This window comes from Bos indicus x Bos taurus, chromosome 19, assembly GCF_003369695.1.
Source record: "Bos indicus x Bos taurus breed Angus x Brahman F1 hybrid chromosome 19, Bos_hybrid_MaternalHap_v2.0, whole genome shotgun sequence".
NCBI lineage: Eukaryota > Metazoa > Chordata > Mammalia > Artiodactyla > Bovidae > Bos > Bos indicus x Bos taurus.
This window is the reverse complement of record NC_040094.1, coordinates 40,125,335-40,369,873: the sequence shown is the minus strand read 5'-3', so window position 1 is coordinate 40,369,873 and position 244,539 is coordinate 40,125,335. Positions and strand designations below refer to the sequence as shown.

At 52.4% G+C, this 244,539-nt stretch overlaps 3 protein-coding genes and 1 pseudogene across 11 annotated transcripts; 2 read left to right on the top strand and 2 right to left on the bottom strand.

The window, feature by feature from the left end:
* The first annotated feature begins 17,182 nt into the window (after nucleotides 1-17,182).
* Nucleotides 17,183-20,405, top strand: EPOP (elongin BC and polycomb repressive complex 2 associated protein). Its single transcript, XM_027518970.1, has one exon. The coding sequence runs from the start codon at nucleotides 17,628-17,630 to the stop codon at nucleotides 18,765-18,767; it is 1,140 nt and encodes a 379-aa protein (XP_027374771.1). The 5' UTR covers nucleotides 17,183-17,627; the 3' UTR covers nucleotides 18,768-20,405.
* A 42,121-nt stretch (nucleotides 20,406-62,526) lies between these two features.
* Nucleotides 62,527-62,964, bottom strand: LOC113878320 (annotated as a pseudogene).
* A 14,300-nt stretch (nucleotides 62,965-77,264) lies between these two features.
* Nucleotides 77,265-149,312, top strand: SRCIN1 (SRC kinase signaling inhibitor 1). The gene is made up of 22 exons (XM_027516654.1): nucleotides 77,265-77,434; nucleotides 86,664-86,726; nucleotides 102,378-102,678; nucleotides 105,730-105,828; nucleotides 112,404-112,427; nucleotides 116,357-116,552; nucleotides 117,154-117,352; nucleotides 117,784-117,877; nucleotides 118,396-119,246; nucleotides 120,294-120,386; nucleotides 120,638-120,681; nucleotides 120,991-121,178; nucleotides 122,307-122,482; nucleotides 128,752-128,882; nucleotides 129,000-129,147; nucleotides 129,465-129,711; nucleotides 130,147-130,381; nucleotides 132,119-132,273; nucleotides 132,571-132,723; nucleotides 133,269-133,391; nucleotides 137,684-137,830; nucleotides 145,924-149,312. The coding sequence occupies exons 3-22, from the start codon at nucleotides 102,400-102,402 to the stop codon at nucleotides 146,056-146,058; spliced, it is 3,717 nt and encodes a 1,238-aa protein (XP_027372455.1). The 5' UTR covers nucleotides 77,265-77,434; nucleotides 86,664-86,726; nucleotides 102,378-102,399; the 3' UTR covers nucleotides 146,059-149,312.
* Nucleotides 149,313-158,219: 8,907 nt separating this feature from the next.
* ARHGAP23 (Rho GTPase activating protein 23) lies at nucleotides 158,220-239,622 on the bottom strand. 9 transcript variants are annotated; one of them, XM_027519792.1, is made up of 24 exons: nucleotides 239,503-239,622; nucleotides 205,669-205,830; nucleotides 203,130-203,157; nucleotides 201,829-201,924; nucleotides 201,635-201,713; nucleotides 201,417-201,471; nucleotides 197,305-198,469; nucleotides 195,537-195,692; nucleotides 195,214-195,325; nucleotides 195,005-195,062; nucleotides 192,934-193,077; nucleotides 187,360-187,677; nucleotides 186,010-186,071; nucleotides 185,612-185,742; nucleotides 184,943-185,070; nucleotides 182,569-182,724; nucleotides 177,625-177,703; nucleotides 175,002-175,075; nucleotides 174,642-174,731; nucleotides 173,863-173,988; nucleotides 167,890-167,931; nucleotides 167,232-167,328; nucleotides 165,210-165,241; nucleotides 158,220-160,691 (listed from the first exon to the last, which is right to left on the bottom strand). In XM_027519792.1, the coding sequence occupies exons 1-24, from the start codon at nucleotides 239,509-239,511 to the stop codon at nucleotides 159,669-159,671; spliced, it is 4,422 nt and encodes a 1,473-aa protein (XP_027375593.1). In that variant the 5' UTR covers nucleotides 239,512-239,622; the 3' UTR covers nucleotides 158,220-159,668. The 9 variants fall into 9 exon arrangements, with proteins under 9 accessions (XP_027375593.1, XP_027375591.1, XP_027375595.1 ...); XM_027519790.1 differs by lacking the exon at nucleotides 239,503-239,622 and adding an exon at nucleotides 230,871-230,973; XM_027519794.1 differs by lacking the exon at nucleotides 239,503-239,622 and adding an exon at nucleotides 230,871-230,972 and having other exon boundaries at nucleotides 187,360-187,428.
* Between the last annotated feature and the right edge of the window lie 4,917 nt (nucleotides 239,623-244,539).

Below are 244,539 nucleotides of genomic sequence, written 5' to 3'. Positions count from 1 at the left end.
TTTTTTTTCATATTATTTTGTCCCTTATTACAAGATAATGAATATAGTTACCTGTGTTATACGGTAAAGCCCTGTTGATTACATATTTTATGTATAGTAGTTTGTATCTGTTAATCCCATGCTCCTAATTTGTCCCTCCCCACTCCCTTCCCATTTGGTAATTATAAGTTTGTTTTCTGTGTTTGTGAGTCTGTGTCTGTTTTGTCAATAAGTTCCTATGTGTCATTTTTATACTCCACTTATAAGTGATATCATAATATTTGTCTTCCCAGGTGGCGCTAGTGGTAAAGAACCCACCTGCCAGTGCAGGAAATGTAAGAGACATGGGTTCAATCCCTGGGTTGGGAATATTCCCCTGGAGGAGGGCATGGCAACCCACTCCAGTATTCTTGCCTGGAGAATCCCGTGGACAGAATCCACACCCTCTCCAGCATTTATTATTTGTAGACTTTTCGATGATAGTCTTTCTGACAGGTGTGAGATGATACCTCATTGTGGTCTTTATTTTTTTAATAATGAAAAAATTATCTTTATTTGTTTATTTTTGGCTGTTTTTATTTATTATTTCATTGCTGCATGGGCTTTTCTCTAGTTGCAGCAAGCAGGGGCTACTCTGTTGCAGTACAGGAGCTTATCATCGAGGTGGCTTCTCTTGTTCTGGATCACGGCCTCCAGGCGCATGGGCTTCAGTAGTTCTGGCTCCTGGGCTCCAGAGCACGGGCTTAATAGGTATGGTGCACAGGCTTAGTTGCTCCATGGAATATGGGATCTTCTCAGATCAGGTATTGAACCCATGTCTATTGCATTGGCAGGTGAATTCTTTACTCCTGAGCCACCAGAGAAGCCCCTCATTGTGGTTTTGATTTGCATTTCTCTAACAATTAGCAGTGCTGAGCACTCTGTCACATTCCTGTTGGCACATCTGTGTGTCTTCTTTGGAGAAATGTCTATTTCGTTCTATAGGGCAATGATTTTTACCTGCTGTGTTTACTGATGTAACTGAAACACCTGGATCAGTGTTGGGCACGTAGTGGGTGCTCAGTTAATACTTGATGAATGAATGAATGGGTAAATGGATGAGTGCTTAAATGTTTCTGGGAGTGAGGAAGAGGTCCTGGACTGGAGTGTTGTTGGGGATGGAGAGAGGGAATGTGTAGGGGATGAAACTGAGAGAAGCTGATTGTTGACAGTTGGCAGTCATGGAGTGGGAGGGTGACACCCAGGTTTCTGTCTCAAACAACTGGACTCCTGAAGAAGGGAGGAGGCGCAGAACTGGGAGAGAGTTGATGGATTCAGGTTGGGATTGCTGCATTGGAGGTTTAGTGGGCCATCCCAAAAGTGGATTGGATTTGTGTATCACTTTAAAAATTATAAAATGCTTTTGAAGCATATGTAATATTTTGCCTACCTCTTCTGCCATATCCCTGATACTCTGAAAAATATTCAGAGATATCTTTGAGCATTGTCAGCAGTGGATAGTAACTGAAGTCCTGGCGAGGGTAAGATCAAGCTGGAAAGCTGTGCAGGTGCAGAGAGCAGAAAGCCAAGGCCAGAAGCTCAGGGAATGCTGGCATTTAAAAGGGGGTGAGGGTGGGCGAGGAACCTCAAGGAGCATGAGAAGGAAACTCCAGAGATGGAGAGGGACCTCCAGAAAGAGTGATGTCATGGAAACCAGGGAGGAGACAAGAGGGAGGGAGTGGCCCACAGGGCAGGGGTCTCAGAGAGGGGGCAACTGGTCCAGCGTCAGGGGAGAGGTGTCAGAAGATTGGGTGGGAAGGGAGAGAGAGTGTGAGTGTAGACATCCTTCCTGGGGGCTGGGATGGGAGAGATAGGAAGAGAGGACAGCGGGGAGGAGGACACGAGGTCAGGGAGGTGTGGCCTGCTGTCTCCTGGACAGTCTCTAGTACAAGGCCTCAGGTGGACCGGAGGGGACATGTTGCTTCTCCCAGGGAAGGGAGGACATGAAGGATGGGGACAGATGAGTGTGTGTCTGTGTTTATGTGTGTGTAGGCTGTTTCTGCTTGATAGCATGTATTTTTTCCTGAAAATTTTTTTTAGTTTTCTATTTTTAATCAACTTTCATGGTATAATTTACATATAGTAAAATGCACACATTTTATGTGTATAAGTGATGACCTTTGGCAAATGTACAGAGTCATGTAACCATCACCCCCATAAAAATATAGAACATTTCCATCTCCCCAGAAAGTTCCTTCATATCCCACAGCAGTCATCCCCCCAGCTCCAGGCAACACGAATCCAATTTCTATCACTAATAGATTTTGGTAGATTCATTTTGCTGGCTCTTCATACAAGCGTGCTCAGTGTGGTGGCCAACTCTTTGAGACCCCATGGACTGTAGCCCTCCAGGCTCCTCTGTCCATGGAATTTTCTAGGCAAGAATACTGGAGTCGGTTGCCATTTCCTACTCCAGGGGATCTTCCCGACCCAGGGATGGAACCTGTGTCTTCTGCATCTTCTGCATGGGTAGGCGGATTCTTTACCACTGAGACACATAGGAAGCGCTTGCTGGCTCTAGAACTTCATTAAAGTGGAATCTTAGATTCTTCTGTGTTCAGCTTCTCTTAATCAACTCTGCATTTTCTTTCTGAAGCAGGAAACAAAGCCATTGCTGAGCTGGGGGCTCAGGTAGAGAGCAGAAGAGGAGCCCCTTGGGGTGGGGGGATGGAAGGGTTGGGAGACAGCAAGTGGGCAGTGTCCGCTAGTTGTGGCAGAATCGGGGAAAGCAGCCACGTGGATTTGGGTTCAGATATGAGGCTGTGCTCAGGGTACTAGGATTCTGGGGAGCAGCAGACCTTCGTCATAGCAGGGGTAGGGTAAGGCCTGGGGACTGGGCTGGGGTGAAGATGAATCCTGTCTCCTGGACTCAAGATAGGATGGTGGGAGTTGGGATTCAAAATCCCAGAGTCATGCCTGTCATCGCCTCACCAGCTCTTGGCCGACCACCTCTTCAATGGACCCGTTTCCTGACTCTGGTCCAGGCTCTTAGCCCCTTGAGGTTGAACCTCTGCTCGCCCTCTTTTTTTAAAAAAAGTTATCCATGTATTTATTTGACTGCTCTGGGTCTCAGTTGCATCATGCTGGGTCTTCACGGTATGAAGTAGATCACACTGGGATCTACTTCCGTGAACAGAGATCAAACCCCAGCCCCCTGCACTGGGAGAATGGAGTCTTAGCCACTGGACCACCAGGGAAATCCCTTTGCTTGCCCTCTTGTGGAGATTCTTTATCCCTACCTGCAAGCTCTCCTTCACCTGCCTATTTCCCCTTAGCCTCCAAATGAGCTCAGGCCACCTCCGTCCAAAAGGCCACCCCCTTCACCTTGTCTGTCTGTCCCTTCTGTCTCCCATCCACGCTCTGCTTTGTAAATCAGAAAGCTCGACCAAGAACTTCATCTCCATGCACACAACTTACAGTGACTCTCTGGCTCCCCCTCTCCCCTGCCGAAGTTGCTCTGCCAAAGGTCACCAGTTACCATCAGTCTTGGATATTTTCTGGAGGTTGTGGCTGCCCAGTGTCCCTCTGTCTATTTCAGGGGACGACCCTAGATCTCTCCGTGTACCCCACCCAGGCCAACTGCTTTACTGCCAGCCTTCTCCATCTCAATTGATGACCACTTGACTTTTACAGTAGTTCAAGCCCGCAGCCTGGGATCAGTGCTGGTTCCTCTCCCACGTCCACTCTGTCAGCAGATCTTGCTGCTCTGCCTTCACAATATACACGGAATTCGATGACTTCTCACCCTGCTCACTGTTATTATTTCCCCGGGACTATCCTGGTAGCTTCCTAACCAGTCTCCCTGCCTCCATCCTTGCCCCCACCATCTAGTCCCTACACAGTGGCCAGAGTGATCCCCTTAAACTGTGCACTGGGTCACTCCTGGGCTCCAGGTTCTCCAGGAGTTCCCACTGTGCTCAGAGGGCCAAGTCCTCACAGGGCTGACCGCGTTCTAAACGGTCTGCTGCCCCGTCGCTCTGGCCCCATCTCTGGCCTCACCTCTGGCCTCACCTCTGGCCTCACCTCTGGCCTCACCTCCACTCTTCCCTGCGTGCTCGTGCTGTGGCCACACCACTTCCTTGTTGTGTCCTGTGCACACCAGATACATCCTGCCTCCTCAATTTGACTCTCCATGCCCACCTTATTTAAACTGCCATCTGTACCCTTCCCCGCCTCTCCCAATCTTCCTTACCCCTTTTTTTTTGTCCTTAATCTCCTATGTTACTCACATATTTATATCCGTTGTTTGTTGTCAGTCTTTCTTCTCTGAGCTCCATGCCATGAAGACAAAGATCTTTGTGGATTTCGTTGCTGTTTCCAGGGGCCTAGAGCTGTGTCTGGCACAATGTTTACTGCAGGAACTGAAGGAAGGGATGCTGAGCCTCTGTCTTGGACACTGAGATGCAAGCACGTTATCCAGCCCTGCCAGTCTGGGGCCTTCATGCTCCACTCTGAGGAGCGAGTGACCAGGACAAAGGCTGCTGGGGGGCAGGAGGTGGCTTGCTCTTGGCTTGATGGCTTTGCTCCTGGTGCCCAGTGGGTGACATGTCCTGTGTCCATTCCCACGGAGTGACAGCTCTGCTTTTTGCTTCTCAGGCTCCACCTCCAGGTGACCCCTTCCACTTCTCTGTTTTTGCTAAGAAGCTGAAGTCAGTTTCCCAGACCCCTGATTGAGTCATCTCAGAGTCACAAAGGCCAGTAGCTCTTCCCTTACTGTCCTGTGAAACCTCTCCATGACAGTTGCTCCCCATGACTGCCCTGCATATCTCACTCTTTTGAGTTTCTCAGCCACCTTTGCAGGGGTTCTTTCCCTTTCCCGTCCTGAGGTGGGGTGGGGGGTCCTCTTTTGGATCCACAGGACTCTCCCCTGGAAATGCTCACTCCTGCCAGGAGTTTCTCCCTTGGCCTGTGGGCCTGTGACAGTTCTGACAGCCCTCCAGCACCCCCTGGCCTTTTCCAGGTCTCTTTAGACCATACCCACTTAGATTTGGCTCCTGGTTCAGACCCAAACTGAATTTGACCTCTCCCCATCCCTTCATTCACCCTTCTTCTTGTAGGTCCCCTCTTAGTCAACAGCCTCGACCTTCTCTCCTGAGACAAAACCCCGAAGGTCCTTTTCAAATGTTTCTCTTCCTTTTTCTCTGAGTCAGTCCCAAGTCCCATAAAATCTACCTTGTCTACACCTCTTAAATTGAAAAGTTTCCCTGTTTCCCCTCAACACAGCCCTTTTTCAGATCAGCACCTTCCTGTAGCCAACCTTAGCAGCTGCCTCCCCACCTGCCTCTCAGACCATCTTACTCGTCACTGTACCCTCCCCATGGTTCCTGGAAGCCACCTGGGGACCACGGTCCTGCCCTGCAGGTTCCAGGACCCCACCCTCAGGCAGCTATCCATCCGAGGAGGAGTCCACACCCCAAGGCTCTGGAGACAGATAGACTCTAGCCGAGAGAGAGCAGACAGTCCACACACCCTTGACATCAGTCTCTGGCCCATTTGGGCTGAGCAAAAGAGACAGCCCAGCTCTGTGTTCACACTCACCCTGTAACACTCAGGGAAAACAGGCCTTGGCAGAAGGAATGGAAGAGTGTCCTTGCTTTGAATGAAACACCAGTGAGGGATAAGTTAAGCTAATTATCAAGTCGTGCCAGAAGCCAAATTACAGACATTGTCACATTATAAACACCAGTTCTCAAGAGAGCGGCTTGGAGACATCTGGGCAGCTGGAGCCTGGGCTCCTCATCTTCCCCCTCCAACCTGCTCCATCCCCTCCTGCATTCCAGCTTAGAGCTGGGGCTCCCAGTCTCTTCCCTACAGCCAACTGGTTACCAGTGCTGCTGATTCTCTTTCAATACCTGTCCATGCTCATGGTTACTGCCTTCCTATTGGTCTTTACTAGCACTTACTGTGACCTTGGGTGAGTGACTAAATGAGTCCTCCATTTTTTTCCATCTGTAAAATAGACTTTTTCTTTTAAACACAGGGCAGGTCTCACTTAGGGGCTTCCCTAGTGGCTCAGATGGTAAAGAATTTGACTACAGTGCTGGAGATACAGGTTCCATCCCTGCCTCGGGAAGACCCCCTGGAGGAGGGCATGGCAATCCACTCCAGTATTCTTGCCTGGAGAATCCCATGCACAGAGGAGCCTGGCGGGCTATAGTCCATAGGGTCACAAAGAGTCAGACATGACTAAATGACTCAGCACACATGAAAGTTTTCACTTAGATCAAGTATGCACCTAGCATAGGGGCAGTTCAAGCTGAGCATTCAGGAAATACTAGTTCCCTGTTCCCTTCATGCCTCCCCATCCCTCCTGCTGATCTGTGATTTCCTTTGCTTGAAAGTGGTCCGCAATTCCCCATCCTACAGGATAAGGTCCAAATTTCTTATCAAGGCCTTAAGCCCTTTGAATTCTGGTTCCTGTTCAGAACCAGATCTACTTCAGATCTGTTCAGCCACGCTGATCTACTTCATTTATTAAAAGCACAATCATTCTAAAGTGTTGTCCCACAGATTACTTGCTGGCTTTAAAGGAAGAAAATGCAACTTCTCCCAGAGAGATGGGCTGTCCCCAGTGAGTCCTACCCATTAGCAGCATTCTGTCACTAGGAGCAGAGCTCAGGCACCGAGGACACTGTGACGTAGTGCTCATGGCCCATATAGTCAACCTGAATCTAATGGAGCCTGTAAGTCTAATTTCCAGTTTACAGGACATACAGGGTAAACACCACCTCAAGGAAGCAATCAGAGAAGTCTAGACGGTGGGACGTGATGTCTGTAATTTACCTGACATGCTTTAGCAATTCAACAACTCAATGGCATAAGGGGGAAAAAGATTATTCTAGATTTAAATGAGATGGAAGAGACATAACCAAATGCAACATGCATTTGGTTATGTAGACCTTTTTCAGATCCTAGTTGGAACAAACCAAAAAGCATTTTGGGGGGACAATTAGGGAAAACTGAATATGGGCTGGGTATTAGATGATACATGGAATTATTATTAATTTTGTAAGGGGTGATTATCATATTGTGCTAAGAAAACTTCCTAAAGTATTTAGGGGTAAACTGTCATGGAAACTTGAAATCATTTTAAAATATTTTGGCAAATACAATAAATATGTTAATAATTACAGCAGCCAGCCACTATGGAGAACAGCAAAAATAGAGTTATATGATTCTGCAATCCCACTCCTAGGCATCTATCTGGAGAAAACTCCAATTTGCAAAGATGCATGCACCCCTATGTACATAGCAGCACTGTTTACAATAGCCAGGGCATGGAAGCAACCCAAGTGTCCATCAACAGATGAATGGACAAAGAAGATGTAGTATAAAATATTACTCAGCCATCAAAAAAAAGAACAAAATGATGCTACTTGCAGCAATACGGATGAATCTAGAGGGTTATCATGCAAGGGTTAAGGTTAGTGAGGTAAGTTAGAGAAAGATAAATACCATATGGTGGCTCAGATGGTAAAGAATCCGCCTGCAATGTGGGAGACCTGGGATCAATCCCTGGCTTGGGAAGATCCCCTGGAGGAGGCATGACAACCCACTCTACTATTCTTGCCTGGAGAATCCCCATGGGCAGAGGAGCCTGGTGGGCTACAGTCCATGGGGTTGCAAAGAGTCAGACATGACTGAGAGACTAAGCATATCACTTATATATGGAATCTAAAAAAATGATACAAATGAACTTATTTACAAAGCAGAAATAGACTCACAGACAGAAAACAAACTTATAGTTACCAAAGGGTTAGGATTAACATATACACACTGTTCTGTGCTGTGCTTAGTTGCTTGGTCATGTCCGACTCTTTGTGACCCCATGGACTGTAGCCCGCCAGGCTCCTCTGTCCATGGGGATTCTCCAGGCCAGAATACTGGAGTGGGTTGCCATGCCCTCCTCCAGGGGATCTTCCCAACCCAGAGATTGAACCCAGGTCTCCTGCATTGTGGATGGATTCTTTACTGCCTGAACCATCAGGGAAGTCCAAGAACACTGAAGTGGGTAGCTCCCTTCCCCAGGGGATCTTCCCAACTCAGGAATTGAACCAGGGTCTCCTGCATTGCAGATGGATTCTTTACCAGCTGAGCTACCGGGGAAGCCCAGATAAACACTGCTGCTAAGTCACTTCAGTCGTGTCCGACTCTGTGCGATCCCAGAGACGGCAGCCCACCAGGCTCCCCCGTCCCTGGGATTCTCCAGGCAAGAACACTGGAGTGGGTTGCCATTTCCTTCTCCAATGCATGAAAGTGAAAAGTGAAAGTGAAGTCGCTCAATCGTGTCTGACTCTTAGCGACCCCATGGACTGGAGCCTACCAGGCTCCTCCGTCCATGGGATTTTCCAGGCAAGAATACTGGAGTGGGGTGCCATTGCCTTCTCCCAGATAAACACTGCTATATATAAAATAGGTAAATCACAAAGACCTACTGTATAGCATGGGGAACTATACTCAATATCTTGTAAAAGCCTATAATAGAAAAGAATAATAACCAGAAAAGAATCTGGAAGAGGAATATATGTTATATATATTACATATATATTACAGATATATGTAACTGAATCACTTTGCTGGACACTTGAAACTAACACAACATTGTAAATTAACCATACTTCAACTAAAAAAATTAATTACTAACATAAGTAGTCATCTAGGTAATGGGTATATGGGAGTTCGTTTCACTATTCTCTACTTCTCTTTAGGTTGAAATATGCATAGTAAAGATTTTTAAAATATATGTGAGTGCCAGTTATGTGGTAGTCACTGAGCTAAGGCAAAATCTAATGTGGCTCTTGGAACAGAGTGTGATACGTTTCAAGGGAGAGGAGAATAGTACTAATAAATGAATAGATGAGAAGCTTTGAAGGAAAGGTATACAGGTCTTGAGTGGGAAATGGTGATGAAAACTGACCTGGTCACGGTCTGGAGTGGTGGGGAGCAACTTCCTCCCAGGAAGGAGTGAATGAATCAGTGGAGCTCTGAATAGAAGCAGGTGCGGGCCAGGCACAGGAGAAAGGAGGAGGGTAAAGTGTATGGTCAGAGGGAAACATATGTGCTAAGAGAGCTGAGGGAGCTGGTTACTTGGGCGCTAAAGGGGGAGGGGTCTGAGTGGCTGAAAGGAGAGTGGACAGCACAGGGGAGCTAGAAGGTGAGGGAACCATTCCCCTTGCCCCCTGCTCCCCAGGAGGACCTGTGGGAGGGCTGTCGGTTACTCCTGTACCCTACCTGTGAGCCATTTAATGGTTTCATTCTTCATCCCAAAAGCAATGGGAAGCCATCAGCAGGTTTTGAGCAGGGGGTTAACACAATCCAGTTGGGTGGCTATATACAGGATATGGCAGGATGTGGGGGCGCCGCCAGGGTATGCCAGAATGGAGGTGGGGATAAGCAGACCTGGGGTGTAGTGATCACCTGACACCAGGTGCCAGGGTGCCACCTGGGTTTCTGACTGTGGGAGGGGGTGGAGGGAGGAGCCATACACTGAAACAGGTTTGCCGGAAAGCAGAACACGTGGCAGATGGTTTGAGACAGGTTGGATCTATGGGGCTTTTGAAATGCCTGAGGTGGAGGCCAAGAGGGCATGGCGTGTCTTGGTCAGTGCGGAAAGGCTGGTTGGTACATGCGCAGGGACACAGAGAGAGAAGAGGGACGTTCTGGACAAGCCTTAAGGAACCCTGCTGTTTGTTTGGGCCAAGGAGGGGAGAGGGAGCCTGGGCTGAAGACCGAGCGAGAGGGAGCAGCTAGTGAGGCAGGAGGACACCAGGCAGGTGCAGTGCCCAGAAGGTGAGGGACTAGAAAATTCCTGGAAAGAGGAAGTGGCCAATCATGTGGGAGGTCAAGATGGGAGGGCTGAGGAGAGCCTGCCAGTTTTGATGAGATGGAGGCCACTGGAACCTCAGCAAGAGCTATTTTGGTGGCCAGTGGGAGTGGAAGCAGATGGAAGCGGGTTGAGAAGGAAGTGGGAAGTGCAAAAAGGAAGACAGTGTGTAGACAGCTCTTGGGGGAAGTTTGACTGTGAGGGGGTGGAGAGATGGGTGGGGTAGGGACTGTGGGTCAAGGGGGAGATTTAGCTCCCTAGTGGGACAGACACGCTGATGGAGTTGGTAAGAAAAATAATAAGAGGTGCCTCTCAGAGGGCATTTGGCACTGGACCAATGCCAGTCCCCCTTCAATTTAGCAGGAGGGAAGATGTTGATGGCGGGTAGTTGGCAGCACACGGGCAGGCACTTGCTTGCCTCTGGTCCTTGCCCCCAGAGCTTTCTCAGCTGGAACTCTCCCATGCCTCTTTTGAGTACTTTTGTTCATCCTCTAAGAGCCTAAGTGGTAGATTACTATCTTCTGTGAAAAGACTTCCAAAAGACTTCCCTCTTCTACCACCACCCTGCCTCTATCAGTCCAAGGACCATGGTTGTCCTTCAATCACTACTTCCCAGATTAGCCTAGAATGTCCATCTCTCCCACCAGACCCTGTCTTTATTGCCTAGTTCCTAGCTTAGTTCCTACGGTCTAGTAAAGGGCTTGCTACAAGGGAGGTCCTCAAGGAATGTGGAGGTGAATAGATAAATGAACTAACTACATGCAGACATGCAGAGGAAGTCTAACAGGAGGAGCACAAGCCCAGAGTAATGAGGTGGAGAGGGAAGGATATGGAGCAGGGATGGAAAAGGGAAGAAACAGGAGAGGGGACAAGGCTAAGCTACTGCCAAGAGCTCTTGCATTTATCAACGGCTTTTATGAGCCATGCACTAAATATATGGGTTTCTCTTTTAATCCTCACAATATCCCCAGAAGGAATGTTGTCTGCTGGCATGTTACCTGGCTCCTCCTAGTTAACTAGAATGTATCCTCGAGGTGGAGTGGAGTTTGTCTGTCTTGCTCACCAGTGTGCCTCCAACAAAAGCACATAGATAAGGTGTCAGATGAAACATAGGCTGTTCGGGTAAATTTGAATTACAGAGAATAGCGCTTGCTTCAGTAGCACATATACTAAAATTGAATTATAGAGAAATAATTTTGTTAGAATGTGTTTTGTATTTGTGTGTGTGTGCTAAATTTGGCGATCCTGTACATAGTAGATGCTGCTGCTGCTGCTAAGTCGCTTCAGTCGTGTCCGACTCTGCGACCCCAGAGACAGCAGCCCAACCAGGCTTCCCCGTCCCTGGGATTCTCAAGGCAAGAACACTGGAGTGGGTTGCCATTTCCTTCTCCAATACTAGATGCTAGTAGATGCTTAATAAATATTGCTGAATAAACATTGCTTGATTAAATGACACCATGGGGATGCAATCAGTAAATTCCAGACAGTGGGAAATCTAGATGAGAGTAGGGTATCTTCACTGAATGGGTAAGTTTCAGGGAGAATATAAAAGAGAGAAAGGAGGAATTTATAGATTAAAAGAGAATTAAGAGACATATCAACCACGTGAAACTCTTCCTTGGATCCTAGTTCAAATAAACTAAATAAATTGTAGGGAAAAATATTTTAAGATATTAATAATTAGAAATTTAAACACTGGCTATTTGATAAAGTTAAAGGATGACTTAATTCTTTTTAGGTTTGATAATAGTATTGGGGACTTTATTTTCAAGAGTCCTCTTCTTGTAACAATATGTACTGAAATATTTCGGAATGAAATGATATGCTATCTGGAATTTGCATCAAGATAATATAGAATTATATTCTCTATCTTACTTGTGGTGCTTATGGGTATATTCATTTGTGAAAACTATTCATTCAAACTATACACCTAAAATGTGCATTTTATTATATGTAAATTGTACCTCAGTGAAGTTGGCTTTTGAAAAATGGGAGAAGAGACGGAAATGGATGAGGATAAGGATGAAACAAGACTGGCCATCAGTTGATTAGTTTTGAAGTTGAGTGTTGGGTACATGGAGGTTCACTATATTCCTCTGTAACTTTTGTATGGGTTTGAAAGTTTCCATAATAAGTCATTTTTTAAATTGCATAAAGGAAGATGCTATTTTGGGCTTCCCTGGTGGCTCAGTGGTAAAGAATCTGCCTGCAGTGCTGGAGCCTCAGGAGATGGGGGTTCAATTCCTGGGTCAGGAAGATCCCCTGGAGAAGGGAATGGCAACCCATTCCAGTATTCTTGCCTAGAGAATCCCATAGACAGAGGAGCCTGGCGGGTCCTCTGGACCCTACAGTCCATAGCGTTGCAAGAGTTGGACACAACTGAAGCAACTTAGCACATATGCATTTCTATTTTACATATGAAGAACTAAAGCAGAAGCTGAGACTTCCCTGGTGGTCCAGTGGCTAAGCCTCCACGCTTTTAGTGCAGGGGGCTCAGGTTTGATCCCTGGTCGGGGAACTAGTTCCCACGTGCCACAACTAAGACCTGGTACAGCCAAATAAATAAAAAAATACAAACAGAGGCGAAGTAACTTGCCCCCAGTCACACCACTGGTAAAATGAGGAGTCTGGAATATGAAGAGACCCATTTGACCTCAGAACTTTCGCTATTAACCTCAGCAAGTTTCCAGAGCGAAGTATAGATGTTGTCTAAGGGATGGTACAACCCTCTTGGTTGGCACAGTCTGACTTAGGGAATTCTAGAAGCAAGATGGATAAAAATGGTGGTGGCTGTTAAGTAATGGGACAAGAAATGGCTTCCCTCTTACATTCATCACCTGGAGGCAGACGGACTGTTATCAGCATCCACTTGGGACCCAGATGACTCTGACATTAGTCGGCAGCCTGAACTCGGGCAAGTCACTTAAAATCTGTCCCTTATTAATAGACATTTTGATGATTTCTTTAAAAGTTAAACATAAATTTACCCTAGGACCTTGCAATCCTACTCTTTATTATCTACAAGAGACATGAAAACATGTCTGCACAAAGACGTGTACACCAGGGACTTCCATACTCCCAGTGCGGGGGGGCCTGGGTTCGATCGCTGGTCATGGAACTAGCTCACACCTGCCACAACAGAGAGTCGGCGTGCTGCAGCTAAGATCTGGCCCAGACAAATAAATAATAAATATTTGAAGAAAAGACTTGTATGCCAAAATTCATAAAACTATTTATAATAATAAAAAAGTAGAAACAAGCCAAATGTGTTTGGATCAACAAAATGGGGTATATCCATACTTCAGCAATAAAAAGGATATTTCAGCAATAAATAGGAACAGACTACTAATATATGCTACAACATATATTAACCTCACAACAGTATCTTTTTGTAAAAGAAGTCAGATGCCAAAGACCACTTAGGGCCTTTGCATTTCTATGAAATGTCCAGAAAATGCAGATCTATAGAGGCAGAAAGTAGTTCCCTGGGGTGGGAACAGGGAGGTACTGCAAGAGCGGATGAGGGATCTCTCAGGAAATGTAAATTTTTTTATAAGGGAAAAGAAAAAAATATAAAATCATAGTGAGACATTAACATTTTTCTGAGAAAATTTTATCAAGTGCAGAAAAAAAGAATAGGAGCATCTTGAATGATGTCATTAATAATTTAATATAATATATTTATATTTATTTTATTAATAATTTTTAAACTCTTGCATCTCACACATTGTTATTAGATTTCCATAGGACATTTAGAAAAGCTGGAAAAAGATAAACATTACTAAATTTCAAAAAAGCAGAATTCTTTTTTTCCTGTGATTCAGTTATACATATTCACATATATTATTTTTGAAATTAGGGAATGTAAAATTGAATTGTTGTGATGGTTGTATAACTGTAAATTTACTGAAAATCATTGACTTGGACACTTAAAGTGGGTTCTGGATAGTAAGTAAATTTTTTAAAATTAAAAGTATCTACCTCATGTGTAGTATCTCACACCAGTCAGAATGGCCATCATTAAAAAGTCTACAAATAAACAAACACTGGAAAGGATGTGGAGCAAAGGGAACCCTCCTACACTGCTGGTGAAGATGTAAACTGGTGCAGGCACTATGGAAAAAAGTAGGGAGATTCCTTAAAAACTAAAAATAGCATTGCCATATGGTTCAGCAATCCCATTCCTGGGCATATATCCAGAGAAAACTATAATTTGGAAAGATACATGCACTCCAGTGTTCACAGCAGCACTATTTACAATAGCCAGAACAGGGAAGCAACTTAAATGTCCATCAGCAGATGAATGGATAAAGAAAGATGTGGTATATATACACAATGGAATACTACTCAGCCATAAAAAAGAATGAAATAATGCCATTTGCAGCAACATGGAGGACCTAGAAATCATCATACAAATTGAAGCAAGTCAGAAAGAGAAAGACGAATACCATATGATATCACATACATGTGGAATCTAAAATATGTCACAAATGAACTTATTTACAAAACAGAAACAGATTTTAGACATAGAAAACAAACTTATAAAAAAAAAAAAGAAAACAAACTTATGGTACTAAAGGGGAAAGGAGGTGGGGAGGGATAAATTAGGAGTATGGGATTAGCAGATACAAACTACTGTATATAAAGTAGATAAACAACAAGGTCCTACAGTATAGCACAGGGAACTATATTCAATATCCTGTAACAAACCATAATGGAAAAGAGTATGTACATGTATGTATAACTGAATCACTTTGCTGTACACTAGAACTAACACAACACTGTACATCAACTATTACTCAATGAAAAAAAGTTGTTGTTTAGTCGATAAGTCATGTCTGACTCCTTCTAACCCCATAAACTGCAGCACGCCAGGCTTCCCTGTCCTTCACTATCTCCTGGAATTTGCTCAAACTCATGTGCATTGAGTCAGTGATGCCATCCAACCATCTCATCTTCTGTTGCATCCATCTCCTCCTGCCCTCAATCTTTCCCAGCATCAGGGTCTTTTCCAATGAGTCAACTTTTCACATCAGGTGGCCAAAGTATTGGAACTTCAGTACCTCATAGAATTATTATGGGGATTAACATAAAGTTCTTAGGACAGAGATTGGAATGACATCAGTACTATAGAAATTACTATTCCCCACTGTACCTTCCTCTGGGGAAAGTGGGCAGGTCCCCCACTCCCAAATCCTTGAACACAGTCCTTTGGATGAGACTCAGATGAGCCACAGAAAGGGAAGCCTGGCATCCGGGTCTTGGGGGGCCCTTCCTATCCCTTATTCCTAAGAAGTCAAACGGGGTCCTATATCCAGCCTCTGGGAAGGAGGATAGGTTTCTGAAGAAACTGGTCTTCTCATCCAGGCTGAGGACGGGGTCGAGTGTCCTCTACCGTAGGCAACAGGAATTGCAACAGCTGGGTCAGCCCACACATCATTTCCACTCCTGATAAGGTTTGTGAGGAAGTTACTGTTGTGTCTTTTCACTGATAGGGACACGTTGAGACTCAGAGTGCCCAGGTAACCTGCCCAGGGTCGCACAGCTGGCACCCCTGGTCCAAGCCTTCCCAGAGGTAGGAAACTCAAGCCCACTGGTGGGACCCAAGCCCACTCCCCTGGCATCTTAGCTGCAGAGTATGGAGTAGGGTCAGATTGAAGCACATGCCCCCTCCTCCATAAGCAAACAAATTTGGTATTGCAGTCTCCAGGGTAAAAGTTTTCAGCACTGTCCACCAGAAGAGACAACTGTGAAGATCATCATCCTTCCAGAACTTTCCTCCAAACCTGTCAGGATCCCAGGATCCTCCCTCATGACAACTTCCCCACAGACTTCTTCTATAGAAGATGCTAAGGGGTGAGTGCTTCGAGCAATGAACATCACGGCCCCTTGTTCCTCAAATGCTAGCCTTACCTTGGGATCTTCACCTCCAGCTTCTGCAAAAGGGTTGTAAGGGAGGCAGAGCTTTCTGATCCCTTTCTGCCCAAATGTTATGGGATGACATGTCAGGGAAACAGTACTTCTGTTGTCATCACCAGAAGGACCAGGATATAAGCTGCATTATTTGTTTCCTTACAGAAACCCTCTCTTACCCTTGCCGGGGAGTAAGATATTTCTCTCTCTGACCACCCATCACCCCCACACAAACATACCCTTATTCCATGTCATCGTATCAGTCTCTCAATATTTCTGGGGATAGGAAGCAGTCCAATGACCCTATTTTTATCAAGAGAGGAATATTCCAAGGATTCATTCATTCACTTACAAATATTTATTGAGCACCTATTAAGTCTGGGCACTGTTTAAAGCAAAGGTTGCAGAAGTGATCAAGACAAACTTCTCAGAAGCTCATTTCCAGACTAATGGAAGAGGCAGATAATAAAGAGAAATACATTCACAGATTTTCATATATTAGTGAGCTCTAACACGAAACAAGGGTAAGAGGATGGAATGTGCTGCGGGTACATGGTCCTCCCTTAACCAGGTTTTTAATGGAATTCACTTTCTTTGCTTTACTCTCCCTAGGGGAGATAAGACTGAGGCTCTATGTATCTCCTCCTAGGGTCCCCTCAACCTATTTTGGCAGTTCAAGCCTCACAGGGCATAATCTTGGGATTTGAGGGGGTACGGCAGAGCCAGCCCCTCAGAATTTGCTCAAGGGGCCGGTTATAAGTTAAGTGAGAAATGGAAACAGGTACTGAGAAAGTCTATTTATCATCTTTCGTGGGTGTAATGATACTCCTCCTCTTCAAATTTAATTCTTCCTTTTTTCATCTTGCACACACACTCACTGAATTCCTAACTATTCATTCAACGTTTTTTGAGCCCTCTGTGTACCAGGCACTGTTCTAGGCGACCGAAACAGAGAGGTAGGGAATGTTCTCTGCCCACAGGAGTCCTTGCTGTGCAAAGCTGCTGAACAACCTCTTTTCATCTTTTCTTTTAACTTCGCTTTGAGATTCACCTCTGTTTGACTCACGCAGCCCCAAAGGGGTAGATGTGAACATTCCCATTTTACGGATGCGAAAACCATGACTGCTGAAGGGGAAAATGAAGTGCTTTGGCGGCTACTAAACACTGGGACGCCACTGCGCCACGTGCAGCGGCGCATTTAGCCCATCGATATCCCACCCGCGCACTCACCCTCCTTCCCTCCCTCCCAGCCGCCGCCGCGCCGGGTCCACGTGTGTGTGTCTGTGTGCAGAATGGGGATGGGGGCGGTGCCGCGGGAGGGGTGGGGTCCTGGCTAACGTCACAAGCAGTGCCGCCCAATCAGCGGCGGGCTCGCGGCCCCGGCGCTGGTATTGGGGCAGCGAGGGGGCAGTTCTCTATAACGCGGTCTCCGGGAGCCAGCGGGGAAGAAAGAAGCCGAGCGGGCGGAAGGCGCCCTCCCCGCCGCCTGGGCCCCGGCACCGGGTGCCGGGCCCGGGGTCCTTCCCGCCTCCTGCGGCCGCCGGCCGCTTTGTTTCCCCAGCCTCTGCGCTCCGGGCAACTCAAGAGGGGCTCCCGCCGAGGCTGCACAGGGCTCGCGGCGGCAGGAAGGGCGGCCGACCGCGCCGGGACTCACAGGGACCCAGGAGTCCGGCCGCCGAGAGGGCCGCGTGACGAGATCGAAGAGGGACCCGGAGCTCCGTGGCCCACGGGTGCGGGCCGGGGGCGCTAGCGAGCAGAGACCTCCCCGTCGAGGGGGGGCGATGTTCCCCTCGCCCGTGGGCTCTTCGGGCAGTCAGGGCATCCCGCCGCTGGGACCAGGGCCCCCTCAGTGGGCACCCCCCCGGAAAGTTCCATGGAGACTCTGTGCCCCGCTCCCCGCCTCGCAGTGCCGGGGTCCCCGCGAGGGTCACCCTGCTCCCCCACACCCCGGAAGCCGCGTCGGGGGACCCAGGAGTTCTCTCCTCTGTGCCTGCGTGCCCTTGCCTTCTGCGCCCTTGCCAAACCCCGGGCGTCCTCTCTGGGCCTGGGGCCTGGGGAGCTGGCGCCGCGGGCTCCGGTGCTGCTGGGCCCTTGCGCCCCGCTGTGCACCGGCGGCAGGGCCCCGGATGGCCTGAAGCACCTCGCGGGACAGGCCGGGCGGTCCAGCGATCCCAACGCCCCGGCCCGCCAGGATGCCGACGCCGCAGTGTGCCGGGGCCGCGGCGAGGAGGAAGAGGGCGGAGGCAGTTTCCCGCACTTCAGCGCTCGCTCCGGCGTACCTCCCGGCCACTGCCCGGCGCCCCGGCGCCCTCGGGAATCTCCGACCAGCTCCGTCTCGGCTCCGCCTAGGCCAGCCCTGGCTCTCGACTCTCAGCCTGGCCCCGCCGCTAGCCCGCATCAGGAGCCAGGTTCTCGGCCTCCGCCGCCACCTGCGGGCCTCTCCTCTGAGCCCATGGGGCCTGGGGCCGCGCCGGAACCGCCCCCGCCGAACCAGACGGCCGCAGTAGATGGAAACCCTCCGAAGGTCGCCCCCGAGGCACCGGCCTCCAGCCCCTCGACGGCCAGCGAAGCTCCGGCCGCGCCCGGCGATCTCCGCCAGGAACATTTCAATCGTCTGATCCGCCGCTCGAAACTGTGGTGTTACGCGAAAGGTTTTGCCCTCGACACTCCGAGTTTGCGCCGGGGGCCCGAGCGGCCCCCAGCTAAAGGGCCCGCCCGAGGAGCGGCCAAGAAACGCCGGCGGCCGGCGCCCCCCCAGCGCAGCGCGCAGCCCCGCCGACCTACCCCGACGCTCCCCACCACGAGCACCTTCAATCTCCTCGACTGCTTCCCCTGTCCCCCGGCCCTGGTGCTGGGGGAAGACGGAGACTTAGGGCCGGCATCCTCGCTTCGCCTCCAGGGAGACGCTAAGCCCCCGCCTGCCCACCCGCTGTGGAGGTGGCAGATAGGGGGTCCCGCTGTCCCTGAGCCCCCCGGCCTCAAATTCTGGGGAATCAACTTGGAGCAGCCCTGAGCGTGAGACCTCTTCTGCCAAGGGGGAAAAGTGGGGGCCATCGCCAGACTGCGGGCTCGAGAATAGAGCCTCATTTCTCACCTTTGCCTGTCCTCTCTAGGTTTTATGGGCTGTGGTCAGAAGGACCTCAAATGACAGTGATCTTCAAGCACCTAACTGGTTGCAGTGACACCCCCTCCCCCTCATCCTTTGGAGAAGAACCAAGGCCTGGAGTCGGGAGAAGGCTTAACCGAAAAAGGCTTAAAGACGTAGATTCCAATCCCTCCCCTCTTGCATCTCGGATCTCTGGGGGCAGGGCCTTCACCCCAGGGGGAGTCGAGGAGGCTACAACTCAAAGAGGAGGAAAAAAAAAGAGGGAGAGAGACCTTGGTGATGGACAAACCGGTTGTTTCTGTGGGCGAGCCTGGGGATGGGTGGGGGCTGTGGTGGGGGTGGGGAGGTGATTGGCAGCTCCCTGGGGGCATCCTCTACCCCCACCATCCAGGCCTTTAACCCTTCACTCCCCTCAGGCCTTCCCTAGCCTCCAAGCACCACTGTAGCCTTCATGGGGACCCGAGCAGCTTAGGCAAGGGTAAGATCACCCTCTCCCAGTTCTTTCCCTAGGGTCCCCCCAGTCAAGTGACCCCTTGTTACCGAGGTCTTCATTCTCAGCCACCAGTCTTTCCCCTTTGTCCAGTTTTGGAGTTTCTTTCAGTATTCCATTTGCTTTCAGGTTATAGGATCTGATGGGTAAAAGAGGACACCCCCACCCCACCCACCCCCACCCCTGCCATGAGTCTGCCACCTCCTCTAGTTTAATCCTGGTATTAAGAGGAGCAAGGCTGAGGAACCTCCTACCCTTCAGAAGTACAAACTGCCTGGGGAAGGAGACCATCCCAGGGAAAGTAATGGAAGGTGGAAGAAATCAATAAATCAGACCAAACAAGTTGCCCTTCCTTCCAGGTCCTCTCCACCGGTTAAGGATGGAGGGCGTGGAGGTGGAGGGCATGCCTAGGGCCATTCTTTGAATACCCAAACTCAGCCTCCTTCAAGGCTAGAAAAAAGACAAGCTGCTCTTTGTGGAGGGGGTAGATGAAAGGACTCTTGGCCTAACCACAAGGTCCAGTGGGGTGTTTGAAGGGGCTCAGTTTGAGTCTGGATGGGAACTGGGCTGAGGAACCTTAGCATTCTCCCCCCCACCCAACTTCAGGCATTTCGGGAGTTGTCAGGGACCTGATGGATCCGAAAGAGGCAGGGCCGGGGATTAGTTTTGAGGTCAGAAGTTCTGTTTTCCTGGGGGAGGGGAGGGAGTCAGAGGGGAGTGGACTTACTTTCTCCACCCAGGTGAGGTCTGGGAAGTTTAGCTTTTAGGGAAATTCCAAGTTTAGGTTTGAGGGGAACCTGGGGGTTGCCGATCTGCCCAATAGTGAGGGATCCAGTGACCCTTCTGCCCACACTAGTGAATATTGTTTTTTTCCCCTTTTCCCCCAAGAAGGGAGGAGGGAGGAACAATTCCCATATATGATACTGGGGAAGGACTTGTCTCCTTTTCTGTGAAAATGCTTTGTAAAAAGTTGTTAATGTTTGCATAGAGCAGATTCTTGAAAAAAACAAAACAAAACACTGTTTTGGACCACAAAAGTTTTGTTTGTTTTAAAAGCTGTCTCTTTTCATTTTTCTTTTGCTGGGGGTGGGAGTGGGGGTGGGGTGGGTGGGTGTGGGTTGGGCAGTGCTCTCTTTCTCCTCAACATCTGGCCTTTATGAACCCTGCTGACCTCCCCTCCCCCTCCAGCTGTGTTGTGGGGAGGAGGGAGGAGGGTGGGGGAGTGCCTTCCATGCCTGTGCTTCAGGGGTATCCATCTTATCTTGCCCCCCAAGAATGGGGAAGGCCGAGGAAGAAGGCAGATGTGAGGGGTGGGGAGAGAGTCGCTGTGAAGCGGGGGTGGGGGTGTGCGCAAGGTTTGCAAGGAGAAATGGAGAAAGGCAGACTCCAGTTTTTAAAGGGCTCCTCGCTTTTCGTCGGGTCAGTTTTGGCCCTCTCGACCAGCCTGGGTGGGACGTGTGAGCTCTGGGCAAAGGAGAGGAGCGGTGGGTCACGAAATACTCTTTGGGGACTCTTCTTTGAGGAGTGGGCGAGGATGCTGTGCCTTTGGTTTTCCTCCTCCTCCAAGTCAAAATATTAATCTTCACCCTGGAAGGGGGCTGGGCAGTGAGTTAAAAAACACACCTTTGTCCAGACCTGGAACTCCTTGCAGAATGGAGACTCTCAGAAGTACCCCTAGAATCTTTCTAGTCAGTTTAGAGAGTAGGGAACTATGTTAACTTTCCCTGGGCTGCGGCAACAAACTGCCAAAACCTTGGGGGGCTTGAAACAGCAGAACTGTATTCTCTCACAGTTTTGGAGGCTACAAGTCCGAAATCAAGGCGATTGCAGGCTGTGCTCCCTTTGGAGGCTCTACGGGAGAACCCTTGGCCTCCTCCAGCTTTGGGTGGCTCCAGGCTCCAGGCGTTCCTTGGCTTATGGCTGCCTTCCTCCAATCTCTGCTTCCGTCTTCACACGGCCTTCCCCACTTCTGTCGCTTGTAAGAACACTTGTCATGGGATTTAGGGCCCACCTGGATAATCCAGATGATCTCTTCTTGACGACCTTAATTTAATTACCTCTGCACAGACCCTTTCTCCAAATAAGGTCACACTCACAGATTCTGGGGGCAGTGGAGTTCCGTCGGGGACTTAGCTTTTTCAGCGCCTCCATTCAGCCCACTACAGAAACTTAAATCCCAGGATGGAGAAACTTGCTCAGACTTCCCGGGTAAAGGAAGCGTGTGCTGGGTTGGTGTGGGGCACAGCCCCACTAGAGCTGGGGCCACGAGCCTCCCTGAACTGGAGCCCTTGCTTTCCTCAGGTTGAAACAAGGATGCCAGGACTCTCCCTTCTACTAACAGAGGTGGGGTGGGCGGACTGTCCCCAGGAAGGCCCTGAGGAAGCTCTCCCTCCCTCCCTGATTTCCACCACTCTCACTCCGGGTCTCTCTCAATGTCTCCAGCCCCCGCTCCCTCCCCTCTTTCCGTCCTTCCCCTCCCCCAGCTCTACTACGGGCCACCCTTGTTTTTGCCTGGATGTGGAGGTTGAAGGGTCTTGACTTCTGCCTGGGTCTCTAAGTTCCCTTCCTGGGTTATCTCAGGTCCTTTAGTCCTAGAGGGTCTCTACGTCTCAACAGCTTTAGGACCCAGTGTCTGCCCCCGGGCCACCTGCATGACCCTGAGAGGGGGCGCTTCTTTCAGTTTTCTTTCCAAGGCACCTTGCCTGCCTTCCCCTTAATCCAGCTCTGCTCATCATCACCTCCCTCCTCCTGAGAGCCTCCCGCTGCCCCACACTCTACCTCTTGCCTCTTAAATCTTTGCAGCTTGATTCCTGCCCCTGAAACTGCTCTTTGCAGGGTCACCCATGACAACCCCCAATCACACATCCAATGGTTGCCTCTCAGCTGCCCTGGCCCCTGAATCACTCCATGACCTGTGGTGCTGCTGGACGTGCGCCAGGGTCTCCTGACTTTCTCCAAAGTTCCTTCTGTCTTCCTGGCTGCTTCGTATTCCTCTGTCCCCAGGAAGCTTTAATACGAGACAGACCTGTGACATCTGCCCTCTGTCCCCATGTCTCCCCACATGACTTTTTGTCTTCTCCCAAGTCTTTCGCTGGCACAGGCACAAGTAAGTGACTCCCAATGACTGTACCTGCCCCTTCCCTCCAGTCCAGCCCCTCTCCTGAACTTTGGTGCCGTGTCTCTGCATGGACGCTGGCAACTCTCACTCACGGAGCTCATTGTCTCCACTCCCTGCTCACATCAGTCCCCAGGTCAAGTCCACTTCTGGTTACAGCTCTCCTTATCATCTCAGCACTGTGAATTCTTCCCTGACTTCTCCCATTTGACCCACTTTTATAAATTTCCAAGCCTCCCCCTGCTTCTAGCCACGCCACAGAGCCATCAAAAAGAGCTTTTAGTTGCACAGGAAAAGCAGGACACATGGTCCCCTCCTTAGGATGTGTATCTCTTATTCTGTCCCTCACGGTGCGGCTCCCACGAGTCTGGTCTGGACTCTTGCCCACCGAACTAGTTTCTGAATCTCTGGTTCTTCTCTGATACCCTCGGATCATGTTACCTTCTTACTCAGTGGCTCCCCTGATTTTATTAAATGCAGCCTCCTTGGCCTGTCTATTCTGTCTGATTTGGCTCTAACTCCCTGTCCAGCCTATCCCCGTTACTTTATTTTATACACCGTGTGGTCCATCACACCAGAATGCCCTTCCTTCCCCAGCCACCCACTCTTTCTCTATCTTCATTTCCCATGTACGATGCCATCTCCTCCATGCAGTCTTCCTTGATTCGTCGAGTTGGATGTGATCTGTGCCACTGCTAAACCTTCTTCATTCTTTTGTGTCTGGGGAGAGATAGTAAAGTGTGGTGGAAGAACATGGGCTTTAGAGCCAAACACTCCCGCTTTTCCTCTCCACGGACAGCCAGAAGCTAGTCGGGCTTCTCTAAGGGAATCACCTTTCATTTCATTGCTTTGACCTTCACTGAGAGTCATTGACATGAAATGGCGGCCACTTGGAAACCACTCCTGCGAGTAAAAACTTCCCAACAAGACACTGTTCAGTATGCCAAATCCCCCTATGAATTTTAAGATAGAATATTAGGGTATTGATAAGGTTCTAACTGTGATTTTTCTTGCACCCTCTACAGTTATCCCTTGTATCTTGCTTCATTTTATTTAGGTCCTGTACACCGCAGGCACCTAACGCATTCTTGTCCAATGCAAAGTGCATATGGCCAGTGGAAGTTGGGAAGCCTGCAGTTCCAGAAATGTCCACTAGATGCTGCTGTCTGCTAGCGTGAGAAGGAGGACGGACGCAGGCGAAGGCTGGGTGGGGAAGGGCTCCTTCTTCCAAGCAATTGAACACCTCCCCGTGCTGGGGCTTGGGGAGAGAGATGTGGAAGACTTGGCCTCTGCACACAGGTACTTAGCCAGGGGATTTGCAGGCATTATTTTGCTTTTATAACAATAGATAGATATTATTATCTCTGATTAATAGATAAGGAAATGGAGGCTCAGGAAGATTAATCAACTTGTCTGAGGTGGCACAGCGAGTGCAGAAGCAGAGTTTCACTCTGAACTGTCTGCTTGGGTTTTTCTGAATAGAGGTTATCATAGCAAACACGTACAGGTACTGTTCTAAGGGTTTTATACCTAGTCACTCATCTAATCCTCAGAACACAATGAGGTAGGTACTATTATAATCCCCATTTTGCAGATGAAGAAACTGAGGTACAGAGAGATTGAGCCCACACAGCTACAGAATTGTGCCCTTAGAGTTTGTGCTCTTTTAAAAATTTATTTATTTATTTGGCTGTGCCAGGTTGCAGCACATGGGATCTTCAGTTTTCCTTGAGGCATGCAGGATCTTGAGAATGTGAAATCTTTTTAGCTGTGGCATGTGAACTCTTTAGTTGCAGAGTGTGGGATCTCGCTCCCTGACCAGGGATCGAACCTGGGCCCCCTGCACTGGCAGCAGAGTGTCTTAGCCACTGGACTACCAGGGAAGTCCCTAGAGTTGGTGCTCTTAATGACTACCCTGCTGCTATGTTTCAACACCCCAGTAGCAACCAGTTACAGACTCAGGGTGGTCCCCCACCATTTGGAGACCATTGAGCTCTGTGCCAGAAACACAAAGACACACAGCCGACCCCATGGAGCTTTTTGTTGCACGGGAAAAGCAGGACACATAGTCCCCTCTTTAGGATGTGGGCTCTCCATGGACGTGCTGGGCGACTCTACCTGAGTGGATTACACTCTCTGGGCTTCATCAGAAGAAACTGTAGCAGGAAGTGACTGTCAGACACAGGAGGGCTGTTATTCATATTTTTGTGCAAAATGATAGTACTTAAAAAATAGAGATAAAGTTATCTACTTTTAAAATTTTTTTAAATTTTCTGGCTGTGTTGGGTCTCATTGCTGCTGGGTCTTCGCAGCTACCCTCTAGTTGCTCAGGCTTCTCATTGTGGTGGCTCTAGAACATGTGGGCTGGCTTCACTAGTTGCGGCACGTGGGTTGCACATGTAGGATCTTCCTTGAACCAGGGATCGAATCCATTTCCCCTGAACTGTCAAGCGGATTCTTAACCACTGCCCCTGCAGGGAAGTCCCCAAGGTATCTACTTCAAAGTGCATAAAAAAATCCAGCTTGATTGATATTTACACATGGATATACCTGTATGATCACCACCCAGGTGTAGATTAGCAACATTTTCCAGCCCTCTAGGAAGCTCTGCCAGTCAATAATCACCGGAGATAATCACCATGCTGCCTCTATTAACCAGAGATTTATTTTGCCTGTTTTTGGCCTCCATAGAAATGGAAGGTACTCTCTGGGTCTGGCTTCTTTTGTTCAACCTTATGTATGTGAGCTTTATCGTGCTGTTGTGTGTGGCAGTGGTTTATTCTTTTCATTGCCGTGCAGCAGGGTTTCATTGTATGAATATTCTACAATTGATGTATTCTGTTGATAGATGTTTGGGTCATTTCCAGTTTTTAGCTTCATGCATCAAGCTGTGCAGCACAGTTTTAAATGAATTGGGAGAGACAGTGAAGAGAGCTAACATTTACTCAGGCATTAACTGTCCTGGACAATGGGCTATGAACTAGAGATAAGAAATGACGAAACTCCCATATTTTTCTCCCCAAAGCTCACAGCTTAGGAAGGGAGAGAGATGAGTGCATCAACAGTCATAGGACAGCATGACTAGCATGGAGATGGAGACCCATGTGGCTGAGGGGACAATGGAGCACTCAGGGAGGACTTGCCAGAGGAGGAGGTTATGTGAGTGGAGGCATGAAGGGTAGGGAGGAATTCGTGGCTTGAGTGAGTGGGCCTCTTGAACAGATCATATTGCCTGGAACACAGGGCTCGTGTGACAAGCAATGAGGGCAGTGGTGAGCAGAATGGTAGGGTCCTGACCTTCTTGTTTGTGTGTGTTTGTGTGTGTGTGTGTGAAAAAGACCAATCATCAATAATCATGCAGCTGAGACAAGTGTGAAGGAGATTAGTATAAGAGGCTGTGCCAGGAGGGCTTGCCCTGGTCAGGGAGACAGAAGAGGCTTCTCTGGGGGAAATGAAGCTTGAGATGAGCTTCGAATGATGGCTAGAGGTTAACAACAAGGAGAAGGAAGGAAGAGTGTTCCAGGCAGAGGGAACAGAATGGGTAATTGTCCTGGGGCTGGAGCGGGGAGCAAGGGTCATCAAAGAGCCAGGTATAGCCAGGGCTGAGTCAGGGGAGAGGCTGGGCAGAGGCAGGTATGGTCTTGGAGGCCAAGGTAAGGATCCTGGCCTGTTCTGTCAACACCAGGAAGATAAGAGATGGGTTTTAAGTAGGGCTGTGACAATCAGATTTATGGTGTTTGGAGAGGATCACTGTGGCATTGGTGGGGACAAAGCGGGACAAAGGCAGGTGTAGGAAGGCTGGTGAGGAGGCCACTGTCAGAGTCCAGGCAAGAGATAATGGTGGCCAGCCTTGGGAGGACGGATGTGGGGGGATATAGATGTGGAGTGAAGTGGATGCGGGTACAACTGACTGGATGTAGTGAGGGTTAGACCCGGGGGATGAGGGAGAGGGAGGTGACAAGAGCAAGTCCTGGGACTGTGGCTTTAGATGCTGGGTTGGCAATGAGACAGGAAACGCTGTGCTGGGTGAGAGCAGAGGGAAACCTCCTGAGCTTGGGTTTGGGCATGTAGAGTCCAAGGTGCCTTTGAGCCATACAAGTGGCTAGATGGGTCTGACAGTCAGAGAAGCAGGCAGGGCCAGAGATGCACTCATGTGAGTCACTTGGGTGTCCTTGGGAATGGAGGTTGGGAGGCTGAATGGGGGCTCGGGGAAAGACTAATAAGTGGGAAGAGAAGAGGGCTCAGGACTGGGAGCCTCACGTGGCACTGGAGAATGGTGTGAAGTGGGCAGAGGCAGGGAGATGAGTTTGGAGCCTGTGAGAGAGAACGAGGGAGTTTGCGGGGAGAAGGAGAGGAGAGGCCTTTATAAAGCAGAATTGTAGGCCTTGGTGATGGGTGAAGTGTGGGGTGAAGGCGGGAGGAGGCTAGCTTGAATCTCAACTTTTGGCCCTGGTGCCCAGGTGGGTCTGCTGTTCAAGAGAGAGGTTTGGGCTGGGGATGGAAGTATTTGGAGTCATCAGTGTATGTCTGAACAGGAATGATCAGGGAATGTGTGTCCAGTGGGAAAGATCCAAGAATAGAACCCTGAGGGACGTTAACTAAGATGACAGAAAGGATTGGGAGGGGCGCCACGGAAGCTTTGGCGACCCCTGCTGGTCACCCACCGAAGTCTGCGCCTGGAGGCTGCTCAGGTGGACTTGCTTCCCAGTTCCCCTCTGCCAAGCCTGGCTGTGTGATTTCACCCCCGCAGTGGGAGGCCAAGGGAGGCAGTGTGAGCCCTTCTCTGCCTGGACTGTAAGACTCGAGGTATGTCCTCCCTACATTCCCTTTCTCCTTCCTGAGGCTGGAGCCCCACAGGGCGGTCACCCAGCTTTGGTCTCGAGTCACTGGTAAGCCCTAGGGGGCAGTGCAGCAACACCACAGAAAGAACCTACATCTCCAAATGACTGTGCGAGGGGAGTTCCTCACTGACCTGCAATATTCACTCAGAATGTGAGTGAGCCTAACATTTTTTATTAGGCTAACTAGTTACATTAGCTGGGTTAGGCTAAATTGTATTAGCCTATTTAAGTTGTATTAGTTAGGCTAAACTCCTATAACAAAGTGACCCAAAAGAGACAGCAGCTCAAAGAAAGTAAGGTTTCTTTCTGTCTCTGGTGGCTCAGCCAGTAAAGAATCCGCCTGCCAATGCAGGAGACCCCGGTTCGATCCCTAGGTCAGGAATGTCCCCTGGAGAAGGGAATGGCTACCCACTCCAGTATTCTTGTCTGGAGAATTCCATGGACAGAGGAGCCTGATGGGCTACAGTCCACAGAGTTGCAAAGAGTCAGACATCACTGAGCGACTAAAGTTTTAACTTTTTCTTTTCTCACTTTTCAACCTAACTAGTACAACAGAAAAAATAGAAAGCCTAACGAATACAATATAACTTATCCCATCTAATAAGAGAACCAAGGGGAAAGTGCATCAGGAAAGAAAAAGTGGGAAACCGTGCTGAATGCTGCCTGTGCGTGTGTGCTCCATCGCTTCAATCATGTCCAACTCTGCATCCACCACTTTGTGACTAGCCTGCTAAGTTCCTCTGCCCATGGGATTCTCCAGGCAAGAATACTGGAGTGGGTTGCCACGTCCTCCTCCGGGGGATCTTCTTGACCCAGGGATTGAACTTGCATCTCCTGTGGCTCCTGCATTGCAGGCAGATTCTTTACTGCTGAGCCACAGGGGAAGCCACACAAGGATCAGCTAAAATAAGGGATAAAGAACATCCACCAGCTTTGGCAACCAGGAAGTGACTGATGACTCTCGTGGCCCCTTCCAGTGTAGCCCTGGGGCGCGCGCTAGGGGACGGATGAATGAAACAGGCAGTAAAAAAGTAGATTCAGCAAGTTTAGACATCTCTTTGGAGTAAGCTGGATGTGAAGGAAAGAGATGGGAAAGGATCTAAAAGGGGACTCAGGATCAAGCATGATTACAGTGGAGCTGGGGGAGAGGGTAGGGTTAAAGATGCTGGAAAAACAATGAGTGAGGGAGTGGGGCCTCTGCTGACGGGGAGGAGCTGGGACCCAGAACTTGGTGACAGGGCAAGAAATGTGGGTTCTCAAACACGTGTGTGTGTGTGTGCGTGTGTGTGTGTGTGTGTACATGAACATACACGTGTACATTCAAGGCATGTTGGCAGCTGTGGGAGAGGGAGGGAGTGCTTTCTGGAGAGCTTCCATTTTCTCTGAGAAGCAGGACTAAGTTAAGGAGTACAGTGTGGGGTGGGGAAGGGCTGGGTGGAGGATTGAAGGGATCAGAAAAAGTAAAGTTGAGAGAAGGGATCTGCTAACAATACAGAGACAGTTGGAAACTGGGAATTGGTGGAGACACCAAACTTCCCATGAGGGTGCTTTTTCTCCAGTGAGCTTGGGCTCTGGGGCTGGGGTCCAGGATTGCAGCAGGCAGGCGGTGGACCCAGCTCAGAGGAAGTGCAGGACCAGAAGCAATGCCTTCAGGGGATGGACGGGACAAGGTTGAAGGCCAAGTAGGGGCAAGATCTCAGTAGAAATGGAGAAGTGTGAGAGGGTGAGGGTGCCCAGAGGGCACAGGGCAGCTACGGAGGAAGCAGGGAGGCTGAGGGCCGGAAGGAGGGGAGGGTGGCCAGAGGAGGCTGCCTACTTTTGGGGTTCTGCAGGAACCCCACGGCTGCCCAGGATGACAGCAGGACTTGAATTGGAGAGGCATTCTGGGAATTAAGAGCCAGAGTCTTTGACATTTGAGGGATATGGGCAAGGTGGCTGATGGCCTGAGCCTTCCCTTGGCCCACCACACAGACATCACATCAGCAGGCAGAATAAACAGTGACTTCTCGCATTTGTGTCATGGAGCCTAACCATTTACGGAGACTTTCATTTTCCTACCTGTGCGATTTGGCATTTAACAGAGGAACAGCTGAGAGGGATTAAGATTCTAAAGGCCCCACGGTGCAGCTGCCTTACCCCACTTCCTGTGATCGCCACAGACCCAGGTCACAGGACCTTGTCTATTGCCATGAAAACCGATGGGAAGTGTCCGCCACCTTTGGTTCTTCCCATGGAAGTACAGGGTCTTGTGGGAAAATAAGGTATTACTGCCTACAGTTCTAAAAGGTGGGCATCCTGGAGAGAAGAGGGGAGACTAGAGAGAGGAGGATACATTCCCAGGTTGGGAGTGATCTGGATCTCATGGCCCGAGAAGCCATGAGCCTCCTTTGGTGTTATTTTGGCTAAGAGGATAGGGACTGAGAAGCAGGCGCTGGAGACAGTGGGGCTGTGGGGAGGCCCCTTGGTGCCCCCGTGGGGAATTACCTATGGCTTATGGGGACCTGTTTGCCTGTCCGCAGATCTGTTAGTCCTGTGTGTGTCTGTGAGCGGGTCCCTCACAAGTTTCTGAGTTGCGGAGGTGTCTCTGGAGGCGCGGGCGGGTTCGCGTTGAATCTCGGCGTGTTTGAAGGAACAACGTAAGTTCCTGCATCAGGCTATCCTGAACGCATGGAGCATGCATTTCTCGGCCAAGCACGGCTCTACGTGTAAGGACGAGTCCCTTCTGCACTAGGCAGAAACTAGGTCAGCGTGCGGCGAAGTGGAGCTAGGAATCGATTCTCCAGTAGTAACAGGCTGAGTGGGGAAGAGGGCAGGGTGGTGGAAGAGGAGAGGGCAGAGAAAGGTACCCTTGGAACCTGGGAGCCTCCTAGCCTCTTTGGAACACCTGCCCTTGGGGGAGAGCACCAAAGAAGGGAGTGTGAGCCCTGGAGAACCTAACCACCCAGGGACCAGGACTCGGGGTTGGGAGGCAGGCCCAGAGGCAGAGATATTGAGGGTCTCTGTGCCTGGGGCTGGTGGGATTGCGGGGGTGGTGCAGATGTTGCATGGAATAGCCAGCTGTCTGGGGCTTTGGTTAAGAAAAATGTCTTTTTTCCCTGGTGTTCCTCCTGCCTGACACCACTAGGTCTGCTGTAGCAAGAACCCATAGCAACACATCTCCCTCCATCCCTTCCTCCTCTGCCTCCCCCTGGGCATAAAGAGACGCTGCAGGTGGACCCGGAGTAGCCCCTCACCTGGGTGGGGAAGAGGGCTGAGGGTCGTCTGATCAGTGGGAGAGTGAGGTTAAGATTTGAGGTTTAGATTTGGTTAAGAAAAAGATGGTCAGCATCTGCCTCCAGATATTGTTGGGGGGTCTTTGGGGACCTGGGGAGGTGGAAGTTCCATTTTCTCCCTGGGGAAGGGCACAACAGTGTAGGGCACCCTGCCCGGGGCCTGGTTGCATGGGAAGGGTCTCTTATCCCAGGGAGGGAGAATCTTTACTCCTCTGGGACCTGAGTTCCCCCCAACCAGGGGAGATGCTCTTTTGTTGGCTCCCCTAGTGCTAGACACCCCTTGATCTGGGATCCCTAAGCCCATGACTCCCCAGGTCCTTGTGTATAATGGGATCAGAAAGTGTGAATACCCAGGCCCTGGAGAGGTCAGTGGGCTCTTCGAATGCCAGGCGTTTCTAGGAGGATGTGCTAGCCCGTGTCAGGGCCCCGTGCCTGCCCTGCCTCCAGCTTCCCACTTCCTCCTCCATCTGAGCTGTTGCAGCAGCAGCAGCAACTTCTCTCTCAACACCTTCCAACCCGGGGCCCAGCCAAGTACCACCCAGCCCACGGCAAGCAGGCACACAGCAGCTCCAGAGCTGGCACACTCCTTAGCTTCTGCCCCTCCCCTCTGCAGGCTCCTCCAGCCCCTCCCTTCCTCCCTTCTGCATCTTGGAGGGGCTGTGAAGAGCCCCCTGCTCTGTCAGGGCCCCACTTCAGGTCCCTGTAGAGCTGGGGCTTTGTTTCCAGGGCCATGTCAACCCTTGTGAGCTCCAGGTCAACTTGGGCACCAGTGTGGCATCACCTTCATCCTTTATGGTTCCAAGTCCATGCAGACCCCTGTGACTACTGTGGGGTCCATCTCACTCTGGGCCAAAGCAGGCTCCACTTGGATCTACTTCTCTGTGGGCTCCATGGTATTCCGAAACAACATAGGCCCTGTATTAGTTAGTTCAAAACCACCCCCCATCAATGCTCACTGCCCTCCGCAAGCTCCAGGTCCCGGGGGTGGACTGCTGTGGGCTCCTTGACATTCTGGACTAGGAGTTGGGCCCAGGCAGGTGCCATATTATTCTAATTCCTTGATCCACTGGACACCATTGGATATGCACCATCTTTATCAGCACCCCAGGACTACTGTGGGTTCTTTGTCCATTGAGCCAAAGTGAGCTCCATCTCCTTCCTTGCAGATCATGGTTGCTCAGTTTGACCAGTAGCACTGGCATCACCTAAGATTTGCTGAAAATGCAGAATCTCAGGCCCCACCCAGACCATCTGAATCAGAACCTGCATTGTTAACAAGACCTTTGATGCATATGCACATTAAAGTTTGAGCAGCACCGTCGTCAAGTTCATGTCAATCTGGATCAAAGTGGAACCACACTGACCCAATGCTATGTGAGCTCCATGACCCCCGGGGCCAATGTGGGTGCCGTATTAAAGAGCCCCCTGTGCCACATGGGCGTTCAGGTGTTCTCCCTGTGGTTCCCCAGGCCTCTGTTTCCTCCGTCTCTCACCTTTCTTTACTTCCTCCTTGAGACCTCATCTCTAACCAACATCCTTCTTCAAAACCTAATGCTCCTTCCTCTGTTCTGAGTTTCTGGCCCCCTCCGCACAGAACCCAAGCACAGAGGGCTTTTGTCATCCTCCTCTCTGAGCTGGGCTTTGGGGATACTCCTGACCCTCCCTCCCCACCAGCCTCCTGCCGACCTCAGGCCACCCGAGCTGGAGGCTGCTGCTGTAGTTTTCCATCCCTGCTGTTCTCTGCCTTATACACACGTTGCACGGATAGATCCAAAGTCTATATCTATATATACTTCTCACCCCCCCACCCCCGGACGGCGTGCGTCTCCTTTGCCAGGCTGTGGTCGTGCAGTCTGTCGCTCGTTAAGGCACTGTCTCAGATTTGCATCTTTAATATTTTATCCAGGAAGCGCTCCTGGCTGGGGCCCTGGGAGCTGGTGTGAAGCCGACAGAATGTCAGGCCCCGGAATGGTTGCTCACGGGTGGTGGCGGTGGGACGCGCGTCTGGGGGACAGGAGAATGGTGACGCCAGTTCTTGGCTGCTGGTCTAGACGTCAGTATTAAGGTGGGGGTGGGGAGAACACATCAGAGATCAGCAGCTCCAGCCTGCACAGAGAGCCCCCTTCCTGGGGCAGAACCATCAACCTCTGATGTGAACTTGCTGTTTAGGTTCAGTGACTCTTCCAGGTCTTGGTCAATTTCAGTGTCTGGGGATTTTCCAGCGGGGAGAAGCCCTTACTCCATGGGGAAGCTGCAAAAAACTCATCCTCTTATCTGGCTTCCCCCAGACCCAGGGTAGACCACGGAGGACAGAGGACGACAGAGTGGGAGGGAGGAGCAGGGCAGGAGAATGGCAGGTCTGGCTGGTGCTGTGTGACCTTGAGGTGTCATTGAGCTGGCTGGTTTCTGTGAGTGACAGGGAACAATCATCAGCATCTTCCTCCCCTCCCTGGCATGTTGGAGATCTGAGTTAGTAGCAAGCAGTGCAGAATATTGACAGCAATCCCTTCTGTTCCCAGATATTTGTAAAGAATTTAGCTGGCAGGAGGGGGAGAGGAGGGAGAAAGATGAGGCTCTGGCCCTAGGGCAGATGGAAAAATCTGAAGATGGAAGAGGGGGAGGGGAGAGCAAACAGACACAGGGCTTTCATTCTGACCCTTAAGAGGCATGAAATGCCTGATTGTGCCTGTGTCCTGAGGGCTCAGGGGGGCCTGGAGGTCGGGAGGTGGGGGGCAGGGGAAGGAGAGCCTGCTCCATCCCCTAAGCCTCTGGGGAACAAGATCCCCACTCTTTCTGCTATAGTCTGGCAAGGCTCCGCTAGACAGGGCTTCTCAGAGAAGGAGGATGGGGCGTGGTCCCAGGCCCTGCTCCCCCACCTCTTGCCAAGTTTCAGGGCCTGGAGGTTTGCCTGTGCGGGACTCAGCCCTGGTTGGGGGCAGGGGCCAGTGTGTGTGAGCGGGTGTGTGTGATTATCCCTCAGCCTGCAGCTGGGACACCCCTCTGCCCCAGAGCTGGCTGCTCCGCCCCCAGGGGCTGCATGGGAAAGTTCTTCCTGGTGTCTTGTCGCAGTTCTTTGTGCTGCCACTTCAGAGCAATTACTCTCTATTTTGCTCTCTGGGGGGATTAGAGCCCTCATTTCCTGAGGTTTATTCTGCCTCCTCTACCCAGGAAGAGGCATCATGATTTCATAGGGAATACTGAAGGCCTGGTCTGCTTCTCTGGTCCATACCTGCATACCTAGAGGGCTTGGCCTCTGTGTAAAGTGATATCCTCCAGTGAGCATCCCCAGCATCCATTCACTAATAAGGAGCTGGGAGGGAAGCTTAAATGGCCTCAAACACCCATGAAGGACAGCACCAAGCTGCACACCAGAGCACAGACATTTTACATGTTAGGGAGCCCTCCACTTTTGCAGTGTCCCCTATCTCCATCAACAGTTTGCAAATGCCTTTTACCTTGGGATTTTTGGTCCAAAGGATATTGGATAAAAGAGAAAGTAAACCAAGAAAAGTACAGCTGCTGTGGCAGAAGTCAGGGGTGGAGGGCCAGGGAGACCTGCCTGCTCTGCTCCTTGGAAACCTTTCCAACTGCTCCCACCATCCCCTAGGGACTCCTGAGAGGCCCTGCAGGACTCCCAGCGCTTGGCAGAGGACAGTTAGAAAAACACTGATCTGCAAATCTAGTTTCTTAACTCTTGGAAGCTGCCAATCAAAGGGAATGGGGGCCGGCAGAGACAGGATTGTATGTGACAGTCCCACAGGTGATAACTTGATGACAAAGGAAAAAGAGGTAGAATAATGCTAAAAAGCAGACATGCAAAGCCTAAGGGCTCAAGGCTGGGGCCATTTAGTTTTGGGGCGATCTTGATTACTCCTCAAGAATCTCTGGGGCCTGGACTCATGCTCAGAGTAGGGGCCTGGTACATCTGGGAGCCTGCATGCTTGGTGGAAAGGAATTAGATGAGAAATTTGAAAAATCGCTTTCCACAATGGTTAAAATATAAAAATATGGAACAATGTGGATCCTTGAAGGTGAGCCCTGAGCTCACTGAGTATGTTGACTCATTCAAAGAGCTCATGACAGTGGTTCTCAGCTGGGGTGATTTGGGTCCCCCACCCCCAACCCAGGAGACATTTGGCACTGTCTGGGGACAGTGTTGGTTTTCACAACTGGGAAGAGGGTGCTACTGGCATCTAAGGGATAGAGAGAAACCAGGGATGCTGCTAAACATCCTATAATGCATAGGACAGTCCCCCTCAATAAAGAATTGCCCAGCACATCAATAGTGCTGAGGGTGAGAAACCTTGGTCTAGACTCAAGACGATGCCAGAGTCTTTACTGTATCTATTTATCCCCCCACCAGAGTATGTTCCCAGAAGCTGGAAATAATGCCTTCTATTTGTCTAGTGCATCTGCCTCTGGACTTTATGCAGAGTAGGGGTGTTGTGCTGTGCTTAGTTGGTCAGATGTGTCTAACTCTTTGCGACCCTATGGACTGTAGCCCACCAGGCTCCTCTGTCCATGGGGGTTCTCCAGGCAAGAATACTGGAGTGGCTTGCCGCGCCTTCCTCCAGGAAATCTTCCCAACTCAGGGATTGAACCCAGGTCTCCCACACTGCAGGTGGATTTGTTACCATCTGAGCCACCAGGGAAGCCCAAGAATACTGGAGTGGGTAGCCTATCCTTTCTTCAGGGGAATCTTCCTGACCCAGGAATCAAACTTGGGTCTCATGTATTGCAGGCGGATTCTTTACCAGCTGAGCTACCAGGGAAGCGCCAGGCATAGTAGGTGCTTTACAAGTATTATTAGGTGAATGTGTGAATAAATGACCTTCCTGGACATGGTGAGCCATCCTCTTCTTCCAATCCAGAGCCCAGTTTGCCTTGGAGAAGGCATATGCTACTTCTTCACTTTAGTTAATAGATCTTGCAGGGGCTCTTGACCCTGGGCAACCCTGGGAGAAAGCTGGGGAGGGCTCACCCAAAAGTGCCTGAGCTGTTGACTCAAAAAGAGCAGATGCTCATTCGTAATGCAATTTACATATCATTTGCATGTTGCTTTGAATATAATTTGCATGCTGCTCCTTTAAAGTCAAAAGGCACAGATTTGGCCTGGGCTTGCCTTTTCCACCTCTGTCCCTCCACTCTTTTTTGCTCACTCTCTGGGGAAACATTCACCTGTTGGGCCCATATTTGCTTAGATTCCCCAGGGCCTGGCACAAAAATCTTAGGAAACCCATTCATGGTGAGACGCAAAAAAAAAAAAAGAAGAAAACCAGCAGACCCCTTGCATTTTGCCCATTTCTTGTGGTCCAGATTCTGGCCTTTGGTGTCCCACATGTTTGAATTTCACCTCAGCCTCTGCTGCTCCACAAACTGCATGATTTTGAGCAAATTATTTAATCTCGGCCCCTCAATTCCCCCATCTGTGAAATGGGAATAATGATGGAGTTAATGGGATGATTCAATGAGAGAATCTATTAAAGTGCCAAGCATCTGGTAGGCACGCAAGAAACTGTGACTGTTGTACTTACTATTAAACCTGGGTTCTTTGAAGCAGCTGTCGCCAGGAGAAGTTGCTTTTCTGAACTTCTTGCTCTGCTGCTGGTCCCTTAGCTGATCTCTTTTTCCTTTTTGAAACTCTCCCTGCTCTTGGCTTTGTATTCTGGATTTCCTCCCGTCTTGCTGGCACTCTTTCTTATTCTAAGTCCTTCCCTGTCTACCTCTAAGGTTTGGAGGGTCCTAGGGCCCCTCACCTTTTCTCCCTGAGTGTCCCTGGCTTCAACCACTGGCCCCATGGCAGGAACTCTCAATTATTTTTCTAGGCTGGAGACTTATAATCCTCACCTACATGGCATCTCCACTTGATGTCTGAAAGGCATCTTAAAATCAACATTGTGATTTCTAATCCTTTTCCTTTCTCAGGCATCCCTACTTAGGAAAATGATACTGTCATCTCCCCAGTTGCTCAAGCCCAGAAGCCCAGAATAAGTCTTTGATTCCTTTCTCCCTCATCCCCTGTTTTAGTTATCTCTTGCTATGGAGCACATTATTCCCAAATTTAGTGGCTTAAAGTAATAAGCATTTACTATCTCAAATAATACATGCTTCTGTGAGTCAGGAATCCAGAAATAACTTAGCTGTGTTCAGGGTCTCTCATGAGGTTGCATTCAAGGTGTTAGTGAAGGGGACTTCTCTGGTGGTCCAGTGGTTGAGAGTCTGCCTGCCAATGCAAGGGACATGGATTTAGCTCAGCTGGTAAAGAATCCGCCTGCAATACAGGAGACCCCAGTTCGATTCCTGGGTCGGGAAGATCTGCTGGAGAAGGGATAGGCTACCCACTTCAGTATTCTTGGGCTTCCCTTGTGACTCAGCTGGTAAAGAATCCGCCTGCAATTTGGAAGACCTGGGCTCGATCCCTGGGTTGGGAAGATCCCCTGGAGAAGGGAGTGGCTACCCACTACAGTGTTCTGGCCTGGAGAATTCCATGGACTGTACAGTCCATGGGGTTGCAAAAAGTTAGACACAGCTGAGTGACTTTCACTTCACTTCACTTCGAGAAGATTTCACATGCCGGGGAGCAGCTAAGCCTGTGCCCCACAACTACTGAAGCCCGTGTGCTCTGGAGCCCATGCTCTGCAATAAGAGAAGCCACCACAGTGAGAAACTGGCACGCAGCAACTAGAGAAAGCCCTCACATGGCAACAAAGACCCAAAGAAAAGCAAACAAATAATAAATAAAATTTTAAAAAGATGTCGTTGAGGATGCAGTCATTAAAAGGCTTGCCTGGGCTGGAGGATCTGCTTCCGAGGGGACTCACTCACATGCCTGTTAAGTTGATGCTGATGGTTGGCAGGAAGCCTACATTCCTTGCCATGTGGACATCACAGAGCTGCTTGAGTGTCCTCATCCCATGGTGGCTGACTTTCTCAGAATGAGTGATCTAAGAGGGAGCAGAGAGCAAGACGCAGTCCCTTCTCTGATCTTGTCTTGAAAGTCTCACACTTACTTCTGTCATGTTCTATTCATTAGATATGAGTCACTAAGTCCAGCTCGCATTCAAGTGGAGGAGAATTAAGTTCTGTTTCTTGAAGGGAGGCATGTCAAAGAATTCATGGGCATATTTTAAAACTCTACCTAAGTATATCCCGAATTATCTACTCTGCTGCCACCATTCTAGTCTTAATCACCCTCATCACTCACCTCTGCTATGGCAGTGGCCTCCAGACTGACTTTTTTTGGAAAAATATTTTAAAACTTTTTATTTTATATCAGAGTACAGTCGATGAACAATGTCGTGATGGTTTCACGTGCTCAGCAGAGCAACTCAGCCACACATATACACGTATCCATTCTCCCCAAACTCCCCTCTCACTCAGGCTGCCACATAACATTGAGCAGAGTTCCTAGCGATAGACAGTAAGTCCTTGTTGGCTATCCATTTTAAATACAGCAGTGTGGATATGCTGATTGACTTTCTTGCTACTACTCATGCCCCTGTACAATCCATGCTCCTCAAAGCAGCAGGACGACTGTGCGACCGTGGCACTCCTGTGTGGGGGTTCTAGTAAATGATGATGAACTGCATCTCCTTTCCCTTTTAAGATCCCACGAAGATGGTAGTAAAGAAAGAAGGAAGGCATAAATCCATAAGGACAGAGAAAACGATATCTCAGCAGATAAAGGATTTTAGCAAGGTTTTGAAAGATTAGAAGTGGATTGAGGAATAGTCATAAATTTAGCGATGAGGACAGAGGAAGACAGATGATAATAAGGGGTAAAGGGATTCAGAAGTATCAGTGTAGGCAGAGGTGCAGGGGTGAGTCATGGGGTGGACGAACAGTTGACCTTCTGCACAACTGCTCTGCACAGAAAGGCAAAAGATTAGAATTTTCTCACCTGGAGAAACTAAAAGGCTCTGAAGAAAAATTCCATAGAGGAATATTTGGAGGGTTTCCAGCAAATCAGTTGGCTCTTTGCCCAATGACTAAAAAGCAAAATCCACCAGTAAAAAAACCCTTACCCCTGCCTGTGGAACTTCCAGTCTGCTTTTTAAAGCTTTTCATTAAATAGAAATGGTTGAAAAAAAAAAAAAAGAAATGGTTGAGCAAAATCACCTGACGAATTAAGAAAACTCTTGTGTCCTAGGAAAGACATCAAGTGGAGTTAGAAGTGCACGAAATTTATTGTGGATAATGCTGGTGGAAAATCTTCAGACTGTGATGTAGGACTGACCTGTGAGAAAAAGTGAAGACTGGGGAGGATGCGTTTCAGTCTGTGGTGGGACGCAGAGTCTCAGCCAGAGCTTCAGAGTGACAATTGCCCACTAGGGGAGACCCTGCTGGGCTGAAATGTCCCGGTGGTAAAACCCCCTACTGTGCTGGGTAATTGGCTGGAGTTGCCTGAGGAGAGTGTCCTCAGTTCAAACACTGCAGTTGATTCAGAAATCATGGAAGCTGTCGTTTGTCAGCTGACAGCCCTCGTCAAGGATGGCTTTCTTGGAGTGAGATCTGAGTGGTGCATTTCCATGGCTGCTACAATCCCAGCATGAAAGAGAAAGACAAAAAAGGAAAAACTGAGGAAATAGGGGGAAAAAAACAAGCCAACTTAAACACACCCCTCCCGATAATTAGTATCCTCTAATAATTATTTTAAAAAGAATAGAATGCAGTGAAAAAGAGCTACAAAGAACAAGAGAGAGAGAGAGTTCTTTAATAAATAGAGAACAGAATGGCTGGAGAAGTAAAACAAACAAAAATCACTTGGAGAGTAGCAGAACAAAAAGACAAAGAGATGAAATTCATTGACGTTCTTGTCTCTGATGAGAAGCAGCAGACAGAATCCAAAGCGCTTGTACTTGAGAGACTCCCAAGAAGAGAAACAGGTGGGGAAGAAGGTAGACAATACTTGGGTGGACCAGTCCAGTAGGTTCAATGTTCGACTGATAGGGGTTTCAGAAAAAGAAGGTAGATATGAAGAGGGAAGGAAATAGACAAAAAATTAACACAAGAAAATTTCACAGACTCGAGGGACGTGAATGTCCAAAATAAATGATCTGAACTTCTGCGTTGGCCCAAGATGGAATGACAGGGAATAGGTTTACTCTCCCATCTGTAACACCTGAAAAGCCAGACAAAACATATGAAACAATAAAGTTCAGATGTTGGAAATCAGGCAGCACAGGACAGTGATCCCTTCGAGAAGAGAAAGCTATAAGCTCTATCTACAGTTGTTCCCGCCTACTGCCTGGAGTGAGTTTCCAGGCCACAGGACAGGGAAGGGTAACTCAAGTAGAGCCTGGTGGTCTACTTGAGTTTTAGTAAATTTATGCAGTTGTGTACCTGAGATGGTAGATTTAAACTCAACCATTTCAGTAACTGCAATCAACATACATGGTCTAGGGCTTCCCTGGTGGCTCAGTGGTAGAGAATCTGCCTGCCAATACAGGAGACTTGGGTTCTATCCCTGGGTTGGGAAGATCCCCTGGAGAAGGAAATGGCAACCCATGACAGTATTCTTGCCTGGGAAATCCCATGGACGGAGGAGCCTGACTGGTTAAGGCCCGTGGAATTGCAAAAGAGTAGGACACAACTTAGTGAGTAAACAATAGCAACAATGCATTGTCTAGATAACCTAATTAAAAGGCAGATAAAAGGAAAGACTCAACTATATGCTGTCTATAGGAAGCCCACTTAAAGACACAAGTAGATAAAAAGTAAGAAGATATACCATGCTAACACTAATCAAAAGAATGCTGATATGGCTATATTAATATAAGATATGTCATGCTAATACTAATCAAAAGGGCTATATTAACATCTGATAAAATAAATTTCAGAACAAAGATGATCACAAAGGATTAAGAGGGCCATTTCATAATGATAATAGGGTCATTTCAATGACAGGCCATGCGTTAGTTGCTCAGTTGTGTCTGACTCTGTGTGACCCCATGGACTGTAGCCTACCAGGCTCCTCTCTCCATAAGATTCTCTAGGCAAGAATACTGGAGTAGGTCGCCATTCTCTTCTCCAGAGCATCTTCCAGTCCCAGGAATCAAAGCCAAGTTTCCTGCATGGTAAGCAGATAATTTTTTAATTTAACTATAGTTGATTTACAATATTATGTTAGTTTCAGATGTTCAACTTCAGGTTCTTTTTCATTATAGGTTTTCACAAGATATTAAATATTGTTTCACGTGCTATACAGTAAATCCTTGCTGCTTATTTTATATATAGTGGTGTGTATCTATGAGCCTGGTAGGCTGCAGTCCATGGGGTCGCTAAGAGTCGGACACGACTGAGCGACTTCACTTTCACGCATTGGAGAAGGAAATGGCAGCCCACTCCAGTGTTCTTGCCTGGAGAATCCCAGGGACGGGGGAGCCTGGTGGGCTGCCATCTATGGGGTCTCACAGAGTCGGATACGACTGAAGTGACTTAGCAGTAGCAGTGTATCTATTAATCCCATATTCCTAATTTATCTCTCTGCCTCCTCTCTTTCCCCTTGGTAACCAAAAGTTTGTTTTCTATATTTGTGAGTTTGTTTCTGTTTTGTAATTAAGTTGATTTGTATTGTTTTTTCAGATTCTACATATCAGTGATATCACACAATACCTGTCTTTCTCTGTTTGACCTGTTTTACTTAGTATGATCATCTCAAGGTCTGTTCAGTTGCTACAAATGGCAATGTTTCATCCTCTTTCATGGCTGGGCAATATTCCACTGTGTATGAATTCACTCCATCTTCTTTATCAGTTCACCTGTTGATGGACATTTAGATTGCCTCCATGTTTTGGCTGTTGTAAGCAGTGCTGCTATGAACATTGGGGTATATGTATCTTTTTTAAAAATATTCACTTATTTTTGACTGCACTGAGTCTTAGTTGCAGTACACGGTATCTTCACTGGGGCGTGTGGATTTCTGTCCAGTTGTGGTGCACAGGCTCCAGAGCGCGTGGCTTCTGTGGGTGGTGGCAGGCAGGCTTTGTTGTCCTGTCCACGGCATGTGGGATCTTAGTTCCCCAACCAGGGACGGGACCTGAGTCCCTTGCACTGGGAGGTGGAGTCTGAACCGTGGAACCACGGGGAATATCCCTGAGGTATATGTAGCTTTTTAAATTAGAGTTTTCATCATTTCTGAATATATGCCCAGGACTGGGATTGCTGGATCATACGGTAACTCTATTTTTAGTTTTATAAGGAACCTCCATACTGCTTTCCATAGGGGCTACACCAATTTACATTCCCACAAGTAGTTTAGGAGGATTCCCTTTTCTTCACACTCTGTCCAGAATTTATTATTTGTAGGCTTTTTGATGATGATTCTGACTGGTGTGAGGTGATACCTCACTGTAGTTTTGATCTGCATTTCTCTAATAATTAGTGATGCGGAACATATTCACATGTGCCTGTGAGCCATCTGTATGCCTTATTTGGAGAAATGTCCATTTAGGTCTTCGGAAGAGGACATAATTCTAAAGGTTTATTTGCAAAGCTTCAAAATACATAAAACAAATACTGGTAGAAATAGACATTTATAAGTACAGTCAGAGATTTAAACACTCCTCTCTCAACAAGTGATGAAATGAGAGAAAATCAGTAAGAATATAGAAGGTTTGACCAGCACTATTAACTAATTTGACATATATACATAATACATATTTATATTATGCTTGGACTTCCTTGGTGGCTCAGTCGGTAAAGAATTTTTCTGCAATGCAGGAGACCTGGGTTCAGTCCTTAAATTGGGAAGATGCTCTGGAGAAGGAAATGACAACCCACTCCAGTATTCTTGCCTAGAGAATTCCATGGACAGAGGAGCCTGGCTGGCTATAGAACATGTGGTCACAAAGAGTTGGACACGACTAAGTGACCCAGTTTCTTCATATTTATATTATATAGTTTTCTATGTGTGTATTAAAAGACTCTTGCTCCTTGGGAGAAAAGCTGTGACAAACTAGACAGGACATTAAAAAGCAGAGACATTACTTTGCCAACAAAGGTCCATCTAGTCAAAGCTATGGTTTTTCCAGTGGTCATGTATGGATGTGAGAGTTGGACCATAAAGAAAGCTGAGCGCTGAAGAATTGATGCTTTTGAACTGTGGTGCTGGAGAAGACTCTTGAGAGTCCTTTAGACTGCAAGGAGATCAAACCAATCAATCCCAAAGGAAATCAATCCTGAATATTCATTGGAAGGACTGATGCTGAAGCTGAAGCTCCAATACTTTGGCCACCTGAAGTGAACAGCCGACTCATTAGAAAAGACCCTGATGCTGGGAAAAATTGAAGGCAGGAGGGGAAAGGGATGACAGAGAACAAGATGGTTGGATGGCATCAGTGACTCAGTGGACATGAATTTGAGCAAACTCCAGGAGATGGTGAAGGACAGGGAGACATGGTGTTCTGCAGTCCATGGGGTCGCAAAGAGCTGGACATGACTGAGCCACTGAAAAGCAACAGCATGTGCACTGATATCTGTGAAAATGATTATTTCTTCCTTTTTAACCCTTATACCTGTTATATAATTTCTTGTTTATTGCATTGACTAGAATTTCCAGTGCAATATTAAGTAGTGGTGATAGAGACATCCTTCTCTTGTTTCCTATCTCAGAAGTAGGCTTTTGATAGTTTTGCACTTATCAGATTAAGGAAATTTTCTTCTCTCCCTACCTGCTAAGTTTTTTTTTAAAGATCATGAATTAGTGTAGAATTTTTTCAAGTTCTTCTGCATCTACTGAGATAATCAGATGCATTTTGTTCTTTATCTTGATAAAGAGATAAGTAACTATTTGATTTTCTAATGTTAAATAAGTCTTGTACTCCTGGAATAAACCCAATTTGGTAGGTATGTACTATTCTTTTATATATTATTATATTGGCTATGCTAATATTTGGTTTAAATTTTTTTCCATTTCTGTTCAACAGAGAGACTGACTTGTATTTTTCTTTTCTTTGTAATATCTCTATCGTGTTTCAATATCAGGGTTATAATAGCCTAATATAATGGATTGGGAACTGCTTCTTTTCTTTCTCATTTTGGAAGAGTTTCTTGAATAAGGTTTATATCTCTCCTTTAAATATTTGGAAGAATTTACTAGTGAAGCCATCTGGGCCTGGGGTTTTCTTTGTGACTAGGCTTTCAATTACTGATTCAATTTCCTTCATGGATATGGAACTAGGCAGATTTTTAAATTTATTCTTGTTTCAGTTTAGGTAAGTTGTGCTTTTTAAAGAATTTTCTCAATTTTTCCAAATTTACAAATTTAGTCATATAGTAATTAATAACATCCTCATTATCTTTTTAAAACTTTTTAGTGGAGGCACAACACGCAAAGTGCACACATCTTACAGCTTGATGAATTCTTCCCTTGGCATATGGTGTAACCACTCCCAGATAAAGATGTAGAACTTTTAAATATATTTATTTTTTGGTCACATGGTGCACAGTGTGTGAGATTTTAGTTCCCTGACCAGGGATTGAACCTGGGCCCTCTGCAGTGAGAGCATGATGTCCTAATCTTTACTGGATAACCTGGGAATTCCCTTCTTTTTTGTTATATCCACTATTTCATTTTATTATTTCAGTTCAGTTCAGTTCGGTTGCTCAGTCGTGATTAACTCTTTGTGATCCCATGGAGTGCAGCACGCCAGGCCTCCCTGTCCATCACCAACTCCTGTATTTACTCAAACTCATGTCCATCATGTCGGTGATGCCATCCAACCATCTCATCCTCTGTTGTCCCTTTCTCCTCCCGCCTTCAATCTTTCCCAGCATTAGGGTCTTTTCCAATGAGTCAGTTCTTCAGATCAGGTGGCCAAAGTATTGGAGTTTCAGCTTTAGCATCAGTCCTTCCAACGAATATTCAGGACTGATTTTCTTTAGGATGGACTAGTTGGATCTCCTTATAGTCCAGGGGACTCTCAAGAGTCTTCTCCAACACCAAAGTTCAAAAGCATCAGTTATTCTGTGCTCAGCTTTCTTTATAGTCCAACTCTCACATCCATATATGACCACTGGAAAAACCATAGCTTTGACCATATGGACCTTTGTTGGTAAAGTAATATCTCTGGTTTTTACTATGCTGTCTAGGTTGGTCATAGCTTTTCTTTCAAGGAGCAAGAGTCTTTTAATTTCATGGCTGCAATCACCATCTGTAGTGATTTTGGAGCCCTGCAAAATAAAGCCTCTCACAGTTTCCATTGTTTCCCCATATTTGCCATGAAGTGATGGGCCTGGATGCCATGATCTTAGTTTTCTGAATGTTGAGTTTTAAACCAACTTTTTCACTCCCCTCTTTCAGTTTCATCAAGAGGCTCTTTAGTTCTTCTTCACTTTCTGCCATAAGGGTAGTATCATCTGCATATCTGAGATTATTGATATTTCTCCTGGCAATCTTGATTCCAGCTTGTGCTTCATCCAGCCCAGCATTTCTCATGATGTACTCTGCATTTAAGTTAAAAAAGCAGGGTGACAATATACAGCCTTGACATACTCCTTTCCTGATTTGGAACTAGTCTGTTGTTCCATGTCTAGTTCTAACTGTTGCTTCTTTTTTTTTTTTTTTTTGGGGGGGGGGGATAACTGTTGCTTCTTGACTTGCATACATATTTCTCAGGAGGCAGGTCAGGTGGTTTGGTATTCCCATTTCTTGAAGAATTTTCCACGGTTTATTGTGATCCACACAGTCAAAGACTTTGGCATAGTCAACAAAGCAGAAATAGATGTTTTTCTGGAACTCTCTTGCTTTTTCCATGATCCAACGGATGTTGTCAATTTGATCTCTGGTTCTTCTGCCTTTTCTAAATCTAGCTTAAACATCTGGAAGTTCACGGTTCATATACTGTTGAAGCCTGGCTTGGAGAATTTTGAGCATTACTTTACTAGCGTGTGAGATGAGTGCAATTGTGCAGTAGTTTGAGCATTCTTTGGCATTGCCTTTGGGATTGGAATGAAAACCGACCTTTTCCAATCCTGTGGCCACTGCTGAGTTTTCCAGATTTGCTGGCATATTGAGTGCAGCATTTTCACAGCATCATCTTTTAGGATTTGAAATAGCTCAGCTGGAATTCCATCACCTCCATGAGCTTTGTTTGTAGTGATGCTTCCTAAGGCCCACTTGACTTTGCATTCCAGGATGTCTGTCTCTAGGTGAGTGATCAAACCATCATGGTTATCTGGGTCATGAAGATCTTTTTTGTATAATTCTTCTGTGTATTCTTGTTACCTCTTCTTAATATCTTCTGTTTCTGTTAGGTCCATACCATTTCTGTCCTTTATTGTGCTCATCTTTGGATGAAATGTTCCCTTGATATCTCTCATTTTCTTGAAGAGATCTCTAGTCTTTCCCATTTTATTGTTTTCCTCTATTTCTTTGCATTGATCACTGAGGAAGGCTTTCTTATCTCTCCTTGCTATTCTTTGGAACTCTACATTCAAATGGGTATCTTTCCTTTTCTCCTTCGCCTTTAGCATCTCTTCTTTTCTCAGCTATTTATAAGGCCTTGTCAGACAACCATTTTGCCTTTTTGCATTTCTTTTTCTTGGGAATGGTCTTGATCACTGCCTCCTGTACAGTGTCACGAACCTTCGTCCATAGTTCTTCAGGCACTCTGTCTATCAGATCTAATCCCTTGAATCTATTTCTCACTTCCACTGTATAATTGTAAGGGATTTGATTGAGATCACACCTGAATGGTCTAGTGGTTTTCCCTACTTTCTCCAATTTAAGTCTGAATTTGGCAATAAGGAGTTCATGATCTGAGCCACAGTCAGCTCCCGGTCTTGTTTTTGCTGTCTGTATAGAGCTTCTCCATCTTCGGCTGCAAAGAATATAATCAATCTGATTTTGGTATTGACCATCTGGTGATGTCCATGTGTAGAGTCTTCTCTTGTGTTGTTGGAAGAGGGTGTTTGCTATGACCAGTGCATTTATTATTTAGACTCCACGTATCAGTGATACCATACAGTATTTGTCTTTCTTTGTCTGACATTTCATTTAACATAATACCCTCCAAGTCCATCCATCTTGTTGTAAATGGAAAAATTTCATTCTTTTTTTTTATGGCTGAGTAGTAATCTATTGTATATATATTCCACAGCTTTTTTATTTTTTCATCTGTTGATGGACACTTACGTAGCTTCCTTATCTTGACAGTTGTAAATAATGGTGTTATGAACACTGAAGTGTGTGTATCTTTTCAAATTAGTGTTTTTGTATTTTCTGGAAATATGCCCAGGAGTGAAATTGCTGAGTCATATATTAGTTCTATTTTCAGTTTTTTTGAGAAACCTCCATTTTGTTTTCCACAGTGGTTGCACCAATCTACATTCTCACCAATAATATATGAATGTTGGTCCATATTCTTTTGAATCTGGTTTCTTTCACTTAACATTATGTTTGTGAGATTCACCCATTTTATTATATGCAGCAAAATTTCATTCATTTTCATTGTTGTATAACATTTCATTGCATGAGTGTTATACAATTTATCCATTCTACTATTGATGGACACTTGTCTTTTTTTCCCCAGTTTTTGGCTCTACATTTTTTTTTACTAGAAATATACATTCATATTTCTCATGTATCTAGGAATGGAGTTGCTATATCATAGGGTAAGCTACGTTTATCTTTCATGAAAGTTATCAAGTAGATTTCCAGAGTGATTATGTCAATTCACACTCCCATCATAAATTCTAAATTTTAAAAATTTTAGCCATACTTGCGAATGTGCATTGGTATTTCACTGTGGTTGTAATTTGCATTTTCCTGATGCCTAGTGATTTGAGCACTTTTCCATATGTATCTGTTGATATTTGAATATTCTCTTTTTAAAGTATATTCAGGTGTTTTTTTTTTAATTGGCTTGCTTGATTTTTAAAAGTAATTAGTAAGAATTGTTCATGTGTTCTGTGGTTTGCGTTTTCAGCTTTCTTTATGGGGTCTTTTTTATTTTTCAAATTTCTTTATTTATGACTACATTGGGTCTTCATAGCTGCTTGAGGGCTTTCTTTAATTGCAGTGAGTGGGGGCTACTCTCTAGTTGAGGTGTACAGGCTTCTCATTAAGATGACTTCTTTCGTTGTGGAACATGGGCTCTAGGCACACAGGCTTCAGTTGTTGTGGGTCGTGGGCTCCAGAGTGCTGGCTCAGTAGTTGTAGTTCATGGATTTAGTTGCTCTGCGGCATGTGGGATCTTCCTGGACCAGGGATCGAACCCGTATCTTCTACATTAGCAGGCGGATTCTTAACCACTGGACCACCGGGGAAATCCTATGGTATCTTTTGATGCACAGAGTTTAAAAATTTTTTTTATTAACTTTTTTTTGGCTGCACCATGCAGCATGTAGGATCCTAAGGTCCTTGACTAAGGATTGAACCCACACATGCTGCACTGGAAGTGTGGTATCTTAACCACTGGACCACTGGAGAATTCCCGAGGTTTTTAATTTTAATGAAGTCAAACATATCAATGCTTATTTTATCTCTAGTGTTTATTGTGCCTTGATTAAGAAATATTTGCCTTCCCCACAGCCATGTAAATTCCTTTCTGAAATCTTTTTTTTCAGAAGCTTTATTTGTTTTCTCTTCCACATGTATATCTATGATCCATCTCAAGTAAAATTTTGGATATGTTAGCAGTAGGAGCCAAAGTTTCATTCTATTACATTCTATTCTATTAGTGGATATTCTATTAGTGGATATTCTATCACACTAGCACAATTCATTGAAAAGTACCATCTTTTCCCCCACTGAATTGCAGTTGTGCATTTGCTGTATATTAGATAATGATATATGTGCTGGTCTGTTTCTGGGCTATATTCTGTACCAATGGTCTATTTGCCTACCCTTGTGCTAATATATTACTGTAGATTTATCTATCATCTATCTCTTTTTTTTTAAATTAATTTTTGGTCGTGCTGGGTCTTCGTTGCTGTGCACAGGCTTTCTCTAGTTTTGGTGAGTGGGACTACTCTTCATCGGGGTGCACAGGCTCCCCATTGCAGCGGCTTCTCTTGTTGCAGAGTCTGGGGGCTCTTGGCACTCGGGCTTCAGTAGTTGTGACTCTCGGGCTCTAGAGCACAGGCTCGGTAGTTGTGGCACACCGGTTTCAGTCGCCCGCAGCATGTGACATCTTCCCAGACCAGGGATGGAACCTGTGTCCGCTGCATTGGCATGCGGATTCTTATGCAGAGGACCACCAGGGAAGTCTTATTTCTAATATTCTTGCATGCAACAGTAATTACTTACTTTTTATTGATGAGTACTTTTCCATCTTATGAATTTCTCACAGTTTATTTATTCACTTACCTGTTGATGAACCTTGAGTTGATTCCAGTTTGGGGCTATTCTGAACACAGGTGCTATGAACATTCTTGTACAAGTCTTTGTGTGGACATATGTTTTCAGTCCTCTTGGATAAGACCTAGGCATGCTGGATTATAGAGTTGACATATGTTTATTTGCCCAACTATTTTCCAAAGTGGTTGTACTATTTTACATGTAGGAGAGTTCTAATCGTTTGCATCTTCTCAATATGTAGTATTTTCAGACTTTAATTTTAGTTATTTTGATATGCATACTGTTGTGCTTTTAGTTTGAATTTCACTGGTGACCGAGGACCTTGAACAATTTTTCATTTGCTTATTAGCCATTCCAGTATCTTTCCTGAAGTGCCTCTTCAAGTCTTTTGCCTATTTGAAAAATGGATTGTTTGTCTATTACTGAGTTATGCAACTTATTTACTAATTTTAGATCAGATATATGTTATGATTACTTTCATAATCATATCATCACTCAGTGGCTTAGTTTTTATTGGGATGATATCCTCATTTGGTGAGGATCATTTGGTGAACAGAAATTAAAATTTTTAAAGAATATTTTTTTATTTGGCTGTGCCAGGTCTTAGTGGTGGCACACAGAATCTTCAATCTTGGTTGTAGAATGCGGGGTCTTTAGTTGTGGTAGGCGAACTCTTAGTTGCGGCATGTGGGATCCAGTTCCCTGACCAGGGATGGAACCTGGGCTCAATGCATTGGGAGCGTGCAGTCTTAGCCACTGGACCACCAAGGAAGTCCCAGAAATTTTAATGAATTCCATTTTATCATTTTTTTTCTCTTTTATGGTTAGAGCTTTTTGTCCTAAGAAAATGTTTCCTACTCTGAGGCTGCAAAAATATTCTTCTATGTCTCTTTGTAGAAGCTTTATAGTTTTAGCTTTTGATATTTAGGTTTATGACCTATTTTGAATTAATCTTCGTGCATGGTGTGTGGTGAGGGCTGGGGCTTATTTCATTGTTTCAGCATCAGAACTTTCATTTTCCCATTGAATTGCCTTTTGGCTTGTCAAAAACTGATTTTCATCATATGTCTATGGCCATGCTGTTCCACTGATCTATTTGTCTATCCTACGCTACTACTACACTATCTTAATTGTTATATCTTTGTAGTAAGTCTTAAAATCTGATAGTGTAAGTTTTCTAAGTTTGTTCTTCAAAATTGTTTTGGTTATTTTAGGTCCTTTGCATTTCCCTACACATGATAGAATCAGTTTGTCAATTTCTATTTTTAAAAATCTGCCAAGATTTTTTTATGATGGCACTGAATCTATCCATCAACATAGGAATCATGACACCTTAACAATGTATCTTCCAATCTATGAACATGAGATGTCTCTTTGTCTTTTATTTCTTTAAGTAATATTTTGTATTTTTGGTATAGAGATCTTGCACATTTTCCATGAAATTTGTTTATTAGTATTTAATGTTTTTTTTATATTGTCAATGGTATTTTTAAATTTTAATTTTCCTGCTGTCAGCTTATAGAAAGACAATTGATTTTTGTATGTTGACAATGTTGTTGCTAAGTTCACTCATTAGCTCTAATAGTTTTCATAGATGCCTTAGGATTTTGTATGTACACAATCATGATTTACTTCCTCTCCAATCATTTCTTCAAGTTGTTTTCTTTCTTTATTGAGCTAGCTAGGATAATGTTGAGATAGAAGAAATAAAAGGAAATCTCTTCATTTCTTCCAAATATTAGGGGAAAAGCACTCAATATTGCACTACTTAATATGATATCAACTATAGGGGTTTTTCTGGGACAATGGTTATCAAATTGAGGAAATTTCCTTTTATTTCAGTTATCTAAGAGTTTTAAAGTTCATGAATGGGTATGAAATTTTGTCAAGTGCTTTTCTGAGTCTATTGAAAATGGTCAGGTAGTTTTTCTACTTTATTTTGTTAATATGATGCGTTACATAGGTTGATTTTGGAATAACAAACCAACTTTCATTGCTGGACAAAACTGCATTTGGTCATTACTATGAGTAATAATAAATAAATATGAATTTGATTTGGTATTTTTGTGTAGGATTTTTGTGTCTCTGTTTTTTAGAGATATTGGCCATAACTTGCCTGTCTTGTAAGAAGCTTATCAGGTTTTGGTACCAAGGTTATTCAAGTCTCAGAAAATGAGATGAGAAATGTTCCTTTTTTCTCTATTTTCTGAGTTTGGGTAAGGTGGTATATGTCTTGCTTAAATGCTTGGAAGAATTCTCCAGAAAAGCCATCTGGGCCTGGAGTTATCTCTGTGGGAAGAGTTTAAATGAAGAATTCAGTTTCTTTACTAAATGTAGGCCTCTTGTAACCTCAAAATTCAGAGTATTCTTTTGATATTTTTGGATATTCCTGTGACAGTTTTGGTAAGTTGTGGCTTTTTCTTTTGGAGGAATTTTCCCATGTTACTAAAATGTTCAAATGTTGACATGAGGTTGTTTTTAATATCCTTGTATTATTTTTTAACATCTGTAGGGTCCATAGTAACGTTTTCATTTTTATTCCTAATATTACTTATTTGTGCTACTCCCCCACCCCAGTTATTTTTCTTGCTAGGTTTTTTTGTTGTTGTTGTTGTTGTTTTAAATCAATTTTAGTGGTCTTTTCAAGAACCAAATATTTGACTTTTGTTGACTTTTTTATTGCATTTTTTTTTTCTATTTTGTTGATTTCTACTCTACTCTTGTCTTACCATTTTATTTCTTCTGCTTTTTTTTTTTGGAAGGGTGGTTAATTGCTGTTTTTTTTTCTAAAGGTTCTTCAAATGGAAGCTTGTCATTGATTTTTATCTTTTATGCTTTTTGATATATAAATTTAAGTGTATACATTTCTCTTTAAGCATGGTTTTAGCTGTATCCCATTATGATTCAGTTAAAAATATTTTGTAATTTCCATTGTGGTTTCTTCTTTCGCTCCATTGGTTATTTAATTAATTTCTAAACTTTGGTGGAGGGAAGTTTCTAGTTCTTTTAGTTACTGATTTCAATTTCACTGAGTTCCAAGAATACACTAAGCATGATTTTAATAACTTGAAATTTGTTAAGACTTGTTTTATGGCCCAGCATATGGGCAATTTCGTTAAGGTATAAATTGATATTTGAGAAGAATGTGCCTTCTGTAGTTGCTAGCTTCCTCTTTTTTTAATCAGTTCAGTTCAGTTGCTCAGTTGTGTCTGACCCTTAGCGACCCCATGAACTGCAGCACGCCAGGCCTCCCTGTCCATCACCAACTCCCAGAGGCCACCCAAACCCATGTCCATTGAGTTGGTGATGCCATCCAACCATCTTGTCCTCTGTCGTCCCCTTCTCCTCCTGCCCTCAAACTTTTCCAGCATCAGGGTCTTTTCCAATGAGTCAGCTTTTCACATCAGGTGGCCAAAGTATTGGAGTTTCAGCTTCAACATCAGTCCTTTCAATGAACACCCAGGTCTGATCTCCTTTAGGATGGACTGGTTGGATCTCCTTGCAGTCCAAGGGACTCTCAAGAGTCTTCTTTAACACCACAGTTCAAAATTCTTCTGCGCTCAGCTTGCTTTATAGTCCAACTCTCACATCCATACATGACCACTGGAAAAACCATAGCCTTGATGAGACAGACCTTTGTTGGCAAAGTAATGTCTCTGCTTTTTAATATGCTCTCTAGGTTGGTCATAATTTTCCTTCCAAGGAGTAAGCGTCTTTTAATGTCATGGCTGCAATCACCATCTACACTGACTTTGGAGCCCAGAAAAATAAAGACCCACTGTTTCCACTATTTCCCCATCTATCTATCTTTTTTAAATAGTAGTCTATAAATGTCAGGGAAATTCATTAATAATGTTGTTCAAATCATCCATTTCTCTACCAATTTTTAAAATCTACTTGTTCTATCAGTTGCTGAGAGACATGTTAAAAATATAAACTAAAATTGAAGGTTTATCCATTTCTCCTTTAATTATGTCAGATTTTGCTTTATGTATTTTGAAATTATATTGTTAGGTGCATATACGTTTAAGACTGTCATGTATTTCTGTTGGATTAACCCTTTTATCATCATAAAATGTACCTGTTTGTTTATGGTAGTACTACTGGTCATAAAATTTACTTTGTCTGATATATAAAAATACCTTAATCAAAATAAACACCAACTTTATTTTGGTTGGTGCTTGCATTGTATCTTTTTTCATCCTTTGACCTTTCTGTATTTTTATATTTAAGATATGTTAAGATATGTCTCTTGTAATTGGAGAAGGAAATGGCAACCCACTCCAGTGTTCTTGCCTGGAGAATCCTAGGGACGGGGGAGCCTGGTGGGCTTCCGTCTCTGGGGTCGCACAGCGTCGGACACGACTGAAGCGACTTAGCAGCAGCAGCAGCAGCATGTCTCTTGTAAATAGCGTATAATTGGGTTATTTGTTATAGTTTCACATCTGTCTCTTTTAACTGGAGTATTTAGCCCACTTACATTTCACATAAGTACTAATATGTGTGTGTGTGTTGCTCAGTCGTGTTCAGCTCTTTGTGATTCCATGGACTGTAGCCTGCCAGGCTCCTCTCTCCATGGATTTCTCAGGCAAAAATACTGGAGTGGGTTGCCATTTCCTACTGCAGGGGATCTTCCCAACCCAGGGATCAAACCTGAGTCTCTAGTGTCTCCTGCATTGACAGATGGATTCTGCACCACCTAGGAAACCCAAGTACTAATATAGTGAGGTTAAGCCTATCATAATCTATTTGTCTCCTACTTGGTCCTATATTCCCACTGGCAAAGGTCACAGATTGAAGTGTGAGGATTTGATTGGAGAAACACTTGAATAGAAACAGGAATACCAGTTAAGAGATTGTAGCAGTTGTTTGGGTGAATAAAAAGGGCAGCTTGGATTAGATTCATGACAATAAGGTTAGAAGAGATGTGGACAAATTAGTTTTTACAGGTAAGAAATATAGAACTTAGTGATTGGATTTAGGTGTGGGGTGAAAGAGAATAAAGAATCAAAGAAGACTCTTAGATTTCTGGTATAAGCAGCTTGGCAGATGATAACTATCATTTAATTTAAAGATTCAGGAGGAGAAAGAGGATTAAGGGAAAAGATGATGAGATTGGTTTTAAGAGAGGCCTGGTATGCAATTGAATATGGGCTTCCCTGGTAGCTTAGATGGTAAAGAATCTACCTGCATTGGAGGAGATCTGGGTTCCATCCCTGGGTTGGGAAGATCCCCTGCAGAAGGGAATGGCAACTCACTCTAGTATTCTTGCCTGGAGAATTCCATGGACAGAGGGGCCTGGTAGGTATAGTCCATGGGGTTGCAAAGAGTCAGTCATGACTGAGTGACTAACATTTCCACTTTCATATAGGACTGGAGGTAACATCTGAGCTGGAGATATTTTTTAAATATTTATTTATTTATTTGGCCGCACAGGGTCTTAGTTGCGGCATGTGGATCTTTTAGCTGCAGCATCTGGGACCTGGGCCCCCTTCATTGGGAATGTGGAGTCTTAGCCAGGCTGCAGTCCATGGGGTCGCTAAGAGTCGGACACAACTGAGTGACTTCACTTTCACTTTTCACTTTCCTGCATTGGAGAAGGAAATGGCAACCCACTCCAGTGTTTTGCCTGGAGAATCCCAGGGACGGGGGAGCCTGGTGGGCTGCTGTCTATGGGGTCACACAGAGTCGGACACGACTGAAGCGACTTAGCAGCAGCGGCAGTCACCAGGGAAGTCCCGGAGCTGGAGATATTAAATTGGGAACTACTAGAATATGTAGTAATTAAAGCCACAGAATGTTAGGGAATGAGGATAGAAGCAGGAACTTGGAACAAAAACTTGAGGAACATTTAATATTTGAGATGAGCCAAGGAAACTAAGAAAAAGTGGTCAAAGAGATAATAAAAGGAGAACCAATAAAGTATAGTGTACAGGAGGCTGGGATGAGAGTATGTTTTAAGAAGAGCGCAATAGGGACTTCTATGGACAATAGGGACTTCCATGGACAATAGGGACTTCCATGGCAATCCGGTGGTTGGGACTTCGCCTTCCAGTGCAGGGGGCACGGTTTGATTCCTGCTCAGGGAACTAAGATCCCACAAGCCTCAGGGCACAGCCATAAGGTAAAGAAAAATAGAAGTGGGCAATAGGTAATTGCTGTATGCTGCTGAGAGTTCAAATTAGATAGGAACTAGAACAATGGGGAATTCTCTGGTGGTCCAGTAGTTAGGACTCCGAAATCCCAGTGCAGGGAGCACAGGTTTGATCCCTACTTAGGGGAACTAAGATCCTGTATACTGCAGGGCACAGTCAAAAAAAAAAGCAAAAAACGACTAAAACAGTTATTCTACAGCATTAGAAAGAGTAGTTTGATTGGAGTCAAGGGGAAGGGGAGGTGTGGCACAAGGCTGGAGTAGGTGGTGGAGGGGGAGGTGAGGAAAGAAGATACACTGAGATCACTACACCAGTCAGAACAGTCAGAATAGGCTAGGTTTTACTATGGCAATAAACAACCCTCAAATTGCAGTAGGTTAAAGCAGAAACTGGCAACTTTTCCTGCCAAGGGTCACCTAGTAAATATTTTAAGATCTGCAAGCTGCAACTATTATCACAGGCTACAGAGACTCTGTCACAACTACTCAATCTGGCCATTGTAATGTAAGAGTAGCCAAAGTGTAAGAAAAGGGTAGGGTGTGGCTATGTTCCAACAAACCTATATTTAGGGAAACAAGGCAGGAGGGTGGACTTGGCCTGTGGGCTGTAGTTTGCTGACCCCTGGGTTAAAGAACTCTGAGGATCATTGAAAAGTGCTGCTCAGATTTCCTTCAGGTAAACCTGCCATGTGGAGCATAGTTGACGGACAGCCCCAGCTGCCACCCCTATGAATCCTTCTTTGCTTTGTATTGAGGCCGTGTTTCCCCTCTGCTTCTCAGTCACTGGGGTTCTAGTGCTGGCCGAATCCTGTGGGGTTTGGGACTCTTCTAATGGGTAATCCCTCCATCAGATTTCTGAAAGCTTCTCTTTCTGCCCAATCCTTTTCGCCTCTCCTGTCAGATTTTCCTTGTGGTCTGATGACTCTCCACACATACTGTGGCTCCTAACCCTTTCTCCTTCACAGGCATTTGCCCCAATAAATGTCTTACACATCTAACCCTATCAAGAATTCTGCTTTTTAGAGAAACTATCACAGCATCATGGCTTGTTTCTTGCTTGGGCTTCGTGGCCATCATGGGTTGACATGATGCTCTGATTCACAGTATTCTCACATCAACCCTGGTTGGATGGAGCCTCCATCAGCTAGATTACTGATGGTCACTCTGGCAGGGGGGATGGAACATGGCAAATTGTGCATTAGTTCTTTTTTTTTTTTTTTTGTGCATTAGTTCTTAAAAGCATCCACCTTCAAAGTGTTAGTTGCTCAGTTGTGTCCACTCTTTGTGACCCATGGACTGTAGCCCGCTAATCTCTATCCATGGAATTCTCCAGGCAGGAATGCTGGAGTAGGTAGCCATTCTCTTCTCCAGGGGATCTTCCCAACTCAGGGATCAAATCCAGGTTTCCTGAATTTCAGGCAGATTCTTTACCACTGAGCCACCAGGGAAGCCCAAAGAATCCACCTGGAAGTAACACATGTAACTTCCATCCACCTTTCATTGGCCAAAGCAGGTGACATAGCCATCCCTAACTTCAAAGACTGGTGCAGGGGAATCTTACCATGTGCGAGGAAAAAAGAGACACAGAATAGCGATGAACTGTCCTCGTGACAACTGCAATCAGTCTTCTATAAGTATAAGGAGAAGTGGGAGACATTGAAAATGCTTTAGAGATCAAGAGACCATCAAACATAGGAAAATTGTCAAACCATGTTCAGGCTCCATGTAACATCAAGAACCATCCTTTTCTTTGGTCCCTGTCTTTTTGGCTGTGTGTATTTGTCCAGTAATACTCAGCTGCTTGGATGCAGGCATAGTGAAAGCAGAGAGTTGGATTCATTCATTTTTTTGATACTTTTTTTTTTAATGATGTCTCCACCTACTCTGAAAGTGGGGCTTTTGTTTGTTTTGTTTAGTTTTATGCCCCAAGCCTAGAACAATGATTGGTCAGTAAAGGTACTTAAGGGTTAAAAGTGGATTCCTTCTCATTGCCTCTTTCTTAGGGATTACAAATTGTGTGGTGTATGTGTCCTTCCAAACCTTTTTATATGCATAGACATATATTTAAAAATTAAAAACAGAACATTTATACAGTTTTCTGAAACCCTTCCTTCAAAAAAACTGAGTAAATATATATTTTTTTGTTTTTTACATGCATGCACCGCTTTATTTACTTATTTTATTTATTTGGTTGCACCGGGTCTTTGTTGCTGCACGTGGGCTTTCTCTGGTTGCAGAGAGCAGGGGCTACTCTCTAGCTGCGGTGCACAGGCTTCTCATTGCGGTCGCACGGACTTCAGTAGTTGCAGTACAGTGGCTCATTAGTTGTGGCTCGCAGACCCTAGAGTATGCAGGCTTCAGTAATTGCGACTTTAGGGCTCTAGAGCATGGGCTCAGTAGTTGTGGCACGTGGGCTCAGTTGTTTCAAGGCATGTGGAATCATCCCGGACCAGGGATCGAACTCGTGTCCCTCGCCAATGCAGGGGATTCCTAGCCACTGTGCCACCAGGGAAGTCCCTGAGTAAATATTTTAAAGGATAGATTCAATATTAGAATCGTTTTGGTTTGTAAGGGACAGAAATGTAATTTAAATTGGCTTCAGCAGAAACAAAACATGGGCGAAAAGGCTTTATTTATTCACATACTAAATTCCTATGGACAGCTGACTTTAGGCCCAATTGGGTCCAGCTGCCCAAACTTTGTCTTCATGAATTTTTCACCAGTTCATGGTTTTGAGTTCCTTTGTTTGGCTTCTTGGATCAACTGTTCTATGTGAAGTCAAGATGGCCATTGAAGTTCCAGACGCACTCCACTGGCTCTTCTTTCTGAAAACTGGAAAAGTCACAGGGTGTTCTCTAATTTGATCCTCATTCTGATCACATGCCTTCCCCTAAACCATTCAATTTGCTTGAAGGAGGATGACTACACTGATTGATCAAGTTGAAGTTGCACGCCTGGGACTGGGAGGTGGAGGCAGCCCCACCTAAGGGGTCTGTGAATAGGAGAGGAGGGGTTCTCCAGAGAATGTTGGGTGGAGGGGGGCTGTTTCTAGCAGGAAGGGAAACAAGTGCCAGAAAGCTGAAACAACAGATTTCTATTAAAAGTGGAGTTGTTTTTCTCAAAGGATTTATTTAACATTTTGATGAGTACTAATAAATTGCCTCCAAAAGTGTTGTACCGGTTCGTATTCCCACCAATAGCAATGTATGTATTCTTTTTTCATCCTTACTCGTGTGAACACTGAGCGTTATCAGCTGCATTAATTTTTTGCCAATTTAATGGACAAAAATGGTAGTTCATTATTGTCTTAATTTGCATTTCCCTGACCCTAGTGAATGTGAGCAACTTTTCTTATGTTTATTAGCCTTTTGTATTTAGTCTATAAATTGTCTTACTACTTTTGCCCTTCTTTTCAATTGGGTTTTCTAACTTTTTCTTACTGATTTACAGAAGCTTGTTGTATATTAAGGGTGGTGATTAACCTTATCTATGTCTTAAATGTTGCCAATACTCCCAGCTTAGCATTCAGTTTTTAACTTTGTGGGGCTTCTCACTGTAATCAAATCTGTTGATATTTTTCCTTATGGTTTATGAATTTTATGTCTCATAGAAGTCCTTCCCATTCCCAAATTATAAAAAAAATCCTTCTATATTTCTTTTTGGTGCTTTTATAGTTTGACTCTTCATACTTGGATATTTAATCCATCTGGAATTCATTTTTATGTATGGATTTCACTTCTTTTTTCCATAGATAGATAGCCACTTGTTCAGCACAGTCTCCTTTCCTTGTTGGTTTGAAATGCTGTTTTTATCCTGTGCTAAATTCCCATGTGGTGGGAGGGGGAGACTGCGAGACAATTCAGAAGATAAACTGAATGAGAGTGAGGGGGAGAGAGGGATGCAGGGTGGCCACAGGGCGAAGGTGTGAAACTGTGAAGTAGGGAGAGGAACGTGAATAGGGAGAGGGAGTACGGTGCTTAGGTCAGTTTGGGGCATGTTACCTTGAAGTGTTCGTGGACATGAAGGACTTTTTAATAGAAAAACATAATAAAGGTTTATCTTATTATACAATATTCACCATCTGCAGACTGCTTCTGGATCTTTCTGTTGACCTATTTGCCTATTCAGGTCCTTGGTCATTCTGAGACAGGCTGGGACCTGAGCCTTTTCGCTGCAGTGCTACTGTGCTTGCTCCTGGACAGACGTCTCCTTGAGCAACAAAATACAAAGAAATTATAAGGGACTAAAAATAACTGCATGCATGCGCAGATGGGGCAAATTCTGGATAACAAGATAAAAAAAAACAAAACCCAACCACCACTTCTGAAGAGCTAGGAACAAAAGCAGAGTACTGTGAATGCCCCCTGCTCTCAACACCACCCAAGGGGTGGGCAAACCACCTAAGTAACCTCTCTGCGCCAACCCCTAGACACACCCCAACCCCCTCCCCATATAGGGAACCAGCCTGCCGCCCTCCCTGGGGAGCGAGCAAGGGAAACTCTCACTTGTTTTCGCTCCCCCCTGCTAGAGCAGGGGCCCCAATAAAGCCTTGCCTGAATTTCTTGTCTGGCCTCTAATAAATTTCTATTGATTGAGGAAGGCCAAGGTCCCTGGTCAGTGCCAATTCTACGAATGTTTGGGAAGGATCTACTATGGATGCAGATAAATCTTGTTCTTACGGTAACAGCAAATGTTTGATGGTACATTTCGATTAGTGGCGATGCAAGCAATCTGCACCCAGCCCATTATCCACATTTTTAAAAAACATTTTTTCCCCTTGGTACTCATTTTTTCTTCCAGATGAATTTTAGAGTTATCTTTCTAGTTTTCATCAAAGGAATTGGAATTTTAATCTGAAGTGCACTGGATTTATAGAGTAATTTGGAGAGAATTGACAGCTTTACCAAAGCTTTCTTCCATTGTAAGAAAGTGGCATACATCTCTCCGTTTATTCAGGTCTTCTTGTATGTCCGCAGTAAAATTTATTCCTCTGTATTTCAGCTTTAATTGCTGTTATGAATAAAATCATTTTTCTAACGTTTTAAAATTGGTTTTTGTTGGTAAAAAAGAAAGCTATTGATTTTTCTATATTTTTCTCTTAACTGGCCATTTTACTGAACTTGCTGATAAGATCTACAAGGCTTCAGTTGAATCATTGACTTTTCTAAGTAGATGATAATATAATCTGCTTGCAGTGATTATTTTACTCTTTTTCCAATATCTATATCTCATTTCTTTTTTCAGATTAACTCTTTTGTTTTATTTGATTATTACTTCTTTTTATTGACCTTTGTATAGCTTTACTGATGAATAATTGACAATACAAGGAACTAATTGTATTTAAAATGTACACTTTGATAAGTTTTCATATATGAGTATACCTGTGAAGGGGCTTCTCTGATGGCTTAGTGGTAAAGAATCCACCTGCCAATGTAGAAGTCTCAGGTTCGATCCCTGGGTCTGGAAGATCCCCTGGAGAAGGAAATAGCAACCCACTCCAGTATTCTTGCCTGGGAAATCCCAAGGACAGAGGAGACTGGCTGGCTACTGTCCATGGGGGTCACAAAGAGTCAGATATAATTGAGAGACTAAACAGCTACACCACCTGTGAAGCTATCACCAAGTCAAGATAATGAGCATATCCATTGCCCCAAGAAGATTCCTTGTTTCCCCTTTTAATCTCCTGCTCTGACTGTCCTCCACCTTTTTCTCTCATCTGTAGGAAACCACAGATGTGTTATCTGTCCCTATAGATTAGTTTGCATTTCCCTGATATTATTAATTCCTGGAATCATACAGGGCATACTGTTTGTTGTCTGGCTTCTTCACGTAGCATAATCATTTTGAGATTCATCTGTGTGTGTATCAACGGTCCGTTGCTTTTTGTTGCTGGGTAGTATTCCATTGTATGGATGTTATAATTTGTTTATTCATTCACTTGTTGATGGGCATTTGGGTTTCCAGTTGTTGGCCATTACAAACAAAGCTGTTGTGAATGTTTCCATAGAAGTCTTTGTGTGGTTATATGCTTTCATTTCTCTTGCATTGAGAACTTGTGAGTGGAATTGCTGGTCATAGGGTAGGTATCTGTTTAACATTTTAAGACCCTGGCAAACTGGTTTCCACAGTGGATGTACCACTTTACTTTTCCACCAGCAGTGTATGAGAGTTCCATTTGCTCCACATTCTAACCAACACTTGGTACTGTCATTAAAAAATTTTTTAAAGCTATTCCAGTATTGATATATCACTGTAGTTTTCATGTGCATTTCCCTAATGACTGATAATGAACATCCTTCCATATGCTTATTTGCCATCTGTATATCTTCATGGTCGAAGTGTTTGTTCAAATATTCTGCCCTTTTAAAAAATTCAGTTATTTGTTTTCTAATGAAGTTTTAGAGTTCTTTATTTATTCTGAATGAAACTCCTTTATCACATACATACTTTGCAAATACTCTCTCTTAGTCTGAGACTTGTCTTTTTATTCCTATAACAGTGTCTTTCAGATAGCAGATAGCTTTAATTTTTATAAAGTCCAATTTTTCAATTTTTTCTTTTAAAGTGTTTTATCTGAGAAATCTTTGCCTAACCGAAGGTGGCAAAGATTTTCTCCTATGTTTTCTAGAAGTTTTATACTTTTGGGCTTATGTTGAGATCTTAGATCAACTTTAAATTAATTTTTATATATGGTGTGAGGTATTTTATTTTGAATATGGATATCCACTTCTCCCAGAACCATTTGTTGAAAAGATTATCCTTCTTCCCCTTAGACTGCCTTTGCATCTTTGTTAAAAATTAATTAATCATACGTGTGTGTGTCTACTTACAGACTTCCTACTCTATTCCTTTGGTCTATTTGTCTATCTTGATGCCAACATGCAATAGCTTCCTGATAACCTTGAGTTTATGTAGTGTAAGTCTTTCAACTTGTTTTCTTTTGTATTTATTTAGTTGGCTGCATTGGGTCTTAGTTTCAGCTCCAGTTGAGGTACGTGGCCTCAGTAGCCCTGCAGCATGTGGGATCTTGGTTCCTTTGTAGAGAATCAAACCCATGTCCCTTGCACCAAAGGCAGATTCTTAACCACTGGACTACCAGGGAAGTCCCAACTTGTTTTCTTTTTGAGTGAGGCATTTGTTCTGGAAATGGTTTTTTTATTTTATTTATTTATTTATTTTTGGCTGTGCTGGGTCTTCGTTGCTTCTTGGGTTTTGCTCTGGTAGCAGTGAGTGGGGGGTACTCTCTAGTTACGACGTGCAGCCTTCTCACTGCAGTGGCTTCTCTTGTTGTGAAGCAAGGGCTCTAGGGCACATGGGCTTCAGTAGTTGTGGCTCCCGGACTCTAGAGCACAGGATCAACAGTTATGGCCCATGGGCTTGGTTGCTCTGAGGCATGTGGGATCTTCCCTGATCAGGGATGGAACCCCTGTCTCCTGCATTGGCAGGTGGATTCTCTACCACTGAGCCACCAGGGAAGCCCCCAAGCATGTGTTCTAATGCTTCTCATTGGCAGCTGCCTTGTCTGGCATTCTGTCCATATCTCTCTATCTCTGAGGTGCCAGCTTGTAACCCCCATTTGCTCTTTGTCCACCATTTTCAGCCCTTCCAGGGCTTGGAGGAATTGGCAGGCCACACTCTTGGAGCCCCAGTGAAGCTGCTAGATGTGATGTGGCTTCTCTGATGTCCCCATAGATCTTGGTCATAGAACCTACCTTGCACATCTCCAGAGATAGAGGTGCAGCACTATGGAAGTCATTCCACAGCTCTCACTGTGGTTAGTAAGGTCTTTATGCTTGGCTATCTTGATGGTGTCCGCCCATCCAAGGACTTTCAGCTTCCTGGAAAAATGCTGCCAAAGCCCTGATGAACTCCTGCTGGTTCACCTCTTTTACAGTAACTCCAGGCACTGTGGCTTCCTTGCTGCCAGCCATGGGGAAGGGCTCTCCAATGTTCCCCTCCCCTTTCCTTTTCAAGGTTGCTTTGTCTATTCTAAGTCCCTTGTGTTTCCCTAAGAATTTTAGAATCAGCTTTTCAGTTTCTAAAAAAAATCCTGCTGGGAATTTGACTGGGGTTGTATTGAATATATAGGCTAATTGGGGGAAAATTGATATTTTAACAATATCAAGTCTTCTGATCCATGAGCGTGGTATATCTCCATCTTATTGAGTCTCTTTTGATTTTTCTAAACAAGTGTTTTGTAGTTTTCAGTGTACAGGTCTTATGCATCCTTTGTGAAACTTATCTCTAAGTAGTTCATATTTTTTGTTGCTACTGTACATATTTTTTTAATTTAAAAATTTTTATTATTATTATTTTTTGGCTGCATCACATGGCATTCAGGATGTTAGGTCCCCCACCAGGGATTGACCCCACACACCCTACAGTGAAAGCATGAAGTCTTAACCACTGAACCACCAGGGAAGTCCTGGTTTTTTTTTTTTTTAATCGCAATTTCCACATGTTTGTTGCTAGACTGTAGCATTGCTAGACTATTGATTTTGTAGATTGGTCTTACACCTCACATGCATGTGTGCTAAGTTGCTTGAGTTGTGTCCAACTCTCTGCGACCCTATGAACTGTAGCCCCCAAAGCCTCCTCTGTCCATGGGATTCTCCAGGCAAGAATACTGGAGTGGGTTGCCATGCCCTCCTCCAGGGGCTCTTCCCGACCCAGGGATGGAACCCGAGTCTCTTATGTCCCCCGCATTGGCAGGTGGATTCTTTACCACTAGCGCCTCCTGGGAAGCCCCATCTCACAGTCTTGCTAAACTCATCTGTTAGTTCTAGTATCTATTTTTTTAGGTTCCATCAGATTTTGTACATGGACATTCACACTGTCTTCACATAAAGACAGTTTTAAGCCTTCCTTTCAATTCTAGATGCTTTTCCCCCCTTGCCTTAGCACACTGGCTAGAACTTTCCAGAACACTGAATTGTGATAATGGGAGTAACATCTTTGCTTTGTTCTTGATGTTAGCAGGAAATCTGAGGTCCTGTTAGGAAAAGTCACACTTTGGGTAGCTCCCTCTATGGGGTCTTGGATTCTTCTTCTCTGTTGAGTCTTCCTATTAGTACAATGCAATGTGCTTTAAAACTCCAGTATATTTTTTTCTCTGTCATTTTCAAACAGATTTTTAAAGATGGTGTGGTAAACACACGTAGCCTTCCTGAATCAGAAGTCCAGGGCTTTGTCAGGCAAAGGTAAACACAAAAGACTGAAGGTAGAGAGTTAGATGATCTTATAAAACAGAGACTCTGGGCTGAAAAAGGAAGAGAATGAAGACAGAAGGGAGCTGATGGATGGGGAAAACATCTCGGGGTCAATTGTCAGAGGGTTGAAGAACAGTTGTCCAAAGAATAAGTGAACAAAAGGAGGAGAAATGAGGTCAGAGAGGAAAATGTGAGCACTTATAGGTTGGTGAAAATGTCCAGGATGTGAACAAGGGTGTAGGCAGAGGAGACAGTGACTAGACATGTGAAGGTTGTAGAAGGCAGAGGCTGGGACTTTAGAGTTACCCAGGATGCACTAGGGGGAGGGACGCCAAAAGACTTCAATAAACTGAAAAGGCAAGGTCGGTAGACAACACCAGTGAAGACGGTAGAGGGTGGCACAGGGCTTTTACAGAAAGTGACAGAGTGATGGAAGCAGCAGTGGGGAGCTGGGAAGGACCTGATCTCACCTTCCAACCCTGGCCCTACCTCCTGACCCTGAGGTTGGGGATGAGATTGAGTGGGTGGCTGCCCCAAGAAGGGGTGACAGGACCAGCAATACCCTGGGAGATGCAAGACTTTCCCCCTACTTCTTGGGTCCCAGCTCCCCTGCCTTTGGTTACACCTGAAGATTGGAGTCCAGCCCTGACTCAGAGCCCAGGGAAAGCAGGGCTGAGCTCAGCTGTCCAGCAGCTAAAAGCAGAGAAGAGCAGAGTCTTATGTTTCCCTCAGGGGCTCACTTCACTTTTCTGAGCCTCAGTTTTATCAGCTCTAAAATGGAAAGGTTTTAGGGAACTCCTTGGCAGTCCAGAGGTTGGGACTCCACCCTTCCATTGCAGAGGGCAGGGTTCAATCCCTGGGTGGGGAATTAAGAACCCACGAGCCATGTGCTGTGGCCAAAAATGAAAAAAAAAACAACTGTTGATAATAAATAAAATAGGATTTTATACACAGAGGATTAAATAAAATAAAATAGTGTCCTAAGTGCTTAAGAATGGCCCCAACTATGATTATGTTATATTCCTTAGGTTAGACTCTAATTTCCCTGTTTCCCTGCAAAGAACTCCCTGATTTTGACCAGAAGCCCAACCACCCCTGACTCAGGCTGAATCCACCTCACCTCTTGGCAGTAAAGAGCTGGGGCCCATTCCCCAGTGCTGCTTCTGAGCCTTGAAGGTCATCCCTGAACCACCAGCTGTCACAACCTCTAAGATACTAGCATCATTTTGGGCTGGAGCCGGGTGGAATCCACCACAGGACCAGGAGCGGGGGCTGCACGTCCTGTGAGGAGAGGGACCAGGAAGCAAAGTGACCATCCAGGCCACGGGGGCAGTCTAGGCCGGTGTGGCGGGGGAGGACGGAGCTTTGCTGGTCTCGCAGCCCGTGGACGAGGGCTGCTCACCTAGGGGACTTGCAGTGACAGAGTTCATGGCTGGTTACTCTGTGTGAAGCGTCTCCTCTCTGCGATCCTCCTGTTTTCTAGATCCACAAGCAGAGAAGTCCAGAGAGAACTGCCCAAGAACTTGGAGCAATTATGGAGCCTGGCCTCTGTGCCTATGGCTCACTCCCCTCTCAATCCTTGCCTTCGTATCCACCTCAAGACAGCAGACGCTGGCTTCTTTTCCTCTCACCTCCCAACGTCTAGAAGAGGGTCCTGCTTCTCGCAGATGCTCAGAAAACATTTCTTGGTCATTGAAGGACTGTTGGGCACTGTACCAATTGGCTTATATATGTGTGCTGTCTCTCTAATCTTCCCTCATTTTACAGATGAGGAAACTGGGGAACAAAGAAGCTAAGTGCTTAGAAAGGTGAGTAGGTGTGAGAAGAGATCTGGGTTTAAATCCTGCCTCTGCCACTAATTAGCTTTGTGTCCTTGGGCAAGTCACTTTACTTCTCTGAGCCTTGGTTTACTCATCTGAAAGTGGCTCATCTCATGGGATTGGTGTGGGGTCCTAGAGTCCTGGCCCAGGGTGGAGACAGTGAGAGAGGGCTGAAGACTGGGGCTTGAGTCATTTCTTTGGGAGGGAGCCTTGCTTCTTTCCTGGGAGGTGGTGAAAGGTAAAGGAGACAGGTTTGGGGAATGGACAGACCTGTATTCTTATCCCATGCATACATTGTGGGACCTTAGGGAAGGGACTTATACTTCTTTATACTTTCCTATTGAAATTTAAATTCAGTTTCCACATTAGTAAAAAGGGGGAAAGCCTCTTGGGTTTATTGTGAGGATTAAATGAGGCCATCTTTCGAGTGCCCATGCTGCTGCTGCTGCTAAGTCACTTCAGTCGTGTCCGACTCTGTGCGACCCCATAGACGACAGCCCACCAGGCTCCCCTGTCCCTGGGATTCTCCAGGCAAGAACACTGGAGTGGGTTGCCATTTCCTTCTCCAATGCATGAAAGTGAAAAGCAAAAGTGAAGTCGCTCAGTCGTGTCCGACTCTTATCGACCTCATGGACTGCAGCCTTCCATGCTCCTCCATCCATGGGATTTTCCAGGCAAGAGTACTGGAGTGGGGTGCTATCGCCTTCTCCAGCAAGTGCCCATAGTAGGTGATTAATAAACACAGTGTCCAGGTATCCCCTCTACCAACCTTCCAGAAGAATCTCTCCAATGCAGCCTCTGTCCTGACCTTGTCTCCTTTAACCTGGCAAGTCTCTAACAGCTCTATAAAGAGTTCATTTCTCACTTTGGTCTCCCCTTCCCCAATCTTGTTTGCTCCCCCAGCCAGCTGATAGGAAGAGGACATGCTCTAGGTGGCTGGCAGTTTGAAGAGAATGCTCGCTTGCTCACTCACTCCCTGCTCCCCAGCAGGGTGTGACTTGGGTGACTCCTCCCTGTCCGCTGCTATGGGTTCTTTCTGAATCGTGGCACTTAAAAGCCTCATGGTCACATGCAGGGCGCACCCCAAGCTTCTTATCTGGGCATTCACCATTAACAGCCCCTTCTCCAATGTTAATCTACCCCCATCCAGTCTCTCTTGCTGCCATTCCTGCTCAGCCTTCTATACCCCCCATCTCCCACCTCAAGCATGCCCCTCGGCTGAGAACACCCTCCTCCATCTTCTCCACCCAGTAAAGTCCTGCTCTCTTTTCAAGGCCCACCTCCAATATCAATTCTCTCTAATAAAGCCTTTCAGACCCATTTCTCTGCAGGAAATTGCTCAACCTCCAGGCTGGCCATACATACTGTTCACAGGGGCAGCGGGATGGAGTCCAGGGGTGACAGCTGTTCAGCTCTGGCCTCTCTGGGAGGAGGGCAGATATGACTGGCCTCCTGTCCATTTCCCTTCGCCCCTACCCCTGTCCAGGCAGCTGAACATAGGCGCAGAGCCCTCCATGGCCTCCTGTGCTTGCCCCACCCCCCACGTGGGCTCTGAGCCCCAGAGGTAGCAGGTGTACCTTTCATCCGGCAGGAAGGCTCCGACTCCACCCCACTTGGCTGGGTGCGAAGCTGTGTAGTACAGATGGGGATGTTGAAAATATCCGTGACATATTCCAAACTGGCCTACTTTCCTATCACGAGAGTCTGAGACGGAGACGGGCGAGGATGAGTGAGATGGGAGCTTGGGACCTGTTCCCACCTCCTTCTTCCTCTCCCGGCTCACTTGTTAGACAGGAGAGGGGTTTGCAACCTCTTTCAGCCATCTCAGCCCGGTTCTGGGGCCATGTAGTTGGGGTGTGGTGGGGAGGCAGGCTTGGAGGAGTGAGGCTACAGTGGGCCTGGGGAGGTGGGTAGAGGAACCAAAGCCTGGGTCCTCTCTTGGGAAGCTTCCAGCCTCGGAGGCAGGACAGTGGAGGCCATCTCATTGGACCTGGGGGCTGAAGGCTTGGATTCTAGCCCTGGTTCACCTGTGAAGACTCAGGCAAGTTTCTTAACCTCTCTGGGCTTTGCTTTTCTCATCAGCAAAATGAGCTACTCAATCCTTGCTTTCCCTCCTTGAACACTTGAGTATGGGGTTGCTTTGAAGACTGTTAAGGGCCCTGCTTTAATTAATCCACTTCTCCGCCTTTCCACCTTGGCTAGGCTGTGCCCCGACATAGTGGTTTAAGGGGTCACCAGTTCCAGCCTTCGGCCTCCCAGCAGGCCTGGCAAGGCCTCCACCCTTAATCCTGGCTTAATGATCCCTGAGTAGGGAGTCACCCACTGTCCCTGCCTAGTGCCAGGACTGTGCCTTGGACAGGAAGTTCACAGTGGGAGCTAACGTCAGTCTCTCTTGCTGACATGGAACCCTTTGGATGTCCTCTGGCTTGTCTCCTTCATATATGAAATGATCATTATTTTAGATTTTCTCTTTTGCGGCTAGAAAGAGAAAGTGAAGCCGCTCAGTCATGTCTGACTCTTTGCGACCCAATAGACTGTAGCCTGTCAGGCTCCTCCATCCATGGGATTCTCCAAACAAGAATACTGGAGTGGGCTGCCATTTTCTTACATCCCCTTTTCCCCTGTTTCTCAAGATGGGCAGGATCCTTGGGGCATTTTTCTGATTCTGAGAAGCTGAATGTCTTCCTGCTTACAGATCCCTTGCCCAATTTTGGATTCTCCCAGGAATGGGGTAGGGAGGTTGTTCGTGTCTCTGCCTTAGTTTTTCCAACTCACACACCACAAGAGAAATAAGTGGCCAAATTGGGAAAAACTGGTTGCTATGGTGCCACTTCCCTGAACTGGGTTCAATCCCTGGGTCAGGAAGATCTCCTGGAGAAGGAAATGGCAATGCACTCCAGTATTCTTGCCTGGAAAATCCCATGGACGGAAGAGCCTGGTAGGCTACAGTCCATGGGGTCGCAAAGAGTCGGACATGACTGAGCCATTTCACATGGTGCCATTAGTCAGGGCGAAACATACCCTTATCCAGCTATTCTGCTTCTAGGAATTTATTGTACATATAAACTCACATTGTGTAAAATAAAGTAACTAGCAGGGTGTCTCTTGCACCACAGCCTAAACATCTGTCAACGGGGCACCTTCATATGTGCTTGTGCAGAACAATCTCTAGTTTATGTTGCTGAGTGTGTATTGTCTGCTGCCATTTGGATAAAACAACACAAAAGAAATGCTTGTGAACATATAGGCAGGCCCTGAAAGACCAAAGAAGCTGGGAATGATGTTTGTTTCTGGGCCTGGAGCTGGGTGACTGGGAACAGAGGCAGTGACAGGGAAATTGACTTTTCCTTTTGCACCTTTTGAATTTTGCATCACATACAAATAGAATTTTCTATTAAACAACCAATCAAGGACTTCCATGGTGGTATACTGGATAAGAATCTGCCTGTCAATGCAGGGGACACAGGTTTCATCCCTGGTCTGGGAAGATTCCATGTGCTGCGGGGCAACTAAGCCTGTGCCTTGCTACTGAGCCTGTGTGCCTGGAACCTGTGCTCCTTAACAAGAGAAGCCACCGCAGTGAGAAGTCCGTGCACGGCAAAGAAGACCCAGGGCAACCAAAACCCATACAAAACAAACAAAAAAGAAAACCAGTCAAATTAATTTTTCCAGCCCTTAAAGTCTTGTATGTATTAATATTTGGCCCCAGTCATATACCAGTGGTTTTTACTGAGAAAGTCTGACCTCTAATAAGGCGAGTGAAGTCATGGATGGATGGCGCAGGGAGTGGTATACAGGCCTGGGTCCTATCTTGGGAAGATGCCTGAAGCTCCCCCAGCATGGAAGGAGGGCACATAGAGGCGCAGCCACAGGAGGACCCCAGAGAATCAGGGCAGCAGGTTGCCCTGAATCCACAAGCACCGATGCTCTGGAGGGTGGAGAAGACGGGGGGACCAAGAGGACGAAAGCTCTGTCCCTAGAGAAGCAAACCAGATGGTCACAAATAAAGCTAAGTGAGTGTTAAGAAACCCAGGGGACAGGGACTGTCAGCTAGAATGTTTGTGTCCAAGTGCCTGTGTGTGAGGAGGGCAGGGCTGGAATTGGGAAGGCTTTATTGAAGACGTGGAACTTGAGCTGGGCCTGAAAGTGGGTATCAGGTGTCTACAGGTGCAGAGGAAGGAAAGGACAACCCCAGGGTGGGGAGCAGTATGGACAAGGGCATGGAGTGTAAAGGGAAGACACAGGACGTGTGTGTATGTGAGTATTATTGCTGGAGGTAGCCAGAGATGAGGCTGCCAAGAACGGGGCTAGAGCAAAACATTTCCAGCTGTGAACTCAGGTTGTTTTTTATAAAACACTGCAAAAATGGTCATGCACTAGGAAGTGTGGCAATGTCAAATCATGATAAAGTTTTCTCAAAGATGAGTCTTCATTTCTGTACTCATCTTGTGGACAACACTTTGAGAAGCCCTGCCCTAGGGGTCCTAGGATGGGCTGCAGAGGTCAGGGAGGCCCACAGATTTCTTGCAGCTGGTCATGTATATTCATTTGTTTAGGGAAGGGGGCAAAGCTTTTGTCAGGACCTCAAAAGGTTCAAGATCTCCAAAGGACACAACCCTCTGCTCTAGGGAATGGTCACTGAAGGTCTTTGAGCAGAACGATCTAGTGAGGCTTTAGAGCTGAGGGGAGCAGAAAATGTGCCTGATTCAGCCTGAGACCCCTTCCTTCCCTGCCCATATCCAGAGAGGCTAGCCCAGGGCCAAGCTCAAGGGAAAAGGATTTGGTGGGGAGTCAAAGATGCCAGAGAACAAGGGGCCCATTTAGGGGGTAATTAAAATAATCTGTGGGAAAGAAAACCAGAGGACTTTTTCAAGCTATGTTTGGAGCAAGATGATCAGGGAGGGGTGGGCCAGCCTCGAGGGCAGATGGCACGATGTTAGCTGAAGATGGGAAGCTGAGCTCCTCAACACTTGATCAGGCGTCTGCTGCCTGCCTGGGAAGCAGGAACCTGAAAGGGAGGCTCCCTTGGGATGGGAGCCAGGCAGAGCAGGAGGCTGTCAAGATGCAGTCTGGGTCCAAAAGAACTGCATCCTGGGGGCCTGTGAGCATCTTCCAAGTGTTCAGAGTGGATGCTTGGTGCCTCAAACCCTGGGGAGTGGCTGTAACTCACGTGGGCACAAGCTTCTGTTTCCAAAAAAAGTAGACTCTGAAATCTGCAGATGGGTCTACTTAATGAACTCCCTGAAAAAATGTCTACTACATTTTTTTTTTTGAGGTGAAATTCACCTAACATGAAATTCACCATTATAAAATGAACAACTCAGTGGCGTTTAGTGCATTCACCATGTTGAGCAACCACCACCTCTATCTGGTTCCTAAACATTTTCCCAAAAGGAAATCCCATACCCATTAGGCAATTGCACCCCATTTCTTCCTTCTCCAGACAAATCTCTATAGATTTACCTATTCTGAATATTTCCTATAAATGGAATCATACAATACCTGACCTTTTGCATCTGGCTTCTTTCACTTAGCACAGTGTTGAGGTTCATCCACATTGAATCGTGTATTAATACTTTATTCCTTTTTATGAAAGAATAGTATTCCATTGTATGGATACATCACAAATTGTTTATTCATCCATTGAAGGACATTTGGGCTGTTGGGTCATATAGTAATTATATGTTTATGTTTTTCAGGAATTGCCAATTTCCTATAGCTACTGAACCATTTTATATTCCCACCAGCAATAGATGAGTTTCATTATTAAATAGATAATTCTGTGACCCTGGAAGGTGGAGAGGGTTTCCAGGTGCTACCATGGATAAAATAAGTGAGGGTGATCCAGTGCCCACCACAGGCTTATAAGGCTGGTTGGCAAGTCTGGGAAGGATGCTGGCTAGAGTTGGAAGGCTGTCTTTCCTTTCTTTCCCAAAACAGGTAGATCAGGTGGTGAAGTCTAGAGCCTAAAAGCCAGCTGGGTATGGTCCTGCAGGAGAGGGGCCTGTGGTCCGCCTGGGCCCCAGTGGCTCCAATATGTCTTCTCAAGGAGAGATGCAGAGCACCTTCTTTCTCCCTGCTCTAGTCTGGTCTTCTCATCTTTCTTCTCTCTTCGCTTTCTGTGTCTAGGCAACTGAGTAGGAAGGAAGGAGGTGGGATGCTACATGCATGTTCGTGGACTCCATCCACAAGCCCCTCTGTCTACTTAGGCCCCAGGAGGTCATCCAAAGTGAGATGGGGTGCTGGGACCCCTCTTCCTCACCTTTATTCCCTCCTCCTCCTATGAGAGGGGACCCACTGGCTTCTGCAGCACCAGCATGGCGCATGTAGCTGGGGAGCAGGAGATCCAGCTCTGGCCATCTGCAGCCCTCAAAGGTCAAGGTCAGGGGAGGAAAGAATCACCAGGGGCACTTATGGCGGCGGGGTTGGCTTTGGTGCTGGCTTAAGGAAAGGAGGGGGAGGTACATTCATCTGTGTTACAGAGTTCTCCTGGACACTCCTGTCCAACAGGCCCTGCGGTGGCTTGCCAGGTGAGCACCACTAGCAGGCAAAGCCTGACACTGGGCAAGCAAGAAGGCGGTCCCGACCTCACTGGTTCTCAAAGTGTGGTTCCCCCGCAGCAGCAGTAGCATCAGCAGTAGCCACAGTAGAGAACTTTGTCAAAATGCAAATTCTCAGACCCCCTCCTCAGACTTACTGAATCAGGAACTTTGTCACAAGTCCTCCAGGTGATTCTAATTCTTGCTTTGGTTTAAGAACCTCTGCCCTGCCCTGAGGGAGAGTCCTAGTTAACAGAGAGGGACTCAGTGCTCCCAGTCTGATGGGAGAGACAGGACACTCGCTGGCCATCTGACAGGGAAGACAGAGTCTAGTGCTCAGAAAATTCTCAATCAGAGGGGGACACCTAGGTTTCTCAGTGCAAGTCCCTCTAGTGGGGTCCCTCCCTGCTGGAAGCACCACCATGAGTTTCTTTGGAGGGAGCTGGCTACACTTAGGACCCCAGAGAAACCCCCTCTCTTCCACTTTTTCTCGCCATTCTTCAGAAAGCGGGTTTGATGTGCTAATGAGGACATCAATTATTGAGCTTCATTAGCATTCATTACAATAACAAGCAAGGGAGAGGGGACCGCAGGGAACAGAGGAGGGTCTTTTAAAACTTCCTGCCATTTACTCCTCTCCTTGGAGTGGGAGGGGGGGATGGGAGAGTGAGGCACACTGGAGGAGAGGCTCGGGGTTCCTGGAGACTGGGCTGTGGTCAGAAGAAAGTAGCCTCCACTTCCTCGGCTCCCCAACCCAAACCAGCCCCAGAGGCCAGCTCACTGCCCTGGTCACTCCTTCCTGGGAAGAGGGCTCTTCACAGCCCCCTCACTGCCTTTGGGCCACCCTGGTGGAGTCTGGATGATCCAAATGGGGCTTATGATGTGCCCTAGCCAGACAGTCACCCTCCTGGCAGGGTGCTTTCTCAGGGATCTGGGCTGGGGGCCTCCAAGTTGGCTGAATGAGCAGTTTGGGGTTTCCCAGTATCATTTTTCACATCACCTTTTCCCTTGTGGCTTTCCCTAGAGACCCGTGTGCCCCTCAGCCCACACCAGGCCCCTTCTCCCTCTTCCTGACCAGATGTTTGTCCAGGTGCAACCCTGGCTCTGAACACCCTTGGGGAAGGAGAAGTGACGCTGAGAATTCTCACTTCTAGGGTGCTCCCTCATAACTTTGCTCCCTTGGTCTGGGTGGAGTGAGAAGGGCCAGGTGGGTGGTTACAATCTGCTGCTGATCTGCTGTTCCAACATCTCAAACAAGCCAGCAGCCCCCTCCCAACCAAGAGGCAGCCAGAGATGCAGGGAAGACCAGAGGGAAGTTACCTGTTGAGGAATGAGGGTGGGGGTGGGGTGGCACCTGAGGCATCTCAGGTGGAGGCAGCTGGCACATTTCTTGTGCCTGGGCACCATGCCAGCTTCCAGGAGCAATTCTGGTCTCTCAGCTGGAGAAATAATACCTGTGTTTCGCTCGCTCTGATCAGAGGCGATGGCTTCCTCCAGACTTCTCCCTAGGAGAAGGAGCCTTGGCTTTTGAGATTGGATAGGAAGGGGAGCAGGGACCTATCTTCCCTGGGGGGGTGGGGGCGGAGGATTTGTTGCTGCTATTGTTCAGTCGCTAAGTCACGTCTGACTCTGCGACCCCTTGGACTGCAGCACACCAGGCTTCCCAGTCCTTCACCATCTTCCAGGAGTTTGCTCAAAGTCCTGTCCAGTGAGTCGGTGATACTAGAGGATTGGGCGGGGTCAATGAGGGTGGCTGGTGTTAGACCATCTGCCCTCAGGCTCATCTCGGGCCTCAAGGGTCTGTGTTTCCATTCACATTCAAGTGGAGGAAATCCTGGATTGAGGGGAGGAGGGGTCCAAATGAGCTCACAGCTATGAAGATGATCACAAATGTTGAGGATCTGTCTCTAACAAGTGAGCCACACAAAAAATGCTACCTGAATCTGACTTAAGCCCCTCACTATGGAGTGGCCTTCGTGATGTGGGAGGTCACCTTAGGGTAGTGACTGATGCATGCATTATCCTGCTAACACGTTTGAAATTATTCCCAATCTCTGGGGGCTAATTCATAGAGTCCCCCTCCCCAAGTCCCCAAGCCCGTGGCTTATTGGAATCTAGTGTAAAGGCCAGAAAAACCTCCATGTGATAGGACAAGCATCTTTCCAGTCTTCATCCAGGGGATAATGCCCAGGTCCTCAACTCTGACATAAATAACTAGTCTTAAGCTTCAGTCATGTTCCTGTGCCCACCCAGTTCTCTTCCTTTCCTTTAAGTTCATGAGAGTGTGTCAGATGTTAGGCCTCACCTTCAGGCAGCCCACTAGGTTAGGAGATGGTGGTGGTGATATAAAAGGAGGCTGGGAGCTTTGGAGTCAGGCATGTCTGGATTTGAATTTCATCTTTGCTACTCTTAAATTAGGCAAGTGGTTATGCCTCCCTGATCCTCAACTCCTTTCTCTCTGAGACGGGGCTGAAAACAGCCACGTTTGCAGGGTTGTTGAGATGCTTAAATTACAGAATATGAATAAAGCATATTAGGTGGCATGGCGGGGGGCTTCCCCTTTGGCTCAGCAGGTAAAGAATCCATCTGCAATGCAGGAGCCACAGAAGACACAGGTTTGATCCTTGGGTCAGGAAGATGTCCTGGAGGAAAGCATGGCAACCCACTCCAGTATTCTTGCCTGGAGTATCCCATGGACAGAGGAACCTGGCAGGCTACAGTCCACGGAGTTGCAAAGAGTCGGACACGATTGAACTGACTTAGCATGCATGCATATTAGGTGGGCACAATATGGAGGAGAGGAGACCTTGTCTCATGGGGGGCTAACCTGAGGGGGAAGGGAGGGGCAGCATCCTGTGTGGTTGAGTTGGGGACCTGAATGGAGGAGGAGGAGCAGCAACATCAGTCCCTAGCCTCTGGGCTCTGAGAGGTTTGGGAGGTGGTGTCCACACAGCTGAAGGGAAGCCATCCCTCCCCTTGCCGACCCCGCCTCTACACAGGGCCTGCTGCCTCCCATGCCCATCCTGGGCAGGCAGCCAAGCCGGGAGCTGGATGAGTGCCCACAGCACGCTCAAAGGCCAGAAGATGGGCACCATCCAGTTGGCAGAGGGAGAGGCAGCTGGCCCAGGAGGGGAGAAGTCAGGGAGCCGACTGCTGGGGTCGTGTGCCCAGACGGTGTGTCCAGGACGTGCTTGGCTGCCCTCCTGAGCTGTCTGTCTGGAGCCCCTCCTCTTCCTACCCTGGCCCGGCCACCTAAGTTACTGTAGCTGGAGGGAGATTTCTAAGGGGCGTCAGAGTTGCCCTGAGCCAGGCAGTGTGCTTGGCTCAGGGCAGGCCTGGGGGCGGGAAGGAAAGTGGAAGAGAGAGCCTGGATTAAGGCTGCAACTGGGTAGACCAGGAAGTGGGGAAACCGGTTTGTCATTTGGGCTGCTTGGGGTGGGGTCTCCTCTTCTGCCTCTCGGCCTGCCTGCCACTCTGCCTGGTGGCCTACAGCGAAGAGAGGTACTGTGTCCCTTCCTTGCTCATCTAAGCTGGCTTTGGGAATGCCAGGAGGAAGTAAAAGGGGTAGGGGTCTTGGCCCACTTTCCCCTCCCCAAGAGAAGTTTGGAAGAGAGGGGACAGGACAGAGAACCCGAGAGAGAGAGGTAGCAAGCAACCAGGATGGGAGGAGGGGACAGAGTCACCTGGAGAAGTCTGTGGAGCCAACAGGTAGGCTATGGTGGGACAAGGAGTGGGTGGGAGTAGGGCAGGGGTGGGGTAGAGCTGGCGCTTTGCAGCCTTTTTGGAGGTGACTACGATGTCGCCAAGGGAGGTGTGAGAAGGGGCAGGAGCTAGAGCGCCCTCTTTTGGGGTCCTACTTGGCAGATGGGCAGAGACTCCCCTCACTCACAGCGCCGGCCCCTGCAGTTTCAGCAGACGCCCGCAGGAGGGGCCGCAACCCGAGCTGGGGAGAGGGGGGTGGGAGGAGACAGCCCAGCAGGGGGCGCCGGGGGACTGGGCCCCCTTGGCCGAGCCAGGTCTAAGGAGGGGACGAGGGGAGCGTCCCGGGAGAGGAGGGTCCAGACTCTCTCTGCATAGGGAGCTGAGCTGCGGAGGTCACCTTGGCTGAAGAGTAACCCCTGGTCCCTCCCTGCCCCGTACCTCCCCCAATGTTTCTTCATCCCACGGCCCGCCAGGGTTTGGAGAACAAGTTCCCACACCCTCGAGATGCACCCCTCTCCTTCGAGGCCGGCTCCCGGCTTTAGGCAAAGTCTCTATCATGGCTTGAGGACTGCTCAGGGTATGAGAAGCAGGTGCAGCGGGGCGGGAGGCCTGAGCGCGCCCCGCATCCGCTGCCCGGCCACGAGCCGCGGGATCCAGCAGTGCAACTGGAGGGCGAGAGGCGCCGGCCCCCTCCCCTCCCGGCTCCCTGCCACCCCAGAGGCCCTTTGTACGTTCCAGCCATACGCGCGTGCCCGCGCCGCGCGCGCTCCCGGCCGCAGTGACACACCCGCACCGGCCCCCGCGCGCGCGCGCACACACACACACACATACACACTCGCTCTCGCACACTCGGTGACACGCCCGCGCGCGCGCGCGTACCCACACGCCCGGCCGCCGGCGCCCTCCCAGCTGGTCCACCCCGGCGGGGCCCGCGCCCCCGGCCCGCCCGCCTGGCACCGCGCCCCAGGGCTGGGGCCCAGCGAGGAGCCCGCGAGGCGGCGAGAGGGCAAGCGCCAGGCAGGCCGGCCCGGGGCCCCCGCCCCCCGCGCCCCCGCCCGATGGGGAACGCTCCGTCCCAAGGCATGTCCCTGTCTCTCTCCTTCCTAATGTGCCTCCATGCTTAAGTGGAAGGTATTTCTGTTTTCTTTGTGTGTTTTCCCCTCGGCCGGGGGCGGGGGCGGCGACCGGGCCGGGGAGGCGGTGGCCGGCGGGGCAACGGGTGCTCGGGTCGCAGGTGTGTGGGGGGCAGGGGACCGCGGCGCGCCGGGCTCGGGAGAAGGAAAGGGCGAGAAGAGTGCTGGGTCCAGAGAAGGGGTCCGGCATTGGCGAGGCTGGAGACCGGGTGGGGAGGGCCTCGTGAGGCCCGGGGAAGGGAGCCCCAGAGAGGTGGGGGGTTCAGTTTTAAAGAGGTTTGTGCGGGGCAGGGAAGGAAGGAGAGAAGAGAAAGGGGGATGGATGGTGAAGAGAGTGGGGGAGGGAGTGGTCCATCCGAGGTGGATGAAGAGGAGGATGCCGAGAGGCGAAGGGGATGGAGAAGTGGTGGGAGCATCAAGGGCCTCTCATTCCCCCAGGTCCCAGAATGGGGTGCACGCCCTTGGATGGTGGTGGTAGGCGCTTTGCGCCAGCCCCCCAGGGAAGGAAGGGGATGAATGTATTCTGGGATTGGCTGTGTTGCCAGGATACCAGCCTGTGTTCCCGCCCCTTTCCCCTTTCCTTCCCCCCCACACCTCCCCATCCTCCCGTCACCTCGAGGCCCTAGCCCTGGAGACCTGGGAGCCTAGGTAGCAAGGTAGCAGTTGCAGAAACTGGGGACCCGCTCCCCTCTCGACTGGCGGGTAGGGAGGGGCCACGAGAGGGAATGACTGGGGGAGGGGCCATGTGATCTTAAGTCCGGGTGAAGAGGCCAGAGGGCGAGAGAGGGCGCCCCCAGCTGGGGAGAGCGTCTAGGGTGAATGAGGAGGTAGGGACTGAGGGAAGCTGAGCGGCAGAGGGCGGGGCTGGGGAGGGGCCGCGCTAAGCCCCCCCTCCCCTCCCACGCACCCCCTTGCTACGTCAGAAGCTCCTGGGCCAGCTCCGAGTCCTGTCGGTGGGGGCAGCAGGATGCTGGTGGAAGCAGAGGGGGCCGGCCGGGTGCCTCCGCAGCTCGGCTGGCAGGGCCCGGCGGGGCGTGTGCGGCTGCTGGTGCAAGCCCCCCCGCCCCACCCCTCCCCATGCAGCCCTGGCAGTGCCTCCGGCGCTTTGCCCTGGCCTGGTGGGAGAGGACAGCGGAGGGCAGAGCCCGATCTCCCAGGGAGGAGGCCGGACCGAGGGACCCCGGGGGCCGAGGGGAGCCAGGTGAGCAAGAACAGGGAATGTGCGAGGAGATCCCAGACTGGCAGTCCCTTTTCTCCAATACTAGGGAACCAGCAGGTCTTGTAGCCCCCAACTTGAAGGGAAGTGGGTTCCTTGATGGAGCCTTACAGAAGATGTTCGAACTCCTGTTGTTTTGGGAGGGGAAAAACAGATGAGGGCTGGAAGAGGGGATAGGTAATCAGACTTCTAGGCTTGTGAGTCTGAATATTCATTGGTGTTGAGTTTGAGCACTTTGGGGTGGGGATAGGATGCCTTCTTTCCAACTCTGAATACCTTGGTCTGGGTGACCTTGAGCCAACTGCTTTGCTATCTAACTCCGTGCCTCAGTTTCTCATATTCCCTTCCCTACCCCTCTTGCTGTCTTAAAGAACTGATGAGGCGTTTGATGGAGACTGTCACTGTGAAAATGTGGGGCTCCATCATCACTGGTGGCAGCTGTGGTGGTGGTGGTTTCTGGCATGGTTGTGAGTGTGTACGAATGTAGGGGGCAGTTATGGTTTATGTGTGAGGTCTTCTGCTGGTTGGGGCCACTGTGGGCAAGTGTCAGGGTCCGGCATTCATACAGGAAGGAAGGCTCCAGGCAAGCTGGGAGTTGTTGAGGCAGAGACTTAACTGGTGGCCTAGTGTAGAAGCAAGGGATGAGGCATAAGGGGAGGGGGTTCCAAGAATAAGATTCCCCCTCCACCCAGACTGCCTGGCACCCAGGCACCGCTGGCAGCGAGTGCAAAGGCTTTGCCCTGGCTTCCTGCCACCGTGCCTTGGGGACAAGAGGGTCTTTGTCCAGTGCCCCCCCCCCCCACCCCAGCCCTGCTCCTTCCGCCCTTACCATGATGGCCAGTTCTCTGTGATGACCCTCAGGGCTGGGATGGAGATGCAAGTGTGCTCTGGAGATCTGGAGGAAGCAGCTGTGGTCTTCAGGCAGTGCTGAGTGGAGACCGGGAGCCCTCCTAGGGGAACGTCCCTGGGAATTGGGAGGCTTTTCCCCCCACCACCCCGCTCCATGCTTTCTGCTTGCCTCCTTGTCTCCTTGCCTAATGAGGAGGGGATGGTGTCTGGGGTCTTCATGGCCTGATTCCTGCTGGGAATCCAGGGTTCCAGGTCTCTTAAATATGTACAGGGTACAGAGTAGGGTGCTGTGATGCAAAGCCTCAGGTGATCTCTCTTTTCTGTCTGGCCAGGGACCCACCCTGGAAAAAAGGTTTAATTAGAACCATTGATTCCTTCTTTGGCTGTGGGCATTGATCTCACCGGTGTGGTCAGAGCTGGGGCTAATGGGGGCACGGCTGCCCAGTTCGAACAGGGAGGGGGCTGGGCTCTTGGAGGTATCACATCTGTTTTAGTCCCGTCTCCACTCCAGGTTAGGTCTTGGGGAAGGAAAGGAGACGGGGTTTTGACCTGAGGGAGCTGTGTTTGGAGTCCGAGGATCATCCGGAGTAGTGGGGCCAGGCTCTAGAAGGGAGGGGCTGCTCCATTGGAAGCGAGACAGTAGGCCCTTGAGGGGGCAGGCAGAGAGTTCAGGGATGGATCTGGAGCTTGCCATGAAAGCTTTGCTTTCGAGGAATCCCAAGCACTTATCTCCTCCAACCCCTGGCAAGGAGATCCCATTTCTTCCTTCGTTTGTGTCTTCAAGGTCCAGAGAGGGACAGAGACTGCCTCCGAGGCCCAGTGGGCCTGCATCTGGCTTCTGAGCCTGGCAGTCTGACCAAACAGCCCCTGACTAGGCACAGAGAGCCGAGGGTGAGACTCATGGCAGCCTCCCACTGGCCTCTGGGTTTGGTGGGATGTGGGGGACAGGTTGTGCCCCCCTAGGCCCTGGCTGCCTGTTGTGGGTGGGCTGGTGCAGGTGCAGGCTTCAATGAGCCACTCAGATGCTCTTTGAAGAATCCCTTGTTGGCTTCCTAGGGCCCATTCGAGCAAAGATAATAAAAATCTGGCCGTCAGCGGGTTTGAGGGCTGCATTTGCTTCCCCTTCTTTCATTCCCAGCTCTGAAAAGCGGAGATGAAGGCTTTGGATTTGGCTGGGAAGCTGCGCTTGCCTGCCCCGAGGGAGGGAGGGGAGGAGAGCGGAGGGAGGCAGAGAAGGGAGGACCGATTTCCTGGCAGCCGGGGGATTTGCTGGGGAGGTGGGCAGAGGGGCAGGGACGTGGTCCCAGACTCCCTCGGGCCTCTATGGGGCTCCCATGACCCTCAGCCTGGCTCCAGCCTTATCCTTCAGGTCTGGAGACTGGGAGCACCCCCTCAGCTCCACTGTTCCTACATTCACCGCTCTGCTTCTCAGGCTCTCCGCTTTCTTCCCCAGTCCCCTCCACCCCTCCATCTCTCCCACTCTGCCCTTCCTGGGCTCTCTCCTTTGTCTCCCTCACTCGACTCCTGAGTCTCCCTTTTTCTCCCCGTCTGCCCCCTCCGATCTGTCTGTCTGTCTTCTTTCCGTAGCATCTGTCCTGCTTTCTAGGACCGACTGGAAGGCTGAGAAGCCAAGTTGGTGGGGAGTGGGGGAAGGGAGCTGTAGCCACAGAAGGGATGGGCTTGAATGGACTATTATGGTCTGTCAGGTGTCATAGTTACCAGAGGCCAGGCGGAAGGGGGCTGCTGAGCACTTAGAGATGTGTGTGTGGTGAGGGCGCTGTCCCCCTCCCCGCACACAGCGGGCACCTTGCCCTGACATTGGGCTTTAGACACTCAACTTCTCTTGCCACCTACTGCCGTTTGGCTGACAGGAAATCAGTGCCTCGGCACCCTCTGGCCCCGTCACCCCTCTGGTCACCCACTGCCCCAGGCATCATTGCCACCCTGGCCCACGGTTCCCCCACACCCCCTACCCAGGCTCAGATGGGGAAGGGAGGTGGCCAAGGGAACCCTGTACAGACCCTGAGACCCCTGCACCATCCTGTAAGCCCCCCAGATGGAAAACAAGACTGTCATGGAAAGAGCACTGGGCTGAGTAAAGAGACCTTCTTAGGATCCTTCGTTAGCGCCCAAATGTCCGCGTGACCTTGAGCAAGTCCCTTCCTGGCAAGGGCCTCTTTCCTCACCTGTGAAATAAGGGGGCGGGCTGGGTCCTCTCCAAGGTCTCTTCTGTCTTTCCACTGATGTTGTGTCTCTCTTCTGGGTGATTTGCATATGCTTTGCATACATTAATGGTGCCTGCTCGAAGGGGGAGGGTGCCGCCCACAGGGACCAGAGTCCAACCCACCACTCAGATTCCCCTTGCCCATTGGCCCAGGCTGTCACTGCAGGAATCTCCCAGAGGGAAGGAAGCTGGGGTTGGGGGGGTGGGGGTGGGGGGGGGGTCTGAGAATTCCCTAGGGAGGTGGCTCCTGTGTTCCAGCCCTGGCTAGAGGCAGAATAGGGGGGTAGCCCTGGTGGAGGGGACCCCTGTCCTTGTCAGTCCTGCTCCAAAAAGTCCAAACAGGAAAGCCAAGTGGTGTGAATTCACTGCAGTTGCTTGTGGCTACCACTGGTTGTATGAAATCCCAGTGAGATGGGCAGAGGGGCTTGGAGGTCTCCGTCCTCTGTTCTCAGGGCCTAAGTACCCTCTACATGCCAGGAACTTAGCTAAGTGTAAGAGTCCCTCTCTCTGGCTTCAGCTGCCTCCCGCAGCCCAGGACAGGTCCGGCCATCTTATGCCCCTACTCACTTCTGCTCAGGCACCTGGGCTCTAGGTATATGTGGGTAGGAACTTGGACCTGAGAGATGGTCACCGAGACCAGGATCATTGCATATCGGGCGCTGCCCGGTCAGCACACTGCCTGACCTCACGGGCCTCCTCCCCTGCCACCTGCTAGGTGCTGTGTTTGGTACAGGCCAGTGTCCTGCATCTCAACCCTCAACCTGCCTCAGTTTCTTTCACCCATACCCTCATAATGCCATCACATGGGGCAATACTGGGGTAAAGGTTGGCAGCCTCAGAAACCAATACTGGGGTTTCTGAAGACAGGAGCAAAAATCACCTCTCCACCGCCACAGAGGACGGACCAGAGGAAATGCAGCAAGAGGGATCCAGGTTAGATTTAGTCTCGGGGAGGAACTGGCCCAGCAGGCAAATTAGTTTCTGACTACAGAATTGTTGTGAAGCTTAAGTGAAACAACAGATGAAAATTTCCAGCACAGTGCCTGTCACATAAGAAACAATAAATGGTATGGGGAGGGGATGGCTGTCTCTGAACGCAGTGGAGACCCTCCCCTAACCCAAGGTGCAGGAGTTTGCAGGGAATGAGAAGCTGGAAGGACAATTCCAAGAAGAGCTGTTTCTCCCACATTCAAGCTGCCACCGCAGCCCTCCTGCCCCTCGCACAGCGCACTGGGCTCAGGGCCCAGCTACCCTGGGACACTCTGCCCTCATCCTCTCTGCTGTAGGTGGGCAGACAGAGGGTTTGGAGGCTGGGAATCCTGTTCTTCTTCCCCTCCCCCTGTCTTTGCTCAGGACAGCTTGAGAAGAAACAGGCCCACGCTGCAGCAGGAGGAATCGAGGTTAGATGGGAAGGAAATCTCCCGGTGCATGAAGGGTGGCTGCTCTGAGGTGCTGCTTGTGCATCTTTCCCCTCAATGATAGGTGTATATGAATGCAAGTAGGCTAGTGTTGTAGCTAGGTGCAGCGGACTGGTTAATATGACCTTTGAGATGACCTTTGGGCTATTGTCAGGAGCTTGGTAGGTCCAGTTTAATCTCATGAGGCTGTGGTGGTTGGTAGAGTGCAGGGGGCCATGATGGAGAGGGGTTCAGAGCTGCTGGGAAGGAGAAGGGACAGGGGAGTCAGTCTTTGATCAGAGAGGTCAAGTGCACGGTAAAGAGCAAGCATTGGATGGTGCCAGCTCGCCTGCCTCCCTACTGCCGTGTGACATTGGGCAAGTTAGTTGCCTCCTCTGGTCTTCAGTGTCCCTGGTGTGAGAAAGAGGACAGAACTAGAAAATCTAAGATCCCTTCAAGATGTCACAGGTTCTACCCATCTCCTCTCTCCTGAGATAATACAGGCCTTGCCATACAGAGAGTGGGAAAAATACTTCCCAGCTCCAGATAAACCAGGAAAAATGGAGATTTGGCCCAAGAGAACACTGGTGCTTTCGTGTGCCTGCACATGTCTTACAAACAGTCCCTCCTGCTCCAAAGGCACACCTTGTCTAAATCTGTCCAATGGGCCCAGAGGATGGGTAAGGGAGAGGCTACAGGATTCAGCTAAGTCCATTTTCCTCCCACCCCAGAAAGGCTTTGCCACACTCCATTCCACCCAGAGACTATACTCCAGTCCATATTTTCTTCTGCGGAGGCACTTCCAGCTGGTGGCTCATCTCCCCCACAACCTTTTCCTGGTTCCTGGTAGCCTCAGCCACCTGGCCCAGTCGCTTGCATATCCTGGAGTGGAGTAGCGTTAAGATTGGGAAGGAGCTGGGTTTTTCACATGCCTGCCTGCCACACCTTGGCAAACATCATCATCCCAGCACCCTGACCTCTTTTCCACCCTGGCCACAGAGCATGCCGGAGACCTCAGACCCAGGGGCCCACATCGGAGGCGGGGGGTGCCCAGAGCCAGAGACCCCCATGTGGCAGCCCTAGCTGGAGATGTTTGTGCAAAGCCTAGGAGGCAGAGAGGGTGTGTGTCCTGCCTTCTTCCACCCCAGGGCGACTGATAATTGCAGGCACAGCAGGCATCTGTGGTGTTACCCCAGGCCCAGCATCTGCCTCATTGGGGAAAAATTAACGATCCCAGTTCACTGGGAAGGCATGCCACGGCTCACTGAAGCTCTTGCAGATGCATCCGGGCCTCTCTGCCTCCTCTCCTGGGCTGTCCCCATGCCAGTCCAGCCCCTCCCCGTGGTCAGGCTGGCCTGAATGAGTCCCTATTCTTGCCTCAGCCCCCTTCTGAGTTGGAAACTGGAACTCTGAGGAAAAGCCAGGGCTACCAGGACTGACAGTGACTCTCGCTTTGCTGCCCCTGACTTTTTAGACTCTCCCTAGTCTGCATGCTCAGGAGGATTTCTGGATGTTAAAAGAAGAGACCTTTGAGGGGCTTCCTGGAGCTTCTTCCATCATGGCGACTGGAAAGTAGGAAAGGGCTCCTGGAAAGCCAGAAGTCATTAAATGATGAAGCTTGGGAGATCCTGAACTCACTTCTGAACCCAACAGCTCATCCCCTTCCCCTGATCCCTGGTCCATCTGCAGCTGAAGGTTGGAGTTATCTGCCTCCCATTCCTAGAATGAGGCAGAAAGGGATGGAAACAAAGCCTTCTCTTCCCCTACTGTCCATGAAAGATAGTTTATATTGGAGCATGGGATGGAAGGAAGTTAGACTTTAGGCAGAACTTCCCAGATGGCACTGAATGGGAGACAGACAAATCCTAGGGGAGGTGGATGGGAAGCAGTTCAGATCTACAGTCAAGAGCTCAGGCTCTGGATTCAGACAGATCTGGGCTGGCATTCCAGCCCTGACACTCACTGTGTGTCTTGGGGCAAGTCACCTCACCTCTCTGAAGTTCAGTTTCCCCATCTGTAAATTGGGGCTGATCACGGTGGTTTCCTCACAGGGTGGGTACCAGGATTAAATGAGGTAATTTAGGCGGAGTTCCTGGCACATTGTGAACTTTCAGTAAATAGTAATCTTTGTCCTCCTCCTCTTTACTGTCCAACTGAGAGTGAAAAATGGGTGGCTGTTCCCCCAGGAAGAAGGGGCATATATGAGAAAGTCTCTTTAATCTTACTTAAAACCCAGATTCTCACCTCAGCCTGTTTGGGGTTGGGCCCCTGGAGCTGCCACTTAAGGCTAGTGGTGAGGAGGGAGCTAGGGCTCTTGAGACTTCGTGCCCCCAACTGGTGCCCCTCTGTGCCCCACCCCTAACCCCACTGCCTGTCCAGGAAGCCCTCTGGGGTTAGATATGTTAGTGAACATTTTTGATTTCTTCACCCAGTCAAGGTCCCAACATCTGGGTACAACAGTTGCTTCTCCCCAGGGTGCCTGCATCTTGGGTAATCAGTGGGAAAATTGGAACCATGAGATTGGCAGGGGGCTCTGAGGATGCTTGCAGCCAGACGTGATGTGGGTGTGGATGGGTCTGAACCAGCCCAGTGAGAACTGGGCCCAAGAGGATGCCCAGGCCACAGTGTCTCCAGGCAGGCAGGTCGTAGTGCTGCGCACCCCCAGATGCAAGGCAGAAGACGGGCAGCGCGGCCTGGGGGGCGGCAGTACAGTTAGAAGGGCTTCCTGAGAGTGCGAGAGCGAGAGGGAGGCAGCGGGATGCATAGCTGAGAGGGGCCCTGCTCTGGCAGGCTGAGGATTGGGCGAGCGTGGAAGCAGGAGCTGGCCACAGGGCTTTGGGCGATATGGGCAGGGGTGCCATTTTCCGACATGGTCCCCATCACAGCGAGTGTGCGTGTGCGCTTGTCGGGTGTGAAGAACCGCTGCTTCCTCTGTTGCAGACAGAGGAGGGGGCCCTCCTCAAGGTTAGGGGATGAGTGGAGCCGATGGGGGTCTCTTGGGCTGGGAGGGGGTTTCAGCAGAGCAATGAAGGGAGGCCCTCGGACTCTGAACCCACCAACCTTCCGGAATGGGGTGGCCTTGGCTGGGGGAGGCAGATGGGCCCTCCAAGGTGCTCTCATCTGGGGTCTTGTGTGGGCCCCCAGTAAAGTGGCTGTCCCTATTTCTGGGAGGAGAACCAGGCCTGGCTTGTTGGCTGTCTGTCCTGGGGACCCCACTCTGAGGAACCCCATGTTTTTTGTGTTGTCCTGCTGTCTGTCTCCTGTCTGTCTCCCACCAATGTTTCTGTCCCTTCAGCCCCGGCTCTTGACCCAGCACCCCATCTCTGTCCTGCCTGCCCCCCAGCCCTCAGGGACCCCCAAAGGGGCAGCTCCGAAGGCTCTTCCTTGCTCTGTCCCAGTCCCCGCCTGCCCCCCTGGCCAAGGCCCCTGCCCGGCCGGCCCATCCCAATGTGGGAGCTCCGCCCCGCCCCATCCGTTCTCCAGCTCCTGTCCTCCGGCTCTGGGCCTTCGTTCACACTCTCCTTTCCTGTCCCTCGCCCAGGGCTCCAGCGTGCAGCGGGAGGGAAGGCTCCAGGACTCTGCTCCCTCTGTTTAAAGTCTCCAGGTTGGTAAGCCAGGAGGGGGGCCTCTCCCTACCATCCTGCCTCCCACCGCTCCCTGGCAAAATGGGGGAGGGGGCTATCCCTGGTGGGCCCAGGCCTTTGCTTGGGGAGAGGGCAGCAGAGACTTGACTCTGGGGAGGGCACCTTGCCTGGCAGAGAATGTGTCCGTGTGTGCACGTGTGTGCATGTGAGTTAGTATGTGCGAGCAAACACGTGTGCATGTATATGTGTGTGCTGGCTGCAAAGCTCTGTGTAGTGGGGGCTGGGAAGGGGGAGGAGGAGGAACCCTCTGTCAAGGGAACTGGAGACCTGGGGGGAGGGGTCAGGAGCAAGGGGCCTTTTTTATGGGGGAGAGCCCATGTTCCAGCATCAGCCAGTGGAGGGGGATCAGAGAAGATGGGACCATGTCGACCTCAGTACAGCTTTGTTGCGTTTATAGGTACTTGTAAATCTGTGATTTCATTTCATTTATTTAATCGTTTATTCATTTATCCATCCATTCCTTCAGTCAATACGGACTTATTGAACCCCTTCTCTGTGCCAGGCACTGGGCTAGGCTCAGAGGCCAACAGTGACAAGACAGCGAAGGTTCTTCTGTTGCTTAAGTGGTGTGGGGATACGGGTTAAGGGGTTGGCAGAGTTCACTGGCTGTGGGGCCTGAGGCTGTGGCCTGGCCAGCTGACTCCAAAGGGCAGTGGCCCACTGTCCACCGATGCCCATCCGCCCCTGCTCCCCCTGCTGGTGGCTGCTCCTCACTGCATGTCTCTGTTGAGCATCCCAATGGCACTCCTCTCATAGCGTGTTCCTGCCAAGCAGGCAGTGACTGGACATCCCAATCCATGCAACCTGGGGACTGTGAGCAGCATTGTTGGGCCAGAGCAGAGGCCACTTTAGAGGGCCTCTGGGAGCCCACCTCCACTTCTGTGCCCGGGACCAGCAGCCTAGGGCACTGGACTTGAGAGTCAGCCTGATCTGGGTTCAAATGCTCACTTAAGCCATGTCTGAGCTGCTGGCCTTGGACAAGCCACTTTCCCTCTCTGAGCCTCATTGTCTTTGCCTATAAAATGGCAGGCTTGTTGAGAAGAGTATAGGAAAAGCAGCAGCCGGACCAGAGCCTGGCCCGTAGCAGGGGCTGCCCCATTGTGGTTCCCTTTCTGCACCTCCCCCAGCCCCTCCCTGGGGTGGGGCAGCTCCAGCCGGGTACTGTCTGAGTGCTGCCCCTGTCTCACCTTGAAGAGGGGTTGCAGAGTCCCTGTCTTGGCTGTTTGCAGGCTCCGTGTCCCCCAGCCCTTCTCCACTCTCTGAAGGATGCTTCGGCCCCAGTCCGGGCAGGCAGATGGGGCAGGCAGCCCTCCTTGCCACTGTGGCTGCCGCCGCCTTGATGGCTTTTTAATAACTTTGCTCGGAGACAATCTGCAGAGCCTCGTTTGTCTGCCTCTTAATTAAAATTACCGTTTTCCTAAAAGAGCAACGATGCTGCTCCCCTCCCTCCCCTATCAGTGGCTGCTGCCAGGAGAAGGCAGAAGTGACTTGAAATTGCTGCCTTTCCCCTCGGCCCCTGTCCTGGTCACAAAAGCCACCACCCACCCTGCCCCACTTCTCGACACAAACAGGTGGGCCAAGGCTGAGTGTCAGGAACTAGGAAAGGAGGAAAGAGTGAATGTCTTCCTCTTTCACTTACACTCTTCCAGAATACTCCCAGAGACAGGGAGCTCAGTCCCTCTCAAGACTTACTTTCTACATCTGTAAAGAACCAGAGCAACCCCTGTCCGGCTGTACCACCCAGAGTGGAATAACATGTGGGGAGGGGGGTTTAAAATGTGCTGTGAAGGGTTATTAGATTGTTTGTGGTGGGGCAGGCGTCATCTGGGGCCAGAGGCCTCCCTGGAAGTGGGCCCTGTGGGGTCAGCTCCTCTGCCTACTCTAGTTAGAAGGTACATCCACATTCCCTCCGTGATTCAGCGAGAGCAAGGGAGTGCAGGGCTGGAAAGGTATGGGGGGTTCGTTTAGTCATTACTGAGTTTGGGGGGGAAAGTGTTCCTGGTAATAATAAAAATACAAATGACTAATATTTACTGAATTTTGCTCAAAACTGTATGAGCCATATGCTGGATCAAGCCCTGTACCTGTGTCCCTTCATTTCACCCTCATAGCTGTCACATGAGCTCCATGCTGTAATCTCTATTTCACAAAGGTGGTGACAGACCAGAGAGCTTAAGTAACATGCCCAAGGTCACACAGATGATCCACCGTGGTAACTGCAGCCTACTCCCCCTCCTGCCGTTGTACCTTCCACCTGAAGTCTTCCTGAAGTCTAGCCTCTGTCCCTCATGCTGCATGTAGAGGGCTGTGCCTTTGCTTCACTCTCTGCACCCCTGCAAGCACGGTTCCCTGTGATTCAAGCCACTGGAATCCGCTTCCCTCCCCCTACCGCATTCCTGGGTCCACCCCTGGGGGAGTCTCGGGGCAGGGGGGCTTCCTGACCCTGAAGTCAGGGGTCAGAAGTGGATTGGAGGTTAGAGAATTCTCATGTGCATACCTCCTTTCGGTTCTAGCCAGAGTCCTTTTCCACTCTGGTGAGGGTGGGCTGCGTGGGGCCAGGGAAGAGACCCAGTGATGAGGCTGGGGCGGCAGATGCTGCTTGTGAGGCGAGGGGCCGCGGTCGTACGTCATAGCTCCACCAGCAGGACCCACCTGGGAAACGGTCTGGAGGAGCGGGAGGCGCTGCAGCCAGGCGGAAATCCAGCACTAGGAAGGACCCCTTGAGATGCCTCTGTTTCCATCAGCTCCCAGTGGGCCTCGCCTTTCCCTCTGTGACCCTCTGCTCCTGCGCCTCCTCTTCCAGGAAGGCCCTGCCTTTGTCACCTCCCACCTCTGCTCCTCCCTGAAGTGTCCCTCCGTGACCACCTCCAGGCTTGCCCCTCTGAGCACTACAAGATGTTTGGTGCCTTAAATGTAATGAGCTTTCTGTTTCTGGAGGTATCCAAGTCCCGGCTGGGTGGCGTTCCTGCAATAGGGAGGACTTGCAGTTTGGTGTCGGCCCTCTGAGTTCACATTCGCTCCTGGGGCAGCAAACCCAGTTCTTTCAGGGGCTGGAAATGAGTGAAGCCGTGGATGAGGACCATAGAGAAGCGTGCTTATGTTCCTTAAAGGCATTAAAAATCAAAGAAACAAAACAAAACACTACCAGCCAAACAAAATGCCTACACCCCAGGGTGGCCAGGACCCATGCCTAGACCCAGTATGGTCTTTGCTAAACTGCGATTCACTTACCTTGGCATCTTCATGTTGCCCAGCGCACAGTAGGTGTGTACGCATTGTTTGTTGAGTGAATACATGATCACCTGTGCATCAGCCACTGTGCTAGATACTCTGTATGTTTATTTCTTCCCCTCTGCTCAAGGTGGGCATTGTTTTCCCCGTTAGAGAAACTGATCTCCAGTGAAGTAAAATAACTTGTTCAATGTTACACTTAAGGGAAGGGGCATTTTTTGATTTGAACCTTGGCGTGCTGTGTCCTTCCTCGACACACCTGTGTGTGACCCAGAGCACGTGCATTCCATACCTAACCTGGCTAACAGGGAGCTCTGGAGTGGCTAGTGGCCACCTGGTTGACATGCGCTGCACACCTCTGGGGAGGTAGGGTTGAAGGAAGTGAGGGCTGCAGAGGCGAGGAGGGAGCAGATACCCCTCACCCCAGTAAACCCTTCCTCCCTCAGCTTCCGGTCCCAGCCCAGCAGCCTGGGGATGGTGGCGTGGTGACAGGTGCCGAGCTGCAGAGATGACAGTACTGCTGATTCCCCCATAATTACTGTCTGATGAGATGCCAGAATTAGCCACCGTGCGAGCATGGCATGCAGATACGGGGCAGAGTGCTGGGAAGCAGCGGGGGGTGAGGGAGCCTCTCCTTCCAATCCAGGGCCCTCTGGCAGTAGGGCAGAGTCTGGGGAGGAGGAAGTAGGTTAACAAGAAGGAAGCACTGTGTGGTTAACATGATTCAGATGTTATCGTGTGGGCTGTGGTTTTCCAGTCCTTAGAGTGGTTGGACACACCCCTGTAATGCCTGGCTGCTGGATAGGGTATCAAGGGCCTCAGGCCACTAACCAGAGAATTATGGGCAGAGCAGGCTGCCCACTCAAACTCCTGGGCAAAGGCTTTGGTGTTTGGAGCTGGGATATGCCTGGCTGGGCTGACAGGGCCATAGTTGCTAGGAAGAGGCTAAGACCCTGAGCAGACTCCTGGAACCACATTGATGAGGCCAGGCATCAGAAGGCAGAGGGAAGTGCTTCGATGGAGCCAGCAGGTTGTACTCACTTTGCCAGGAATCATTCATCCCCGGCAGGAAGAGTCAAGTTGGCCCTGAGGCTCGAGGTCAGGGGAGGCCTGAAAGTTAGGAGCAGGGGATAAGGAAGGTCCTCTTGGTCCCAGAGCAGGGCTGTGTCTGCCCTGGCATTGATTCTCCTGGCACACAGGCTGGGGGCAGGAGGAGGGCTGGTGAGTGCAGACACAGTGGGGTCACCTGGGCTGCTCAGACCTCGTCTGGACAATTGGAGCCGTTCTGAAGGCCACCAGATAACAGGAGTAGTGACAACATGAGGCTGACCCAGCAGACGGCAGTGCAGGTAGCCCAGGGCTGAAGCCAGCCCACAGACGGAGGGACTTGAGGTGTCGGGCTGAGGGAGAAGATTTGGGTTCAGGAGCCTTCATTCTGGCCCCAAGGGAGAAGTCATGACCCACCCCCGGTCCCTCTGAAGGCCGTGGGCACAGACTCTGGCTCACTTTAAGGAAGGAGGGGTCCCACAAGGTATCTGGTGCCTTAGACATAATGAGGTCTCTGTTTCTGGAGGTATCCAAGTCCCGGCTGGATTGCATTCCTGAAATATGGAGGACTTGCAGTTTGGTGTTGGCACAGCCTGTGGCAGGGGCTGGGGGGGTGTGTCTGCACCAAATTGAGGTATGGGGGAGGGCTGTGGAAAAGTGGAACCTCCTTCCCATCCTGGGCTTCAGGGGCCCTGGGGCTGTCCTGCTCCCTGCCCCTCATCCTCTTTCAGCCCTGTCCTGGGGAAGGGTTCATGCTCTTCTGCTGTGTGGTCTCCCCAGAAAGGATGGTGTTGAGGGTCTCTGTGCTTCACTAGGGAGGGTGCTGTTCGAGTCCTCCTTCTTAGGAAGCTAGACAGACTGAGGGGATATAAGGAGTTCTGGCCCAGGGGCTGAGACAAAGACTCAGGGATGAATCAGCAGGGCATCGAGGAGGGAAGGGGGATCCCGGCTGAGAACCCCACTGTCGAGACCAGGGCTTCTCCATTTACCAGCTCTGACCGTGGGCAAGTCACCCCTTCCTGAGTCTCTGCTTTCTCGTCTGTAAAATCGGGGAGAGCAACCTCACAAGGTGTGTCTGAGCACTGAATGAAGAGTGGCTATCAGAGCCCCTTGGGGACCGCCCTGAGTGTATGCCGGTGGGAGGCTGGGTATCAGGAGTGCTGTCTTTCACGGTTGGTCCGTTTCCCCCAGAGCACCCAGCAAGCCTGGTGCTGAGTTCACATCTCGTCACTCCACACGGATGGGTGGATTTAACTGAGATGGGAGGTTGGAGTTTTCGAGTCTTTTGCAGATGGAAGGCGAGACCGTGCATTTCTTCCCTGCCTTCCAGCTCATGCGCCACCTTCCCAGATGCTGCTCTGGTGGACAGTTCAGTCTAGACACCAGGGAGAACTGAAAGATGCCCCTGGAATCTGAGCAGGCCTCCAGGTCAGTGAGGACCCAGCAGGCAGGCAGGAAACCCTGAGTCTCCTCCTGCCTTCTCAGGCTCCGCCTCTTCCATCCTCCAGAGTCTTTCCGGTACTAACCTCAGCGTCCCTGGGGAGGGAACCTGATGGGATGCACACTTGCTGTTTGTTCTCAGTGGGCCTTCAGGGCAGCAGAGTAACTACCTTGTGAGGTGAGGGCTGAAACTCGCAGTCCTGTCCTTCGCGCTCCGGCAGCAGGTGGAAGTGGGTCCAAGGCCCGCCAGCTCCTTGCAGGAGGCTGAGAACCTGTAGAGGGAGACAGGGCTGGGCGTGCCAGGTCTGGAAGCGGCCTCTCGGTCCTTGGCATTGCCTGGCTGGGTAAACACTGGTGAGAGTGGAGTGGCTTTTATGTCAAGACGAAATGTAAACGCTTTCAGAGACCCTGAACTTGGCAATGCAAGAGAAGGGCCATGGAAATCGCGTCTCTGGGAAAGGGTAGCTGGATTCAGGATGGCAAATGGGGTTCCCAGTGTCTCTCAGTCCGAACTGGAGATGCCTCAGACTAACACCCGAGGGAGCTCCCACGTGCAGTGAATCTGTCAGGGGATGGTAAATGTACACGATGTGTGTGCGGGCACCGTGCCCTGTCTGCCTGCATGGCATCCAAGATGGCACAGTGGTGGGTCAGGGTGGCGGCTCTGTGGTGACCCAGAACTGGCTGGGCCCAGGCGTGCCCTTCTGTGTGTGGATGCCTGTGGTGGGTGCAGGGGAGCCCCTGGTGACTGGGCACGTGTCTGTGAGCCTGTGCTGGGCATGTCGGCCTGCACCACGGGGCACAGGCATTGACAAGTGGAAGCGTGACCTGTGGTTGGAGACTGCAGACACCAGGACCCCGTTGTCCTGGTGGCTGAGGGAGCTGTCTGGATGCTGGGGTGTGGGGCTGGGAACAGCTCCCCGAGAGAACCTGACCCCACAAATGGCGATGTCTCAGAGGAGGATGTAGAAGGATCCAGCCGGGCTGGGGCTCCTGTCCAACATTTGTGAGACCCTCGAGGAAGCCTGGGTGTTGATGACACTTCCCTCTGGGGAGCTGGGGTGTATGGTGGGGCTTCCACTCCCTTGCCTCCAACAGATTGGGGTCCCTCTTCCTGGGAACAGGATGCCTCCCTCTGGGCTTGCTTTCAGCCCGAGGCAGCTTCAGGGCTGTGGTAAAGGTCCCCTCACCCACACCCGCTGCCCAGGCCTTAGCACCCCGAGGTTCGAGTTCCCCTGCAGGGGATGGAGGGTGCTCTGGCAGCCTCCCCAGAGCAGTGGCAGAGCTGGAGCACAGGCGTCTGCTTTCCCGCCTCCCCCCACCTCCCTCCCTTCCTCCCTGCCTGTGTTCCTCTCCGCTGCCTCTCCAAGGAGATGTGGGGCTGACAGGACACCTTCCCTGGGCGCGTGATGGTGGTGGAGACGCCAGGCAGGAGTTAGCTTGTTAGCGCGGGCTGTGTGGGCACACACCAGGGCTGTTCCCAGCTTCTCCAGCGAGGGCTTCAGACTAGGGGTGACGTGCTCCCCTCTGCATCCCCGCCCCCGCCCTTCCTGGGGAAACCAATTAGCCAGATCTTCATCAGCTAAAAATGCAACCCCCTACCATCCTGGTTGTGATAATGACTGTGGAGTGAAAGGAAATCACGGGATCGGGCAGATCAGGAAGGGCCTGTCCCCCGCCCGCACCCTGGCCGATGCCTTTGTGCAGTGTACAACCTGCACACCCGTCTGAGTGTTAACAGTTTTTTAAAAAAACAAAAACAAATGAAATGACTGAGGCTCCAAGAGGCTGCTAACATTCTGAAGGTTACACAGCCAGACAGTGGCAGAGCTGGTTTGAACAGAGCTCTTTCTCCTCCAAGTCGAGGGATTTTTGGTCATGCCATAGCTTCACCTGCAGTGGGGGAGGGTTGCATATGTGAAATTCTGAGCAGGAGGCTGGCTTGTCAGCTCTTTCGCCAGGAGGGGGTCTTGTCTGAGGAGTATGATTCAGGTGCCACATGGGGACCCTGGTTTCTGTGCAGTGAGCAGCTGCTGGGCCGGGATGGGCACCTGAGGGGTGGCTGGACTGTGCCCCATGGCCTTTCTCTCTCTGGGGCCTGGGGTGCCATGGCGTTTTCCTCCTTGCTGCTGATTTCTCCTAAGGAGCTTGTTAGTCTTGCCCTCCTGGGGTCTGGGGCCTGGAGAAGGGATCCCCTGGCCATTGCTTTCTGGGAAGTGGCAGAGAGGGGTGGGAAAGTCCTTGTCCCTGGGGGCCAGGATGCTCAGGTTCCATTCCTGCTCTGCTTCCAGCTCCTGTGTGACTCAGGTTCATTCTTGGTGCCTCGGTTTCCTTCCCTGTGAGAGGCATTTGGCTGGAGTGAAGGCAGGCGCAGGCAGGGCTTAGCTGAACAGTCTGGAGACATCACTCTGCTTTGCTAAGAGAGAAGAGCCGTCACCTCGCCAGGGAGAGGGCTGTCCTACAGTTGTGGGGAGTCATGGAGAGAGGGCAGCAGGTCGAAGGGGACAAGGACTCCACAGCCACGCAGAGCCAGGGCACTGGCAGAGATGGCACTGAGGCCAAGCCTGGCATCTTTGACTGTCCCCAGGCACCCCCTACTCCTAAGGTGGCCTGTGAGTCTCTTCACCCCACCTAATTCTGTCCTGTAAGACCACCCAGTCTGGGTAGGGGAGGGGGTGCCTCTGCCTTCAAGGAGGCCCCAGTCTAAGGGGGAGACGAGGGCCTTGCCCTGAGGGAGCTTCTAATCCAAAGAGGTAAATGGGGGCCCTATCTAGTGCCCCCAAAGAGGAGGCCCAGGTCTTGGCCAGTCTAAGGGGAGACAAAGCTCTGTCCTAGGCGAGCCCCTAGTCTGATGGGGGAGACAGGGGCCCTGCTCTGGGGTGTCCCCAGTCTAAGAGGGGGACACAAAGGCTCTCAGTCTGAGGGAGGAGGCATGGGCCCTGCCCTGCGATGTGCCCAGTTGGAGGGAAGAAGCCCTGCCCTGCGGCGCTCCTGGTCTGAGCAAATGGACAGGGTCACAGGACAGAGTCAGCCTGTGGAAGGGTGGGAGGGAAGAGTTGGCTCAGGGAGCCTCTGGCTGGGGCAGTGCCCACCCCACCCCCAGGGAGTCCGACACCCTCTCTCTCTCAGATGCCCTCTCCCTGGGGAAAGTTCCAGAAGCCCTGCTGGGAGCAGCCAAGACCCAGGCAGGTGAGCTTTCCCTTCCCCAGGCCTGACAGGTCCTTTAATTAGATTCCGACTCGTTTACCAACTAAGTGGCCTTCGGTGGGTTTTAAATCTGTGCAAATTGGTTCGTGTTTTTCTGCCTGCATGAAGCTGTGACTGACGGTGCCCTACACCCGCCCCTGCCTCCTGGCTCCCTCCCGGGCAGACTCTATGGTCCCACCCCGCTACCCCCTAGACTCTAGATGCCCAGCTTCCCTCGGGGCTGGGGAGCGGGAGAGCAGGGTTCCCTGAGCAAGGGGTTAAAATAGTCCAGGGGGTTCACAGTCCTCTTCCTCCTCTCCCCCCAGCCCGGGGAAGGGAGTCCACATAGTTAACTCACTCAGCCTCCCCTGTCCTTGGTTTCCCTGCTGTACTGCCCAGAGAATCGACCCAACCTAGGCCCTTCTCCACGGTGGCTCTGTAGGTCAGTGCTGGGGGGTGGGGAGGGGGCATCTGTGTCTCCAGCCAAGGACCATCCTGCCTCGGATACCCTCTCGCCTTGCACCCGTCCCCCAGCACTGCCCTGCCTTGGGGAATTGGTCCATCGTGGGGCTGGTCTCCACCTGGCCTCTTCCCACTTCTGTGTCTTCCTTCCCAACACCTCAGGAACAAGGGAACCGCCTTCCCTGGGGGCCCAGCGATGACAGCTTGCCTGGCCTTGCCCCCGTGCTCCCGGGTCCCAGGGAGTCACCTTTATTGTCTGACCATCGCCCGCATGCTCTTAAGCCCTCTCCCTTTCCTCCCAGGCCTCTCTGCCATGGGATCCCCTCCCTTTTCTTTGTCATCCCTCCTGGCCCAGGCAGAGTCTCCTGAGGAGGCCTGACCTTCAGGGGAGTGGGGCTGGGTTGGTGGGGAATGGGGGAACACGGCGGGGGCAGGTGTGAGGGTTCATGCCAGGAGCTGCACGTGAAGCCCTGTCCTTAATCCTCTCCCCCTGATGCCTGTTCCTCCCTCCACCCGCCCCCACCTCCGAGGCTCTGGTTGGAGTGACGGGGAGACTCAACAGGGTGCTGGGCATTAGCAATTTGGGGGGATATTACATAGGAATGTTTACAGAAAGGCAATTGCCCGGAAAATGACTTTGGTTGCTGTGGTATGGGGCGGAAAAGATGGTTTTAGAAAACAGACACAGATGGGCTTCTGCTCCAAGGACCCACAGACAGACAGCTGACTGAGGGTCGTGGGCACACAGGGGGCCAGAGCCAGGGGCGCCTGGAGACTGAGGGGTCAGCTTCTTCACCAAGGAAGGGGTGGGAAGGGATGATCCCTTCACCTCACCCAGGTTCTTGAAGCCTCTGCCAAGCTTGACCTTTGTCCTTTGTCCTCTGGCCTCTGACCTCCCAGCACAGTGCGCTTCCTGACTGCGCAGCCAGCCACTCAGCAGGATGGAATTGTCAGGCACAATCGATGGTGGCAGTTGCCTCAGGGCTCCTCCTGGGTGACTTGGGCTCCTCTTGCTTTGGCTGAAGATGGTGGGACTTGTGCTGCACGTATTCAAGTGTGTGTGTGTACGCGGACGGGGCACTTTGGGGTCTGAGCCAGGCCTTCCACCTTTCTGGCAATCTCCATGCACCACCCCCACCCCCTTCCCCACTGCTTGCCCTGCCTGGCGACCTCACTGGGATCTAGTCCCAGGCCCTCTGGACTCCCTGAGCTGGTGCCCAGGCCACAGTTGGGGTCACGCTTGTGAGACCTCAGGTCCCCACGGGAGGGGACTTGTCCAGCCCTCCCAATCTCTGGGGAGAAGGACCCAGAGACCTAAACTCTGGTCCTCCCAGCAGGGGCCCCAGTGAGACCCTTCTCTTTTCTGTAGCTCCTGGCTTTGTTCTTCCCTCTATTTCCTCCCCTTCCTCTTTCTTCTTCCCTCTCCCTCCCCCTCCCCTTCTCCACACTCTCTTCCTCTGAAGATGATGTCATGTGTAAATGTTGCCCAGTGGCAGCCAGAGGACAGAGCGATGGTGACATCTGGGGTAAAGATGCAAGGTGGGGAGGGGCTGGATGGCTTATGAGACAGTGTCACTGAAACCTTGGGATCTTAATTCTCATCATGAGTTACAGTGATCTCATGTGAAAGAATGCAGTGAGGATAAAAATAAATTGGGCTCATAAATAAACGTGGAATTTGGAATTGGTGGAGCAAATAACAATGTCGCTCTCTTCCCAAGCACCTGCGCCTTTATCCGCAGCTGGCCACTGGGGGGCGCCCACTGCTCCCTGGTCATCCCAGCCTCCAGACAGGTTCACTTCCCCATTGCCCAGGCAGGGAAGGCAGAGCTAAGGGAGGCGACAGCACCCCCCTTCTCCACTTTCCCTTTCCCCTCATACTGAGCTGGATTCCACTAGTCCTGGGCATCTCTCCTGTAGTTTGAATCTCTGACTCAAAAATTATAGCTGGCCTTGCGTACTGAGGATCCTTGGAGAGATGGCAAGACCTCCAACTTCTCTCTCTGACTCCCCCAACCCCCCTGCTTCAGGGGCTGTCTGTCCCAAGGCCCCTTCCAGCAGTGTACCCCAGCTCTGCTTCCCCATCCAGGGTCACCCACTTTTCTCCTGCATCCCCTGTCTCTCCACTCTGCCCCAGTAGAATCCAGTCTGCTTACCGCCTTCAGGCCTCCCTGTCCCATCTGCCTCCACAGATCCCCCCACCCACAAGACCCTTGCCCAGATAGATCCTTCAGCAGCCTCTGCCGGTGAACAGAAGCATCGATCTGCTCAGGGCCGCTGCTACCCAGAGCCACTGCTTGCTAGATTGGAATTGATCTCCTTGGCTTTTCACCGAGCTGCTCTGTCTGGGGAGGGTCAGGGCCACTTGAGGCCTTGGTGGTGGCTGGAGCAGGCCCAGGGCAATGGGAAGGCTGCCCTGCTGTCCCACAGCCCACATGCCAGGAATGTCTTTAGTTCAAAATGTGCTTTCTCCTCATCGTCTTGCCAGCTTCTCACCCACTGCCCAGGAGGGGGGTTTAGAGATGTTGTCCCCATTTTACAGACCAGTACCCTCAGGCTCTGAGAGAGAAGAGGCTTTTAGAATGGAGAACTAAAAGAATGGCTAACCTGGGACCCCTCAGAGGAAGAGCTGACTCTAAACCCAGGAGGTCTCTGGTCTGGGCTTTTGTTCTCCCAGTGTTCGACCTCGGGCGCCCGGGGCTGGCTCAGATAAATTCTTGCCTGAGCCCTCCGTGCCCCCAAGGGCCTCTTTATCCCCAGGCAACAGAATGGTGCCCCAACCAAGAATCCCAGGCCAGTTGTCTTAGTCTACTGGGGCCCCACAGAGCGGAGAGAACTCTGCGCAGAGCAGGGAGCTAGGACTCCTGGGTCAGCAGGTACCTCAGCTCTTTCCCTGAGTTTCTTTGTTAAAGAAAGCCAAGGATCTTGCAGGTTCTTAGTTTTCAAAAGAGCCTAAAGATTTCAAATCAAAGCCCCACCTCCCCTCAGAGACAGCCCATTGTCTCTCCTACTTCCTCCTCTCTCCCTGCCACCCTCTAGAATCCAGGTCCTGCCTCACCCATGGCCCTGCGTGTACCTGCCGGTGTTCGGGCACTTGAGGCTGAGCCCTGTGGTGGAGGAGGCAGGGAGGAGTTGGTCCTTGCTCCACTGTCTCTGGGCCTGCTCAGCGGCCTCCTCCCTACCCCAGTGCCATCCACTCCTGTGAGGATTACGGGGCTGTAGTCATCAATAGGGCTGTGGGCACACGTTCACTGTCTGGAGCCTCTGCCTCCCTGCTGCCTGCTCTGGCAGCCTGGACCCCTCCTTGCCAGCCCCAGCTCGGCCCCTTTAATCGACCTGGGAGAGCCTGGGTGACCCTGGACCTCCCCACCCTCCCTGCTTCTCTCAGGCTGGCATACCGCCTGCCCTACCCCCAGGAGCCAGGGAAGGACACTGGCATAGAAGCCAGGGAAGGATGCTGGCACAGCTCCTCAGGAGCTGGCACAGAGGGTGCAGGTGGGCATGAGGAGCTCTTCTGAGTCCAGGGGCGTGGAAGGGCAGGAGAGCAGATGAGAACTGACCTTTCCCAGTGCACCTAGGTATCCAGAGCCCTAGGCGGCACGGCGAGCCTGGCTGGCTGGCACAGGCAGGGGGTGGGGGGCGCCCTCTGGCTCAGGCACGCTCAAGCTGGGCTTGAAAGCTGGGCTTCCAGCAATGAGGCTGTGGGCAGAGTCCACCCCACACTGGGCAAAGGAAGATAACAAAGTATACAGGGTGCTCCACCATGGTGGGTCTCTTCCAGCTCAGTTGTGTCCCATGAGGTAGTGATCCTCCAGCTGATGGTGAGGGTGAGTGGAAGACAGAGTTTAAGGGTCATGGGAGGCAACCCCCTGACTCCAGTTGGGGCTATTTTTCCAGCACCCAGAGCAGCCTCCCATCCCGGCCATCCTTCTTCTGGATAATTTTCAGGTCACTTCTTTTCAGCCATATTCACTGGCCACCTTGGGTTGCCACTAGCTCCTCAAGAGCAAGGGCTGGGTCCCCATCAAGATGGCCCTGGGGCTCCCAGCCTCAGTCAGGTGCCAGCTTCAGGAATTTCTTCACTACCAGGGAACCTTCATACTGTATTAATGCAAACTCAATTTGTTCTTTGTTAACTCACTTTGAACTTAATGCATTCACTTAAAAGGAAATCTTAGCTCACTGCCATCCCAAGGAATGATACCCATGAAATCAGGAGTTGGGCTTTCTTGTTTTTTCTTTTTTAATCCTTGAAAATAACAGTATAACTATTAAGCTCTGAAACAGCATTCCTCCCATAGTCATCTCTTGAGTGGACCTCACTTTGGGGAGCACAACCGAGGGACAGACGTCCTGGGGGAGGGAGGGACCCCAGACCCAGCGCCAGGGTAGGGAGACAGCAGATAAACAAGGAGTGTCAATGGTATCATTGTTCCATCAGCAAACAGTTGTCGTCTGGCCAGGAAGGCGTGGTGAGAAGGGGTGAGGTGACTCTAATAAATATTGGAGCCAAATCTGGCCTCGACCACTTACTGCAGCTTTGGGCATGTCACTGCCCTTCATTGACCTCAATAGTCCCATCTCTGAAATGGGATTACGGTAATACCCCCACAGCGGTGCAGCGAGGTGTGAAGGCCATGATAAGTGATCGGTCAGACCCTTGGAAACTTCAGAGCTCTGGGTCTATGGGGGCCATTCTTCCCTTGGTTTTGGTGGGAGGTGCTGGGTCGACTGGGGCTACCGGAGATGTACATGCCTCGGCCACATCCAGGGAGGAGTGTATGTGTGTGTTGGGCGAGGAGTGGCTTTCTCTGGAATATGGCTGAATGTCCTCTTGCCTCCTGCGGTGGACAGGAGGGGCCTGAGGAACAGTGGATGTGTGGAGGGAGGGGGCCAAGAGAAGTTGCACTGGAGGGAACCTGGTCGGGTCCCAGAATCCTCAGCGCCCCCCACTTGTGCCCGCTTCGGCTTCTGTGAGTTAGCCCCTGCGTTGGGCTGCCTGTGTCTGCTATGGTGCTTGATGCTTCCCGACCGAGGCTACCCTGAGGGTTTCACCTTTGAGACTAGTGGATTGTGAGGCTGGGGGCTGGGGGTATGCCGGGAAAACCGTATTTGTCTGCTAAGTGGGTGATTTCTGGAAACGAGGGAGGGCAAATGCGGGTTATGACCAGGAATATGGCTCAAGTAAGCCCCAGCAGGTCCTCCCATCCCTGGTGTGGGTGACACCTTGGAACCACCGTCCCTGCTGGGCTATGGGAAGGTCAGCATGGAGGCTGGAGGGTGCGAGACCGCAGAACTGGGCCTGCGGAGGCCAGGGGAGGACTCAGGGCTGGTGGGCAAGTAGGGACGGGCTTCAGAGTTCTGCATGGAGACCTCAACCCCCGGCCTTCTCTTTCTTTCGCTTCTGTACTGTCCTTTGTCCCCTGTGCGTCCCTTATAGGTCTTGGACTTGTGTGTGTTGGGAGGGAGACTGAAGGAAGGGCGGGGAGGGGAGGGTCCCAGCGGGGAAAGCTTGAGCTGTTCTGTCTGCTTTCTTTGAGTTTGTCCCCGGTCCATCTCTCACTGTCTTCTCTGTGCCCAGCCTCTCCTGTCTGTCTGTCTGTCTGTCTCGGGGTGGGCGGGGAAGGGGGTCCCCAGCCCCAGACCCTGGACCTGCATCTTCTTGGAAGTGTGATTTTTGCCCTCACTCCCCCTGCCCCATTGTTCCCTCGTCCTGGCCCTTTTCCAAGCCAACCCCCAGCCTAAAGACACGTGTGTCCTAGACATGCTAGTCTGAGGGAGGAGGTTGGCCTCCACCCCACTCCCAGGAGGATGCTCTTGAAAGAAAGACAGTACAGGCTCCTTTCCACAGTTTGCAGGAAGCATCTGAAAGGAACCCTGCTTCCCTCCCCTGTTCACCCCAGCTTAAGGAAGGAGGAAGGGGATGTGTGGCTGGAGAGGTGCCCAGGACCCCTGCTCCCAACCCCTCCTTGGCTCCTAAGGCCAGCCCCTAACCCGCATCATTATCCTCCAAACCCTGCAGAAGAGCAGGAAGCTGGACACTGCCTTTGCCCTCCAGCCTTCTTGGAGCCCCCGTTCTGCCTTTTCTGTTCCTAGTGCCTGTCGGGCAGCCCCTGCTTCACCCCAGGTGCCTCTTGCCGCCCCCCTTAGGTCAGCCCCTCCTCGCAGTGACCCCAGTGGGGGATGGGCAGTCCCAGGACGAGCACGCACCGTGACCCCGCCGAACCCCCTCTCCCCCCTCGCAGATCCAGAGCGGAGCAGCCCCCCATGCTGTCTGCAGACGATGCCGAGTACCCGCGGGAGTACCGGACCCTGGGGGGCGGGGGCGGCGGGGGCAGCGGGGGCCGGCGCTTCTCCAACGTGGGGCTGGTGCACACGTCCGAGCGGCGGCACACGGTGATCGCCGCCCAGAGCCTGGAGGCGCTCAGCGGGCTCCAGAAGGCCGATGCCGACCGCAAGCGCGATGCCTTCATGGATCACCTGAAGAGCAAGTACCCGCAGCATGCCCTAGCCCTTCGGGGTCAGCAAGACAGGATGCGGGAGCAGGTGAGTGGGGCCGGCCGCGGGCTGGGGAGGGGGTCTGCCTTGTGCGGTCCTGCCGCCAGGCTCATCCTGATTCTGAGACGCCTCTGGGGCAGAGGGAGGGACGCCGAAATCTGCTGGTTGGCTCTTGGGAGCCTGAGGAGGAAAGGGATGGGGGCTCAGGGCCCAGACCTCTGCCTGCAGTCTTGGAATTTGGAGCATGGGACTGGGCAGAGAAAGCCCAGCCTCCAACTGGGGCTGGTGGGCTGAGCAGAGGAAGGCTGTCTGGGAGGTCAAGAGAGTGGTGGGGAGGAAGAGGGGACAGCCTCCAGGACTGACTGTTCTGAGCCTGAGGGTCCATCTGGCGCTGCAGTACCTTGGGGTGGGCACCTCTGTGATATGGCTCCTAAGGGAAGGTCAGACCTTGGGAGGAGTTTCAGAAGGCTGGGTGGGCTGTGCCCCAACAGAGCCCAGAATTCCTGGCGCCTTTCCCTCCTCCCCCATTCTTCACCCTGTTCCTTCCTCCAAGACTTGCTGTGTGAGTTTGAGCTAGAGGACTCCCCACTCTGTGCCTTGTTTCTCTCCTGTCATCAGTAAGTCTTAGAGGGGAGTCAGGACTCCAGCTTCCCTGGTCCAGGACTTGCCTCCTTCTATATGAGGTGCGATGCTTCCTTTGTAAAGCTCTCCCAGATCCTTGGTTTCTGGATGCATCTCTGCATCCGAGTAAAGCCTTCTTGTCTGCAAGTAAGGCCTGTCTTGTCTTGGCCTTCTACTTACAGTCCCACATCAGTGTGGGGCCTTGACAGCTGCTTCATGCTGGTTGTTGAGACTCAGCTGGGAAAAGGAGTGGAGGGGAGGGGAGTTGTTCCCATCAGCACACCAGCATCCTTTCAGTCAGGCCTTGGGGTGTCAGTCTCTGCTCCCACAGCCGACTAGCTCTGTCCCCCTTTCCAAGTACTGCTGGGCGTGGCTGGGTAGGAGGAAGACTGTGCCCACCTCCATCTTCACTGCAGGGAACAAGGATACATTGGAGCATATCTGGTACTTTATCTGCCTCTCATATCACCTCCAGTTCTGTCCAGCCGTTATCTTTTTCCATCTCCAGAGCCCTCCCGGGAACAGAGTTACAACTGGGATAAGGGAAAGTTGCAGATGAAGGAGATCAGGCCTTCCCCCTCAGGGGTCCCTCGCAGCGGATTCCTTCTGTTGCTCTGGCTTAGGAGGAGGGGGCAGGGCCCTTTGTGATCTAGATGGGGTGAAACTTAAATATAGGGAGCACAGTCAGTCAGAAGAGGGTTTGGAGGAAGGGAGATCAGGTGGAGAGCCCTGGTCAGGGAAGGCTTCGTGAAGGAAGAGGTACTTAAACTAGGCTTAGAAGGATGGAAAGGGTCTGAATGGTCATGGGGGAAGAGAACAGTTTTAGGAGGTCGGAAGATGGGAGGTGAGTATAGATCTGAGTTGCTTTGGGGACTGGCATAGAGGTCCAACAGGCTGATGCAGAAAGCTCAGGGTGGGAAGCCGTGGGAGGTGTGGGGGCCAGATGGTGGAGACTAGGAGGGCCATGGTTGTTTTTAGATGGTGAATAGGAGGGGGAGTGGCTGGAGGCAGGGCAGGAAAGGAGGAAGAGAGTGTATTAGGGAGGATGAAGGGAAAGGGATGGGGTGGGGGTGGGGTGGAAGGAAGATGAGCAACGCTTGTTTGCTGTCTGGACCCAGAAGGCAAAGACAGAAAAACCTGGGTGACAGGGAGATGTTGGTGGTGCTTAGAGGGAAATAAGATGGTTGGGAGGGAAACATTTGGGAGGATGAGGGACTGGAAGAGGGGAGATGAGTTAGAGGGGGCATAGAGGTGTTTCACAGGGACGTCTGTTAGGCACTGAATATACAACTCAAGACTCTAGAAAAGGGGTTGAGGTGGGCCGAAATGGAAGTGGGACCTGGGGTAAGTGTAGTCACCAAGGCAGAATGGAGTCTGAGAAGAGAGGGCCCAGGATGGATGGGGAGAAGGGACCAGGAATGTCCTATATCCCCGAGGAAGGGGAGGAAGGCCCAGCAGTAGGGCCCCCGGCACTTCTGAAGTCTGGAAACAGCCATTGGGACCAGCCAGGATCTCTGGATCCATAGGGTATAGAGAACTCCTTTCTCGAGCTATGATGATGTAACGGCTAGTGTCAGGGGTTGGAGGTGGTGAGGAAACAGGATCCTGGGCTGCAGACCTGTCTGGGGAGGTCTGGCCAGAAAAAAACATGGAGACAGGCTGGATGGCAGCCTCAAGGGGCAGCAGGCCTGGGAGAGAGGATGTGGGCATGTCTAAGGGCCTCCTATGTGCCTGGCACAGTCACTGGCACAGGGCAGGCACTCAGTAAATACTTAGTAAATGAATCGAAGCACAGCCGCCCGCAGATTCATGCCTTTGTTCCTTCACTCTTTCATTCCCTGCCGTGCGCGCAAGTGGGTGGGACCTACAGATGTTTCACTTGTATCTAGGGCTCAGTGCCTAAGCCTAGCTGGGGCTCTGTACATGTTTGTGGGGTGACCGAGTGAGAGGTGGATGACTTTGAGGATGCTGAGGGGGAGGAGGGCCTGGAGGAACCAGGAAGGGATGGGTTTCCAGCCTCCCGTGTGGTGTGGGAGAAGAAAGCAGCCTCCCTGAGATGGCAGGGAGGAAAGCCGTGCTGCAGGGCCAGAGGTACACTGGGGTGAGGCCCTTCCTTCCCATATCTGGCTTCAGCCAGGAGGGAGTGAAGAGCTGGAAGAGGGAAGAGGTGAGGGGCAGCTCCCTTGCAGAATGTCCAGAGAGGCAGTGAAGAATTGATGAAGAGGACTTCAGGAGTATCTGCTGGGGAAGGCTTTGACCTGGGCTCAGAGAGCCCCCAGCCTGACTGGAGAGAAAGCCCCGGAAACAGATGGAGGGGATGTAGACTTGGTAAGGGACTAGCCAGCGTCACAGGGTCTCTCTGCAGTGTGAGCTCAGTGCCAAACCTGCCCCAGGAACTCCCCTCCCCGCCCCATCACACTCCCCCAGCGGCTCCTGCCCGCTCCCCCTAATGGGGTGTCCCCCCCTTCGCACACACAGGTTGGCGGCTGGACCGTGGACCCCGTGTGCCTCCTCAGCTCCCTCTGCTCCCACCTCCATGGCGACTCCGCCCCCTCCGGGGCTGGCCAGCCGGCCCAGGTGAGTCACCCGCCTCCTCCCACCCCCCAAACCCACGGCAGACTTGGGCTTTGGGGAGATTTTTTTCGAAAGGGGAGATCCAGGATTTTAATTTTGCACCCCTTTCTCTTATGTGGAGCCCGCATTTTCAGAAGACTCCAATGCCCTGTACTCTCCCTTGATAGTCTAATTCCTACCGTTCCCTCCCCAAAGGAAAAGGGAAAGTGTTAGTTGCTCAGTTGTGTGTGATTCTTTGCGACCCCATGGACTGTAGCCCACTAGGCTTCTCTGTCCGTGGAATTTTCCAGGCAAGAATACTGGAGTGGGTTGCCATTTCCTTTTCCAATTACCTCCCCGAACCTGTGCCAAAGCTTGGCTCTGGGGAAGGAATTTTTTTGAAGGGGAATAGGTTAAAAAAAAATTTTTTTTTTAATTCTTCTCTCTTTTAAACAGAAGTATATCTCTTCTACCCTCCCCCACTGGTTTTCAGGAATCTCTTTTGCCCAATTCCCACCCCCACTGCAGACCATCTCATTTCGCTGTCCCCACCCGCCCTCCATCTCTGAGTAGACCCAGCCTTTCCCTGATGTCTCATCAGCAGGAAGTCCTTCATGATGTCTCTCTCCCACCCTTCTTGCTATGTCCGATGCTTAATTTCAAAATTTGAAGACAACCTTGGCATCTAGCCACTTGTTCTGAACTGATTGCCTGGTTCTTCATCAAGCCTCAGTTTCCCTGATGGGAAGATGGACAGGGACACCCTGAGACAGTATCTTAAGGGCTCAGCCTTGCAGCTCAGCCCTGGACATTTCTGTGGGAGAAAAACAGGCATCTGAAACCCCAGAGGGGAGGAGGGACCAGACAGTCAGAGTTGCAACAGGCCATGGGCAGCCCTGAGGAGGCCTTGACTTGAGGGTTGCAGAGGAGGTACTGTGGCAGAGAATCTAAGAGGGAACCGTTTCTCTTCTTTGTGCATCCTGCTTCCTTCCCCTTGGAGAAGGGCAGGAAGTCGAATTTTTCAATGAGAATGAGGAGAAGGAAAAATGTGACAGCCTAGGAAACGGTTCCAGAGCAGGGACTCTTAGCTGTGTGTAACTCAAGTCTAGCATGAGATTGGCATGCTTGGCATCATTCACAGGGCACCCAGCTCATTGCCCTTCCCAGCTCTTGGCCCAGTATTGACTGAACTTAGGGACCAGAGATGTGTCTGCCCCCAAGGCTACACAGCAAGTGGAATGGGCTCATCTAGAGTGGTCACATGTGCGATGGAGGTCAGACTGGGACAGGGATGGGGATGAGGTGTGAGCCCCAAATGGAGCAGATGAAATGTCTTGAGTTGGAGTGATGGAGGGAAGTGAGGCTGGATTTGGTGAACTTGATGTCCCAGGTTATGGGGCCCCAGGCCTGTCTGCATCTGGAATCTACTCTGTTGGAAGGAAGGGGAGAGCTTGAAGAGGTCTTCACCCCAGGGCTTTGAAGTACAGAGAATAGTGGCTGTGAACGGGATCTTGTCATCACTTTATACCTAGTCCTTATCGAACTTCTCTTTCCGAATGGCTGTGTCTGAGGCCCCTTTTTGTGAAGTGCAGGACCAGAGACGTTCAGCAAATGCCAGAGTCACACAGTCGGGCAGGATCAGACGTCACCGAGGACATTTAGGCACTCTAGGTCCCCCAGGCTTGGCTGGGAATTGAATCACTGGAGAAGTAGAAGGGTCACGGTGCACCGCGGAGACCCTGGTGGGGAGAGGCTGTAAGCTCAGAGGGTGGCGGGTCCGGAGACGGGCCACTCTCCTCCCCGCTACCATAGGCCAGATCGTTAGGGGTGGAGGCCTGAAGACGACCCTGGAAGGGGACCGAAGGCCGGACTCCAAGTCGCAGCCCCTCCCCCGCTTCCACTAAGCTGTCTAACCTCCCTCTCTCCTGCTGCAACCCGAGTCCCGGGCGGCGGGCCGGCGTATCGGGTGACCGCGGCGACGCAGCCACCAGCCTCCGCCGTTCCTCGGCGGGGCTGCGCCGGCGGGGCCGCGCCGGGGAGGGGGCCGGAGAGAGGATGTGCACGGCGGCGCGCCGTGCCGCGCCAGGTGGAGTCGCGGTTACCGGGGCGACCGGGGCCCGGGCCGGCTCGGCGGCGGCGGCTCTCGCATTGCAGCAAAGGGCACCGGCGGTGGCGGCTGCGGAGGCGGCCGGGGGAGGGGAGAGTCCGGGTGGGTGGGAGTAGGGGACCGCCCTCCCTCCCCTCGCCCGACGCGCGACCTGGGGCTGGGGGCCCCCGCGCATACACCTGTGGCCGCAGGTAAGGGGGAGCGGCTGCGGGGGCCGGGGTCGCCGCCTCGGGTTCCGCGGGGCGGGGGCGCGGAGACCGGAAGCCCTCCCACCCGGTTCGGAGGGGTGGTCTGGGGCTGGGGGCATGCAGGCCGCTGAGGTTCCCGATCCCTGAGAAACGCCCCCTCCCTTCTGCCATCGCGTTCACCGCTTTCCGCAGGGGACCGGCCCCTACCCCGAAATGCGGCTGGCGCCGCCTCCCCCAGCCTCAGAAAGTCATGACCTTTTCGGGGTGCTCCGTCGCCTCCGGCTCAGCGCCGGTCCCGCAGCACCACCTCCCCCGCCCCCCACCCACACTTTGCACCGGAAAGGGGTAGGAGGCCGCCGGGTTCACAGGGGAGTCGGGCACGTGCGTCGCGGTGAGAGGCTGGAGACCTCGGGGGGCGTTAAGGAGCCCCAGCCTGGGGCGGGGTCGGGGGGCGAGTGTTTACGCGGACGCGAGTTCACTGGAGTTGAGAGGTGGGTGTGTGCGCTGCACGGAGGATCCAAGGGACTGGAACTAGGGTGCGACCCATAGGGTCCCATCCCTCTCCGGAGGCTGCGTCGTCGTCGGGGCTTGAGGTCAGGGAGGGGTCATGTACTCACCTAGCCTACAGGGGACGTCTGCCCAGGGGAGGGGAGAGACCTCAGCTGGCAGGGCTGAGGCTCCCAGGGGACACGGCCCCGCCCTCCCAGGGCAAGAGATGGGGAGAAAGGACCAGCTGCAGGGGGAGAGAAGAACCACTACCCCCCAAGGGTGCCTAGGGTGGAGGAGGCAGGGTGTTAACTCCTTAGCTCCCCACCTTCTCCCCCCCCCCACCCCCGCAGGAAAGAAGTTGGTTCCTCTTCTCACCTGGGAGTTTGAGGACCCCTTGGCACTGCTTCTTGGGTCTCCAGGAAGCTCCCATCCCATATTACTGAAAGCCTGGTCCCTACAGAGTAGATGGTTGACTTCCATGTTATCCTCATAGAGCCCTTCTCATGACCCTCAAGTGGTTTTCCTATGCAGCCCTTTTTCCCACAGTCTCACTGTCCTCTGGAAAGGTGAGACACCCCCTTTCTGAGTCTGGGGGAGGGAGACAGCTTTACCCTTGGGTTGGGGAGCCAGATCTTCCTGGGCCCTTCCTGCCCTCTGTCCTCGTTCCAGGGGTTTCTGGTGCTGGGCAATTCCCAGGGAAAAGACCTAGAAGGCTGAGCAGTGCAGAGTGCCAGGAGATGGAGAGTGGTGCCAGGGAAGAGTACGCAGAGATACACCACCCCACCCCCCTGCCCATGGCTGGTCCTGAGTTCTTGGCAATGATTTGTGGCCAAATATTTGTTGAGAGGCCCTCTTATACCAGGCACCCTATGGGCCAGGGCAGGAGGAGCTGACAGCCAGGAAGAGGGTGAAGAGGAAAGGGTGCTGGTGACTGGACAAGGAGAGCCCTACTTTTGCAAAGGAGCTGCCTCTGCTCCTCTCAGTCACCCAAGGCTGTCCCAGGGGTTTACTACCCTGGAAAGAGCCAGACAGGGATGCACGACATCCCCAAGGCCCTCTCCCTACCACGGTTTTCCTCTCCAAGGACACTGAGTTGCCAGGAGACTGTGTCTCACCCTGGTGGGCACAACCTGAGAGGGCCATCCTCCCCACTCTCCAGAGGTGACAGAGGGGCAGCATTCTGCGTGCCCTACCAGCCAGCGCCCGAGTCCCGGGACTCTGGTCCCAGCCTCACTCCAAGTTCACCAAGCACAAAGACAGCAACTCTTCCCTCTACCCGCTAGTGGGGCTTGGCTGGCCCGTCCTGTGGCACTGGTGCCACCCAGTCCTCTCCCCTGGCCCAGCTAGTGATCTCTCCAGGTCTGAGTGCCCCAGGGATGTGCCTAGCATAGCCTGAGGCAGGCCCATGTTGGGGGCACAGCTAGCATGGCTGTAGCCAGGACCCATCCCTCTTCTGCTCCCAGAGATGTGAGGTGGGCACCAGTTGCATACTGAGCCTGGTATGTTGACTTTTGGGGCTGGGTGGGGGAGGGGCATTTTCTGCTTCTTTTGCATCAGGACACATGATTGTCCTACCTGACACATGATATCTGGGACATCATAGGCCTGGTACAGTGGCTGAGGTGGTCAGAGGCACCATGACCCAGCTAGTTGGGGGAGGGAGGCATGTGACTCTCTTTGTGTGTGTGCATAGTATGTGTGTGTGTGTGTGTGCGCACGTTGCTTTGTGTGTCTCTGCAGTCGTTGTGTATGCGTATGCATATGTGTGAGTGGGCGTCCATGTCTCTGTGTGTTTCTGTGACTTCCTAGGGGCTAGGGCTGGGGGGGGTGCCTCTGTGATTCTGCTTGTAGAAATGTGTGTGAGCAGGTCAGTGTCTGGTGTGGGGTGGGGGTGGGAATAGGCGGTGCATGTTTGTATGGAGGGGGTTGGTCCACCTATGGGTATCTCTGTCTCTGAGTTTCTGTTTGTTTCTGACTGTGGCCGGCCCTTCTCCAAGTGTTTGTGTCCCTTTGTGGGTGTGTCTGTTGCTCTGGGTGTGTTTGTGGTGATGTCCTCATGGGAGGTTGTCTGAGAGTCTGTGCGCAGCTCCGTGGGTGGTCTGCACACCGGGGACGTGCAGCTGGATGAGGGACGGTGGCCTTCTCTGCAGAGCCGTCCATCACCACTGGGGCTGCAGACATGACTCTCATCATAAACCTTCCCCTGCCCTCTGCCTGGCTCTGCCTCCCCGCCCCAGTCTTGATCACATGTCCACTCCCTCTGCTCCCCCTTCCCTTCCCCAGGCCACAGGCAGCTGTGGCTAGAGCCTGTTACTCCAGCCCTTCGCCCCCGCCTCCACTCAACACCCATGGGTGGCATGTGTCCATAGATGGTTCTAGATATTGGCTAGGGCACAGACTTCGTTGTCCCCTTCCTCTGCCAGGCATGTGATTATTTTTTTGCATCTCTTGGAGGCAATGCTGGGGGGAAGGGTGGGGGTGTGGCCCAAATGGGATGGTTCTGGTGAGTAACCCTCTTCATCCCAGCCCTAGTGGCATCATCCCCACCCTAAAGGTCAGAAGCCTCCTCCCAGCAGGATCCCTCTCCAGCTCCTCCCTGCCATAAAGTATTCAGGTCCACAGGACACCCCACCGTGGTGCCCTCTGCCATCAGGGACCCTTGGTGTCCCTCTCCTCTGCCAGCGGCTCTGAGGCCTAGGGAATCTCATCTGCTGGTGCCAGGCACCCCAGGGCCAGGCCATCTGCTGCCTCTGTCTCCCTGCTGAGGCTGGCACCGGTCAGCAGGGTGTCCTCAGCTTTGCCAAGAACCAGCCCAGCCTCCGGGCCACTCCTCCCTTGTCCTTAGCCATCTGGAGGGGCCTTCTGGTCTCCGGAGAAGGCAGGGTGACTCTAGGTTATTGTGAATGAGGAGAAACCTAACACACCCATTCTGGGGGAGCAAGGAGCCCTACTCTCTCATCTGTCCGTCCACAGGACATCGCCGACGATCCCTTGCTGCCCGTGGCTTCCCATCCATTGCCCAGGGCTGTGGGTTGATGGGCATCTGTCCACTTTCCCTGAAACCTGGGTCCATCATGTCACACAGGCCTCCTTGCCCTGGCCTTGGCTCCCTGCCTCCCTCTTCTAGTCCCTGCCCCGTCAACCTTCCTGCGGTCCACTTCCCATCCCACCTGGGTTCACTCAAATGCTTTCTGCTTGTCCACCTCGTTAAGTCTAAATTCTTTCGCTCAGCATTTAAGGGTGCCCTTCTAGCCCCAGCCCCTTTGCAGCTTAATATGCTACTTTCCCGGGCTCTGCCCCAACCAAACTGGACTGTCTCCTCAACACACCCAGCACATGCCTGCCCCAGGCCCTCTGCCCATGCCCTTCCTCCCAACCTCCAGCTGCTCATTTAAGCCCCAGCTCCAATGCCACCTCTTTCGGGAAGTTTCCCCTCAGCTGGCACAACCAGATGCCATTTCTCTCATCCCGCAGCTCTGATTCATCTCTGCCAGCATCTCACGTGCTCTCATATCATGGTCATCTGCATCTTTTCCTGCCTGTAACTCTCTGAGGACTGTTACCGTGACTAGATTGCGTGACTTAGAAACATCTGGACTGGTTCTCCCCTCCCCCACTAGCAGGCCTGGAGCCTGCTCAGGGCCATCCCTGGTCTCCAAAGAGAGTGGGATGTACTAGGCATGGCTGCCTTCCTGTTCCTGGGAGGGTGGAGGGCCCAGGGCTGAATGCTGAGTGCCAAGGATCTCTAACCTACCCCTGGCCCTACTCTCCCCTCCCAGCCCCCACATAACCATCTCTTCTCTTATTTCCATCAGCAGCCAAACTACTGGAGTTTCAAGGTCAGTGGTGGTGCTTCTGCTTCCGTGACAACTGCATGTGCTGTCCTGCCCTCCCCCCTCCCTGCACATGCTTTGCACAGGGGTGTGCGTCTGCAGGGGGCCGTCTGGTGTGGGTGGTGGGCCTTGGGGCTGCAGGCTGGGGCTGCTGCTTTGAGAGAGCCTGGGTTTGCCTGCCAGGGGCTTGTGGAGCCAGTGTGGCAGTTTGGGCCACCCCTACTGGGAATCTGGGTGGGGGGTGCTCAGGCTTACCCTGAGACACAAGGGCATTTGGGAATGAGATAGGTATTTCCCCCTGCTTGGAGAGACAGCTGGCTCCGAGGGAGGGCCTTGGATCCCATGATCTTATTGAGGGCCTTGTCTTCTGAACTCAGACTTCATTTTCCAAGCCTGGAGGAGGAAGGCCCCTCCAGACAGGAGGCCCCGTGACTACAATAGGTCCCTCATCCCTTTCTTACTTTCCACTATGGAGAGAGCTGGTCATGCCAGGCAAGAGACTCACAGCCCTGCACCCGCCCCCCCCAAACCTGTTGCCCAAGTGGAGGACTGAGCTCAAGGATGGTGCTCTCCTGCCTCCTCTGGAGAGTTCGGACCATGCACAGCTGGAAATCTGTGCCCTCCAAGGACATCCTGCTGACCCCTGGGGGAGCACACTCTGGGACCTCCCCATCTTCTTTGGCACCAGAGTTAGAACTGAACTACGTTAGCCTGCTGCTTGCATCCTGGGGTCCCCAGTTCCTCAAATCCTGGGCATCATGACAGGGGTGGGAGGTATACATTCCAGACTCTCCCAGTGCCATCTTGCTCCAAACATCTTGTTTGCATGCATCCTCCCAAAGGGAAGTTCTTGAATCAGAGAACCACAGAAGTGTAGATTCGTGGGGTCAGGCATTATAGGCTTTTTGTAGGAAGCAGTAGCGCATAGTGGCTCAGTGCATGTGGCCGAGGGCCAAACTGCCGGGTGGTGAATTCCAGTCTGCTACTAACTAGCTGAGTGACCTGGGCAAGTTACATAAATTCCCTGAGCCTTGGTTTCTCTTCCATAAAATGGAGCAGTATCTACGTCATAGAGTTGATGTAAAGTGAAGGGACAAGAGACTGCATGTCCTAAATACAATGCCTGGCTCATGGGGAGCCTTACTTTGTTAGCTGTTAGCATCATGGATGCTGACATGATTCTCCACTCAGAATCACCTTGGGAACCTGTCAAAAACCTCGAACCCCAGGCTCTAACCTCCAGAGATTCAGATTCAGTGAATGTGAGCCCTGGAGAGAGTGTTTTTAAAAGCTCCCAAGTGATTCTGCCCCCATATGTGGACAGCCTTTGGGAACCTCAGATCCTGGTCTGATCACCCCAGCTCAAGGTTCCCTCCGTCTGATGTCTGACTAGGAGTCATCAGGTCCTCCCTGGAGCATCTCCAAGGACCAGTGCTCACTGCTTCCCATCTTTGGGAAGCCCTTTCCTGTCTTTGCGGAGCTCTGTTTGAATTACTATTTTGTTCTCTTCCCATCTCCCTTGTAGTCAGGAAGTCCTTCTGGATGTCTCACTTTTTCTCTGCTCTGTTGTCCCGGCTCAGGGCTGGAGAGAAGCGCTATTGCACTTTCTCTTTTCTCAAGAGTGTTTTCTACAAAGGCTGTGAGAATGGAATAAGAGCCCAGAAGACCAGGATGGAGACTGGAACTGGTGGGGCAGGGAATGTGGGTGTGTCTTCTCCCAGGGTTCCCTGGGCAAGGGGCTGCCTTCTCAGTCCCTAGGATCCCTACTCCCCTTCATTCTGGCTCCTGTTCCATCTTCTTATTGGCAACTCATTTGTGTCCCCCTGAGGTGCTGTGGCCACCCCCTACTCTTCATCCTCGCTAGCTGCCTCATCTTGCCTGAATTCTGTAGCCCCTCATCCACACTAGCATGGCAACCACTGACCTTCCAGTTGCCTGGCAACCTCATGACCACCAGACCAGGCCTGGTTCCCCACACTGTGAGGAAAGAGAGGGGCACAGGCCAGCCCTGGTGATCAGCCTAGAACTGAACTGCAGACTCCAAAGTCTGGGCCCAGGCATCCCCCAAGTGGGCCCAGTTCCTACGCAGCCTCCCTCCTCCCCAGACCCATGCCCACCCACTGATCAAAGCATTATGCTTGAAGCTGGATGCCCACTAATGTCCCCATATCTGACCTGCAGCATCCCCAAGCTCTGAGGCCACTTTGGGGACCGCTGGGCACATTGCTCATCAGAAGAAGATGCTTTCTCTTTTGAGAGTGCTAATCTGATTGGAACATTAAATTGAGTTAATAGGAAGATGGAGATGAATTAGGGGTTAATCAGGATTTACGGAAGGGGGGAGCTGAGGAGGAGAATAATTCCTTTTTAGAGACACTTTTACTGTTTGTTTGTTTTTATAAAAATGAGGGCTTCCCTGGTGGTACAGTGGTTGAGAATCCACCTTCCATTGTAGGGGACGCAGGTCTGATCCCTGGTTGGGGAACTAAGATCCTGCCTGCTGCAGGGCAAGTAAACGGGCATGCCGCAACTACTGAGCCCAAGAGCTGTAACTAGAGAGCTCCAAGCGCTGTAATGAGAGATACCCCATGCTGCAAAGACCCAACACAGCCAAATAAATAAATATTTTTAAAAGACATTAGAATTATAAAAAACAAAAAATATAAAAATTATATATTCTGATTGTATATAGTTCACACAGCCAGGCAATGTATAAAGTAAAGAGAAAGGTGTGTCTCAGCCCCAAGATAACCAGTGTTAATGGTTTTGAATGATTTGTGGTTGTTAAAAATTATTTTATAAAAAGAATACAACTGGGCAACACGGTCTTTTTCTTGATAACATGTATATGTGATACATCTCATATATATATAATGTTGCATAACAGAATGATGTAGATCTGATTCATTATCTTTCTCCCTTAAATAAATGAGTTTCTGATAGCAACCAGGTTTGAGGGGAGGAGCTGGGGCAGACTGGAAGGAGCTGTGGCTGAATGAGAGCTCCAGCCCTTCAGCCAAAAGTAGATTCTTGAAGTGCAATTGAAATCAGGGTGTCCCCTCTCCTAAAGAGAGGGTATCGAACTGTCCCTGGGGCAGGGGATGGTCATTGGGTGACACCCTTCCCTAGCCCCAGGCAGATATCACCCTCGGCTGTAGCTTCAGGACAAGGGCTGCTATGATGAACTGGAGGAGGCCTTTCTGGGCGGCTAGCCAGGCACGTTGGCCATGTGGCAGCATGTGCCATGCAGGGAGGGGCTGAGGCCTGACACTTAGGCCATGTGCTTGTGTGGGCTGAGCATGTGCACTGCATGTACTAAGCAGGTAGTCTGAAACTGGGGTCCAACTGGTTTGGGGGGTTTTGGGGTGGTTCTTCCAGTCACCCTAGGTCGAGGACATTGTGCCCAGCTCTGTGAGGGGCCATGCCTCCCAGAACTGGGATCCCAGGGCCCCTAGCTCTCTGCTTTCTTCCTGGACCCTGTTTCCCACCCCCACCCCAACCCTCTGAACTCCATGAAGGATAAATTCATCACTCACAAAACCGCCGCTTAATTAATGTCTGGAACTAATGCCCCAATTTGCTCAACGATTCTGCTGCTCACCTCGGTGACAAATTTGTGTTGTTGTTCTTTGGAAGCTTAAAATAGCAGGCGTGCCCATGGCTCCCTGCTCAGATGGTTTCTTGTCTGGCTTCCCAGGGTGCCTGAGTCCTTTGCCCAGTCCTTACCTGCTGGGTATCCTGGGGAGACCAAGGCCCCAAGAGTTTGGGGAACTCTCCTGCAGTCACACAAGTCTGAAATCCAGGAGACTCTCCTGTGTGTGTGTGTGTGTGTGTGTCTCTCTGGCTAGTTGGGGCTCCCCAGGCCAGGATAGGGGCAATGGGCAGAGCAAAAGGGGCTCATGCCTGCTTTGTCTCGCCCCACCCCATCCCCGCAGACCCGCAGCTCACGCCACACTCAGGGAGCCCAGCCTGGGCTGGCCGACCAGGCGGCCAAGCTGTCGTACGCCTCGGCCGAGTCACTGGAGACCATGTCAGAGGCCGAGCTCCCCCTAGGCTTCAGTAGGATGAACCGCTTCCGACAGAGCCTGCCCCTCTCCCGCTCAGCCAGCCAGACCAAGCTGCGCTCACCAGGTACTGCCTGTCCATCTTCCCTCCTGGCCACTGGCTCCTCCCTCTGTTCTGCTCATCCCGGCATCCTCTCCCTCCCCTTGACCGCTTCATCTCTCCTCAACCACCTTTCTAGGGAGACTCTGGCTCCCCTCCCCCATCCCCATCTTCCCGCCCACCCCTCCTCCTCCAATCTCCTCCCCTCAGGGCCTCTCCCTCCTCAGCTGCTCTCTCACCCGCCTTCTCCACCTCTCTTCCCTCACTTCTCTCTGCCTCCGCACCCCCTTCCCTGTCCCTCTCTCCCTCTCTAAGCCTCCCCTCTCCCACCCCCTTCAGCAGCCCCCCATTCCTTCATTCCCCGCTTCCCTCATCTCTCCCCCTCACTCTCAGTTTCTGCCCCAACTGCTCCGGCCCGCAATTCCATTTCCTCGCCCGGACTCCAGCCTGCCTGGGGTGCCTTGAGAGGCCGGCAGCATGAGGAGTGCCTGGGTGCACCTGCACTCCGGGGCGGCGTCCGGCCTCAGACCCTGCCTCTGCGGGACCAGCGGGACTCCCGAAGGTTCCCCGAGCCGCCGGGGTGGTGGCGGTGGCGGCCCCGACACCAAGGGTGGCGTCTCCTTTGCAGGGGTGCTGTTCCTGCAGTTCGGGGAGGAGACTCGGCGCGTGCACATCACGCACGAGGTTAGCAGCCTGGACACGCTGCACGCACTCATCGCGCACATGTTCCCGCAGAAGCTCACCATGGGCATGCTGAAGTCGCCCAACACAGCCATCCTTATCAAAGATGAGGCTCGCAACGTCTTCTACGAGCTGGAGGACGTCCGGTGGGCGTGGCCCCGGGGGGAATGGGGTGGGCTCCCCGTTACTCCTCCTCCGAGGGGGGTCTCGAAGCCACAGGTCATTCCCCAGCCGCCTCCTCACCTAGCCTCAGCCCCCTTTACCTCTCTTCCCGGAGCCCTACCAGCCCGCCCCTTCTTCGGTCATCTCGGCCCCACCGCCTTCCCTTTAACTCATCCACCCCTGCTGGTTGGCCTTGGCTTGAGCTAAACTGAAAACAGTTCGTGAGGCCGAGGTAAACGGGGTAGAAGATGCTGGTTGTGTGTTGGTGGCAGGCAGCCTGAGATCTACTGAGCAAGGAGTTAAGGGGTTGGAGCTTGCGGCCCCTCTTGCCACCCCTTTCCCCTTTGCCTGGAGGTGCCCCCTCTCATCGCAGGGCTGGGGGATGGTGACCCTCTGCACCCCTTCCTCCCCCCAGGGACATCCAGGATCGCAGTATTATCAAGATCTATAGGAAGGAGCCACTCTACGCCGCTTTCCCTGGCTCACACCTCACCAACGGGGACCTTCGGGTATGGCTGGGGTGGCCCAGGGCATGGAGGAGGTTGGGCAGATGGGTCCAGGAGCAGTCTAGCCACTTGTCATCAGGGACCAGGGCCAGCTTTGGAGAAGGGAACGTGGAGGCTGAAGCAGAGGATGGCCTTCATTAATTGTGGAGTCCTGGAGGTGTCCCTCCCCTCATCTGCCGCTTTCCCTCTGGTCAGATCAGGATTTCTCAAATCTGCCTCTAAATATCCTAGGAGACCGCTCTCAGGAACCGCCCCTTCCTTCTTTGCTTTCCATCCCCCACCATGGGGTGAGCTGGAGATGGCTCCTCTCTCTGTTGCCTGGCCCTCTGCCACTTCTTCCTCCGTCCTGGGAGCCCTGACGGGAAAGGGGTCGAAGATGCAGTAGGAGGGTGGAAAGGCAGAGAACAGAAGGGACTTCCTCAGCGTCTCGAGGGCGGGAGGAGCTGCTGGCTCCTTAAGCGGGAGGCAAGGGATCCCCTTTGTGACCGGCTCGTGGGGTTCCGGGATTGTCTTCTGCACAGAGAGAGATGGTGTATGCGTCGCGGGAGTCGTCGCCCACGCGGCGCCTCAACAACCTGTCGCCGGCGCCACACCTGGCCTCAGGCTCGCCGCCGCCGGGGCTACCATCGGGGCTGCCGTCGGGCTCGCCGTCGCGCTCGCGCCTCTCGTACGCCGGGGGGCGCCCGCCCTCCTACGCCGGCAGCCCGGTGCACCACGCGGCTGAGCGGCTGGGAGGCGCCCCCGCAGCCCCGGGAGTTAGCCCGAGCCCCAGCGCCATCCTGGAGCGGCGCGATGTGAAGCCGGACGAGGACCTGGCGGGCAAGGCGGGCGGCATGGTGCTGGTGAAGGGCGAAGGCCTCTACGCCGACCCCTACGGGCTGCTCCACGAGGGCCGCCTGAGCCTGGCCGCGGCCGCCGGCGACCCGTTCGCCTACCCGGGCGCCGGAGGCCTGTACAAGCGCGGCTCGGTGCGCTCGCTCAGCACCTACTCGGCCGCCGCGCTGCAGTCCGACCTGGAGGACTCGCTGTACAAGGCAGCGGGCGGCGGCCCGCTCTACGGCGACGGCTACGGCTTCCGCCTGCCGCCCTCGTCGCCGCAGAAGCTGGCCGACGTGACCGCTCCCCCCGGCGGGCCCCCGCCGCCGCACAGCCCCTACTCGGGGCCACCCAGCCGCGGCTCGCCGGTGCGCCAGTCCTTCCGCAAAGACTCGGGCTCCTCGTCGGTCTTCGCCGAGAGCCCCGGAGGCAAGACCCGCAGCACCGGGGGCTCCTCGACGGCCGGAGCGCCCCCTCCCGAGCTCTTCCCCGGGCCTGGGGAGCGCCCGCTCGTTGGGTTCGGGCCGCCTGCGCCAGCCAAGGACACTGAAACCAGGTGAGGGAGCTAGCGAGGCTCGGGGCTGCACGGTGGGGAGAGGGGAGACGGCAGAGTCTGTCTGAGACCCGGGAGTCCTTCTAGACCCGGAGTATCCTTGAGGGGTCACCAGAGTATCTTGGCTGCGGCAGGGCAGGCATTTCATCTGCCAGCCCCAAGGGACCGATGAGAGGGCCCCAGACAAGGGGCCTGGAGACCTGGGTTTGCATCTGGTCCCTGAGCCTTAGTTTCCCCAACTAGAGTTGAGGCTAGAGCACAACTCTTTATTTAATGCCTTTCCTGCTCAGGCACAAAACGTGCCACCATGAGAGCTGTCCAGCACAAGGCCGGCTGAAGTCCACTGGGGAGGGGGTGCTTGTAAGAAGTGGGGATGAGAGGGGCACATTTCTTTAAGTAGCCTCCGAGTTGGGGAACTCTTGCCTATCATCCAGCTTCTTGCTAAGGGTGCAAGGCTGGAGGAGGTAACCATGGCACTGACCTGCCCCCCTCTGCCCTCAAGCAGCACCACTGAGAGGTGAGGAGAAATGATACATTCACATAGCTTTCTTGTGGCCTGTGTGCCAGGCACTGCACTGGGCACTGTTTATGCCAAATTGGGCAAACCCAGCTCCTGCCCTGTCTAGTGGGGGAGACACAGTGAAAAAAAACAAACAAAAAAACTTGTTCTTCCCTTGGGAGGGTGTACTCCTAAGGTAGTTGGGTACTCTGGGATGACTTCAGAGAAGAGGAAGGGAGAAGGGCGTGCCTAGCAAGGGGAATACATGTGCAGAGGTCCAGAGAGGCCTGGGTGGGGCCCATTAGGGAGCTAGTGATGACGAGATGAGTCTGGAGAGGGAGAGGGTGACTGTCAAATGGGGAAGGGCATTTCCAAAGTTATGTGTGTGGGAGGGCTGTAGATTTGATCCTTAGGTGTTGAGGCCCTTTGAATTGTCTGTGTGCTGAGGAGGAAATGGTTTTCCTCTAATTATCAATCTTAGGAGAGGGGGGCTGGGCAGGAGGGACCCCATGCCCAGCGATGGGGTTGATCAAGGCTACTGTCTTCCCTAGGGAGCGCATGGAGGCCATGGAGAAGCAAATTGCCAGCCTCACAGGCCTGGTGCAGAGTGCCCTACTGCGAGGTTCAGAGCCTGAGACCCCCAGGTGAGGTTCTTTTCCCAACACCACTGCCAAAGGCCTGTGGTTGGGGCAAGAGGAAGGGAAAGTGAGCAGCAAGAGCCCTGGGCTCAGCTCTACCCATGTCTCATCATGGTGCTGGGGGTGAATCCCTTCCTTTCTTGGGGACGCCATCCTGAGACCAGGGGACTGGAGGAGTTTACGTTAAAGTCTTACCCAGCTTTGACGGTTGGGGCCAGCCTGGACCCCATGATGGCCATCTTTTCCCTGTACCACAGTGAGAAGATCGAAGGCTCCAATGGAGCAGCCACCCCCTCAGCACGTGAGTGACCCTTTCTCCCTCCCCCAGAGGTGCTTGCCCTCTATTAGCCTCTCTGGTCTTTCCCTAGTCTGTAAAGGGGCTACAACACCAGGCTTCAATGGGTAAATGAGTAGTCACCTTAGCCCAAGATGTCTAGCCTGGTGCTTTGCTCTCCTCAGAAAGGCTGACGACCACTGGTTGGGGCAGGGAGTCAGAGCCACGCTTCTCCCTGGGTACTGTGTGGGGCCACGAGTGGGAAAGAACTTACCCCGATCTCTCCCAGCTCACGATTTATTCCCTTTCTCCCATCTTTGTGGTCCCTGTCTGCAGCCTGTGGGTCGGGCAGCCGGAGCAGCGGGGCCACTCCAGTGTCCGGCCCTCCCCCGCCTCCGGCCAGCAGCACCCCTGCGGGGCAGCCCACTGCCATCAACCGTTTGCAGATGCAGCTGCACCTGCGTGGCCTACAAAATAGCACGAATGACCTGCGCAGCCAGCTTCAGCAATTGCGGAAGCTCCAGGTACCACCACCTCTCCGGGGCCCCGCCCCTTCAAACCCCGCCCTACCAGAACCCACCTTCTTGCCGAAACTCCTTCCCTAGAGTCTGCCCTATCCCGAGTCCCTCGCCGTTTACTGGGCTGCTCTCCGAAACCTTCCTCGAACTCCCGTCACCTCGCTGAATCTCTATTCCCTCACCAAGCCACTACCCCTGGCCCGTGTCCCCCTCAGCGTGCCCTCTTTCCCTTTCCCTGAATCCTTCCCGCCCTCCTGGAGCCCCAGCGTACCCCACTGAGCCCCCTCCTCCTGTCAGTATCCCTCAGAGCAGTCCCAGCTCCTTCCCTTCTCCCATTCTTTTTCCCCCTCCCCTCCCTTGGGCGGAAGCCTTTCCCCCAGATCCCCTCAGGGCTACCTTCCTGAGCCCATACAGCCTTCCCCAGCCTGACCTGCTTAGCAGATGGTCCTACCAGTCAGGAGCCTGGCATCCCTGTGCCCGCTCCTCGAGAGTGCCCCAGGGCCCATCAGGTGAGAATAATGAGTAGAGACAGGCTGGAGAAGGGGCAGAGAGTTGCCATCTGGGCAATGGGTAAGATCTCGGCTACCCCCACCATTGCCTCAACTCGGCCTTAGAACTAGGTTCAAGTGTTAGTTATGTTCCGGTCCCAGCCAAGGAAACTCTGTCAAACCACAGTGCTTGAGTCCTTCATCGAAGCCACAGCCCTGCAGTCCCAAGGTGGGCAGGGCCCTGTTAGGGTCATCTCTTGCCCTCAAATATCCCTTACCCCATTCTCCGGCCTCTATATTTCCCCAGAAACCTTGTCCTCTTCCCCCGACCCCTTCGCTGCAGCTAACTGCCACAGCCAAGCAGCCGCACCTTCCGCACTGCCCAACTTGGCACTCCTGTCTCCCTCCACCATCCCCAAGCCATTCTCCTCCTGCCTCTATGCTTCCCCAGAAAGTAACCCTCGGCCTGTGACCCCTACCACCCCACCCTTTCGCTGCTGCTCACGGCCGCAGCCGAGCAGCAGTATCGTCCGTGGAGTTCGCCCCGCGGTCGGGCTGTCCTCTGCCCGCCTCCTCCCAGCCCTCTCCCCGCAGCGCGCCTCCATTCTCTCCCACCCCCGTCCACCGGCCCATCTGCGTCCCGCAGCTACAGAACCTGGAGTCGCTGCGCGCGCTGCTGAAGGGCACGGAGGCGGAGCTGAGCATGCGCGTGTCGGAGGCGGCGCGGCGGCAGGAGGACCCGCTGCAGCGGCAGCGCACCCTGGTGGAGGAGGAGCGGCTGCGCTACCTCAACGACGAGGAGCTCATTACCCAGCAGCTCAAGTGAGGCTGGGCGCAGCGGCTGCGGGGAGGGCTGGGAGTGCGGCCTCGGTGGCCTGCAACCTGGTATCACTGCTGCTGCTAAGTCACTTCAGTCGTGTCCGACACGGGGAGGCACAACTCCCTTCTTTCTGACTCCCAGGTGTCGTGGCTCTGTTCTGAAGCCTGATTTTCATCTCCTCTGTGGTCTGATGTCTCTGTGACCCACAAATCTTTGACCATCTGGCAGGAGTCCTATTTTCTTTTATTCTGGCTTGATGTCTGCTTTTGCTGTGGTCTTACTCCCTAATGGTCCAAGGTCTGGCTTCCCCGTCGTCTGCAGCCTTACTCTCATGTTTCCAGATGCCCAATTTCACTTCTGTCCTCTGCCTGCTTTCGTTCTGGCCTGTGATCCTTGCATACTGATCCTCGAGTAGAGTGTTCCAGTGGGCCAGCTTGGTCACCGTTGCCACCCTCACCCGCTCTTAGACCAGATACAGCCAAGGAGAACCCTCCTCCCCTCCTACTGCTGCTGAAACAGGGCTCCAGGAACAGAGAACACCCTGCCCCCAAAGACTTAGACATGGAAGGGTTAACAGAAGACAGTCCTCTGATCCAAATTTAGTAAATAGCTGTCTGGCCAAGATTCGATTGTCTGGCACCATTGCAAGGAGAGGCTGCTTTCCGCTGTCCATCCACTGAGTGAGCAGCTCCAGCCCCCTGCAGCTTTCCCTGGTCAGTCCCTGGGTCTGAGACAGAGACCCTGCTCCTCTGCCTGGTCTCCCTCTTGGCAGCACAGGGCATGAGGGGCCCGAGCTCCAGCTCCAGCTCTGAGCAGCTGGGCAATCAGAGCAGTTTCTGCCCTTCCCCGTGCTTCAGCTTCGTCACCTGTGCCCAAGGTTAAGCTTTTCACAATTCTTTCCAGAGGGGGCTTTGGCTCCTACGGGTCAACTACTAGAACCAAGGAAGACTGCTCAGAGGAACCCGGCTTCCTCACCAAAGTCATAATTGGCTGTATCACTTGCAAGGGGCTCCTTGAGAAGGGTCCCTGCTCCTCAGCCTCGAGCCCACACAGCCTGGAGCCCACACAGCCTGGAGGTCCATGTGCATTTCAGTGATGCACAGGGCAAGATTGCCATGACCCCTTGTGGTTGAGATGAAAGAAGGGGCCATCCCACTTGGAAATAAGCTGGTGTGGCAGTCAACTGCATCACCCCTGCTGTGAAAGCTGAGTGACAGCTCCGGTCAGATCTCCAAGTAGACGGATGGCTACCACCCCCTGCCCCCGCACCCAGGGAATTCCATTTACCTAACTTACCTGTCCTCTTTTCCCCCTTTTTTATTCAGCACAGAGGAACTGGATTGGAATTATAAAAGGGAACTGTACTGAGACATTAAAGGAAAATAAAAGGAAATATAAAAGTACAGAGGAGGCAGGAAGGATGAAAGAATGTATTTATGTTCCTGTCATATGAGTGTCTGGTCCTCAGCTTCCTGGGGCCTCAGTTCTCCAGGAATACACAGTCTCTCTATGCGTTGCCCTGCTATCAAACCCATTGCTCTGACTGCTCACTTTAGAGAGCTTGGGGGCTGATACATAGCTTCTGGCAGGGTTCTCCATCTACTTCGAAGGTGGCTTTTTGGGGGGAATCTGGACTGGTGCTGCAGTGGCTTTGGCTTGACTGGGAGGGGCCTCCCTGCCTAATTTCCTGCTGGCCCATCCTTACCCCCTCCTTAGCTTACCAGCCTCTGTCCACTTCCTCAGCTTCACTCTACCCCTTCCTTTTGCCCTGGCATCTTGCTGGAAGTTACAGCTGATTCTGTGCTCCACTCAGCTTGGTTTACTCATGTGTAGCTCTAGTCAAGCACGTTGTCTAGATGTTGCCCTTAGAGGCAGCCTCCACTGACTGAGACCTTTGACCTTTGGAGTGTAACATGGCCCAGCCCAGCACCAACTTTATAGGCATGTGACCCGTTATTCACACAGGGCACCATGCTTGTGAGGGCCCGTACTTGGTTCAATGCTCTGCTGATATTATCTTGAAATTCTTAATTTTTATACTAGGGGCAAAATCTTTATTTTGCTTTGGGCCACCCCACATTTTGTAGCTGGTTCTGCCCTGATCCTCACCTCTCAACTGTTCCAGAACTAAAGCTGGGTCTGGAAAGCCCCACCACTTTCTGATCCCAATGTCTAGACTTGCGCTGGTTTGGACTTTCTTACAGAGCCTGCTCAGGTTATGGGCCCCCAAACTTTGGCAGAGTGCACGATCAGAAGACTGAGGTGCTAATTGAGCCTAAGGGGGGCTTAGTGGCTTTCCTCCCTGCAGTCACTCAGGGACCCAGGCTAATGCCTTCCAATAAGGCACGTCTTCAATATGTGCCTTCCAAGATTACCCACAGGGTCATTTTCAGCCAACAGGAAGGGGAAACGAGTGCAGAGGAGCCTACATGGGAGGATTTTAGGATGCCAGACCTGGAAACAGCATGTACCACTTCCACTCATATTACATTGGCTAGACCTTATTTGAATGGCACTTCTACATGCAAAGGAGGCTGGGGAATGTAGTTTAGTATCTGAGCTACTTGTTGTTTAGTTGCTAAGTTGCGTCTGACTCTTTGTGACCCCATATGCAGCACATCAGGTTTCTCTGTCTTTCACCATCTCCTGGAGTTTGCTCAAACTCATGTCCATTGAGTCGGTGATGCCATCCAACCATCTCATCCTCTGTTATCCCCTTCTCCTCCTGCCCTCAATCTTTCCCAACATCAGGGCCTCTTCCATTGAGTAGGTTCTTTGCATCAGGTGGCCAAAGGACTGGAGCTTCAGCTTCAGCATCTGTCCTTCCAGTGAATATTCAGGATTGATTGCCTTTAGGATTGACTGGTTTGATCTCCTTGCAGTCTAAAGGATTCTCAAGAGTCTTCTCCAATACCACAGTTCAAAAGCATCAATTCTTCGATGCTCAGCCTTCTTTATGGTTCAACTCTCACATCCATATGTGACTACTGGAACAACCATAGCTTTGACTAGACGGACCTTTGTTGGCAAAGTGATGTCTCTGTTTTTAAATATGCTGTCTAGGTTTGTCATAGCTTTTCTTCCAAGGAGCAAGCATCTTTTAATTTCGTGGCTGCAATCACCATCCGCAATGATTTTGGAGCCAAGAAAATAAAGTCTGTCACTGTTTCCACTTTTTCTCCATCTATTTGCCATGAAGTGATGGGACCAGGTGCCATGATCTTAGTTTTTTCTATGTTGAGTTTTAAGCCAGCTTTTTCACTGTCTATCAAGGGATTCCCTGATAGCTCAGCTGGTAAAGAATCCACCTTCAATGTGGAAAACCTGGATTTGGTCCCTGTGTTGGGAAGATACTCTGGAGAAAGGAAAGGTTACCCACTCCAGTATTTTGCCCTGGAGAATTCTATGAACTGTATAGTCCAGGGGGTTGCAGAGAGTCGGACATGACTGAGTGACTTTCACTTTTCACTGTCCTCTTTTACCCTCATCAAGAGGCTCTTCACTTTCTGCCATTAGTGTGGTATCATCTGCATATCTGAGGTGTTGGTATTTCTCTCAGAAATCTTGATTCCAGCTTGTGATTCACCCAACCCAACATTTTACATGATGTATACTCTGCAAATAAGTTAAATAAGTGGGGTGACAGTATACAGCCTTGATGTACTCCTTTCCCAATTTTGAACCAGTCCATTGTTCCATGTCCAGTTCTAACTGTTTCTTCTTGGCCTGAATACAGGTTTCTCAGGAGACAGATAAGGTGGTCTGGTATTCTCATCTCTTTAAGAATTTTCCACAGTTTGTTGTGATCCATGCAATCAAAGGCTATAGTGTAGTTAATGAAGCAGAAGTAGATTTTTTTTTTAATTCCCTTGCTTTTTCTATAATGCAGTGGATGTTGGCAGTTTGATCTCTGGTTCCTTTACCTTTTATCTGGAAGTTCTCGGTTCATGTACTGTTGACGTCTAGCATGAAGGATTTTGAGCATAACTTTGCTAACGTGAAATGAGCTGAATCATACAGCAGTTTGAAAATTCTTTGGCATTGTCTTTCTCTGGAATTAGAGTGAAAACTGACCTTTCCCAGTCCTGTGGCCATTGGTGAGTCTTCCAAATTTGCTGGCATATTGAGTGCAGCACTTTAACAGCATCATCTTTTAGAATTTGAAATAGCCCAACTGGAGCTATTTGTTCCACTAGCTTTGTTCATAGTAATGCTTCCTAAGACCCACTTGACTTTGCACTCCAGGGTGTCTGGCTCTAGGTGAGTGCCCACACCATTGTGGTTATCTGGGTAATTAAGGCTTTTATGTATAATTCTTCTGTGTATTCTTGCCACCTCTTGTTAATCTCTTTTACTTCTGTTAGGTCTTTGCTGTTTCTGTCTTTTATTGTGTCCATCTTTGCATGAAATGTTCCTTTGGTATCTCTAGTTTTCTTGGAGAGATCTCTAGTCTTTCCCATTCTATTGTTTTCCTCTGTTTCTTACTCTGAGCTACTATTTGTATGTAAACTGGAGGTAATAATGGTTCCCACTCCCAGGATTTGTTGTGAGGATAAAGTGAGGGGCTGAATGTGCGCCTGGCACGCTGTAGGCACTTAGTACAAGATCCCTCTTTAACTGGTGGTGCTGACGCACAGGATTTTGGCCTTGGCTCCAGTGTGGTCTGTTTTTTCACCCACTAGTTGGATGAAGATATATAAAGCATGCTGATAAGATTTGTTGATGACACAGAGCTTTGAGGGGGAGCAAATCTGTTGGATGGTAGAACTGAGATTCAAAAGTTGTTCCTCCCTGGATTGTTGAGCTGATTTCCAACAGATGGGATTTGACAGGAATGTATGTGACGTCCTGCATGTGGGTCAGGGATATCAGTAACTCAGGTGCGGGACTGGGATGACCTACCTGGGCAGTAATTCCTTCTTTCACTTATTCATTCCTTCCAGAATTACTTACCAGACCTCTGTTCTGCTCCAGGCACCATGCCAGGTGCTGGGAATCAGAGATGAATCAGAAAGACAGGGTATCTTATTTTCTGCCTAGAGCTGCTTAGCCTAGCAAACAGGAGCTCCAGGCAGGAAGCAGACCCCTAACACCAAGTGTAAGGGGAGAGTTTCCCACTGGGACCTGGGGATGTGTGGGAGTTAGTCACACGTGTGCGCGGGGGGTGGGGAGGTGGTGGTAATGGAGTGTTCCGGGCAGAGGAAATGGCATTATAGAAGTCCAGGGAGAGGGACTTTCCTGGTGGTCTCGTGGATAAGGTCCACACTCCCAGTGCAGGGGGCCTGGGCTTGATCCTTGGTCAACACAACTAAGCCTGCATGCCGCAATGGAGACCTAGCGTGGCAAACAAGAATGACCAACAGGGAGAGCAGCACATACAAGGACCTCAGGGAAATTCTGGATGGTTGGAAATAGAAGCAAACCAGATGGGGAGGAAGTGGATGTGGCTAGAGAGGAAATAAGAGCAGCCCCCAGGGACTGACCCCATGCATTAGCTCATTTAATTGCTTTTAGCTCATTTAATCCTCATAGTGGCCCCAGGAGGGAGGAACTCTTACCATCCCCATTTTTGGGGGATGAGGAAGCTGAGATCTGGAGACAGTCGGTAACTTCTCCAAGATCTCTTCTGGGTCAGGCAGAGTGCGGGTTGGAATGTGGATCTGTCTGACTCCAGACCCAAATTTTCAGCTACTACCCCCATGCCCTTTGTGGCTGCACTTAAAGAGTTTGGATTTTAGCCTCAGAATGTCGAGATCCATTTCGGGTTCAACACAGGCGGTGGTGACTTGGTCTGATTTACATTTCAGAAAGATGTAGGGTGTTAAAATGACACAAGCTCAGCATAAGCCATCTGAAAATAGGAAGCAGCTTTGTCATTGAGGGAAAGAGGCTGAGTGTCTGGATCATTTGAGAAAAGGTGGACGCCTCCCCAAAAAAGCACACGCACCTGCCTCCAGTTCTTTGAAAAGCTGCCAATTTCTCTGCTGTGTCCTTGGCTAATGAGAATCAGAGGGTGTGAGTCCTAGGGAGGGAGATTCTGGCTGATACTGCTAAAGATGAGAACTTCAACACAGGGACCTGGGGCACCTGTTACGGAGCGTTTCTGAAGTCTCATCTCTGAGGTCTGGCTCTCTGATTTCACTTTGGCTTGTGGCCTGGTGGATGGCTTTTAATTTTGATCTGACCAGTGGCCTGATTTGTTTCCAGCTGTTCAGTTTCAGGGGGCTGGGCTGGGGCCAGAGGGGCTGAAAAGGTCTTTCTGTGACTGCAGTGACCTGGAGAAGTCGGTGGAGAAGATCCAGAGGGATGTGTCCCACAACCACCGACTGGTGCCCGGGCCCGAGCTGGAAGAGAAGGCGCTGGTGCTGAAGCAGCTCGGGGAGACACTGACCGAACTCAAGGGTGAGCCTGGGGGCACCCCCAGCCCCACCCCAGGCATTGCACCCCCACCCCACTGCCTGTCCTCCCAGCTGTCCAGAGCTGCTCTCTCCTCCCGCTCACTCCTTCCCTTCGCCTCAGCTCACTTCCCAGGCCTGCAAAGCAAGATGCGGGTAGTGCTGCGTGTGGAGGTGGAGGCAGTGAAGTTCCTGAAGGAGGAGCCCCAGCGCCTGGATGGGCTACTCAAGCGGTGCCGGGGGGTCACGGACACCCTGGCCCAGATCCGAAGGTCATTCTATCCCTGACCTCCTATCTCTGACCTGCGATTTCCCATGGGGTCACACACCGGGCCCAGATCCCTTATCCCAACTCCCCGCAGAGGTCAGCGGTGTGCTGGCTGGCTCTGCACTTTGACCTGTCACCCCTTGCATGTTGCAGGCTTGGCGCTCCCATTTCCCAGATGCAGTCACCCCTCCCCAGGCCCTTCCATCTGTTCGGCAAGATCCCAGAGCCCCCCTCACACCCCGCCTCCTCCATGCCAGGCTTCCCTCCCAGGGAGCCACGACCCTGCTGACCTCACAGCTGCTCCCAACTCTCCCACCCCAGGCAAGTGGACGAGGGTGTGTGGCCACCCCCCAGCAACCTCCTGAGTCAGTCCCCCAAGAAGATGACGGCTGAGACGGACTTCAACAAGAGCTTAGACTTCGAAATGCCACCCCCTAGCCCTCCGCTGAACCTCCATGAGCTGAGTGGGCCAACCGAGGGGGCCCCTCCAGCCCCCAAGGCGGGCAACCCCACCAAAGGCCTGGACACTCCTGGCAAGAGAAGCATGGACAAGGCTGTGTCTGTTGAGGTGCTGGGCGCGGGATGGGGGGGCTGGGGCTAGGCTCACACATTCTCACCACCGACCTACGTTGGCCAGTGCCGACACGTGGGACTTGTTCCTGGGGAACAAGGCAATCTGAGAAGCATACTGAGGGTGACATCAGTCCTGCTAGTCAGGGAAGCATATCATAAACCTGTGATAATCAAGGCAGTACAAGAAAAGATTATGTGCTCAATGAAACAGAATAGAATGTCTAAAAGCAGGTCTAAATTTCTCCTGAGAGTACTTGGTTATGAAGGTGGCATTCCAGGCTCGCAGCAAAGGCATGTAATACTCAAGAGAAGCCCGAGGCTCGGATCAAATGGGAGGCTTCCTTTGCATACCTTGCATGTGTGGCTGAGGCCCCAGAAGTCCAGGAGCAGGGCAGCTGCTTCAGTGCTGACTGTTGGCCCTCCTCTCAAGGCTGCTGAGCGGGACTGGGAGGAGAAGCGGGCAGCCCTGACCCAGTACAGCGCCAAGGACATCAACCGGCTGCTGGAGGAGACACAGGCGGAGCTGCTGAAGGCCATCCCTGACCTAGACTGTGCGAGCAAGGCCCACCCAGGCCCAGCCCCCACCCCGGACCACAAACCCCCCAAGACCCCCCACGGCCAGAAGGCAGCCCCCCGAACGGAGCCCAGTGGGAGGAGAGGTTCAGGTATGGGGCAGGTAGGGGGTTGCAAAGAGCCCAGAGGAGGGGAGCCCCAGCCTCAGGAACTCTCAGGTTGATGAGGGAGGTGCTTGGGAGTGAAAATCTTTGTGGGTGGGCTATTAGAGAAACGGGGTGCTGGCCTGACCCTTGGCCACTCAGGAAAGATGGGATAGTGCAGGACTGCATCCAGGGATTTTCCCACAGCTGCTGAGAGGACCACACTGGGAGGATGAGAAAGTTCAGGCAGAGGGTTGTGCCCCTGCACGTTTTGTCCAAGCATGTGTGGCAGGAGCCAGGCTGTGCTGAGATGGGGTGCAGCCCTGAGGGATGCAGATGGGGTTCCTGTGCTCCCCAAGCCTGTGAGCTCACAGGGGAAGCAGAAACCCAAATAGGAAACAGCAGATGTCACTCATTCATTTATTCATTCTTGCCACTTGTATATTTGTTAAGTGCCCATTGTGTGCCAGGGCTTTCCCCGTGGCGCTAGTGGTAAAGAACCTGCCTGCCAATGCAGAAGACATAAGAGATACAGGTTCGATCCCTGGGTCCAGAAGATCCCCTGGAGAAGGGCATGGCAACCTACTCCAGTATTCTTACCTGGAGAATCCCATAGATAGAGGATCTTGGTGGGCTACGGTCCACAGGGTTGCAAAGAGTCAGACACGATTGAAGTGACTTAGTGTGCACGCACACGTGTGCTAGGTGCTGGGGATAAGGAGATGACTACTTTCAAGGAGCTGAAAATGTAGTAGGAGAATAATACTAACATCTGTGTTTATCAGGCACTTACTTTGTGGCAAGAACAACCCCAAATGCTTTCTATGTATTAATTTTTATAATTTTGCAACAAGTCCAGAAGGTGGATACAGTAATTATTCCCATTTTACAGATGAGGACACTAAGGCTCAGTGTGGTTAAGTAATCTGTCCCAGGCCATACCCAGTGTGTAAACCAGAAACAGGAGGCAGGTGCTAAATGCTGTTCTGCAGGAGACCCTGAGAGGGCAGGAAGTCCGTCCCATGGGAGGGGGCTTTTCACTGGAGTCTTGCATTTCCCTGGCCAGTGAGAGAGGGCATTCCAGGGAGAAACATCATGTACCAATGCCTGGAGGTATGTGTTTGGTGTTGCTCAGCTGGGTCCAGGCCTGAGAGTAGCAAGCAGAGCTGAAGCTGAAAGGTTGGCAGGCACAGAGGTTTGGGGTTGTGGGGAATCACTGGGGGATCAAAGGAAGAACTGGGGGCAGGGAGAGCCTGGTGGGCAGGGTCAGACTCTTGCAATAGTACTAACTACTCTCTCTTGATGGAGGAAGGATGAAGATCTGTGCCAGGGCGGAGCTGAGGGGTGGGCGGGAAAGTGGTGGATTAGAGTAGCGATTCTCAAACTTGAATGTGCACGTGAAATCACCCAGGATCTGCTGGCATGTGGATTCTGACTCAGCAGCTCGGGGTGGGGCCTGAGCTTCTGCATTTCCAACAAGCTCCCAGGTGCTTCCAGTGCTGTTGTTCCCTGGACCAGGCTTTGAGTAGAAGGGATGAGTGCTGTAAGCGGAAGAGTGACAGGGCTTGGGGCTGGATTGCACAGGGACGTAGGAGAGGAGGAGGGGCCTGTGTCCCTTCCCTGAGATTTCCCCTCTCCTCCTCCCTGGAGGAGGAAGCCAGGTTTACCCTAACCTTGGAGTCAGATGTGGCGCACAGACTCCAGGGTTATGGGTCCCCTGACCCCCAGCCCCTTGGCTGCCTGCAGATGAGCTGACAGTGCCCCGATACCGCACCGAGAAGCCCTCCAAGTCCCCACCGCCACCCCCTCCCCGCCGGAGCTTCCCCTCCTCCCATGGCCTGACCACCACACGCACTGGAGAGGTCGTGGTCACCAGCAAGAAGGATTCGGCCTTCATCAAGGTACCACCCCCCACCTTGGGTAGGGGACAGGTACATGGGGTTGAGTGGGAGGGATGCCTGAGAGGACCTCTGGAGACCCTCTGGAGTGTTCCCCTCCCTCAGAGGAAGTGGAAGGAAAAAAGGAGGCTGGCTGGTGGGGACTCTGCTTCTGGCTTGCGCTTCCTCCATGGGAAGGGGCCTGGTAGATGATGCGGAGCTGGGTGGGCAGGTGGGAGATGGTCTGGAAGGGATAGGACCTAAGAGGTGAGCTGGCTGGAGGCAGACAGAGCCTGGTCTAATGAGGCCCGGGCCTTGCAGAAGGCCGAATCCGAGGAGCTGGAGGTGCAGAAGCCCCAGGTGAAGCTGCGCCGGACTGTGTCCGAGGTGGCCCGCCCGGCCTCCACGCCCCCAATCATGGCCTCTGCCATCAAGGATGAGGACGATGAGGACCGCATCATCGCAGAGCTGGAGGTGGGTCAGGGGTCCCCAGGTCATCAGCCAGGAGCCCCCCTTTTCCCCACCATGTGGATCTCAGGGTGGGGTGCTCAGGCTAGGATGAGGGGCTGGATTCCCGGCTCCCCACTGAGGCTGGTTCCGGACTCTGTCCTTGCCCCAGTTTCTTCTTCACTGTAATGGGGGAGGGGGTGTAAATCCCTCCCTGCATGTTTGAGTTTTTTATTGCAATCTCTGAGACCCCCGACTGCCCTGATGCCTCCTCTGCTCTGCGACCCCATCCCCTAGTATTCTGAGAACGAAGCTCTAACATCCTCCATCCGTGTGCCTTGAGCCCCTCTCAGCGCTGTAAGTCCCCAGACTCAAGTGTTCTCAGCGCCCCTCCCCGAGAGGCTGGAGACCTGGACGACCAGGGCCTCTGGGAAGAGATAACTCGCAGGGCAGAGTGACCAGTGGCCATGATGAGGGGTCAAGGAGTGAGGCTAGGGTTCCTGTGCCCGCCCAGGCCACCCCTCCTTCCTGTACCCCCTCCTCCAAACCTGCCCCCACCTTCTGCTCCCCAGGTGTTTGAGAGAAGCTCAGTGTCTCCCCTCCCCCCCACGCCCCGCCGCCAGCCGATCCCCACCTTGCTGTCCCCCCCGGACCTGGGCCCCCCCAGGGCCTCAGCCCCGGGCCCCACATGGAAGGTAACGGGCTGCCCCCACCTCTCACAGCGCTCTCTCTGCCTGTGCCTCCACGCTTCCTCTCCTCACTTCTCACGCTAACCCGCCAGAATGTGTCACGTGCCCGAGTCCCGCCGCTGCCACAGCCTCACCCCGTGGCCCACCCCTCCCCGCTCCAAGGACAGGACCCTTCCTTCCCTCTCGAGACTCCAGCAGCCTGGCATCTGGTGGCCCCTGGGGTCTGCATTTCCTTACAGGCTTGATTCCGAGCCTGGCCCCTGGTGGCTTGAGTATTTAATTCTGATCTACAGCCAGAGTTTTAGGTCTGGCTCGAAGCCCAGGTTCTGCGTGGGTCCAAGATTGGAGTTTGGATCTGGCTTGCTACATGACTTTAGGCCCAACTCAAAACCTGACTTCGTCTTGAACTCTTGCTCCTGCCCCCATCTCCCCACTCTGCTGCCTGTGCCAGGCGGGGGCTCTGTTTCTCCCCCTAGAATCTATGCCTTGTGCTGGGGGCCAGGACACCCAGGAGGAAGGCTCATTTACAGCCTCTCTCTCCACCCCATGGCCCCACCTGGTCACAGAGCTTGGAATGGAAGAAATCCATGCGCTTCCTTGGCTGCTGGTTCTGTCCTTCAGCATTGGGAAGTTCTACCTTCACTCTAACTCCAGTCCTTGCTGCTGTCCTGCTGCACTTATTTCCTTTTTATTCTTCCTTGGGAATTTGCGGGTGACCTGCTGTCTGCACCCCAGGGGACTTGCTTGGGGAGGGGGAGTCGGGGGGCAGTGGTCTGAGCATCTCTCCCTCTGCCCAGTCAGGTTGGAGCAGGAGGGCCTCTGGTCTGGGGAGGCACACACGTGGTCACCTGTCTTGTGTGGCTCTCTGGGCCCACAGTGCTGGCTTCCACCTGATCTCTAGCCTGGCTTGAGGCCTGGTGGTGCTTTGGCTCCCTGGCGGGGGGAGCAGATGGGCAGTGAACAGGTAGACAGGCTGTCTGGGCATGGATGGGCATGGAGCAGCCCAAGGAGCCGTCTGGGGGTGAGTGGTGTGGCAGGGCTGCGCTGGGCCAGCTGTGCCCTCAGCACCTGGGCACGCTGCACCCAGCCACTACTCCTTTCTGGCCCTGGAAGCTCCTGAAGGGGCCCAGCGGGCAGAGCCCCTCCACTGGCCCTTCGGGCTGGCTGCCCCCTGCATCCGGAGGCGCTGGCAGGCAGTGGAGCCGGGTGGGCGTGGGCCGCCCTCACTGACTTCCCACTCTGCACCTTCCACATCCAGGTAAGCAGGCGGCAGAGCTGGGTGGGTTCCCTTGGGAGGGGGGCTGGGGGGTCCCTGCTGCCCCCCACGTATCTCCCCATGGCTCATTGTAGTGGAAAGAGCACTGGACTTGGAGTCAGACTTCCTGGGTTCAAGTCCTGGCTCTGCCACTAGCTAGCTGTGGGTAAGTGACCTTGAGTAAATTACAGGACACCCCCTCACACACCTGTTTCCTCATCTGTAGAGTGGTGAAAATAGCCATTTCATGGGGAACAGAAAGCATTAAAGATGAAGGCATATGTGGCAGTTCCTGGTATAAGACTCTGCTCAGAATTAGACCAGAGTTTACTCAGCTGTGGTAGGGTGATTGGGGGCCTCTCTCTGTGCCCCCATAAAAGCCAGAGCCAGGGACGCTCACACGGAGGCGGGTGCTCTAGCTTTGCCCAAGCTGGTGCAGCAGAGGACTTGGCCGAGCCCTGCCCACTGTGGCTGTGAAGCCCTCAGAGAAAGCTCCAGAAGTAGGGGGTGGGGACGAGGAATCTCTGGCCTAAGATGAGGATGTCAGACCCGTTCTCCGAGGTCAGAGGCCAACACCCAGTCTCCACCCTCATGGGGCTGCGGGTCTCGGACATTCAGTTCTATGTAACAGATAGCTAACATCTATCAAACACTTATACCGTGCCAGGCACTGTTCCAAGCACATGCCCACGTGAGCTCATTTCATCCTCCACCAGCCTTGTGTCATTGTTACCCCATCGCATAGACGGGCAAACTCCGGGCAGTAACCATGAGACCTGCTCCCAGAATTTAACATGGCTGCTGAGAAGTAAACATGTAGAGTGGGACTTCCAGGTGGTCCTAGTGGTAAATAGCCCACCTACCAATGCAGGAAACGTAAGAAGCTCGGGTTCAATCCCTGGGTCGGGAAGATCCCCTGGAGGACGGCATGGCAACCCACTCCAGTGTTCTTGCCTGGAGAATCCTCATGGACAGAGGAGCCTGGCGGGCAACCAGTCCATAGGGCCACAAAGAGTCGAACACAACTGAAGTGACTTAGCACGCACGCATCTGTGCCTCTAAGTAAACTGGCATCTCTGCCGGGAGGTGGAGACGATAGGGTGTGGTGAAAAGAGGCCTGCGATCTAGTCCAGCGTTGTCTCTCACTTGTTGGGTGAACTCAGTCGGAACCCTCCCCTGCCTCAGTTTCCCAATCTGCGACAGGAAGGGACTGGGCTCACCCACATGCACCCTGCTCCCAGCGCGGGGGTGTTTGGTTACAGGGATCACACCCTCCCTCATCTCTCTTCTTCCTTCAGGCTGCCGCAGGCCCGAGGCCCTTCTCTGTTCCCCGGATCGTCTTGACGGAATGTGCTCCCATCCCTCCTTCCCCACCAGAGACCAGGCTTGAGGAACCCGGGCTTAGAACAACCCCCACCCCACGACCCCGGACTCTGGCCAGCGGCCTCCTGGGCCGGGATAATCCACCGGCCCCGCCAGGGATGGTGGCTGCGGCTTCCCAGGCCTGGAACAGCCCGATGCTAGAGAAGGAAGGGGCGGCCCTGAAGACACTGGTGACAGGCGACTGCAGCCCAGAAAGGGGAGGAGCTGGGATCCCCAGTCCCTGGGGACCTGCCCCAGAGCGGACCCAAGAACCCTCCACTGCGGAGACCCCCCCAGAGGAGACCCACAAGGACTCTGGACACCACACCCCACCCTGCAGTGGGGAGCGCAAGGCTCAGTGTGCTGCCATCACCCAGCGGATGGACAGCCTGCAGGAGACACTCCAGGAGCTGGAAGCCACTCTGAGCCAGATGGGCATGGCCTCTGCCACGGGGCCCCCTGGCAGCCCCCCACCTCTGCCCCCTGGTCCCCAGGTGGCTGCCTGCCACTCCAGTCTGTCTGTCTTCAGAGCAGGAGGGAGTCGGGGGCTGCAGGAGCACCATGCCAGCCCCCCTCCTCCTACTAGCCTCTCTCAGCCCCACCGCCCTCCTGGGAGCCTGGTGCCAGGCTGGGTTTACAGGCAGAGCCCCTGGCAGGCTGGGAAGCTGGCCTGCCCGGGGATCAGCCTAACCAGCCCTGTTGGGGACCAGGGCCTCTCCCCTTTGCTCTGTATCTGTAAACCAACAAATAAAGTTCTTTCCCCCTTTTCCATCCCCACACTCCCCTCCTCCTCTCCTGTCTGACTTTCTCTGTCTCTGTGGTTTCTCTGCCTGCGCTTCTGGATCCCCAAAGCCCTTCTGGGCAGGCCTGGTCCCTGTAGTTGTTCAAGGGGGCTGGACTGGTCCATCTCTAGGGAGACTTCGCCCCTATCCTCCCATTCAAAGGAAAATGTGGGCCTGGGGCTGCCAATCCTACTTTGTTGGCAATTATAAAGACCCCTGGGCTTTCCTAATAGTGCAGTTGGTAAAGAATCCACCTGCAACGCAAGAGACCCAAGTTCGATTCCTTGGTCGGGAAGATCTGCTGGCGAAGGGATAGGCTACCCACTCCTGTATTCTTGGGCTTCCCTTGTGGCTCAGCTGGTAAAGAATCCGCCTGCAATGCAGGAGACCTGGCTCAATCTTTGGGTTGGGAAGATCCCCTGGAGAAGGGAAAGGCTACCCACTCCAGTATTCTGGCCTGGGGAATTCCATGGACAGTATAGTCCTTGGGGTCACAAAGAGTCAGCCGCAACTGAGCAACTTTCACTTTCACTTTCATAAAGACCTCTCTCCCACATCTCGGATATGTTCTCCAGGGCCCAAGATGGAGCCCCTTGCCAGGAGTGGGAATGATGCCAGGGACCTTTACTTTAAAAACAATTCCCCCAGAAGGGCACCAGCTGCCCCTGGGCCACTCAAGGAAACCACCAAAGAGCTCTCACTTGGGAGTTCTGGGAATCTGACTGGGGTTCTGTCCTCTCCCCTGTGGGGAAGCCTTAACCCTGGCCTCAGAGAGTGGGCCTGAGTCCTGGATGGGGGTATGAAGCCGGGGAGGGCTCTCCAGGTCTCAGAGGGCCTACTGTACCTAGGGCGCCTGTGTGATCCCATCTCCAGCTCTGACCCTGTTCCTCTTCGTGCAGAGCGGCGGTGGCAGCGTGCCCCCCATGAAGGTGGTGACTCCAGGGGCCTCTCGGCTGAAGACGGCCCAGGGCCAGGCAGGCAGCCCCGACAAAGGCAAGCATGGCAAGCAGAGGGCCGAGTACATGAGGATCCAGGCCCAGCAGCAGGTAAGCCTGGGCGCCTCGGGGGCAGGGCCGCGGCCCCACGCAGCCCCCACCCCCACCTCACCTCCAGCCTCCAGCAGTCAGTTCTGTACACTCCTGCTGGGCCTGGCTGTCTCCTGCCAGTATTCCTGTGCCCACCATCCTGCGGCTGTCCAGGGAGGTCCTACCGGTCAGGACTACCCCACTGGTCCCTCAAACCATTTTCTCCTTCCTCTCTCCAGTACCAGTGCTCAGGATCTGGTTGAGAACATAGCCAGATCACTGATCACTCCTCTTGCAGAAGGCCCCTCACTCAGGGCCAGAGAGGACCATCTCCCCAGCTGCTCCTGGACAAGGCGGAGTGAGCGGACCCCAATGCCTGGGCCCTTCTAAGGCCGGTTCCCTGGGGTGTGGGAGGGGGCCTTTATTCCTGGTCTTCCTGCCACTCCTCCCCCTCCTCTGCCTCCTCCCCTCTGCTCTCAGATCCCACCTGCTCCTTGGCCCTCTGCTCTCAACTCAGCCTCCCTCTTAGTTTTTAGGCCACCTCCCAACTGAGGGAGAAGCCAGTCTTGCATCTCCTTTTCAGCCTTGTGCTTGGGTTGTAGTAGGGTGCATAGGAGTGGTGTGCCCTCTTTCAGATTAAAGGATGGTATGTAGAGGTGGCAGCCTCACCCTTGGCCCACCTGTGGCCTGATCAGAAGATGCAGGGTGGTCCCCGGGCCTAGATGTCAGGAAAGACCTTTAGTTCATTCATGTGGTTCAGTATTTCCAAGCAGTTCCTATATTCTAAGTGCTGGGTGGGAGTGGGGGAAGGAAATGTCCAGATGCTATGACTTGAAGAAGGTTCTAGGCTCAGAGGTAGGAGGTTAGAGATGGGTAAATCCAGTCACCTCCTTGACAGACCAGGGGACAGGTCAGAAAAGGAAGGGAATTTCCCAAGGGCCCACAGCAAGGTGGCATCAGAGCCAGGACTGGGACCCCAGGATCTCAAAGCTCTTCCACCACACAGCTCTGCAGCCACCTTGGGCACACAGGCCTGCGGGTTCTCTCAGAGTCCAGTGGAGATGGGCCAGCCAGGCCCCTCACTAGCTCCCCGCTGGCCCACTGTCTTCCTCGCGAGTCCCCAGACACACCCCAGCCCTTCTTCATGTCACCGCCTTGTTCCTGTGTCCTGTCCAGGCTGGTCTCTCCTCGGGGTCTAGAACCGCAGCTGACATTCTGCCAGACACACATTCGCCCACTGCACACTCCCCACTCTAAGGAAGGGCCTTATTATTCCCATTTGACAGATGAGGAAACTGACGCTTTACCCAAAGTCACACGGCTGACAAACGGTGGAGGGGGTTTCAAATCCAGACTGCCTGACACCTCTGTCTCTCACCCTCCGCCCCTCCTGCCCCTCTACCCTGACACACATTTGCCTCAGTCTCTTCAGCGGGCATCTCCCTCCTCTGTAATTAGGTTCCCCAACTCCCCCGGCACCCAGCTCCTCTGCCTGCTGCCCTCTCTCCTGCCCCTCCAGTCACTTCCATCGCCTCTCCTCCATTCATTCCTCGGCCCGGGCCCACTCTGAGCCTCATGCCTGGGCTCTGGTGGCCTCTTCATCACTCTGCAGTCTGCTCACCTCTCTGCAGCCTGTTGGGCATACAGTCTGCCCCCCACACACTCATGGGACCCTCTTCTCCTTGGCATCCCCCTCCCTTGTCAGCCCTCACCCGCCTCCTGGCTCCTTTCTGGGAGACTCTCCTGTGCCCACCTCTTCACTCCTCTGTGCCCACCTTCCTCCTCAGCTTCTTCTCACAGCACACACTCCTCTCCTTGGGCACCAGCTGCCATCTCTTCTGGCCCAGGTCTCTCTTCTGAGCTCAAGCCTGCCCCCTTGCTCTCCCCTCAGGAAAGTCACCTGCCCCAGGCATCCACCCATGCCCCGATTGAGGGGGGGGTCTCCTGAGCTACCCCCTCCCTCAGGGACACAGTGGTTCTGTCTTCCCACATGACTGGTCTGGCTGTTTATCTCTCCCTTTCACTTCTCTAGTAAATGCTTTTTCTTTAAAAAAAAAAAAAAAAAAGCATCTTCTCTCTAATGAAGTATTACATGTTTCTTGTAGAGGTGTTTTAGTAAAGAGACATCATAAAGAGTCGGAAACAAATCACCCCTTGCGTCAGTATCCAGTGCAAGCCTTCCTGTTTCCTGTGAATTCTGTGACCTCTCTCCTATCCTCCCAGACCCGCGGGGTGGGGAGGGCTATTTTAAAATGCTGATTGGGTTGTATCACTGCCCCAGCTTACCACCTGTGCCCTGCAGCCCCAGCTGGATTTGAAAAAAATCAAAACTCCCTCACTGACTGCCCTGACGCTTCACCTCCGTTCGTTCCAGGGCCCTGCATCACCTGGCCTTCCGTCCTCCAGCTGGGGCACTGCTCCTCCCAGCTCCGTTTGTGACCCTGGTCAAAGTCCTCTGCCTTCTGCAGGCTCTTTTCTAATCTGTACAATGGGGACAAGAACCCAGGGGCAGTCTTCTGAGCTCCTGTAATACTGGGTGTGGAAAATAGCTTCGAAAGCCACCGAGTGCTCTCCAAAGAGAAGGAGTCACCGCTGTGCTCACCTGTACTGTCCCTTTGGCAGGGCCAGGGGCTGGGCAGAGTCCTCTCCCTCACTTATTGTTCTAACACTAGGAGCTCCAAGCTGCCTTGGCAGTGATGAAAGGGAGAGGAATAGAAGCGCCAGGACCAGACACAGAAATTGGGGTAGAAGAGTGGAGAAAGGGGTACAACTGTGCCTGGTATTACAGAGAAATCAGGGGGAATGATTGAGGAAAAGTGCCTGGATGTCGTGCTCAAGGGAGTGGGATGGACTTTTCTGACGGTCGAGTGGTTAAGAATCTGCCTGCCGATACAGGGGACATGGGTTCGATCTCTGGTCTGGAAGATTCCACATGCCTCAGGGTGACTGAGCCCATGCTCCACAACTATTGATCTTGCACTCTAGAGCCCATGTTCCTCAACAAGAGAAACCACCTCAATGAGAAGTCCAAGCGCTGCAACTAAGAGTAGCCGTCACTCGTTGCAACTGGAGAAAGCTAGTGAGACAGACCCAGTGCTGTCTAAAATAAATACATACATTAAAAAAAAAAGATTCAGGGGTGGGATAAGAACCAGATTCCCAGGGGACGAGGATCAAGGGCTTGGTGTGGACATGAGAACTGAACACCCCTTCTTCTACTTGGGCTAAGCAGGCTGCTGAATATTGTGTATCTCCTTGGATGACTCCAGTGACGAGGCTATAATGAAGTGAACAAGAGGAGATGTTGAGGCACTCAGGGACCAGTGAGACCTGGAAGCTGGACCTCCCTGGGGAGAGGGACCTGGGGGTGTACAGTTTAGGGAGTCCTGTGAGAGGTGAACAATAGGCGCTATAGTTACAGGGGGCACAGCATGCCTGCAACCCACACCGAGTGGGGAGGGAGTAGAGAAGAAACGTTACCCCCTCTCTCTTCCCACCCCGTCCTAACCCCCATTGGCCAAACTCAACAAGAGGCCAGTCAGCCAAGGGCTGGCCGGGTTGACCAAACTGGCTGCAGAGCAGAAATCAGATTTGGGGATGTTAAGTAAAATAGAAAATAGCACTCCTTTCCTGTACCAATTTTAAGCATATGTGTCTTATTTAATGCTCAGAACAACTTTATATCTCATATGTGCGTTAACCACTTTATCACTGCTACATCCCTACAGCACCTAGAATAGTTCTCAGCACATGCAGGCACTCAGTAAATATTTGTTGGCTAGGTGAATGAGTGGTTGGACGAATGAATGAATTTGCCAGTGATCAGGCCCAATCCAAATGGAACTAGACAATGCAGACTTGAAATATTAATATACTGATGATATAATAATAACAGCTTCCGTTTATTGCCTGCGTCCGGAGTGCAGGCACTGGGTCCTGGGCTCTGTGTACAGCATCTCAACCTGATTCTGATGCTGTAGAGTCTGTTATCCTTGTTTAGCAGGTGAGAACATGAAGATCCAGGGAGATAGCTGCCAGAGGTCGCACAGTTAGGAAGTGGCAGAGCTGGGACTTAGAGCCAGAGTTGCCGGGGACAAGTCCTAATGCCGGATTTTCTGCTGCTTTGGCGGGAAGCATAACTTCGTGGGCGCCAGCAAGCCTTGGAGAGCTGCCACTCATGATGGGGATGCTGTTGACGAGAACGTCAGGGGAGCAATTTTGGCCTCACTTGTGGCAGTTTGAGTAGTTTTAGCCACAAATAATAGAAACTCCAATTCAAAATGGCTTAAACAGCAAGGAAAAGTTTTATCAGAACAAGAAGCAGGGAGGCTCCAGGGTTGGGGAATTCATATACTCAAGGACATCAGGACCTGGGTTCCTTCCGTATTTTGGTTCTGTTGGCCCATCCTTCCACCCCCACCCCCAACACAGCTGCCTTCATTTCAGGGCTGTAAGTATACAGATCATTTCTTTTTTAAAGCTTGACTTTAAATAATTTATTTAATTTTTTTTTTTGACTGCTGGGTCTTGGTCATTGCAAGGGCTTTCTCCAGTTGCAGCGAGTCAGGGCTACTCTCTAATTGCAGTGTGCGGGCTTCTCATCGTGGTGGCTTATCTCGTTGCAGAACATGGGCTCTAGGCACATGGGCTTCAGTAGTTGTGGCACACGGGTTTAATTGCCCCGTGTCTTGTGGGATCTTCCCAGGCCAGGGATTGAACTGGTGTCCCCTGCATTACAAGGCAGATTCTCAACCATCAGACCACCAGGGAAGCCCCACAGATCATTTTAGAAACAGGAGAACCTTCCCCAGAGACTCCCAACTGATCTCCCCTCTCTTCTTATTGCCCACCCCTAGATCAGTCACTGGCTAGAAGGGAACAGCCTGAACTGCCATTGGTTCTATTCCCCCTTGGGCTAGAGGAAGCCCTGCCTCTTCTGGCAACCCAGTGCCTGATTCAGGCAAATAATAAGGAAGAAGGGCATGTGGGCCGGGGACAGTGGCACTGGGAATGACCCTGGAGGAGGCACCAACTGGCAGCATCAAGATGATCTATTATTACATGGGTAATGGTACTCAGTCATGTCTGACTCTTTGCCTCCATGGACTGTAGCCTATCAGGCTCCTCTGTCCATGGAATTTTCCAGGCAAGAATACCCTAGTGGGTTGCCATATCCTACTCCAGGGGATCTTCCCAACCCAGGGATCAAACCCTAGTCTATTGCATCTCCTGCACTGGCAGGCAGAATTTTTACTCTTAGCTACCTGGGAAGCCCCAAGATAACCTATACTTGCGTGGGAATCTGCGTCTCATAGCCTGGAGGGACAGGTCAGCATGCTGAGGGTGCCTGGAGAGGGCTAGACTCTGGCCCACAGGAAGGGGAGGGGTGTGGAGTTCAACCCTTTGGGTAGATCTGGCTAATGGTTCCAGTTTCCCCCAGCTAAAAGCTGACCATCTGTGTATGAGGTTTCTGCCTGTCACAAAGGCAAAGCTCTTTCTCTAGACATAATTAAGAGCAACGGGGGAAGACTGGCTGGTGACAGGGAAGCAATGAAAACCTTCAGAGGCAGCAGCTGTATCAGTTGGGAACTCTGAGCAGCACGGGACAGGGTCAGTGGGCACAGTTGGACACGTTCCCTCAGTTTCAGAAAAGTGGTGGGCACTCTCCTGGAGGGGAAGATGGCCTGAGAGGATGTTACAAAACAGATGCTCACGGAGCAAGTAGAAGAGGTGTCCATGAAAAGCAGGGGTGTCCACATAAGCTGGTGACCGCTGCTGCTCCCTAGAGCTTAAAGGCCTTGCACCAGCTATGGGAGAACAGGGAGGGGGCATCTTCCCAATGAGGACACCTCGCCTGAGTGAACGCAGGAGTCAGGGGGCAGCACAAGCTGGGAGGCAGGTGTTCGAGAGACCAAAGTTTGGGACAGAGTGAAGCTCTTGACAAATGCTAAAGGGAAGGAATGGGGAAAGCTCGTAACTAGAGAGGCAAGCTGAGATCAAAGAGGACAGTCAGGAGGGAACCAACAGCTGACTTGGGATGCAGGGGGATGTGAAGAGACTCAGGAGGAAGGGGACCTGCCCCCTTGCCCGCCTGGGTTAGGGAAAAAAAACTCTAAATGGTAAATGGTGGGAGAGGAGGGGCGAGACTGGAGCCTACAGTAAGTGACAAGGGAGTAATAGATCCACCCAAAGGGTTGAACCCCACACCCCTCCTCTTCCTGTGGTTGTCTTTAAATGAGTCCATCTCCAGGCCGGGGTACCGGGACCCCTCCAACACAGGCCATGCCAGGCACATGGGTTCCACAAAGGGCTGGATGATTTGAAGGATGTGGGGGCTGTGGGCCTGGAACCCTTCTGAGAAAGGAGTGAGCAGCCACAGTCAGGATGAAAGGAGATAGAAGACCCAAACAGTGAACTCATGCCTGGATTTTCATAAAGGGGAAAATGTAGACCGCAGACCACAGTGTGGTGAGCAAAATCCAGAGATAGTTCGCTGTGAACATGTGGGAAGAAATGTGATCAGCAACCTCAAGGGCAGGTTCACTGTCAGCCAGTCAGATGCCTGTGGTCACTTCCCTTCCCGGTGGCAGGGGGCACCTTGCTTTCCACCCCCACCCCCCCACAAGGCATCTGATAGAGGCTGCCAAGCAGCCGGATAATTATGTAGGTCGAGGAGCAGTGGCGTGGCCATGCCCAGGCGGGACCTGCAGGACGTCTCTGGCAGTGTGCCACAGCTCTCTGCTTCGAGTCCTCGTCCCTCTTTTCTTTAATCAGGGCACTTTGGTTATCACACTGCTGCTGCTGCTAAGTCACTTTAGTCGTGTCCGACTCTGTGAAACCCCATAGACGGCAGCCCAGTAGTAGCTAAGGAAGGCTGGGAGGGACAGTGGATACAACCACAGGGAGAAAACCTAGTCTGTGTTACCCTAACCCAGTGATCTCAGAGTTAACTGTGCGGCAGGATCACTTGTGGCGCTGGCCTAAAATGCAGATGCCTGAGCTCACAGGACAGATGGATCCTGGGGCAGGGTCCAGGAATCTGAATTTGTAATTCATCCCCTCTAGGAGATGCAGATGGGTCTAGAACCCTCTCACATCTCCAGGACCAATGTAGGTGCCAGGGGTCTGCTGGAGGTGGGGAGGGGGCACAGCTGTTTCTAACTATCAGAGGTGACCTGTGAGTGCCAGACACGTCATGAGGGGGTGGCTCCCCATTACCCACAAGGCACAGCTCAAAGTTGGAGGAACACTTGTGGGGCAGGAGGTGGGGGTGGGCGTGGGGGTCCTGAGGGTTCCAGGAGGACAAGTTCACTCTTCAGCTTCCACCAGAAGACCTCCTGCTGAAGTTGGAAGGGGCCCTGGTTGGGCTGCTTCTCCCCTCCTGCCTCCCCTTTGGCAGCTAATGTTTCATGTCTTCCTTCCCTTCCTTGCCCTCCCCCTGTCCCCACCTGGTCTGGTTCTGCTCCCTGTCCTGCTCCCCATTCTGGTCCTGGGCTGGCCTTCCTTGTGCTTCTCTGGTCTCTCTTCTGCCTTCTGTCTTTCCTGTCAGTAACTGTGGACTTAACCACCCACCCCAGGCCCTTTGTTCCAACCCCGTGTTCCCCTTTCTACCCCTGCTCTGGCACCTTCCTCCCCTGTCTCAGAGGACCACTCTCTCCAGATGTTCCTCTGGTTTCTGGTTTTTGCAGTTAATTTTCTCTTGGATTTGTGGAAATTTTTCATTTTTTAAAACTGTAGGGTAGGATAAATTGGGAGATTGAGATTGACATATAAACACTACTATGTATTAAAGATTGGGATTCCCTGGTGGATCAGATGGTAAAGCGTCTGCCTGCAATGCGGGAGACCCGGGTTCAATCCCTGACTCAGGAAGAAACCCTGGAGAAGGAAATGGCAACCCACTCCAGTACTCTTGCCTAGAAAATTCCATGGATAGAGGAGCCTGGTGGCCTACAGTCCATGGGGTCGCAAAGAGTTGGATACGACTGAGAGACTTCACTTTCTCTCACTTTCTATGTATAAAACAGATAACTGAGAACCTAAAACAACTAACTGGGGGCCAGCACAAAGGCTCCCCTTCTTCTCTCTGACCCCAACCTCTGCTTTTGTTCTAGGCCACTAAACCATCTAAAGAGATGAGTGGTTCGAATGAGACCTCAAGCCCAGTCTCAGAAAAGCCTTCGGCTTCCAGAACCTCCATCCCCGTATTGACTTCCTTTGGAGCGAGGAATTCTTCCATCTCCTTCTAGAAGCTTCCTTATAACCCCAGCCCAGCCTGCCCTCCTCCCCCTTCCCTGCCATATCTCTCTCTCCTCTGCTTCCCTTCGTTTCCACCTCATTGTCCAGAATCTCTGAAGGGTTTGCCATGGATGCGGCCCTCTCAGCTCTCTCTGACCATCCCCTGTTGGTGTTTTTGGTTTTTTGAATGATTCACTTTTGTCTTTTTTTTTTTAAGGAAAGAAAAAAAAGCAAACCAGTAAAACTAAAGACCAAAACACACCACCTTCCCTTGATTTCCTATTCCAAAATGGCGCACTTCCTGTCATCGTCCTTCCCCTGTCTCTTTCCCCACACTCCCTCCCAGGTTCATCCTGAAGTTCCTGCACCCTTGCCCTCCCTTCTCACTCTCCCCCCACACTTCCCAAGAGCACTCCAAACAAACTCTGAGCCATGGAGACTTGGAGCAGCAAGACACCCCCTTTTCCCCTTTCTCAGAAACCTTCCTGGAGGAAAACCTGGACATTGGATCAACCCCAAAATCAGGCTAGAAAATTGGACGTAAGGAGACTTTGGCCCTGGAGGCGCCCCACCTGCCCACCCTCGGGACATGACTGAATTCTGCTGCTTCTCTGCTCCCATCCACTCATGCCCGGGTGGGCCTGGAGTCAAGACAGGTGGGCTGGAGGGGGAGGCCAGAGTCAGAGGGGCCTCAGGGTGGTGTGATGCCACTGAATCTGTGTGTCCCTGGAGAGGAGCTGGCTTCCCGGAACCACCTCCCTGCGGTGAGGAGCTGCCTGGCCCATGCCAGTGGGAGGAACGGGGCACCTTTGGATTGCTGGCTGTGGACGGTGGGTTGAGCAGACAGCCTGATGCTGGGGACACTGCCTTGGGAGAGGGCAGCCCCGAGGAGGGGTATCTGGTACTTTTAGTTTCCTAATTTAGCACTTTAAATGACATTAACTTATTTAATGGGGTGGGATGGACAAGAATGAAGGGCCTAGCAAATTAGACTTAGAGGCCTAGAGGGTGGGAAGGGTCTGGTTGTAAGGGAAGTGGGGGCAATAGAGAGGGGGTTGGTGGGGGGCAGCGAGGACAGCTCTGACCCCACAGGTGGGCTGACTTGACCTTTAACCATCCTCTCTGAGATTTGAGGGTTTTCAGGGAAGGCGTTAGAGGGTTTAAAATGGGGAGCTAGTGACCCTGGTGAGATTCTCAAGGGTCCTCGAGGCCTGACCAGCCAGCCAGTGCCCCCAACCTCCGGCCTGTGGGCCCCTGCCTTGCAGAGGCTGTGGGCAGTGAGGCTTTTGGTTGGGGTCCTGAGAAGGGGAGGGAGAGATCAGTTTTGGCTTTCAGCAAACCCCGCCACCCGCAGGGCACAGTGAGGGGCCAGCAGGGAGATTCTGTGGGTGGGGGAGGAGGAGGATGGAGAGAGGTCCCCAGGGAGCAGGATTCCTGTTTGGAGCACAAAGTGGAGTAAGCACAGGGGAGGAGGGGGTTGGAATTAGTCACCCCCCGCAGAAAGCACAGAGAGGGGAGCCATTGAAGGAGCAGAACCTTCTGGGGCCTGGCGCCTGAGGAGAGCCAGGGGGAGCTGTTGAGGGTTGGGGAGGGAGGGGACACTGGGTTGTGTTACTTCATTTTCTTTTTTTGTTGTTGTTTTTGTTGGTTCATCCTTGTTTTCTAGCTTTGGATCATTTTTGTACAAAGGCAAGCAAGCCTTTTTGAAAAATAACAAAAGAAGAGGAAAAAAAAAATCCCTCCCCCCAAAATAATAACCCTGGAAAATAGAAAAAAAAAAAAAGGACCTCATAAATGATGCAATTACTTTTAATTGCAGGCAACTCTTTACATTTAAGTGAAGTGTCTTAACATTTTATATTGTTTTAAAAATATATTTACATATTATATATATATATAATATACGTAATATAAATATATATAAATATTTAAAAAAGAAAAAAAAAAGAAAACCACAGCACTCTCCCTGGCCGCTCTTTTGGCGGGGGAGGGGGCTGGAGGGTGGGCGCATCGGCCTGGTTTCTGTGGTCCAGTGAAATGGTTTGGTTTGATTCGGCTGTACAGAGACCCCCTGACTTAGGAGGAGAGGGGGAGTGGTGCCCCCTCCTCCCTCCACTCCATTGCCCTTTGCTTGCTACTTTTCCCTTGCCCCGCCTCCACCCTCAGCCCTGTGCCCTGAATGTTTGCCCCACCGTCATTGTCCTGAGTTGAATGTCCCTTTGTGGGGGAGGGGAAGGGGGCGTGTCCATCCATGAGGGGGCAAATGGAGGGAGTCGTGTGCCCCACCCCACCCGCTGCTAATGCGGAGCCCAGTGGAATTCGTACCTTTTACTTTGGTGCCAGCACATTTATAGGAGGAGTTGTGCGCAACTTGTGTGTGTGTGTGTGTGTGTGTGTGTGTATCCACTGGCACTAGTCCATTTATCCGTGTGCAGAGGAAAGGAAGCATGAACACGCACAGACATGACCTCCCGCATGTGTGTGCAGGGAGGCATGCCCACAGTGGTGCGTGTAACCAGCCTGGGCATTGGCACATGCGCACGTGCACCTTGGCATGGAGAAGCCTGGTGTGTAAGAACGTGTGTAGTATGTGTGTGCAGACGTGGCAGCTGTGAGACCTGTATGTGCACATGGAGGTGCGTGCGTGCATGTGTGTGTAGACCCCAAGTGTAGAAGCGCCTGAGTGTGTGTTCCCTCATCCCTGCACCACTGGTTCTGGCTCCCCTCACAAGCCCCCAGCCCCTGGGCCCTCTCAAAGTCCCCAGCACGTCAAAGCCCCCCCAGCTGCATGCGCCTCACTGCTCTGTCCATCAGTGTGTGCTTGACCAAGAAAAACCAAGACATCTGGGGGGGGCCCTGTACCTGGTCCCCCCAGCCCCTGCCCACTGTGCTGTGTTACTCGCATGGGGGTTTTCTCTCCCACCCCTTCCACAATATGCTGTTTCCCCAGGAGCCTCAGGCCTGAGGCTCTGCGAGGGGTCCCAGGTGGGACCCCCCAGGGCGAGCCCGGCTCACACCCCACCCTGTCCCACGTAGGGCCCATGTTGGTGTAGCAGTGATGGCTTCTGTGGGTATTCTGTGACCTCTGTCAGTGTAACTTGACAATTTCTAAATGGAAAAGGGTTGCTGTGTTTTCTCTGTCTCTTTTTTAATGTTCCTTTTCTTCCCCCACTTTCCTGCTCTCTTTCCTTTTTGGTTTTTCTAGCTGAGTGTTTGGGGCTTAAATAAAACTTGTTTCTTTTTCCTCTCCTGGATCTCCTTCCTAGAGGCTGCTGTCTCATTATTTCTCATCTTCACCCTGGAAGATGCTGGGGCGGGCGAGGGGAGGGGGAATTCCTGGCAGCCAACTGCCTTACGACTTAGCGGGCAGAAGGCTTAGCAGGCAGAGCGCAAAGTGGGAGAGGTGGAATCAGGGCCCGGGTTGGGGGGCTGTTGCTGCCCGCAAGAGCCCTTGAGAGCCAACATCTGGACGCTGGAGAGGAACACCGCTATCTCCTGGGGTGCCAGCCCTCCACCATCAGCGAGGATGCTATGGCATCACTGGCACCGGCAGGCGACAAAGCCAGGCGTGTTAGGCGTCTTCCCGACCATCATGCAGCACAGGCAGCGTTGGAGTCCAGCTCTGCCTGACTCCAAAACCAATGCCTTCCCCCCAGAACCGAGTCCAGTCTGCTTACCTCCAGCTGTTCCCTGGATCGGGCCTCAGCCTCCTGCCCTTTGGGTGAGCTGACCCTTTAATGGTCTCCATCCATCCTGTCAAGAACATCAGCTTTCAAACTGTTTTTTTCAGCTGTATCTCAGTAGGAAATCCATTTTACATCTCAGTGATTTAGACATGTCCACACGTACACAAACATCCACATATTTAGTGAAATAGCACCCGCTGTATACTCTGCTGACCTCCCTGGTGGCTCAGACGGTAAAGCGTCTGTCTACGATGCGGGAGACCCAGGTTCGATCCCTGGGTTGGGAAGATCCCTTGGAGAAGGAAATGGCAATCCACTCCAGTACTATTGCCTGGAAAATCGTAAACATTTGGTCACAGCCCACTCTGGATTTCATGACCCTTGAAAGGGTCAAAACCCACAGTTTGCAAAATACTAGTCTGAAGATTTAGCCTCAGTCACATTGCATTTCTGCTTTGTCCTCCTCAAAGGCCACTGGTTCCTCTTATACCATGGTCGCCTCTGAAATTGGAAGACCCCTGACAGGAGATTTACCTTAGATGCTGGTTGGCTGGGGTCCTGGACCCTGACCCTATAGCCAGCAAGCTGCCTGAACCCTTCCAGGCTACCACATCAGAGTCTAGCCTGCCCTGCCATCAAGTGGGCCAGCCAGCTGACCTGCTTTGGTTTTTCAGGTTTCCCTGGAATTCTGAAGGCTGTGCCACTGTCCCAGTGTGTTCTAATCATCCTTGAGGTTACACTTCTAGGAATTCTCCAGCGTGGCCAAGACCTGGGGTATTATTGGGTCACCTGTACCGTAAAACCATCCCTTCCATCCCATGAGATAATTACAGTGGCCTAAGAACCACCCTTTTCCAGGCCTTGCTGGAACCCAGTCACACTTAGGTTGAGGATGTGCTTGCTGTCTTCAGGGAATGCCCCCTCCCTGGGTCACCCACCTGCCATGTAGCTCTTGAGGTCTGACTCAAGTCAGACCCCACCCCTTTTGTCCTTTTTAAAAGGCAGCAGATCTTGCCTTCTCTCTCCCATCCTATTTCCAGCAAGCTGGGCAAGTAGCCAAAATCCCTTCATCTTCCAGAATCACCCCCATTCACCAACAGTTCAAGATCAAGTCATAAATGGGACCATCAGTGCATAGCAGGAGTTAGGCCAGGCATTTCATTCGTCCTTCAAATACCTCCCAGCTGTCTACTCCTGGCTGGGCACTGCTTACTGATTCACTGGGCCTATGACTCAGCACCTAGGAGGAGACCCAGCCAAAACAGAGGTTTCTGAGCAAAATCATGACAGACAGTGAGCCGTGCCCCAGGAAGGCAAGCAGGCCTGCAAAGGCGGTGGCTGAGTAATGAAGACCACCTCTGACAGTGTGACCAGAGGCCCTGAGGTCACACTGAGGGCAGGTCTTCAGAATCGACAAGGGGATTGTCTGGGAGCTGGTGGCTGGGTGTCCCCCACAGAAGACCCTGAGGTAGGAAGTCATCTGTGGGTTCTAGAAAATGAATGAAACCCAAGTAGATTGAGAATTGGCAAGGGGGCACAGCGTCACAGGAGGTCTTGGTCTTGGACAAATGCAGCAAGGAAGGTGAATTTCTTCTCAGGCCATTGAACCAATAGGAGGGTCAAGTAAGAAGGTGACATGATATGACACAGTTTTTCAGAGTTTACCTATGGCTGTGGTGTGATGAGGTAGGGTGAGGGCGGGGTGCAGATGACGGCTACCCGAACTCATTCACAGTGAACAATCTGATGGCTGAGGGAGGGGAACTGAGTCTTAGAGACTTTGTAGCTATAGAGTGATGGAGCTAAGACTCAAACCCATGACCCATCTCTCCTGTTAGCCATGCTTTCTTGGTGCTTTTAGTACTCATCATTACACATATTACGGACTTCCCAGGTGGCTCAGTGGGTAAAGAATCCATCTGCAATGGAGGCAATGCAGGAGACGCAGGTTCAATCCCTGGGTCGGGAAGATCCCCTGGAGACAGACATGGCAACCCTGTCTAGTATATATGCCTGGAGAATCCTATGGGCAGAGGAGCCTGGCTGGCCACAGTCCGTGGTTGCAAAGAGTTGGACACGATTAAAGAAGCTGAGCACACAAACACACGGATTAAGTGTTCATTTAATCCTTACCATATGGGCTATCGGTGTCATTACCTCCTGTCTACTGATGGGGAGAGTGACTGAGCAAAGGATTTGACTGACCTCAGGTTGGTCTCAGAGCCAGATTCTAATTGATAGTAGAAAGGGGGCTTCTTTACCAATAGGAACCTGGGAAGTCCACATATTTTCTCCCTCAGCATCTGCACATCTCTGAGTCCCCTGGGAATGTTCTTCCTCTTTGATCTCGGAGTGGCTTAGTTGTTAAGTCACTCAGTCATATCCGACTCTTTGCGACCCCGTGGACTGTAGCCCACCAGGCTCCTCCGTCCGTGGGATTCTCCAGGCAAGAATACTGGAGTGGGTTGCAATTTCCTTCTCCAGGGGATCTTCCTGACCCAGGGATCGAACCCAGGTCTCCTGCATTGCAGGCAGACGCTTTAACCTCTGAGCCACCAGGGAAGCCCCTGAGTGGCTTAAGTGACCCTAAACTCACAGGGCAGCAAAGCATCCTTTACTGTGCCAGGGCCTTGGGCCCAAGGCCACCGTACCCATTAGCTGACATAGGCTCCCTCAATATTCTCTAATGCCGACTGGTTGACAGCACTGGCATCTGGCAAGAAGCTCCACCCCATATCCCTGGCCACGTGCCAGGAATTTCACTCAAGTCCACAGACTCTCTGCTTCAGCTCAGACCCACCACTGTAGTCCTTCCACCTGCCCATGTCAGAGAAAAATCCTTATTCCTTTAATTCAACCCAAACAGATTTGGAGTTTTCCTATGAAGTATATGCCTAGCCTCATGCCAGTAGCACAGTGTCTTGACTGGTGGTAAGTTTTGAAGTTGGGAACTTTCTTTTTCAAGATTGTTTTGATAGTTCTACGTCCCTCTCATTTCCATAGGAATTTTAGGATCAGTTTGTCAATTTCTGCCCAAAAAGACCAAAAAAATGGGGATTTTAATAGGTAGTGTGTTAAATCTGCCAACTTAACAACATAAGATCTAAAACATGGAATATCCATTTATTAAGATCTTTTAAAATTTCTTTCAACGATATTTTCATTTCCTTGGTATAAGTTTTGCACTTTTATTAAATCTATTCCTACGTATTTTATTATTTTTGATGCTATTATAAATAGAATTGTTTCCTTAATTTCATTTTTAGATGGTTCATCACTTATAAAGTGGGGTGAGTGATAAAGACTTCTTTATTGAGGTACAATTGACATACAACGTTGTGTCAGTTTCAGGCATACAACGTAATGATGCAATATTTGTGTATACTGTACAACGATCCCCACAGTAAGTCTAGTTAACATCTCTCACCATCCATAGTTAGAGAAAATTTTATTCTTGTGATGAGAATTCTTAAGATTTTCTCTCTTAGTAAAGATTTACTCTTTTGCTTTCAACTATGCAGTACAACAGTATAATTAACTATAGTTGCCACACTGTACATTACATCCCCGGGACTGACTTAAAATATAACTGAAAGCTCGTACCTTTCGACTCCCTTCTCCCATCTCACCCCATTCCAACCCCCGCTTCTGTCAACCACCATTTGTTCTCTGAGATTTTTTTTTATTCCACATGTAAAGAGTGCATATGGTATTTGTCGTTTCTATCTGACTTGTCTCATGTAGCACAATGTCCTCAAGATCTATCCATGTTGTCGTAAATGGCAAGATTTCTTTCTTTCTATGGCTGAATAATATTTCATTTTATTTATATACAATGATTTATCTATTTATGGTATTTGGGCTATTTCCACCTTTTGGTTATGATGAACAATACTGCTATAAACATTCAGGCACAAGTTTCTGTTGGGACATATGTTTTCATTCCTATTGAGTATAAAGCTGGATGTGGAATTGCTGGATCATATGGTAATTTTATGTTTAATTTTTTGAGGAACCACCAAACTAGTTTTCATAGTAGCTGTATGTTTTGCACTGCCTCCAGCAATGTTCCAGGGTTCCGATTTCTCCATATCTTCAGCAACACTTGTTATTTTCTATTTTCTTGATTTAATCTTCCTGGTGAGTGTGAAATGGTATCTCATTGTGGTTGTGATTTGCATTTTTTAAATGACAAAATAGAAAAAAAGAGAAAATTAAAAATTATAAAACTAGAAGTTAGTTATTGGAAAAGATTGACAAAACTGATAAATACCTAGTTAGACTGACCAAGAAAAAAAACTAAATATTTGTCAGTTTTGTTCCTGGTGGGCCAGTGGGCGGTGAATTCTGAGGTTTGGGGGAGAAAGGCTGAGCGGCCTGTGTTTTATCAAGAGGCCATCCTGCAGAGGCCGCTCTTCTGGGCCCCGGGGTCGGGGGGAGTCTGCGTGGTGGAGAAAAGCATGGGCCCTAGAGTTCTTGAGAATCTTGGAACCTAAAGAGAAAGGGGGTGCAGATCCCTCTAACAGTGACCAGGAGAAGGCAGTGGCACCCCACTCCAGTACTCTTGCCTGGAAAATCCCATGGACGGAGGAGCCTGGTAGGCTGCAGTCCATGGGGCTGCGGAGAGTCGGACACGACTGAGCGACTTCACTTTCACTTTCACTCCAAGAACCAGCTTTTAGTTTTATTAGTTTTCTCTTTTTTTTTATATTTTCTGCTTCATTTATTTCCATTCTTTATTATTTCCACCCTTTGGCTTGTTTTGGGTTTAGTTTGCTTTTCTTTTTCTAGTTTCTTAAGATGCAAGGTTACGGTGTTGATTTGAAATCTCTCTTTGCCAGTATGACATTTACAGCTATAAAGTTCCCTTACAGAGCTAATTTAGCTGCATCCCATAAGCTTTGACATGCTGTGCTTTTGCTTTCATTTATCTTAAAGTATTTCTAATTTTCCCTGTGATTTCTTCTTTGACTCATTAGATATTTAAGAGTGTGCTTTTATATTGCCACGTTTGTGAACTTCCCCAAACCTTCTGTTGCTAACTTCTAACTTAATTCCCTTGTGTTTGGAGAACAAACTGTGTGTGATTTCAATCCTTTTAAATTCATTAAAATTTAAATTGTAATTTAAATGTTCTGGGCATGTTTTATGGCCTAGCTTTTGGTCTATCCTGAAGAATGTTCCATGCACACTTGAGGAAAATGTATATTCTGTTGTTGTTGGGTGGAAGCTTCTTTGGAGATTGTTAGATCTAGTTGGTTCATAGTATTGTTCACATTTTCTACTTCCTTATTGATCTTCTGTCCAGTTGTTCTAGTCATTATTGAAAGCGACAATGTCCAACTATTGTTTTGATTTTTGTTTGCTTGTTGGTCACGCCACACAACTTGAGGGGCCAAGGACTGAACCTGTGCCCTTGGCAGTGAAAGCATGGAGCTCTAACCACTGGAATTTTCTCCAACTATTGCTTCGAATTGTCTACTTTCCTTTCAATTCTGTTAGTTTCTGCTTCAGGTCCTGTTGTTAGAAGCATATATTGTTGTTGTTCAGTCACTCAGTCATGTCCCAGTCTTTGCGACCCCATGGACTGCAGCATCCCAGGCTTCCCTGTCCTTCACCATCTCCCAGAGCTTGCTCAAACTTATGTCCATTGAGTCGGTGATGCCATCCAACCATCTCATCCTCTGTTGTCCCCTTCTCCTCCCACCTTCAATCTTTTCCAGCATCAGGGTCTTTTCTAATGAGTCAACTCTTTGCCTCAGGTGGCCAAAGTACTGGAGCTTCAGCTTCAGTGTCAGTCCTTCAAATGAATATTCAGGATTGATTTCCTTTAGGACTGACTGGTTTCATCTCCTTGCAGTCCAAGGGACTCTCAAGAGTCTTCTCCAATGCCACAGTTCAAAAACATTGATTCTTCGGCGTTCAGCTTTCTTCATAGTCCAACTCTCACATCCATACATGCTACTGGAAAAACCATAGATGGACTATACGGACCTTTGTTGGCAAAGTAATGTCTCTGCTTTTTAATACGCTGTCTATGTCATAGCTTTTCTTCCAAGTAGTATGCATCTCATAATTTCATGGCTGCAGTCGCCATCTGCAGTGATTTGGGAACCCAAGAAAATAAAGTCTGTCACTGCTCCCATTGTTATCATATCTATTTGTCATGAAGTGATGGGACCAGATGCCATGATCTTCATTTTTTGAAGATCATTTTTTGAAGCATATATATTTATAATCATTTTATCTTCTTGGTAGACTGACCCTTTTATTCTTATAAAACATCCTTCTTGTCTCTAGCAATGATTTTTTATCTTTAAAGCCTATTTTATCTCATACCTGTATAACCACTCTGGCTCTCCTTCATAACTCTTTTCATCATTTCGTATCTTTTTCCATTCTTTCACTTTCAACTATTTTGTGTCTTTGAATCTAAAGTAGTGGTTTTGTGAACAGCATGTAGTTGGAGTATGTTTTTTAATCAATTCTGCCAATCTCTGTCTTTTGATTAGGGTGTTTACTCCACTTACGTTCAATGTAATTACTGATAAGGTAGGATTTATGCCATTTTACTGTTTTTCATGTCTTATGTTTTTGTTGTTTTTCCAGTCCTTGACTCCTTCTCTTTTTTGTGTGAAACATATTTTCTAGTGTACCTTTTTAATTCGCTGTTTTTTCATTTATAATATTTTGAGAGAGTTATTTTCTTAGTGGTTGCCCTGGGGGTTACAATTAGCATCTTAAGTTAAAACAGTTTAGATTAATACTAACTTAATTTTCATAACATGCAAAAGCTTTGCTTCATTATAACTCCATTCCCTCCTGACTCCTTTATGTTCTTATTATCATAAAAATTTGATCTTTATACATTATAAGCCTGTCAAAACAGTTTTGTAATTATCATCTTATGCAACTACCTTTAAACAATAGAGAGTTAAGGACAAACAATAGAAGAATTACAAATAAAGATGTTTATGGGAATTCCCTGGCAGTCCAGTGGTTAGGACTCCCTGCGGAGTCCTCCAATGGAAATTGTACAGGGCATAAATTCGATCCCTAGTTGGGGAACTAAAACTCCACAAGCCATGTGACATGGCCAAAAAATAAATAAATTAATTAAAATATTTATACTGCCTTTTATAATGCCTACATGTTCCCCTTAATGGTGTCCTTTATGTTTTCATATAGATTCAAGTTACCATCTAGTGTATTTCATTTCAGCTCACCGGACTCCATTATTTCTCATAGGGCAGACCTGCTAATGAGAAATTGCCTGCTTTTCTTTACTGGAGATGTCTTCATTTCTCTCTGGTTTTGAAGGAAAGCACAGGGTTTTGATCTGTCGTTGTTTAGTTGCTAAGTCGTGTCCGACTCTTTTGTGACCCCATGGACTATAGCCCGCCAGGCTCCTCTGCTCGTGGGATTTTCCAGGCAAGAATGCTGGAGTGGGTTGCCATTTCCTTCTGCAGGGGATCCTTCTGGCCCAGCGACCAAAGCTGTCTCCTGCATTGGCAGGCGGATTCTTTACCACGGAGCCACCAGAGAAACCCGGTTTTTGATCTATTCTCCCGCAAAGCCTACTATAGCATGAAGGAAGCCCAGTGGGCAGCAACCCTGACCTTATGGCTTTCTGGGCTTAGATTTATCCTGCCTTTACCGCTTATTAGCTGTGTGACCCTGGACAAGTATGTCATCTCTCTGTGTCTAAAGTTTCCTCACATATACAAATGGAGACAACAGTGTTGTGACCATAGCTCCAAAGAGTTTTGGAGGATTAACTAAGGACATATAAAGCCCTTGGGGGCTGGTGTGGGCCCACAATAACACTAGCTCTTAGCCCATGTGCCAATCAAAAACAACCTCTGGGACAGAGGTGGAAGAAGGAAGCAGATTTCAGTGAGCCACTAAGCTCTTCCCAGTTCCAAGGCTCCTCCCTAGGTTCTCTTTGATGACTGGCATCTGTTTTTCCTACAGATGGCTACTAGCATCATCAGAGGCAGCCTGAAGCTGGCAGGAGCGACTATAGAGACATGACATGGAAGAAAGCCCATCCCAGGTTGTAAGCTTACATATGTGAATAAGACAAAGGGCGATGACAGCTGGCCAGCAGGGAGGACCCTGGGCTTTTCCAAAGCCTCCTCTCTGCTGGTCAGCACCTGTGGACCATTCTGAAGGTCCAGACAGCCCTGAGAAGGAAGGTGCCTGTGCCCTTCCTGGTTTCTGCAGGAAAAGAGAGCAGGTGCGTGAAAATCTTCTGCAGTGATGAGGGTCAGCACCCTTCCGTCTTATCTTCTGTGCCCAAGTCATTGCTCAAGCCAGTCTTCCAGGACACCTCCAAGCTACCAGGAAGCAGAGGTTTGTCTCCACTAAGTCACCACCTGGCCCGGCCCCACTGCCCCCGCTCCGTGGGCCAGGTACCTCACTTTCAACCCCTCCCAGCCCCACTCTGTCCCTCTCCTCCCTCCCAAACAACTGAGACAGCTGACTCGTGCCTCAAGGAAGGCCATTTATTTCCAAGATATAGACTATACTGTTCAGACAGGACTTTTCAGAAGCAGGAAATCTTAGTTGTTGCCTAGAGAGGTGTGTCAAGGACACAGTGAAAGGAGACATGCGGACGTCGGGCGGAGGCTTATTCAACACTGTTACAACACTTTTTTAAATGAGCAAAACATCTTTAAAAATCCTTATAAATTCTTTATAATATGTTACACATTTAGAGACAATATTTACAATAAAGGATGAGGGAGGGAGGATCAAGAAATCTACTTTACAGCAAATCTTTGCATAAAACAAGAGGACCGATAGATGTGGCAGTGGGTTCACAACCCCCTGGGCTTCCCTGGGATGAGTGAGGACGTGGGTGGAGAGGCCTGTGATCTGAGATCTATTTACAGCTGTTGGGGGAAGAGAGCGCTGGGTCCTGCCCTTCCTGAAGGAGCAGCCCAGCGCAGATCCCATCCATCTATCTGTGTGTGTGTGAGTGAGTGAATGAGAGTGTGAGAGACAGACAGACACCAAGGATGTTTTCTACCCTCCCTCTTAAAGGGAAGAAGGTGGGGCCCGTGTGCCTGAGCTGTGGAAGGAGCAGGCACAGCTGGAAGAACAAAAAGCGGCAAGAGGTCTAGCAGGGGGACTCTGGACCCTCCCCATGGTCTGGGGCACAGGCAGCTCCCCACGGTCGTAATGTAAAGATTGGGAAAAGGTTGGTGTGGGGAGTAACCCTGGTGTCAGTCCTGCCTCTGTGGAAGGGCCCCACCCGCCTTCTCTGGCTCTGACAAGCAGCAGGGGAGCAGGATCCCGTGTGCAGGGAAGACAGGGAGCCCTGATGGGGGCGGGGGAGGAAAGGGGCAGGAGTGGCAGGAGTTGCTACTGGAAACACTTGGACAATGAGAACACACACTCGCACACACCACCCCGCCCCCACGGACACTATCGCCCCACCTCATCTCCCCCAATATACATACACACGCACCCCGCCTTAGCTGGCAGCTAGGAGCTAATGCGGGCGGGGAGGACAGAGGAAAGGCGTGAGGAGCCCGCATCACCCAGTGTCTTCTCCTTAGTCTGAGCCTTAGGGGCTCCCTATCCACACCCCATGGGCCGATAAGGGTCCCTAAGTGCAGACACAAGGGCCCAGAAGGGCACACTTATCCAGGGGACAGAGACCCTCACAGCCCTGCACGGAGTCCCAGTGGCCTAACCCTTCTCGGTCTCCTCAGCCTCGGAGCCCCTGCCTTCCACTCACACTCCGTGTCCAGCCCCGGCTTCTCCTCTGGCCACTCCCGACCAATTCCAGCGCACAAACCAGAGACACGGCCTCAGCGCCCCCCACTTGCACCCGGATGCTCCCATGGGCGACTAGAGAAGGGGTGCAGGCAAAGACGACTCCTGGGAAACCGGGGCGGGGAGGGGGGTGACGGGCGCGGGCGGTGTCACAGACACTGATGGAGGCGGGAGGCGGCCGAGCGGCGCGGGGGCTGGCTCTGCGGGGCTCCCGGGTCCCCGGGCGCGGGCGGCAGAGAGGCGGCGGTCGACGGGGCCCGCGCCTTGGTGGACTCCAGGCTGCTGAGGCCCGAGTCCTTGTTGTCGCTGTGCGCCCGCGGGCCCGCGGACACCGGAGGACCCCCGCCTCCCAGCTCCTTCCACTCGTTGAAGTTGAGGTCGGTCAGGGGGCTCTGCACAACCACTGTGTGGCGGCGCCAGCTGCTCCGGCGCCGCCGCGTCTCGGGGGACAGCGGCCGCCGCAGCCGCACGGCCAGCATGTCGTCGGCGGTGCCGCGGAGGCGCAGCCGCAGCGCCTCGAGGCGCGAGGGCCGCGAGCCCAGCGCCGCCGCCGCCACGGCCGCCGGGGGGCGCAGCGACTCCTGGCTGCTAGACGAGGCGGAGCCCGGCAGCCCGGCGGCCGCGCCCGCGCCCTCGCCGTCCGCGCGGCTCCGGGCCAGGCGGCGCCGCGCCAGGGTGTCGCCGGGCATCAGGTGGTGCGAGCTGAACGAGGGCCGGCGCGCCGGGCGCCCCCCGGACCCCGCGCCGCCCTCCGTGTCCGTCTCCACGTGGCTCAGCTCGCTGCGCTCGTCGTCCGCCTCGTCCCCCGCGCCCGCCCGCCGGCCCCCGTTGCCCGAGCACACGCTGCGGTCCATGGTAGACAGGGTGGAGTAGCCCGAGACGATCGAGCGCGTGTCCGCGGCCGGCCGCTCCTCCGGCGCCGCCGGGGGGCTGAGGCGTCCGGGGGCCTCGGGGGCGGCGGCTCCCGGCCGCTGCCCCTCCGGCCGATCCTGGGCCCGCGGCGCCGGCGCCCCCGCCTCAGGCTTGTGCGCTTCCTGCTCCGAGTCGTCGTCTGTGCTGCTGCCCAGTCCCCGCGCCTCCCGCCGCTTCTTCCGCTTGCGGTTGACCGCCGAGATGAAGGAGATCGCCAGCATCTCCCGGGTGTACGGCTCCTTCTTGGGGGCCCATGAGCCCTGTGCGGGAGACAGGTCAATGTGCCGGGGGCGGCCTCCAAGCTCCAGACCCTACATCCCCCCCACACCACAGCACCTAATCTTGACAGGGCCAAGCCAAGCCCAGCCCAGCACCCGCACCGTCTGCTGTTCCCCGCCCCGGCCCCCAACCCCGGACGGAGGTCCCAACCAGATCCGCTCTAGAGCCTACCACCCCCGCCCCCTCAATTCTGAAGCCTCCTTGGCGCCTCCTCTGGTCTTAATCCAGACTCGGCTTTTTCCTGCGAGCTGGGGGCTGGTTTCTCACCTCGCCCCAACTTTCATTCCATTCTCCACATCCAGTGTGGCATAAATCCTTTTAAACTCAAGCTCTACTAATAACAGACTCTAAACAGCGAAATGACACTTGACAGTTTGAACCCATTTCACGTATACTATCCTGGGTTATGATACCAGAGCCTGCACCTTTCTCTGACCATAACTCTTCCTTCCCTTCCTCTCCACTCAGTCTCACCAGGAAACCTGCCTTTCCACCTACTCAGTAGGAACAGCCTCTCTGTGGCAACCCACCCAAGTTCATGTCCCTTCCCACCACACCCTAAGCATTTCTGTGGTCCCACCAGCACCCCGCTGGTGGCTCAGATGGTAAAGAATCTGCCTGCGATGCAGGAGACCCAGGTTGGATCCCTGGGTCAGGAAGATCCCCTGGAAAAGGGAATGGCACCCACTCCAGTATTCTTGCCTGGAGAATTCCACAAACAGAGGGCTACAGTCCATGGAGTCACAAAAAGTCGGAAAGGACTGAGTGACTAACATTTTCACTTTTTTTCCCCACCAGCTCTCCACCTCCACAATCCCCAACTCCAGATCAATCCAACCACCAGTTCTGCTGCCAAAAGTGGCTTAAGAATCCTGCACAACCTGATGGTTTGGATTGAAGCCACTTCCAAATTGTGATTTACAGCTGCAACGTGGGCAACTTTCTGCCACTGTTCTCACTGCTGAGCCTGTGGGTGGTTTTTGGTCCTGGCCTTCCATGATCCCCTAGCAGAGCCCAAGCTGCCCATCACTGCCTCCTCCACCTGGTTTTTAATCCTGCCTTTCTGGCCTCTCCTCTGTCTCCTGGGAGGCTCGTTTTCCTCTTCCTACCCCTTAAGAAGCCATGCTCTCAGGGCTCTGTTCTCAGCCCCTTTTTTCTTCTCTCTCCCTGGGAATATCCTGCCCCCGAGGTCTCCCTCTCCAACACCAAATTCTTTATTTCTCGAGCTCCATCCAGAACTCCTCTTCTAACTGCAAATCTGCCTCTACCAAGGGGTCTGCCAACACCTGAAACTCACCTACCTGGAGCCACATTACATTCCCTACCCCTGCCCTTGACTGCCAACATTCATGTCCTTACCTCAGGTGACTCTGACTCCTCCCTCTCCCCTCCTCCCTCTAGATTCTCCAGAAATGACTCCCAAAGTGGTTCATCCCATTATCCTGTGTTCAGACCCTCACTCTGCCTTTTCTAGACCTTTCTGCCCTCTCCAAAGAGGATTCCCTGCCTCCACCCTTGCCTCATCCTAGCCCCTCCTCCTCAAGAGCAGTCAGTCCTTCTAAGGCAAGGCAAGAATCTGACTGCCTCCGGCCTCTGCAGGACGAGACCCCCATGAGGATAAAGCACAGACACAGGGCCCTCACAACCTGCCTGAGGCCCCTCTGCCCTGACCCCAACTGAACACAGCCGTCACTCAGGCGGTTCAGACCCTTCCCTTGATAGGTCTTGCACTTTAACACTGGCAGCCCTTAGTTGTGCCCCGCTCCCCACCCTATTTATGGGATGAACTCTTAAGTCCACCTACTAGGCGCAGTGCAAACACAGCATCCTCTGTACAGCAGCCTCCCACCCAGCTCTCCCTTTGGCTGAGCTGGGAAATCCCTTCTCTACCTGTTACATAGACCTTTGAAAATACACATACAGCAGCTCTTTCTCACATCAGAATAGCTTTGTTTCCACATCATCTGTATCAAACCCTGAGTCCTTTGAGAGCAAGGTCGCGTGGCTCATGTTTGCATCCATGACTCCTAGTACAGTGCCTGTCACATAAGAGGCACTCGAGAAATGTTAAGTGATTAAACAAATAGGTGAACGAACGTAGGAAGCTCAGTAGACGCAGATGCTGGGACTGGTCCCCTGCTGGGCTGGAATGAATGACCTGCCCTGCCACCCGTCTCACAGGCCACCTTCTGTTGCAGCCACAGTATAACAGGCACACCTCAGAGATACTGCAGACTCAGTTCCAGACTGCAGCAATAAGGCAAATACCTCAATAAAGCAAGTCACATGAATTTTTTGGTTTCACAAAGCATATGAAAGTTATGTTCACACAGCAGTCTATTAAGTGTGCACTAGCACCATGTCTAAAAAAGTGTACGTAGCTTAATTTAAAAATACTTCATTGCTGAAAAACACTAAACAATACCTGTGCCTTCAGGGAGTCATAATCTTTTTGGAAAAGTAACATCAAAGATCACTGATCACAGAACACCATAACGAATATAATTACCATGAAAAAGTTTGAAACAGCACAAGAATTATCCAAGTGTGAACAGAGACACAAAGTGAGCAAATACTGTTGGAAAAATGGTGTCAACAGACTTGCTCAACATAGTGTTGCCACAAACGTTCAATTTGTTTTAAAAAAAAAATAAGTGTAGTAGCCGTAAAGCACAAAGGAAAGTGTAAGAAAATGAGGTCAGCCTGCAGGGGACGGAGACACAGCGCTGCCTCCCATGACTGCCGCCCTCTCTCATATCAGTTAGCTCTGAGAAAACCGGAGTCTGTCAGGGATTCAGGATTCACAGGCCTGCGGCTCCTGGGCCGCGGCTGCCCACACTGTGTGACTCTAGAAGGCACCGCCTAAAGCTGTGTGAGCTGCAGCGCTGCTACAACCAGCGTGAGGCGCGTGGGGGCCTCTTCCCTGGCCTTCCTTCCTGGCCTGTGCTCTCTGGGAGACGTGAGAGACCGCTGGGCTCATCTGATCAAATTACACTCTCATCCTGGCGAGTTACAGAAGCAATGAGGTCAGAACGGCCACTTCTAGGGAATACAGAGGTCAGGAGGTTCACATATAGGTTGAGGGGTCAGTCCAAAAGAGGCTACAGGAAACCAGGGGTCTGGCATGAGCAAGGGGTGGAGGTGACAAGGAACTAAATTCAGGTCACTATAATTAATTTGCTCCCTGCCATAGAAGTCTTGTGATGGACTGAGCTCCCTGTCGCCAGAGGTGTGTAAGCAGAGGCTCTATGGAGAGGTTACAGTGGACTTCTGCACTAGACTAGAGCAGCCTTCCTTCCTTCTGGGCTTTCATCTGACATATAATGAACTAATGAATATTTATTATAAATAATGAATATATAATATATGTATATATATGTTGATATATAATGAATATAATGATTAGATAACATAATGTGCTTGGTGTCAGGCACACTGATTTTTCTGGGACTCAGCCAGTGCTTAGAGATCCAGAAAGAAATAAGCCCAGTTTGACCAGACAACATTTAGCTGATTTCACCGACTACTATGGACAGAACTGTTCCCCACCCCCAAATTCATATGTTGAAGCCCTAAGCCCCCAGTGTTATGGTACTTGGGGCATTGGGGAGGTAATTTTATATGCGGTCATGAGGGTGGGGCCCTTATGGCTGCATTAGTGCCCTTATAAGCAGAGAAACCAGAGAGCTTGCTCTTCGTCTCACATGCACACCTGTTCACTTTCTCTTTGCCATATGAGTACATGGTGAGAAAGCAGCCATCTACGAGCCAGTTCTCACCAGAAACTGACCGTGCTAACACCTTGATCTTGGACTTCTAGTCTCCAGAACTGTGAGAAAATAAATTTGTTTACACACCCCTGGCCTTCAAGCTCTAACCTAACAGTTGAGCAGGGCTCATCTGGGGCAGGCATCCTTGCCCTACTGGGCAGGCTCTGGAACAGGCAACTAGCTGCCTATGAGACCTGGTTCAGAGAACCAGCTTAGGCTTCGTTGTTTTCAATGTCATTGATTTCTGTTCTTATCTTTATTATTTTCCTTCATTTGCTTTGGGCTCTGCAAAGACCTTAAAAACAATCATTATATCACTCATAGTTGTTGTTAACCCCATTTACGAGGGTAGGTATTATCCTCATAAATAGTATGAGGAAGCTGAGGATCTTAAAGAAGTTAAACAACTTGCCTAATGTCCCAAAGCTACCAAGTGGTGGAGCCAGGACATGGGCCCACAACTGTCTGTGCTCCTAACCAGTAGGCAACACTGCCTCGGGCCACCAAACTCCCAAGCCAGAGCCTCTACTTCATCAATTATCTCCCCAAGCACTGCCAAGGTGAGCGAACTCAGCTTATCCTGGACACTCAGGTGTTTCCCACCTTCCTTCCCAGTGACTAGCAATCTTCTTCAAGATTCTAATCACAACTCTCCCAATTGTTGTGACCAAAAAGCAAGTGGGCTGGCTTGTACAGGGATATAACTTTCAGAATTGCTGTGGCACTTACCTTAGACTTGGCTGAACTACAGGTGGTGGAACCTGTTGGTAAGAAACAAAGGAAAAATGAAAGTTGGATTGGGCAAGAGAAGGCTGATTCTTGTGAACACAATTCCCTCTCCTCAACAGCTTCAGAAACCAGGGAGTTCAGAACCCTGAGCTCTCCCCAGGTCCTGGGAGCGCGGTGGACTTCTGATGTCATTTCCTGGGGGATAAGGATGGAGTGGAGAAGGATGTCAATCACCACTTCCTTTTGAAGCAGGAAGTGACATCAGGCCCCTGGACCTGCATTTGCCCAGGGTTAAGGGCAAGGCGGACTTTTCTTTGGCCTCTCCCCTCCCCTCCTGTCCCTGTTACTCTGAAGCACTAGAGAGAAAACGCCAAACATCAGATGCAGTTCACAGAAACCACCACAATACACAGCAAATCACAGATGCTCTGGAAAAATGGAGACCACACAGTGCACAGAGAGGGGCGCTCTATACCTACCCTCACCCCCGACTTCAGGGACATGAGAGGGCAGAGGGACCATGTGAATGATGGGGCACAGGGCAGACAGGAAATGGGCAGGGCAGGAGGTAGGGAGGGCTGGTGATTACAGCCTGGAAAGCGTCTACCTCCAGACCAGAGGTCAGGCTGTCCTCAGGGGCAAAGGCCCTGTTTACTATCAGAGTTATGAAGGAATGTGGGTTCCAGTCCCTTATTAACACTGGGGTGGGGAAGGACCCAGAAATAAGTCTTGCAGTGCTGTCCCCAGGACTGGGGAAGGAGCAGGCCCACCCAAGGATCTCTGGGGGTCTGAAGGGGGGCAGGTGCGGTTAATCCACACTCTCCAGCAAGCAAGTTAGATGCCTCCTCCCCAGCCCTCCCCTGCACACAGTGAGAGCAGATGGGCTGACCACACAGCGACACACACGGGCAGGAGAGTGGCAGCAGGTGATTAGAAGAGACGGGGGGCTCCTCTCGGCCATCCCCACCCCCACGTCCTCTGGCCCCCTCCCCAGCCTGCCTCTTGCAACTAGGGGTGCTGTGGTATGCCTCTGTCAGAGACGCAAGGGGGGAGGTCACCCACAGAGTGGGAAGTTAGTGGCTAGAGCCAGAAGGCTACCCTCTTGTCCCTGGACTCCTCTACTATGACAGCCAGACCCCTGGGAGCAGGACTAGGGGCTGAGTGACCAGGGGCTCTGATTTCGGGAGCAGGAAGAGCCAGCCTTCAGAGGCGGCCGACGCAGGAGCTATAGATGCAGAGAGGCTTCTGGGATGGCATCACTGAAGTCTGGAGATGCTGGGTCCCACTACCAGCCAAGCCTACTCCACCCAGATAATCAGAAGTGGCCAAGCTCAGCACAAAGAGAAAGCCATAGAGTAGGGGGGCCGGGGGGCTGTGGAGGGCAGCCATGTGGTGCCCAGGCTTCCTGGCAAGGGGACCCGACTTGGCTCTAACAAGTGCTTCCTTCCTCCTGAGAAGGGGCTTTCCGATGGGAGGCCGGTACGCTGTTAACAAGCGTGGGGAGCTGGACTGTAGGGGAGAGGTCCTCACCGCCCTGGACAGCTCTGCCTGTCCCTTGCCCCATGCCTGCCCAGCCTTCTTATAATCACCCGCCACTGTTAGTGACCGAGGTCGCAATGCCACACTGTACCCTTTAAATCTCCAACAGGTCCGCTGGAGGAAGGAAGGGAGGAGAAGAGAAGAGCAGGATCCAGGGGATGGGGGGAGAGCACAGGGAGAAGAGGGAAGAGGGGAGGAGGGGTGCAAGGAGAAAAGGAAGAAAAATTAAAAAGAGGCACGTGCCCAGGACACAGCCCTCGAGAAACAAAAAGCTCAGGAAAGAAACCGGTGAAAACAAAGGTCCTACCCAACCCAGGGCAGCCGAGGAGGCGGAAGCCCCCGCCACAGCCCAGCCCAGTGGTGGGGCAGGGAGGGGCCCCGTGGGGCAGGAGCAGGGCAGCTGGGCGCCTGGCCAGGCATCTGGGACCCTCAGGAATGCAGATCCCATGGCCTCTTCACCTCTTCCTGGGCCCGTGCTCTCACCTGAGCCTGGCTCTCCAGGTGGCACTGTCCTGCCAATGTTAGGCAGGAGGTACTCGATGTTTGGCACTGACTGAGGCTCCTTGTCATCCACGGGAGTCTGCAAACAGGAGAAGGGTCAGGCCCACGGCCTCAGATGGGTGACTGCAAACCCCTTGGAACGGGAAACCCTGAAGACAGGGCGCAGGTCTCCTCCATCAGACTGGGGCTCACCGGCTCAGGGAGTGTTCCCTCATCAGCCAGGGACTCCAGGGCAGTCCTACATGTCCCTGCCTTCCCCACACCTTGGCTGAACCCTAAAGGCCTCACTGCTCCCTCCACTGAGGGTAGGGTCTGTGTCTCCGCCATTAGACTGGACCTTCCTAAGCCCTCTGTCCTCCTCATAAGATTGGAGGGCAGGGTCTGTCTTTGCTACTGGACTCAGACTCCTTAGGGCATGGCCTCCATCTCCCCCTCAGACTTGGGGTTCATGAAAGTGAGGGCTGTATCTCCCATCAGACTGGAGGCTCCTGAGGAGAGGGCCTATGCTTCCTCCAACAGACTGGGATGTCCTAAGGGCAGGAACCTTCTCCTGCTTCAGACTTCCTGCCCACCCCACCCACCTGGGATGAGGGCCCACCACCAACCTGACCCCACCCCACCGCCCCTCTGCATCACTCACTCTCTCTCCCTTGTCCTCGCTGTCGCTGAAGAACCAGTCTGACTGCAGAGGAGACAAAAGGAAGTGATGGAATCAGCGTGGGAAGGAGCTGAGGGAAGACAGGGAGACAAGAGCTCCCAAACTGCTCGGTTCAGAGGACCCACTCAGGCACCTGATGGAAAAGTTGGGACCCAGTGTGGAAAGGAAACACAGCCTGGAGTGGGAGAGGGTCCGAGTACAGAGAGATGCCCGGCTCAGGACAGCTTCTCTCTGCCTGTTTTTCACCACGCACAGTCCCTGCACATCACCACAGCCACTCCCTATTGCAAACCAGAAGAGAGGGGTGCAGCAGCGCCATCTAGTGCCAGCGAGTTCCGCTGCAGGGAGAAGGCCAGCCCCCGCGACTGTAGCTGTGTGTATCCCACCCCAGGCTGGGGTGGGTGCCCCAACCCCAGATAACAGGGTTGGTGCCCCCAACCCCAGATAAGGCAAGTGCCTACAGTGAGGTGTCAGGAGGTTCCCCGAGGGTCAGGGAGGCAAGGGTGTTCTCATACATGCCAAACAGAATAGAAAATAAAAATCCCACTCAAATATATTTTGATGATAACACCCTAAAAGTTTTCTGAAAACCAAAAACATTGCTTACATGTGAACAGGTATCAGCCTTAACTAGAACTTTCAGCAGCAACAGATACAAGATGACATGAAAGTAATATTTTTTGATGTGTTTCTGAACTAAAATTTAAGAGATTTTTAATCTAGAATTTTATATCTTGCTAAACTCTCATTTAAATTTGAGTGTGAAATAAAGCTATTCTAACATCAGAAAGTTTGCTACATGAAGATTCTCTTAGCTGACCTCATGAGCAAGTAAATAAATAAATCCAGGAAAGAATAGGAAGTTCTAAGAAGTAAAGATGGATAATAGTGTAGAAAAGTCAATTGTTATCAAACTAAGCAATGATTGCACACATACATATACAAACAGGCACCAAGTATACCCGTGACAATGTGGACTTCAAATTCATAGGGAGGAACTAGTGACAGGTGAAAATATACTAAGGTACTCGACCCTTAGATGTGGTGGAAGGAAGACGTGGACACTGATAAACTTTAGAAATTGATAGTAAAAATTCAACATGACTACAGGCTTTTTGCAATTGTATCATTCAACATAAGTATGGGTTTTATAAAATGTGTGAGTTTTATATCAGGAAAATAAAATCAACCCATACAAAGGTAGGAAAGAAGATGCCATTTAAGATGGCAGAAATAAGTCCTGACAGTACAGAAATTACAAAAAGTAAATGAGCTAAGCTCACTAACTGAAAGTTAAAACACAGGGAGTATTATTTATATTTATGGATATCTTTATACTTAAAATTAGCATGTAGAAGGTGGATTGAAAAGACATGCGTTAGCCTATTTTAGAGTGGTAATTATTGGGGGCTGCAGAGTGGGCTTTGGAATGAAGGGAGGAAACAAGGAGACTTGCAAAGTTGATTATGACCTTGGGTCACGAACTTCAGTTATTATTCATCATAATCAGGCATATGATTAACTCAAATAAGCAGCGCAGAACAGGAACAAGGAAGAGACAGAGGAAAAAAGAGATGACGAGGGGGAAACGCAAGATCTAGAGTCAGTCACTCAGGGCTCCAGTTCACCTGAGGTAAACCACCTCTCTGAGTCTACTTACTTATCTTTAAAATGGGCATGATACATGAGTATCTACTTTGAGAACTGTGCTGCGGATTAAAATAAAATACCGTATGGCCGTTATCGAAAAGACAAGAAATAACAAGTGTTGGCGAGGATGTGGCAAAAACCCTTGTGCGGTGCTGGTGGGAATGTAAAGTGGTGCAGCCACTGTGGAAAACAGTATGGAGGCTTCTCAAAAAATTACAAAGAGAATTACCATATGACCCAGAAAATTCACTTCTGGGTATTTATCTGAAGGAAATGAAAACATATACGCACCTCCCTGTTTGTTGCAGCCTCATTTACCATAGCCAAGACACGGAAGCAACCTAAGTGTCCATCAATGGATGAATGCATAAAGAAAATGCAGTCTATATGCCCAGCGGAATATTATCCAACAGTAAAAAAGAAGGAAACCTTGCCATTTGAAGCAATACGGATGGACCCTGAGGGCATTATGCTAAGTGAAATTCAAAGTCAGGCAGAGAAAGACAAACACTGTAAGATCTCACTTACATGTGGAATTTGAAAAAAAATAATCCAGGCTCATAGATACAGACAACTGATTGTTGGCTGCAGGGGAAAAGGGATGGGGAGGTGACTGAAATGGGCAAAGGTGGTCAAAAGATATAAACTTCCAATTGTAAAATGAATAAATAAGTCGTGAGGATGTAATCATGGTGACTACAGCTAATAATACTGCATTGTATATTTCAAAGATGCTAAGAGAGTAGATCTTAAAAGGCTTCATCAAATAAGAAATTTTCTATGTATGGTGTTGGACATTAGCTAGACTTTTGGTGCTGATCATTTCACAATCTATACAAATATTGAACCATCATTTTGTATACTTGAAACTAATATGTCAATACATCTCAGTTTTTAAAAAAAGCGAAAAAGAAATACTGTATGTAAAGCATTTAGTACAACAAATAGTGTATAATAAATGTTAGCTATTACTAAAAGGTGCAGTTCCTAGAGACAGACTGTCTAGAAGGAGCCCTAAAAACCCAGCCTCTAACTCAGGTTTAAGAGTACCTGAAAGTGCTCTGAGAACCCGGAAGGCTACAGGAAGCTTCTGGACGTCTACGGGAAGCTTCCGGATGGCCCGTGGTTCTCTGGAAGAATTCACACTAGCTCAGGCCACCCTGCTTTTGCACATGCCGTTCCCTCTGCCTGGAATGCTCATTCTCCCTTCTCTGCCTGGCTAACCCTAGTGCCTTTCAGGAACTCCCTGACTCTGGTTGCAGCCCTGCACCCAGGGCTGGGCTGGGTCCTTGCATGTGGCTTCCCTGGATATAGCCCAGAAGTGCTGCCTTCACTGGGCAGCGTGCCTTCAGGGCAGGGTCTGAGCTCCATTCACCTCTGTGCTGCCAGCACCTGCATTTGTATCTGGTATGGAACAATGACAATGGTGGTGATGATGGCAATGGTGATCAATAAGCTAACCCTTGTATAACACTTACTACCTGCCAGGCACCATTCTAAGTGCCTTACAGATAATAACTCATGCAACCCTCACAATAACACTGCGAGACAAACAGGTGAGGAAACAGAGGCACAAAAAAGGTAACTAACTTGTCCAAGGCCCCACAGCATATAAGGGGCAGAACCAGGGTGCAACCTCAGGCAGACTGGCTCCAGGGGCAGTATCCTGAGCCCCTGCATCAGTACTTCTCAACTGGGGTGACTGTGCCCCTCCAAGGGGGCATTTGGTGACATCTGGAGACACTTTCAATTGTCACAAGTGGAGGGAGCCTCCTGGCATCTGGCCAAGAGATGCCACGAAACATATTATCAGCCACAGGACAGCCCCCAACAAACAATGGTCTGGCCCCAAAGGTCACTAGTGCCGGGTTGAGAAGTTCCAGTGCATGCACAGTAGGAATCACCACGTTTGCTGAGTGAATAAATGAACAAATGCCTCAGCATGGTCTTTGTTTCGGTTTTAGCTAGCTTAGTAATCATGAGTATGAGCTGGCTGGTGACTTGCTGCCGGGTGGCTGAACACTTAGGTTTGGTTATAACTCGGCCATATCTTGCTGTGGGACCCTGAGCAAGTCACCATTCCTCTTCAAGCCTCGGTTTCTACTCTCTGTACAATGCAAGGTCAGGTCTCATAACTTAAGGCCCCTTCCAGCTCTGCTGTCCAAAAATTCCATGGAACACAGAACCCCCAGGCAGGGAGGCAGGGGTGGTCACAGCTGAACCTCCCAGTGGGACGGGAGGTCATGTCACCCACGAATTCCAACCACCCACTCACTGGCCAGGGGCTCAGAGCCAGAGCAACTGCTGCCACAAATTCTGCCCTGCCTGGGCTCGGGACTACACTGGGATTACCCTGGCTCAAGAGTCTCTGTGCTAGACAGACTGGCCAACTTGGGTGGGTTGGCTCAGTGGGCTCAGTGTGAATGAACAGGCAGCTCACTTTCTTGACAATTGACAATCATCCAGGGCTGATTACTTTAATGCCAACGGGGCAGAAAATGGAGAGGTGCATGTTTGGTCATTCCCCAGAAATGATTTCCTCAGTGGGAATGCCCAGACTGGCATAACCTCAACAACAAATCATTCATTCATTCATTCATTCAACCAATACTGAGGGTTCACTCTATGCCAGGCACAGGGTCAGAGCTGGGGTTACACCTATGAAGGAGACCAATGTACTCCACCTCCCACACCCTACCCAGAAAAGATGCTGCCACTGGCTGGGGATGTCCCCCTGAGACCCTAGGGTAGGGGAAGTGGACACACTTTGGGCCTCCCATCTCCCTGAAGGTCCTGACACTCCAGCTGACCAAGGCTTTGGGCTTCTTTGGACTTCGCTAGGAGTCAGGGGGCCAGTCTCCCTCTCTTCCTCACTACCTTCCCCACCAAGCATACACTCATGGGGGCTCCATGGGTTCCTCGTTTGGGGAGCTGAACTTTTCCAAGGGAGGAAAGCTTCCCCATACCAAGGCCTCATCAGGATCTCTGACACTGCCCAGCAGCCTTGGCCTCCCCAGCAGCTCTGGAGTGGGCCTCCGGGCTGGTGGTCCCAATGTTAGAGTGAGAACAGGCCTCGACATACCCTCCTATGGCTCAGAGCTCTGACACCCAGTGAAGGAAGGAAAGGAGCAGGCAAGGCCAGCCATCATGACCAAAGTCTACCCACAGCCTGACTCGGCTAACTCTGACCACCTCGCTCACTCAAGAGCCAGCTCTAGGGTGGACCCAGGAGTCGGCCCTCCCATTCAGTGGGGAGTAAAGCAGAGGAGTTGGTCAGACAGACCTGCCTTCAAATCCTGAGGCTGCTACTTAATAGCTGTGTGATCTTGAAGAAATCGCTTTTCCTCTCTGAGCCCCAGTTTCCTCATCTGTAACAGGAGTAACATGACCTGGCTTATTCCCTTCCCTAAAGTGTCTATGAGTTGCCGTTTCCTACTGCAGGGGATCTTCCTAACCGAGGAGTCGAAACCACATCTCCTGCATTGGCAGGTGGATTCTTTACTACTGAGCCACCAGGGAAGTAAACCCTTTTTTTGACCAGTTGCCCATCTTATTTCTCCTGGCAGGAGGGTTTTGATTCCATTCTTTGTGGGTTAAACCACAGGTCCCACCAAGATTTGGAAATGGAAAAATCAATGATTCATAAAAACATCTCTGAGTGCCCCTAGAAGGGGGCAGTGCTGCCCTGGGTTTGGCGCTTAAAAAAAAGAGAAAAAAAAATAAAAAGCCTCCTGCGCCTTCTGCTGGCCATTCTGGGTTCTCATCCTGTGGTGGATAATAAGACTCCTTAGAAACCACAGGCTCTTGTGGGGCCTCCAGGCAGCCTTAAGGAGGAAGGTGACCAGCCCAAGACATGGAGACCACGCAGCCAGATACTGCCCCAGCCCATCATCCTCCCTGCCCCATCTGCCTCCCATTCCCCAGGGAATCACCATTTTTCCCTTAAAGTCTCAGTGGGCCTGCAGGGAGAGTGCTGTCCCATCTGTCTGCCCAGTTCTGCTTGGACATCTCTCCCGTGGGTCACCTTCTGAAGGCACCCCGCTTCTTTCAACCCTTCTGCCCTCCAACCCAGCAGCAGCTCTCCCTGACCTTTCTCCTCCCTCTGTCCCACACACACATCCTGGAAACTCAGCGGCTCCTGGTTGTCCCGCTGGGGACAGGCATTCAGGATTCATACCTGCCTGGCCTTAAAATGCAGGCTACTGCTTCTGAAGGGCCTCCTGCACCCCCGGAGCATTTTCCACATCTTTCCCTGGGCACACCCACCCCGGCGAGCAGGAGCCAGGGCCCAGGGAGGCCGCTTACGTGCTGGATCAGCGTCTCTACAATCTTGTAGCGGTCAGGCATGTGGGTCACCATATCTGCCATGTTGTCCTCAGACGTCCTCACCAGCGTCGGCCCGAAGACCAGGGCCAAGTTCCGGGGCTCCATCTGGGCAGGGGAGGGAAGCGGATCAGTGTTAGTCTCCCTGTGAGCTTTGACCTCCAGGCCCCTGGGCCTCCCTGACTCTGGGCCCCTCTGGCCCCCAGCCCGACCACATCCTGAGCTGGTCCTGGCCTGGGGCCATGTGCCTCCTTGCTGGGCATGGAGGTGCCTGGTAAGTAGAGAATAGGCCCCACTCAACCCCAGGCCCAGCTCTCACGGGCAGTTCCCCACCTGCACACCCGTACTGTCTAGCAATGGGAGAGGCCAGAGTGAAGACCCACTGGACGTCCCAAGGGTGTTTTGGACTGGCAGGAATCCTGTATGTCCCCTCATTCTACCCCCCTGCGGAACTAGAAGATATAGGGGTTTGCTTACGAAAACGCAACGCAAGGGACCCAAGCTCAGTCAGAGGGTAGATTCCACCAGACACAGAGTCTGAGGCTCTCTGCCTCTGAAGACCCTCAGAAATTCAGGAGCCGGCTCAGGAAGAAGTACTGGCCAGTATGTGGGGGCAGCGGGACAGAAGGACCCCCTAGGTCGGAGGGCGGGGCCAGTGAAGCCTGAGGTTACCTGACCTGGAGGAGCTTACTGAATAGAATATGCTGAGGAGACCCCACTAGGCTTCCCTCCCCCACACTTCAAACTGGAGCTGGACCCACCTTGTTTTTCTCTGAGTGGTCGGCAATGGTCTTCAGATGACTCACGAGGAATTTGAGTGTTTCATAGTAGTGTCCTGGGAGATCCCGGATCTGGGTGGGAGAAGGAAGGGGCATGGGACCAGGCTGTGATGGCTTCCACCTCCCCACTGCCCCTCAAAGGGGCTCCGCTGCCATATCTCAGGGGGTCTGGAACCCACTCTCTAACTGTCCCCCGGGGATAGACAGAGGAACTGAGGCCCTGAGGAGAGAAGGGCTTGCCGAGGTCACGGGGGAAGCTGGTGGCACTGGGCTTGGGCTCCTGGGGCCGCAGCGCTCGCCTGTCCAGTCTGCCCTTCGCCCAGCAGCAGCCCCCCTCCTTACCAGCTTCCGCAGCGTCTTCAAGCGCTCCCTCGAGTCTTCAATGCGATTGGCCTCGATGAAGTCGTTGTATTTGTCTAGAACAGTGAGGATTCTTTAGAGAGGGGGGCTTCCGGGCTGAGGAGGCCCTGCGGGGAGGTCATGTTTGTGCTGAGGTTGTTCAGTTGGTGGGAGGGGGGCTCCAGGGCCCTAAGTTCATGTGACCAAACCCACCGCAGCTGCCCTCAGGGGTGCGCCTGACCTGGAGAAGCCCAGGCGTGCTCGTTTGGGAAGAAGTGAGACCTCAGCTGCCTGTTGACCCTGGAGAAGGGGTCCCTGCCCCAGGCTCCAGGACAAGGACACCACGAGGTTAGAAGACAGGTTACCTAGAAAGAGGGAGGGCCCTTTCAGCCTCCAAACACTCCTCCCCATCTGTATCAGGGTTCCCCCACCTCCCCTCAGAAGAAGTCCACGGGGAACTTTAAAAAAGGGAACGTGGTAAGTTCATCCTGAAATACACCTGGATGAGAGAATGTGCAAAGACAGCCAAGAATATTCTCCAAGGGAAGAATGATGAGGGAGGACCTGCCAGTGAGAAACTGACACGGACTAAAACCATCGTACAGCTCAGGCAACGTGACGCTGATGGAAAGGGGAAGAAGGGTCAGAACTGAAAGGAGGGAGACAGGCCCTGTGGATCTACAGGAAAAAGTGTGTCCGACTCTTCGCGACCCTCTGGACTGCAGCCCACCAGGCTCCTCTGTCCATGGGATTTTCCTGGCAAGAACACAGGAGTGGGTTGCCATGCCCTTCTCCAGGGGATCTTCAAGTCAGTGGGGAAGGATGGTGGTGTCGATAATGTCCTGCGGACTATTAGCTATCTTGTCGGGAAAATAAATCCATTTCTAGCTCATGTAATACACAAACAAATCTAACTGCATTACAGAGTCAAAAATAATACTTATTCAAGTATTGGGAAAAATAAGAAAATATTTTTATAATCATAAGGTATTCCTAAACACTCATGTTTACGTATGTATCTCAGCACAGAATCCATTAAAGGTTAATCTCCTAGTAATGACAGAAGTGAAAATGAAAACAACAGTGAGATGCCATTTCCCCTCTCTGATCAGCAAAACTTTAAAATATTAATAACATCATCCAGTGTGATGGGGACGTGGGAAAGTATCTTACACCACCAGCGGCAGTGTGAGCTTGGGTCAGCTCCTCGGCATGCAACTTGACTTTAGCTTTCAAAAATGCTTTCCAGGACTCTGACCCAGCGAGTCCATGTCTAAGAATCTACCTCTGGGATCCTGGTCCAGGCATGCAGGGACACAGTCAAGAAAAATCATTATAACGTGTATTGAAATAGCAAAAATGTGAAGGCAATCTAAATATCCATCAGTAGGAGAGTGATTGAGCTTCTCAGGTGGCTCAGTGGTAAAGAATCTGCCTGCCAAGCAGGAGACACGGGTTCGATCCCTGGGTTGGGAAGATCCCCTGGAGAAGGAAACAGCAACCCACTGCAGAATCCTTGGCTGGGAAATCCCAAGGACAGAGGAGCTTGGTGGGCTACAGTCCATGGGGTACCAAACAGTCAGACACGACTCACCAACTAAACAACAACAAGGGGAGTGATTAGACAATTTACTGTCTATTCAGGCTGGGAAACACTATGTGGTTGATTTAAAAGGAAAACAAGGTCGAGCTCTTTGTACTGACACGAATGAATCTCAAAATTAACGAGCCTCCTTCTGCTGAGAACCACGCAAGCAGCGGAGCCACTCGCTCACAGGACTCCTGACAACTGGCTGTGTCTGTCTTGTCCCAGCTCATGTCAGTGACAGCAGATTGGGATCCTGAAGCCAGCCATGGCAGGAGTATCTATACTGTAGAAACTGGAAAGTGCTATCATCGCAGCTTTATTCCTTTCAGAGCCAGATGAAACAGCTACCAGCATCACCCAACTGCAAGCCCTATGTAGGCACGTGTGTCTTTGTCACACGTGTGAGAGGAAAAAGGAAAGTGAAAGTCGCTCAGTCGTGTCCAACTCTTTGCGACCCAGGCCAGAAGACTGGAGTGGGTAGCCTTTCCCTTTTCCAGGAGATCTTCCCAACCCAGGGATCGAACCCAGGTCTCCCACATTGCAGGAGGATTCTTTATCAGCTGAGTCACAAGAGAAACCCCGTGTAACAGGGTCTGGAAGCAAACACAGTGCACTGTTAACAAGGAGCTCAGCAAACGGCCAAGAGCTGGGCTCTGGGGACAGATGCCTGGGGTTGAATTCTGGCTCTGACACTTACAACCTCTGTGACCTCGGGCAAGTCACTTAACCTCTCTGTGCAGCAGCTCCCTCATCTATGGGGTGGAAATAATAGTACCTCCTCATGGATTTGTAGGGAGTAGTGCCTGGCACATGGTAAATGCCCAGAAAATGTTAGGATAACCTCTGTGGACAGGAAACGGGAAGATGACTGTGTTCACTTTATTTATATCGGTACTGATGAAGTTTTTTACAAGCATGTGTTTCTTTTGTATTAAACCCCCAAAGTAAAACCACACACTCAATTTAAAAAGCAGTCAGGATGCAGCATAGATAGGTACTCCCTCCCCCTTCCATCCTCCACGTCCGCCCCCAACTCACCATCAGTGAAAAGAGGCTCAGGTAGCTTTCGGAAGAAGGACTTGAGCAGGCTGCTGATCACGTTGAGGTCTTGCCAGCGCTGGGGAGGGGGCAAAGACATAAGGCTGTAGTCAGGCCCCTCCCCGGTGTCCACGCCTCCATGCTGGTCCAGCCCCAGAGCCCAGTCCAGCCCGGTTCTGGCCTTCTCTGGGATCTACTGATACCATACCCAGCTCTGCCCAGACCAAGGGTCACTGGGCTAAGAATACCCACTACAGCAGAACAGAGTCCCCAGCCAGGTCCAAGCCCCTTGAGCCCCTAGCCCCAGTGCCCTGCTCCAGCCAGCCATTTGTCCCTCCACAGAAGGGGGACAGAAGTGAGCAAAACCCACCCCCACATGAGCCTGCCCACTGGACCTGCTGGTGCCAACTCCTGCTGGTCTAAATCACGAATTCTCAAGAAGGGACGTTGGAACTGTTTGGTTTTCACACCTGGGGCACGCCACTGGCATCGAGCGGACAGAAGCCTGGTGCTGCTAAACTTCCTCCAGTGCACAAGACAACCTTCCACAAGAAAAGAGTTATTCTGCCGGAAGTGTCAAGGTTGAGAAACTGGGCTAAACAAATGGTTGTTGAACACAAGAATGAAAAATAGCCAGGTCAGTGTCCCTTCTGTGCACCAGGGGGCGCCAACACCCAATGCAAAGTCCTTCCTGGATAGGAACTGCTCAGAATAACACATGTTCAGAAAGCAACAAAATCCTGGAGCAAAGACACACAACTCAGCAATATAGTACTCATTACAATGGGTCCATAGCTCAACACTTTCTTCTTCTTAACTGATAGTTAATTGAATTTCCATCGACAAGCCCAGTCCAACGGGTTGCTCCATGACATCCTCTTTCCTGTCCTACACCTCAGGTCTGCCAGGGACAGATACCACCAGTCCACAGCTCAAACTTCTGGCTCCTTTCCTACCCCTCCTTCTTCCCTCTCGTGCAGCCAAGTCCTAGAGCTGCTCCCACCCTCCTCATCCCCCTGGGACCACTGAGTCCTCCTGACCCCCTCTCCCACAAGATGGGTAATTTCTTCCCTAGACATCCTGCTCTGGGCCTCCTTAGTTTACATCCACTCAAGTGAAGTGAAAGGTCCTTAGTTGTGTCCAGCTCTTTGCGACCCCATGGACTATATAGTCCATGGAATTCTCCAGGCCAGAATACTGGAGTGGGTAGCCCTTCTCTTCTCCAGGGGAATCTTCCCAACCCAGGGATCAAACCAGGGTCTCCCACATTGCAGGCGGATTCTTCACCAGCTGAGCCACCAGAGAAGCCCACACACCTATTAGGCATACGCTAAAGCCCTGCTTCTCAAACCCTACTCTCATCTATGCCTCCCCAACTGAAGAACCATCCAAGGCTCCCCTCTGTCCATTAGCTCAAGGTCAAAGGCTTTAGTGAAGCCACCAAAAGCCCTCTGTCCTCGGCCCTGGGCCTCACCCTCCCCACTGCCAAGCCCAAGAGGTGGGTCCACTCTCTGTTCTGACACTCAGATCCCTCTCTGGGATACACAATCTGGTCCCTAATGAGAACCAGCCTTTTCTCTTGTCCACTATTTCACATGTGCTCATCTTGTCTCCTGAGCTCCTTCCCAAGGGCAGAAAGACTGTCTTATGTCTTCACATACAGCTTCAGAGTATGTGACTCATAGGACTTTCCTGCCCAAATTCATGGTTTTCTGAAACATCTTTTCCAGCACAGTATCTTTTGTCCAGTAAAATGATCCAAGAAAACCCAATGGGAAAAAAATCGACATTAAAGAAAACAGACAGAAGGACTTCCCTGGTGGTCCAGTGGTGCAGAGTCCGCCTGGCCATTCGGGGGAGAGTGGGTTTGATCCCTGGTCCAGGAGGATTCCACATGACACGGGGCAACGAAGCCTGTGTGCCATGGCTGCTGAGCCCACGTGCTGCCACTACTGAAGCCAATGCTACTAAAGCCTGAATTCCCGAGGGTCCCTGCTCCGCAACGAGAGAAGCCCCTGCAACGAGAAGCCTGCATACCACAAGGAGGAGCTCCTGTTGGCGGCAACTAGGGAAAGCTCACCCAAAGCAACGAAGACCCAGCACAGCCAAAGATGAATAAAAAGAGACAGAGCAAAGCAGGTTACTCTAGTTCAGGCAGGGACACAGGTCCTGACCTGCCCTCAGCCTCCCACAGCACCTCTGGGGAACCTTAGGATTCTGGGAAACACTGGCCCTACTGCTTTTTTTAAATGGAAATGTTTATTTGGATATTTCCCCCAGTTTTATAGTGATATAATTGACATTTAAACTGCTGCAAACTCTTTTTTTTTTTTTTTTGGCTTAAACAACAGAAATTTCTTTTCTCACAACTCTGGAAGCTGGGAACTCTAAGATCCAGGTGCCGGCCCGTTCAGTTTTTGGTGAGGGCTCTCTTCCTGGTTTGCAGGCAGTCACCTTCTTGCTGTGTCCTTATGAGGTGGAGAGGGTGAAGAGAGGGGCTCTTCGGTGTCTCCTTCCACAAGGACACTCACCCTATCATATCGCAGCCTGACTTTATTTCCCCATAATTACCTCCCAATAGGCCCTACTCCCAATACAGTCATGTTGGCGGTTTGGGCTTCAATGTATGAATTTTGGGAGGACATGATTCAGCTCACGGCACAAGAGAAAGGGAAGATGATAGAGTAGAATTCTGGAGGAAATACCAAAACAGGATTGTGAACACAGAGACATTAATGTTTCTCTCTATAGCTGAAGAGGACAAGTTGTAATGAAAGCACAGAAACATTTTTAGACAAGACAGACATTTTGGGAGTTTGCATTAGATGGCCTCGACCTCTGGAAGGCTGCACTCTTCCTCCCCAGGCTGCTGTTACCCACCTTGCAGAGTTATTTGACATTTACTTTATATACTCTGTCCAGGATTTTTAGATGTAATCACTGGGAAAAACTGGTCAGAGTGTGCTTTCTCTATCTTAACTGAACCAGAGTCCTTCTATGTAATTTTTTTCCTGCTTTAAACACGTCTTATCATGAAAATTGAGATCTAATTGATGTTCAGTATTATATAAGTTTCAGGTGTATAGCATGTGTGTGCCAAGTTGCTTCAGTCATGTCCAACTCTTTGTGACCCCATGGACTGTAGCCTACCAGGTTTCTCTGTCCATGGGATTCTCCAGGCAAGAATACTGGAGTGGGTTGCCATGCCCTCCTCCAGGGGATCTTCCTGACCCAGGGATCAAACTTTCATCTCTTACGTCTCCTGCATTGGCAGGTGGGTTCTTTACCACTAGCGCCACCTGGGAAGCCCCCAGGTGTATAGCATCAGTTCAGTCCAGTCGCTCAGTCGTGTCCGACTCTTTGCCACCCCATGAATCGCAGCATGCCAGGCCTCCCTGTCCATCACCAAATCCCGGAGTTCACTCAAATTCACATCCGTCGAGTCGGTGATGCCATCCAGCCATCTCATCCTCTGTCGCCCCCTTCTCCTCCTGCGCCCAATCCCTCCCAGCATCAGAGTCTTTTCCAATGAGTCAACTCTTCGCATGAGGTGGCCAAAGTACTGGAGTTTCAGCTTTAGCATCATTCCTTCCAAAGAAATCCCAGGGCTGATCTCCTTCAGAATGGACTGGTTGGATCTCCTTGCAGTCCAAGGGACTCTCAAGAGTCTTCTCCAACACCACAGTTCAAAAGCATCAAGTCTTCGGCGCTCAGCCTTCTTCACAGTCCAACTCTCACATCCATACATGACCACAGGAAAAGCCATAGCCTTGACTAGATGGACCTTTGTTGGCAAAGTAATGTCTCTGCTTTTGAATATGCTATCTAGGTCGGTCATAACTTTCCTTCCAAGGAGTAAGCGTCTTTTAATTTCCTGGCTGCAGTCACCATCTGCAGTGACTTTGGTGTAGAGCACAGTGATTCACAATTTTTGAAGGTTATATTCCATTGTTATTATAACATGCTTCAAACTCTTAAGTGTGGTTGTCAGATCCCTTCACAAGCTAGTCTTGTCTCATCTGATCAGCCACCCACATTGCTGGCCACTCCAGCAAACACCATATACTCCCTTTCTTTTAACCAGGGGTCTGCAAACCATGACCCAAATGTCAAATCCAGCCAATGACCTGTTTTTGTGTGGCCCTTGAGGTAAGAATGGGGTTTGCATTTTTAAAATGTTGTGAAGAAGGGCTTCCCTGGTGGCGCAGTGGTAAAGAATCCACCTGCCAATGCAGGAGACGTGGGTTCAACCCCTGATCCGGGAGGATCCCACGTGCTGTGGTTCAAATAAACCCATGTGCCACAACTATTGAGCCTATGCTCTAGAGCCCAGGAGCTGCAACTCCTGGGCCCATGAGTCCTAGACCGTGCGACGCAACGAGAGAAGTCACACACTAAGAAGCCCACACTCCACGACTAGAAAGTAGCCCCCACTCGCTGCAACTCGAGAAGAGCCTGGGCGGCGATGAAGACCCAACACAGCCAAAAATAAGTAAATAAACAAATAAACATTGTGGAGCTGAAGAAGGAAGAGAACAAGGAGGAGGAGGGTGTACAACAGACCACATAACCAAAGCCTGGAACACCTGCCTCCTGGCCCTTTACAGAGACGGCATGGTGACTGCCAGCAAGCCTCCAGGGCCACGCCTTTCCCCAGACCATTTCCCTGCCTGGAGGGCCCTTTCCTGGCTTTCCTGAATTCTTCTTATCCTCCAGGCCCAAAAACCTGTCACCCGCCAGCCTCTGCTTCAGAGCTCCCAGGCCCTGACCGCATCCACCCGTTGGGCTGCAGCCGGGTTGAGGCCCATCCCTGCGGCTGGTCTGCAAAGGCAAGTCTCGTCGTGCCCATCTTGGTGCCTTGGCCCAGTGCCAGGCACATCACCGGGTACAATGAACACACCACATTGGCCCCCTTCCATGGACCAACCCCCGAGTCAGACTCACCTCATCCTGCAGGTTGATGTCCCCGGGGCCACGGTTGAGCTGTTCCTGCAGGCTGGACACCACTGCATTGTTGCCTGGGACTCGGTAAATGCCCGTGGACTCCAGCCCCCGTGCCTCCACAATTCGACAGCACGCGGCCACGATCAAGGGGACACGCTGGAGACACAGGCAAGGCAGGGGTGTTAGGGAGGTAAGAACAGCATTCTCCGGGAAAGGATACTTGAAAATGATACGACTGATCAATGAGGGATTAACAGCCAAAATACATAAACAACTCATACAACTCAACATCAACAATACAAACAACCTGAGAACTCCCTAGCGGTCCAGCAGTTAGGACTCCATGCATCCCCTGCTGGGGACCCAGGTTTGATCCCTGGTTGGGGAACTAAGATCCTCCAGGCCACAGGTCAAGGCCAAAAACAATACAGATGACCCAATTAAAAAATGGGCAGAAAAACTGAACAGACATTTTTCTAAAGAGGAAATGCAAACGGCCAACAGGCACACGAAAAGATGCTCAACACCGCCAGTCATCAGGGAAATGCAAATCAAAACCACAGTGAGATACCGCCTCAGACCTGTCAGAATGGTTGCATCAAAAAGACCACAAAGGACGAAAGCTGGCGAGGATGAGAAGAAAGGGGAACCCTTGTACACTCTTGGTGGGAATGTAAATTGAAGCAGCCGTTGTGGAAAACAGCATGGAGATTTCTCAAAACACTGAAAATAGAGTTACTATACGACCCAGCGCTGAAGAATTGATGCTTTTGAACTGTGGTGTTGGAGGAGACTCTTGAGATTCCCTTGGACTGCAAGGGGATCCAACCAGTCCATCCTAAAGGAAATCAGTCCTGAATATTCATTGGAAGGACTGATGCTGAAGCTGAAACTCCAATACTTTGGCCACCTGATGCAAAGAACTAACTCATTGGAAAAGACCCTGATGCTGGGAAAGATTAAAGGCGAAGGAGAAGGGGATAACAGAGGATGAGATGGCTGGATGGCATCATCGCCTCAACGGACATGAGTTTGAGCAAACTCTGGGATTTCGTGAGGGACATGGAGACCTGGTGTACTGCAGTCCATGGCGTCACAAAGAGTCAGAGATGACTGAGTGACTGAACTGAACTGAACTGACTGATGACCCAGCAATTCCACTCCTGGATATATATCCAGAAAAAATAAACCACACTAATTTGAAAAGATACATGCACCCCAATGTTCACAGCAGCATTATTTAAAGCTGCCAAGATACGGAAGCAACCTAAATGTCCATCAGCAGATGAATGGATAAAGAAGATGTGGCACATGTACACAACGTAATACTGCTGCTGCTGCTGCTAAGTCGCTTCAGTCGTGTCCGACTCTGTGCGACCCCATAGACGGCAGCCCACCTGGCTCTGCCGTCCCTGGGATTCTCCAGGCAAGAACACTGGAGTGGGCTGCCATTTCCTTCTCCATTGCGTGAAAGTGAAAAGTGAAAGTGAAGTTGCTCAGTCGCATCTGACTCGTAGGGACCCCATGGACTGTAGCCTACCAGGCTCCTCCATCCATGGGATTCTCCAGGCAAGAGCCCTGGAGTGGGGTGCCATTGCCTTCTCCACTACATAGTCATAAAAAAGAATAAAATTTTGCCATTGGCAGCAATATGGATGGACTTGGAAAGCATGATGCTCTGTGAAATAAGTCAGAGAAAGGCAAGTACTGTATATCCCTTATATGTGGAATCTAAAAAATAAAATAGTGAATATAACAACAACAAAAAAGCAGGCTCAGATATGTAGAGAACAAAGCAGTGGTTATCAGTAGGGAGAGCAAAGCGGGCAGCGGCAAGACAGGGGTAGGGGATTCGAGGTACAAACTAGTGGGTATAAAATAAGCTATAAGGATATATTGTACAACACAGGGAGCATAGCCAATATTCCATAATAATGATAAATGGAGCATAACCTTAAAAAATTGTGAATCACTACATTGTACACCTATAATTTACATAATATTGTACAACAACTATACTTCAATGAAATACAATTTAAAAAAGAACAGTATTCTCCACCAGTGGGCCAGAGGTGGGAAGGACAAGATGGGGGCAGAGAAAGGGCAGAACCCCATGGAGGGTAGTTACTAAACGCTCTCGCTGCCTCCAATCTGGGAGCCAGAAATCACACCAAAGCTTTGCCATGGTCTGGGAAGGAGCACCAGCTGGGAATCAGGGACTCTGACTCAGCTCTGTGCTCCCTCCCTGAGCGGCTTTCCCAGCTGTGTCCATAAGATGAGGTGGAGAGCTGGTTCCAAGGTCCCTGGCAGCTCTGACCCTCTGTGCCTCAGTCGCCCCACTCCCCTCTGGCCCTGGAGCATGGCAGGAGCCCACCTGGTTCTCCGTAGCTGGCTGGCACTCCTCCAGTCGGACACCAAATGCCCTGGGCGCCGCCTTCTTGTTCTTCTTGATGATGCTGATGCCCCAGGGGGTTTTGGAGGTGGAGACACTGTCATCTGGGGCTGGAGGAGGAAGACAGCCCGGGTGAGCTAGGGGCCCAGGGAGGGGCAGCAGCCACACTCGGTCACAGACACTTGTACATCACATTCACACACTGGACGTAAGGGGACTCCTTCAGAAAGGCAACCAGGATGCCGAGGGCTGATGGGAAATTATACTATCCCAACAGAGAAGGCCAAAGTCATGAGGGTGTTCACCCTGGGGAAGAGAGGCCTCAGAGTAATAGGGGACTTCTGTATGGGCTCAGGGGCTGACAACAAAGTGGGCGCCACAGATTCTGGTACAACCAAAGAAAGAACTTTCTAATGGTCAAAAGCGTGTGAAGATGGAAAAGGCTGCCTCCTGCTCCTGAAGGACACAAGCAGAGATTGGAGGACCACCCAGCTGGGATGTCCTGGAGGGAAATCAGGCTCCAGGCCCTTCCACCCCTGAGACCCTCAGAGCCCCCAGCCCCTCACAGGCATACACACATGGGCAGATGCATGAGGATAACCACGGCACACACCCACATGCATACCACCCCCTTAGCAGCCACCTTCCTACCCTTGCTCCCTGCAGGCTGGTCCTGAGTTCTGAAGCCACGTGCCGTACTCTGTTTGAGGAACTCAGACTTGAGTCCCCCCAGGCCACGAGAGCCTTTGGGGGAAGAATCAGCTTTGGGCCCAGAGCTATGGCTGTGTAGAAAGAGGGGAGAGGTCTTCACTGGGGTGGCCCAGCATGCCACCTGCCCTGGCCTCCCATCTCTTCAGACCTCTCCTCCATCCCCAAGACCATTCCCCCCATGCCCTTCTGGGGACTGGAGGCCTCAATGCCCCTCTGCCCTCCCTGCCCCCAAGAGAGGGCGATTCAGGGGCTGCCCTCAAGTCTGGAGATGGGCCAGGAGAATGACCTCTGCCTGGGGTGTCCCCCACCCCATGGCCAGGACAAGGACTGGGCCTCACCTCACTTTGCGATAATCATTAAGCTTCTTGCTGATCAGAGCTTGGTTGGCACAGCCGGGGTCCTGGAGGAAGGAAAGAGAAAGCAGACCCCATCAGTGCCCATGGCCAACCCACCAGGACTTCTCCCTGGCCCCTGCCTCAGCTTTGCCTCCCCTCTCCTCCATCTGCCAGCTGGAGGGGACAGACCCCAGAGCAAGAAAGACCAGGGCCGGACTCTCAAGCACCCCCTCACCAGCCGTGTGACCTTGGGTAATCCACTTAACCTCTCTGAGCCTCAGTCTCCTCCTTGGAGAGATAATATGGCAACCTCAGGGTTGGGGTGCAGAATTATGCATGTGGCATTCATCACAGTTCTGGCAAGGCACAGCCCAGCTGCCCCAGGAGGGGCAGCTGTTGCAATAATGCAGGGACTTGGGACCCCCAGCTCATACCCTGTTGGGGACAGCCCCAGCCAGTCCCCGCAGAGAAGGGCCTCAAATTTCAGGTGCTTTTCTCCCTGCAGCGAGGACATTGTCCTGGGGCAGCAGAGCCTGGCTCAGTGAGATAGTGGGCCTCGGTGAGCACTAGGACCCCCTCCTGTGGTCAGAGCAGGTGAACGCTGGACCAGGGCCCAAGCCCACCATCCTCTTGGCAGAGGCCAGCCCCCAGCTCCCAGCCCAGGACCCCCACAGAACTGCAGGTGTACAGAGGCACACTTGTGCAGCCACCTGGGAGCTGGAGTGAGTCGAGGCAGATACTCCAGCCAGGCCCCTGGCGTGCAGCGCCACCGTGGAGGGGGCGCCATTTAAAACTTCTCCTGGATTCCCTGCCAAAGCCCTTGGCTCAGCCCCTGCTGCCTGCTGCCAAAGGCCAATCCCCTTGGCCTCCTCCCAAGGTCAATGTGTTTTTGCCTCTGCAGAAAGGCCAGCCCTGGCAGGGGGGTCCCCTACAGCTCTGGCCCAGGGGGACCTCTTTCTGTAATACATTTCACAGGAGATCCCCCTGCCTCCCGAAGCTCCACCAAGAGGCTGAGGTTTGGCCTGGACCTGACCTCTCTGTGCCAGAGCCTGCCCAAGGCAGTCATAACAACGATGATAATAATAATAATTACTGTCACTCTGACAGCTATTATTGTTACTGCCAGTCATGGAATACTAAGGACGCCAGGCCCTCTGTGAGCCACTGGCCCATGCATCCTCTCTTCACACCAAACCCTGGGCGGGCAGAGTCGCCAGGTACACTCCTGTTGGCCCATTTTATGCAAGAGGGGACTGAGGCTCCGAGCGGGGAAGGGAGGAGCCCGGCCGGTGAGAGGGGCCCGGGGCCTGCCCTGCCCTCCCTGGCCCGCCTGGGGCCGGGCCGGGCCCTCACCTCGCCCTCGGCCCTGCTGTTCTCTCGGATCGCTCTGATCCAGCCCAGCATGTCATCCCGGTCCTCAGCCTGAAAGAGATATTCACAGAAGTCAGCGGTGGTCAGCCGGAACACGTGCCTCCTCTTGGTCTCGCTGTAGGAGATGTCCACCAGGCAGGAGCCGATGCAGACGGGCGCCGCCTCGTCCTCACCTGCGACGGCCGCCGCCGCCCCCGCCGCCGCCGGCCCGGGCTCCCGCCGCTCCTTGCTCAGCGAGAGCGAGCGCGCCCGCAGCGCGGCGTACACCCGCTTCCACTGGCGCAGGCCGCCGCCCGCTTTCTGCAGGGAGACACGGGGAGGGGGAGAGAGGGGAGGGGGGCGGGGTGAGAGGCTGGGCCTGCCCTCCCCGCCCCAGAGCCCGAGGGGGCCCTAGGAGCTGCAGGCGGTGGACAGCGGTGGGCACCCCACCCCACTGCCCGCCGGGAGCCCCCTGCTCTGCGCCACTCCCGCCGGCGCCTGGGGCGGCCTCCCGCACGCAGTCCCCCACCTCTCTCAGCCCCGCAGCGGCCGGGACACCCCTATCCATCGTTCTCAGTGCCCTCAAAGGGTCCCCAATCTTCTCTTCAAGTGCTAGCATCGGCGCTCCGGCGGCATCGGCAATGCCCCCGGAGAACCGGCAGGGGGCTCCAGAGGGCAATCAGACCCCCCCAACCAAGCAGGACCCACCTTCCGCACAATCCTCCTAAAGCCATTCAGGGGCCACATTCTGCTTCCCTTAGCGGGCAAAGCTTGTCAGAAGCTGTCAACCACGCTTGCTCTCCCTGCTTCTCTGCCTCTCACTCAAGACTCCACTCCCTCTCCTCTTCCTGGGAAGCTGCCCCCCAGGCCACCTGGGCTCAGTACTGCGAAAGCTTGTGGCAGCGTCCAGGCCCTTCTCAGCCCTTTGCTTGGCCTCTTGGTGGTATAGGACCCAGCCAGCAGTCATTCCTTCCCTCCCCAAACTCTCTCTTGGCATCCAGGATCCTGTGGTTTCTAGTTTTCCTCCTAATTTCACTGACTCCTTTTCTACTCCTCCACCCCGCCCCTCATCAACCAACATCCCCTACATCAGCAGTTCTCAACCAGGAGATGTTTGTCTGGAGACATTTTCAGTTGTCACACCTGGGGAAGTGCTATGGCACCTAGTGGGCAGAGGCAGACTGAGGATGCTGCTAAGCATGCTGATGCCAGGCCAACCCCACAGCAAAAACTCATCTGGCCCAAAATACCAACAATGCTGAGCTGAGAGTCCTTGCCCTAAAGGAGGGGGCGCTCCAGAACTTTGTCCTGGGCCCCCACCCCCTGCACACCTCCCCCATGACACCATCCACGCCCGTTTTTTAAAATCTTGTCTGTCTGCTGATGCTGATGCTCAGTCGTACCCGTGGCCCAGCATCTCCCCAGAGCCACGCTCTGGTACCTGCCACTGTCTGCTCAGTGTCTCCATCTGCATGTCCCACGGGCACTGCAGATGCTGCTTGCTCACTATGGGGCACTTGATTTTTACCGTTCCCCTTCCATCCATCTTTTTCAGCTCAGTAAATCCACCTAGTTGTCCAAAAACCTGGGAATTGCTCTTGACTCCTCCTTGTTCCTCAACCTTGACTCCAACCCATCAGGAAATCACAACTGTTCTGCTTCTAGAATATCACCTCTCTCCATCTTTCCTGCCACCACATCAACACCTCTTGCCTGGACCACTGCATGAACCTTCCCAGTTTCCACTCTCCCTCCTGCAACCCACTCTGCAAGCAGCAGCTGCAGCCATCATTTCAAAATGTAGATGAGGTCCTGGCTCCCCCTGCTTGGCACCCTCTCATGGCTTCCCATCACTGCTGGAAGCAAATCTAAGGTCTTTTGTGATCAGGTGCCTATTTCTCCTAACCCATCCCTCTTTTTTTCTCATGATGCCGAGACACAGGGGCCTTTTCTACTGAACAAGCCCAACCTTTCCTTTCTCCAGATCTGTGCACATGCTATTCCTTCTGCCCAGAGCCCCTGGTCTTTCTTCCTCATGTGGTTGCCTCCTTCTCACCCTTACGGTCTAAGCTCAAGTGTTACCAACATCACCTCCTTAGCAAAACCACCTCTAAGCGCTTCTCCCCTAATGGCAGCTCCTTCTTCCTCCCCACTTAAAGGCAATTACATCGCCCTGTTCATCTTCTCTGAATGCCCATCGCAGCCTCAGGTTACTGGCTATGGGCAGCTTTCTCCATATTGGGAAAGCTCGGAAAAGCTCCTGAGTCAGGGAACTCATCCGCCCTCTTGCCTCCACACTCGAGAGCCTAGAGCCATGCTGGCACAGGGGAAGTGCTCGTCGATATTTACTGAGTAAATGAATTTGTCGTTCTCGGAACAACACCCTGCGGGCTGGGGCTTCATCTCCCCCATTAGACTGAGGGCACCGTTCCTCTGGCTCACAGCCTACCTACGACTCTTCAGCCAGCAAGAGCCTCTGTCCTCAGAACAAACCAGATGAGGAGACTTGGAGGCTGGCAGGTGAACTCAGCTACGTCTGGCCATGAACCCTGCCCATCATCCCATACCTACTGGACCCAGGCAGGGATGTTCAAAGCAGGAAACAGCAGGGCCCTCCAAGAGAAGTTTAATGTCAGAGTGAGATGGTGACAAGGAGGCCCTTTGGGACTAAACCAGCTAGATGACCTTGGACAAGTCAGGCCCCCACCCCTAGCATCAGTATGCCATATTGGAAAAATAAGAGGTGACCCAGCTCCAAGGTCACATCCAGCTCCAGTGCTGGGTCTGGCTGCAGGGATGTCACACCCACCCATCCCATCCTCTCACTGATAGTCAGTGGCCTCCAAAGGAGCTGGGGGCCGGGGGAAGGCTGGACTTGGCTGGAGCAGACAACATCTGCCTGGCAATCTGGATCCTGGACAGACCGAAGCACCCGGGAGGGGCCAGGTCCCTTCCTTGCCCAGGAGATCCTGCTGCTGGGCTGCCAGAGGGCTCCCAGAGCAGGGGACAGCCCACTGTCAGGCAGGAGTCAGCAGCTATCACCTCCAGCCTTGGGCCAGACCATTTGTCCATACCTGCCCACTCCTCCTTGGTCTCCATTCTCCGCTTCCTCCCAAGGCCCATCCGTCTCTTGCTTTCTCCCTCAGTGTTCCTGCGCCTGTGGCTGCAGACACTTGTGTCCTCTCTGATGGACAAGCACCCTCCCCACGTGGATCTCCCTCCTGATGCCGCACCCTCAGAGTCTCTGTCACCAGGACACCTCCACTGGGGGATGCGCCAGGGCCTTCGGACGCCATAGGCCCACAAAGAACCTCTTGGCTGCCTCTCCCCAGACCTGCCCCTCCGGCTGGGGGAAGGGTCCCACCATTCACTGACCCTCCAGCCCAAGCTGGGACCCCAGGAACCAACACTGCCTCCTCCACCCTCCGTCACCTCCCAGCCTGCAGCCTGCCCAGCTTTCCTTCCCCCTCACATCTCTCTAAATTGTCCCCTCTCCTCCGCCCCGCTCCCCTCGCTCACCTGGACAACAGCAATGGCCTTGTCTCCGCCTGTCACAGATGCAACACTTACCTCCTGGGCTCCCACCTCCACCCCACCCCCTCACCTGCAAAGGCTTACCCCAAGGGATGGGCCTGCGAGCGGGCAGGCACCCACCTCCACACTGGCCTTCCATCTCTTATCCCGGCTCCCAGCCGCCCAGCATCCCCTGCCACCTTCCCCCCAGACTGCCCAGGAGGGTGTCTCCCCTGTCAGATCACACCCTTCCTGCTTCATAGATCCCTAGACACCCTTCACAGCTTTCCAGACACCCCCTCCCATTCCACTGAGGTCAGGGTCATAGGTTGCTACGCACTGCTCTCCTGAGCGCCCCCATCACAGCAGTCAAGCACTGTGCTTTCTCCACCCAGCATAAACCCCAGCAGGGCAGGACTGGCCTAGCTCCTTCACCCCTGAATCTGTAGAACCTCAGCAGAGAATTGGAGCTGAGTAGGGCAATGGCACCCCACTCCAGTACTCTTGCCTGGAAAATCCCATGGACAGAGGAGCCTGGTGGGCTGCAGTCCGTGGGATCGCACAGAGTCGGACATGACTGAAGCGACTTAGCAGCAGCAGGCTGTCCAGCATCATGAACAGGCCAGACAAGGGCACAGAGGAGTGCCAGCCCTGTTTGGACTACACTCTCACTTCACTTTCACATGGGCCCTTGGAGAAGAATAACACTGTCCCCATCTCACAGATCAGAAAAGTGAGATTCGGACATTAAGGGGGTTACCAGCTGCCTTGTGCCTGATAAGTGGCTGGGCAGGAATTCCAAGTGTGTCTGACTTTGAAGCTTAAGTTCCCGCCAGGTACAAGATACCCTAGAAGGCAGGATAGAAAATTCAAACAATAGCAATAAGCAGAAGAGCAGCTCCCGAGGGCCAGGCACCCAGGTAAACTCTTGCTTAGATCATCTCATTTAATCCTCAGCAAAGATGCACGATCTGGGGATTAGCATTCACTCCGCTTACAGACGAGGAAACTGGGTCATAGGTCAGCGAGCAGCCTGAGCTTCACCAGCAACTCGCAGCACAGTTAAGAGCCAAGCCCAGGTTCACGCTAACCGCTCTGCCCGGCTCTGCCTGTGCTGCGGGGAGGCACAGCAGTGGGGTGGCTCCTCCTCCCGCTTCTGCAGCCCATGGTGCTGCCTGGAGCCAGAGTTCGTGCTCCACAGATCCAGGGGCTCCACCTTTGCCCCTTGGGATCCTGCTTGTTCCCCCGCCCAGGCCCAGGCCCCCTTCCTCTCTCACCTGAATCTCCAGAGCAGCTCTTACTTGGCCTCCTTACCTCCCTTTGACCCTGTCTAATTCACTCCCCACAAGAAGCCCGTGGGAGAGGCCCCAGGGGCTTTTAGGTGCCCCTTGTTGTTCAGTCACTAAGTTATGTCTGATTCTTTGCAACCCCATGAACTACAGCCCTTAGTATAAAGCAGCCATGGCTCAGATGGTAGAGAGCCAGCTTTCAATGCAGGAGACCTGGGTTTGATCCCTGGGTAGGGACGATCCCCTGGAGAAGGGAATGGCAACCCACTCCAGTATTCTTGCCTGGAGAATCCCATGGATAAAGGAGCCTGGCTGGCTACAGTCCATGGGATCTCAAAGAGTCAGACAGAACTGAGGTACTAACACTTTCCAGGATAAAGACTAAAACCTCTGATGGCCTTGGAAAGGCTGAACTCTGCTTTCTTCTGGGGCTTCAGCTCCCCTAACAGAATCACCCTGGCCTTGCTCTGTCATTTCCCATGAGCCCCAGTGGCCATTCTGGGTGTGATCTGCCAACCAAGGATCAACCATGGGATAGTATTGTCAGAATTCCAAGCATAACTTGATCAGATCCACCCACAGCAAAGACCATCTCTCTGATGAACTTTTTCATGAGTTCTTTAGGATCCCTGGGAAGTTCTTCCTGGCATCTAACCTCTACCCCTCATGCGGCAGTCTTAGCTCCAGAGGCAGTGGGGTGGGTGTAGGAAAAACTGGAGAGTTCTGCTGGAGCCAGCTTCCATCCACCTCCAGCTCATTCCTCCAGCCATCTTACCTTCCCTTTCTTGGTGAGGACCTGCTTATAATACAACCAGCCTTCTCTCCTAATGTCGCTGAAGGTCGCATCTGAGAGGTCAGAGGTTGAGTGTCGCTTGGAAGGAGCGTCAGCATCTTCGGAAGTGCCCCAGCTATCCAAGGACTGCAGAGAGACAACAGAGAGCAATTTAGGGTGGCTCCCACAGTACCAGCATCTCAGAAACCCCATGGACCACTTGCAGCCCCACAGGCCTGGTGTGTACCACACTCCTCTGTGCTGTGTGGTCTCAGAGGCCTTGCTTGCCCTCTCTGATCCATCTGTGTTGCTGTCATGAGATGTATGTGATGGGGAAGCCAGAAAGGAGGAAAGGCTATGTGACCTGCCGACCACCTGCCTCAGCACATTTAACTTTATAGACTTGAAGGAATTAAGGAAACAGGGAAAGTGATTGTGTCCGCATGGAGTTGCATAAACAGGGGAAGTAGGAACATCAACAAAGACTGAGTTAGTGGAGCAGGTGGTCATGCCCACAAGGGGTTAACAGAGGAAGTGCCAGTGTCAGCAGGACTCCAGCAATAGCAGTGACAGGTTAGGGGAGGGTCAAGTAAGCAGAGGAAGTGAAAGGAGGAAGCCAGGTGACAGAATCATCAAGGTGTCAATAAAATCAAGATGCCAGGAGTTCCCTGGCGGTTCAGTGGTTAGGACTGCTCACTTTCATTTCTGAGGGTGCAGGTTCAACTAAGATCCTACTAAGCCACAGGGTGTGGCCAAGAAGAAGAAAACAGAAATCAAGATGCCTTTTCCAGCCCGTCTATAATCAAAAAGATTTAAGCCTGGACTTCCCTAGTGGTCCAGTAGTTAATAATCTGCCTGCCCTGTACAACACAGGGAGCCCAGCCTGGTGCTCTGACAACCTAGAGGGGGGGGATGGGGGTGGTAGGCAGGAGAGAGGCTCAAGAGGGAGGGGATATATATACATATATGTAGTTACGACTGATTTATCGTACGGCAGAAACCAACACAACGTTGTAAATTAAATTAAAAATAAAAAAAAAAGAATCTGCCTGCCAATGCAGGGGACATCGGTTCAATCCCTGGTCTGGGAAGATGCCATGTGCCGGGGGGCAATTAAACCTGTGCGCCACAACTACTCAAGCCCGAGTTCCCTACAGCCCAAGCTCTATGACAACAGGAGCCACTGCAGTAAGCCTGCGCACCACAATGAAGAGAAGCCCCTGCCCACCACAACCAGAGAAAGCCCTCACACAGCAACAAAAGACCCAGAGCTGGCAAAAATAAATAAATATTTTAAAAAATAAATAAATAAAATATTAAAAAAAAAAAAACACTTAAGGCCATTTCAGAACTGATCCTGTGTCTCCCAAAGTCCTGAGGCTGGAAACGTTGGCCTCTCCATCACTCTCAACCCTGTGTCCCCGCCGCCCTTTCCAGGGTGTTCGCTGTCCGCTGAAGACACCACACAAATACCGACCCAGTGCCTCCCAGCATGGGCACTGTGTTAGACACCCAGTAGGGTCAAGCAGTGACTAAGACAAGTGAAACCCCTGCCCGCATGGAGCTTACATTCTAGCTGGGGAGACAGGCAAGAAAGGAGATGAGCCCATAAAGTGCTCAACAGGGGAAGTGCTCAGAGGAAAGCCCGGTGGTGGGGGGAGGCATGAAAGTCAGGGCTAGGCTGAAATCTGACGGAAGGCCTAAAAAAATCTAGAGAAAAAAAGTAAATCTAGAGAAAGTGAAAAAGTGAGTCCTGCGGCTATGGAGGTGGGCATGGAGAGGACCTTCTAGACGAGAGGTGGGGGCTTGGCAGGACAGTGCAAAGGCCTTGGGAGGGGGGCTCACGGTGTCTTTAGGGGATGACAGAGCCCCCAGAGAGGGTGGGTCTCATGGCTGGCACAAAGTGAGTGTGGGGAGAGCCAAGGTAGGAAGGAGACAGGAATCCGGGTGACCCATTTGGGATCATAGGAGTCCCAGGCCAGGCCCTGCTGCCAAGGCTAGGCTCCAGAGCTGAGGCGTGGGACACCCCAGCCCTCCGACACCCTCACCAGCTCACATCACACGTGCCACTCACCCCATCAGTGAAGAAGCTTCGAAGCATCCGCAGGCTGGGCACGCGGTTCGGCAGGCGCCTAGGCGGTGAGGATCAAGGATGAGGCATACGAGAGGCACCGCTTGGACCTCCCACAAGTCCCAAGGATCAAAGGTCCTGCAGTGGGAAGCCCACTGCCCCCGCGTGTAGAAGACCCAAGGGCCAAGAGCCCTGCCACACCCGGTCCTCACCGCAGAGCCCGGCCCTCGTCCCGGAAGGTGTTGAGCCCGTCGTCGCAGGACTTGGAGCGCTCGGTGGTGATGGCCAACAAGTAGGAAGAACGGCGGCCGGCCTTGATGCTGCCTGCAAAGCCGCCCAGATCAGCGGGGCAGCGGAGGGGGCTTCCCCAGAGCCCTCCCATCCAGGCAGGGCCCGGGGACCTGGTCCCCAGGGGACCCCAGGAGAAGCAGAAGCCAGTCGGGGGAGGCCAGCCATCAGGCAGTGGGCCCAACAGGGACCAGTGGGACCAGGCAGCAAGGGAGCGGCTGGGGCTGGGGTTGCGGGAAGCACTCACTGCAGTCCTGGGAGTAATGGCGGCCGAGGGCAAAGGTGAAGGTTGGGGAGGATGGGCTGGTGCCCAGGACAGGGGCGGAGTTCATGGCGCTGGAGACCACAGCAGAAGCAGGGACGTGCTTGGCTTGGAGGTCAATGCTGGGGCTGGTGGGCTCGTCTGCGAGAGCAGAGGGAGCGGTGGGTGAAGGTCCCAGAAGCCTGAACCTGCCTGCCACCCCAGGGCCCCAGCCTCACAGCCAGGCTGGGACCATATCCCCAGACTCCAAAAGCCCTCCAGGGCCCTCCTGGCAACACGCCCACTGCCAAGGGAACTGAGCCACCACTGTGGTCATGCAAGCTCAGCTTCAGCCTCCTCCATCACACTGAGGGCACCCAGGAGTGGGGGCAAGTCACCCCTCTTAAACCTGGCTCCTAGAGGCAGGAACTGTGTCTGCCCCACCAGACTGACGGCTCTCTGAGGCCATGGAGTGTGTCTCCCCCATCAGACTGGGAGCTTCTAGAGGATAAGGACCATCTATCTCCCCCACCAACTGGGGGCTCCTTGAAGTGGGTGCCACATCACCCCCTTAGACTGGAACTACCTCCTAACTTCATATTGGGAGCTTACTGAGACGAAAGGCTGTGTCTGCCCTATTAGACAAGGCTGGCTCAGAGGACTTGGGGGCTGGGGTGCGGGGGGCAGGTCGTGCCTCCTCTCCTGGCCTGGGGATCTTCCCCAGGGTCACTCCCATGGCTGCCCTTGGGTGAGCTCACCACCCTCAGGTCCGGTTACCACCTCTGGGCTCCAGTTCCATGATCTTGCAGGCCAGTCTTCCCAAGCCCCCAGACCCAGCCCAGCTGATCACGCTCCCTCATGAGCACCTCTTATTCAGCAAACCCGAAATCTTTTCCCGTCTCGTTCCTTTTCTTTCCTGATACAGAGGTGAGGCTCTACCCTCCAGGAAGGCCAGAAACCTGGGAATCACCAACCCTTCCGCTGTCCCGTCTCCCCTTTACGCATCCATTCCTAACAAGTTTTCATATTCCCTCTGCTCTCAAAGTGAAGTCCGAACTCCTCATCAACTAACAGGCCCCTCCCAACCCATGCAGTGACCTGGAAGGACATCCTAACTCACACTTCGGGGTCTTTGCACATTCTCGTCTCTCTCCCTGAACTTTCTTCCCCTGACTAACTCATTCGTCTTAGCCACAATCTCCTTTCTCTCCTTGGCCACTGTGCCCCAGCCCAGCCCTTCTCTGTCTCTCAGCGCTCCCCGACTCCTATTACACACCCGTTCACCTGGATCGTTCTCGTCTGATCATACATTCCCATGGACCATGCGCTCCAGGAGAAGACAGAGCCTAGCACAGTGCCTTGCACAACTCGGTGCTGGATGCATGGAAGGATGGAGGACGGATGGAAAGAAGAAAGAGTGAACGGAACAAAGGAAAGATAGAGAAAGAGTGGAAGGAAGAGTGTAAAGAAAGAAGAAGGGAAGAACAGGACAAAGGAGGCCAGAGACGGGGAGGGAAAGAAGGAAGGAAGGAAGGGAAGGAGAGACAGGGGAAGTAAAGGTGGATGGAAAGAAGACTGGACGCGTCAACGAGTGGAGGAGGGATGACGGGATGATGGGAGAAAGATGGATGGACGAATGGATGGATGGCCACAGAAATGAGTTGATCCCATCAGCACCCACCCCAGAGTTTCGCTCGGGTGGCAGGTAGGTGGAGGACAACAGGGACACGGAAAAGCAAGTCTCCCAAGACAAGCCACCCACACCATCACTCACCGATGAAGGGAATGGAAGCCAGAGAGTCTTCAGTAGTGGCCAAAGGGGCCACCTTCCTGGCCGGGCGTTCCCCTCGCCCACTGGCCTCTGGCTCTGGGGACTCGTCACCAAACCCAAGGTTCATCTGTCTTGCGGGGGGCAGCTGGACCTTGCGGCCCGTGGGAGGCTTCTGCCTCAGGATCACTTCATCACGGCGATCCTCGGCGGGAGGCTCCGAGGCCCGGGTGCTGGGTTCTGGTCGGACAACTCTTGGTGGTTCAGAGGCCTCTGGTGGGAACGGTGCGGGGGACTGGGCCAAGTTGAAGGTGGGCAGCCCCCCAAAGGGGGAGTCCCGGAAGGAGAGCGCCTGCAGGAGGCCAGTCCGGCGCTGGAATGATGGGCTGTAGCTCCGGTACCCGATGTACCCGAGGTCGTCCAGGCCCTGCAGGCCAGGAGGGGCTGGGGCCTGGGGCCCGGGCAGGTCCCTGGGTGCGCAGGCAGGGGTGCGGGCAGACGGCCGCTGGGAAGCCCAGCCGCAGCGCTCGAAGCGGGGTGACAGCAGCGCTCCTGGCCCCAGCGCCTCGGCAGAGCGGGTGGCCCGGCTCAGGTAGTCGTCTGAGCGTGCTCGGTGCCAGCCCTCCTGGCCCAGCTGGCTCAAGGCACCCTGGGAGGTGGAGCAGGGCCAAGGGCGATGGGCAGTCACCTCCTCCAGTCGGTCCTGGGAGGCACTACGGGCCCGGGGGGGCATGGCGGGGCACCGTCTCTCCCCCGCCCTGCGGGGTACCTGGTTCGACAGCCAGTTTGACAAGGCCTGCTGGCACTCCAGTCTGCTGGGGGGTGCCCGGCTGCCAGGCTCCGGGAAGGCACGAGGCGTCCGGGGCTCTGGGGGGAGGCGGGGGAAGGCACCAGGGCTGGGGCGGGGCTGGCTCATCCCCAAGGAAGGGTGGTCCGGATGGGAGCGGGCGGTAGACGGGATGCGGGGCCCCGGGTCACTCCAGGCAGCAGGACTCCGGGGGTCACCGGGCAGTGCTGAGAGCGGCTCAGGAACCATAGTGGCCCAGGTGGAGACCCGGGCTGGCGGGGCGTAGGTCTTTCGGGGGTAGCAGATCGGGGGTGGCTCTGGGATGCTCCGGGCCTCTCCAGAATACGGCTCGTTCCCCTTCAGGTAGGCGTCCTGGGAGTAGGCCTGCCCGGGGACACAAAGGCAGGTGAGCAGGGCTGAACAGACCCCACAGGGCAGGGTTACAGCAGCCCCCGGAGGTCAAGGCCCTCCAGAAAGGGGCCTGAAGGAAGGGGACCAAGCTTTGGGGGTGGTCCTGAGAGGGCGGGGGTAAGAAGGCATGCTCCAAAGAGAGTCAAGGGGAGGACAAAGAAATAAGAGGCCTCTGAGTCTTACACACACATACACACATACACACACACACATTCACTCGAGAAAGAGCCAGGATTTTTCTAAGGCTTATGACAAGGACTGCCTTTAGCCACAAACATTCCAACATCTGTTTTCTGGGGTCCTCCCCTCATGCTGGCCTCAGCCGCCTCCCTGCTTGCTTGTGTCCCATGGTGCCCACAGACCCTCGGGTGGAGCTGGGAAACCCCACCAGAGACCAGTCAAGGTGGCAGATGACAGGGGAGGGAGCCGCCTAAGGGGTGTGTCCAGGGTGGGGTGGGCGGGGGCTGGGAGAGCCCAGCTGTCCCTCCATCCCCCTGGACGGGAGGCTGAGGGCCTGGCTCCTGGGCCACTGGGGGGCGGGGGAGGGACTTGCTCACCCCCTGCTTCTCTGGACCAGGCTTGAGGGAGAGGCCAGACTGGTTGAGGGACCTTGCGCCACCTTCTGCCACCCCAGCCCTGGAATTTGGCGCTGGGAGCTGAGGCTGACGCTGCATTGCTGAGGAGTGGCAGGGCCAGCGCCCAGGCCCGGCCAAAAAAGGAGGCAGCCCCCAGGGACAGCGGCCTTGTGGCCCTGGCCTAGCCTGGCCCCTGAGGGGCTACCCAGGGGCCTAGCTCAGCATGAAGTATCAAAGAGGGAGGGTGAAACCAAACCACACACACACACACACACATCACAAGGAGACCCAGGAAAATACACACCCAGAGACACTCACACACACACAGAGAAGCACAATGAGACACACACACACACAGAGTTAACTACAGCTCCAGTCCCGGGCACACACATCACGTGACGAGGGTGAGTAAACCACACCCCGTACTCAGCCCCCTTAGGACCCACACACCAGCCAGGACACTCACGTACCTCTCCCTCCTGCCATCCTGCCGGCTCCCCGGACTCCCCGCATCACAGCCGCTGTGGTGGCATCCCGGTCCCCTCCACCCTCCCCGCCCCCGCCAGCCCCCGCTGACCACTGTGCCGGCCCTGGCCTCGGGGCCCCCCAGCCTGCCCTCCCGGCGACTGCCCTCGGCCCCCACCGACTCTCTCTCGCAGGCGGGAGGAGGAGGGAGGGGAGGATGGGTGTGGAGGGGCCTCGCCGCGTCGGCGGTGGCGTCAGCAGCTGCCGCAGCGCCATTGGCCTCCAGCCTTGGCTCCCAACCACAGGAATGCCTGGGCCCCACCCTCCAGCTAGCCAGGGAGAGGGGGGCCGGCGGAGGCCCCCAGATGCTGACAGCTGGGGCTGCTTGCCCACCCGAGCTGGGGCAGCAGAGCTCAAAGCTGTTGCCCCACCCTGCCCAGAGGAGAGAGCACCGCCCTAGGTCCCGCCCGGTCACACACAGTCCCCCACCCCACCACAACACGCCTGCCTCTGCCTGGAAAAGGTGCACACGGGCAGGGCCTTTGAGACTTGGGAAAAGCCGTCCACCTACCTCTCTGGGCCCCCATCCATCCCTGCCTCCCCCTCCCCAGGAAGGGCAAGGGGACTATCAAGGTCATGGGGTGGAGGTTCCCAGAGGGGCATGGTGCCAAGCATGGCACTGAGATTACAGTGATTGTGAGCACACATCCAGGGCAGAGGCCAGCACGGCGGCTCCCAAGGCCTCCAGGATTGGCCCGCAGCCCTCTCCTGGGGGGCAGTGACCTTGGGGGCAAGCAAGCTGGCTTCTGGCTGGCACTCATGAGACCAGGGAACTGGGCACTGGGCAGAGAGGACTGCTCTGGGCTCTGGGTCAGAGCTGGGAGGGAACAGAGAGGCAGCGTGTGTGTTTGTGTGTGTGCACACGTCAGGCATGGAGTGTGTGGCATAAACGGGTACACACGTGAGTGCAGGGCACATCGCGTGCCACGTCTATGGTGCCTGCTCTGTAGGCAGTGGGGTGAAGGAAGGGGCGTCTGCACCGCGTATCATGATTGGGGAAGTTCATGTGGTTGTCGCACTGCTGAGCACACACGCCAGGGCTGGGATGGAGCAGGCTGGGATGTCTGTGGGCACATGTGTTCTGACAGCAGCAAGCATTCGTGATGTCCTAAATATTCGTGCCACAGGGGTGAGAACCCCGAGTGTGTGCTGTGACACACTGGTGGCGTGCTGTGGGGATCCGAGATGCTGAGGAGTGTGGGGTATGCTGTGATGCCCGTGGTCATGCGTGTGGGGTGGTGCCTACGTACTGAGGGGTTGTGTGTGTGGTGTGTTGTGTCTGGGGTGCGTTATCACATAGGACAGGCTAGATGAAGGGTGGGCCACGGGCTGTGTGGTGTGGCTGTGTACTGAGCGTGTCTGCTTGAGCATGGGGTGGTCCGTGGTATGCCGTGTGAATGGGAGCACACAACAGTATTTTGTGTGTGTGTGTCTGTGTGTGTATGTATCTACAGGAGACGTGCTCACGCGAGGCCAGGTGGGGAGAGGGCGGGGAACAGACATCTTACAGGAGCCACAGGGACGTGCCAGTCTGGCAGGGCCTGCTGGGCCATCTTCCTCCCAGACACCCTGGCAGGAATCCTGCTGGTCAAAGCCAGTGCCCGCCTCCCCCAACACAGCGCAGCCCTGAATGAAGCAGCCAGCAGCCCCAGCCCGGGGACGGGCCTGGCATCCCCAGTGGGGCAGTGCCGGGCTGGTGGTGCCCCCACACTCTTTCCTCTGCTTCCTAGAGGGGCCAACATGGGAGAGAGGCCAAGGAGAAGGGCTGTATCCCGCCCCGCACCCAGGGTCCTCCACCTCAGAGAGCCGGGAGGACTCACCAGCTGGAGGATGTCCTCGTCCTTGGGCATGATGGAGAGTTCCAGAGTGTCATCGCTACGGAGACAGGGCAGGGGGTCAGGCCAGGCTGAGGCAACAGGGTCTGGGAGAACAGGGATCCTGGTCGCCAGGGCACCACCAGGGCCGAGGGGGAGGGTGTGGAGGGACTCGGGGAGTGGGCTGGGGGCTCTGATGGGAGAAGGGAGGCAGGGGTGCTCACCTATTCTGGATCAGAGCTATGACCTGGGAGTAGGTCTTCCCAATGACGCTCTCCCCATTCACCTTCACCAGCCGGTCTCCTGGGAACCAGGGGCATGGCCACAGGTGAGCTGGTCAAAGGGTGTCAGTAGCCCCACCCGAGACCCCCTGCATCACATATGAATGACAATGAGCCAGGTAACTGGGACTGCTCACCTGTGCGAAGGCCCGCCCTATGGGCGGGGCCATCATCCTTCACGTTCTTGACAAAGATGGTGTCCATGGGCTCCAGGCGGTGCCGGGGGGAGGGTCCTGTTGAGCATCAGTCAGGTTAGCTGGGGATGGCTACTGAAGGTCACACCCATGCACAGCTACACACACGGGGGACACACACTCAGAGAATGAGCACACTCACACGGACACAAAACAGAGCCACACACCCACAGGGACACGGACACACAGGATCAGAAAAAACACACTGCTGGGAGGATGAAAAGCTACATGGGCGCATGGAGCCACCCCTTAAATGGCTCCTGTGTCCTAGCACCATGCTAGAAAGTAGACCTCAGAGGAAGCACAGACGTGGCCCCTGCCCTTCCCGAGCTCATTGTCTAGTGCGGCAGACAGACAGGCATGCACACATGCACACACACAAACATCACAAGACAAAAGAAGGGTGCCCTAAAAGGCCAGTGGGGAGAGACACCCGCACGCTCAGAGAGTGTCCACATCCAGACCTAGGGAGAGCTGAGCAAGGCCCTGAGGCTCACAGACACCCTGACCTCCCACCCCACTCCCTTCCTCAGGGTCAGGGCTGCAGAGGCCCGCAATCCCAGGACTGGCACTCCCTCCTTGATGACATCACTACATCCCAGCATTACTCCTCTGCTAAGTGCTGTATCCATCAGAGAAACAGGCCTGCACTAGGCCGGCTGGCTCCTCCCCCATCACAGGCCTCTGCAGTGGGGATTCAGAAAGACAGAGTCCCCACGTGCGCCCAGTAGAAGCCTCAGCGGCAGACAGGGAAGCCTGCCTGTTGAAGGAGGTCTGCCTTGAATACCCTGGGAAGCCATTTGGGAGAGCAAGGCTGACAGCCAGGGGAGTTAGTCTCACGTCTGGAAACAGAAGGACCTCAGGGCCGCCCTTATACCCCGAGAACCCTAGTGTCTCTGCCCCCAAGGACGGCCCTCAATCAGCCTTCCCACCCCCAGGGCCCTGCAGGTCCCGCCTGAGCTTCCATCTAGGCTGGGAGTAACTCTAGGGCAGGGGCCAGGGCTTAGGAACCCATCTGCTCCCCAGAACACCACCCCCAGCATGAAATGGACAGGTCCGAGGAAGACAAATGTGGAGAAAAGAGAGGGCGCAGAGAGTAAGCATATGTGCAAGTGGATACACAGCAAAGAGCAGACAGGGGCTGCAGTCAAGGGCAAGGGTGCAGCAGAATCCACGCCGACCTGCAGGAGAGGGCCAGACACAGAGCGGGCCCCCAGCCCAGCCCAGCCCCGTCCACTCCTTACCTCCTCCTCGGCCTCCATTCTCTTCCTCCTGCAGGGGACAGAGGCGGGTGTGGGCCCTCGGCAGCACAGGGGGAGGCCCAGCTTTGCCGGGGTGGGCCCCTTCAAGCTCCCCCACCCATCAGCCTCCCCTCTTATCATCCTTCAAGTAGCCCAGAAGCCAGAGGGGGAGGGAAGGGTGTCCACGGGGAGGTCACATCCCAGGCAATGTCCCCCGGTCACAGGAGCCCTCTCTCATGCCTGCTAGTCCTACCACATCAGCAACTCAGCCATCTGAAAGCCACCAACCCAATAGGGGACTCAGGACCCCTTCCCTTGGAGAGCTCGAAGCCCAGTGGAGGAGGGGCCAAACCCATGACACACAGACAGGACCCAGGCAGACACAGATAAGCAGGCATGACAAGCGCAAACAGTGGCTATCAGCTCTCAGAGAATGGGGAGGAGAGGCCTGATTAGTCCCTCTGGGAGGGGGTGGTTTAAGGCAAGTTTCAGGCCAGCTGAAAGAAGGCATTGGGGTGAGGTGAGCAGAGGACGCAGGCACTCAGTGGCAGAAATAGGACTGAGTCAGCTGAGCTGAAGCAGAAAGAGAGTCAACACCAGCAAGTGACAAGAGTCAGACTCAAGCTTTCAGGTCTGAAAGGAAAGAACGAGGGAGCCAGTGAAGTTCTTGAGTGGGAGAGAGTAGATATGAAAATGTTTCCAGCATCTAGGTACAGGGCTAAGAAATGGCCTCAAGGAGACCCACGAGGGAGGTCTCTGGGCTCATCCCTGTGAGTGAGGAGGGAAGGGCACTGCATTTGGGGAGAAATCGGAAAAAGGCAAGAAGAAATCAGAGAGACAGGCCAGGCCAGCGGGGTGCAGCATTTTCCAACTGGATAGGACCTTTGGGGTCATCTTGTCTAATCTGTTCCACAGATCACCACTTTACAGATGACAGGGTGTGATTTGTCCAGGGCCACTCAGAGACAACAGAGCAGCCAGTGCTAGACCCCAGGAGTCTGGGGCACCTCAGCCAGGACAGGAAGCCGCAGGGCTCTGCTGGAGCATAGTCCCTTGGCACCCGCCTTCCTGAGCGGGGCGCGTGCCCGCTGATATGAGCTGACAGCACTGTGAGCAGTGGCAGCAGCAGATGGATGCATCTAGACGGGTGAGTGCCCTGCAGGCTCCCAGCCCTGGGCATGTTCTGGAAAGGGACGGAGCCTGTCTCTGGCTTGCCCTGCCCTGGGGTCTTCCACGTTAGCAAGGTCTCTCTGAGACACAGGCCAACCACCCAGCCTAGACCACTTGAGCTGCATCTGCAGGGCCACCCTCCGGAGGTCCCCTGAGAGAAGGACGAAGGTCCAGAAAGGGGGGACATTCTGGGGAAGGAAGGACCGGAGGTTCCTGGGAACTGGGAGGCTGGTGTCCTCGGGCATAAGGGGTGAGGCAGTGCCCCTACCACACACCATCAGCCCCTCTTACAGCCAATGAGAAGATCTGGCTCACACCCAGACTCAAACACGGGTGTGAGAGCTATGCAGCGACATGCACACATGAAGCGTATATATAGACACATGTCTAGATATACACACACGCGTGTACATGACTAGCATACCATGCACGCATGTGTGCATACAAAGAAACACGAGCAGGCACACGGACCCAGGCAGAGAAATCCAATGCCTTGGTTCTCTGGCAGGTGGGACTAAGCTCCCTGTCCCTCAACAGCTGTGCAGGCTGGTCCCAGCCCTGGTGGAGGGGAGAAACAGGTTCATGGGCCCCAAAATAAATCGTTCTCCCCTCCTGCTGGGAGAGAGGAGGGGAAGGGAATTGGGCCCTCCTGGGGAGTCCTGGTTCCTGCCTAGGCCCCCCACAAGCTTTCCGGTCAGGGACCACCCCCTGCCCCCAGCCCATACCGTGGCTCAGTTTGAGTAGCCCCAGTTCCTGTACTCAGAGAACCTGATATTTATATTAGACCTGGAAGGGTTTCTCGGAGTCAAATAGATAAATGCCCTCAGGTGACAGCAGCAGACATGAAGCCCAGAAAGAGCGAGAGTACCCAAGATCCACCGTGAGTTAGGAGTTGTACCAGCACTGGGGCCCAGGTCCCCAGCCCAGCACAGGGCTCTTTTAGGCCCAGAGCTGAGGCCAGCAAGGGCCGGGGGCACTCTGGGAGGGGCCCCGGAGGTGTGTGAGGACGACTGCCCTAAAGCTCAGGCTGGGGAGGGTCAAACTAACCCAGCTCAGAAGTGGCAGGTAGACAATGGGTCCTTGGAAGCCCATCTCCTGAGAAGCTGTTCACCTTCCAGAGGCCGAGAGTCCCGGGGTTGGGGGAGCATCCTGACTCCCCCACCTCTAGCTCCTTGCCCCAAACCAACCACCCCATTCTCCTTAGAAGACTGAGCCCAGAGCGGATCGGGGGCTTGTCATGCCACACAGGTGACCCAGCCAGGGCTGCCCCTGCCTCTCGGTGACCCTCTTCCCCAGGCACAGAAGCACCCGGAGGAGAGCACAAAGGAGTTGCCCTGAAGCTCCCTCAGGGCGGGCGGGGGTGCGGGCCTACCTTTAGGCTGCAGTGCACGGCGGACTCGGGCGGGTACACGATGAAGTGCCGCAGGGTGAAGCCGAAGCCATCCTGGAGGCTTTTGCGCAGGAGCAGCGTCCGTGGGCCCTGCCAGGGGAGGGGGCGCGCAGGAGAGCACCCATCTCTCGGGCCCAGGGGCAGCTGCGGGAGCAGAGCGAGCAAGGGTGAGATGCCAGTCCACACACAGCCTCCTGCAGCCTGGAGGACCTGGGGGGACGGCCGGGGCGCACCGACCCGGCTGTGCCCAGACCCCTGCTCCCCTCTCCCTTCCTCTCCCACACTCATCAGCCCAACAGCTTCCTTTTCCTTTTTTTCCTCAGTCCCCTTAAGACACCTATGCGTCCAGGGAAATGAGTGCAGCAAGTCAGGTGTCCGTTCTGTTCAGTTCAGCTGAAGCTCACCGACTCTGGACACACAGCCTTCCTGCCTGGGAAGTGCCCGCTGCACAATCTCACACACACACACGTGCACGTGGACACGAGCACAGACACACCCACACGCACTCACGTAGACGGGACACACCACAAACACCCAGACAAGAATGCTCGTGTGCAAAGGTGCAGACACACCGAGGAGCACACACATGCTCACGGAGACACAGACATGCGCACACACACACATAGGCACAGACAGACTGACACACACATGCATCCTTCAAGAGCAGCAGTAAGAAGATGCGAGGGACCATGAGTCCCAAGGGACAGTCCGCTGAAGGGACGGAGCCCAGTCCTGGCTGGCTCACCAGAACTGAGTGGAGAGCTGGGTTGGGGAGACACTCCGCTACCCTCTGGCCACCCCACCTGAGTACTTGGGATTCCCCGAGATGGCAGGGCAGAAGGTGTCTGAAGAGGGTTTGGGGGCACATGGGTGTGTTTATGGGGCAAGAGGGAGAGAAGGAGGTTAGTGCCTGAGAGGAGGCTCCCTTCAGTTGCCCTGCTCAGACACAGAGGGAAAGTGGGTGACAGGAGGGCGCCAAAGTGAAGGGCAGTCTGCCTGCTGAAGCCAGGACAGCTCCCTCAGGGGTTCACTAACCCCTGATCTCGGGCAGCCTAACCTACCTGGCGCCCCTAATCCAAACCCTTTGGAGGGCGAGAAGCCCCTCCCCTCCCTCAACGGTCCTCATCCCCTGGCTCTTCCTTGGCACCAGGCCGGAGGGGACTTCAGCTGCAGAAGAAAGGCGCAGCTGGGTGCAGAGGGAAGAAGACTCCAGGGCAGGAATTTCGGTAGGAATTTCACTACGAAATCCCCCTTGCTCCCCACCTCGAAACTGCAACTCTAATGTACTCATCCTGAGAAGCCCCTGCCTGTAGCCAGCCACCCTCCAGGTTACACATCTGGCAGAAGGAGTGGATCCTGTGCCCAGCCCGAAGCTAGGGATTTCTGCGTGGGGTAGGGGCTGGGCTCCATGGGGCAGGAGGTTTGAGGAGGGGATATCCTCAAATCTCAAAAGATTAAAGTGCCACAGAAGTAACAGGCTTGCTTCATACGGTTCCAGAAGACATAGCCAGGTGGGAGATTTGAGAAGGCCGAGCTAAGCTCTTAGCCAGGGAGATCATTCTAATCATATACATCTGGAAAGTGACCCAGATGGGGCTGTGAGCCCTCTGTCCTCACAAGGGCTCAAGTGAAAGCTGGACGACCCCCATCAGGGAGGCTGTAGGAGGCCTCCGCCTTTTCTGGCATCAGGCGGAAGGTCCAATGATGCCCCCTCAGCTCCTTCCACTTGTGGCTATAGCCTGGACACTCCCAATGAGCCCCACACCCCCACGGGGGTCTGAGGAGCCCAGAAGAGAAAATTCTCTGGGAATTCTGCTGAGATCTGAAAGCCCCTGGATTTCCTATCTCTGCTGGTTTGGCAAGGAACAGATGAGGAAGAGAAGAGGGCCTCCGGGGACCCTCCACTGCCCCCTCCTACCAAAATCCCTGCTCCTGCCTAGCGTGGAGTGCTTCCACTGCACATCCTCCACTGGGCTCTGAGCTGAGGCTGTGTGCAGGGCCTATTGTTTTGCTGGTGTCCTGGATTAAGGTTTAAGCCACCAGCTGCCCCAGTGATGAGAAGTGGCTGGGACAGGTCCCCGCACGCCCCCCGCCCCTCCCCCAGCACACATCCTGCCTGGAGCTGCCAGCTGCCTGGGGGTGCCACTCCCTGGGGAGGAGGGGCCAGTAATCAAGGGCAGTGGGCATGCCTTTCTCTCTCGGGTCCTCTCCTCACCCAGGCACCACTGGCGCTCCCTCCCTTATCTCTGCCTCTCCCTTTCCTCTTTTCCTTCCTTCCAAGGCCCCTTCCCCCATCCCTGCCAACTAGGCGCCTGAGAATGTCAGTGTGGTAATCCCCCTGCCACAGTAACCACAGCCCTGCCTGAAGAGGAGCTGCTGTAGCCCCCATTAATGACCAGATTTGGCAGTCTGTGGGAAGTTCTTCCTTAGGTTTAACCTCAGTCCTTCATGCTATTACACATGCATGTTCCCTCTGCTTTCCTCCCATCTGGGACAGCACTGAGTCTTGCTCTCATCTTGACCGGGAAGGAGGTGACAGATGAGGAAACAGAGAAGGGACCAGCAGTGGAAAGTCATTAGACTGGGAAGAGGTACAGCTCACACATACATCCCCAACTGTGCTATCTGAGGTAGGTACAGAGACAAGAGGAAGGAGAGAGTCACACATACATCCCCAACTGTGCTATCTGAGGTAGGTACAGAGACAAGAGGAAGGAGAGAGGCAGGTTCAGGGGACACAGGGACATCACCAAGTAATGCCCCCTAGCCCAGATCCACTTCCAAACGCTCCCACCCTCAGGTCAGGAGAGACATCCAGAAATTCCCACTGATAGTGGGAGAAGGGCAGGTGGTCCCAGGGCCACAAATAAGACAGAACTGGACATGTGATGGGTTGGCAACACCAGGAGCTAGAACCCAGGAGTCCGGCTCCTCCCCTCCCCCAGGAGCATAAAGAGGTCATTGCGGGGAGCACAGCGTTCACGCTGGGCATGGTGCCCACTGTGACTCACACCCTGCCAGCCTGGTCGATCTCGGACCTCAGAAACACTGTCCCCACCCCCATCCCCCCACTCCAGCCATGTCAGTTCTCACCCTGAGGTCACTCATTACCTCCTTGGCCTGCTTGAAAACCTTGTGTGTCTGTGCCCAGGTCCCCTCCCAGGGAGAGGGCAGAGTTCTGAATCAGGGTCACTGTCAGCCCAAACTCTCCAGGATTCCATGCCCTGGCATCTCTTCAAACAACCCCGGTCCCTTCCATCTTTCTCCCACCTGTAAACCAAGAGGCTTGAGCCCACTGCAGGCCACCACCAGACTGGGGGTTGTCATCCAGCACCCCCAGAAAAGGTCTCAGCCACCACTCTGCCGCCCTCACCCACCTTCCAGGGCATGGGTCCCGGAAGCCTGGGCTCCCCGGCCCCGCTGACCCCCGCGGCGCTCACCCTGGCCGGACGCGCCCCCGGCGCGCGGCGGTCGCTGTGGCTGAGGCAGGGCAGCCAGAGGCAGCGCGGCTCCGGGGCGCTGCAGTCCACACCGACGGCGCGCTCCCAGCGCCAGCCCCCGGCCCCCGCGCGCTCCACGCGCCACACCGCGCTGCCCACGAGAGCCGCGGCTGGCTGGGGCCCCCGGGGCCGGCCGCCGCCCCGGCCCCAGCGCGCCGCGGGCCCGTCTTCCGGAGCCCGGCGCGCCGCGCGGGGGCCGGTGGCCGCTCCTCGGCGCCCGGCGGGCGGCGTCCTCGGTCCCCTCGGCGGCGGCGGACGGGCCCCCGAGGTCCCCGCCCGCCCCCCGGAGCCGCGGGCCCGGGGCCCTGGGGCCCCGAGGGGACGGACGGCCCGCGCGGACGGCGGCAGGACTGCTGTAGCGGCTCCGCACCTCCCACGCCTCTCCGCCGAGGGCGCCTGAGCCCGGACACGCCGGCGAGTCGCGCAGGGCAGACGCCTCCCCCTCCGGGGCGGCCCCTGTCCGCGGCCGCCCCATCCCACACCCACACCCACACACACACCCCCACACAGGAGAGGCCCTGCGCAGTGCCCCCGCAGTCACACACTGCACACCCCGTGCAGGCGCGCGCGCATGCACACACACACACACACTCACGCACACACCCCACTCACAGGAAAACTCTCCGTACCCGCCCGCACACGCTATACTCCTTCCAGTCCAAAGCTCACGCATCTTGCTGCGCCCCAGAGAAATACATACTCGCATGGGTACACATGTAAACACACACCCAACCCACCTCACCACACACACATCTAGGCACCCCACACCCTCCTCCCACAGGCACACTCATTCTGCCTATGTCCACATGCCCCACATAGACACACACACAAGCACACTACACCCCTCATACACATGGTGTGCATGAACACCGTTCTTTATGCACACATGCTTTGGACACCCCCCAAGGATATAATGGCCCCCACCTCCCACTGAGACACATTTGCAAGCATATCCACTGTGCCCTTAAAAGCACACCAGGCCCCCTCCTACCCACCCATACCTACCCACACTCACACACCCCACAGGGAGACCCACAAAACCCACAAAGGCACACGCCTATAGGACTTGTACACACTACTCAGCACAGCCACTCAATGCATTGCTGCTGTGCCCCCTCAGGTCTCTCTCCCTCTCTCTCTCTCTAACACACACACTCACACGCACTGCCCTGCACAGGGAGCAGCTCTTTCTCATACCACCCTGTTTCACGTCATGTTGTACACTTCCCACCACCAGCCATGGGAACACGTAGCCACCCCTCTTCCCTAGGGCCCCCTGCCCATTAGCTCGACCCAGAGGGGACACCAAAGCCGACAGTGGGCTCCAAGCTGGCCCCCACTTCACCCCCAGCACGCGAGTCAGACAGGAAGCCGGAGTCACGGCAGACCCTGTCCTCCGCCCCTTCCTGCTCCCTCTCTTCCCAGGCCCCTTCCCGGGTGGGGCTGGCAGAGGCCTTGGCTAGTAGGGGTCACCACCACCATTTCTATGCACTTGACTGTTCAATGTGGTCTTGCCCCACACAGCGGCTCACTGGGGCCTGGGGCCACTGCCCTGGCCCAGTTTTCAGAGAAGGAACCAACAGAAACCCAAGAGCACCCAGTCTGTGAGGGCGGCACTGGGACTCCAAGTCCAGAGCCCCTTCTTTCCAACCTTGATCTCACCCCGAAACTCTAGCCAACACCAGGGAAGGAAGGCTGAGGGCAGCGGGGAACAGACCAGCCAAACTGCGCTCTCAGATCTAGGAGTCAGGGAGGAAGAGGCATAGGGTTGGGCCCTTGCAGGGGAAGCCACCAGAAGGGAGAACCAGGCAGAAGAGCCAGCATCCCTTCCCTCCGTCATCCCCATCACCCGCTGTCCCGGGAAAGGACAGGCCAGGATGGAGAATCACCTGGGAGGCAGAGGAGAGAGACAGAGGGGCACAGGGAGGAGGCGAAACCAAGGGGCAGAGGGAGGAGAAATAAAGGCCCTCGAGGGTGGGCAGGAGCGAGGGAGGAGGCGGAAGGGTGAGGGTGAGGCGTGTGGGGCCGGGAGTGGTTTTGTTCTCCTGTTTCCTGTTTGCTGCTAGCTGGGCCCCCAGTGCAGGAGCCAGACCCCCACCCGTTCCCTGGCGGAAGCCAGACAGGAAGAGGGAGGCTGCCATCAGCGCTGAGTCAGGAGGGCTTGGGGCAGAGCTGGAAAGGACCATCCATGGTCTGGGGGAGCAGGCCTCCTGGCACCTCCATCAGCAAGCTCCCCATCATTAGAAAAGCAAGGCTTCTGGGTCAGGACAACTCTTGTCTTTGTCTTGCCCTCCAAAAGCCAGGGCCTTAGACCACTTGGACTGCCCAGATGTCCTCAGACTCTGCCACCCCAGATGAAGGGCTACGACCATACGGACGTCCTGACTCAAAGCCTGACCTGCTTTCCCAGAAGGCAGCCAGTTAGTCCCTCCAGCTGCCTGATTGCCTTTCCTCTTGCTGCAAGTCTGGTCCCTGATTCTGAGAAAATGGGCTCACCCTCCCCTCTCGTACCCCATGGAGTCTCTCGTGGCCAACAGGTGCTGACGTGTCTGTGTGTCCAGATCAAGAGCCCACCTCCTTCCCTCGAAACGGGTGAGGGTTCTGAGAGCTGTGGGCAGAGGCGAGGTGGACAAGCAACACCAGGTTTGTGTCCCGGGCTGCAGAGACCTGGGAAATACAGGCCATCTGTGACACCCATCTCCTGGCAGGGGCAACAAGGCCCCCGAAAGCAGATAACAGCCTCCTCCAACACAAACCGACACCTTCCCCACCCCACCCTCTCCACCCAGCTGCCTCGGTAGGGATGTCAGGTGCTGGGTACACACGGTAGGGCCTAGAAACCTATACACAGCTTGAATAAATGATCCTCCAGGCCTGGGGAGCCTCTCAGCCACCTCCCCCATTTCCTTTGGGAAAGGAATGTGGGGTGGGCCCCAGAGTGCAGTCAGGGAGGGGGCCAAGGGCTGGGAAATACCAGGCGTAGCTGAGATTCTATTCCAAGCCTTCCTGCCTGGTGTGAGTCCTCCCCTACACCCTCCCGGCTTCCTCCCCCCAAATCAGGAATTACCCCGCTGAGCAGTCTTTCCCATCATCCTCTAGTTTGACCAGCTTGCAAAATCCATTCAACCTTATCTTCCTGAAGGTCCCTGGGGAAGGCTTGGGGACTACACTCCCAAAGGGAGGGCATCCAGTCTTCCTCTCTCCAGATGAGATCATCCTTTACTGTTTGAAAGCACTTTCACTTTATCTCATTTGATCCTTACCCTAAGAACTGGATATGTGAAATTGTTTTTATACCCATTTTTCAGATGTAGAAACTGAGGCTCAAAGAGGACAAATAACTAATTCAAGGCTGACTTTTACTTTTAAGCTGGGACAATCCTAGGATTCTAACTGACTCAAATCTCTTTCCATTATCCCCTTATTTATCTATTCAGGAACTTGAGTGCCTGCTGAGGGCCAGGTGCTATGCTGGGGGCTGGGACACCTTAGAACGAAAAGACAAATGCAGACCTCACCCTCAGGGCACTTACAGTGCTATCCTAGCTCCTGAAATCAGGGGGCTCCAGTTCTAGATTCAGGCCCAAGCCAGCTGCCTTCACCCCGACCAACAGAGACCCCGCCCCCGCACACACACCAAAGGAGCCCCTGTGTCAGAGATTCAAGGCTTCTCTCTGGAAGGGGACAGCTTGTTTGAGGGTGGCATTCAGGGCCTTCCAGGTTAGCCTTTGAACCAGAGGGTGGACAGGGCTGGTGGAGGGGAAGGCTGCAGGGGCCAGCCTGACAACCGGGAGCTGGGGAGAGGAGAGCTCCTGGGGCCCAAGGGTCAGGTGAGAGGAGAAGGAGGGAACAGATACTGCTGAAAGGCATGTGGTTCAGGAAGTGAGAGAGAGGGGTCTCTGGGTCAATTCGCCTGCTTTTTCTTCCTCTGGGTTGCTTAGTGCCTCCTCCCAGAACATAGGCTCCAAACCCTGAGACAAGCAATGCAACCACCCCAAGAGAATCATGTGGAATTTCCAAAGGTCTGACTGGTTCCATACGCCCACTGCACACGACCAAACTGGGACCCACTGACACAGGCTGGGACCTGGAACCCTTTGCTGCAGTGCTTGCCCCTGGACAAAACTCTCCTCCAGCAACAAAATGCAAAGAAACTATATGGGACTAAAAATAACTGTACACTTTCACAGTTGGGGCAAAATTACGGACTAAAGATACAGAGAGACCAAAAAAACCCAATTGCCACTTTTGAAGAGCCCAGAAGAAAAGCAGGAGTTGGGAGAAAAAGAAGGGTATTGCGAATGCCCTCTATACTCAACACCACCAGAGGGGTGGGCAAAATACCTAAGACACCCCTCCAGCCTGACTCTTGGACACACCCCTCCCCTCCCCTCATATAAGGAACAAGCCTGCCCCTTCCTCAGGTAGCAGCAAGCAAGGAGACTTGTTTGTTCTCTCTAGACCCTGCTGCAGCAGAGGCCCTAATAAGGCCTTGCCTGAATTTCTTGTCTGGCTTCTAGTCAATTTTTATTGATTGGGGAAGGCCAAGAACCCTGGTCGGTATCACCATAACCACCTCACATACAGACAGAGCAAATCCTCTGCCAGCCGGTCCATCCCAGGCATGCCGGCAATGTGATACCAAGGCATGCCCGCCCGCCCACGCCTGGGCCTCTGACCCCTGCCCCAGTCTCCTCGCTCAAGGGCGGTCGCCCGCCCCCTCCCTCCTCCTCCACCCTTCTGCCCCACTCGGATGCCTGCTTCTCAGCACCGCTTGTGTGAGCCTGACGTGCCCCAACAGGCGAAGCTGACAAGCCGGCCAGGCAGGCCCGGGTCTCCCCAACATTCTTCAATGTGCAGATAAGCCCGCGTCACTGGGAACCTGAGGACCCCATACTCGGTCTGGCCTGCAGGCAGTTGGGGAGGTGGCTCAGAGGGTCTCTCCCTATTAAGGGTCAGTCTTGCCCTGAGTGGAGGTGTGGTGACCCTCCTCTCCCACTCTGAAACTGGGCCCCAGGAAGGCTGGGGGAGGGGAAGGTGAGAGAAAAGGGAGGAGGAAGCACTGTGATGCCAGAAATCCAGGAGGGCCCGACAGTCTCCAGAGCACCCTCAAGGAGCACTGAATCCCCGAGTTCTTCCAGTGGCAGAATGGCTCGGGCTTAGCACATGGACTCCAGGGTCCTCTGGAGTCCAGAACTTCTGGGTCTGTGTCCTGTCTCTACTACTTCCTGGCTGTGAGACCTTGGGCAAATTACTTAACCTCTTTGAGCCTCAGCTCCTCACCAATAAAAAGAGAATGACACTTAAGTTCCACCTCATAGGTTGTTGGGAAAATTAAGTCAATTAAAGGAAGTCCTGAGTAGGAATTCAATAAATGCAAGCTTTTGTTTGTTGCTTTTTCTTTGAAAAGGTTTTTTTATTGAGGTATAATTGACGTGTAACATTATATTAGTTTCAGGTATACAGCATGATTGGATGGCTATTCACATACTGGATATTCACATATATTTTGAAGTGATCACTACAAGTCTAGTTAAACATGTTACCACGCTTTGCAGATTTTTTTTTCCTGTGATGAGAACTTTTCAGATCTACTCTCTTAGCAACTTTCAAGCATGTGATACTCTTATTATTAACTATGGTCACCATGCTATACATGACATCCCCAGGACTTTACTTTTTGGTTCCTTCCACTCATTTCACCCACCCCCTACTTCTGGCAACCACCAGTCTGTGAACCTGGTTTGGGTTTTTTTTTGGTGTGTTCGGGGGGGTTTCTTTTTAGATTCCACATATAAGTGAAATCATACTTATAGTATCTGTCTTTCTCTGATTTATTTCACTTGCCCTCAATGTCAGGGCAAGATGTTTTCAGCATTTGTTGGATATTTACACTCTCACACACCCAACTACACTCACATTCAGACATACAAACAGCTCGGCCCCACGTACACAAAGACACAGTAACACGTACAGACCCAGGTGAACCTATTCACATGGGCATCACCATCATCTCCACTGCCAGCTCCCTACGTGCCCCACCGCCCCCTAATAAGCAGGGAGGACTCATCAGGAGCCCCCCCACTTTTGTAGCAGAACTTCCTCAGGCCCTGAGCCTTGTCTGTAGGCCCTTTGGGAAGGAGGAAGGGGCGGCCAACACGAGACCCCAGGACAGAGCCTGCTCCCAGCAGACAAGGAGCATGGCGAAGGTGCCAGGCTGGCAGGGCCTCCTCCCAGCAGGAGAGCCAGTGCCCTCCTCAGGGACACCAGAGGGAGGGGTCTTTCCTCATGGTGGGAAATGAGCACTTCCAGAGCAGGGTGAGTCTGGAGCCAGCCACAAAGTAAACAGCGGGGCCATTGCCCAGGCAACCGTGGCCTCGGCGTGGGCCAGGGCGCACCACAGGCCCTCTCAACCCCTGATTTACTCCACTCAGCAGCCCCTCGACCGTCTCAAGGCATGCCCTTTCGGTGGCCATTATGATCTCTGGGCCTGTCTGGGGATTCGTCAGAAGGAAGAAGCCGTGCTTTCTCCATCAGATTGGGCTCTTCGAGAGTAGGCTTGTTGTTGTTCGGCCCCGTGTTAGTCCAGAGTCTCTTCCCAGCAGTCAAGGCCTGTGTCCTTCCCTCAGAGAGTGCTCCAGGGCCTGGCCTGAGTCTCTCCCACTAAACTGAGAGTTTCCTAAGGATCATAGCTACTACATTTTCAGAAATGTATTTGTACGGCTAAAGTGCTTTGTCTGTAGTAGACTCTCAAAAGCTATTTGCCAATGGTGAGAATGTGGACAAATTCAAACTCTTGAGCTTTGCTGGTGGGAATGCAAACTGGTTTATTTGCATTTGCAGAGACCGGACATGTGGACATAGAAGGTGAAGGAGAGGAGGGGATGAACTGAGAGAGTGGCGTTGACACTACCATGTGTAAAACGGATGGCTAGCAGGGAGCTGCTGTAAAACACAGAGCGCCCAGTCCCACTGCTCCGTGATGACCAGGCGGTGGGGTGCAGGCGGTGGGAGGGAGGCGCCAGAGGAAGGGGATATGTGTATACTTATGCCTGATTTCTCTTATTGTTCATCAAAAGTCAACACAACATTGTAAAACAATTATATTCCAATTTTTAAAATTGTAGAAAACAATATGGTGGTTACGGAAAAAATTAAACACAGAATCACGATATGACCCAACAATTCCACATCTGGCCATGTACCCAAAAGAAGTGAAAGCAGGGACTCAAACAGATGTACAATGATGTTCATAGCAGCATATTTCATAAAGGTTCCCTTTATGGAAAGGTGGAAACAACCCATTACAGATGAATTGGATAAACAAAATGTGATATATACATATATATATATACACACACACACGCACACAATGGAATTGTATGGTCTTAAATTCTGACATATGCCACAATATGGACGATCCGTGAAGACACTGTGAATTGAAAGTGAAAGTCACTCAATTGTGTCTGTGACCCCATGGATTGTAGTCCACCAGGCTCCTCTGTCAATGGAATTCTCCAGACAAGAATACTGGAGTGGGTTGCCACTTCCTTCTCCAGGGGGGTCTTCCCGTACCAGGGATGGAACCGGGGTCTCCTGCATTGTAGGCAGATTCTTTACCATCTGAGCTACAATGACCCGTGGAGACATTATGTCCATGAAGACATTATGCTACGTGAAATAAGCCAGATCAAAAAGACAAGTATTGGAGCTTCCCTGGTGGTCCAGTGGTTAGGGCTCCACACTTTCACTGCAGGGGGCACGGGTTTGATCCCTGCTCTGGGAACTAAGATTCCACATGCCATGTGGTATGGTCAAAAAGCACACAAAAAAAAAAAAAAAGAGAGAGAGAGAGAGAGAGAGACAACACTGCTTTAAAAAAGAAAGATAAATGTTGTATGATTCTGCTTATATGAGATACCTAGATTCACAGAGATAGGACATAGAATGGTGGCTACCAAGGGCTGGGGGAAAGGGGAATGTAAGTTATCCTTTAGTGGGTACAGAGTTTCAGTTTGGGAAGATGAAAAGGTTCTGGAGGTTTGTGGTGGTGACGGTTGCACGGCGATGTGGATGGACTTAATGCCACTGAACCGCACACTTAAAAATGATCAATTTTGAGCTGCCTATATTTTAGCACACACCAAGAAAATGGCAAAGTCAGAATTCATATAAAAAGTATATATATTATTGAAAGAAAATAGAACAAATGAACGGGTACTCCAATGGGGCCCAGGAGCAGGCCCTGCCCACAGTGGATGCCCAGGACAGCTGGGCACCTCCTTCGGGGAGAACCTTTCCCTCCCACCCCTTTCCATTGTGTCCTCTCAGAACCCCCATTGTCATCTCTGGGGCCCTAGTAGTCCCCATGTAGGGGGAGTTCTCAGGCCCAGGGAGTCTGAACCTCGCACACAGTCGATCCTTGGCATTGATGAGGACCTACCATATATCAGGCTTCACTGGTGGCTCAGACGGTAAAGAATCTACCTGCAATTCGGGGGAGCCAGGTTTGATCCCTGGGTTGGGAAGATCCGTTGGAGAAGGAAATCGCAACCCACTCCAGTATTCTTGCCTAGAGAATGCCATGGACAGAGGAGCCTGGTGGGCTATAATCCATAGCGTCGCAAAGAGTCGTACAGGACTAAGCGACTAACACTTTCACTTACCATCTATTAGAGGCCAGACAGACGGATGTAGTGTCTTGAAATGCCACATTCCAAGGTGCCAGGACCTTGGAAGAGCTTTTCTAGCAAAGTCAGGCTGAGTATGGGGCTCCTGATCCCCTGAGGTCCGACCCTCCCCTCAACACACACGTCTTTCCCAAGCCTATGTACATGTTTACACACCACTTGTAACATGTACACACACACACCAGGGTGTGCACAAAGAGGCAGATCCCTCTTCTCCCATGCTCTCAGGCACACACTCCAAGAAAACCACACCCGCACACTGAAGGATGCAGCCTTGGCAGAGACACCGGCAGGTCCCGCATGCAGCAGAGCCCCCTGCTGGCCCAGGTCTGGCACACTTATCTCCTTCACAGCCCAGAGTGGGCAGGGTGCCCTCATTCCCTCCACTCCCCTTCCCTGCTGCATTGTCCAGGCCCCTAACCAGGCCCCAGGGTCAGACTCCCCGCGTGTTACAGAGGAGCAGAAGGACAGAGCAACTGTGGACCCTTAGGAAGGGTCTCACTTTGGTTGGTCAAGGAGGCCTGGAGAGAGGCCAGAGCCCTTCCTCAGACTAGATCGTGTTAGGAACAGCCATTCCTGAAGGCCAGAGGATGCCTGCAATGACTCTTCCCCAAAGTCATCATATCCGTTCTTTGACTCCATACTGAAAAGCTCATTTCAGAGGAGACTGGGGGAGAACCCTGGGCGTGGCTCTTCCTATGGTCCCCTACACCTCTCTCCAGAAGTTCTTCCTATTGTCTGACCACCTGGGCAGAAACAACAGGTGCATCCACTGGTTTCTTTCAGGGGAGCGTTCAGTCCAAGTCAAGCTGGGACCACATCCCCTCCCAGGGCAGGTCTCAGCAGATTCTGAAAGTCTACCCAAAGGCACATGGGGCTCCCTACAGGGAGAGGTTCTCAGCTCCACCCCTGAAACCACACATCCCCTCAGCCCAGGCCCTGCTCAACCTGCCCAGGTCATCCTACGCCCAGCAAGAGCTGAACCTCTCCCTAATCCAGCCCATGTTGGCCCGAGGCAACTGGAAGGGTGGAGGGGACGGTGGCTCTGCAGGGACAAACAACCTCCCCTGGCTTCTGCCAAGGAGGGAGCCAGGATGGTTTCTGGGATGGGCTCTGTGGTCTGAAGAGGACAGACGGCATTGCTTTCTGTCCCAGATCCTCCCCCTCACCGGGTGCCGGGCTCTGCATTTGGGGACACTGTGACAGCCGCAGCAGTAATTAATATTTGTTGAGCCCTTACTATAAGCCAGGCACGCTTCACATGCATTACCTCATTTAACAGCAGAGCAGCTTCTTAGGATAAGCGAGACACACACCCACACACCATCTTGGCCTCTTGGGCCCCCCACCCAGTCTGGTACTGAACTAAATCATAGGGCACCTAAGGGCACGGGACAGAAGGCTGGTGAGAAGGAGACTTCTGGCCCAACCTTGAGAAAGCTGACCTGGAGAAAGGGTCACACTTGCCAACGGTTTTGACTCTAGTCCTTTTCTGGCTGTGTCCTTGATTTCACACAGGTTTTCTTATTTCTTCAGTTACAAAACAAAGGTAGGTATAGCAGTCTGACAAAGTTGCTGGGAAAGCATCCTGGGAACCGATAAGTGGGAGGGGTTATAGCCCTGGCCCTACATCCCACCATCCGAGAGTGGACTGTTTCCCAAACGTTTCCTGAGTCCACCCACTTCACCATGTCTACCACTCTACTCAAGTCTCCGTCACTCCTCTGGCCCCTGACAGTCCGGATGCATTGTTTTAACATGAGGACCACCAGGCCCTGTGCAATGAGCCTCTGGGTTCCATGCCCACCACACCCCCTTCCACTGTGCTCGGGTTACCCTGGCCTCCTTCCAGTTCCTTTGAAGACTAGGCACCCTTCCAGCCTCAGGCCCTTTGCACATGCTGTTTCTGGAATGCTGTTCCCTTTTCCCCAGCTCCCTCCCTGCCTCATCAACCCACACCCTAATTAGTTCCAACCCACTCTGCAGTTCTCAGCAAAAGAGTCACTCCCCAGAGACACCTCCTCTGGCCCCCGGACCAGGTCAGATCTCACAGTACTCTCGAGATGGTGTCTATATATTTATGAGGTTATTCTGACCAACATCTCCCCCGGGGGCTGCAGGGTCTGGAAGGCTGGGACCGTGTCAGCTCTTAGCCCAGCATGGATGCTCAGCACACTTGTTTCTGAATGTTCAGGAATAAGTGAGCTTCTCAGAGAGGGTGGATGGTTGGCAAATCCCCATTCCCAGGAAAGGTCTGTCTGGGGCAGAGGCTGCTTCAGATCTTTGTCCATCTTCCTGTACTCCCCCGCCCCACCCCACCAACTCCTTCCTCAGTAGGAACCAGATCCAGAAAGTGGGGGTGCCGGAAAAAGAGAGTCAGGGGTGGGGGGAAAAGGAAGCTGCTTCGTCTCTTTTGCAGGGTCCACTGTCCCCTTACCCCAGCTGGCCAAGCCCTTGTCCACTCAGCGCTGGCCCACCACACCCACAGCTCTCGCTCCCTGGAATTTAACATGTGTCTTTCCCTCCCCCACCTTCCTTTAACTTCTCCCTTACCCTCCAGGTCTCAGCTTGACTGTTTCTGAAAAGCTTCCCGGACTGCAAGCTAAGGGACATGCCAGGGAGCCACGGCTAGCAGCAGCGCAGATTCAAGCCCAGGTCTGTCTGCCGGCAGAGTCCAGGCTCTCAACCACCTCAACACACGCCTCATTACTACGTTTCCCCCTTGAGGCCCGGCTGAGAGACAAGCCCCCCTCCAGGCCTCAGTTTCCTCCCGAGGGTTCGGCTTCAGGAAAACCCCCAGACTTCAGGAAAACAGGCAGATAGAAAGTGGCGGAGGAGACACAGGGAGAAGTTCGAGGGGAGGAAAGAGGAGTGGAGGGAAGGAGGAGCGCAGAGGGTGGCAACCTCGGACCAGCCAGACGTGAGTAACGCCAAGTATGCGAACTACGCCAGCCCCTGAGCTATGAATAGGGCGGTCAGGCTGGCCGCCCAGGACGGCCCTTCACGCCCGCAGCCCCCGAGCCCAGCCCTGCACCAGGTCCCTAAATGGGGCGAAGGCCAAGGAGTCACGCTTAGGGGTGGAGGCTGAATGGCAGGATCCAAGAGGTGTGGTCATGCAGATGAAATGCAAATAGAGAGCAGCTGGCTTATCTGATTGGTGGGTCTCTGCCTTTCCGGAAGCGTGCTCCGGATGGGCTCTAGCGTCGCGCTGGGCTCCTGCTCACACTTGTTTTTGCCCCGGCAGTCGCGGTTCCCCAGCGGTCCTTCCGGTCACGCCTTGGATGAGTCGCAGTGATATGTGCAACCTCTCAACCTGTTCTGTCGAGGCCCTGGTAAGGCTCTGCGGTTGAGATACCATTCCCTGCCCTCCTCAGGGCCAGGTCAGCCTCTCCTCCTTGGAGCTCGTATGTCTGACAGCTGGGCTTTTGGAAAATTACAGCAGCCCATCTCTGCCTCCCCTTTTCTCATCAATGACCAAAGTGGGGAGCACACTGGACCAGGAACAGGAGACTCAGTCCCCAGCCCAGTGCAACCCCTTGTGTGCCCCCAAAAGATTCAGTCAACCTCAGAGCCTGGCTCCTCTTTCTTTCATTCTGGCATGATTGACTAGGTGTCCCCAAGGGCTAGGAGTCCAAGAGACCTAAGATCAGGTTCCAGCTGTGTGACCCCAGTCAAGTCTCTTCCCTCTCCAAGCCTCAGCTGTGAATGACGTCCCTGAGAGGGCTCAGTGTGGAGTTCTTGGCACATAGGAGTTTTTTTTTGATAAATCTTAGTTCAGTAGTTCACAAAGGATTTTTTTAAGTTAATAAAACAGTTCCTGATTTTATGAAGAGACAGACATGAGATAAAATTTAAAGGCTGCAGAGCATAGTGTTTAAACATTCCTAAACAAGATTCAGAAGAATCTGGCTTTGAATCCCAACCCGTTTCTTGGTCACACTTCCTAGCTGTGTGTCCTTGGACTAGTTACTAACCTCTCTGAGCTTCTGTTTCTGCATTTATAAAATAGAGATACTGTATTCCCCATAAGGCTGTTGTACACATTAAAGAGATAATGTGTATAAAGTGCTCAGTACAGCAGTGCCTGACACTGAAATGTTCAATAAATGTTAGTTGCAACCAATACTCCTAATGTTATTATTATACGGTTTTCACAAGGCATTGTGAAGTACTATGGTAACTTTCAGTTCATCAGTCAACAATATTCATTCAATTTCACCAGGTCTAGAAGCTGGAGATAGAGTAGTGAACAAGACAAAGTCCCTACCCTCATGGGGCTTAGAGTCTAGTGCCCAGAGGAGGAAATCCCCTTATATTTGAGGAATTGGTGGCTGATACATATGTGTGTGTGTGTGTCTGTGTGTGGCAGATTTACAGAGAAGGATATTTGAACTGGATATTGAGGATAAACAGGAGTTTGAAATGGAGAAGGCAAGGCAGTTCTATCAGACAAGGGGAAGAGATGGTATGGCATGTTTCTGGGAAGGGGAAGAGGGTGACACATTCTACTCCCATCCTGTCCCCTCCATCTCCAATTCCACATTCAGCCCTCATCAACTCTCACCTGGTCTGCTTCCTCCATTTCCTGACACCTTTCCATGGCTCCACAGTATCGATGGGAGCAAGTCAAGTTCCATAATATGGCATGAAGGATCCGCCATGAGATGGAGAAGAGGACCAGAATCTGGCCCTCATTGGCCTTGACAGTCTCAATCTCTCTTTCTCTCAATCTTGCACTCACTAGCCCCATTAGAGGCCAGGCTGTTAGATACCTCCTTGCCTTTGCTCATGCTGGATCCTTCTGGCTAGAACGCCCTTCTCTCCCTTCTTCACTATCCCACTTGTCCCAGCAGGCATCTTTCAAGCCTTGGCAAGCCTCACCTCCTTGGGGAAGCTTTCTTCCCTTCAGAGCTGGAGCATCTTTAGCGGGGCAGGGACTCAGCCCACGTTTACTGACGGAGCCCTGGGGTCCTCCATACCACTCATGAGCAATCCCAGACATAGGAGGAAACCCTGTGCATGCAGGGTCACAGAGAAGCAAGACATAATCATGCTGCCTGCATCCACCACCTTTCATTCATTATGCCAGCCCCTACCTGGACTTCAAGGCTCAGCTGGGGGCAAGGAGAAGTGGCCACCTTTCCAGGATGGGGACTGTGCTCCCAGGCTCTTTCTTGTCTGGGCAAGTAGCCATGACACACGATAGCCTTAGTTAGAATTCAGAAAGACCCAGATTTAAATTTGGATGCTGGATGACCTTTGGTGGAGTAATTTAGCCTCTCAGGGTCTTGGTTCTTGTTATTTGTAAATGTACAACCACTTCACGACAGTCCTTGAAAATTGATCAGAAGAGGTTTCACCAAAGAATTCTCAACAATAGATTTGGAAAGAGGAGATGAGAGAAAGGAGATTAATCATATCACCAACTGGTTTTTAACCAATCCCTATAGAAATTCTACCCAGTGGCACTGTTTCCATCTTTAAACTCCCATCATCACTTTTGTGACCACATTTACACTGAAATGATGTCGCGGTGAAGACACCATTTGTGTCTTCTGTAGGTCTGTCTCTCTGGTTAGATCTGGCCAATTTTCAGGGCAATATTTTTTGGGGGTGGCAAGGGGTGTCTGCACTGGTGGATAGTATACGTGCACATCTCAGAACCCCTTATAAAACCTTAGTGGAGCTTTTGGCTGGTGGGGAAGCAGACAAGGAACCTCTTGAGGGCAGGACTGTTTCATACTCATCCACAGAGAGAGCCTGGAACACAAACAGTGCACAGGAAATGGCCACCAAATGAACAAAGTCCGGTCTGGTCTGTATTAAGACCTCGCCACTGCCTGATTTTCCCAGGCACTGAGCCTCCAGTTCTTGGCGTCAGGTCCTTCTCCTGCCCCAGGCTGAAATTAGGAAGAGGGACACTCTCATGCAAGCCAGGCCTGGGAATGTCCTCAGCACCCTGGGCCACACCCAGTCTCAGAGAATGCTTTCCCTACCACTGTGGGGATCTAAGCACCTGGAAACCACTGGAGGAGGAAAAGGTCCCAGTGGGACAGGGAGGGGGACCCGTTTCTCTTCCCACCAGCAATCCTGGCCTTGCTGTGTGACCCCCATTGCCTAACTCCCACTCTCTCCTCTTGGAGACACGCCATCCCCTCCTGGGCTGTGGGTCCAATCTCAGCTGCCCCCTTATCCCCTCACCCCCACCAGGTGCTGCAGGGCAGAGGGGGGCACAGTGCCAAGGCTTTATTAGAGCTAATGAGGGCTCAGCCCTTCAGATGCCAGTGCAAGATACAGGAAAGTACCAGAACCACCCGCAGCCCCTCCATCATGGCCTGGTGCTCAGCTCCCTCCTCCCCTTCTCTTGGGGAGGAACCAGGGGCCACACCCTCGGAAGAGGAAAGGGAGATTTAGAAGTGTCTTCCCAAGTACAGAGAGTGCCATGGTGCCAGGGGAAGATGGGGATGAGGGGCCTGAACCAGAAAAGAGCCTCAAGGTGGGGGAGGGGTCTCACCTGGGCTCCGAAGGCTCCACGGTCCACAGCTCAGTCCAAAACAACCCACCAACAGACACTCGCCCCTTCCCGTTCTCCCTTTCATGGAACATAGCGGTCAGAGCTGGGGAGACCATGGGCTCTTGTCCACTCCCCTCGGGTCAGAACTGAGCAGCCTGAACCTGCTTCTCACCTGGCATCCAGCCTTCCTCTTCCTCCCACTCTTGGCTGCCCCTTCCCCTCTGCTTCTAGCCCCTCGGCCTTGGACTTTCTCTAGGCCCAGAGGTGGGGGCGGCCTCTAATATCCATTCTCTTTCAGAGAATGCTGGAAACTGCGGTGGCGGGTAGGGGTCTGCCCTGCAGCCTCCCCTTCCAGCCTTTCGGGGGCTCTCAGACACAGCCTCTAAGTCCTGCATCTACACCCAATTCTCTCCAAGGAGCTCTCACACACTTTGAGGAAATTAAAAAGGAAGAAGCTGCAGACTTAGGAGCCCACAGTCAGATAGAAATCAAGCTAGGGACTGTTGGAAACCAGGCCAAAATGAACTCTGTCCTCCCCTAATTAACCCCCACTTGGCGGCCAAGACCCTGGAGCGGCTGTCCTTCCACATGGCTCCCACATGTCCCCCCAGTCTGGCCACATTCCTCCGGCCCACACACCTCCCACCAGCCCTCCCACCCGAAGGGGCCAGCGCCGGGTCTGTTTCCATCCTTGGCTGTGGGTCTGTCATCTCCGTGCTCCGCCCCAGTTCTCTCCTCCCAGGGGCTCAGGCTGAGCTTTGAAAGGGTCACTTCAAAGAGGACCTGCCTGCCGAGGGCCCAGCCAGACCCAGGGCTGGCTGCTGGGCCAGATTCCCGGTGGCCGGGGACAAAGGCCCCACTGTTCCCCCGACCCCCGGACGCCCCCAAATGCACTGGGCATGAGAAGTCTTTCTTTCCCCAGTTCTGTTCCTTGCAGGCCCCGGCTCTTTGCCACAGGGAGTGGTCCTGATCCCTCGTCCAGCTAAGTCTCGAGGGTGGGGAGGTCAGGGAACTACCCATTTCCCACCCCCACCATTCACCCAATACCTTTGGGCAGCCAGGATGTGGAGGCAGCTTTGAGCTGACTGCAGAACCTGCGGTCCAGACACCTCACTGCCCCTCAGTCACCAAGCCCTTCCCAGGCCGCTTCTCACACCCATCAGAACCATACCCTTCCTCCCAGGCCTCCTCCAGGCAGCCTTTCAGGATTCCCTTTCCTCAGAGGTGCCTCACAGCCCAAACCACAGCAGCCAACCTCTCACTCTTCTCCCCAGTTCCTGACAGCAGGGACCACATCTCACCTGCTCCTCTAATTTCTTACCACACAGCGCTGATCCCAAAGCAGGGTCCTTAGGTTTTTCTGTGTTGACTCCTCACCCAATGCCTGAATTCTCTCTAGTCCAACTTGTGCTTGCTTACCTCCACTGGTGGGGGCCTCATTACCTCCAAGGACAGCTCTTCAGATTACTCCAACCATACAGGATTCTCTTTATTGAGCCCAAAGTGTGTCATTTTCATTTCTATCCACTGATCATTGTTTGTTTAATAACAGTTTAAGCTAATAGTTGCAATTATCAAATGTCATCCACCAGGTAAAGTATTACCTCACTTAATCCTTTCAACAATTTTGAGGGATTATTTTAGGGACAAGAAAATGGAAACTAAAAACAACTAAGTGAGTTGGCCAAGGTCATACAGTCACTAAGGGGTAAAGCTGAAATTTGAAGCCCCTCAGGCTGAAGGCAAGGCCAGAGACCCAGTGTGCCTCCCAGCGCACAGAGGCCACGCCAGACCTGGGGCTCTCGTCTCCTGCGTGGCCTGTCTATATTAGAAGGCAGACCACACTCCCCACACTTCTTTTTTCTTAGTTAGCTCCCACCAGCCTTTGTCAGCAGATGAAGTGTGGCCTGCAGATAGCGACAGTTTGATGCTAATTCAAGGGGAACAGAGGGAGTCAAAGGGGAAGAAGTCACCTGCCTAGGGGTACACAGGCTGGAGGAGGCTGGAGAAAGTGGCCTTGGGCTTCAGGTTTACAACTCGAGGTGACTGGAAACACAACACCCCTTTCCATGAGAGATGGAGAATTGTAGTTGTGCCAGGCCCTGTCCCAAACCTGCTACTCCATCCACCCTCCAACTTGAAAGGAAAGGAATCTTCCACCAAGATGGTACACTGGGCTGAACATCTCAGGGCCAGAGAGATGAAAAGGAAACAGCCATCTTTAATCCAACCTGTAGTCTTTTTCCCACCTGCCCGTTGCTCGGCACCACTCCCTTAGAACTCTGGGGGAGGAAAGGAGGGAGTGAGAGCAAGAGAGAAGTCAGAAAGCTGGGGGCCCCCAATGGCCTTGGAGGGCAGGTGTGATAGGGTGTGGGTGAGCTTTATTTTTTTGGCCATGCCACACGACTTGCAGGATCTTAGCTCCTGTCCAGGGTCGGGGGTGCAAGCTCCTAACCACTGGACTGCCTGGTAAGTCCCCAGGGTGAGCTTTCCTTTCCTCTCCAGGTCTGGCTCAGGCAGTCCTGGCACAGAGAATAAGATGATGCATCTCTAGGCTACCTTCCCAAGACTCTAACCCAGTTACTTCCAAAGGATTAGACTACAGGATTCCATGGTTTTTTCCCCACACAGTCGGTCAGTCAGTCAGTCAACAAACATTCTCAGAGCTCTGGCTGTGTACCAGGCTCTGTGGAGACCAAGATAAACACAGCACCTCTGGGGCTGCTGGAATAAGCATGGTCAACTCCCTAGCTCTGCCACTTACTAGCTGGGTGACCTCAGGAAGCCATATAATTCTTTGTGTCCATGTCTTCATCCGTCACATGGGATGGGGACAATGCACCCCCGTGGAAGTGGTGGCCGTGATTATTTTTCTTGCCCTCAAATAACTCCAGTCTGGCAGGGAGACTGATGTGTAGACCAAGCATCCCGATGCTGGGCAGAACTGGCACAGAGCACCCTAGAGGTCCAGGGGAGGGGCTGCTCCCCGGCCTGCATTTCACAAACATTTATGGAGGGCTGGCAGCTCTGTGCCAGGCACTGTGCTGGCCACTGGGCACAGAGAGATGAACAGGACACATTGTCCTCTTTCCCTGCTCCTCCCTGCCCTCCTTTTTCCCTCCCAGTGTCAGAACCCTGCACCAGAATGGGGCACCCAGGACAGAGCTGTGTGGGGAAAGGCACAGGCCGGGAGCATGGGAGTCAGGACCCCCGGGGTTCCCGTCCACCACTCTCGGGCTGTCTGGCCTTGGCTACTCTCCGGCCTCAGGCTCCCCACTGCTGGACAAGATGGGCCCTCTGGTCCTGACCCACTGTGACAGGTGACAAGCTCCACCCCGACAGAGATTTCAGCTGGCCCCAGAGTCCATCCCAGCCTGCTGTCCCACTGAGGCAGTGAGGAGGAGACGCCAGCCTGGCACTGACTGGCACTGCCCTGCTGACAAGCTGGCACAATTTCACATGAAAGAGGGGGGCCTGGATCTAAAGGCGGGTGTTTGAAGGGGGTGGAGGGTGCTAGGGGAAAGGCAGAGCCAGCTCCCACAGGCCCTATTCATGGCTCTCTCTGGAGAGGGAGAGAGAGCAGGATAATTAAAACCAGGCTTTGTCCAAACCCCTGACCAAGCCAATATCTCACCTTTGAACCCCTGCAGCCAACAGAGCACAGCCAATGCCCCTTTGGAAGGAAAACACCAATGAACCAAGCCACAGACCAAATGTGGTGGGTTGGCCTGGGGTGGGATGGGGGGCTGGAGGAGCAAATGAGCCGATTCTCCACCTATCAAACACAGATGGACACCTGAGGCTTGGCCATCCTGAGGCGTCTTGTCCCCGTTTCTGTCTCAGCTGAAAGACAAGCCACCAAGCTCCAATCCAGCAAGACATTGACCTTGATCTTGGCCTGTATCCAAGACAGACCCAGATTCAGGGTGGGAGTAACAGCAGACAAGTCAGGTCGTGAGACGCAGGGTAGTGGAGTGAGATCATGAACTTGGGCCAGACTGCTGGGTCCCTATCCTGGCCCTGCCACTCACTAGTAATGTGATTTTGGCCACACTATTGGTTCACTGTGCCTCAGTGTCTTCAACTGAAAAGTGGGGATAATAAAATAATAGTACCCACATCACTGCGGTTTTGTGAGGACTGGAAGAGGTAACATATAAATCCTGGCCCAGAGAAATTGCCATTATGTCTTAGCTATCAGCTCTACTATTAAAGCAACTCCTCATCCTTACAACACGGTTTTTTTTTTTTTTCCGGGCACTAATGTATATGCTCATTTGAGTATATTTGCATCTCCCATGAATCTCTCCAGATTTTTACACTGTAATCCAACATCATAGGAATCTACCTAGCCCACTACACCACAGGAAACTTCCCTGCATGATGCTCCAGGCTAGCCTGGAATGCTACAGCTTATAAACTTCTCCCTAGAAGTTCTCCCAAAGAGCTAACTGCAGTCCTTTATTTAGTAACTTATTCCATTCTCCTTTGTAGACTCTCTTTTAATCTGATACATCATGAAGTCCTTAAGTGTCTCTGCAATACAGGATGAAGCAATAGATGCCGCTGCCCACTCCTGCACTCTCTGTTCTGTAACCAGCACCCTTCCTCATCCCCCACTCAAAGTGCTGCACTCACGGGGGGGCCAGTCAGGCCTCCTGCACCCCTGGCCCATGAGCTCAGAGCTGGCCTGAGGCGGGAGCACAAACGTCCCCATCCAGGCTGCCTAAACACAGGGCCTATTCCCAGGGTCCAGTCCTTTTCTGCTTGAGCTGAGATCCTCAAAAGCCTGCCCCATTCTCCATGGTATCCCAAAGCCACCTTCCTAATACTACCCGCTTCCTCAGAGTTTCATCTTGTGCCATGATTCCCGTCAGAAGATCCGGCACTATTGTATAGTCTCAGCCCCTAATATCCACCCTACCTGCTCCTGGGGCTTGGCTCTTGAGGCTTTCATATCCAGCATTGAAGGATTTATGTATTGAAATCTAGGGTGGACCCAAACACTTTCTGAGCAAGTAGAAGAGTCTGGAGCTGGTGGGGCCTTTGGGCTGTGTTTGGAGGTGAGATGACTGGTTATGTAACTGAGATTCAAACTGCATGCCAATGAGTGCATCTCAGTGAGAGCGGCCACTCTGAGGAATGGGGTTGTTGCCCTGGCAGAGGGGGAGAACCCCAGGGGATCAAATGCCATCCACCTCCAGCAGACAGGGTGGGGCTGGGGGTGGAGATAGTAGGGAGGGGGTGGGGATGAAGTAGGTGGTGGAGTGTGTGGAGGGGGCGATCCAAGGAACTCAGGGATAATGACCTCCACTTCCATCCCCTGTCCATCCTGAAATTCAAGTTTGTAATTAGGAAACACTTTTGGCTGAAAGGTAGAGGGGGAGTCGGGGATAGAGATGCAGATTAAGGGAATACTGTGCACACATCCAGCTTCTGAGGTACACACCATGCTCAGAGATTCCAAAGCACCAGACCCCAGCTCAACACTGAGCAGATGGTTGGGGAGAATAGCCCTAAATCTTCCAGCAGAGTTAAAAGAGCAAGAGACCTCTGCCCAAGCCTTGATCCCAACCTGGACCCCCTAGAGAACTTTTTTCCCCAGCTCCGAAAACCACTAACCTGTCAGTGTTCAACTCTTCAGCTTGGAAAGAGGGGGGTTGTTTTGGGGTGGTGCTCCAGCAGAACTGGGCAGTCAGGCTCAGAGGTATGGAGGGGGCTGGCCCCAATGGAGCCCGAAGGCCCCTGCTGGCCCCTCCCCAGCCTCAGCAGCTGGCAGATGAAAGAAACCAAGCAAAGCAGCCCAGCGCTGAGTAATGCCCCTGGCACCCCGTGCCCAGACCCACCCACAGCCAGCCTGAGAGGGCAGAAGGGAGGGCAGCTGCGCCTGAAGGACCAGGGGTCCCAGCCCTGTTTCTCTTCCCCAGGACCCAGTGGGGCCGTGGACCCGTGCCGGGCAGCTTGTCGGGTGGCCCGGCCCGGCAGGAGGGGAGTGTGGCCCAGGGAGGGGGTGTCCGGCCACAGTGGCCAAGGACATCCCGCTCTGGGAACCCCCTCCCCCACTCCCTCTCCCTCCAGCTGTGCCGGGGCCTCGCCAACGGAAAACGAAAACTCGGGCAGAGGAAACGGCGGCAGGCGCCCCGCCTGAAAAACCCGGACAAAAGGCGCGGGCCTCCCGCCCTCGCTGCCCGGCCGCCGGGGGCCTGGCACCGCTGCCCGGGTCGGTGCTCCTGGCCCTGGCAGCCCGGTGCGCGTTGCGACCCCCTGACTACCTTCCTCCTTCCCGTCCTTTGCTCAGGGCAGCTCCCGCTCCAGCCCCCTTCCCGACCACCAGCGGATGTTTCTGCGGCCGTGCCCCGCGGTGCCCGCGCCGTGTGCCCCAGGCAGTGCCCACGGAACAGGGACGCCGCGACCCCAGCCCTGCTGCCACCTCCCCGGCAGCGCCTGGATCCGCCCCCTTTCCTGAATCAGCGCCCTCACCTTGGGGGGCCGGGGCTCCGGGCGAGGCGGGATCCCGACCAGGCAGAAGGCGACTCCATTCATCGGGCGGCAGGGGAGGCTCTGTGGCCAGGGCACTGCTGGGGGCGCAGGCAGGGACCCGGGAGGGGCGGGACCGAAGGGGCGGGGTCGAACGCGGAGGGTGGGGCGTCTATTCGCCCCGCCCCCTGCGCGCCAGACGGGGCGCACCCTCTGCCTCTTGCTGGGTTACAGATGCGTACCGGAGGGCTGAGGTTGGGGCTGTCGCTGACAGAGCCAGCAGAAGAGAGACGGTCTCAGAGAGACAGTTCGGGCTGGCCCAGCCCAGAAAAGACGATCCAGGCAGGCCAAGCAAAGAGGATACGGGCACAGAACACCGGACTAGCTAGCACCGAGAGAGGGAGGGAGGGAGGAAGAAACGGAAAGGGAAGCAGAGAGAAACAAAGCCAGACAGAGATGATCAGAAACAGAGACGGAGAGACTCAGAAAGCAGGAGAGAGGCAGAGACAAGATAGAGACAGAGAGAGGTAGAGAAAATCAGAGACAAAGATGAAAAGACTCTGGTTGGAAGAGAGGGAGAGACAGAAAAAAGACTTAGGGAGCCTTCCATTCAGAGACGCATGGCAGTTGAGACAAGGGCAGAGATGGAGGAGGGGGAGGGGGTGAGGGTAACAGGGGAGCTTTCAGTTTTTATGCTCCTCAATCTAGGACTCCCTTCCTAGTCTCAGCTCATGCAGGCAGGGGAGAGGAAGCCATACGAGAGAAGCAGAGCTTCAGACCCCCACCCAGCCAGCCTGTGGCTCATACCCTTAGACAGCTCACAGACCCACTCTGCAATGGGTGACAATAAAAACAGAGACCCTCCAGGCCTTCCAGTCACAAGCTCCCACAGCCTCCTTTCCCAGCCTCATTCTGAGCTGGGACCAGTGAACAAACCAGGGTCCTGAGTCCATTTCTCATTTCCCTGCTCCCCAGCAGCCCATCCCCTGATGACCCTGGAAGGGACAGTCTCTCAGTCTTTAGTTTCTGCTGGAAAGTTCTTTCTGCTGTCTAATAACATCCCTCCTACCTCCTTTTATTTTACAGCCTATGCTACCTCTTTCCCTTGCCTTCTTGTAGTTCTAAAGGGCTCCTGTACTTCTTCACCCAGATTGTGAAGAAAGGAAGGCAAAGGCCACAGATAAATAGGAATATGATTTGGATGAAGAAGGCAATAAAAGCGGGAAAGCCAACTCTGCCTACTGAAATGTCCCACCCCCTCTGGGGCAAGGAGCCTCATAAAACCTATTTGCTCTACCATCACCACCCTGCCTCCTGAGAGCCGATCAGCCTCAAGTCCTAGATCCTCAGGATCAAGGACTCGGACCCTATAAGGGACAGTGTTGTCCAGACACCATCTAGACCACCCCTACTCCTATAAGCCTCAGGAAGGAGGTATTGACTTGTTAAGTCTTTATGTTTTAAATTCTCTGGCAGTAGAAAAGGATGCTTTTGTAGTGGTGGTGGGGCAGTTAATGACTCCTCTTCCTTCCTCACCTCTCTCCATCAAGGTCATATGCAGCGAAATTATGCCCCACTTCTGAGAAGTCTTTCCTGCTATCTAACTGTAACCCATCACACCACCTGTATTTTCTTGCTTAGTCTTCAACCAGGTCCCTCTGTCTGACTTTCTGCCCTGAAGCTCCAACAGTCCAAGGCTGGCTCAGGGGTTCTTTCCTCTCAAAACAAATGGGTTGTCTGTGTAAGGGGGGGAGCAGTGGCAACTGAGATCCAGACTGGACTGAGGGTGTGGGGAAGGGGGGCGGGTGGCCCCTAGGGTACCCCTGACTCACTTTTTCCAGAGCTTCATGCCCTCAGACACTGCAGGAGGCGGTGAGAGGAAATGAGCTCACACTGGCCGGCAGGCAATTCCTCCCTCCACAATGCACTGCGCTCACCTCCCCCACCCTCTCCCACTTCCCAGAAAGTGGACTCTTCCCCCACCCTGCTGCCCTTCCCACCTCTTCCTGCACCTTGACCTGCACCCCCATCCCGTCCTGCCCTCCCCCATCCATCTTCTCCAGCATCTCTCTCATCTTTCCTTTTCACCTCGGTTCCCCATCCCCTCTGACATCTGTATCCCATTACCTGCATCCCACCATGCTCCCTGGAATCCACTCTATTCCTGGCACACTCTCTGGGGAAAAGGGCAATAAAGTCCAACGTGGGATGGAGGGTGCCCCTCACTGAGGATCCTCTTTATACTCCTCCCTTTCTAAATTCCTCTCTAAGCCCACTCAGCTTCTTTCCCCCTTCACAAATGTTTATTGGGAGTCCTAATATACCCTGCAGTAGGAGAGTGGAGGTGGCCCCTGGGGATAGGAGATAGGCTTAGCTCCTTCCCTTTAAGAGTCCTGGTCTTACCAATCCTGACTCTAGTGTGAGATCCCAGGAGAGGAGCCATGGAAGGCTGCAGAAGCAGAAGAGGAAGGCTTCCAGAAGCAAGCGGCCATGATCTTTGGAGGGTGTCATGGATGGGACAGGGTGTGGTGGGCCATGGGAAGAAAGAAGATTGTGGACAAAAGCAGGGAGGCAGGAGAAAGCAGACTCCAGCAGTGTGGTTGGAGCCAAGTGGAAGGTTCGTGGGCAGGAAGCACGGAGGGATGAGGAAGGAAATGTGGGTGGGGATGTCACCGTGGAGTGACTGGGCCTGAGGCACTTAGATTCCAGCCTAGCTTGCAGCAGGGATTTAAGCAGAGATGTGCCAGGGCCACTGTAGCATGACGTGGGAAAGAATGGAGGTTGTGGGAGTGGGGGCGGGGAGGGGGGCAGTAAGGAGCCAGGCGTGGGGGATCAGATGGGAGGGCCCTGCACCTGGGCAGGGGGCACCAATCCTCAGAGGCCCCGGATCTTGTTAACCAACTACGTATTATGGAAAGGAAATAGAAGAGTCTAGAACAACTCCCAGTGGGCTCCCCTTGTGGCTCAGCTGGTAAAGAATCCGCCTGCAATGCAGGAGACCTCCTGAGTTCGATCCCTGGGTCAGGACGATCCCCTGGAGAAGGGAACGGCTACCCATTCCAATATTCTCGCCTGGAGAATTCCATGGACTGTAAAGTCCATGGGGTCCCAAAGAGTCAGACATGACTAAGCAACTTTCATTACACTTCAGAACAACTCCAAGTTTTATGGCTCAGAATATGAGATATTAGCTGTCTAGAGTGTTCTCAGGGAGAGGGGACATGCCAGGCACTGGGCTAAGTAATCCTTTGTATATCTTATTCCAATTCAGCCTTATAAAGGGTCTATGAAATAAGTATTATCTTCATTTACAGATAAGGAAGCTGAGGCCTAGAGAGCTTGAGCATCTTATCCGAGGCCACCAGGCATTTGGGCTCCCTACTCCAATATTCTTGCCTGGAGAAGTCCATGGACAGAGGAGCCTGGTAGGCTACGGTCCATGGTGTCACAAGAGCCGGACACAACTGGGCGATTAACACACACCATTTGGACTCAAGTCCACACACTTAACATACAGGCTGTGTTGCTGGTGGGGTAGTGATTGGCAGCTTGAACCCTGGGTCCTTCTCCCTGAAGAGGGGCGTGAGCTAGAGACATGGCTTTGGAAGTCATTCATGGATCAGGAGTGAGGTTTGGATTCTCCAGGGACATTGCAGAGAGGAGATGAGATATGGGATGGGACCCGAGGAGCACCCACCTTTCAGGGCAAGCAGGAAGGAAGAGGCAGCAAGGAGGATTGAGGAGAGAGAGCTGGAGGAAGTGGCACTGTGTCGTCGAGCAGGGGAACAGGCGGGGCGGAGGCCAGACTGTGCAGTGAGGAAGAGCATCAAGTGTGAAGAAGTGGAATTGGGCCACTGAGAGAGTTAGCAGGAAGGGACAGGGGACAGCACAGGTGAGTGGGGTTGAGGCATAGCTCCAATTCTGGGGGGACACTTGAGTAGGCTTTTTGGTTGGGGAGCAGGAGCCAAGGGAGAGAGAGCCTGAGGGGGTGATAAGTGGAGTAGAGGAAAAGGAACCCAGCATCCTGCCAGTGGAAGAACCTGCCTTCCCCAGACCCAGGCAGGGCTAGGAGAGGAGCGTGGGGGGAAGTCAGGGAGTCCCCAGACCAGAGAATTCCAGGGCCAGGATCAGGCCTGGCCTAGGAGCCGTTGCGGGGTTTTACGGTGTCATCAAGGAGCCCCGAACCAAGAGCACATTCAAGTTTCCATCCTGCCCACGTAGTAGCTGAATGTCTTTGAAGAAAAGTACATACTCTGAGCCTTAGTTTCACCCTCTGTAGACGAAAACAATAGGCCTTCTCCACCAGTCTCCAACTGAGAGCTCACATTTGATAAAGAATCAAAGCAATGAGTGGAAGACTATAGGGGTGATGACCATAGGGGTTATGGTCATAGGGGTTAGAGGCATGATGACCAAACATACACCTGGCTACAGCTTCCGGCCTTTCCACGGAAGGGGAGAGAGCACCCCCTGGTGGAGACGGGTAGGAGGGCAGGAGTGGAGGGAAGGGCTGAAGAGAGACCTGACCTGTTCCTCTGGCTTTCAGCCCCCAGGTTTTCTGCTTGTTCCCTTGAAGCAACTCATGCCCACTTAAATTTTCATCTCCAAGGAAGGTGGTGGCCCATAGGACCTCCCTGGTGGTCCAGTGGCTAAGATTCCAAGCTCCCAATGCTAGGGGTCCAGGTTCAATTGCTGATGGGGTAACTATTAATAGATCCCTCATGCCACAAATTAAGACTCTGCATACCACAACTAAAGATCTTGCATGCCACAATGAAGATCCTGGCACAGCCAAATAAATAAAAATATTAATTAAAAAAAGAAGGCGGTGGCCCAGTCAGTCAAGTTCAAAGACATTTATTGAGCTCTGGCTACATGCAAACTGCTGTGTGGGTAGCAGGGAATGGACCGACCAGGTGATGTGCTTGTCCTCAAAGAGCTCACTTTCCAGGGAGGGCAACAAGCACAGCAAAGGTTGCTGGGATGGTGTGCTGGGATGGTGCTGTGATGGTGCTACAGAGAACTGGACAAAAACAGGGAGGCTTCCATAATGAGGGGAGAAGGCAGGGACCTTGGGAGGTCGTGTTTGGCTTAGACCTTGAAGGCTGATAACAGACAGGTGGCAGGGAAAGGAGGCCTGAAGGCTGAGAGCTGGGGAAGGGTGGGGGACCCAGCTCTGGCAGAGCCCCAGGCATCCCAGAGAGGGGACCTCAGACCTCATCAAGTCCCTTGAATGGTGTAGGGCAGGACCTCAGTCCACTCGAGTCCATGCCAGTCCTCACCCTCATCCCTGCTGCCAGGTCCCTGAGGAATCCTGGACAAGAGGGATCCCATTATCTCAAAGTCCTTGAGGAGGGAGGTACAGCCCTCTGGCCAGGCGAGGGCTGAGAGACATTGGCAACCTGCCAAACAGCTGGGGCCCTAGTCAAGCAACTTCTGGACCTCTGACCCTGGTGGAGAGAGAGGTGGCTGCTTCCCTGGGCCAGCAGCAGGGCAAGCAAGCCACACTCTGTGAACCCTAGTATCAGGTCGGGTGTGGTCAAAAGACGCCCACCCCTGCCACTCTCAACTGGCAGCACCCCCCCCTCAAGGGAATCATGTTGGGAAACCTATATCATAGTTTGGCCCTGGGCTGGGGTCTCAGCCCCACAGGCTCTCCACTGCATGATACCAGGCAGTTGGCCTGGTGGTGAGGACTGTGTGTGTGTGAGTGTGTGTGCAAGGCTAAGAGACAACTGATGAAGATTGTGACACCACCTAGCAGGGGCCTGAAAACACCAAGACGGAGAGGAATGGAGTTAAAGTATGTTGAGCACCAACTATGTGCAAAGCTCTTTGCAAACATTATTTCTTTACCAGCATGACTCCCCATGACAACACTATAAGGTAGGTATTATTAGTTTCACTCTATAATGAAGCAACAGGCTCAGAGAGCATAAATAAATTGCTGAAGTCTGACGCTGAGCCTTTACTCTTTCTACCAAGTGCGATACCTCTGGGAGGAGCTAGGCCAGGTTGTCCCTTTTAGCTCCAGGATGCTAAATTCATGGTTCTAGATGAGGGCTTTTAACTGCTACCAGCAACTGGCTTGCATCCCTGCTTCTGCCACAGGCCACCTGGACCCTGCCTCACACAACCTGGCCCGTGCACATCCCTGCATGGAGCAGGGTTTGCTCCACTCTCCTCCCAGTCTCTCTGCCCTTCTGGGAGGATGAGGGGTGGTGAGAGGAGGAGAGAGGAGGGGAATGTAGAAGCAGGGAAGAGATGGCGGGAGGAGAGGAACAGAGGGGAGCAGCGAAAAGAGTTGGGGAGGGGTGGCTCCCACCTCCCCCTGGAAGCTCTGGAAATCCCCGGCAGCTGCTCCCCTCTCTGTCTGGCACCGGGAAGGAGTGAGGGGAATTAAATGGAGAAAAAAAGAGGGTCAGGGCACTGACCACAGAGGGGCAAACCCCTCTGTCCTGGCACTCACTCCACCCGGCCATTCCAGCCCCTGTGAGAGATTCCAGGCATGCTCCCCTTTAAGGAAACCCTCCATGCCAAAATCCACACATACCAAACAGACACATCAGGGCGGTCCTTGCACTATAAAAGGATTCTTTGCTTTACAAGAGGGCTCCGCACATGGGAAACTTAAAATAGGAGCTTCCCCTGGGGTGGTGAAAGAAGCTCTGATTTCAGAAGCACCCCATACACGCCTTGCTTCTGACACATTCAGGAAGCTGGCGACACCCACAGGGCTGGTAGGGCCGCGGCTGCCTCCAGGCGCTGACATCAGCGTGGGCACCTCCACGGTTGTGTTGATCATCAGAGTCCCCTTGTGGGGTGAGGGGGGAGGGTGTGTCACGGTCCAGGGGACAGGCTGCCTGCTGCGCTTCTCAACAGGGCTGTTTTAGGACACCTAGAAAGGACTGGAAAGCCACCGCTCAGCACAGCTGGCAGGGATTTCATGGAGAGGACAGATGTCCAAGGGCTCCCAGTGCCCCTTTGATGTCCTGACTCTCCTCCGTGTTCTGTCCCTTCCACAATGCCAGGGTACAGGAGAGCCAGGCTCTGCCTCTGGGAACGGAAAGCAGCTGATTCCCAGAAGAAGTACAAAAGGCGAATGGAGGACCAGCTCAGACTGAGCCACAGGCCCACTGAGATGTGTTTAGGGTCCTCCAGGCAGAAAGCAGTGGTATTCCCTAGCCTTACCTCTCCTTTCTTTAAAAAAAAGAGATGGAGATGAAATTCACATAATATAAATTTAACTATTTTAACGCGAGCAATTCAGGGGCACTTAGTCCTGTCTCCCAACCCCTGCTTTTTTGTGCTCAGAGTGGAGTTGAAGGTAGAGTCAGTAATGACAACAGCAGAGAATGACGAATCCCTGCCAGGCCTGGTGCTCCAGGGAGCTGCCACAGGCGATTTAAATTAACAGCCAAGATGCCCAGCAGGCCTGGAGACTAGACCAGCCCACAGCCCTCCCCACACATAACACCCAGCCCAGGGAAGATGCCGAGAACCTTTCATGACTCCTCAGAGCCTCCCTCCAACCCCCAGAACTGAGAATCACCCCACCCCCTGACTCATCACCCTCCACCCCTCCATGCCCCTTCTCACCACCAACCCAAGAGACCCTCTGCCACAGAGGGGAGGGGTCTCAGAGCCCAGGTCCCAGACACAGCTTTAAGCCTGGGAGCGTGGACATGTAAAGGCACACGCAGGAACAGAAAACCTTTCCACTCCAGACCCCACCCCAAGACCGCTCACTGAGTTGTGACCAGGAAGGGAGCAAGGCAGCCCCCTCCCTCCAGCCCACCTCAGGATGCTGCCCCTCTTAGAACTGGGGGCAGCAAGTCAGGATAGAGGGAAGGCCCCTCCCACCCACTTAAGGGCACGGCCCCTCTTGTCCAGGATTTACTGAGCTCTGGAGGAAGTGAGGTGCTCTGACCTAAGGGGGCCATCACCGGGACCCCTCTGATGGAGACTGTGTGAAAGGAAGCCACCCAGGGCCTGGCTGGGGCGGCCTGTCTGTATTTGGGGGGCATGTGAACAAGCTGCCCAGCCCACCCCATCTTTTCACTGCCATGAAATGGTGACAGCAGCTGCTGCAGCTGCTGTAACTGGGACTGGAGGGGGAGCCTGGCAGGGAGAAGCCCCTTGATGTGCAAGGGGGGAGGGGATGGTTGTATCGAGAGGTCCCACGGTGGGGAGGGGATAAGGTCGGGAGGGTCAGCGGTAGTTACATGCCCTGGGAGAGCCACCCCCACCTCTGCCATTCCTTATTATGCAGAGCTTACTAGGATCCTGGAAGGGGCCGGGACCTTATCGAGTGGGAGGGGAGCTTCTAAATGTTCTCCTTCTGGAGCAAGGATGGGGAGCGAGGGAGCGTGTGAGCCCTCGGTGAGCGCCTCCCTCTGTGTCAGTGGTGGGAGAGTACTCGTGTGTGCGTGTGTGTGTGTGCGCGCGCGCGCACCAGCTCTATGTCACACCAGCCCTATCCCCTCCCCAGAGCTCTGGCCCCGCCCGGAGCTCCAAAGCCCCAAACCCCTCCCGCCGTGTCCTTCTCAGCGCGCCCACCCTCAGCCAGTCTTCCCGCCCCCCGCCCTTCCCCCGCAAGACACGCACCCGAGCCCCAGGCCCCGCACCCGCTGACCTGCTCCATGCTGTTGCTAGCTACGCAGTCCTCGCCGCGCCAGCCCGGTGGGGCGCAGTGGGCGGCGGCCCCTCCATGCGCCCAGTCGGTGGTGCAGCAGCCGCACCCGGCCACCGCCGCGCGCGAGGAGCGCCCGGAGTCCGACACTCAGGCCCCGCCCACAGGCCCCGCCCCTCCCTCCACACCCCACCCGCGGGTAGAGGCGTCGCGCGCGCGCATACACACACACCTTACACACCACACACACACACACACTCCTCACACATCCAGGGGCACACCCCTGCCAGCTTCTCCTATTCTGCCTGTCCCGGGGGCACCGTTAGTCCCGAGAAGATTGCCTCCAAGGGAAGCCCCTCTCCTCATTTCTGAGGTTATCAGAGTCAGAAGGGCCCCACCCCTTATTTTACAGAGGCCTCAGAGGGGCTGGCCCAAGGTCACAAGCAGCTTGATGACAAAGCTGACCCCCTGGCCCAGACCACTGTGATTGCCCAAGAGCCGGCCAGAGAGATAGAGCCTGGACCACAGGGAGACCCCACCCTGATGAGCAGAGGTCTGAGCCCTGTGACCCCAGGAGGTCAGGAGCTGATGGGGAGAGGCCACTCCCTGTTGCCTCTCTTCATATGTGTTCTGAGGCCCTTGGGTGGGTGTGGGGAACAGGAATGGAAATTCCTGTCGCCTACCGTGTTCCCTGCCCCAGGCATATGCCAAGAAGAAGGAGGAGCTGAACTGTTTGTCTACTGCCAAAGAAGGGTCATCTGAAGCTCCAGATGCCAGTTGGGAACCTGCCTTGTGGACAGTGGAGCCACCAATTCTGGTGAAAGCCAAGGAGGTGGCAAAAAGCCTGCCTCCCACACTGAGACCCCCCTACCCCATCAGGGGTGGCTGATGACTGCCTGCTGCCCCTCTGTCCTGCCCCTGTGAGGGCAGGGCCACACCAAGGGGCTATCACATGCACAGGCATGTGAGACGCAGGCATGCTGCCCAGGACAGGAGTGTGGAGTCCTGGGTGGACAGGGGTGGGAATTAATCTGCCCTGAGGTGGGCAGTGGGGCTGGGGCATCAGTGTCCAGGGACTGGTGGCCCAACACCCTGGGCCAGTGCCGGGAGGCATGAAGGGGATTGCACGCTTCCCACTGCACCCTGGCCTCTTTGTTAGCAGGGTGAGGGAGCAGAGGGCTGGAAGCCGAGATGGGGAGAGTTAAGATCTTCAGTGGGCCCAGACAAAGGGGGCTTTATAGGCTGGGTGTAGGGGGCATGCTAGGGGGAGGAATTCAGGAATGCAGGCTGGGGAGGCCCTGAGACCCCAGGGCAGCCCAGTTTGGGGCTGGAGTTGGATGCCCCCTGCCCTCCCATGCTCTGGCCCTGCAGAGCATTTGCTGCTTTGCTCCTGGGACTGCAGCCAGGAGTCCCGGCAGAACTTCATCCTTGGCCACCCCTCCTTTTGCGGATCTGGGGGGCACTACCCACACACTCCCAGTCTGCCCCACCCAGCTGGCAGCAGACTCTCTTGGCTTCCCAGCTATGCCCTCTCAGCGGCCTCGTGGCCCTGTCTGCTACCAGAGTGAGTGCCCTGCCGGCTGCCAGGGGAAGGGAGGGACAGACTTGGTGAGGTCACAAGGCTATGGGGTCAATGGGGCCCTTTGTCCCTTCAAATGGAGTCTGTCTTGGGCTAAAGAGATGGGAGACAGAGAAGCATATCGCCCAGACCCTGACCTGGCCTCTCCCAGGCTGTGGTGGAGCTGGGCTCTAGGCTGTGGAAGGCAGGCTCCATTCTTCCCAGAGCCCTCTGGTTCTCTTTCAGGGCCGAAGTAGCCACTGAAAGTAAAAATTAGGAGGCAGAGTAGATGGCCCAGCAGCAGCAGCCGCCCATGCTGGCCTCTGAAACAACTGTTGCTTGGCCAGGCCTAAGTTCTGGGCTTGGGCTTTGCAAGTTTAAGAACTGTCTGTCCCCAAAGATGCTCATCTGGCCCTAAAGAGTGGACTTCTGCTGGCCAAAGTCATGGTGTCTAGATTGCTAGACACCAAAGCTATTTTATCAATGCACCCTGAGCACTATAGGAAGCTTCACAAACAGAGAATCCCAGTACACGGAAGGGAAGGGATGATACTGCTCACTGTCTCTGCCCCAGCCTTCGGGGTCCACATGTGCAGGCCTCCCTCTTGTCTGGCAGGCTGGATCTCTGACAAGCTCCTACTCCGATTCCTGATTCTACACTGGACATGGTTAAGAACCTTCAGCAGCAGTACCTCTGGGTGGGGGGTTGGGGGCCGGGGCCTAGCTCAGGTTGTCTTATTTTATCTGCTTCATAAGATTAAGAAGAGGACACTCTTATCTCTTGAAGAGTGTCTTGGGCAAAAACCTCCTTTTAGGGGGTAAAAATAAATATCCAAGTCTGGTCAGCGCCCTCCTTTCCGTCTCATTGAGAAGTCAGGCCCAGGGGAAGCAGACTGAGATTCCAGTCCCGGGTCCGCTCTTCAGTAGCCCTGTGATCTCGAGCAGGTAATCTCGCCTCTCTGAGCTCCAGCTTCCACATCATGGGGTCGATGAAAGATTACATGAGATGGGAGTATAAAATGCTCGGTCCCCTGAAGGCCCCATAAATGATCAATGAAAGTTAAGTACCGTCTACAAAGAGCTGAATGAATTAATCTCATGTCAATTATTATTAGCCTTAGTTCAGCCGGTGACAATTTTTGACCTTGTTCCCAAGTTCTAGGAGGCCAAATGCTGTCTACAACCAGGTGGCACCTGTCTTCAGCTGGGTGGAGGGACAGAAATGAAGGGCGGTTTCCAGCCTGGTGCTGATCCCTGCCCCCCAGCCTCCTTCTCTTTGCCTCAGCAGCCTCCAGGGCTCCCTGGGGAGCAGAAGGAGTGGAAAGGGAGCTGAGAGTCACCAGGTAAGGCAGAGAATCCCCGGGTGCCAAGGGCCTGAGAAGAGAGGAAGGAGGAGGAGTACCCAGGAGAGAGCAGGAGATGAGAGGGAAGGGGGGCAGGGGGTGGGGGGGCCTCGCTCCTCCACCTGCTGCTCTGCAAACAAAGCCAAGAATGATGCAATCCTGGCCTGGTGCATGCAGCTGAGGCTACAAGGCCCTGAGAGGGAAAAGTGGGCGTGGTGGGTGGGGAGAGCAGGAGCAGCAGGGCAGATGCAAGGGCCCTATGGATGCTGGGCTCTGGTTCCCTTCCCAACATGTGACTCCTTCCTGTGGCTCCTGGCTGCCTCCTGAAGCCCCACACCCAGGGTCAGACTCCGCCCCAAAGAGTCACAGCTGCCTTCAGTGCAGGAGGCAGACATGATGCAACGAAGACATCATTCCACAAGGGGCGGGAGATGACAAGAGACCCAGACACCAAGTTGACTCGGAAGCCCCCATTGGGCCCTTCACCAGCAGGCCTGGGGCTGCAAGTCTCAGTGTCCCCTTCCTGCCTGGAGACAAAGGACAGAATCCTCCAGAGAATGTGGGATGGGAAGACCCAGGAGAATCTCACCCAGGCCCTGCACAAAGTAGTACATTTTTATAGAATTAAAGAAAAACCCAAGGCAGACAGTGATCCAGGTCTGGGTTCCCAATGCCAAGAGACCCTGGCATCCCCCTGGGGCAGCTGTACCATGAGCAGCCATCAAGCCATTGGGGGTGGGGGTGGGGTGGGAGGGTGCCTCCCCAACCTTGATGGGTGTCTGCCTCAGCTCCCCATTCTGTCTAGAAGCCAAGAGAACAAAGGTTTCCCCCTCTTCCACCTGGAGAAAAGGGGCTTGTCCCATCCTCCAGGGCCATGGGGAAGATGGGTCACCGGCCAGGGTCCCCAAGGGGACAGTGCATATTAAATGGGGGCAGCAGAAGAGGATGCTGAAACTGTGTTCAGGATATCTTAGCCCAACCTCCCCCCACCATCACCCAGACCCGAGGGGACAGCTGGGTGGCCTAGCCCAGAGCAGCCACTAGGCGGCAGGAAAAGCCCAGCAACTCAGCCAGCTCCAGCTGCTCCCACCACCTGCTCCCACCACCATCCCCACAGTCCTACCCACCCACAACCTCTCCTCCCTCTCCTCCCTCCAGCCCATCCTCACTGTGCCTCCTGCCTCCCATGATGGGGCCCCTGAAGTCTTCATTCTTCCTTTTTGCCTTTGGGAAGGGGAAATGCCACTAATAGCAATGATAATAATTAGTGCCCGTGATTGTTTGAGTGCTGGAGGGGTCCCAGACATTTCACATGCATTATCTCATCTACTCACACATGAGGTAAGTAAAAAAACAAAAACACCTCTCTCTCTTTTCAAGAGGAGATAGAGAAAGCATAAATAGATTGCTCTCAAACCCAGGGTCCTGACCTGGGAGTGTTATCTAGTGGGTGTAGGCGTGGGGAGGAGGGGAAGGACCCCTCGGATGCATCTGAGCTGTGTCCTTACCACCCCCTCTCCCCTCCCCAACCTCTTGAGATTCTAGGAGGGTGCCTTAGTCTTGGGGTGAGTGTGAGGCTTTAAAACTTTACACAAGTGATTCAGGCTCACAGAAACCCCTCCCTGGCTGAGAACCACGGCACCCTCACCCCCTGGCTCTCCTCCAGGCTCCACAAGGCATTCTGGGCGCTCCCCTTGCATTCGCAGGGCAGTGTGACTGCGCCCCATTCAGGCCCAAAGGCAAGCCCAGCCCAGAGGGCCTTTCCCCACTGCTGCTTCCACTTCCAGCCTGGCTGCCTTTGGCCTGCTCCAGGGTTTTCACAAACATTCATGGGGGCATCTCTCGGTATGCTGGCACACCACTAGGTTGAGGGGTGGAGGACAAGTTGAAGATGAACAACACAAAACACTCCTTCCGTGTTTCATTTGTCTAAAGCTGGTCCTCCCATCACTTCTACGTATGGGGTCCCATTTAAAAAATAGCCTGATATCCAGAAGAAAAGGATATCCATCTCTACTGCTGTTTTCGTCACATTAGGACATTGGAAAAGGTGGCAGTTACAGGGAAGGGGCACCAGGAGATGACACCCAATCCACAGTGAAACTTCTTGAAATCTTCTTTCTCTGCCAGTCTCTCAAA

What these genes read in the sequence shown, in the direction of transcription:
- EPOP (XM_027518970.1), top strand. Translation starts at nt 17,628, where the DNA reads ATGGAGACTCTGTGCCCCGCTCCCCGCCTCGCAGTGCCGGGGTCCCCG.
- SRCIN1 (XM_027516654.1), top strand. Translation starts at nt 102,400, where the DNA reads ATGCTGTCTGCAGACGATGCCGAGTACCCGCGGGAGTACCGGACCCTG. An exon ending in AAGACAGGATGCGGGAGCAG is followed by an intron (nt 102,679 to 105,729) that starts GTGAGTGGGGCC and finishes TCGCACACACAG; the next exon opens with GTTGGCGGCTGGACCGTGGA. An exon ending in CAAACTACTGGAGTTTCAAG is followed by an intron (nt 112,428 to 116,356) that starts GTCAGTGGTGGT and finishes CCATCCCCGCAG; the next exon opens with ACCCGCAGCTCACGCCACAC.
- ARHGAP23 (XM_027519790.1), bottom strand. Translation starts at nt 230,933, where the DNA reads ATGAATGGAGTCGCCTTCTGCCTGGTCGGGATCCCGCCTCGCCCGGAG. An exon ending in CCAGCCTGCAGGGAGCAAGG is followed by an intron (nt 185,071 to 185,611) that starts GTAGGAAGGTGG and finishes TTCCTCCTCCAG; the next exon opens with CCCCAGATGACAGTGTCTCC. An exon ending in ACATCAACCTGCAGGATGAG is followed by an intron (nt 177,704 to 182,568) that starts GTGAGTCTGACT and finishes CCCCCTCCCCAG; the next exon opens with CGCTGGCAAGACCTCAACGT.